The following is a 282515-nucleotide window of genomic DNA, read 5'->3' as shown; positions in this document are numbered from 1 at the left end:
GACCAGGAAGTCCACATTCACACACTTCCTGTTCTTTTTGTAAATGATAAGAACCTCTTTGCGATGTGGTTTCCTCTTGATTCTGCCTAAAATTCAGAGTATAAGGAGCATGGGGAAAATTCCGCAACCCACATGGCACTGGAAGAGGTTTAGCAATGCTTGGATTTCTTCACTTTCCCTTCGCCTAGCATTCCTGTTCCCTCCCTGAAGATGATCTGTAACCATATTTTTCAATGAATTCTTGGCAGCTTGATGAATTTAGAGAGTATTATCTTTCCTTGTTGAATTGTCTTGGCACTTTCGTCAAAAATAAATTGACCATAAATATATGGGTCTATATTTAGAATTTCAATTCTATTCCATTGATCTATGGTCTATCCTTAAGGTAGCACCACAGTAATCTTGATTACTTTAGCTTTGTAAGAAGTTTTAAGATTAGGAAGTTTGAGTCTTCCATGTTTATTCTTATTCAAGTGGACTTTTTTTTTTTTTTTTTTTTTTTTTTACTCTTTTAGGTCCTTTGTAGCTCCCCATGAATTCTAGATCGGTTTGGGGGGTATTGATTGACACCTTAACAATTTAAAGTCTTCCGATCGATGAACATGGAATATTTCTCCATTTATTTAGGTCTTCGATTTCTTTAAGCAGTGTTTTGCAGCCTGTAAAAGGCTTGCCCTCCTTTTGTTAAATTTATTCCTAAGCGTTTTACTCTGATGGTATTGTGAGTGGAATTGTTTTCTTACTGATGAATTTAGAAAGTGGTGTGTTCTCTGGCATGGTGGGGGTAGGGGGATTTGAACTGGTTCATCGTCGAGTATTCTTGATTAAGCGTGAATGATTTATCTGTGACGTGTCTGTATGTTTAAATGTCAAAGACGCGGAAGTCTGATTGAAACCACTGAATCTTTGAAGAGTGAGAAGGGGCTTCCCACAGCGCTCTGCATCCCTCCATTAGGGCTCACATCACACCGTATCATGGTGATCTGTTTATGCCTTGTCCCCCCACCGCACCGTGAGTGCATGAAGATAAGGACCATGTCTTACTCTTTTTTGTATCCTCAGTATTGAGTATCACGCCGGATAGATCCATGGTAGCTACTCCAAGCACACTGACCATATCCATAACAGAGTTGTAGTGAACAGACTCAAGAGTTGACATGCATGTTGCTGGGGGTTCCAGAAAGGGCAGGCCAAAGCCGCCTCTTGACTCCACCCCTTCCCGACCCAACTTAATTGGACCAGGACCGGAACCAACATTGATCTGGTCCCATCAGCTTCCCCTCTTGCGAATTTGGAAGTGGTGCACTGACCAGCTGAGTCAGATGTCTGCAGAGCTGAGGCAGGCTGTGCGGAAACCATATGCACGATTAGGCACATGCAGCAGCCATGCGGAGGCAGAAGGAAGCCAGTCTGTAGAGAAGGGTGGAAACAGGCCACGGCTCCAGACAGGGGGCTGCCTTGGGCTCGGGTGGTTCCCCGGTTCTGGTTCTATTTGTGAAGCCAGGCTACACTTTATTTCTGAGATTTTTCTAATTTCTCAGAGGTGCAAACTGGCAGCCCATTAGTGAAGCCTGGGCCGCAGGTGAATTGTATGGGCTCACACATCAGTTAAAGGTTTTTGATCCAACATACTAAAATTTGGACGGTTCATGTAAAAAGCCAGATTCCAGTCTTGGAAATTGGGGGCTCCCGCCATGCAACAAAATCAGGTAGAGCTGAGTGAACAAGAGCTGTCCCCTTTGGAGGGGGTCTGTGCTTCTCACTCTGCCACAATTCTTCCCTCTTCCTGTTCCTTACACCTCTGTTCCATGCGCTTATGTTGCCTGGCTGTCCCCTGGAGGAAATTAACTACGGCTCCCAGCCTTATAATAAAGCTGTACTCGAGTCTAATTTCTATCCCTTGCAATTAAAACAGCCTTGATGAGAGCTCGGTGGCAAGGCTCCTCTTGACCATCCCCCATCACCATCCTTCTTTCTTTATGCTAACAGAATCCCAGTTTTGTGTTCAAGAAGCTGTGGGTATCCCTTGATCCTGTGGGAAGGAGGCCCTTCCTTCTCCAGCTCTGGGGGAAGACTCATGCTTTTAGACTCGGATCTTTTAGCAAGAAAACTTTTTGTGACTGTTCCTTCCCCGTTCTATCTCCTTTGAAAAAATCTGATGCCTGGTACCTTGGCAGCCATCTTGGGGTCATGAGGTTTCATGCATAGGGTCAAAGGGCCAACGTGCCGAGGAAGGCGGAGAGGAAAAACAAAAAGAAGCTGGGTTCTTGACGACATTGTTGAGTTGCTGAACCTCCCTTACAATGGCCTGACCCTGGGCTTGTTGTTAAATGAGGAATTAATATTCAAATGGGTAAGCTATTATTGACTGGTTTTACTGTTGCTTGCTGCTCACCGTTATCGCAGATTAGTTTACTAGTAGTAACCAAGGGAGACTCTTGATCTCACCCTTCGAGCCTCTCTGTTACTTAACATTTGCCCCAAATAATGAATATCCATGTTCATTTCGAAGTCCATCCCTAAGATACTCTTACATCGTTGCCAACACATCTCGCTTCTGTGTTCTAAGGATACTCAGAATAAGGGAAAGAAAGAGACCCCATAGCCGTAGCTACATTGACCATCTTTTACCATTTTCTGACATCTTTCCTAACATCGAGAGAAACGGATGACATTTCCGTTAATGGAAACAGGAGCTTTTGGATAGTTCGAAATTAGATACAAATGTCTTCCGCTAAAGGCCTTGTATATGTCAGAGCTTGGACAACTTTGTCGGCAGCTCTCGCATCATTCAATAATACCGATTTTTTTTTTTTAAGGGTAGGCAATTTAGAAGGCAAAGAACTTTCAACTTTCATTTCCTCAAGAAGAGAAAGCCCTCAACTGCAAGCCTGTTTACCCCAGGGTAACAGGGAAAACATTCCTGCTCACCAAGCACTCCTACCCCACCCCTGCCCTCAGCTCTTCCGGGTTATTTGAGGGTGAGGGGAGTGGACATACTCCTCTGGCAGGGTCTGAGCAGCGGGAAGGCAAAACCAAAACAAAACAAAACAAAACAAGCTAAGGAAAGTTCTGTGTTAGCCAGAAGAGCTCAGCAGGCCAGCAAGAACCAGAGCCACAGCCACCCATGGCTCAAGGCCACGTGGGCGTCGGGGAGGGGCAGGTCTGCCGAGCGGCTTCCTCTCTGGCTGCCTGGGCTGAGGGGGCTACAGTCTGTATTTCAGAAACGTGCGATTGTTTGCCATTGACGCAGCACCTGAGCCTGCAGTAGTCACCCGCCGTGACCCCCACGCCATCGGAAAGAAGTGTTGTCTCCGACAGACTCCAAGTCACGACACTGGCAGCCAATGGTGCAACTGGTCCACCTTATCGGAAAGAATATCCTATGAAAGCATTGAGATTACCCTGGATGGACGAAGTCGGCAAGATCCTTAAGCTGAACCGTCGCTAAGACATCAGGACACACGGACAAACTTCGATCCTTACAATGTCCATCACCAACATGTTTTAATAAGAGATGAACGTACACATTGGCTTCCTCAAAATGTTTACTTTCAAGCAGGCATCTCCACGCAGAAGGTCAGTCTTCTCTGGCCTTTGATGGGACCCAGCAGCTTCCTCCCTCCTCCTCTGGGCTCCCTGCCTTCATGATGGGGAAAAGGGCTCGTGGAAACCAAATCCTGGATGGGGATGTTGTCTGCTGAGACAATGGCGTCAGCCCTTCCTCCCGAGGCCAACCCAAGACCCAGCGGACTGCCCTCTCTTCCTTTGCAAATGTACACGTCACACATCTGGGCCCTCCCTCCTCCTCACCGGTGGCAGAGAACAATCGCCGGACCCCCAGGAGCTGCCACTATGCAAAGACCAAGTCAGCCCTTGACAGCAGGGGTAAGCAAGAAACCAAGGGGGGGGGGTGGTGGCGCAGGATGGATTTCTGGTTCCCGGACCCTGATGGGACCAGGCGGTCGGTGCAGCACCCTTTCAACTTCCCTGCCCACGCAGCCAGTTACCCACCCTCAACATCCAAAGCACTGAAACCTGAGTTAACTGTTTCCTTTCTCCAAGAGTCACCCACCAGCCCGACCGACGAGGGGGTCAGGAAAGGAGCCCCCGGCGTCACCTCCATTGCTTCCGAGGGGGAGGCCCCCACTTTGGCTTTGGGCTTTATCCTCACCTCCTCTGGCCTCAGTCCCCAGTTCCTGGGGGAGGGGGAGGACACAGATTTCTGAGGCTGTCATCTGGTATCAGCCCAGCTGTCCCCACGGACACGTGGATCCGCTGGAGCCAGAGAGAGCGACTCCAGAGGGGGCCAGGAACAGACACGGGGTTCAAGTTCAAACGCATGTCCACCTGCCAGAGTCTCCACTCGTCAGGCCCTGGGGAGGCAGACCAAGGGGCCCCTCCTGAGAGAGCATCTCTCAGCCCCAGGAAAAAGCTGTTCAGGCCAGAGCTAGGGCACCTACAATTTCAAAGAAGAAAACCTGGGGCTGGGGAGGTGGGTAGGAGAACCCTCCTGATCAGGTCATGTTGGTGCGGGGCAGGTGCTGAGTCCCTGCGTGGGAGGTCTTCCCCGGGCTCTGCGCCCGGACTGTATCTACAGAGATGTGTTGGCGGTCGTTCACCAAGGGTGTGACTGGCTGACTCTGGGCGGCGACACCGGCCACTCCTAATGTGGCAGTTTTCCCATGCAGGTCCACAGGTTATTAACAAACGTCCCCCCACACATCTAGAGAACCCCCCGGAGCAAATGCTTCCCCATCCCCAGGTGCATCTCGATGAATATGAGCAAACGGAGTCAAGACACAAAACCCCGTCGGTCCGGTAGTCCTTCTGGGTGAGTTCTTGATGTCGGCAGTGACGGTCGGTGCCCCGGCTGGGCTCCACCAGCTCCCTGCTTCTACAGCCTCAAAGACCAGCTCAGCCCCGCATCGGTCACTACTCCTGAGAGCCAGAGTTCGACCTGGTGACGCCTGTGTCATGCGTCCCTCGGCCGACCATCTCCTGGCCCCACTCCCGGTGGCTGGACTCCTGTAGTCCGCGGCCTTTGGTCTCGATGGGCAAGAAGCAGGAGGCCAGGGCAGCCAGGAGGCAGCAGCCACTGTAAACCGCCAGCGTCAGGTACACGGAGGATTCCAGCATGACCTGGGGGAGGGGGACACGCGCCGGTGAGAGTGTCCCTTCTGAAGCACGGGTACCACCAACCATTCGGGAAGTATTGCTAATGCCAGGCCCCAGTGGGATTATCCCACTCAGCCCCCACGACTAAGAGTGAGGGAATTGTCCCCATTGTACAGAGGGAAAAACTGAGCCTCAAAGAGGGTTAAGTAGCATACTCCAGTTCACACAGACACAAAGGATGGGGCTGGGATTTGAGCTCAGACCCCACCAGGCTCAAGGGTCTGTATTCCTTGAAACTGCACTCCCTCTCAGAGCAGTACGTCTGCTGACTTTCTAGCTGAACAGCAGAGCTAAAGCCCATTTTCTCATCTGCCAAATGGCAGTGGCAGTGTCTACCTGCTAAGGATAGGGTACCTTAAGAGGCCTCAGCACCTTGCAGGCACACGGCCAGCCCTCCGCAGGGGGTAGCAGTGACACACAGCGGCCCAGGACAGAGATACTTGGCCGAAATATGTGGCAGGATTCTGTATATGTGAAATATCCAGCACAGACAGAATGCACAGGGGGCGCCCGCCTGGCTCAGTCGGTAGAGCGTGGGACTCTCGATCTCAGGGTTGTGAGTTCGAGCCCCACGTTGGGTGTAGAGATTACTTTAAAAAAAAATGCACATTGGTGGTGGACTGGGGGAGAGGAGAAATGGGAAGCAGCTGCCTAATGGACATGGAGTTTAATTTGATGACATGACAATGTTTGGGAACCAGACTGCGTTGGTGATGGCACAATGCTGAGAATGTGCTGAATGCTACTGAATTATTCACCTTAACATGGTTAATTTTGTTATGTGACTTTTACTTTGGTAAAAAAAAAAAAAGTGATAAGACAGAAGAAAAATGAATTGGATATCAAAAAAGCAAAACGACTTCAAAATAAGATCCCTGGAAGTGGACAGAAATGCTCCAAGACCCACCAGGGGCTGGAAAGTTCAGCAAATACACCTCATCACCCAACTCAGGAACCAGAGCCTGAGACATCCGTGCCCCACTAAATCATGTCGCTTTCAACAGTCTGTTCGTACGGCATCCCCAGCGTCTCTGTATAGGAAAGACTCGGGTCTGAGTCCCAGCTTCTCTGCCTCCCAGCTGTGCGACCTTGGACAAGTCCCTTTACCTTTGTGAGCCTGTTTTCTCATTTGCAAGCGCTACGACTCCTTTCACAGGACGGGTTGCTAGGGTAAACTAAGATAGCGCACATCTCCGAGGGCTCTGCCGAAGGCTCAGCGTGGAGTAGCTGCTCGCCATGCTTCGGCTTTTGTCATGCCCACCCCCTCCGTATTTGGGGGTGACACCCACCTGAGCAATGAACGGAGTGATGAGAGCACCCACTCTTGCCATGCCACTGCAGGTGCCCAGGCCCAGCGCTCGAGTTGCCGTGGGGTAGACCTGAAACACAGCCATCAATGTGGGCTTGAGAAAATGCAGGCTCCTCCCTCCTGTCTAGCTCAGCAGTGATGGGACGGACCCCCGCGGGCAGGCCTGAAGTGAGCGTGAATCACGGGTGTTGGTGACCACATCAAGGGGTAGGAGACCAGGTGGGGATTCTCGTCTCAAAGGGGATAGGCAGTTCAGCTGAGAAAGCACGCAAGAGGCCAAGCTGTGGGTGGGAACCCAGTAAGGGGGTCCTCCCTGCCCGGGGACGCACTGGTGCACATTCAGGACCCAGGCCCTGTTCCACCTGCCATTTTTCATTCATTCACCTTGAAGCACTGGTCACGGCTCTGCAAGGCATTTCATAAAGACCGAGGTGGAAACGTTTCCACGGTTGCTCAGTTGGTACCCAGGAGTGGCCCCATGCCTAGCTCTCCCGGGGCAAAGTGAGAAGTCACCGTGCATCCTCCAGGCCACGGCAGTTAAGCAGGAGGCACGTCTTCTCCACTCCCTACCCCAGTCCGCTGGCTGGAAGGAGGACTCCGAGGACTCTGAGGCCCTGGGGCAGGATTTCTCAACCTTGGCCCTAGGACATGGGGGGACGGGTCCTTCTCCGTGGTGGGCACTGCCGTGTGCATTGCAGGGTGTCTAGCAGTGTCCCGGACCTCCACCCACTAGACGCCGGGAGCACTTTCCGCATGCTCTCCCTGAATTGTGACAACTCAAAATACCTGTAGGCCCTGTACGTGTCCCCTGGGGGAGGGGGGCAAAACCACCCTTGCTTAACAATTACTGCCTGAGGAATTCACAAGATGCGAGGAGCTTGGGTCCCCGAATCCCTGTGGAAGTGAAAGCACACCCCTACTGGACGGTTTCATTAGCGAGAAACTTCTATTGTGTCAATACATTCCCCGTGGGGAGGTACTGGTTAGAGCCGCTAACACGTCTCTAACAACTACAACACTCAGCGCAGAAGCTCGGGGAGAATGCAGAGCGTAAAGGGAAACACAAAGCTCGTGCGTGATCCCAACACTCCGAGATAACCACTGTCACGTTTCCCTGTGTATCCTTCTAGATTTTTCTATGACTGTTTATACATCTGCATTCCTTCATTTATTCACTCAACAAATACTCTGAGCGCCTACCATAGGCATTTATGTATGATACTTTAATTCACCCAATGACACAAGCAGTATGGAAATATATTCTCCTTATCGGAAACGGAAACACCTGAACTCCCTTTGAACCACAGCCTCTCCCAGGAAATATTCCCCAGAGGCCCCATTATGAAGCTTGGAATGTACCCACCCAGATGCATGAAAAATATGTGTATACAAAATACATAGCACTGTTTTTAAGAGATAAATGGTGTCAAATCAAACTTACCAGTCTGCACCCTGCTTTCTCCATTCAGCACTATGCCTTCGAATCCTAGGGACAGCAGTCTATAGACATCTATCTCATTCTTTTTAACTGCTGTAACTATGCGCATTCCAGTTTACAACTTAATACAGACTGAAAGACACTGTATTAAAAGAAGGGCACAGGCACTGACTGGCAAAAGGAAGTCAGGGGAGGGGAGATCTGGGAGGGCTTCTTGGAGGAGGCAGGATTGGTGTCAGGCCTGAGGCGGGGTGGAGGGAGCAGCGTTCAGGGTGATGACTCAGAGTGAGGGCTCTGGAGTGCTGCGGGAATGAGGGATAATCTAGATACCCTCCTCCCCTTGGCACAGCGTCTGGTACAGAACATTCTCCTCCTCCCTCTGCTCCTCTCTAAAATAAGATGAAATAAAATACAACAGGTATAAAATAAATAGCCTGTAATCCCTGAGCGTGGGAAATTGGACATGCTCAGGCGCTACTGTGTGGAGTGTAAATTCGTGCAACGTTTAAGGGGGTGAGCTTTCAATTCCACTCGATGTTTGGGATGTTTACAGGCTTTCGCTCAGCAGTTCCACATCTTGACATTTACTCTACAGGAAGTGCACAGGTGCACGTGACCAAATAAGGCTGTTTACCTCGGCACTGTTTGTAATAGTGAAAAGTTGGAAAATAATCCAAATATCTGTCAGGAGGAGAACTGTTATAAAATTATTATTTGTCCACTGTATACCATATAGTATAGTAAAGTATGTAACATATATGTGTATATATACCATATATTATAACAGATTATAATGTATAATATAAAGTACATACACTGTATAGTGAAGTATAGTATATAATATACATAGTATATATAGTATAATGAGAGTATATAATATATAGTTTATACCATATAGTAAAGGGATAATGTATAATATATAGTATATACATACTATATAGTACAGTATATAATATGTATATGTATTAGTATATTATATTATATACAGGATATACTATATTATTACAGTCTATTATATGCAGATATTATATACAGGATATACTATATATCATATATACTGTATGCTGTACAGTACAGTAGAATAGAGCAAGTACTGAAAAGAATAAAGTAGACCCATGTGTCCTGTGCTCACTGTCTTCAATCTTCTCCTCCAGAATCCCCCATCTCCTTCTCTGCCCTGGGAGTGGCCTGTGTGGACCACAAAGGGGTCCTTGGCCCTCTGGCTTCTGGTTGGGAAGATGGGAAGCCCCAGTGGGAGATGGGACGGAGGTAGAAGAGAGAGGTCTGGGTATTGATTCTCCCGCTCCTTCTCTTCCAGGTTGCCTCAGGCCACACGTGTCCCTCAACTAAAGACCACAACTTCTCTCTACACAGCGCTCTCCTGGGACCCTGGAACACTCCCCTCTCCTCACCCCACTGGCCGTGGGTGGCAGCAGTGTCCCCAGCAACCTCCACCCCATTGCAAGCTCTGGGGCACTGTTTATTGCTTTCGTGTTTCCCTAAGTCTTGTCCCACACCGTTGTCATCAGCTTCTTTACTAAACCTCTTCCCAGTGGCTCATTTCCCCAATTTGGTACACACACTAACATAAATTAGTACATGCCTAGAAAAAAAGTGATCTATTCAAAAAGGGGTATCTAGGAAGTGGGAACGTGGGGCCCTTTAATTGTTGGTTTTATGCAGTTTGATACCTTTTGCGACTTTCACATTGAACATCAGCTTTCAAAAGCAGAGAAAAAAAGCTTGAAAGATAGCCTGAGATAATGAAGAACTTCACAGTCCCTACTCAGACTGACCCACGGACAAATCCCATTCTGAGGATCCCCGGCTGGGTGCTTCTGGGGCACAGCTCCCTCCCTGCCCTCCCCGGCTGCTCCCAGAGTCCCCTCCTACCTCAGGTGTGTAAACATAGGCTGCCTGGAAGCCTCCAGAAATAAACGCTCTTGCAATGAAGAGTAACAGAGTGAGCATGTTTCTAGGGAAAGAAATAAAAAAGATGAGCAGGTTGGTTTTTGTTTTTTGTTTTTTTTTTTTGTTTTGCTGGCAGCTTGTTTCAGCAAAGTCCTATCTGCCCAGGCAGAATTTATACCCTAGAAATTGGCACAGCCCACCGCGGCCCAACACATCTCCACAGGCACACGATGCCCGCGCCTTCTCTAAAGGCCTGCCTTGATGAGCTTATCATTCTCCAAAGTTCCAGGCTAAGAGCTGCAGACATCTGTGGTGTCCAGGTGGAGGGCAAGGTCAGAGAGAAGTGAGATAAATCACTGAAAACCCACAGGGGACCTTGCAGAGTCAGGAGCCTGCTGGGCCAGTGACGGTAAACTTCTATGCAGTATTTCAAGGATAATCCTGGTCCCCCACCCTCTGTTCCATTGTTCCCCCAAAATAACTAAGAACACCAACATGTCAGGGTCTCAGCTCCCTCTCCAGGCCTTCCACACATTCCTCATCAGCTTTGGTCCAGGGCCTCTCCGAGGTCAAGAGAGGCACAAGCCATTCCATATTTTGAGGCTCTTGATAGATGGAAAAATGGAGAAATGCCAAAAAGGGGTGATACAACAGGACCTTGAAGTATTTCCATCGAACAAAGGACTGCTTTTAACCCACACATTAACAGTCCCATGCATGACCTCACTGGGAGACAATGTCAAAAGTCTAAATGTGACAGCGTTGGAGTAAAACCTGGACCAAAGTGCCCTCCCAGCCCCACCCCCAACAGAGGCCCAAAATTGAGTCTGATCTTTTGGTCAAGGGTCTCAGTCCTAGTAAGGAGCTGGGGGGGGGGGGCGGGGAATCTCTCAGACGACCACCAGGAGTGTAGTCCCCAGCTTACAGGCCCAAAGAGCCACTGACCATGAGCTGAGAAGTGAGTCTGCCGGTCAGACAGAGCTGGTTTCATGACTCACCTTCCAACACAGATGAACAGCAGGAGGCTGCAGAAGGAGAAGATGACGAAACACAGGGCCATGGTCTTCTTGCGGCCCAGGCGATCAATGATCCACAGAGTCACAAGGACACCTGGGAGAGAGCAGGCGCACAATGGCAGGTGGCTTCCAATACGGCTCCCAATGCCCCCCCACCTCCTGCTAGTCACACCCCCTATAATTCCCTGCCCCCTGAGAGTGGGCTGGACCTAGTGAGTCTCTTCGAATGACTAGAATACAGGAAAGCACTGGGATGTCACTTCTGAGATGAAGTTATAAAAGAATGTGGTTTTTGCTTTGCTGGCATTTTCTATTCCCCCGACTCTTCTTAGGCACTGGCCTAAAAGTGGCCTGTGGGCAAGAACTGAGGCCCTCCGTCCAACAACCCTGGAGGCATTGAATCCTGCCAATGTTCGTGTGAGTGAGCATGGAAACCCTGCCCCAGTCGAACTTTCAGATGTGACTGCAGACTCTGGGCCAACACCGCCATTGCAGTCTTGTCAGATACGCTGAAGCAGAGGACCCGGGTAGGCCACTCCCAGCTTCGTGACCCACAGAAACAGTGAGTAATAAATATGTTGTTTGAAGCCACTAAAATATGGGGTAATTTGTCACACAGCAATAGATAACTAATTAGGAACTGAGGGACGTGGCATTCATTGAATCCAGGCAGTGGACACCAGGGATGGGAGTCAGAATCATCTGGGTTCTAAGGCCTCCTCCTGCCTCTGACTTGCCATGTGGTCTTGGGTCTGTCCCTTGCCTTTTCTAAGCCTCAGTTAATGCATCTGTAAAATGGGACTCAATAAAAATAAGACTCCCTACTTCGGTAGAGGCAGTGGAGCATGGTGCTTATGATTAATAATGTTAATAATAATTATTAAATCTAGGCTCAGCACTTTTGCATCTATTATAGATATGTCTCATTTAGTCTTGCTTAATCATCAAAACAACCCCTTAAAACAAATGCTATCAATAGCCCATTTCCCACCCTTATTCAATCAAAAATGAAGTGCCTACTGTGTGTCAGGGACTATTCTAGGAGCCTTGGGGTGTGTCAGTGAACAGAAACAACAAATCATAAATGTAATAAATAGGAATGATCTGAGTTTCATAAAGGTAAAATCACGGAAATCATCGAAAAATCATGGTGAGTGCTTAAAGTCACGGGAATGGTTATTGGCAACGTGGTGTCTAACTCCAAGTCCCTAATCTTACCCACTGAGCTATATGGGGGAAGGGTTTTAGAAGAAAGATAGCATAGCATAGGAGTGAAGACTCTGGGCTCTGGGGTGGCACCTCAGTTCTTAGTTCTGCCGGGTGTAGGACACTCTGTGTTTTAGCTGAGCTTTCCTGGGACAAGGGTCCAAGGGCAAGTGTTTACTTGAGAGGAAACCCAAAGAAGCACCAGTGGGAGGGTGGGAAAGTAAGGTAGCGAAGGGAAGGCAAGAGTGCCTGGCAAGCAAGTTACCACTGTGGGCAGTTGCTATCGAATTCCACTGGGGGGCTCTGGGAGCCAGTGTGGAACATGGATCTTGGAATTCTGCTTGACGAACGAGGAAGCTGGGGTATTTATACACCACCAGCTCCTGCGGTTATTGTTCAAAGCAGCTCCCAGGTGTTAACTCCCTGGCACTTCCAGCCGCCTTGCTTTCTCTTACATCCTGAGGCTTTCCATTCCTCTAGAGCTGGCCCTCAGGCACAGAGAGGCAGATACTGACACCTGCAAGGTTAGGAACAGTTTTTGCTACACCTCCCTGGGCCTTAGTTTCTTCAGTTGTAAAATGGGGATAATTACGCTACTCCAGAAGACTAAATGAGACATATCTATAAAACATTTAGCCCAGAGGGGCGCCTGGGTGGCGCAGTTGTTGGGCATCTGCCTTCGGCTCAGGGCGTGATCCCGGCGTTCCGGGATCGAGTCCCACATCAGGCTCCTCCGCTGGGAGCCTGCTTCTTCCTCTCCCACTCCCCCTGCTTGTGTTCCCTCTCTCGCTGGCTGTCTCTCTGTCACATAAATAAATAAAATCTTTTAAAAAAAACCACAACATTTAGCCCAGAGCCACATACACATATATATGTAATGCCTACATAAAATATACGTACGCAACATACAGAAGCACTCGCTAAATACCAGATACTATTGTCGTTGTGATACTTATGAGTTTTTTTAAAGGAAGAAGATCACCTTCACTTTACGTGCAGGTTTGGATTTGCTGACACCCCACTGATCCTCCCAGTGTGAGTGCTGATGGGGGACAATTCTCCACGGGCCTCTTGTATTTCTTGCAGGCAGAGGCACTAGCTGCCTTGTGTCCCAGACTATCATTTCATTTGAACAGGCAACAGCCTTGGAAGATGCAGATATTGTCTCCTTCCGGAGCAAAGGGCAGGTCTGTTTACTGTCCAATACAGTAAAGATGATGTCTTTCTCTGGAGCAAAAGCTGGGCAAGTTTCTGGCAACCCGTTATAGAAGATTTGAGTTCCCTAAGCCTGGGATTCCTCAGGGAAGCAAAGTGGAAAAGGGATTGAGGAAGATATTGGGAAGTCAAGGAAAGCTGTGGAATACAGGGTCAGGGGGCGCCTGGTTGGCACAGCGGTTAAGCGTCTGCCTTCAGCTCAGGGCGTGATCCCGGCGATCTGGGATCGAGCCCCACATCAGGCTCCTCCGCTATGAGCCTGCTTCTTCCTCTCCCACTCCCCCTGCTTGTGTTCCCTCTCTCGCTGGCTGTCTCTATCTCTGTCGAATAAATAAATAAAATCTTTAAAAAAAAAAAAAGAATATAGGGAGTAGCGGATCAGTCAGGTCCATGGAAGGGAACACTCGGGAAATTCCTCAAGCAGCAATCATCATCAGCGTTAGTATGCCTTTGGGTGAGCTGGTTCTTATCAAAGGACCAGAGTTAGAGCACAACAGCTGCACCCACTGCTTTATTGCACGGCCATCCACCTGGACCCATCATGGTCATCCCTGTGAGATTCGGGAGCAAGGGGAGCTGACGCTAATACGCTATTCACGTTGCTTTCTGTGCCATGGGTACTAGTCTTTGTCTCTGACCCAGGAGTCTCATGTCTTCTGCCAGGGAGCATGACAATGGCAGCCTAATTTATTAGTCTTCAAGGGGAGTAGCCCTCACAGTTCTTCTCAACTTGTAGCTAAGGGTTGAAAAAATAATCTCCAGCTCCCCTAGAAAGGGGATTTGCTTCCGGGCAGCACCAGGTGGAACCACCAGATGACCAGCGGCCACAGTCACAGGCTTCCCTGCCCCAGCCCCACCTCGCACAGTCCCTCACCTGGGAACTCAGAGAGTGTAGTCCACAGCAGATCCATGTAATCCTCCTCACTCAGGTACTCACAGGCCAGGCTGCATTTTGCTTCTACTGCCTTCTTCTGGCTAGAGACTGGGAGGTGGGAGACAGGAGCAAGAAGAGCCACGCATAGAACCTGGAGCAACACCCTCCTGCTCCCACACCTCCTTCCCTGGGTAGGATTCAGCTAGGATACGGTGGAAAGAGCCCAGGCTCTGGAGTCAGACAGACTCGGGTTCAAATCCCAACCAGCAGTGCTACAGCTTTATTTCTGTGAGCCTCAGTTTCTTCATAAAACCAGAGCTAATAAAACCACTGGGCAAGGTGGTTGGGAGCTTGAAATCAGGCTGTGCATATGAATGTGCTTAGCCCAGAACTGGCACAACTAGGTGTTTTTGTGGCAGACAAGACTCCGGGGTGCCCTCTATGATCCCCACCTATATTATCTGGCCCCTGTTACTTCCTTGATCCCACTTTCTGTCTCTACCCCTTGCTCTGCTCACTGTACTCCTGCCACACCAGTCTCCTTGCTGTTCCGTCAACACTCCTGCCTCAGGACCTTTGCACTGGCTGCTGCCTCTTCCTGGACTGCTCTTTATATATCCCTATGACTAATTTCCTCACCTCCTTCATGTCTTTCTTTAAATCTCACCTCATAGAGACCATTTTTGACCACCCCATTTAAAACTTCAACCTACCCACTGACCCTTGCTCTGCCCCACATTCCTGACCTCCCTTACCTGCTTGACTATTTTTACCCCATACATTTGTTAAGAAATAATATGAAAGACTTCGAGGGGCGCCTGGGTGGCACAGCGGTTAAGTGTCTGCCTTTGGCTCAGGGCGTGATCCTGGTGTTATGGGATCGAGCCCCACATCAGGCTCCTCCGCTATGAGCCTGCTTCTTCCTCTCCCACTCCCCGTACTTGTGTTCCCTCTCTCGCTGGCTGTCTCTCTCTGTCAAATAAATAAATAAAATCTTAAAAAAAAAAAAGAAAGACTTCGAAACAGGCAAAATGTTTAGCCCAGTGCACTCTTACAGGTTCTATCACCTTTCATTATCTTTGAACTATGCACATTATAGAATATTGATATTTGGGGTGCCTGGGTGGCGCCATCGGTTAAGTGCCTCGCTTCGGCTCAGGTCATGATCCCAGGGTCCTGGGATTGAGTCTCACATCAGGCTCCTTGCTCAGCGGGAGGACTGCTTCTCCCTCTGCCTCTGCCTGCCGCTCCCCCTGCTTGTGCTCTCTCTCTCTGACAAATCAATAAATAAAATCTTTATAGAATATTGATATTAAGGCAAATGATTCTTGTCCATCAAAATGCAAATTGTGTCTGGTGATGCAATTGATGACTGCTTTATGCGTACTGACAAGTGGTGCCTCTAATTGTAAAGACTTCTCAGCATGTCTGACCACCTATATACACGTATTTTTTTAATTCTCCTTTGAACCAGTTGTGACCTCTTGCCGGCGTTAGTAGACAATTCTCCACGGGTTGCTCGCATTTCTGCATGTTTTATAAGCAAAGACACTGACTGTCTTTGTTCTGGATTACCTTTTCAAGGACGTTTGTTTAACCAACAACTTTGACAGGAAGTGTCTACCTCTGGAGCAAGGGGCAGGTTGCTTATGGCCTTCAATGGCAAGCTGTCTCCCCGCAGGGCAAGAGCAGGCTTTACCTGCTTTAAGCCTTTACCATCCAGTAGGAGACAGCGAGGTGCCCTATGCTCAGAGATCCTCTCTGGTGACATAACCCACTGCTTTTGCAGATGTGGCCTCCCACTTCCCACCACCGTGCAGGAATGGGAATGGGAGCTCCTTACTGGTGTAAGGAAATGCTGACACTTCAGCTACTGCTCTTGCCGTGAGTAACAAAGTCCTTTGTCTCTGACCCAGGAGTGTTGTGTCTTTTGCAGGCATCTGTGGAAGGTGTGGAAGGTGTGCAAGGTGTGGAAGGCTAACTTGTTAGCTTCCAAATGGGTAAAGCCTCAGACTTTTCATGGTTCTTAACTGGTTCATTCAGTAATTGATGAGTTAAATAAAATAAAATCTTTGACATGTGTTCATTGTATATTTGTAGGAAAGGCATGGTTTCACCTTTTCTTTAAATATTTTTCTCTGACACACCTATCACCTTCCAACACACTGTGATATCTACTTACTTATTACACTATTCTCTTTTTCTCCCTCCCCACCGAAATATGAGCTTACAGGGTAGGCATATCTGTCTTTTGTATTCACTGATGTATCCTAACGGCCTAAAGTAGTACCTGGCATATAGAAAATATCGAATGAATGACTTGTCCAAGGTCACACAACTACTTGGTGCTAGAACCCAGGCTCCCTGATTTCTAGCTTTGGGCTCGTTCCACAGGGTCACTTTCCCTCCCAGGTATAGACAGAGCTTTAAACGGGAGTTGGCAAACTGTCACTTGCAAGTCAACTCTGGTCTCCTGCCTGTTTCTGCCTGGCCTGCATGCGAAGAGTGGTTTTTACATTTTAAAAATGATTTTTCAAAATCAGAGGGAATAACACTTCATGACATAGAAGTGATATGCACTCCAAATTTGCATTCACGAAGAAGGTTTTATCAGAACACAAGCAATGTTTGTTCATTAACCTATTGTCCACAGCTACTTTCCTGCTCCAAAGGCAGAGACGTACGACCCACAAAGCCTAAAATACTGACTACCTGGCTCTTTATAGAAAAAGCTTGCCAACCCCTGGTTTGTAACATTCCTCGGGATCCTCTGCTTTGCTTCAGTGGGTCCACTGTTAAGGGCAGGCGATTTATACTCTCTTGATACCAAACCCCAAATCTGCAGCTCAGCCACCATGCATTAAATCCTTACACCAATAAACCAAACGATGAATGAAGATTATAGAGGCTTAGTATGAAAAAGCATAACTGGGCAAATCCCACAGACAAGCAAGAACTTGATCCCTTTATCCTCCACCCCGGGTTCAAGGCTAGGAACCTATTCTTAAGGATAGAATGGTTTGAAAGCCCAGACATCTGCATATAGACTTTGCTTTCTATTTTATTCCTTTCGTCCACCGGTTCCCACCTCTAGCTGCACAGCAGAATCTGCCTTCGGCTCAGGTCGTGATCCCGGATTCCCGGGATCGAGCCCCGCATGGCGCTCCCTGCTCCGCGGGGAGTCTGTTTCTCCCTTTCCCTCTGCCCCTCTCCGCTGCTCATGCTCTCTCTTGCACGCAGACATGCTCTCTCAAACAAATAAATAAAATCTTTAAAAAAGAAAAAATAAACGCTCCTCCAGGTGATTCTCTTGAGTGGCCAGGGTTGAGATCCAACCTGGTTCTCAGGCTTCATATGCACGTGAGAATTGCTGCATAGGGTCATGGCCATCAAACTCATGCTGTACTTCACTGAGCCCTTTAAATGACATAAGCTATGACTCTGCTGTAATGTCACTTCTAACATGACGAGATTATTCGGCTTTCTGCAGAGTATCTTGGAGACCACCGTCCGGGTCTTCTATGCTCAGATTTGGCAGAGACTTTCTCCCGGGAGTCTGTGGGGTAGGGTCACTGGCATTGGTGCACGGCCAGGCTCAGGAGAGGTGGAACCTGGGGTGCGCATGCATGTGTGACCGAGTGTGGTGGGAGGAGGGCAGTATGATACTCACTGCTGCAGACATCTCCTGCCTGAAAGAGCTCAGTGGTGAGCAGAACTAATCCATAGTAAGAAAACGCATTGGAAAACCTGCCAGAAAGGAAGCAAGAAGAGGTAAAGAAATGATCGGAGAAATGCCAAGTCCCCTTTCCTTATCCCCTCAAGAAGGATTTGTGTCTATAGCAGCGAGGACCAGTCTTTGGGCATGGGCGACATTGGACCCTTGGGGGCTTTCCTGGGACCCTTGAGCAGGAAAACAGCAGGTACAAAGCATAGCGATGTGATAAAGGGATGTGATCTTGTGTCCTTTGAAAGACCAAGAACTGTATTATATCACAGAGAACACCTAAGGCTGTTTATTCAACTGGCAATAGGGAAAACAAGTTTGGGGAACCAAAATTTGGAAGAACACAGTCATGACTGACATCTATCAGGGCTTCTGGGCCAAGTTGGTCAATGTGAAGAGGGAAAAGGAGGGGAAAGCTTTGGTAATATAGAGAACTGGGCTCCAGCTCTGCCCATGAACTCCTGAGAGCTGAATCAACTCACCAAGCATTTATTAAACACCTGCTGTGTGCCCCGTACAAGTGTGGATTCTGCAGACTCCCCTAAAATTTCAGATCAGAATGAAACAGTTAATTAATTCCTGATTGTCCCAGGAACTATAACACTCAAGTCTGTAGGACCAGAACATTCTCATCCTATAGTACAGTTATGTGGGAACTGTCATAATCAGACCACAGTGATTAATTTCCTTGGGTTGCAATATGTGCTAGCAAACTTAGCAATTTCTATAGTGCACAAACATTAGTCTCCAATTAATTACTTCGGTATTTGGGTAGCATCATGCAAAGACAGATACCCTCAACTCCCACCTCCACTCCCTTTTAAAAAATCCTACAGAGTCCACAGTTGTATTGGGCACACAGCAGGTGTTTCATTAATGCCTGGTTCAGCTCTTAGGAGTGCAGGGACAAAGCTAGAACGCAGTTCTGTATATTATCAAAGTCTTCGCCTCCACTTCCCTGCAACTGACCACTTTTAGGACAATCCCCTGCTAATTAGCACGTCTACTCAAAGGTGCACGGGAAAAGTGAGAATCGGTTAAACCAGAATGCAGAGTGGTAGCCAGGCCCCTTCTGCACACTGTTCACGCTGTACATCAGTAGAAAGAGAGCGCAAAGAATAGCTGAGATTCAACTAGTTGTGGATTTTCAGGTCATCACTCTGTACAAATCCCTCCCTTCCATCCTGCCCACATCCGGACATCGCCAATGGCTGCTATTTAAGGAAAATAGACCAGGGTCAGGACTGAAAGTTCTAAGGATGCCGTGTTGATCAAATTAGTGGTTCCCCAAACACGGTGGGCCCCATGCACTGGTGGCATCCAAGGAGATATGGGCCAGGAAGGCAACTGGACGGAGCATGCACCTTAAATGTCACTGTGACAAAAATTCATTTCACATTTCCTTTCAATTACAGTTGACCCTTGGACAGCATGGGTTTGAACTGCACAGGGCCACTTGTAAAGAGACTTTTTTCAATAAACACAGTATACTACTTCCAGTGCATTTTCTCTTCCAGATGATTTTAAAAACATTTTCTTTTTCTCTCGCTTACTCTAAGACACAATATATAATACATACAACATACAAAATATGTGTTCATTGACTGTTTATGTTACTGGTAAGGCTTCTGGTCAATAGGAGGCTATTAGTTAAGTTTTGGGGGAGTCGAAAGGTTTTGGACAGCTCGGGGGCTGCGTCTTGAACCCCCTTTCAGCATTGTTCATGGTCAACTGTATTTTGATGGTTTCCTAGTCTCACTTACTTGCTGATGAGTCCTGAACACCTACCCTCTCTCTGTGTCTCTCTATTAAATGCAACAATTCAGTGCCTTGGCAAATCATCAGTCAGTCTACTTTTAACCGTATTTCTCTTGAAAATCTAAGGTCTGCAACTAAGGTTTTTTTCTTTAAATCAGACATATAAAATTCCCTCTTAAAAGACATTTATCTGAACCTTTGTGAACTATTGGTGGGAATGCAAACTGGTGTAGCCACTCTGGAAAACAGTATAGGGGTTCCTCAAAAAATTAAAAATAGAGCTACCCTATGATCCCAGGAATTGCATTACGGGGTATTTACCCAAAGAATATAAAAATGCTAATTCAAAAGGGTACATGCACCCCTATGTTTACTGCAGCATTATTTACGATAGCCAAATTATGGAAGCAGCCCAAGCGTCCATCCATAGATAAATGGATAAAGACGATGTGGCGTGTGTATACACACACACGTGCACGCACAAACGGAATATTTATTCTGCCATAAAAAATAATGAAATCTTCGCCATTCGTAATGACATGGATGGAGCTAGAGAATATAATGCTAACTGAGATGAGGCAGTCAGAGAGACAAATACCGTATGATCTCATTCATATGTGGAATTTAAGAAACGAAACAGAGGAAAAGAGACAATCCAAAAAACAGACTCTTAATTAGAGAGAACAAACTGATGGTGACCAGAGGGGAGGTGGGTGAGGTGAGGGATGAAATAGGTGATGGGGATTAAGAGGACACTTATCGTGATGAGCACTGAGTAACGTATAAACTCGCTGAATCACTATATCGTATACCTGAAACTAACAGAACATTGTATGTTAACTATATTGGAAATAAACACATAACTAAAAAAAAAAGACATTTATCCAAGTCAGAAGTGAGTCCAGTTAAAGAAAAAGACTAAGAAAATACTAGTTCAGGTGATAACCTGGATAAGGCAGAGACCAGGAAAGTGATGAATTTTGTTATTGTTGCCTAAGAACAAATAGTTCTCTGTGCACCGCAGAAAAACCAGAACCCAGGGGCGCCTGGGTGGCACAGCGGTTAAGCGTCTGCCTTCGGCTCAGGGCGTGATGCCGGCGTTCTGGGATCGAGCCCCACATCAGGCTCCTCCGCTATGAGCCTGCTTCTTCCTCTCCCACTCCCCCTGCTTGCGTTCCCTCTCTTGCTGGCTGTCTCTATCGAATAAATAAAATCTTTAAAAAAAAAAAAAAAACAGAACCCAAAACAGGCCACGGGTGAAGGGGATCAAAGAAACAGCTCTTACCATATAAACCATAGCAACAAGGTTGTCCATCTAAAATGGGGTGTGAAAAGGTCCCTCATTCGGCCTCGGTCTTCCTGTTTCAAGACAAGGACATGCCATTTGCTCTCCTCTCCTCCGGCCGTGCTGGCACTGGCCTGGGACTGGTGGGCACCCACGGCTGGGAGGGAGGCTGCTCGCGGGCTGCACGTTCAGAATCCGAGCACCCAGGACTCGATCCCATAGCACAAAGTCCCCCGGCCCAGTGAGGCTCTCCAGCCAGGACCCAGCAATGTCTACAAGCTTGACTCCCCCAAGACAGAGACATTCTGCAGCCCCCGACCCCAGCCTGAAATCCTGGAGCCAGGAAGCAGACTCCACGCCGAGGACTCTCAGGAAGTCCCATGGACCTGGGGAGCAGGCAGTCAGTCCAAGGGGTGTCTAACCACTTCATGCCCCGCTTAAGCCAGTTCTAGGTCAAGAGCACAAAAATTAATGTGCTGAAACTCAATTCGCCAGAGGCCAATGTGCCAAAAGATTGATCAGGTAAATGACCCACATGCCAATTTCATATGATTTGCCACTTTATCAAATCCTTGCTCTATAATCTTTTTAAAAATATCTTATTTATTTGAGAGACAGAGAGAACGAGAGAGAGAGAGCATGAGCAGGGGGAGGGGCAGTGGGAGAGGGGGAGAGAGAGAAGTAGGCTCCCCTCTGAGCTGAGCTGAAGGCAGACACTTAACAGACTGAGCTACTCTACAATGTTCTTTTTAAGAGTGTATTCTATGAGGGACACCTGGGTGGCTCAGCTGGTTAAGCATCTGCCTTCAGCTCAGGTCATGACCCCAGGGTCCTGGGATAGAGGCCCACATCGGGCTCCAGGCTTAGCAGAGAGCCTACTCCTGCCTCTGCCTGTCGGTCCCCCTGCTCTCTCTCTCTCTCTCTGACAAATAAATAAATTAAATATTTTTTTAAAAGAAGAGTATATTCTATGACTGTGATTATATTCTTCTTAGATATATTTAACGAATATATTTTTCTTAGTTTGAGAAATGCTTGCTTATTTAAACATGTCTAAATGCTTAAAAAAGGATTATGGGCTATAGGTGGTTTAGTCTACCTGTGAATATTGCTTTTGTGAATAAAAATATATATTTTAGTACATTCTTGAATGAAAAGACAATACTCATTAAATACGTTTATTGAATATATTTGAGAATGTATTTGTTGAATATATTTTGAAATACGCTCATTAATATATACATTGGGAAAAATATACTCCTATTTACTACCTATATTCAAAAAGAATGATCCTTGAAACATGTTTTTGATAAAAAGATACATTACCAAGTTAATTCTGGAAAATTGGCTTTTGGAGAATTGGTCTGCTTCTGCTCTTTTTGCATGTCTCAGGATTTACCCCCCCCCCACCAAGTACACGCTCCCACGCAGGTGCACAAACACTCACGCCACGTACAGTGGGCCGGGCACGGACCTGTCTGGAGATGATGAGTTTCCCCAGCGGCATAGGGGCTCCGTTTTCAGTCGCTATCCTCTTTAAGGTGGCGATGGCCTTTTCCTGATTCCCGGACAGCACATCGTACCTTGCGCTCTCCGGCAGCCACTGTGGGGACAGGTGTGGCAGGTTAGGGTGAACAGAACACTGGGTCCCAGCCACATACTCTCACCTGGGTGTGGAGTCTTTGAGGGTGGGGCCTTTGGAGCCAGAGGCCTGGCTTCAAATGCTGGCTCTGTCATTGACTACATTGGTTGTGTGACCTTGAGCAATTACTTGACCTCTCTGTGCCTCCATTTCCTCATCCATAAAATGGGGATAATGATAGATCCCATCTCTTAGGGTTGTCGAGAGGGTTAAGTGAGATAATCCAGACAAGGTGCTTAGCACAGTGCCTGGAATGGGTTCATGCAGTTATGATCGCTGTTGTGATTATTATTATTAACTGGTGTTGCTGTCAGAGTCCCCCCCCCAAAAATCTTAAAAATAATCCTTACAGGACGGTGCCCTCCCCCACCCCCTCCCCACCGAAATACAGTGAACAGCAGGAGGCCAAGAGGCAAAGGTTGAGATGTCTTAAAGGATACCTACAAAGCACAGGACCGCAAAGAGGAGCAGCGGGACAGCCGAGAGGATGAGTAGCCAGCGCCAGCCCAGGCTGGGCATCACAAACACCGCCAGGATGACCTCGAACACGGTCCCAATGGCCCAGAAGACCTGGTATGGGAAAACGGGACCAGTGATGGGAGCAGCATGGTCAGCGCATGAGCAATGTCAGCGTCATTGTAGATGACACTATTGATATGGATAAGGGGTGCTGGGGTCTGCCGTCAGAATGGCCACCACTTGTCCTATGGTCCACGTGGTTGGACCAGGGCCACCATGTTGTCCGTCTCCCGAGGGTGCCATCTACACGGTACAATATTGGCATGGTACCCACTGGAGTGTCCAGTGTGGCAGCTCTGTGAAAGAGAGCAATACCACCTCGTGTGAGGTCAATATGGTAGTGGACACATTGGTTTTTGTTTACTGACATCGTCTCTCTTGCCCGCTAGGGCCCTAGCATCCTTTGTCACAACTGCCTCTTCCCTGCGGGGCTGAATATCTTCTGCGTGCTTCCTCCAGTCACTTCCCATCCGTAACCACCTTGCTCTCTGAATGCACTGCCTCCATGGGCTCCCTGTCTTCTGGCTTCCCGCTGGGTGCAGCCAATGGGGAGCTCCACAGAAATGGGAGGGAGGGAGGAAGGTGAGAGAGGCTGGGGCATTTATTCCCCCGGCTCCCTCTCTGCACGGTGCTCATGGGCTCCCGGAACCTCTTAGCAGAAGGTCACAGCTCCTGTCCAATAGCTCTCGACAGAACAACTCTCTCTCTCTCTGGACCGCTAATTACTTCCTGCCTTTGCCTGGCAACTGGTACTTCAGGCCTGGGGCTATTTAGAAAGAGTCCCTTTATCAAACCCTCTTCAAATTACCCTAATTTGAGTATGCCGGTTCCTGCTGGGACCCTACAAGTATTGTCCGTTGACAAACATGGTCCTTCAACTGCCCCATCCGTTCTGAGAGCCTATAAGAGCCATCCTAAAATCCCCTTTTGCTTCAATTAACCACAGTCTATTTCTGTTGCTGACAACCAGGGGTGATAGTCAAAATGTCCAACAAACTGATACAGTACTGACCAACCAGAATGGATACCAGACACCGGTCATACAGCCCCTGCTCCCAACACACACACACACACACGGCATTAACTCTTTAGTTTATAGATCATGGGAAGGGAAGTTCTAGGGGGTCCTAGGAGAGGACAGGGTGTCTGGTGATGAGGGGTAATCAGCGACCAGGATCTGCTGGCACAGGTACCCCTCAATGTTTCAACAGTTGGACCCTCCGTACCAGCTGACTACCATCCTTACTGGTCAGGGACAGATGCAGTCAGGGTGGTAAACTGGGCTGTGGGGTTCATGTCATTAATATTGTCATCGCGGTGACTAGAGAGTGGCATCACTACATCGCTGTGGACATCAGTGTCCAGAAGGGACAAATAAACCCTACTGCCACTGCATGGAGCCATTGGGCAGTTACATATTTGCCCCGAGAGCTTCCAGATCATGATCAGAAAACGGGTCACAAGACCCCGGCGGAAAGAAGGCTTGAAAGGGACCAGCTGGACCGAGGGCATTGTAAGGCGGCCTCTAGGCTACAGAGGTGGCCACTCACACAAGACACAGGGGAGCCTGGATACACACAGGGCTGGAAGGTGATGATATGGACGAGGGGCAGGAGTTTTGGTCCCCTTAGGGTACACCATTCGGCAGCAGCTTTCAGATAAAACCCATTTCCAGTCCAAGAATGACCTACCACTGGCCTGCCACCATTTTTTTTTTAAGAGATTGAATTAAGAGATCTCCTGCTCAGAGACTGAGCACTCTTGGGAAACCCAGACCACCCTCCTTACCTCAATCAGCAAAATACACTTGGCCCTGGCCTTCATGGGAAGGAACTCAGCGTACAGCGTCACCCTGGGAAAGTAGAGACATAGGAAAGGAGTTAAGGTCGGGACTGAGTAAGAAGACTGCCACAGCTTTCCGAATTTCTTCTTTTTTTTTTTTTTTTTAAGATTTTATTTATTTATTTATTTATTTATTTATCTATCTATCTATCTATCTGAGAGAGAGCGAGAACATGCAAGTGAGCAGAGGGAGAGGGACAAGCAGACTCTGTGCTGGGCATGGAGCTTAGACATGGGGCTCGGTCTCCCGACCCCGAGATCATGACCTGAGCCAAAATCAAGAGTCTGACACTCAACCGACTGAGTCACCCAGGAGGCCCACTTTCTAAAGGTGGGTTCTTTCTAGCCCTCCCAGTTTCCATGTTCGTAATTCCCTTCTCTAACATTGAGACACCCAGGCCTCATTATTCTCAATATATTTCATATTTGCTCAGTTTGTTTGCTGACTGTAACAATGCTCTAATTCTCCTAGCTGCTTCCTCCATCGACTGCATTCATGCCCCCTTCCCCTACCTTTCACTTCCTCAGCCATTGGCCATGATGGAAATAGAAGGATAGCTCTAAACTTCTTCCCCAGGCTGCCTCCCATTTGGCGAGGAAGACACCTTCTCTTTTCCCACATCTCCCACCTAAGTCCAGCATCTGAGCAACTAGATGACTTCATGTTACTCTCCGGGCTCCTCACAAGGGAGACGGGGTAGAGAGAGGCTAATTCCCATCGACCCTTTAGAGGCAGATGTTGCTGGTGACCCATCTAGATCTCCTGGGATCCCTCTAGTAGTTCAGTTTGCCCAACTCCCAGCTGCTGCTACTCATGGCTCATACCTGCAACCTTCTCCTAGAATTGCTCTCGAACAATTAGAGCTGCCTCACCAGAATGATGTCTTTCCCTGCATAACATCTGACATTTGAAAAGTTGGTCTTAGCGATACCATTGAGATTTAGGAACAGTTCTATCACCAGGACTCCTTCTTGGGGTTATGATAAAAGAAACCTCTGCCCAAAGAAGGAAGAATTCTTAGGAGCCTCAGAGAAAAGGCTAGGGCTTTAGTAGTTCAGATATATTCAATTCAGAGACAAGTATGAAGAGAAAGTCAATATCACCAGTTTAATTCATGGTATAAGTATTTAGTATATTCTCTCTTCCTGTCTTGATCTTTTGTCTTTACCTCTCTCCCTTTCTCTTTCGCAATCTCTCTCTGTAGCTAAGATCATACTCAAGAATTTTGAACCCTACTTTTTATTTGATTTACAAATAGCATTTCCATGCCATTAAATTCCTCTTACACACATATATTCTATCATAGGCATGTCCATACTTTTCTTAATAATAGCTACTTTTATTGAGGACCTACTATGTGCCAAACACTCTTCTAGATGTTTCACATGAATTATCTCACTCAAACATTTCAAATCAATGGGGTAGATACTGATAATCCTGTGTGTGTGTGTGTGTGTGTGTGTGTGTGTGTGTGTGTGAGAGAGAGAGAGAGAGAGAGAGAGAGAGAGACTTAGATTCTCATTTTCATCTCTACATCTATGTCAGATAAATTGTTAGTTGACCAGGATCACACAGCTAGTAAGTTAGTAAGTAGAAGAGCCAAAATTCGAAATTCTAACCCAGATCTGTCTATATTTGGTAGCCCATCAACCACTTCCCTATTTGGATGGTTTCGCCATTATAAACAATACTTCCATAAACATCTTTACGCTGGAAACATCTCTGTCTTCACGTGGTTTTCTTTTTTTTTTTTTAAAGATTTTATTTATTTATTCGACAGAGATAGAGACAGCCAGCGAGAGAGGGAACACAAGCAGGGGAAGTGGGAGAGGAAGAAGCAGGCTCATAGCGGAGGAGCCTGATGTGGGGCTTGATCCCATAACGCCGGGACCACGCCCTGAGCTGAAGGCAGACGCTTAACCACTGTGCCACCCAGGCGCCCCTTCACGTGGTTTTCTTAGGATAGGTCCCTGTTAAGTAGAATTTGTGTCAAAGGGCATGCATAGTTTTAAGGGTTTTGATATATAATACCAAAGTGCTTCCCAAAAAACTTGTTTTAATTTATATGCCCACAAGTAGCTCTCTCAACAAAAACCATTAGGAATTTCACTAACTCAGCTCTGAGAATGGGGATCAAGATTATAGCGATTACCATGGATGGCTTTTTTGAATTTTTTATGCTATTCTCCAAATGGTGTGCTTATATTATTTTAAAAAATCAATAATAATAATAAAATGAGAAGCATGTTTACCTTTCCTCCACCGAACTAAACTACTAACCATGCAAAAACGTGCGGCAGCATATTCTAAGGGCAAAGTTATGCCTGTCCTTAGATGGCAAGGATTTCTTTTTATAACGAAGCTATAGCATACAGTCTTTTTTTCTTTTCTCTTTTTTTTTTTAGTTACAGAAGTGGTACCTGAATGCATTTGCATTGTAAAACAATCAAGCAATTCACAAGTATACAGAGTATATGATCATTCCTCCTCTTCCCCATTGCCCCTACTTCCATTCCACTCCCCCAAAGCCATAACAACCAGGAGTTTGCTTTGCAACCTTCCAACCCTTTCTCTATGTAAATAAATAAATTTAAGCAATATATTTTTCTTTTTTCTTCCTTTCCTTTTCCTTCTCTCCTCTTCCCTACGTCTCTTCCTCCCTTCCCCCTCCTTCCCTCCCTTCCTTCCCTCTTTTCCTCCCTTCCTTCCTCCCTTCCTTCCCTTTTTCCTTCCTCCCTCCTTCCCTCTCCTCCTTCCTTCCTCCCTCCCATCTTTCTTTCTTTCTCTTTCCTTCCTCTCTCCCTCCCCCTTCCCGTCCTTCTCTCTTTCCTTCCTTCTTCTCTACCTCCTTCCATTCCCTCTTTTCTTCCTTCCTCCCTCGCCCCATCCTCCCTTCTTTCCTTCCTTCCCTTCCTTCTTTCCTTCCTTCCTTCCTTCCTTCCTTTCCTTCCTTCCTTCCTTCCTTCCTTCCTTCCTCCTTTCCTTAACACACGCAACACACTGTTCATGTCCCATCCGTACAAATGCCCCAATTCTTGCCACTTCCATGCACGCCCGTCTAGTTTCCAACTGTCACTACCTGCAACTCTCCCCTGAGTGCTTTCTCTGGTTATTAAAGCTTACTCTGCCAACCTCCATGGCAGACCAGGAGTGCCAAGGAACTGAAGCTTCCCAGGAGCAGCTCTCAACAAACGATATTTCTCTCATCCCTTGAACGGGACAACCTGGAGATGCGTGCTGCAGGATCTCCCAGACTAAACTACCGGCCCTAGCATCTCTGTGTCGGGATCTGCTTTCAATAAGAGTTTGGAAATCTTTCTATATTATACGTAGATCTGCTGCCTTATTTATAAACAGCTGCAACCCTGCTGATTAATACTTAGATTGTTTTCAATTTCTTGTTTTTGCCACCTATGCCACAAGGAACATTTTTTCCTGCAACTGTTGTGCCCCCCACTCGGCCATTATTTATAGCAGTTCATTATGAAAACGAGCTCTTTGATCTTCATCCAAAGTATGGTGATTATTACAATCACACTGAAGAACAGAAGAATGAGCAATGAAAGTAGCAACGCCAAGAAGCAATTGACACTGGCGTGAATAAATTCCCGCTGAAAAGAATCACATTTACAGCACTTGGCAATTAGAGACTTGCCATTTGGATCACGCGCTTGGAAAGAAATGACCTGTGATCTCCATTTGGCAGTTCTGCCTGGTCTGGAGGGGGAAGAGCAGTGCCAAGGACAGGTCTGTGAGCAAGGTCTATCTAGACACCAATCCGAAGACTCTTCAAGGGGGAACAGGTGGGCAGCTACCTGGACTATTAACCTTGAAGTGTGGCTAAGACACAAGCAGGCTGCCGTCTCAGGCTCTTAGCTAGGCGGCACTTCTGCTGAAACACACTGCGCCCTCTATTGAAAACAATAAACAATCGGCCGTCTTGCCAACCTATCTCTTGCATACATGTTGTGTATGTTTTGCAGTTAGAGGCAACGACCATTTTTTATGCTTATTCGCATTTTCTACATTTTCTAAAACAAAAATGTATTACTTTGTAATGATAAAAATTGAGTTCCTTCTCATTTTCCCCCTTGAGTTAAAGTCTCCTCCCTCTTGACGCTCCTCTATAGACAGGAAAGGTAATTATTGGGCCTCCTAAATGTGACCCTCTTTCCTGTCCTAATTAAAGGGAACAGAAACCGCTCAAACCTCCAGTTCTACAGCGCCAGAATCATCTCCAAGTCAGTACCAGGGGCCCAGTGGACATGAATGATTTACCAGGACTTTCTGACTATATAAGCTCAGAATCCTTTCACGACATCTGTTCAAATGTAAGAGCTCTGGCATTAGACGGGCGTGGATTTGAACCCAAGTTTCCCCACGCAGAAGATGGTTTGCACAAGGAGCCCCACGATTTTCCCTCCCTGTGTCTTGCTTCCTTGCAGGTCACTCCATGCAAAGTCTACTTCCCCATCCCTTGAACCTAGGCCTTGCAACCTGCTCTCGTTCACTAGAATGTTGCAGACGTAATGTTGTGCCAGTTCCAAGCTTGGGTCTGAAGACGCCCTACAGCTTTTGCTTGCTCACTTGGACCCCTGCCCGGGTGCTACGTGACCAGGTGCCCGGGCTAGCCAGCTGGAGTTTGAGAGGCTCGTGGAGCATAGATGAGTCGGCGGTGGCCGTGCTAGCCCAGCCAGCCCCCATCCAATTCACCAGTTGACTGGAGACATATGAGCGAGCCCTGCTGAGCCCAGAACAACCACACGGCCCAACTGCAGGATCGTGAGTTCAATAAATTGTTATTAAGCCATAAGCGTCGGGGTGCTTTGTTACAAAGCAAGAGGTAATTCCACGCTCCATTTAATAACCATCTGGCCTTAAGCAAGTCACTTGACGATCTCTGAGCCTCAGTTTTCTCTTCTGTAAACTGGGGATGATAGAATTGTCAATGAACAAGATGAGGTAGTGTGAAGAGAGCCCTTATCATCGTGCCTGGCACTTGGTAACCACTCAACGGACATTATGATGATAATCATCAGCACTATTAATGTTGTTATCATTACCACCAAGAGCCAATATAAGCACCTACTTTGGGGGAAGAAATAAAGGAAAGAAGAAAAAGAGGGATGGGGTACCTGGCTGGCTCAGTCAGTAGAGCACACAACTCTTGATCTCGGGGTTGTGAGTTCGAGCCCCACATGGGTGTAGCGATGACTTAAAAATATGGACTCTGAGAAACAAACTGAGGGCTTCAGAGGGGAGGGGAGTGGGGGAATGGGATAGGCTGGTGATGGGTAGTAAGGAGGGCACGTATTGCATGGTGCAGTGGGTGTTATACGCAAGTAATGAATCATCGAACTTTACATCGGAAACCGGGGATGTACTGTATGGTGACTAACATAATTAAAAAAACATTTAAAAAAATAAAATAAAACCTTTTAAAAAATTATAAAAATGAAAAGAGGGATAGAAAGAAGCACATAAAAAAGCAGAGATCAGGGCTGAGGGATGGGCTCTTTATTAGTAATATAGTTTATAGGTAAGTTGACGTGCGTCAACTAAAATTCTTGAGGTGATCATTTTGCAAGATGTGTAGGTTAAGTCATTACGCTGTACGCCTTGAATGTATAGTGCTGGATGTCAGTTACACATGGATAAAACTGAAAGAAAAACCATTTCTAATTTAAATTTTTAACAATTTTTAATTTTAAATAATATCACTTGTACTTATACTCAAATTCATTATAAGGACCTGTTGCACTTTAAATAATATAATATGTATTTATACTAAAAATTCCTTATAAGGACTTCTTGCTTATTGTACTTTTAAAAATTATACAGCAAAGTCTTATTCATTTGGTTTTGTGAGGTGGTGAGCAAAGCCTAAATGAACAGAAACTCTTGTTGCATTTAATTACATAAAAATATCTTCCACTAAAAAAAAAAAAATCTTCAACTAAATGTTTCCAAATAATGAACTTAAGGGAGCCATTTTTATAACTAGTTAAGAACAGTGCATAATTAAGCCATGATTATTTTTATATAAATGGCAGGAGTGGAAGTGCTGGAAAGCCAGTGGCTCCCTTGGGTGGCTAAATATTTCTTCTGTAATTTTGTTTCTGTTTTTTATTTGCTCTCCTCGTGGACAAAAGAGCTCTAGAGTGGGGTATTTCAGAGAATATATTTGCAGGGTCAAGTGATGTTTAAATCGGAGCTCTGCCCTTCGTTAGCTGTGTGGTCTTGGGCACGCTACTTAATTTAATCTTTAAAACCCAAGTAAGGAGGGCACGTATTGCATGGTGCACTGGGTGTTATACGCAACTAATGAATCATCGAACTTTACGTCGGAAACCGGGGATGTACTGTATGGTGACTAACATAATAAAAAAACATTAAAATAAAAAAAAATAAAACCCCAGTTTTCTTATCTGTAAAATGGGGATACTAATACCTGTGTCTTGAGGTTTTGAGAGTTTTAAAATGGTCATGTGGATAAAGCACATGGTCCAGTGCCTCGAACGTCGTAGCTCAATAAACAAACAGAAGGGCTGTGGTGGGGTTAAGTAAAGGAACAGCTAAGTGGGGAGGCATGACATTTGGGGGGCGGAGGTAGGGAGCAGGCAGGCAAGCTGAGGACCCTCACGATGGAAGGGTAAGGGGCAATGGCCCTCCCAGCTGCTCTGTGTCCTTAATTTTATTCCCCTGGTGTCCTGGCCTCTCTCCCTGAAGATCTCTTCCCTTTGCAGTTTTAGGAGGTGGGTTTGTCTGCCATTGGAATCTCATCTGCCTACAATCTTTCAGAGGTTCCTCAAAATTTCTGGTTGGCTGATGGCCCCCTTTTCTTATTTTCCAGCACTGTTCCAGATCTATTCTATTTCTTATACCTTTGATGACATTTCCAGAAACTGCAGAGAAGACATAGAAAATAGCGCTTCTCATTGCACCGTTTCAGACAAGAATCACTGGACATTTTGAACACGTAGTTCCTTTCCCTTCCCTCTTGTGGGAAGAAAATCCAGGTAGCTGTCTGGAAGCTGGTTCTGCTGTCATTTCCCTGGGAGAGGAATTTAACGCGTACGTCTGTGAGTGCATTCCTTCCTGCCCCTAGGGGAAAACTGTCCCCTGGTCAATGAATGGCTCATGAATGGGACAGTGGCTGCATCTGCAGGAATTTCTGGAGTTGGTCCAGACGTGGAGGACGTTGGCCACAAGCTCCTGACAGCCCAGATTTATGGGCTTGGCTTAATGGCCTCTGGCTCAAGCTTCGGTGGTTTTTAAGCCCATCCTAGGTCCAGGAGTGCATGTCAGATGTCTACTCTGCAGAGCCCCGGAGGGATCCATAATGAATAGGGAAGGAAGGACTGGAGAGAACGGAGAGTCACTCGATGCCCTTCCAGCCTCGAAGTGGCAGAAAGAGTCTGGGGATTTGTTCCTGAGTTCATTCCCCGTGGTTACATCTCCCGTCCCCATTTATTCTTTCCATAATTACCCACAGAGTCCAACGTCCATCACACTGGCACCTGAGCTGCACAGCCTTTGGCAGACCCGACACGTGCTAACATTCCCTGAGTGCTCGGTGGCGGGTACCTCACATCCATTGTCATGTAATATTCTAAGTGACCCCAAGACGTAGGGAAGCTATTATCCCCATTTTAGAGATGAAGAAACTGAGGCGCAGAAAGGTTTCGTGACTCGCCTAAGGGCACACAGCTGTTATGTGAGAGAGTCGGGAATCGAACCTGGTAGTCAGGACCAAGTTACGCTACTCCAGCGTTAGCATGACTCTTCTAGATGCCCTCTCCCAGTCTTCCCCGACCGTGACACTCAACGGGCTAAAGACGACAGCCAGTGAACTGTTGACCCCCAAGAGGCAATTGGGCCAGATCCTCACGCACCAAAGCCCGTCTGCCAGCAACAGAGACCAACTCAGAGCCCCCAGGATGGAGCCATCCTGTGTCACGTGGTGGCAAATTATTTATACTGGACATCTTCCATTGTGGAAGGAGCAGTGACTCACGTCGATGGAACTGACACATATTCTGGGTATTGGTTTGCCTTTCCTGCCCACGGGGCCCCACCCAGCACCACTCTCTGAGGGCTTTCCAAGTATTTGACTCATTGACACAGAATCCCACGTTACAGTGCTTGAGACCAAGAGAGCCGATACACAGCAAAGGAGACGCAGCAGTGGGTGCAGGGCCATGGAATCCACTGGTCCTATCATAGCTTATGGTACATTGCAGCTGCTGGCCTGACAGGGGGATGGAACAGCCTCTAGACGGTGCCGCGGAGGCATCGGCTTGGAGCTGGTGATGTTCTGTGAGGGTGGGATACTCTTTCAGGACACAATGCACCCTTAAATCAGTGCCCATCATACAATGCAACGCGGAAGGAAGACGTCGCTCTGAAATCAAAGGGTTGAGGAGGAATTTGTACCTCCCCCACCTGTGGGGTTAGAGGTCCTGGATCCCAGAGAGGGCACGCTTCCCCCAAGGCATGCTTCTCCCTGCAAGAATCCCATTCGACTTTAAGCAACGTCTCCCACTTAGTAAGTCTGGGTTCCTTGTGTCAAGAAAAGAGTCAGCATTCTGTCTGAGGAACTGACCCTGAGCATCAGGAGGCGGTAGGGCTGCTGTTATCTAATGGCACACCCACGTGATACGCTGGACATCTCTTGGTAACCCCCTGCCCAATTTTGGTGTTAAATGGACAAACAGCAGCTATGGCCTGGGAAGGACAAGGTGACTCAGGTAATGGGGTCTGGATCATCCCACCGGGTAAACCATCTCGATCAGCAGGAGTGCTGGCCAGAGGGGACGGGAACCTAGAATGAGTAGCAAGGGAGGGAGATACTAGGCATCAGTGGTAGCCGGGAGGCCAGCAGCAATAGCAGGGACTGTAGTTTATCCCACTAGCCATCCTCTTTTGAGTCTTTTTAGGGAAAAGACCAACCAGAATCCCGGAGAAACTGATCCCAGGTGGGGTGGACTTATTATATGAAGCAAGAAGATCCAAGAGGTGCAAGGGGTGGACTGTGGCGGGCACTGTGATATACCACCTGGACTCGCCCCTCAGGACCAAGGCACACAGTCCTTCTGGAATGACCTGCTAAGAGCTCAGAATTGGGTCCCTAGCAGGAACTGCCTTGGCCAAAAGTAGCTGCCTTGCCCAAGGTCATGCTTCCTCCTTGAGGGCAGCCCATGTCCAACGTGGCTGATGTGAAGGTATTAAAGTCCAGCCCCCATGCCTCGTTTTGGAACAACTCTAAGAAGCCATCCCAGCTCTAGAACTCCTACAGGGTCAGCTGTGCTCAACTTCTCAAGCTGTACTCCCTCCCTTGCCGGCGCTGATCTCCATAACCACTTGCACGCTAATCTCCATCTCACATTCTGTTTTCCGAGATCCCCGCCTCTAACAGGGACCATGTCTGTCTTGCTCACTGCTGCATCCCCAGCAGCTAGTACTAGGCCAGTTCTATGGTAGCTGCTGAAGACATACTGGTTGAATAAATGAGTAAACTGGTCCTTGTGGGAAATTTCCCTAAATCATTGCAACAGGAATTATTATTCCTTACCTTCAACCCATCCTACCCACCACGGCCAGATCAATACTTCTAAAGTACCTTCCCTGCTCAAGAACTCTTAGTGGCTCCCCAGTGCCTTTGGCCTGGCATCCGAGACCTTTAGGAAGCTTGCCCTGGTCTACCTGCCCAGCCTCAGCTTTCTGTTCTCATATATCTCACCCCAACCAACTAACCAGAATGGACCATTAGCCTTCCTCGGACTCAGCTACGGCTTCCTCTTTTCATTCAAGTCCCTTCCTATGAAATATCCTACATCATCCCCAGTCTGTGTCTGGGTCTTCCCCAATCCTTTGCATCTTCAATAGAAAGGCAGTACGATGCAATGGTCAGGGCCTCGGCTCTGGAGTGAGAGGGTCTGAGTTCAGATTCTAGCTCTGCCTCTTCCTGCCTGTGTCACCTGGGGCAAGTCACTTTACCTCTCTGTGTTTCCGTTTCTGTATCTGTGAAATGGGATGAATAATAGAATTTACCTAGGAAATTTGGGGGGGATTAAATGAAACAATCTGGTAAACTGTTGAGAAAAGTACCTGCTTCTTAGTAAACAGTAAATATTGGCCATTATCATCCTCTAGGATGGGGTCAATGCACCTTTCCTATAAGGGGCCGGGTAGTAAATATTGTCTCTGCTGAGACCACTCAACTCCGTTGCTGTATATGAAAATGGGCATAGTTAATATGTAAATGATGGGTGTGCCAATAAAACTTTATAAAACCAGTCAGCAGGCTGGATACAGCCCACATGCCATTGTCTGCCAATCTCCCAGGACAGAGTGACTTCTTCCGACAACTGTGACTACTCTCACTACCGTAACAAGACCACCGACAAACACTTGATTTGCATATGGTTAGGCCCACGCCGCCTCGAGCTTAGGTGAGAAGGGGGTGAGGGGCCTCGTGCCCCTCGTGATGGTTAAGAATATGTATGGATGCTGTAGGCAGACAGACTCGGGTTCTTAGTTCCACCGCATACCATATGACTTGGGCAAATGATCTCCCCCACTGAGTCTTGGTTTCAACCGTAAAATGGAGATGGCAATCACTCGATAAACACATACCTCCCGGGGCTGCTGCGATGTGTCCAAGAGAAACGTCCAATCAATGCTAAAGCTATTCTTCTTCTTCTTATTTCACATTTACGGCCTTCTAGCTATTAGGTTGTGTGTTTTTTTTTTAAGATTTTACTTAATTTTTTTAAAGATTTATTTATTTATTTGAGAGAGGGAGAGAGAGAGAGAGAGAGAGCAGGAGGAACAGAGGGAGAGAGAATCCCAAGCAGACTCTATGCTGAGCGTGGAGCCCGATATGGGGCTCGATTCCAGGACCCTGAGGTCACAACCCTAGCCGAAACCAGAGTCAGATGCCTCATTGACTGCGCCACCCAGGTGCCCCTTCAGATTTTATGCTTAAGTAATCTCTACACCTAATAATGGGGCTCGAACGTACAACCCGGAGACCTGGAGTCACACGCTCCGCTGCCTGAGCCAGCCAGGTGCCCCTATTGTGTTGCTTTTGTATGGTCAGTCATTACAATACTGCTAATGGTACTCTTCTCTGCTACATGATACCTCCTGGATACCAGAAGCCCTAGCGTATCATCTCTGCACCCCCCTCACCCCCCCCCCCCGCCAAAGGCCATGAACATAATTGACTGGCTATCCTGCTGGATGGCCAGAGCTGGGCATTTACTTACGACTGGGGGACCCCTCCGATCCCGAAGCCCACCAGGCCCCGGAGCACCAGGATCCAGCTGTACACGGGCGCGAAAGCACTGAGGATGCCATAGTACAGAGTCCAAAGCACACTGATCTTCAGCCCCTGCGGAGAAGGAAGACACCAAGTCACAGGGCTTCTCAGCACCTCCAGGCCACGTGGCCCTGGAACCTGTCGAAAGCCAGCAATGGGGTCATGCTAGACAGTAATCCACACAGCCAAGGGAATGCCAGGGATTCTCTGTGTGATGGTGGCAACCCTTCGGGGCAGGTGGTGTGGGAAAATTGTGGGGCATTCTTGGTTGTCCCAATGATTGGCATTTAACACGTAGAGCCCTGAGATGTTAGATACCCCGCAGTGCACGAGACCCAACAAAGACTTGTCTTGCATCCTGCACCATCTCCGATGGAACTTTCTACCCGACTGTCACGCAGGTGAAACCTCTATGATCATTTGCACCTTGACCTTCACTCTATTTGATACAGAAATAAGATTTGGGGGGAGGGGCATCGTTTGAATATACACTTAATTTTGCAGGAATGCAATGTCTAGGTAAGTCAAAGGAAGTTTGTGTGTGGTTTTATCCGGAACTTTACAAAATTGTGCGTCATTTCAGAAAGCCATGTTGTCAATAGCAACGCTGCATATGGTATTTGAGCCACTAAGGGAACACTTCAGTATCCGCGTTCACTGGCTTTCTATGTCTGTCTATGAATAGACTGATGTAAACCTATTTCAAAATGTCAAATATAAGGAAAAAAGCATCGACAAAATTCAGTTAAAATCAAGCTTATTTCTAATCAGGGACAAATATTAACTACTTCCTTTTATTACCTAGGCAATTGTGCAGGCATATTTGTGTACTGAAAATAAACCTTATCTAATTAATTGCCTCCTTTAAAAAAATCCTCCATTACATCAAACTTGGGGCATTATACCTGATTTATTTTATTATTATTATTTTTTTACCTGGTTTCTTTTAAAGATTATACGAGTGGCTATTTTATTTTTGAAATTATTTCTGGATAAGTAAGGGGCATTATTAAAAGTTTTTGTAGTAATTTCTAAGTAAAAGGAACATTGCATTTGCTGGGTTGAGAAGCACCTATAGGGACAAAACGTGGCAAGGCAAACATGCACATTCCTGCACTGTTAATTACTCTTAGAGACTGAGAAAAAAATAAGGGTGAAAGCAATTTAAAATGTTTTTGTTCCTTTTTTTTTTTTTTTTTTATCAAAGCCAACACCAAACACATTATGGAGTAGAACACAAATTTTATGTGGATTTTAGACCTGCAACAGGGTGTCTGGGCCAGTCTCTCTCCACAGTAATTTTCCCAGACCCAGCCTTGAGTTCACTCAAGGGGACACTTCAGGAGGAAAGGGTGAAGCACACTGATTTTAGCTTTATTTTTATTTTTTAAAGATTTTATTTATTTGACAGAGAGAGAGAGACAGCCAATGAGAGAGGGAACACAAGCAGGGGGAGTGGGAGTGGAAGAAGCAGGCTCCCAGTGGAGCAGGGAGCCCGACGTGGGGCTTGATCCCAGGACCCTGGGATCACGCCCTGAGCCGAAGGCAGACGCTTAACGACTGAGCCACCCAGGCGCCCCCTGATTTTAGCTTTAAAATTAAAATGAAATGGGGTGCCTGGTTGGCTCAGTCGGAAGAGCACGCGACTCTTCATCTCGGGATTGTGAGTTCAAGCCCCACGCTGGGTGTAGAGATTACTTAAATAAACTTTAAAAAATTAAAATGAATTAGAAGGGACTAGAGAGGAAATCTGGAGGTCTGCCAGATGATTTCCAGTCTCTGGGAAAATGATTATAAGTGGGAAAGGGAATATTTGAAATAACTTGAATTAGCTTGAAAGAAAGTGATTTCTTTTTCATTTATTTCATCTGATTATGTCCAAGAGCAAGTACCCATGTGGAGCTAGTCTGTCTTTAACACATTTAAAACAGCCACTAATCACTATTTTTAACAAACAGGGTGGGGGGGCAACCCTAACCGACTAGAATTTAGTAACTTTATTTTCATTGTATTTATTTTTGCAGATATTTCCTATTTAGGGCAATTGCTACTGATTTCTTATTTAAGACTCTACATAAAGCTTCCTTTTTCAAAAACATGCATTTGAAGGGTTTTTGTTTTTGTTTTGTTTTAAGATTTATTTATTTTAGAGAAAGAGCACTCGGGATTGGGGGCGAAGGGCAGAGGGAGAGGAAAAGAGAGGCTCTCAAGAAGACTCCCCACTGAGCATGGAGCTGGTTGTGGGGCTTGATCCCAGGATTCTGAGATCATGACCTGAGCCAAAATCAAGAGTTGGCCACTTACCCTACTGAGCCATCCAGGTGCGTTGTTTTTTTGTTTTTGTTTTGTTTTGTTTTTTAAACGAAATTGGTATGAAGAGAGATATTAAGTATATAACCAAACAGGTAGGATAGGAATTTTTAAAGGCTAGGGAGTTCTGGCTCTATTGTAACAAGAATAAAGCAACACTTCTGCACCCCTAAAACACATAACTATGCAATTAGTAACCTGCCACACATACACTTACTTGCTTTCTTTTGGCTTAAGCTAATTTAAGAGGGGTTTGCTTCCTTGGAACCCAAGGAGTCTTGAATCAGAAATAGGACATCATTGGGGGTGCCTGTGTGGCTCAGTCCATTAAGCGTCTGCCTTTGGCTCAGGTCATGATCCTGGCGTCCCGGGATGGAGCCCCACATCAGGCTCTCTGCTCAGTGGGGAGTCTGCTTCTCCCTTTCCCTCTGCCCCTCGCCCTGCTCCTTCTCTCTCTCTCTCTCTCAGGCTTGCTCACTCTCTCTCAAATAAATAAATACAATCTTTAAAAAAAAGAAATAGGACATCAGTAGCAGAGAAAATGAAAAGAGGGAAAACAGAGCAGGAGGAGAGGAGAGGATAGAGAAGAGGGCACCCAGACTGGCGCCTGAGAGCTAAGCCTCCCTCCAGGGACTGCCTGGGAGCTGCGTTATCCCGTTGGGGTTCCCGCGTGACCCCATGCCAGGCAGCAAAGACCTGCATGTGACCTGTTCTGTAGGGTCACAGCAGACTGCAGCTGGCTCTGCATTTGCCCGCTATGCCAGGGCTTTCGAGATGGCCAGGAAATTGGACTCAGCATCCATTTGTGAGTATCACCATGGCTACTGCAAAGGCACGGGCACTGCCAGCAAGCCCCACCCGAGCACTGCTCAAGACTCTGCAGAAATGTCTCCTGGGCTTTTGAGCTTTTCACTGACCACACTTGTCATTCTACCTAACACCTCTCCTGCCTTTCAGACTGTTGGCCCCTTCTCCCTCCTCCCCTCTCTTTCTCTCTCCTTTTCTTCCTTCCATATTCATTTACTGAGCATCCCCTGTATGCCAGGCTCTAGAGATACAAGCACAAACATTATGCATTCATTAAAATTGCTCATTCAATTATTCATTTAACAGTAAACATATATCAAGTGCCTGCTGTATGCCAGACACTAGAAATAACGTTATACATTATTCATTCATTCAATATACATGTATCAGACACCTGTTGTATGCTTACCACCAAATGAATGATATGCAACATTCATTCAATCATTTGTTCAATATGCATTTATTGAGCACCTGTCACATGCCTGGCAGTCAAGATACTATTATTCATTGATTCATCCCTTGGCCATGCATACATTGAGTACCTGCTGTTTGGTAAACACTGGACTTTGTCTTGGGCTCTAGCAGGGAATGTGACAGCCAGCATCTCTGACTTCATGGACCTTTTATTCCCGCTTCGTAAATTCCTGTCCCATCATTACACTGGGTCCTCACAGTAGCCTGTGGAAAGAGGCTGCTATTTCCACTCCCACTTTACAAATCAGCACAGCGAGGGTCAAAGTAGTTGAGTGATTTGTCCAGGATCAGCAGAGTCAAACCTGGAGTCAGGACTGCCAACCCCGAATGCCATACTTTGAATGAGCCACTCCCCTCCTCCTGGGCCTTTGATGGCTCCCGTTGCCTCTGACAGAGTACATACATGAGGGTATCATCCAGCAAGGACAGGTGGGTCTGGCTGAATGTAAGAGACCTTGGCCTGTCTAGCCAAAAGTTGCCATCACAGAATGTGGACCCCAGGTTGCCAGATAGCCCAATTAAAACAAACCAACAAAAAACCAACCCACAACTCTATTTTTATGCAAAATACATTATTTTTGAAACAGAGGCAACTGATTCAAAATCCTGTACAGCATTACATGGGTTAAATAAAACACATCTGTAGGCCATGCTGGGTTCATGGCTCACTGGTTTACAACCTGTAGCCTGGAAAGGCTTTAAGCTTCTGCTCCAAGAAGCTGAGGGTCTTGCCACCACTTGGGTGCCAGGTCTGCAGCCTCCAAAGGGAGCATGCTGATGTCATCATCAGGAGCATTGCTCAGCCCTGGAAGGCTGTCGACTCAGCGCCCCTGGTGTTGCCCAGGCATGCCCAGGACAAGGAAAACAGTCATGGGGCAAGGAGGCCTGGGGATCTTCAAAATATTGACACGTGAGGCCTGTTTCCTGCCAGCCACCTCCTTTCCCCTCCTTACAGATGACAAGAACCTATCGTCTTTGAACTAGCTAGTGCCCTCATCATATTCTGAAACGTTTCTTCTTTGAGTCGCAGCCAATAATAGTTACGATGGATCACGGGCTAACCACGCGTCAGTAAACACTGTTCTAAGTGCATTACCTACATTTCTAATACAACCCTCCCAGCAACCCTCTGAACTATTGCTCTTGTCAAGCCGATTTTACAGATGGGGAAACTGAGGCTCAGAGTGGCGAAACAATTTGCTTAAGGTTCGCTCGCTCAACAGAGGGGATGGAGCATCTTCACCCCGGCAAGGCCACACACCCACAGCTGCCCTTCCTTTGTGAGGCCACCATAAGCCCCCAGGGTGTAGAAACTTCCTGGGAGTCAAAGTGGTCCACTGAGTTCTAACCCTTAGGGGAGTCCCTTGCAAAGTCATGCAGAGGACCCCCTCCCAGAAGCCTCCCAGCTGGGCGGAGGCAGATCAAGGAGCTAGGAGGAGATTCTTGGCACTTGCTAAAGCTCGCCAGCTGCCCAGCTCACCCTCTGTTTCTGGAGGAGTTCTACAGAAGCTTTATAATTAGAACCTGATCCATCCTCCCTGCGGTTGGGCCAGAATTCCATGCAGAGAAGGGGGGGGGGTTGCAGTCTGGGGGCGCTTTGTCTTCTCTCTGGTGGGGAGAGCTAGAGGACCACTCTATAGGCACCCTCTCAGGCTTCATCTGTTTGAAACGGATGAATGTCGAACTGCTTAACTGAATTCGGGGGGACAATTCAGTTTTGTCCCCCAGCAGCCACGGATGTGGATTCTGCAGCCAGGCATACCTGCATTTTAACACGGGTATTTCCATTAACGGTCATGAGCTTAGCAAATGATAGGAATAATGGGCATTTATGAATTGCGTCCTCTGGGCCCAGAGCTTTCTGTGCAAAGTCCCATTGACTCCTAGAACACCTCTGTGGAAGAGAGACTATCATCAGCCCATTAATAGATGAGGAAACTGAGGCACAGGGCGGTCGAGTAACTTGTTCAGGGTTATGCAACCTATCTGCCGAGGAGCGGGGATTTGAACCTTAGCAGTCTGACCTCAGAGCCCACGCTTTCACAAGGATGTCACGTTAGCATTTCATTTGCCCAAATGAGCACCAGAGGTAAATGGGGAATTAGGGCGGCGCAGTCCCAGGTGTCGCAATGAGACGACCCAGAATGAACTCTCCACAACAGTGCAACTTGGCATCACCTGGGCCTTCGCTCTGCAGCCTGGTTTCTCAACCCTGGCACCCTTCACAGTTTGGACTGTCCTGTGGACTCTGGGAAACCGAGCAGAATCTCTGACTTGCTAGATGCCAGGAGCACCCCTCCCCTCCATTGTGACATCCAAAAAAACGTCTCCAGACATTGCTGAGTGTCCCTGGGAGGAAGGGGGAGACAAAAATCTGCCCACTCCCTCCCCGGCCGAGAACTACTGTTCTAGAAGTTGCTAGAATGTGTCCGCAACTCACAAGATTCAGTAAATGGCATTACTGAAAACCCTCCTAGGAATCTTTCTAAAAGCTGAGCTATAGTTTTCTCCTTCTTATCATAACACGAAGACATCTACGTCCCATGGGGTTACCTCCTGGGAATTCCGTTGGCACGACTGACGATGGTGGCAGAATCAGCACGCTCTTCCGAGGGATGTCAGGATCATAAGCTAACGACCTTTGGGGGCTTCTCGGTAAACAGAGAACACTCATCAGTAAAGTTACTTGCTGGTCTGGAGAGGATGGGAGAGCGGCAGAAAGTGGCAACAGGGAGATCCGATTTTCATCCATCCAGCCCAGCCACTCGAGAAGGGTTCATAGAGTGTCTGCTATAAGACAGGTGCTCCGCCAGGGGCCCGGAGCCACCTCAGGGAGCAAAGCAGGCACAGCTACCTTCCTCTCAGGCTTTACGACACTCACCTGGCCCCGCCCTCCCGCCCCTGGCAGACATCACTAATCGATCACAGCACGGTCCCCCTGAGCCTTCCCACTCCTCAAATCCATGTGTCTGGCATCCCCTACTGACTGACTGGAACAGACGGAAGGGACGACGCACCCATTTGCCCTTTAGTTTCAGGAACTCAATAAATGGTAGCTGTTACTATCAGCTATTACTAATCCAATCTCCTCTGACATAAGTAAGGAAACGGAGGCCCCGAGAAGGGCGAGTAACTTGCTTTAGTCAGCCAGTGGCCGACGGAGGCTCCAAGTGCAGGTGTTTTCACTCCTTCCCGGCTGTATTCCTCGTGGCTTCATGATTCAGCAACTGGGTAACAGAATTTGGGGCACAGTAAAGTTCCTTGTTACGGGAGCCTGCATTTTTTTGTGTGCATATGCATGTTTGCCTCAAGAACAAGTAAATTAGAAATGTGTTTAGCCAGAGACAGAGGGACGAGTCGTCCACCCCATGCCCAGGCTGCACAGGAAGAAGCCACGTGAGGACTTTAGAAGAGCTTTCTCCTTTGATTATTTTAAAACTGCGAAGGCTAATGTTAGGTCCAGCCTCAGCCACACATTTAGAGTCTCACTGCGGCAGCCCTGCGGAAGAATGGCTCTGCTTTAAGAGGTATTTTCCCTTCTTTCCTTCCTTCTTCCTTCCCTCCCTCCAGCTCTGGCTCTGCTCTATCTTCCAACCAGAAAATTGCTGAAGCAATGACTCACACCCTCCAGAAAAAGGAAGGGGGTGGGAGGGGGTGTATGGGCAGAGTTTAGAGAGCTACGGCCTGAAACCAGAGTCATCCAGGTTCTCTTCTCTTTGGGAGGCCTGGAGAGGTCTTCCCAGCTGACCTCCCCAGCCTCTAAAACCAACCAAGAGCCCCTGCGCTAAAATGGCTGCAGTTTGGTTTCCCAGCTTGGGCACCTCTGGTCCTGCCCCAGCCATTTCTTGGTGGTTTTATAAGTCAGTGTCTGCAGGTGCCTGCTGGCCCACGTGTTTCCTGTCCAGCCACAGTGGGAGGGGCTGCAGCTGGACTGCACTGTTCAACCATCCATCTGTCCATCCATCCATTGAGCCAACGTACATTGAATGCACATCTAAGATTCCACTAGCATCATGGTTAAGGCAAGAGTCTAGGCTTAGAAGGAGTGAGACCCGGGTCTGTGACATACAAATTGTGTGGCTTGGGCAAGTCGCCCACACCCTGTGCCTCAGTTTCCCCTTCTGTAAAATCAGATTGATAATGGTACCGGGGTTTTGGTGAGCTATCGCATGTATCATGCTTGGTACAGGACCCACCATACAAGACACTGTGTTATTTTCAGTCCATGGCATGCTGATTACAGTGGACCCCACCTGTTACCCCTCAGCATCCATATCTCCCTTCTTCCTTCCTAATAGAATTCAAAGTTTGTTTAGATATCTACACTAGTCTAAGTCAATAGTTCTCCAAGAATGGGCCCAGGACCAGCAGCGTCAGCATCCCTTGGGAACTTGTCAGAAATGCCATCATTGCCATGCCAGCTCACATGTGTCCTGTGCCCCTGATGTGCCTGGCATTGTACAAAGTCACTCATACCGTGGCTCTCAACGAACGCGCCAATGTAGACTCTGTTATTTTTTTCTTTCTTTATACATAGGAGGAAATTGATGCTCAGAGAGGTCAATTCACTTGCCCGAGGCCACACAGCCAGGAGTGACAGGGTCGCGACTGAACCCAGATCCACCTGATTCCAGAGCCCAAGCATGTAACCAACTACACTGCCCCACCTCTGGAGAAGCTGCAGACCGAAGAGGAGAGTCCCGGAAAGAGCACAACAAAGCCGTCAGGGGTGCTATCACTCAGAATTGCACTATTAGCCCTGAACAGGACACTTAACCAAGTAGAGCTTGCCTAGATCGACAGAGATCTTTTCTCCCATCAGGCCCACGTTTATAGTTTGGAGGACTGTAGCTTCACATGCTGAATCATTCAAAGAACCCAGGTGCAGCCTAGCAAAGCAAGAGCAGCATAAAATGCAAAAGGGACCATGAAGTAACAAGCAAATAAAATAGTAAGAGCTCAATGGGGTGCCAGACCTGTAAGTTCCCCCCTTCCTTCATGTTTACAAACCCACTTCATATCTGAGGCTGGGTTTCCCCCAAAGCAGACCCTGACACAAGAATTCTAGTACAAGCAGTTTATTTAAGTGGTGATCCCAGGAGGGGTGGGGAAGGTAGACAATTCGGGGGTACCTTCGTGAGCAGATTCCCATGGTGGGCCCCGGAGCTCAATGCTGCCGGGATTGAGAGATGATTCATTTAGGGCAAGCAAGTTGGTGTCTTTAGCCGCCAGCCCTTGACTGCCCCCAGCCTCGTGTAAGGGAATGGTGAGTGCCAAGGGGACCGGGGTGGGCACCCATAGCATCTTCTGCATTCTGAAATGTACATGCTTCGGCCCCACCAGGCACGTGTGATTTCAAGATTCCACGGCCTCAGAGCAATGTCTTCTCATTGCATTTTGACAGAGCTACTCGGGCCTCCCAAATGCTAAGCAGCATTGTTTTGCTACTTGTCAACGCCACCATGGAGATAACCCAGAGGACATGCACTTAGGAGAGGTCGCCTTACTGTTTTCCTGCCGTACTGGTCTGAGATGTTTCCCCAGAGCGTGGAGCTGGACATCATGCCAACAAAGACCACCTGTGGATGGAAAGACAGGGTCTGTTAGGCAGTGACACGGAGCATCGCAGAGGAAAGGAACAACGACACGAACCTGTGACATCACATCCCAGTAACGCTAATGAGCCAACATTGGCTGAGAGCCCACGAAGGTACAACACTGTTCTGTGTGCTTCATGTTATTGTTTAAGCCTCACTACCATCCTGTGGGGTGGGTGATACCATTATCCCCATGGGACAGATGAGGAAGCCGAGACTCACAGAGGGGACGTCCCTTGGCCAGGGTCACACAGGTGTAAGCGGTACAGCCTGGGCTGGAATCGGGCAGTATAACCACAGAGCTAGCGTCTTACCAACTTCCCGCCGTACCACAGAAATGTCTCGCCCTCTTGCTAAGAAAAGATCAAAGGTAGGGTTTGGAGGGTGCGAGAAACAGAAGACAGAGGTTGGGATGAGAACCGTAAGCTATTTGTAAGAGGAAACACGCATGGAGTGCTCACAGTGTGCCCCGCAATTCACTGTTACCTCGTTAATTTTTTTTTTTTAAGATTTTATTTATTTATTTGACAGAGATAGAGACAGCCAGCGAGAGAGGAAACACAAGCAGGGGGAGTGGGAAAGGAAGAAGCAGGCTCATAGCGCAGGAGCCTGATGTGGGGCTCGATCCCGGAACGCCGGGATCACGCCCTGAGCCGAAGGCAGGCGCTTAACCGCTGTGCCACCCAGGCGCCCCAACCTCGTTAATTTTTGAACAGAGCTGATGAGGTTTGAATTATCATACCCATTTTCTAGATGGCGAGCCGGAGGCTCAGAGGGTTAAGAAACCTCAGTATCCTGGGAGGAGAGGGTAGAACCAGGTCCTAAACCCAGGAAATCTGAGTGGAGCTTTCATTCCTGTGTCCTATCCTTGTCCCTTCCAAGTACAGCACGCTCAAGGTTTTGTACTCACATTTTACCTAATGTCTGCGGTGGCCCTATGAGATGGGTGCCGTTATCATCCCCATTTTGCAGATAAGGCAAATGAGGCCCAAAGAAGTGAAGGCTGTCTGACCCCCAAACTGCAAGCATGTCCTGGGACAGCAGGCTGTAAACGGGGGTTACACAGAGACAGGTGCTCCAACCAGACACGACAGTGTTAAAGGAATCAATTTCCAGGTTCTCAACTTCCATACAGACTCTTTCCTGAGAACAGGCTAGGGGTCTCGCCTGTTCCCTGCCCCACTCTCCGTTTCTCAACCACCTCCTCTTGCTTCCCACTACCTCCACATCACAGGGCAATGCTTGGATGTTAAACCCTCCAGGACACCTCCGAAGGGACACTGATGACAAGTCACAAATCTTTTTGTGAGTCATGTTGCTTCCAATTCCTTTTTATTATTTTTAACCAAATTGAAAGCCTAATCCAGCTGCCAGCAAATTAGATCACTAAAAATGATCTTTCATAAGCAGTTGCTGGGGCGCCTGGGTGGCTCAGTCGTTAAGCGTCTGCCTTCAGCTCCGGGTATGATCCCAGGGTCCTGGGATCGAGCCCCGCATCGGGCTCCATGCTCCCCTGGAAGCCTGCTTCTTCCTCTCCCACTCCCCCTGCTTGTGTTCCCTCTCTCGCTGGCTGTCTCTCTCTCTGTCAAATAAATAAATAAAATCTTAAAAAAAAAATAAGCAGTTGCTGTGTGCTTCTTCAGCATATAACTTGGAAGTTGCTGAAAAAAAAAAAACCCACTAAGTGGCATTAGTTTATTGAGTTATTACAAAACTCCTTCAGTCCCCGCTCTATTTTTATATGAAACAAAGTAAAAATGAAAAATAGGAAAGGAATTGCTGCTAAGCCCTATCTGACTTTCATAGAAAGTAATCACCCAAGAATATGGGATGTAATTGGGAGACTCTCCACACCACTCTTTAAGAGGGACATTCCTGATAAAAATTCACTTGTGTTTAACAATTAGATATCCAAAGTAATTCTTGTTTTGATCTATTGCATATTACTAAAAACTATCGTGATAACTCAGTGCGGGAGAAAAATGTCAGCACTTAAGAGCCTTATGAGCTCAGAAAATTAAAAACAATAATTTAAAGTTTATGTATTTTGTCCCGGAAAATTCTGACAGGTGATAAACGGCATGCTTTCGAGCAGAGTAAAACATCTATGATAAAACGTGGAGATAGCGAATGGAAATGCCAGTCTGAGAAGAAAACAAGACAATGCAAAATTTCCAAATACTTCGGAAGACCGTATTCATGTTAGAGGTTGGTAAGTAAAAGTATTTCAATTCCATTGGACATATTTTAAAACATGATATGAAATCTTATTCAATTTTTAAAAATATTTCAACACACCAGAAATCGTAGAATCTGCAACCTACAATTTAAAAACATTTAACGTTGGGGCACCTGGTTGGCTCAGTCAGAGTGGCGTGTGACTCTTGATCTCGGGATTGTGAGTTCGAGCCCCACATTGCGTGTAGAGATGACTTAAATAAACAAAACTTTAAAAAGATTTTAAAAAACAATTTTGAATGTCAAAAAAGTTTAAAAAAATAAAAATAAAGTAAAGCCATTTAATGTCAATTTTAAAACCTAGGAGAGTCCTGGGGCCTGGGTAGTTTTTAGAAAATTCTTTTCTAGATAACCCAGAGCAAAAATGTTTGAAAATTGCTGTCTTGGGGTGAAGTGTTGCCTTAATCATGTGCTAAGGGATATCCCTGCACCCTGGCAGATTAAGCATCCCCCTGCAAACACGCAATTCCCCCATTTTCCCTCCCCAGACACAGCAGAACACTAGTTTATACCACAGTGATTACGGTAATCATGCACCGTATTTCCTCTGACAACAACGCAGCTCCCTCTTATCCTCCTTAGTACCTTATGCAGGTAAAGCAACTTCTGCTGTCTTCTAACTTTTCCACAGAAGCTTGACCATGAAACTTCACGACTTTACCAAGCCCATGAGTCCAAATTTTATACCATAAGGAAGTAGTCCAGGGCAATGGCTGGGAGTGGGAACTCTGCATCTTACAAACCTGGATTTCAATTCTGCCTCTGCCCCTTACAGGCTGTGTGAGCTTGGGCAAGTCATCATACCTCTCAGAGCCTTCGTTTCCATATCTGTGGAAATGGGAGTGATAAGAGCACCTCTCTCACAGGGTTGAGACGGTTACAAAGATAATGCCTGCCAAACCCTAGCACGGAGTCTGGCACACAGTAAGTGCTCAGTAAATGGCAAAAAAGGCTCCACACTGCAAAAACACAGCCCTGTGGGTATGCTTCAGAGGTATCAGTGAGAATCAGAAGTACAAGCGAGAAGTAGCAATTATTCAACCCCTACCCTGCGCTAAGCATTGTATGTATTGGGCTGCTCACTTGCAGAGAAAAAAGCATTATCACCCCCATTTTGCAGGAGATGAAATAGAGCCGTGGCGCCTCACTCAAGGTCACACACAGGTCTAGGTGACTAAACCACAAAAGACAGGTGTATGTGTTTATAAAATTCCCCCCATGGGGCTGTACAACTTTACTGCTAATACCAGGCCTGGTTGCTGAAGGCGCTTAGGCCATTCCAGAACAGTTACAGCATTCTGGGAGGTACTCCTGGTTAGCAATGACCGTACTCTGCCAGGAGCTAGGCTGTGTGACCTTTTGTGAATGACTTAACCTCTCTGTGCCTCATTTTCCTCAGCTAATAATAGTACCTACCTCCTAGGGTTGTGAGGATTAAAGAGCATAATATATAGCATGAATGGATTGCATGCAATATATGTAAAGCCCTTTGCCCAGTAAGAGCTCGTGAAATATTAGCTTTTGTACCATTATTCTTACCCTCTTATTTAGCCTGGCTGTTCCCCTCCCTTTTAAAGGGTTGCTACAGGTATGGAGGGTTCTCCCTCACTCTCCGTCAAGTCTTAATTCAGGGAGCAGTGCTCCCTACGATTTATGAAACATCTACCATGTGTCAGGAACAGTGCGAGAGGAACTGGCATCTCCTTTTTGCCGTCAAGTGAGATTATGAGGTTTATGGGCAGGTGGGTTCCAACTTCCCGGGAATTGAGCAGAAGATCTGGGACCCCAGGTCATGGGACCCCAGGGTGAGGCAGCGTTGGCTGCAAACCTGCGGGATATGTGAGGTGCACAGCGGCGTAAAGGAAGCTGGGGTCCCATTGTTTCCAACCAGGGCTTAATTCTTTCCTGCTGAGCCCTTGGCAGCAGCAAAAGAGGGAGACGCCCCACAGAAGGCCCTAGGGGACGTCCTGACCGCGCAAGCGCGCGACAGGAGAGAGCTGCAGGGCTGCCTACCGAGGTCAGCAGTGCAACCTGCCAGCTGGGGAGTCGCCACTCGCAGTGCAGCTGGGGCGCCAGGATGCTCAGGATCATCATTTCCATGGCATCGGCCATCTGCAGGGAGGAAGCAAACATCGTTAAGGCCGGGATCTGCCCAGGGCTGGGGCCGGCCGCGCCCAAGTCCGTGTCCCCCCGGGACAGCATGCAGAACACCCCTGGTCTACTGGCCGCTGGGCGCCCTACGGCGCATCAAAACACGCGGAAAGGTCCAGTAGTTCAAACAGTACGGTGCCCTGCGGGAATTGACCAATAGGCATTTAACATTCTGCGCGTGCGCATGCGTGTGTTGAAAACAACAGGGGCATTCCCCAAACGAAGAGCTGAAACATTATATTTCTAGGATCCAAGAAAAACTTTTTGTACAGGTCGAGAGACAAGGATCTTTTCTCTTTAGCTCAATTAAAGAGCAGTTTATCTTTGGTTTATAAACCTCCGGCAGAACTGTCAGTATATTGAGCAAGTGCGACCTTTTAATACAGTAACACGTACCAGGAAGTCCCGGTAATTACACATCATGGTACCTTTATGAGACGAGACAGAAATGAGAGACCAGAAGCAGCCCCGCATGGCCGTGGGAATGTGATGGATAATACAGGTGGCTTTTTAAATGAGGGGGGCGGGGGCAAAGATGTGGGGAAACTGGAGATCCATTTGAAAAAAACAGGTAGGTAGGCCACCATCTTGCAGCATTCGCAAAAGTCAGTTTCAGCTGTGTTAAAGGCCTAGACGTGTTCTAGGCTAGAGGTAGATGAGGGGGGTTTTAACAAGGGATCATGGACCTCTTGAAGCAGGAGGCACATTTTTATTTGTGCATGTTTATCTAGGGTGAACTCCGCAGACGACATCATAATCTCATGGCAGCCCTGAGTCCCATAGGGTTGACAACCACTTAATTTAGCCAGAAGCTTCAACTCCACCTTGAGAGCCCTGGCCAACTACACCCAAACTCCCGCCAAGGGCCGGCCTTCGTGATCACCGGGATCACGCAGCATAAACTTTTGTGGATTCAAGCAAAGGCTCCATGTGGAGGGAACTATGTCCCTTCTTATAGCCCCTGGAAGCCAGTGGAGCAGCGTGAGTTTTCTTGGAGACTGAATGTGAGGTCACCGCCCCCAGCAATACTTGCCCAAGCCAAGCCGGTGAGGACAGACAGCTTCCATTGAAATTTCCCAAACCCAATGGCTTCCACGGCATCTTCCACCATGAAAGTATCTGGAAAGGAGAGAGGGACAGTGGAGGAAGGAATGAGTACCTCCCACAGTTATCCTCACATGGAGGGGTCTGGGGGGGGTGGTCTACAGCCAAGCTTAGTAAAGGCAGCACACGCTACTTCTAGAAATGCTGTCCCGCAACTGTGAAGAGATACTTTGCTACAAAGTTCACGGCAGCATTGTTTGTAAACGGGAAAACTGGAAAACTCAGAAAGTCTGTCAACAGGGATTTGTTAGGATTATTATTATATATACCATAATCATATACACATGTGTGCATATCCACATCATGAAATATGACTTGCCTGTTAAAAAGAATGCAGATATGGAAAGATGCACCCAACATAGTATTAATTTTTAAAAACAGAGCAAAACGGGAAGCTTATTTGGTGAGTCTCTTCTCGGAAACGTGCACGCCTGTGTGTATGTGTTTGCCTATGCCTATGGATGGATGTATGTGTCAGTGCATGGAATGTATACCAAACTTCACGCATGGTTTCATTTTTGTTGCCTGTGGAAAGAGGAAGAGAGAGATCCTACGAGATTTCAGCTCTTTGACGATGTATCGCTTCCGTGATTGGGAAAGAAAGACTTTTTTTTTTTTTTTAATAATAATTCTGCCCCATTCTTTTTTTTTTTTTTTTAAGGATTTTATTTATTTATTTGACAGAGAGACAGTCAGTGAGAGAGGGAACACAAGCAGGGCGAGTGGGAGAGGAAGAAGCAGGCTCCCAGCGGAGCAGGGAGCCTGATGTGGGACTCGATCCCAGAACGCCGGGATCATGCCCTGAGCCGAAGGCAGACGCTTAACGACTGCGCCACCCAGGCACCCCAAGAAAGACTTTTTAAAAGCCAAATGCCACTGCACTCAGATGGAAAGTTGTCCACATTATATTGTGAAGTCGAAAACGTAACTGGGGAGAGGTATGCGTCGTTAAGAGCGGTCTTTGTGATAAAATTAGATGTGTGTGTGTGTGCGCGCGCGTGCGCTGTGCAGGGGAATTAAGATTGAATGTCCACAAACTATTAACAGAGTCATCTTTGAGGATGGCACTCACCCTCCCACATCGTACCTTTCTCTGGTGTTGAAATGCTTTCCAAAGCAACGTGTGTTATTTGCGTGCTCAGAAAAAGTAGGATATAATTGATATGCTAGTAAGTGTTTTTGGAAAATATGGAAAGACTAAACACAATCTAGTAGGCTGGACGGTGTCCTGCAACAACACTGCTGGAAACACTGGCGAAGTCTGAATGAAGTCTGGGGTTTAGTCAACAGCACGGCACCGGTGTTCAAATTTTCGTTTTGACAAATGCATGGTGGCCGGGTGAGATGTTAGCACCAGGGGAAGCTGCATGAAGGGTATGTGGGAGCTCTCTGAACTATGTTCGCCACTTTTCTGTAAATCTACAAGGGTTTCCAAAAAAAGTTAATTACAAAATAAAAATACTAAAGGAGCGCGCTGGGTGGCCCTAATGTGGGCTGCCTCTGAGGCTCTCATCAGCCCCTGCTGGGAGTTGTCATCTTTGTAGAATTTCAATCATGGGAATCTTGCATCAATCATCATTATCTCCAGAAGTGTGAGCTGGCATTTATCACATCAGCAGGGGCTGGTTTCCTCCAGCACAAAAATACGGAGGAGAAAGCAGAGCGAGTCCTGGAGAGTCATCAGGAAGAAGAGTAATACATAAAACAATGGTGTGTGTCTGATTGTTCACCGTGGGCCAGGCACTGCACGAAGACCTTGACGTACACCGTCCCATTTAGTCCCTGTCTCAGCTATTCGTTCAGGGCCAGCCCCAGCTCCATGCTGCAGAGGAAGACATGACTTGCCCAGCGTCACGCAGCGGCCGCAGTATGGCTCTGGGAGCTGAGCCCAGATCAGCCCGGGAGTAAAGCCGCTGCTCCCAAACCACGGCCTGCCCCCTCCCCGGCCACTGCCTCTGTAGATCTCCCACCCCAGCCAGGCTTTGGGTTTAAGGCCTTAACCCTCTCTCATGTTGGGAATCTCAGGCCTTTCGGCGATGCGTGGAATGTTTTCGTCCATCAGCATCATGTGTGAGGGGAGACCAGGTCCGAAGACCCCAGCTCAGGTCTCTTGTTTGACCAGCTCTACTCAGAGGAGCACAAGGTTAGAATACGCGCTCTGAGGCCGGGTTGCCTGGCTGTGTGCCCAGCTTTGCTAATTTTCAGCTGTGTGACCCTGGGCAAGATACTGAGTCTTTCTGTGCTTCAGTTTTCTCTCCTGCAAAATGGGGAAGAGGAGCATAATATTTCGAATTGGAACTGGTGTGAAGATGAAATGGGTCATATGTGTAAAGGGCTTTGCGCGGTGCCTGGCTCGGAGTAAATGCTCAGCCTATGTCAGCTGCTCCTGTCACCATGGTTATCGTCACCCTCATCCCCACCACCAGCGTCGTCATCAGCACTGTCACCATCATTGTTGCTGCTGTCCTCAGCTGAGGGTTATGCAGTGCAGCTGACTGGCGGGATTGTGATGTAACCTTATCTGCTGGAGGAAGCCATGGAGGCCCAGCCCACGCTTCCAGGGTCACCTCTGGGCCCTCCCAGCCCTCCTACCTGCCCCTTCACTAGAAGCCTCTGAGAGCACGATCTGGGGAGGTCACTCTGGCACCTTAGAGCCCCTGACTGTGGGCCAGGCTGATGTCCCAACTGCAGAGCCCTCTCACCGTCAGTGGGATTGGCAAACTCCTTGGGCACAGCTGCCCCATCGTCCAGCTCGACAGCCTCTAGGCCTGCGCGGACCCCTTCAATCTGGACCTCATGCTCTCCCGAAGCCGCGTCATCCTCTGACCTTGCACTCTCGCCCGTGCGACGGAATTTCACCACCCTAGAGGACAGAGCAAATCTGGTCATGATAGCTAGAACCTCCCTTTGATGGCCTTGCTGCATCTTGGGCCCAAGACAGGTGAAACACTTTTCCTTATGGTCCAGAGAATAGAATGGATGTGGGGGGAAGGGCGTTGGCATGTCTATGGAGTTGGACTGGTGGGGGGTGTGACAGCTTCAAGAGTTACATATCAGGGCTGCCACATACATTTGTATCGGTTGGACACTGCACAACTCCAGGGGGACCTTACATGTTAGGCGATGTGAAAGAGGATATCTTTGTACTAGATGTAAATACTGTTTGGAATTACATGTGTTTCAGAATTTAGATTAGTCTCTCGGTATGGAACAGAGGTAACAATTTGGTCACCTAGGGGTTACATTATGCCCACAGAAAATTGCCCACACAGTATTTTTTTTTTAACTTAAAATGGACACCCACATTTTTAAATTGGGAGAAATAATGTAAAAAGCCAGATTCCTCATGTTTCTTCAAAAAGTAGAGTATCTGGGGCACCTGGCTGGCTCAGTTGGTAGAGCATGTGACTCTTGATCTTGGGGCTGTGGGTTTGAGCCCCACATTGGCTGGAGAGATTACTTTGGAAAAAAAAAAAAAGAGTAGAGTATCTGGTCATCTGGTCCCACATTCCTGTAAGGGAGCCGTGTGGCCAGGTTCAGGTAGTGTGCTCCCTGCAGACAGGACCCACTGCGGCTGACCACAGTCTCTTCCTCTCCAAATGACCTCTGGCCCTGAGAGTCTCTTGCCACTTAGCCTTATGTGTGTTCTGTGTTCCTCTCACTTGGCACTTACCCATTTGTCCTTGTAGGCCTTTGCGTTTGAGACCCAGGGACTCCACTTTGCAATACACTCCTTTAAATTATGCTTTTTCTTGTTACTCTGGGCAAGCCTTGGTTTCTCTGAGCAGCAATCTCTTCTTCTGGGGCTCAGCAGCAAAATTACCTGTGTCCTTCCAACTCTCGCACTCCCAAATGCAAAACTCCTGCTGTCTGCCAGCCCTGTGCTGGGTTTTGGGGTCATAGCAGAGACAGGATAGAGGTGTCCCTCCCGTCATAGGAAAGAGTGATAGATTTTTTTTTTTTTTAATATTTTATTTACTTGAGAGAGAGAGAGAGAAAGTGCACAGACAGGAGAGCGAGAAACAGACTCCCCGCTGAGCAGGGAGCCCAATTCGGGTCTCGATCCCAGGATCCTGGGATCATAACCTGAATTGAAGGCAGACGCTTCACTGACTGAGCCACCCAGGCACCCCCAGAGAGTGACAACGAATGAGTAATGCCTGTTCTTATCAGGGCTTTGAAAAAAAAAAGTCTGGAGTGTCACAGGCATGAATGGCTAGGGGACAAATTTGGGCAATGTTTTAACAAGGTAAAACAGAAATATCTAAGTAAAACATACCGCTATTATTATTATTAATTAATTAATTAATTAACTTGCGTTCTTCCATGTATTTCACCAAAGAATAACTGGGGCTCTGGCATAGAAAGGGTAAACCTTCAAATTGCAGAAGCGTAGGCAACATTTCTGCTGGTGGAGTTGGAAAGGAGAAAAACACAGATGAAATCACAGCAATCTTGTAAATACCTGAACCCCCACTCACTGACGAGGCTGGGCCTGGAAAGCTGGCGCTGTCAACTCGCCTTGGGCTAGAAACATAGCACGGAGCACAGAGCCCGGGGTTTGCAGGACCGTCCAGTCCGACTAAAGCCTGGAGCTAGCCCTCCATGCTGACGAGCATCACCACGGTCCAGCAGCATCGAGCTCATGCTGGCGTTTCCCATGCACTTGATCTGCTGAGGTTGGGGTCATGACCACCCCTTTCCAGACAAGAAAACGGAGGCCCTAGACCTCACATGACTCGCCCACAGTCACACAGCTCGAGAGACACGGAGCCAGGGTTCCGCCCGATGCCTGTCAGATCAAACCCTTGTATTTCCAGCCAAAGACAAGATGCTCCCCTCCAAACCCTTCTATTCCTCCCTACCTACTCTAATTTTTATTCCCTAAACATATTCTATTTTGAGATATTGAAAGCATATACTATTATGTAGAAAACAATGACAAATATTTTGCTTTGGTCCAGCTTAAGGATCAAACACTGCTGTTAGGTTGAACCATGGAAAATTGCCAACATTCAAGCATAATTCAGTTGAAGTCACCATGGCTCCTCTCTGGTTTCCTTCTCCCACATCCTTTTGCTTAATGCTCTTCCTTGATCAGGGGTCTTTACATGCATCATTATTCGATTTAATCCTCACAGGAACCAAGTGGTGATGACTATCACTATAAGATAATAGATATATAAGATATAAGATATATCTGTAGTCACTCCGAGCCTCAGTGTACCTCCTCTCTAAATTGGGTGTGATAATTGTGGCATAAATTGGATTCCTTAGAAGCCAAGCCTAAGGTAAGATTCTTTTTTTTTTTCTTTCAGTTGCGGTCAAGTACACACAAAATAAAATGTGTCACTTTCATCATTTGTAAGTGTATGATCATGTGACATCAGCACATTCACACTGTTGTGCAACCATCACCACCGTCCGTCTCCAGAATTCTTCATCTTCACCAGCTGAAACTCTACGCATCAAGCGCTGACTCCCCCTTCCCCTCTCCCTCCAGCCCCTACTAACCACCGTTCGGCTCTCTGTCTATGACTTTGCCTAGTCTAGGTGCCTCGTGTAAGTGGAATCACACAGTATTTGTGCTTTTGTGACTGGTTTCTTTCACTTAGAATAATGTCCTCAAGGCTCAATCATGTTGCAGCACGTGTCAGACCGCCCTTCCCTTTTCGAGGCTACATAATATACCACAATTTTTAAACCATTTATGCATCGGTGGACACTTGGGTTGCTCCTGCCTTTTGGCTGCTGTGAATAGTGCTGTGAACGTGGGTGTGCAAGTATCTGTTTGAGTCCCTGCTTTCACTTCTTTTGGATCTATACCCAGAGGTGGAATTGCTGAATCACATGATAATTCTATGTTTAATTTTCTGAGGAACGTGCATCTTCTATCCCAAGGCAGCTACACTCGTTTACCTTCCCATCATCAGTGAGGGACGTTTCCAGCGTTTCTACATCCTTGCCGACATTACCATGTTTCACTTTTTGGATAAAAGCCATTCTAAGGGGTGTGAAAAAGTATCTCATTGTGGTTTTGATTTGAATTTCCCTAAAATTGAGCCTCTTTTCATGTGTTTATTGGCCATTTGTATATCTTCTTTGAAATAAACGTCTGCTTCAGTCTTCTGTCCGTTTTGAAATCAGGTTGTTCGGGGGTTTTCGTTGTTGTTGGTATATTCTGGGTATTAACCCCTTATCTGAGAGGCGATTTGCAAATGTTTTCTGCCATTCCGCAGGTGGCCTGATCATGCTGTGGACTGTGTCCTTTGATGAGCGCAAGTTTTTGATTGTGATATCGTCCAGCCAAATCCAATGCCACAAGTCTTTTTCCTTATATTTTCTTCTAAGAGCTTTTTATAGGGTTAGGTCTTTGATCCATTTTGAGTTAATTTTTGTGTAGGGTATAAGGTGAGGGTCCAACTTCATTATTTGGCAGGTGGATATCCAGATTTCCCAGCACCAGTTGTTGAAAAGACTGTCCTTCGCCCCCATCCAATGGTCTTGGCATGCTTGTCAAAAATCACTTGGCTGTCCGTATATGTGAGGGTTTATTTCTGAGCTCTCCATTCTATTCCATCGGTCTCTGTCTTTCCTTAGGCCACTACCACGCTGTGTTCATTGCTGCAGCTTTGTAATCAGGTTTGAAATCAGGAAGTGTGAGGCCTCTAATTTTGTTCTTATTTTTCAAGATTGCTTTGGCTATTCTGGGTCCCTTGAGATTTCAAATGAATTTTATGATAAAGTCTTCCATTTCGGCAAAAATGAGTTGGGGAATTCTTGTGCAATGATTTGTTAAGGAAGTACTTGCATTGGGAAGTGAGGGTCCTGGCAGGACCAGGCAGGGGGACAAGATAAATGGGAGGTGGTTTCTGCTGGAATCTGATCTGATGGGGAGCTCTGGAATGTGAATTACGCCACTGAGATGGTCCCACCCAGAGGTGTGGGGGCTGGGCTCACATGGGTCAAGCATGGGCACATCCCTCCCAGGGGGTGGAGGGCATAACTTCCCAGGATGTCCCCAGGTGAGGGGGACAATCTTCTAGAGCAGACTGCAGCTGTGAGCTGTCAGCAGCCAACCCTGGGGGCACCCGGGAGACGCACCAACGTGGTAAAGGGGCTCTGGGACAGGCACCAGTGGCATCTGCTACAAATAAGCCCCTCCAGAGTGATTATGCAGACAAATCTAAAGCACTGTGCAAACATTGAATTCCCCTCCCTCCAAATTCTTCGATAATAGCTCTCAAACCATACTGCTGTTTCTATTGAGCACTTGTTATATGCACAGAGAGATGCTCTAAGCCTTTCACATACTCTCCTGTCGCCCTGCCAATTCACCTAGGAACTAGGTACTGTTATTGTCCCCATTTTACAGATGAGGAAACAAATGCTCAGAGAGGTTAAGGCACTCATCCAAGGTCACACAGCTTGAAGGAGTTGAGGATCAACCTGGTTGGCTTTCCTCTTAGAGCCCTGGGTCCTAATCACTGAGCATCTCTCCCCAGAATTCACATGTGTCTGGGGAATGAAGGTGAGGCCTGAACTGAGCAGGCCTATGTAGGAAACTTGGCAGACAGTGGGGAATGGTGTGTTGTAGAGCGGGAATCAAGAGGCACAGCTTCATTCCAGCCTGGCTGACAACTCTGCAGGTCATCACATCGGTGCAGGGGTTTTGATCTGGAGGGAGCCTTAGAAGCCCCTCAAGGCTGGTCACAACGCCGATGGCTGGGCCCCACTCCCGGAGGGTCCAATTCAGGAGGTCTCAGCCAGAAACTGAGATTTTGCATTTCTGACATGTGCCCAGGTGGCGCTGCTGTTGCCGATCTGGGGACCGATTTAGTGCATCAGAGCCAGACGGATGATTCTGCTGTCTGCCTGCCCCATGCCCATCATGAAGCAGTCGTGCTGAGGAAAGGAGCCCCTACTTTGTTGGTTGAGATGGGTGCCTGTAGTTCGTCAGCCTCGTCTGACAGGCCCAGAACCCCTGTGATACAGACCCAGACAAATGTCCCTGCCATCTGGAGCTGGAGGCTCCCTTACAGCCTGGAGGCAGGTGTCACCTGGGAGCAAAGGTCAGGAGACAGACTGCCTTAGGCCCAGAAATCTGGTTAGAGGTTGGGGTCTGGGGCTTCACTTAAGCAGTACTTGCCAGCAAGAATGCAGTGTTATTCCGAGTATGTATTTATTGGGGGTAGATTTAGGGGGCCTGCTGATGGAGATCATGGGCGTGTTCTCAAGCCAGTGGTATGCCTATAAATGGACTCTCAACGAAAACCCCCCAAACCATAAGGATGTGTAGCATATGACAATATCCAGGGTGTTACATGTGACAAATTTCAACCCGTCAATGGTTAAATAACAGGTTCCAAAAATTTCTGAACATTTAACAATCAATCTGCTCTTAGAGCTGGTACAAGTCGTCTGCAGCACGCCACCGTGTAGGAGCCCTCAAACCACAGACACATGCTACAACACGGAGGGGCCTTGAAACGATACTCTGAGTGAAAGAAGCCAGACACGAAAGGTCGCACGTTGTAGGATTCCATTTAGGTGAAGTATCCAGAACAGGCAAATGCACAGAGATGAGACAGGAAGCAGATTAGTGGTTGCCAGGGGCTGGGGGAGGGGGAATGGGGAGTGACTCCCTAATGGTACAAGGTTTCTGTTTGGGGTGATGAAAACTCTCTGAAACCAGATAGAGGGAACGGTCTTATGCCATCGTGAATGTACACCCATCTTCATGATAGCCCCAAAGGTGGGAGCAAGCCAGGTGGTCATGAGGAGCTGAACGGATGGATAATCAAAATGTGGTCCATCCAGGGGCGCCTGGGTGGCACAGCGGTGAAGCGTCTGCCTTCGGCTCAGGGCGTGATCCCGGCGTTATGGGATCGAGCCCCACATCAGGCTCCTCCGCTATGAGCCTGCTTCTTCCTCTCCCACTCCCCCTGCTTGTGTTCCCTCTCTCGCTGGCTGTCTCTATCTCTGTCAAATAAATAAATAAAATCTTTAAAAAAAAAATGTGGTCCATCCACACAATGGGATACTATTCAGTCTTATACAGGAAGGAAGTACCAATGTGTGCTACAACAGGGATAAGCCTTGAAAAGGTCATGCGAAGTGAAATATGTGAGTCACAGAATGACAGACTCTAGATGATTCCGCATTTGAGATACTCAGAGTAGTCAATTTCATGGAGACAAAGCAGAATAGCGATGGCCAGGGGCTCGGGGAGGAGGAACGGGAGGGGGGTTAGTGTTTAATGGGGCCAGAGTTTCAGTGTGAGAAGGTGAAACAGTCCTGGAGATGGAGGGTGGTGCTGGTTGCACAACCGTGGGAACGTACTTAATGCAACAGAATTGGACACTTACAAATGATTAAAATGATACATTTATGTTAGGTGTATTTCACCATCCCCACCCCCCAAAAAAATCCTCAACCCTTAATACTGCCGCTGATGTTACCGGAATCCATTTGCTCATTTATTCAACAAAAATTTATTGAGCACCTGCCTTGTAGCAAGTCCAAAGGCACTGCTGGGGTTTCAAAGGTGAGCCAAACAGACTTAGACTCCTTCCTGTGGTGCTCACAGTCTGCTGGGGAGGGGGACAGACATTTAAAAAGGGGTGTGTGTGTCTGTGTGCGTATCGCTACATAGCTATCTTGCACGTTGTGAGAAATGCTACAAATAATGAACACCATCAAAGGCTAGCTGGGGGAGGTGACATTTCCGCTCTGCAGCCTGCTGAGTAGGGGTGGTATTAAATGGGAAGGAATTGCAAAGACGTGGGACTCCCTGTCCCCAAGAAGCAACCCCCCACTCAGAAACATACATAGCCCCCCCAAGGTATTCATGGGAGATGGAAATATAGAGGCGTATCAGATGAGGGAGGCAAATGGACCTTTACGTGCATTCTCACCTCACTTTCAGGGGTGAAGGGAAGTCGATGGATCACCCTTGACTCTGAGGGTAACCTCATGGAAGGAAATGATTCTGAGGCCCGATAATCTTCCCTGACTCCTGCTTGCATCACATCCTCTCCTCAAAGACCGTCCGGAGCTCCACGCTTCTTTCCTGTGCCGGAACAGTGACCGCTGCGACTTTGAGGAAGGTACTCGGTGATAGCTTTCAAAATTTTCAGTGCTCTGTGCTCCCACTCAGAATTGTGCTACTGGCAGTTCGTTGCAGGGACAGACACGAGTAGGCGATGACTTACCCTGCAAACAATGGCTGATACACACTGTTAGCCTGCCGTGTGTCAAGGGCCATGTTTGTGCTCTGCACCGATTACCTTAGGTCATCTTCGCTGTCGCTAACCCCCTTTTAGGGCAGTCACGCTCAGATGGGCCGGGAGCTCGCCTGAGGTCACACAGCAAGGGTCTAAGCCAGACGCTGGCAAAGCCACTTGACTTCAGAGTCTCCACTCCCAATCGTTCTGCTATAGTCCTTTCTGGTGCTAGCCAGCTGTTTGCAGCAAAGCCAGCAACAATCATCAGGAGAGGAATGATTGCATAGATTATGGCCCATCCACTTAGGAAAATGTGAAAAAAAATTTGTTTGTTGATCCGTATCACAATATCACAACAGTCCAAGTGTCCATCAATGGGTGAATGGACAAAGTGTGGTCGGTACATACAATGGAATATTACGCAGCCTTGAAAAAAGAGGAGATTCTCACATATGCCACAACGTGATGAACTTTGAAGATATTCTGCTATATGTAATAAGTCTGAACTGAAAGGACAAATATTGTGGGGGTCCACCTATATGAGGGGGCTTAAATCGTCAAATTCACGAGAGAAAGTAGAATAGCAATTGCCAAGGGGCTCAAGGAAGAGGGAGTTAGTGTTTAATGAGGACAGCTTCAGTTGGGGAAGATGAAAAGGTTCTGGAGACGGATGGTGGTGATGGTTGCACAACAGTGTGAATGTACTTAACGCTGCTAACTATATGCTTAAAATTGTCGAAATGGTAAATTTTATCTTATGTATATTTTACCACAATAAACACACATACACACACACACACACACACACACACACAGAGGAGTTGATCTGTAAGAGCCAACAGGAAAAGATTGTTGGGGCTTATTATTTTATTTTTTTAGAGAGAGAGAGTGGGCGTGGGGCCGGGGGAGGGGCCGAGGGAGAAGGAGGGAGCGAATCTTAAGCAGGCTCCACGCCCAGCGCGGAGCCTAACACATGGCTCAATCTCACGACCCTGAGATCATGACCTGAACTGAAATCAAGAGTCAGACGCTTAACTGACTGAGCTACCCAGGTGCCCTGGGGTTTATCATTAAATACATGAGAATATGGTCCTGTGATCTAGGTCCTTTGTTACTAAGATTTAAGTGTGGTCTTGAACTAGGGGCCCCAGCATCCCTTACAGGCTTGTTAGAAATTCAGAGTGCCAGGCCCTGACCCCAACCTACTGAGTCAGCATCTGCATTTTAACCAGGTCCCCAGACAATTTGTGTGTGGGTCCAAGTCTGAGAAGGGCTGCTGTAGTGTTTATGTTTCCACAGTCCTAGGCGTTCTGGAAGGATCGCTAAGAAACCAAAGACTGGTTGCTTCTGGGGAGAAGGACTGTATTGGGAATGGGGACTTTTGGCATGGGAAGGAAATTTTTTTCACTTTTCATTTTGGACCTTTCTGCAATGTTTGCGATTTTTAACCTGCACATCTATTTCATTAGTCATCCGTACAAATCACAATAGCAACTATTTACAGAGCTCTTGTTGATCATGTGGCATCTGCTAAGCATAGCTGGCAGGACTGCTATGAAGGTTCACGGGAAAATCGTGGGCATTGAGTTTCCCTTGACCTGGCCCCACTCAAGTCACCTTTCTGCCTGAGCTCAGAGTATTCTGACCTTTGCGAAATGTGACTCTGAGAAAGTGGCTGACCTCCCTGCAGTTGTAAACCAGGATCTGTTCACATTCCTACCCTGGCATACCACTAGAAGCCAGGGCACCTTTATTTAGGAAAACTTGTTTTGAGACAGATGTACCGAGAGACCTTTGACACTAAATTACACTCAGAAATTGGCCAGACTACATTTTGAATCGGTCATGTTCCTAAAAGTATTTATCAACCATCGGAGCCAAGATCTCCCAAGGCCGGGGGTGGGGGGGTGGGGGGGGGAATGTGATACGAAAGATAAAATCGCAGTGACATACGTTAAGTGTATGAGGGCTCTGAAACAGGTTGGCTCACAATTTCTTGGCATTTGTTGTGTATATACAGCATGTAATTTACCAAAATAGCAGAGAACATTTATTTCACATAATTTTGCTATTTAAAGAAGAGAAGAGCTTGAGGAGATAGCTGTCAACTTAAAGGTCTTGTTTGTACCATCATGTAATTCGCTCCAGTACCTTAAATTAGGGTCTGAGACTCCGTTAGGGTATTTTAGATAAGGAAGTGTCTTCTCTTTTCATCTGAGCTTCTGGGCTTTGATCCTCTGAGTTGATGAATCTACCAGACCAAAAAGGAAGCTTACTCCTAACTGATTTTCACAGGGTGGCAGTTAGTGTCCTGTCTTGAAGAGAGGTGGTCTGCCCCAGGGGAGAAGAGAGTCCAACTCTGGCACACAGACTGACCTGGGTTTGGATCCCCTGTCATACCACTCCATTGCTGTGTGACCCCGGCTAGGTTACTTTACTTCTCTGAGTCTTGGATGGAGATGGTAATGGCCACCTCACAAGGTTGCCATGGAGACGAAAGGCGTCAATATAGACAGAGTATCTCACAGAGCCTGGCACAATCATCCAGTATTTCAGTGTTTACCGAGTGAGCGCTGACCGTGTGCTGAGTGCTGGGATAGATACCAAAGGGAACAAAATAATAGATGTGGTTCCTGCCCTCATGGGGCCGGTGCTCTAGTTGGGGAGATGGTAAACAAAGAAATTATAATACATTTGCGCATGCATCGATCTTGAGAAGGAAACAAAAGGGGTGCCAAGATAAAGAACAATTGGAAGAAGGAGGAGTCAGAGTAGACCTCCCTAAGGAGGCTGAAATCAAGAGGTCAAGGAGCATGGTGCAGAGATGGGGGGGGGGGAGCAGGGAGAATGGCTGGTGCAAAGGCCCAGAGGCAGGACCAAGGTGTGGAGGTCGGAGAGATGGACTGGATCACTCAGAGCTCTGCACACCACAGTGAGGAATTTCCACATTCTCCTGAGACCAAGGGGATGCCATTGAAAGTTTTCAAGCGGGCAGGAGAGGGTGGAAGATGATCAGAGTTGGCTTTGAGAAGATCACTCATCAGGCACATGTTTCCACAAGAGGAGGAAGAGATCGTGGAGAGTGTTTTAAAATACAGGTTTTAATATTAGTTAGATATAGCAAGGCCAACAGGTTAAGAGATGACTGCCGGGGGGAAAAATACACCCTGTTATACTCCCAGATCAGAAGAGGAGCCTGCCACACCTTAGGCACCATGTGGGGAAGTGCCTGAGTGGGTGAAAAGGCAGAGGGAAAAGCTGGACAAGAGCCCTTCTCCTGGCTTCAGACAGGAAGCAAGAGGCGAGGCAGGGTAAGCAGGCTGGGGACTGGCCAGTTTGAATAATGTCAGCCGGTTCCGGGGCACAGGGGCTCTCTGGTACTTGGCCCTGGGGTGATGAGAACAGGTAAAGAGTGGCTCTGGATTGGTTACTTTGTGCACAAACACTGGCAGGTGAATCATTACTAGTTAACTCGGGGAGGGACAATCCCTCCAGGGTCAGCTAAGCCCCAAGATGTCAAAACACTAGACTAGAAAATAAAAGGCATGCTTAACATAGAAGGATGTCAAGAAAGAATCATGGAGACCAGAGAAGAGGCTGTGTGGTCAGCTGTGAGAGAAGTGGCGGTGGCTTGGTAGGGGGACTACAGTGGGGAAAGGATGGAGGGAGCTGAAGCTTTTGTCATTTGGCCTCCTTCCCCACCGCCCCCCCAATCAGTAGAGGAAGACATCTTTCCTGGGAGAACGGTCTGCAAGGCGTAACAAGCGCCCACTTGTTTAGGGAGCTCAGTTGGCAATGCTGATGACCAGTACCCCTCCATTTTGTCACAGGAGCTCAGCTGTGTCACAGGGGGCCTTCTTTGGAATCTGAGACCTATTGGCAAATGGGATTACATGCCATGGACCCAGAGCAGTGGAAATTGCCAAGGTCCCCTAAAAAAGGACTTGCTTTTTGTTTCCTTCGAGACAAGACCTGGGCACCCCCTGACCTGTGTGGTTTGGGAAACACCTTTTCAGGGGCTGGACCTCTGTCTTCAAGTATTTGAGGTTTGGGCATGTGAAGGATGGTGCTTGTTCAACTTGGATCCCGAGACCAGAGCTTGAGCTTCTGGGTGTAGAGAAGAGGGGAGCAGATTTCAGCACAGTCTGGGGAGCCTTCTTAGGCAGCGAAGTCCAGAGATGAAAAAGGCTGCTTTCAGAGGCAGTGAGCTCACCTTCGTGAGAGATGGTCTAGGAGAGTTGGGGTATCCGTCTGAGTGGACCCAAGGGGGATGATATTTAATATGTAGCACTTTGGTATGCCTACAGGCTATATATACTTACTATCGTATATAATCTCACTATCGTATATAATCTCTTCAACAACCCTGGGAGGAAGGTGTTATTAATATCCCAATTTATAAACAAGTAAATAGAAGCCCAGAGATATTACACCAATTGGCCCAGGTTCCCTAGATAGTAGGTAGGGTACTACAGTCACTGGCCTGAGTAGTTCCACAGCCTGTGGTCTCAACCAATTAGCTGATGCTTCTCTGAGGCCAAGAACACCCCTAGGGAACTAACTAAAATGCCAATTCCTGGGTCACTCTCCTGACCTAAGGCTGGTCCATCTCCGCAGAGTAGAGCCCAGGGATCTGAATCTTAATAAGCCATTGATGGTGGCCACAGACGTTTGAAAGCCACCACTTGATGCCCTCCTGCCCTGGATTAGGGAGATAAGGTATAAGGGTTTGGATACAATGGCTTTTACTATAAATGGCTTTTATTGTAAATGTTTGGATACAATGGCTTTTATTCCATTCCTGAATATCTAGAAGTCCATAATTAAAGGAAATTTTAGTTTTCCGTGGATTTTATTTGTTTGTACTTTCCTGCCACCCCCATCGACCTGAATAGTGTTGATCTTGTTCCCTGGGTAGCGGACCACTGGCTTACATTCTGCACAAAAGATAACAATCACAAATAAATAACAGTTAACATCTATTAAGCCCTTACCATGTGCTTAGCTCCACTAAGCTTTTGAAACTGAGGCCTGGAGAAGAAAAAGTTACCTCCCAATTTATCGGGAAAGGCAGGATTTGAAGCCAGGTCTGCTTGAGTAGAGAGGCCCCTGCACTTGATCATTCTGTGCCATGGCTTCAATAGAGGGGGCGGGGGACAGAGGTCTGTGTGACAACTTCCCAGGTAGCTTGTCTTTGTAACTTACTCATTCGTTCATTCAGTAAGCATCCCGTGAGGACCTTCTGTGTGTGAGACCGAGCTCCTGTCCTCATGGACCCTAGAGTCTCTTACCAAAGGTATACCGAGGATGAAGGAAGGTGCACGAGTTGCTGGTAGAACACGTACTAGGGTCCTAACACGACTAAAGTCAGGGAAATGAGGTTGAAGGAGGGACCCAAAGCTGCTCTAGAAATAGAGAGACTGAATAATTTATTGCCTACACTAAAATACGTCAGAGTCATGGTTCTCCATGGCGTGTGATTTTTGTCTCCCAGGGGACATTGGCAATGTCTGGAGACATTTTTGATCATCACAACTTGTGGGGGGGCTGGGGCAGCTAGTGGGTAGAGGCCTGGGACGCTACTAAACATCCTATAAGGTATAGCACAGCCCCCGCCACAAAGTATTATCTGGTCTAAAATGCGAAGAGTGTCAAAGTTGAGAAACCATGTACTACGGAGTCAAAGAGATGTAATTAATAATTACAACAGAATAATTTCCATTAACCAGGATAGTACCAGGCACACCCATCTAGAGAGCTTAGAATCACAAAGTTGAAAATGCCTTTAAAGGTGGCCCAGGCACCCCTTCGGTCTCAGGAAAGTGAATACGTTGCCTAAGAGCATACACAAGAGCGTATGACTCACACACAGATCGACATAGTTCTTGCAGACAGCCAGAAAAGAGTTTGACTGGGGCTGTAAAGCTACTGTCTGGGCCAGCAGACCCTGGGATGATCTTCCCTAAAACTTAAGATCACCCAAGCAATGGCTTCTTTGCAAGAGGACCTTCTTTATTTGGCCTCCAGATTGTTCCCCTTAAGTCACTAAAACACATAGCCCTAGAGGTGAGGCTGGCTGGCATGTGTTTGAAATGATGGGGTGTGAGCCGCTTCGAGCTTGATGTTTTAAAAGGTTTTGGTGGGTTGACCTTGAGGATCCCTAGGCTATTGAAATAACTCTGCTTTTTTTTGCCTGCGAAGTGACTGATATTAAACCCCATCTCTCCTCCTTGGCCAGGAATCTCCCCCTTTGGGGAACGTTTTCTTAGTGTTTTGAAAAGGAGGCCACGGCTTCTAGGTGATGTTGGAGGTTAAGGGAAACAACTCTAGAGAGGAGGGAGACAAACAACGTGAGCACTGTTTATTGAACCCTTACCTGGAGCCAGGTGTTGTGCTAAGAGTTTCCCAATGACCACTCTCCTGATCTTCACAACAGCCGTGCCATTATCTTGACTTTACGGAGGAACACCGAGCCTTGGGGAGATCAAGTCACTAGCCCAAGGCCACCCAGATGTTTGAACCCAGGTCTGCCTGCCTCAGAGCCCACACTTTCACCCCTGCTGTTGATTAAGCCCAGGAGAAGTCAGTGGGAGAGTCATTGGACTTAAGTTTAATCTTGAAGACAAAGATTGTAGGAAAGAAGGGAGAGAGAAAGTGGATGGGGCAAACACAGGATAAAATTCCAACTCATTGTCACAGACTACAGGGCCCTGGATGGCCTGGTCCCTGCCATTCTCTGCAGCCTCCCTCGAGCTACTAGTTTCGTATGCTCCCTCCACTGGCCAGATGTTGAGACTCAACACTTCTATCCTACTTCACTGCTTTTGCCCATACAGTTCCCTTTGTCCATAATACTCCTCATCTCATCTCTTTCCTTGGATGACTCCTACACATCTCTGGGGGCTCAACTGCAATGTCACTTCCTCGAGGAAACCTTCACCGATCCTCCCACTCCCCCATCTAGAACTAGTCTCATGGCACCCTGCACTTGTCCTTTGCAGCCCTTAAAGCAATTCTCAAAATTATTGGGCAGTGATATGTGTTCAATGTCTGCCTCTCCCAGCACCAGTCCAGTGCTGTCCAACAGAATTTTCCGTGGTTATGGAGATGTTTTAGACCTGTGCTGTCCAATATGGTAGCCACGAGCCCCATGCAGCTATCGAGCACTCAAAATGTGGTTAGTGCAACTGAGAAAATGATTTTTCAAATTTCATGTATTTTATTTATAAATTACATTTTATATTGTATATTATACTATAGAAATGATCTCATATCCAAATTACGTAATTTAAGTTTAAACTTAAATAACCAGATATGGCTACTGACGACCATATTGGACATTGCAGCTCCAGACTGGGACTTCCTTGAGGGCAAGAACCACGTCTCTCTTATTCCGTTGTAGAGTCCCTTGTATCTAGGATGGTGCCCAAATGAATAAAATGAATCAATCAATCAACCAATCAACCACTGTAGTCTGCAAAAGTTGCTTTCAAGAAGTTATCCTAGGAAGGGTAGACCCAGAGAAGTCTGACTTGCACAAGGTCACACAATAAGGCCGAACTAGATACAAAATCTTAGCCTCCAAATCTCCTGTACATGGTGCTGTGTCTGAATGGACGGCAGGTGAAAGGCAGAAGTTGTTTGCAAAGAATGAACCATCCTAGAGCCGTGTGAAGGAGCTTCCGAGTGCAAGGAGGGACTGTTTTCTTAGACACCCTCAGCCCCTTTCCCCCTCCCTGAACCCTGTAAACTACTTATAGTCTATTAACACTTGGCTTCCCGCAGGACTGAGCCCGTTCCAAAGTCCACTCTTGCCAACCCTCTACAAGGCATTCTGATTTTTTTTAAAAACCATATTGCTCTCAGTAAATCTGTTGCCTGCAATCTGTGCACAATATACACAGGGTGTGGTTTAAAAAACATCTAAGTCGTGATTTGTAACCCACTCAGGTTCACGTGGCTGTTCCTTTGACTTCGCTCCTTTTTATAAATAGAAGTCAACACGTTTCAGGGCTAACTTTGACTTCACCCAAATTGCAGATTACAATGTTGAAGATTCCAGCATAGGGAGCCTATATATATTTTTATAAATGAGTTTTCAAGATGTAATTATAATATTAGTTAATATATATGTCAAATGCTTTGTGTCTACCAGACATTCGGTACACATTATCTCACTTGAACGTTATAGTAACTCTGTGAATCAAGGACTATTGTGAGCCCCATTTTATGGTGAGGGGAACTCAATCTCAGAAAGGTTAAGTCACTTGCTCAAAGTCAAATAACCAGAAAGTGGCAAAGCCAGGGTCTGAAGTCAAGTTTGTCTTACTCCAGAGTTAATGCTCTTAGCCAGTACACAGTTTGGCCTCGCTAATAGATACTGCATGTATTTATGTGTCAAAGTATCAGAGAGAATAACCAAGAAACCTAACCTGTGGTTTGGGAAGAGAAAGACTACTTTTTATTCTTGTACTTCTTTTTTGAACTTTATTTACCCTGTGTATAGATTATATTAGTACATACATTAGTATAAAAAACTAAATAATTTTTAAATTTAAATAAAAACCTCATCATTTTTACCTTCTTTCTCATTAAGGAAGGAATTGTCACAATGGTGTCATGTCTTTACCTGAATAGATTAAATATACATGAATCTTTGAATAATCTGCAAAGTTCACATGCTCTGACATTATTTGAAAATTTATCTCAGTAAACTGCAGTTCCAATATGTATTGTGTTCTTATTCTGAGTACCAGATTTCTATTCCACTTTCTGAATTATTTTTTTATTTTGAGATAATAGGGTTTTTTTGAACATATTTATTTTCAACGAAAGTGGTATGTTTCCCTCGAAAGACTTACACTCAGATGCGTATATTTTTATGTATTCGTACATCAACCTCTGGATATTATAACTGAGCATCCTTTGGCATTTGTGAAATAATGCTGATTACATAAGATAGGCTATTTGTGGATCGATTAATAAAAACTTGAAAGTAAAATTTAATTAAAATTTTGAAATGAAAATTAATTTTACACCGATTGAGAAGTAAACATTAACAATACCCTTCAGTATTCAGAGCCTCAGAGAGCTGTATCAGTCACACTAAAAGTCACTTGGGAGAATTTCTCCGTGGCTTGGAGAGGAAAAAAAAATTTAAGTCAAGAGAATACACGTACACTAACAATGATGTATCCTTTACAACAAATCCAAACAGTGTCTACTTTCACCATCCAAATGGCTAGTGCTTCTAAAAATTAAAACAAAAATCCCCGTTAATGCCCCTTCTCATAGTCTTGGAATTTGCTTAACAATTCACCACCAGCTTGTAGTTGGAGAAATCCGTAAACCCCTCCACAAGGCCCCTATCCTTTCTGTGGCTTGGTTGTATTTCTCCAAGATTCTCAGAGCAAATTTGATCTCCCTTAAAAATTCTCATCCTCTAGCTTTGTATTCCTGATGTTCTCAAGGATAACCATCGACAGAGTCTCACTCTAGCTAGCTGTTACAAAAACCTTTCATTCAGAAGAAGGCAAGAGGTTTCAGCCCTCTCATTCACACACTTCATAAACAACAAGACTTTGCTCAAGCCTTCCCTCCAGGAAGGTATTCCGGCTTTTTAGAAACCACTTTGCAATAGCAGAACCATTCCCTTCCAAAGGACCTTGCAGAAAAATTAGGAATTTCACAGCATAGGAGAAAAGGCTGGGAAAAACCGATGTCATTGCATGGACTCATCAATTCAGTCCACATTTCAAAACAGCAGCTAATGCTTTCTTAAAACACAGACCTCAAAAATCCCTTTAGGATTGCGAGCAATTAAAAGGGAAAACATAACACCCCTAGCTCCCCATAAGATTCTGACGGATCTGAAAAACAGAACTGAGTCAGAGATACAGAGGCTGGACTGCTGGAATAGGAAAATGGCTTGTCTCCTCGGGGCCTAATTCTTTCCTCTCCAACAGTTCCTTTTACATTCAAGAAGCCATGCAGAGATGCCCCCCTGCAGGTTTTCATTTTTTAAAGGAAAGCCTCTCTGCCTCTCCCTCGTCCCCATGATACTCACGGCAGCTGCCTTAGCTGGAATAAGTCCTCCTCCATGTCCGCGCTGCGCCAGGACGAGCCCTTTTCATGGCCCTTACATGGTGTTGGTGGATGACGAGCGGTCGGGGTTTCAGCACCGGGGTGCTGGACAGCTCCCGCGCCGCTTCCTCCCTCGGCGGCAGCTGTTCGGGGGAGGGAGCCGCCGGGGACCTGCCCACGAGACAAAGCCGCCGCCGCCAGGAGAGTGGGCGGAGAGGAGGAGGCGGAGGGCAGAGCGAGCGGCGCGGGGAGAGGGGGCGGGGAGAGCCCTTCTGGTTAGAGGAATTTACAGGCTTTCTGTGGTTGGCGATGTTTTCCTGGGTGCCTATAGGGCACAACGGCCTGTGAAATGGCTGTCGAGGTACCAATGAGCACTCTTTGGTTGAGGACGCCTCTCCAAATGTTTATTTGTAGGGATTCATTAATGTTGTTATCAGTGTAATATTCTTGAAACCCAGGCTGGTATAGCAAATGAAGGGAATGAAAATTTCAAAGACATAGCCATGCATTAAAATACTGTTAATTGAGCACCTACTGTGTGCCAGGCACTGTGATAGGCACTGGACTTATGCAAGACAAGTTAGACATGCCATTGTCATCATGGAGCTGTCTAATGAAATTAATCAAGAAAAAACAATGTAAGTTGAGTATGAGAAGGCAAAGATCACTCATTCATTCATTCATTCATTCAGCAAACAAGCATTATTGAGTGATTCCTACAGCCCTGACAGTGGGGAATCAAAGATTAATAAAACCAAATCCCTGCCTTCAAAATCCTCCCTATATATGGTTTCCCCATCCTCTTCCAGCTACATTGTCTACCCTCTTTAGAACGTAAGCTCCGAAATGATTTGCTGATGTACCCCAAGGGCCTAGAACAATAAAACTTTATTTATGGACATTGAAATTGGAATTTAATATCCCTCACTAAACTCAACCCCAGGGCTTTGCATGGTGTACACTCAATACATGCCTGTTAAACTGAAAACAAACTGATCTTTCATTTCGGGTGAGTAGGGATTCAGTATCTATTTAAAGCCATGGAGAGCAAGGGTAATGATTTCTATTAGAGCTGGCAAGTTGGGGGTCCATTGGTAGTGTGTCCAACTCGTCCTGATCTGCCCAGGACCTTGAGCTTTAGCACTGAAATTTCCAAGTCCTGGGAAGCCCTGAGTCCCAGGCAAGCCTTGACAGTTGGTGACTCGACAACCATAAGCCAGATCCACAGAGAGATGAGTTTTGAGTAGCCTGAAGGGTTAACAAGAATACTTTTAAGTGTAAAGATTCAAAACTATGAGACTCTTAGGAGCAAGCATAGGAGCAGATCCTTATGACCTTGAGTTAGGCAGTGGTTTCTTAGACACGACATCAAAAGCACAAGTGACAAAAGAAAAATTTAGATACATTGGACTGGATCAAAATTAAAAGCTTTTCTGCCTCAAAGGATGCCATCAAGAAAGTGAAAAGACAACCCACAGCATGGGAAAAAATACTTGCAAATCATATACCTAATGAGAGACTTACTTCAAACAATATAAAGCACTCTTACAGCTCAATAATAAAAAGACAAATAATGTAATTTAAAAATGGACAAATAATATGAATAGACATTTCTGCAAAGGAGATGTGTGACTAGCTGGGGCGCCTGGGTGGCTCAGTTGGTTAAGTGTCTGACTCTTGATTTCGGCTCAGGTCCTGATCTCAGAGTTGTGAGATCTAGCCCCACACAGGGCTCTGCCCTCAGCGGGAAGTATGCTTAAGATTCTCTCCCTCTTCCTTTTCCCCCCTCCCCCAGCACATGATCGCTCTTTCTCTCCGTTTCTCTCTCTCTCAAATAAATCAAATCTTTTTTAAAAAGTGTGTGACTAGCCAATAAGCCCTTGAAAAAATGCTTAACATCATTAATCATTAGGATAATGCAAATCAAAACAACAACGAGATACCACTTCATACCCACTGGAATGGCTAGAATTAAGAAGACAGTTGATAACTAGTGTTGGTGAGGATGTGGACTGGACATTCCCCTCATACGCAGCTGCTATAGGAAACAGTTGGGTGATTTCTCAAAAATCTAAACACAGAGTGACCTTATGACCCAGCAATATCACTTGTAGGTATATACCCTAAAGAAATGAAAACACGGCATGCACAAAATTTGTACACAATGTTCATAGCATCATTATTCATAATATCAAAAAGTGGAAACACTCAAAAGTTCATCAAGTGATCATCAAATTATACACTTAAAAAGAGTGAATTGGAGACACCTGAGTGGCTCAGTCAGTTGAACGTCCAACTCTTGATTTCGGCTCAGATCATGATCTCGGAGTTGTGAGTTCCAGCCCCACATAGGGCTCCGGGCTCAGCACTGAGTCTGCTTGAGATTCTCTCCCTTCCTTTCCCTCTGCTCCTCCCCCTGCTCATGCTGTCTCTCTCTCCGTTCCCCCCCCAAATAAATAAAATATTAAAAAAACCCAAAACCCCGAAACAAACAAAAAGAGTGAATTGTGTGGTATGTCACTATACCTCAATAGAGCTGTTCCTTTTAAAAAAAAGTAACTTTCAATAATTTTTAATAATAAATACTAAAATTTGACTTCCAACTTTTTTCAACATTTAAACAGAGGTTTCACATAACAGGATTATCAGCTTCTTGGGGAAGAGGGACGCAGTGTTCCTCCACCCGGTCTGCCTTTCTCTCTGGCCACTAGGAAGTCGTGCCTCCAAGCAGCCAGCCCAGCATTATCAAGGGTACAACAAGCTTCACACATTTAGCTTCCCTCACTGCCCTCTAGAGACTTTTGAGGTACTCCTGAAAACTGGGAGAACAGTCCTTGGTGCATAGTAAGTATTTTAAAAATCCTAAAAAATTAATGTTTTCTCTTCTTTCTTAGAAATATGGTTACATTTTTCTAAAGCAGTGGTTTCCGCCTTTGAGTGTGAGTGAGCCACCCCCAGAGGCTTGTTAGCATGCAGATGGTTGGGTACCACCCCCAGAGTTTCTAATTCAGCAGGTCTGGGGTGAGGCCCGAGAGTTTCCATTTCTAACAGGTTCCCAAATGATACTGATGCTGTTGGTCTAGAGACCACACTGAGAACCTGTGTTCTAAAGTTCTACCTGGATGAGATTACCAGCCAAGAAAAATACGACCCATGTTTGTTTATACCTCTGATCTTTGAAGCATCCTTGAGCAGATATGAATATTATAAAGGCAGTTACTTCCAGCTAACCACATTATCCATCTGTCCGGGAAATGGGGGCATGCCAAAAGCCAGATGGGTTTTATTTCACATCAGAGTAATGCATCATGATCTCTTCTCAGAGATTCTTAAAACAAAATCTATAGGGGCTGGAATGAAGACTGACAAGCCACGCCGTAGCCTGAAATACTGAATATACATTTACGTGCTATGAACAAGTGATTCTATCCTGTGTTCTGAACCCTATTATTATTAAGACAATATTCCACCAGTTATAAAATGGCACTTAATTTTTTAAAAGGAAGCCTGTGGATTTAAATTCATAAAGAGGTTTGTCTTTTTTTTTTTTTTCCTTTGGAACTGAAATTGGATAAAAAACCAAAAGGGGCAAATAAGCCTTCGGTGGTAGATCCCTGCTCTGCTAGCCATGCTGGTAGGATGGCATTTCCACCTGGAGTCATTCCCAGGTCCCTGGCGAATGCTGGGAGTGCTGGGAGCTGTTAATTACCTACTGACTTTACCCAGGAGCCAGTAGAAAAGGGAGGCTTGGCTCTTCATACCCTTGTATAGAGAAAACCTGCCTAGTTTTCCTGAATAGGGAAAAACCCAGCTCTCCTTCCTGTGTTTCTCTTTTACTTTTCAAACTACTACCACATTCACTGCACTTCTGTTAGCAGATTTCTCATAGCATGATTTCCCACACCAAGCAATTGTCTGTAACACCAGCTGGATGTCTTAGAATTTAACTCAACCCTGACACCATTTACCGGGAGATAATGTCAGATCCTACAGGTTAAGGGCTCAATCCCATAAGACTGCTTCCACCTCACTACAGATAACAATCACAATTAGGTTACCCACAACTTCTGTCCAATTTGGCTACAAAGTGGAGGTTCCCATGACCCTTCCTCGGGTTCAATTAATGTGCTAGAGTGACTCACAGAACTCAGGGAAACAATTCCTTATGTGTATCGGTTTATTAAAGTATATGATAAAGAATACAGATGAACAGCTGGATGAATAAATACATAGGGTGACGACTGGGAAGGTCCCAAATGTGCAGGAGCTTCTCTCCCTATGGAGTTGGGGTCCATTGGCCAACCTGGAAGCTCTCCAAACCCCTACTGTTGGGATTTTGTGGAGGCTTCCTCATATAGGCATGATCAATTATTAACTCCATTTCTAGCCCCTTTCCCCTCTCCGGAGGATGGGAGATAGAGCTGAACATTCCAACCTTCTAATCATGGCTTGGTCTTTCTGGTGACCAGCTCCCATCCAGAGCCATCCAGAGCCCATTCAGAATCACTTCAATAGAACGAAAGATGCTGCTAGTGCTATTATCACATAGGAAATCACAAAGGTTTCAGGAGCCTTGTGCCAAGAAACTGGGGGCAGACACAAACGCTTTGGAAAACGATCTGGCAGTTTCTTGAAGCAATGTGCTAAGATCTTACAGGATTACTGTTTGAATAGGAGTGGGTGACTTTGAATGCCATTCTTTTTTTTTTTTAAGATTTTATTTATTTATTTGACAGAGAGAGACAGCCAGCGAGAGAGGGAACACAAGCAGGGGGAGTGGGAGAGGAAGAAGCAGGCTCCTAGCGGAGGAGCCTGATGTGGGTCTCGATCCCAGAACGCCAGGATCACGCCCTGAGCTGAAGGCCTGGGACGCTTAACCGCTGTGCCACCCAGGCACCCCTTGAATGCCATTCTTACTGGGGAGAAACAAAGAAAGGATTCCAGTCACTGTTTGACAAGACATAAATTTATCAAATAGGAGGAAGTGTACACAATTAACTATATCCAATTTCTAAAAAGCCTATAGGGGCTTGCTAGTTTAAGAAAGTAAATATACACAATGTATGAACTGATCAGTCATATAAATTAAGTCATGATTACTGCAGTTGCCTTTTGCAAATTATTTTTTTAATTTTTTTAAAAGATTTTATTTATTTATTTGACAGAGATAGAGACAGCCAGCGAGAGAGGGAACACAAGCAGGGGGAGTGGGAGAGGAAGGAGCAAGCTCATAGCGAAGGAGCCTGATGTGGGGCTCGATCCTGTAACACCGGGATCACGCCCTGAGCCGAAGGCAGACGCTTAACCGCTGTGCCACCCAGGCGCCCCATGCAAATTATTTTTATAAAGGACTTACATTGAAGAGTTACCCAGAAAGGGTTAAATGTGGGCTCAATATTGTCAGGCTCTAAGGTGGTAAGAGGAGCTTAAAAGCTGAGTTTTAGGATTTCTCTGGAGACTGGACATCAACCAGGATATGAGTTACAAAGGTTGAAACAATTCAGAACTACTGCTTACAGAAAGACAAAATCATACATATATTCTTCTCTTAAAAATTGGTTTTTTAGGGGTGCCTGGGTGGCTCAGTTGGTTAAGCGTCTGCCTTCAGCTCAGGTCATGACCCAGGGTCCTGGGATGGAGCCATGTATCAGGCTCCCTGCTCACCGGGATCTGCTTCTCCCTCTCCCTCTGTTCTCTCTCTCTCTCTCTCAAGTAAATAAATAAAATATTTTTTAAAAATTATTTTTTCTAATTGTAAAAGAAATAAATGATCATTATAGAAATTCAGATAACATGCAAAAGCATTCAGAAGAAAATAAAAATTATTACTATATACCACAAACAGATAACGAGAGTTACCACTTTGGGGGTATATCCTTCTGGTCATTTTTTGATGCTGGGACACCCATACATAAATATCTTTTTGTAAATTTGAGATTATATTTGTCTTATGGAGGCTTGCTTTTTTCATTTTTCACAAGCTTCTAATGAACATTTCTGACCAAAAGGAATGTCAATTTTGATACTGTTTCCCCTATGTTTTTCAGGTTTTAAATTTTTAATTATTTTTTGAATAAATAATGCATGCCCATGGTACAAAATTCACAAAGGACAAAAGGATGTCTTTCCCTGTTCTCAGTAACATAGTTTCCTTACAAGAGGCAAACAGTGTTCCCAGTTTCTTGGTTCTCTCTATATTTATAAACACTTAATTTTTATTCTCCCATTTCACTGCCCTACACCTTACTGTTTTCTCTCAACGTCTTAGAATCTTCCTTGTCAGTCCACAAAGAGCTGGTTCATTATTTTCACACTACACAGTACTCTCCTGTGTGTGGTTAATATAATTTTGCTGAGTATTTAGGTTGCTTCCAATCTTTTAGTATTAACAACAAGACTGCAATAAATATCTTTATTCTTATGTATGTCTGATAAATATTTAGGTCAAGAATATACAGATTTTTAATTTTTCTAAGTAGTTCAAATTGCCTTGGATGGAGATACTCATTTACGCTCCCACAGGGATCCCCAAGATTGCCTGTTTCCTCATATAATTGCCATCACTGTGTGTTATTGTATTTTTCATGCTTTCAATCTGATATACATTCAATCAGAGAAAGAGAGAGACACAGAGACTCATTTTTAGGGTATTAGCTCATGATTGTGGAAGTTAGCAAGTCCAAAATATTCAGGGTGGGCCAGCAAGGCAGAGACCTAGAGAAGAGTCAATATTAAAGTTCAAGTCTGAAGGCCATCTGCTAGCAGAATTCCTGCTTGCTTGGGGGACATCAGTCTCTTTGTTCTATTCAGACCCTCAACTGATTAGATGAGACCCACCCACATTAGGGAGGATAATCTATTTTACTCAAAGTCTACAGATTTAAATATTACTCTCACCCAAACATCCGGAATGATGTTTGACCAAATATCTGGGCACCATGACCCAACCAAGTTAACATATAAAATAAACTATCACATCCAGGGGAAAAGATGAATTGCTTAAGTTCACACAGCCAGCCAGATGGAAGTTTTGCTCTATATCTAGAACCAAGGATCTCTTCATTTAAGCCCAGTTCAGACCTGTGGTTTTAATACTAGTAACACTTACATTTGGTTCCCCAGAGGGTCCAGTTTAAGCAGAGAAACCCTTTTCACCTCTGTTAAACAGTTAGAAATCTGAGCTAGTGCTTATCCTTCACCCCATCCCCTTCTGGTCCTGGAGTCAACTCATAAACTCATCCGGGGAGGAGGGAGAATTAGCCTCAAGGACGTGTTGCTGACACGATGAGGGCCAACTGTGTGGTCAGAGGACTTCTGGGAAAAACATAACAGAAGAATGCAGGAGAGTCCTGGAGTGCTGTTTGAGGCAGAATTAACCCATTTTTGAGCCATTTTGTTGTTGTTATTATGTTTTTTGTTTTTTGGGGTTTTTTTTGGGGGGGTGTCTACGAAACAACCATGTAAGAAAAAAAATAACAAAATTCTGCTAAAGCTTATATCCTTCTGTTTTTATTTTCTCTGCCTGGAAATAAAAGCAAGTGTTTCATACACATGAAAGGATCTTCTTGTGTTTCCAGAACGGACATGTAGGCCCAAAGCTGAGGAAAAAAGGCACCGAGTGCTACATAATCTAAGTTCAGAGAGTTGCCAGCCAGAGCTAGCCACTGGGGCCAGTCCTGCCCTCGGATTTACTGAGAGGGGTTGGGTCGGTGTGGCTTTTGAGAAGAGGAGCACCCGGCTCTCTACTAGTGAGAATACCTGAAGGAAAAGTCTGTGTCAAACCCTGCAACAAGTTCTAAAAACTGGAAAGGAATTCAATGCTTTTTTTCATAGTTTACCTATCTGTTAGGAAAATACAGCACAATGATAACTTTTAAAAATATTAAAAAGACGCCTAACTGGATTCTAGATCTTTCTTGTGGCTTTGTGTGACAATATGATTACAATTTCTGAGGTCTGTCTTCTGAGACACAGGGTTGCTAGGAGAGGGGGTGGGAAAGGTATTCAGAGTGGGACTTCTCCTCTCTCTCCAGGTCACTCCTTCCCCTGGAGTCTGGGAGAAGACTTTTTTTTTTTTTTAAGACTTTATTTATTTATTTGACAGAGAGAAAGACAGCCAGCGAGAGAGGGAACACAAGCAGGGGGAGTGGAAGAGGAAGAAGCAGGCTCCCAGCGGAGAAGGGAGCCCGATGCAGGGCTCGATCCCAGGACCCTGGGATCAGGCCCTGAGCCGAAGGCAGATGCTTAAGGACTGAGCCCCCCAGGTGCCCCAAGGGTGAAGACTTTTGAATCACCTTTGAGTTTTAAATTCAAAAATAAACAGGACAGTGATTTAAATATTGAAATGAGATGGATCTTTGAAAGTAGCTACATAGTTGCGTTATTTAGGGACCTACCCCATGGTGTGAAAGGAGGAGATCGGACTTAGTATGGGTGGGGGCAGTTGGAAAAATAGTGCTTCAGGTTTTTATCCCACGGAATTTAGGATCTCAAATAAACCATTTCCCTGCTAAATAATCCCAATAGCTGAAGGTTGCCAAAGACGCTGACAGATGACCTTGTGATCTCCTAGGATGCTGCAAATCCTTGATCCGCCTGATGGATGTTAGAGCAGGCACAGCCTTGTTCCTGGCAGCAGCTATCATCATAAATTAGTAATATATCCTTACTTTTAAGAACTTCGATTAGTCAATGATAGCCACACCCCTACTGGTTAGAGGAGCAGCAAGGACCAGGCAGCAGGCATTGTTACCTTCATGGAATGTGGAGTACAGATCTTTCTTATACGGGGCTACATTCCCATAAACCCATCACAGATTGAAAATATCCCAAGTCAAGGGGTGCCTGGGTGGCTCAGTCATTAAGCATCTGCCTTCGGCTCAGCGCGTGATCCCGGGGTCCTGGGATCGAGCCCCACATCGGGCTCCTCCACTGGGAGCCCGCTTCTTCCTCTCCCACTCCCCCTGCTTGTGTTCCCTCTCTCGCTGGCTGTCTCTGTCAAATAAATAAATAAAATCTTAAAAAAAAAGAAAAGAAAATATCCCAAGTCGAAAATGCGTTTAATACACCTGCCCTACTGAACGTTGCAGCTTAGCCTAGCCTACCTTAAACGGACTCAGAACACTTATGTTAGCCTACAGTTGGGCAAAATCATCTAACACAAAGCCTATTTTATAATAAAGTGTTGATTCTCTCTCCTAATTTAATTGAGTACTTTACTGAAAGTGAGAAGCAGAATGGGTGTACGGGTGCAGAATGGCTGTAAGTGTATTGTTGTTTACCCTCTTGGTCGCCAGGCTGACTGGGAACTATGGCTGGCTGCCGTTGCCCGGCATCATGAGAGAGAGCATCGAACTGCGTATTGCCAGCCCAGGAAAAGATCAAAATGCAAAATTTGAAATAAGGTTTCGACTGAATGCACGTAGTTTTCACACCATTGTAACATCAGAATATTGTCAGATCATCATAAGTTGGGGGACTGTACTATTATTACTCAGGGAGTCATTGGAAGAATTAAATTGAGATAAGGCATATAAAATGGTCAAAAACTTGTGAATTGATTGACTATACTCTGTACATGCTAAATACTTAAAATAGTCTGGTATGTAGACTTCTGAGCATACTTATCTGTTGGGATGGCAGAATATTCATTAGGCTACGGTAGCAGTTCTCAAAGTATAGTTGCAGGACCCCATTTTAAGGACCTTCTCAGAGGGTTATTGAGGTCAAAACTATTTTCATAGTAACACTAAAACTTTTTTTATTTGCCTTTTCCACTGTCATTCATTCATGAGTGTACCCTGGAGTTTTCCAGAGGTGAGGTCACAGCTTCAACGTCAAATGGAACGTATGGTTTGGTATTCTTGGATTTTAAAACTTTTCTCAGCCTTGATCAGTGGTTGCCAAGGACTGGAGGTGGGTGGAGGAGTGAACAAAGGGACAGGCAGTAATTTTATTTGGGATGGGGGTGAAGGTTCTATATCTTGTTTGTGGTAGTGGTTATGAGACTATGGATTTCCCAAAATTCACAGAACCAAATATAGGTGAATCTTATTGTATAAATGATATTTCAGTTAAAAAAAACAAAATTATTTCTCGATTTTAATTTCTTTTTTTTTTTAAGATTTTATTTATTTATTTGACAGAGATAGAGACAGCCAGCAAAAGAGGGAACACAAGCAGGGGGAGTGGGAGAGGAAGAAGCAGGCTCATAGCCGAGGAACCTGATGTGGGGCTCGATTCCAGAACGCCGGGATCACGCCCTGAGCTGAAGGCAGACGCTTAACCGCTGTGCCACCCAGGCGCCTCTCTCGATTTTAATTTCTAATAGCCTAAATATACTTAGATATAACCCACATAAACAAAAGATCTCAGTAATTTTTAAGCATACCAAAGCGTCCTGAGACCAAAAACTTTGAGAACCACTGAGCTCTAAAGCATTGATTTCTTTACTAAAGCAGGTGCGATCACTTGCTCTGGAGTTGGGGAGAGTGATTAAAAGGGAGTGCAAATTCTCTCTGGCTCTAAGGTTCTAGAAGCTGTGTTGTCCAGCGTGGCAGCCACTGGCCACGTGCGGCTGTTGAGCCATGAAAAGCACCTGGTTCAAATAGAAATGTACTTAGTACAAAAAAAAAGTAAATGATCTCGTTAAAAACTTTTATAAAGAAATGACAATATTTTGTACATAGCGGGTCAAGTAAAAGCTATTATTAAAATTAATTTCATCTTTTTTTTTTTAACTTTCACGTGGCTATTAGAAAATTTAAAAATGTGGCCTCCGTTATATTTTTACGGGACGGCGCTATTCTGGAGACACAGAGACTTTCCTTCCACCACTCACAAGCTACTTACTACCTCCTGTGAAGCGTGGGTTACGTTAAGGTTGGTGTGAAGGTTGAAGGTGATTAATACATGTGACGTACTTAGCAATGCACGTAAGTAAACAGTAAGTTCGGTGGCTACTACCCAAGGCCTCCATCTCTCTTACTGATGCCGTCAGAGGTAGGGCCGGCGTGCTCATTAAAGGCCCTTCCCCTGCGACCTATTTACACTCTGATGAGACAATCATAACTAAGGGTGGCCGAGGCCTGATCCCGCTTTCGGGCGGGACTGCCCTCTTCATAAACAAAAAAATTAAAATAGTTACACGAGCTGTAAATGGGACATCCGTATTTAAAATGCACGGAGCCGGAGCAAAAGTTTTGAACACCCACCGGGCTGCGGGCCGCAGGGCCTCCCTTGGTAACCGACGCCGGCGCCGGTTGCTAAGCGGGAGAAGGGAAAACAAGGATGTGGTCCTTCGGCTCTTGTTCTCCGGCGGCAGCTGCTTCCGGTTCTCCGGGGAGCCGGTCCTTCGTCCTACCTTCCCCGGAGGAGCTGGGACTGCGGCTGCGGGTTCCGCTGCCTCGGGAGCCTCCGGAGCCCTTGGTCCCGCGCGGTGGTAGCGGCGGGGGCGGCGGCGGGTCTCCCGCGCGACCGCGATGCTGAGCTCCCGGGCTCAGGCGGCGATGACCGCGGCCGACCGGGCCATCCAGCGCTTCCTGCGGACGGGGGCGGCCGTCAGGTGAGCCTTGGGGGGCGGGGCGGCCCGAGAGGCCGGGGCCAGGGTCCCCAGCCTGGGCCTGCGGCGGCGGCCTTTCACGGCGCTGGCAGGAGCGAGCATTCCGGAGGCTTCTGCGTCGGGCTTGGTTGGAGGCCCAGATCCCGAAGCGCGATGGCGGATGGGCCTCCAGGCCCTCCAGTTCTTCGGCAACGCCAATTCTGTCAGCCGTTCCCAGTTCTGCTACCGCCCCAATTTCTCAGTGCCCTGCCCCCCACCTGCCAGTGCCTCCTCCAGCCCCGTCCTTGTCCCCAGAACTTCCAGACACCCTCAGGCTTGTCAAAGCCCCGAATTCTGCCAATGCCCCTGAGACCTCTCAGTGCCGCGCAGGCCTTTCAGGACCCGTTAATTCTTTCAGGGTACCCCCAATCCTTCTGGGCCCCCCCCCAGTGGTGTCATTCCCTGGGCCGCCAGCGTCCCCCAGTCTTTCCCAGCACCCCAGTCCTGCCGTGGTTCTCACAGCCCTTCAAAGCGACCCAGGTCTGCTAGCCCTTCCCCCTTTTGTCAGTACCCCTATTCCTGTCATCCCCCCATCCCCCAGTTAAGCCAAGGATCCCTTATTCTGTGTGGGTCCTCAGTCTTATTAGTGAATCTCTGTCTTGCAAGGGTCCGGGAACAGATCAGGACCCCTTAACCTGTAAAGGCTTCCAGCCCCGTTAAGATCTCCCATTCCTGCTAGGAACCCCAATAGTATGGGCCCCCAATCCTGTCAGGGTCCCTATTTCCCTTCTTTTCTTCATCCTCCCACGGGCTCCAGTCTTGAGAGCTGAACACTGCACCGCCATTACTGACCCTAAATGGCTGAGACCTGTTGCTCAGCCTAGCTCCTTTCTCTGTAACTGGAGCAGGTTTAACGAGCTTATTATTCCAGGGCCGGGAGCCCTCAATGGCTCTCCTGTCCAGTGCCCCCATTCTGTAGATGGGAAACAGGCCTTGAGATGGCTTTGCCTGTGGCCCTACAGCTGACCTCACAGTCGAGCTGGGGGAGAAGACGTCTTTACTCCCAGACCTCACTGCTCTCCTTGTGTTGTCATTTTGCAGAGGAACGGGGGTTTCCAGAGTCACCAAATTTCACTGGGTTTTTTTCCCATACCTTCCTGAGGACCTGGGCAGGTCCTCTCTCCCATCCCTTCGACACTCTGTCCTTCAGTTTCCCTCACGAGGTTTATGGTTTTAAGCACAAACGTGGCATGAGTTCAGATCCACGCCGCCTCACTCACTCTGACCAAGTCGGCTACATCGCTTCCATGAAGATGATAGGGGCGCCTGGGTGGCTCAGTCGGTTAAACGTCTGCCTTCAGCTCAGGTCACGATCCCAGAGTCCTGGGACCGAATCTCCTATCGGGCTTCCTGCTCAGCAGAGAGTCTGCTTCTCCCTCCCTCTGCCCCTCCCCCTGCTCGTGCCCTCTCTTTCTCAAATAAATAAAGAAAATCTTTAAAAAGAAAAGAAAATGAAGATGATCGTAAAACCTACCTCTGTGGGATTGTTTTCAGGATGGGATAAGATTGTCACAGTGCCTGGCATAGAGTCCTTATATGTTATATATAACACCCTTATATGTTAGTGTTTGCTTGGGGGATTTAAAGCGGTTGCAAAGTGCTTTAGAATTTCAGCGATAGTTCTTTTTAATCTTTCCAAGCACTTTTGGTAATACACCTGTTGTGTGGAAGTCAGCACAATAAAGCAGTAAGAAATTCAAGGATAACGTTCACGAACGAAATTGAGATGATAATACTTAATAATCGTAGCAGCTAACATTTATTAAGCCCTTAACTTTGCCTCCTCTGCTCTAGCACTTATTCGATTCTCAGAACTCCATGAGCTAAGTCTCCTGGTCGTCCCCATTGTACACATGACAAAGCTGAGCCTGAGAAGGTGAAATAATGCCCTAAGGAATAGCAGAGCCAGAATCGAACCAGATTAATGCAATGCCCCTTTCTTAACCAAGTTCTGTGTGTGTTCTATTAACTGTCTTCAGAGAACAAAGAGTTATTTGGAATTCAGTTATCAGTTCTGCATTACATTAGTTATGACATTAGGAAGATGTTGGTTGTTGTAGACGAGTTAGGAGTATCACTAGTGACGCTTCACGGAGTTGATGTTGACTGGGCTGAGCTCAAAACAATATTCGTATGATCCAAATATTGGAATAAGAATATATTACACATATACATATCGAACACATATGTACTGGTATATATTGCACATATATATTTATTCACACACATATCGTTTTTCTTATTTGGTGGAAATATATAACTGTATAAAAACAGGGTTTTAAATTGCTGAAGTGTCTTCATTTGTAGTAAAAGCATAACTTCAGTGCTTAAGTTAAGCCTCAAGTTAAGAAATTTTTAAGTTAGTAAAGATTTAGAAGATCATTTATGCTATTGTATGCCTCCTCTCTGTTTAATAATCCAAAGGATAAATTCATTTCTGTATGTTTTCTCCAGTATCCAATCATTCAGTAAATACTCTTAGGAACCTCTTAGGTGCCAGGCATGCTCTAGAGACCTGGGATATGTCAGTGAGTAAAACAGACAAAGATCCCTGGCCATGGGGACTTTGCTCTCCAGTGAGGGACACAGATAATAACTGTAGTTAATAAGTGAACGTTATGGGAGAAGGTGGTAAAAAGAAAACTGCAGAACTGGGTAGAAGGGACCAGGAGTGCAGGTTCTCATTGTCGGTTAGAAGTGCAGGGGTGGTGAGAGAGAGCCATGCAGTGATCCGGGGACAGGGGAGGGGGGGGCATTCCAGGCAAAGAGAGCGGCTGTGCAAAGGCCCTGAGGTAGCCAGTGTGGCACCAGCATGAGAGGCAGAGTAAGGGGAAAACCTTGGCTCCCCCTCTGAGTGAGATGGGGCTTCTGTGCTCTGACTTAGGTAAATTTTAAATCCTAATGTCTGAACATGCTAAGTTTCAAGACATAATCCTGTACTGTATTATGACTTCAACTTGAAAGTTAGGCGTTGAGTGGGCCAGTCGCTTACTTCGATGAAACAGTATCTCTTCGTACTTGTATCTGTACTTACTCATGCTGCATTTGTTATGAGGGAAGCCCGTAAACTGTGAATTTTCCTTTCTAGATACAAAGTCATGAAGAACTGGGGTGTCATAGGTGGAATTGCTGCAGCTCTTGCCGCGGGAATCTATGTGATTTGGGGTCCTATTACAGAAAGAAAGAAGCGTAGAAAAGGTAAGAATGAGGTCACTGCGTCATAGTCTGTAGACTTGACCCAACCCTTCACTGTCCCAAAACAGTACCAAAAGGGGAGGGCGGGTTTTTTTTGTTCTCTTATATCTCCGGTTTTTGGACAGTACTTTCTTTTAAGCAGAAATTAATTTTAATGGCTCATTATTTTAGACCTTAAAGTGCAAAGATTTCTGTTCCTCCCTCTCTAAAATCTCGAGTGTGAGACATAGCTGTGTCATGAAGAAGTTCACGTGGCTCAATTGTCAGACCGTTCTCCTTCGTATGGTGCTTGCGTTATTCCGTAGTACGGCTGGCTGACTGCGTGATGCGTTTGTGGCTTCATTGACAAGCTGCTCGTCAGCTAGTAAGAGTTTCCAGTTAGCGTCCTGAATACAAAATTCTATTTCCTTATTTTAAACCATGCCCCCTTTCGTAAATGCTACTCTCCTGATGCTGATTAAAATTCAGCCACAAGCGAACAAAAGGGATCGAAAAAGCAAAATGTTGGTCATTGTTAAATCTGGGGGGGGTTATGATTGGGGTTGATTATATACCCTCTCTTCTTTTATGCATCTGTGAGAACTTTCATAATCAGAAGTTTTTTTTTAAAAGTTTCAGCAGAAAAGGGAAGTATGTCAGATTTTGTTACTGTCTTTGCAGAAAGACTGACCAAGATTGCTATGGTGGTGTCTTTTGCACTGATGACAAGAACGAAATCATTGTCCTGGGGAGCAACAAAAGAACAGTTGTTTTCTTGTGTTCTGACGTTGCTTTCTTATCAAAGGAGAGAGAGAATGGAAGAGAGATGTTACGAAGTGTTTGTGTACATTCAGCGTAAATCAGACTGTACCAGACACCAGGGTGGCGGTCCGCAGTAACCCACGGCAGGGGGCCTGTCCTTCTGACGCTTACAGTCTTCTGAAGGAGCAGCACTAGGGCCAGGCCCCGGTACAGACAGACCGCCTGCCTCCCGATGTCTGTGGATAAGGACTTTCTGAGATTGGGATTTTCATTGTCAGGTTCCGGTGCAGAAACTCTGGCTCCCGAATGGGAGAGAAGGAAAGAGTTGATCCAATGTGATGTGCTTCTCTCTCCTTCCCCCCGCTTTTTTCAGGGCTGGTGCCTGGCCTCGTCAACTTAGGGAACACCTGCTTCATGAACTCCCTGCTGCAAGGCCTGTCTGCCTGCCCTGCTTTCATCAAGTGGCTGGAAGAGTTTACCACCCAATACACCAGGGATCAGAAGGAAGCCCCCCCACACCAGTATTTATCCTTAACGCTGCTGCGCCTCCTCAAAGGTACCTAGCTGGGAACTTAAAGGGGATTGTGTGCAATTGTTTTTTTTTTAAGATTTTATTTTATTTCTTTGACACAGAGAGAGACAGCCACTGAGAGAGGGAACACAAGCGGGGGGAGTGGGAGAGGCTGAAGCAGGCTCCCAGTGGAGGAGCCCAATACAGGGCTCGATCCCAGGACCCTGGGATCATGACCTGAGCCAGAGGCAGACGCTTAACGACTGAGCCACCCAGGCGCCCCGATTGTGTGCATTTTGAAAGCAGCAGCCCCGACGACAGGCAAAGGGTTAATAGCTTTTGTGTGAAAAAAGATCATGCAGATCGTCCTGAAAAAAACAAAAAACACTAAGGGCCCAGGAGATAAAAACAGCTATTTAAAAAAAAAAAATTAAAGGTGTAACCATTTATTTAAAAATTGTCAGTTTATTAACAGCTTTTTAGGGAAGAGAACAAATCCACTGCCACTTACGCATTTTGATTCTAAGAAGTACTCTAGTTTATTAAAGTTTAGAAAAAAGAAGCGTCTTAGCCTAAGAAGTAAGGCAGTTTGCAGAAGAAATAGTACAGACTGTATTTAGGTAGATACAAAGAGTATCTGACAGGCATCCAAATATTCAACTTGGCCATCATCAGAGAAATAGAAATAACATAACGGTGAGTTTATCGTTGTGCTGCCTGTCTGCAAAGACTGAAAACTCCACAGTCCTGCCCAGCTGTTGGACGACATGTTCGAACATGCTGGTAGCGGTGTGACCCGGGGCCAGCTTTATGGAGAGCAGCTTGCAACAACATGATGATAGCTTGCAAAGTGTCCAGTACCATTTGACCTAGGAATTCCATTGACCATGATTGACGCTAGCCTGAAATGGAGTTGTAAGAGCAGACGAGTTCAAGAGTGGCTGACCAGCAGCCCAGAGCTGGGGGAGTCGTGGGTTTGGAGAAGTCATCCATCCACCTTCAGTTTTAAACCAGCTTTTTTGCCTGTAGAACTAGTTTTTCCTCCCATAACGTCTCTTATCACCTCGAGGACATTCCACAGGACCAGGATTTGGGAAATGCTGTGATGTGCAGAAAGATTTCCCAGCACCTGGTTACAAACACCTGGTTACAGGGGAGGAGAGCGTGTGGGTGTCCAATAGCAGATGATTAAGCAGTCACTGGAATATTCTGTAGCCATCATGAATCTTCTTTGTCAAGTATTTGTTGTTGTTCTTTTTAATGTGGGAGAGGCATAGGCTATAATGTTAAGTTTGAAAGAGCAGTGTTCAAAATATGTTGTAATTTGGCTTCAGCAAAGCAAAGATTTCCACAGGTAAAGGTTAGACAGAGAAAGACCAGAATGTTCACCATGGCCAGTTTGGTCTTGCGCAGTTGACAGTTGGGAAACCTCAAAACAAAACAACTGTATTTCTAAAGCTGTCAACAGTAAGCACATATTACTCTCACAGTCAGAAAAAAAATTGGATTTAAAAAACACTTGGCTCGCTATTGCTTCGCGGAGACGTGTTCCCAGGTGATCTCAGCTTGACACAGAAAGCAAGTTCTGCTCTTCTGTATAACAGGCAATTTGAAAGTAATTTCTTCTGCTCCCCTGTTTTAAACGAGTACCATCCCAGAGCGGAAAGCTGAAATGTGGGCGGTATAATGGAGGTTCAGGACGTGTCCTAGCATGACCGCGGTCTCCCCTCTTCACATGCATGACGCAGGGCTGGGAACCGGAGCTGTGCCGGGTGGCTGCACCTAGAATCTAGTTTCCCTTCCCTGCCTCTGCTTTTCGGGGTCGTTTATTTTTGAATTTTAGAGATAATTTTTAATTTCACAGGTAACACGTGAATACATTCTGGTAAAAAATTAAAGCATCGTGCGTAAGGCGACCGTTCCCTTCATCACCGCCCCACTCCTGTTCCCCTCGTTTCTTTCCAAAGTAAAATACAAGCATATCCTTCCAGACCGTTTTCTGCGCACTTAAATATGTTTCTAAGCACCCATAGAAATTACATGTTGTTTTGTTTGTTTTTTCATAACCAAAGAGCATAATAATATCCATGTTGGAGAAATGTCCGTTTCAGTACATGTAGCCCTAACGCATTCATTTTTTTCTCTCTGTGAGTTTACCAGTCTATGTCTTCTGTGGGTTGCCTGCTCACTACCATTGCCCAATTTTTTTAAATTATGGTAAAATATCCGTAACATGAAATGTACCGTCCTAACCAATGTTCAGTACACATGTGGGTCGCATTAAGTACATTCACACTGTTGGGTAACCATATCTGCTATTCTCTTCACCAGAACTTTTCCATCATCCCGCCCTGAAACTCTGTATCCATTAAGCAATGACTTCCCATTCTCCTCGATCCCCACACCCTGGAAAGCACTGTCCTCCTTTCTGTCTCTGAGTTTGATTCTGTATCTCGCAGCAGTGGGATCATGCAGTCTTTGTCCTCATGTGTCTGGCTTATTTCACGCAGCATAACGTCCTTGAGGTTCCTCCACTTAATATGAACAGTACCCCATTGTGTGTACTTACTGCGTTTTGTTTGTCCATTCATAAGTCAGGGACATTTGGGTTGTTTCCACCGTTGGCTATTGTAAATAATGCTGCTACGAGCGAGCGTGGGTGTACAAATATCTACTCACGTCCTTGCTTTTAATTCTTACTGGGTATATACCTAGAAGCAGAATTGCTGGATCAGATGGTAATTCTGTTTCATTTTTTTGAGGACTCGCCAGGGCAGAGGCACCATTTTGCATTCCCCCCGACAGTGCATGCAGGGTTCCAACGCGCCACTTCCTCGCCAACACTTGTTATTGTCTGTCTTTTTGATAGTAGCTGTCATGGGTGGAAAGTGATCATCTCGTGGTTTTGATCTGCATTTCCCTATAAGTGATGTGGAGCAGAGTTTTCATGTGGTTCTGGCCATTTGTATATTTGTGTTTTTTTGTGTGTTTCTTTTTGTTTTATAAATGTCTATTCAAGTCCCTTGTCCAGTCTGTGTTTTTATTGTTGTGTTTCAGGAGCTCTTAATATGTTCTGGATATCAGTCCCTTATCAGATATGTGATTTGCAAACCTCCTTCACTTTCACAGTTGCACGGTATCCATAACGTCAAGATATTATTACTTAGCGCTTTGCCTCCAGGCCTTGTTTTCATAAACAGGCTACAGTGAGTGTTCTTGTTTGTGCTTGTATCGCACACGAGCCTGTGTTTCCCTAGCGTAGATCCTGAGAGAGTCAGATTGCTAGGGTATGAATTGTAGTAGACATTGCCAAATCGCCCCACAACACTTTAGGCAAAATTAGGCTAAAGGACATTAAAATTTTCCTTAGGAGGAAAAAAGCTAACGGACAGGCTGCCTGAGGAGTGGAGGAGGAAGAGGCAGCGGAGGAGGAAGAAGGGAAGTAGGGAAGTACAGTTGCCTTCCTAATGGGCTCTCTTTGTTCTGGAGGGTAAAGGTCTGACTTCAGGCTAGATCTGCCCTGATAAGACGAGCCTCAGGACTTAGCACTGGCTACCAGGGCTGCTGCTTCTCCCCAGCTTACCACCCAGAGTCACCACCACGTTCAGTAGGGATGGAGGTGGCCTTGCTCAGAACCTCCCGAGTCAGAGCCTGAAGTGTTCAAAGGAATGTCTCAAGTTCACGAACTGCAAATCAAAGGGAGATATAGGCTGGCTTAGTTTTCCTGGAATTAATTGAACTTGGGAAGCTGCCCGGAGGTGACAGTCCCTGTGTTTTTATCTCCCACACTCTAGCAGCACTGGCCCAGTGAAATATGCTGTGGAAGGGGGCGGGCAAGATCAGGAATCAGCAGACTATGGCCCGTGGGCCACGTCTGCACCACTGCCTGTTTTTGTCAATAAAGTTTTATTGAAACAGCCGTACCCATGTACTTGCTCTTTACGGCTGCCATGGTGGTAGAGCAGCCGAGTTGGGTAGTTGCTGCAGAGCCCGCAAAGCCGAAAATGTCTCCTGTCTGACCCTTGACAGGAAAAGTTGTCCAATCCTTGATCTAGCTGTAATTATAAACTCATAAGCCCATCACACGTGTATTTTTGTTCATTAGGCTTGATTCTACTTATGATTGAAAAGTAAACTCAGGGGCACCTGGGTTGCTCAGTCGGTTGAGTGTCTGGTTCTTGGTCTTGGCTCAGGTCTTGATCTCAGGGTCATGAGTTTGAGCCCTGCGTTGGGCTCTGTGCTGGGTGTGGAGCCTACATAAAAAAAGAAAAAAAGAAAGAAAAGAAAAGTCAGCCACTCAGCAGCCCCCTTCAGGCTGCCACATGCGTCTTGCTGCTTTACCGTGATAATCAGAAACTCCAGGGCAGAGAGGCACAAGCGAAGGCCCCGTGGCCCCAGAGAGAGTCCTGTAGAGGGGAGTCAAGCACTGAGTGTGGGTTGGACTGGATGACTGTTGAAAGGCCCTCCTGCCCTCAGAATTGTGAGTTAAAACCATTTCATTCAGTAGGACTCTTGCAACAGCTTATATCGATGATGGTAATTCAAATAGCTGAAATCAATTACTTTGTTTAAATGCTACAGGCTCATGAAAAATCACATTCATTCAGGAACCACGCAGTGCCTAACAGCCCTCTAAGCCTCGGGTAAGGCTACAAAGAGGAATAATGAAAGAGCTATAGTTCCAAGGTGAATTTTACAGCGAGATGCTTAATTAGCTTTGATATGTTGTGCGGGGCAGGTTTCCTGGTTTGTTGTTATGCTAGTGAATCTAATAATTGCATTACCTTTTTGGTTTCCAGCTCTGTCCTGCCAAGAAGTCACCGACGATGAGGTCTTAGATGCAAGCTGCTTGTTGGATGTCTTAAGAATGTACAGATGGCAGATCTCTTCATTTGAAGAACAGGTGAACACCCCGTTGGAAATCCTGCCCACTAATGCACTGGGGCCTGCGCTGGCAATGAGGGCTGGAAACTAGCCTCATTGCAGCAGCATGAGGAATAAATGCCAGTGTTGACCTTGCACTTGCCTGGCCAGACCTTGTACATTTCTGTGGCAGTTTAGTATTCTGGGACCAGATCACGAACTTTGTTCCTGTTCTCATGGTCAGAGGAGAGAGACAGCTGTTTCTGTTTTTGTTTTTTTTCACCCAGTAGGTGGAAGGCTTAGCAGGATAGGGTTTAAACAGTTGCCAAAGAGCAAGCCTCTTTTTCGTCCTTGAGTGACTTTGCACTTGATTGGTTGCTAGGGACACCTGGGTCCTTCAGAGGGCGGCAGGTGGCTTTACCTTAGAAGCTTAGAGGTTCAGGTGAGACCCTTTTTTGAACCACACCCTCATTTAAAAAAAGAATCCGGTTTTCAAGGCTAGATTGATTGAAGTGGCCCCCGACCTTGAGCAGCTGTCATGAGCAACCCCAGGGCCTTATTCCAACCCCTCATACCCCCTTTCCCACAACTACAGAGTCACTGCTGTTTTTGGTCTTGGCCACTCTCCTCCGCCTCAGACCGCTATTATGGACGGCAAGTCTGAGGCCGAAGCTGAGCCAGTGAAGTTGTAGGGACAAGTCATGTAGCCTCCAGTGATGTGCCGGCGCGCCCTCCCTGGCCACTCCGGCCGGCGTTGGCCTGCTTTGTGTTGACTGTTTCTGCCTCCACCATCTAGACACTGGACCCGAGAAATGGGAGATGGCCTTAGGCCCCCCAAAAGGTGGGCCGGGAGCGAAAAGCATTCAAAAATGTTGGAAAGTGAGGTGGGAAGGCTTCCCAGCTCCCCTTATTTTTAAAGACTACCTCTGTTTCCATTTTAGTCTGATGCCACACAGGTGTTCCTTTTTATTTATTTATTTTTTTAAAGATTTTGTTTATTTATTTGACACAGAGAGAGAGAGAGCCAGTGAGAGAGGGAACACAAGCAGGGGGAGTCGGAGAGGAAGAAGCAGGCTCCCAGCGGAGCAGGGAGCCTGATGTGGGGCTCGATCCCAGGACTCTGGGACCACGCCCTGAGCCGAAGGCAGATGCTTAATGACTGAGCCACCCAGGCGCCCCGCAGGTGTTCCTTTCTAAACATGGTGTTGATGGTATCAACTTTCTTACAGTGCATCTCGATGAATCCCTTGTATACGGAAATGTTTTTCCATTTAGAAAATGCTTAACTAAATCCTCCTGTGGTAGCTGGCATGATTTAGCTGCATTTTCCTCTCTCTAAACTGAGAGAGCGACTGCGATTGAGTCCCAAGGACATCGGATACCTTGTCTAAGTCCCACTCTTCTGTCAAGGACCCGCTGATGTCCCAGGTCCTCTTGGGAAGTGTTTCCAGCGGCTTCAGCCCGCAGCAGTCACTGAGCCACGCGGCGCTGTAGTGTGCGTGGAAAGAGGCAAGCGTGGCTGGCCGGCGGCCTCTTCCTGTGTGAGGGCAGCCAGAGCTTCCGGCCCGGGGCCTGGTGCACATCTTCGTTACTCCTGATCTCGTCAGTCAACGGCAGACTCGCACTGCCAGCACTTTCCGTGTCTGGAGCTGGTGCCGTGGGGGTGTGTTGGCCAGGCGCTTGCCTCACGTGAATTCTCTTGAGTTCATCCTCACGGCAACCCTGTGAGGACTCACTGCGACGGTGCCCATCTTGCAGAAGAGAACACTGAGGTTCAGAGAAGCCCCGAGTCACACAGCTATTTAAGTGGCAGAGGGAGGATTCGGGCCAGTCTGATGCTAAAGTGCACACCGAAGCTCCACCCTCTTTGAGACGTTCCTTTTCTCAAGGCCAAGTAGCTCTGTGGCTGACTGTGATGGACTCGGGTTTGGTCTGACTCCAGCCGGTCTTGGGATTTTTCTCCCTGGTGAACCCCCGCTCCTGCTTCAGATGCCTTGTCTGTGCGCCTCGCTGGAGAAGCTGGTGGTCCTTCAGGCCCTAGCACCTCCACTAGATAAATAGCCAGGCTGCCCCATCTACCCCTGGGTTGTGCGTCCCTGGAGGGCCTGGCTTTATTTATCTTTGAATCTCCCATCAATCACTCTCTTGCTCACTGCCATTCATAGCCTAGGAGGGGATTCATTTATAACGTGCAGCAGATGTTTATCGAATGCCTGCCTCAGTCGGGGCCTGTCGAGGGCCTGGGGTTGTGGTGGCAAACAGGACTTCCAGGGCTCCTGCTCACAGGGAGTTCATAATCTAGTGGAGGACTGTGGACAGTAAAGGGGTAATTGCAAGATCTGCTAACGAGAAGGTAAGCGTGCTGATGTGCTAGTGCGGGTATGGGGGCATGGAGCTGGGGTGGGGCGGGGGGAAGCAGTGGGGAGACTCCCTTAGGTAGGGAAGGCTCTTCTGGAACGAGAGGTTTTTTTCTGAGGCCTGAAGTCTGAAAAGAAGGGAGGCCTGTGAGGAGCTGGGTGCAGAGTGTTCTAGACCAGACCACGCAGGGTGAGAGCCTTGATGCCTTGTTTGGGGAAGGGCAAGGGGGCCGGCGTGGCTGCGGCCAGAAGCAGGAGGGCAGCGGAGGGGAGGGGCTCGGACGGTGGCAGGCAGCAGATTGTGCAGGGCCCTGGGGCGCCCTGGGTCGGAGTTGGGCTTCTGCTCTGCATGCGCTGGGGAGCGAGCCACTTGCGGCCCTGTACAGGGACTGCTGTGACCTGGACCTGCTGTACTGCCCCAGTGGGGCAGAAAGAGCGGAGAGGAAAGTCGGGAGGCCGTTGCAGACGTCCGGGCCGCCGATGACCTGGCTCAGACTGGAGGTTGAGGCAGGGGAGACAGTCCTCGGAAGTTTGGGGTGTCTGATGGAGGTAGAGGACCACCCGCTGCACCGGCAGGAGGTGGGACGGGGTTTATGTCAGGGAGGGTCCTTGCAGGAGGGTCTCCTTCAGGACCTGCCTTTTTAGCAGGAATGTGAAGGATGGGGAGGAGGCAACTGTGTGGAGATGGGGGCGGGCTCCCCAGGCGAGGGCGTGGGAAGGGCAGGCCCTGAGATGGAATTGTGTGTGCTGGCTCCCAGAGAGGGAGGCCGGGGCACAGGCGGGGTGAGCAAGGCAGGGGGCACGAGGGGCCAGATCACGTCCTTGGGCTTTGTAGGCCAGCTGAGGAAGGGGGGCTTACCCACCAGTGAAAGCCACTGGGAAGTTGAAAGCAGAAGAGTAAAGGCATCTGCCTCTTAAAAGAACACCCCGGTGACTGCAGGGAGAGCACAGGGGGTCAGTGCCTCTGGAATTTAGAGGAGGAGAGACCTGCCCATCCCAGAAGAGCCAGGGATGGCCTTGGCTTTTGCGGAGAGCAGCCCCTGCCATAGGATGCAGCAATCCACGTCCGGGTGTATGCCCAAAAGAATTGAAAGCCGGGACTCCAGCGGCTACTTGTACCCCCATCTACATAATTGTGTCATTCACAGCGGCCGAAGGTAGAAGCAGCCCGGTGTCCATCAGCTCATGAACGGATAAACAAAATGCGGGGTGTGTGTGTGTGTGTGTGTGTGTGTGTGTACACATGCAGTAGAATATATATACATGTGCGTACTTACATATTTATATACACACACGATGGACTATTATTCAGCTTTACGAAGGGAGGAAATTCCGACGCGTGCTACACCACGGATGAGCCTTGCAGACATTGAGCTCAGTGCAATATGCCAGTCACGGAAGGACGAACTCTGTGATTCCTTAGGCAAGTTTCCGAGAGTAGCCGGATTGCTAGAGGCCGACAGAGGTGGCCGCCCGGGGCTGTGGGACGGGGGTGGGGAGTCAGTACTTAATGGGGCAGAGTTTCGGTTGGGGAAGCTAGAGAAGTTCAGAGGCTGGGTTGTGCTGATGGTCACACAACGGTGTGAACGTGCTTAACCCTGCAGAGCTGTACGCTTGAAAACGGTTAAAAACTGTGTGTGTCGTGTGTGTACTTTACCACAAAAAAAAAGGAGTAGTCCGGTGGCACGGAGGCCAGGGCCCTGTTGACAAAGCTGAAACAGGCTCAGAGACAGCTGGTGTGAAGGTAGCCCCCTCCCCCCACCAGCTTGCTCTCCTCTCCCCCCTTGGTCCCCTTAGTTGAGGGCCTTTGTTGTGAAGACGTCTGGGAGATAAATTTCCACTTAATGGAAATGCCTGAACCTTGAGAAGGTGGGGAGCAAATTCTGCCCCGTTAGCTGCAGGGGGTCTGCACACAGGGCCCCCTCGGGCCTCTCTGAAGCTGCTTTGTCCTTTGACAGGATGCCCACGAGTTATTCCATGTCATTACCTCCTCCCTGGAAGACGAGCGGGACCGGCAGCCCCGGGTCACCCATTTGTTTGATGTGCATTCCCTGGAGGTAAGCCCTTAGTATTTCCAAGACATGCCCGTGGTTCGGGCATATTTCATAGGTATAGATAGGGAACACGAGTATAATCTTTGTGCAACTCTGACCTCAAAAGTAAGTCTCGGTAAAAATCAAGAGTGGGCGTGGGGCTGGGGGATTGTCTTAAGCTGCAAACTTTGCAATTGGTGACTTTGGTTAAGGGTGTCAAGGCTCTTTAAAATGATTCGTTGCTGCAATTTGTGCTGGCTTTGAGAAGAAAAGGTATTTTCCCCCTATTTAACACAGGGCACAAGGAGCCATAGGAATGCTAAATGAATCCTCATTTCCCTGGAGGATGATAAATATTAAGGAGTTGATAAAAGTTAACTAATAAAGGGGTTGGGGGGGGGAATGTTCCAGAGAGAGGAAATGTGTTTTTCATTTGAGGAAGGATTAGGTACAGTAACCAACCAGAGAGAATCATTAGGGCTACTTTTAGAATCTCTGGTTAAAAATTGGGTTTAAGTGGTGCAACCAGCAGAGAAACTTGTAAGCTTTAGGAGCAGGGTGAGGGGGCAAAAGGGATCGCAGCTGGGTTTTCAGTCTGTTTTTTTTCTTTTTCCCTACAGCAGCAGCCAGAAATAACTCCCAAACAGATAACCTGCCGCACAAGAGGTAATCGTCCCCCTTGCACTATATTACATAAGACGGGTACTTTTGAGATGTGACAATGGTTTGCTTGTTTTAAAAAACAACAATTTTTTTCTGGGGACATCCGGTCCAGCTTGAACTGTGTGCACTTGCAAAGGAACCTGGGTTGTAGCATCTCATTTAAGCCTCACAGCAATGGTGCGAAGTTCATTGTGGGGATAATCAGTTAATCATTGTCCCCATTTCCAGTGAGCCAAGGCTCACTGAGATGCAGTGACTTCCGGGGTCATAAAACTAGTAAGAAGCAAAGCCAGGACAGAGCCTAGGGCCGCCTGACTCTGGGGCGTGTGTTTCTGACTAGCCTGGCACACTTGATTCCTCCAACTCCCATCCTATCAAAAAAAAAAAAAAAATCCTGTTTTTCAGAGCTTGCTTATTCTGATGATTTTCATTAGTTTATCTCACTTTCTGGAATGTTCACTTGTGGTATCCTTCCTTGGACATCTCAAACTTCTTAAGCAAATGCGAAACTACATTACTCAACACCAATTCCTTTTTTTTTAAATTTTTTTTCCTTTCAAGATTTTATTTAAATTCAAGTTAGTTAACATATAGTACAAATTCCTTTTTTAAGTGTGGCTGTACCCATTATACAGAAACCATACTTAAGGACTTGCATAAATTCTCCTGTGAAGGGAATGGGTTGTCTTTTTGATGGAAGTCAGTAAGGAAAACTATTTCAGTTTACTTTTCAGGAACATTTTTTTCTAAAGAGGGAGTTGCTACCAAATACTAAAAAGGAGGGTGAGTTTTGAGGTTGGTGCCAAAGGTGGTATGACAAGACATGTTCTGTGTTCCAGGGTCACCTCACCCCACGTCCAATCACTGGAAATCTCAGCATCCTTTCCATGGAAGGCTGACGAGTAACATGGTCTGCAAACACTGTGAACACCAGGTAAATGCAATACCAGCGCTTGATCGTTTCTGGCGAGGTTTTCCTTCAAGTTGAGACTCTGGAAGCATCTGGAGAGCGTGTACTGACGTTGATAGATGGCATTTGTGGTCGCCTGGGCTCTGTGCACTTCTTGGACAGACCGCCTCCCTTTAGTCAGTGCCCACATGTCCTTTGACCCTCAGATGACATCTTTTGCACTGAGAGCAGGAGACCCACTGCGGATTGAAAGGAACTGAGTCTCGAGGGTGGGTCTATACTGACAGTAGATACAACAGATTCTGTGGTCTGTTGGGTTTTGGGGATTTTGTTTTTGGTTTTGTTTTGCTTTCGATGTTTTAAAATTTGTATTTAGAAAATTTCCAACATAAATACAAAAATAGAGAATTGTGTAACTATCACCCCGATCAATTTTAGGATCACCCCCCCATACCCATTAGCAGTTACTCTCCATTTCCCCCACTCTTCTAGCCTCAGGCGACCACTAACCTGTCTATCTGGTAGTTTTTCCTGTTCTGGGTATTTCCTGTGCATGGACCCATACAGCACACGGTCCTTTCTGACTGGCTTCTTTCACTCAGCTGCGTGGTTTTCTTTTATGCCATTAGTGTGGTGAGTTGCAGTGATTGATTTTTCTAATGTTAGACTAGCCTTGTGTTTCTGGAATAAACTCCCCTTTATTGTGATGTACTTTTTACATGTATTACTGGATTTGATTTACTAATATTATCTAAAGGAGGTTGGTGTCTACGTTTATGAGGAATGTTGGTCTTAATAGTTTTCTCGTAATGTCTTGTCAGGTTTTGTTATGAGGATTATACTGCCCTCACAACGTGAGCTGGGAAGTGTTCCCACATTCCCTGAAGGACTTTGGTTGAGATTGGTATTGTTTCTTCCTTAAATATTTGGTAGAATTATCCATTTCTTTTTCTTTCTTTAGTTTTATTTTTGCAGAATTTCTTACAAGACTTTGCTGTTAAGTACATACACATGTACTAATTATGACGGCTGACTCTTACTGTCTTGATAAAATGTCCTTTTTATCTCTGGTAAGACTCCTTGTCCTGGAGTCTATTTTGTCTGGTTAGTTTCCATGGAAGTAGTGTTTCTTTCTTTCCTTTTTTTTTTTTTCCTTAATTTTGTTTATTTATTTGAGAGAGAGAGAGAGCAAGCGAGGGGGGGCAGATGGAGAGGGACAGAGAATCTCTCAAGCAGACTCCCATCATCACAATGATGAGATCGTGACCTGAGTCAAATCAAAAGACAGATGCTTAACCGGCTAAGCCACCCAGGCGCCCCTAACTAGTGTTTCTATAGGATCTCTCTTTCTGTTCTCTTATTTTTGACCTAACTTTGTCTTTGTATTTAAAGCGTGGCTTTTGGGGGCACCTGGGTGCCTCAGTCAAATGTGTGCCTTCAGCTCAGGTCATGAACCCAGGGTCCTGGGATCGAGTCCCCGCATCGGGCTGCCTGCTCTCTCCCTGGTTGTATGCTCTCTCTCTCTGACAAGTAAATAAATAAAATATTTATAAAAAAGTAAAGTGTGGCTTTTGTAGATAGCATATATTTGGGTTCCGTTTGGCAGTTTGCCATGGTGTTTAGGGTTCAGTGCATTTACATTTAACATACGTATGTGGTTGGATTCAGGTCTGCTAATCCACCGTCGCGGTTTCTGTTTGTCTCATGTAATTGTTTTGTCCTCTGCCTCCTTTCCTGCCTTTCTTTGGGTTAATTGAATACTTTTTAGTATTCCATTGTAATTCCTCCGTTGGTTTTTTAGCTCTGCTTTTTACATTTATGTGTGTGTGTGATTACATCATGCACCTTTCACATATCATGGTCTAGAATTAATATACTCCCAGTTTACAAAACTAGAGTTCTAATTTCCCACTTTTTGTGGTGTTTTTGTCATATACATTACACACAATACTGTCATAATTTTTGCTTTAACAGTTATATGAATTTAAAAGAAATTTTCAAAAATGTTTTCTATTTGCCATTTTCAGTGTTCTCTGGTCCCTTCTGCAGACCCAAGTCCTTTTGAAGTTTTTTCCCCGTTAGCCTAAAAAGATTCCTTTAACATTTCTTACATCTCTTGGCAACAAATTCGTTTAGTTTTCATTTATATGAAAATGCTTTTCTTTTGCCTTTTTCCCCCCCCCAAGAATAGTTTGTTGGGTACAGATTTGGGGGTTGACAGTGCTGCTGTTGTTTGGGTTTGGTTTGCTTTGATTTGTGTTTCTGACTGAGGTAATTTGGCGCCTCGGTTTGCAGTCGCGGTGTCTCGTTAGGAAGTGGATGACCACGGAGGCCGTCTCAGTTTGTGGAAGGGAGATGGGCCCGGCAGAGTCCGGGTAGCGATCGCCCGTGTGTCATCTTACAGCAGATAGAAACCTTCCCTCCAGATGCCTCCCACCACTGACTTGCTCTTTCACGATGGAGGGAGAGGAAGGGGAAGATCTAGGTGGAGGGTAGCGCAGGAAATCAGACCTTCCCGAAGTCCTTCGGCGGTGACTCTCCGTGCCTTGCCCACTGGCTCTGAAAACCACACCGAGCAACCTGGCAGGGGCCGAGGGAGCCTCAAGGCCGTGAGCGGTGAATTCCCAGCGGTCGTTCTAGATAACCAGTCTCTCTCCTCGCTCCCCACTGTTCTCCTCCCCCTCTACGCACCCGCAGCTGGCTGTGCACCTCCTCCTGGTCCCCGCCACGGCCACCTGTTGCATGTGAAGCAGTCTCCAGATTGCACTTGAACAGCAGGCAAAAAACAGCTGACATGTGGCCTGTGGTATCAAAGCAGGAAGATGGGCCTAGAAGCCCGCGCATGGGAGGGTGAGAGCTCCCCTTCAGGGGTGGAGCCAAACCCTGGAGGGCCTTGTCTGCCCTTGAGTTGCCACCCCTCTTCCCACCGCTCAGAGCACCCCCCTGAGGAAATGTGACTTGCCCCAACGTCACAGAGCGGCACAGCCAGGGCCCTACCTCTCAGGGTCCTTCTCCCTCCCAGCCTCACCCACCCCCAAACTGTGGAGGGGGCGCTCACTCGCCTGCCTTGGTTACTTTCAGTTCGTCACTTTAAAGGCATTGTTCTGGTGGCTTCTGGCCTCCACTGTTGGTGACGCACAGCCAGCATTGTTCACATTGTCCTCCTGTATGTAAAGTGTCACTTTTCTTTCTCTGCCTGCTTACAAGATTTTCCCACTAGTTTTGTGTTTTGGCAGTTTGTCCAATTTGTGCCCAAGTATTGTTTTCTTCGTATTTGCTTGGAATTTGCTGAATTTCATAAATCTGTACATTTATGTTTCTCCCCAATTTGCACGTTTTCTTTGGCCATTATTTTTCCCCAAAATTTTATGCCCCGTTCTCTCCTTGTTGGTCTGTTTGATATCGTGCCACAGTTCACTGAGGCTTGGTTCATTTTTCTTCTACCTTTTTCCTCCATGTCCTTCAAATTGGGGAATGTCTGTGGACTTACCTTCAACTTCATGAACTTCGTTCCATCTTCACTTCGCTTGCTTGTCCGACGACCTTTTTTAAAAAGATTTTATTGATTTACGAGAGAGAGAGAGAGAGAGAGAGAGAGAGTGCATGAGCACCAGAAGGGGGAGGGGCAGAGGGAGAAGGAGAAGCAGGCTCCCAGCTGAGCAGGGAGCCAATGTGGGGCTCAATGCCAGGACCCTGGGATCATGACCTGAGCCGAAGGCAGACGCTTCACGGACTGAGCCACCCAGGCGCCCCCCCGCTGAACTTTTCATTTTAGTTGTATAATATCCATTTGGTTCTTTACAGTTTCCATTTATCTGCTGAGACTCTCCATCTGTCCTCCACCAGGACTAAATCACTGTCTTCCTTTGTGTCCTTGAGCTTGTTATCATAATTCTTTTTAAGGTCGTCGTGTTAACTTCAGTATGCAGGTCACCCATAGGATCCTTCACCATGGCCCATATTGTCTTCTTTGTACTGTATGTCTAGTAGTTTTTTGTTGCATATTTAACTTTGTAGTAGAGACTTTGGATTCTGTTATGTTTCTCTGAGAAATAATGAATTCTGTGCTGATGAGTCGTTAACTTGGCGGAGCTCAAAGCCAAACCGTCTTCCCCACGACAGGCAGCAAAATCTCGGTGTAGTCTTTTCAGCTTCTAGCTTCTGCTTTTTTGCCAGGCTCCCGGAGTTCCCCTGCGTGGGTGTGCGCACGCGCGTGTGTGTGCCTTGGAATTGGGCAGCGTTTAGACACTGATCTGGGGGCTCATCCTCTCGGTGGCTGCCCTCTCTCTGGGATTTCCCCCAGCCTCTGTACCAGCCCTGAACTCTGTCTTCTGATACCGCCATCCGGTGAGACTGAGGCTTTCTGCCACCCAGCACTGCACTGCCTAGACGGGGAGTTCCTCAAGCAAAAAGTCACACAGTGCAAATCTCACTGGGGAGTTCCTGTTTTCCCGGGAGTTGACAGTCGCTCTCCAGTCGTCCGAACACTCGTGTTTTGTTTTGGTCCAGAATCTATATGCATTATCTCAAGGAGAGCTAGTCTAGCCAGGCTACTTTGCCATCACCAAAAGCGGCAGCTCTTACCCTGTTTTATCATCGGGGTTTTTTTTGCGGTTAATAACATAACAGGCGCATCTTTCCATACACTCACACACATTCCTCTACTGTGTTAGTTTTGACAGCACGCTATTCTGTGGACATAATTTATTCAGTCATTCCCTAGAAATTTCCACTATTCACATTTTGCTGTTATAAATAATGCTGGATGAACATCCTTATAGTTTGGTCCATGGTTGTTTCCTGAGGATAAAATCCGTACGTTGCCGGCTCAGGTGTGTTCTCTTACAGTCAGCCTATAGGCTGTCCTTCCGCATTACCGCGCCTCCTGCACTGGCAGGGCTGTTTGTGTTAGAATTTGCTTCTAGGCCAGCACACCGTGTTTCATGTCAGTGTCGGGCGTCTAAATATTAAACCGTTTCATGGGCATGTGTCTTCCCATCTCTAAAGCTCTGACTTGAACCTACGTCCTTTCTGGATTTTCTGCAATGTTTGTTTCAGAGTCCTGTTCGATTCGATACCTTCGACAGCCTTTCGCTGAGCATTCCAGCTGCCACGTGGGTATGTACTGAGCGATGGTTTATTCGGGGTCCGTTTTGGAGACATCGGAAGCCGAATGGGCTTTGAGACACTGTGTAGCCGAGGTACTGTGCGTTACTCAGACACACGGTTGGCTGAACCAGTCTTGGTTGTCATGTGCGCACCGTGGCCCGATCTGGGGGGAGAAGAACGTGGGTGGTTTTCCTCTGGCTGCAGGAATTCAGCTTTTTTCAGCACACACAGACATATTAGTGTCAAATTCAAAGATCTCTAAAACAGTGTGGGAGTCCGTAAGTTTCTGCAGTGTTACGTACATCCTCATAGCCTCGAATCTGCCCCCAGTAGCAAGTCTAGGATGCTCTGAGCTCCACGTTTGCTCAGGGATCGTCCAGTTGCATCTGTGAAGCTTTATTGCCCCCATTAGCAAAGTAAAGCCCTGGGATCGCGTTGCCATCTGTTAATAGTTTCAGTGTAGCTCTCCTTTGAATTTTAATTGTGAATGTTGTTTTCCGGTGCTAAAGGGGCATCCGCTGACCCTGGACCACTGCCTTCACCACTTCATCTCATCCGAATCCGTGCGGGACGTCGTGTGTGACAACTGTACGCAGGTATGCCCCTAACGCCCAGTCTCACCCCCCCAGCGGGCCTGCGTGTCCTGACGCAGCAGCTCTCACACCACTGCTCTCCACTGGCCTGAGCTCTTCTGACTATACCCAGGGGGCTTTTCAGCCACAGCCACGTAACTTGGCTAGGAAGTCGGTAGCCCGTGGACCAGAGCTCTTTCCCAGATGAGTTTACCTCATCCACAGAATGTTTAAAGAAAAACTGTGAGCGCTGTGCTTTGATACAGCACCTCTGCCCCCCTCACCCCCGGTCTCACGCCCTGCCCTCCCGACACTCACCTGCCTGACTCCCCTGAGGGCTCGAGTGTCCTCCTCTGAAGAAGGGGAGCCGTGGGGAGCAGAATTTCTGAAGACACGGAACAAAACAGATGACGCGCCACGGCAGAGCGCCTGCGTCGCGCCATCATTTCTCGTCCCCACTGTCACTGTTACTTACCGACTAAAACAGTGAGAACGACTCACGATTAACGGGGCCGCTGAGCTCCTTTCGCAGGTGCAAGTCCCCGCCGGCTGAATGCAGGTGTAAGGCCACCCTGTCTGTGGCCGTCCCCAGGTGTTTCATTTCAAGAAATTCTGCAGAGCGCTGTCTCTCTGATTTCAGATCGAAGCCAAAGGGACGTCGAATGGGGAGAAGGTGGAACACCAGAGGACCACGTTCGTTAAACAGCTGAAACTGGGCAAGGTGAGCACCCCCCCCCCCCCGCCTTGTGGGCTTTGCCTCGGGGGCACTGTGCCCCCGTGTCCCGCCCCCGACACGCAGCGCCCGTGTCTGTCCCGCCCACAGCTCCCGCAGTGTCTCTGCATCCACCTCCAGCGGCTGAGCTGGTCCAGCCACGGCGCGCCCCTGAAGCGCCACGAGCACGTGCAGTTCAACGAGTTCCTGATGATGGACATCTACAAGTATCACCTCCTCGGCCACAAACCCGGCCAGCACAGCCCCAAGCCCAGCGAGGCTGGGGGGCCCCCCGACGACCTGCAGGATGGGCCGGCCGCCCCCAGCTCAGGTGTGTGTCCGCGGAGCGAACGCGCGGGACCTGCGGCACAGGGGAAAGGAATTCGGGGTCGCCGCCTTCTGGGGCCCTTATGCCACGAGGGGAGCTAGGCCAGCCGTCGCTTCAGTTCTCGAGAACAGCAGGATTGGGGGTATGGGAGGGAAGATTCCTTAAAAGAGGTTGGACTTATATAGTAATGAGGTATATGGTTTTGAAAACGGCATCACGGTTGAAAAAATATGGGAAGACAAGCTTATGATTGCTTTCTGATCGTTTGACTGAACGATAATTGGCTCCTAGCATTCCAGTGAATCTCTTCCCCCGGCCCGCCCAGGAGGGTCGTGTCGTTTATACCGATGTGGGAGGACAAGTTCGGGCTAAAGATCACTTCTGCATTACTGAGTTCCACTGCTGTCCTCACTTGAGACTAATCGCCGAGTTGGGGCCCCAGGGAGCAGGTAGCTCTTACGACCCTCGGTCTTGATGAGGGGAAAATCGAGGCCCCAGGAGGTGAAATGACTGGTCGCAGGGCAAACATCAATCCGCTGGAAGAACGGGCTCCGGAGGCAGCGCTGGGCAGTTTTTAAAAGATAACTTGTCTAACACCTTGAGTTCTTTAGAATTAGACGAGGAAAACCCACCGACTCTAAGGGCTCCGAGCCAAACTCCCCACCCGCACCTGCCCCCAGTCAAGCCGGGGGCCTGGCTTCCCCACACCCTGGATGCTCTTTCTCTCACAGTTGTGTGGCCTGGCAGGACGCCTTTCACAGGGAGACTGTGTTTTGCCTTTTCTCAGCGGATCGGTAGATGAACGCCAGAGCAGCCGCGGTGGGAAGAGGGCTCAGTGTTTGGCCGCAGGTTTAGATCCAGAACCACCTCACCCTGGATCCCTCCTCTCCCGGCAGGGGCTACAGGTCTGCTCGTGGTCGCAGCATGCTGGCCGTGGCTACTGTACGGCCAACAGGGGCCTGCTGGGTACTTACAGGCCCTCGCGTAGGACACTTGAAAGGAAAAGAGAGATCAGTAGCTCCATTATTTTATTGACACCCCTCAACATTTATCAACACACTTACATGTTGGTTTTCTTCAGAAGCTGGCGATTAAAGAATAGAGACTGTTGAGGTCAGTGGTTCTCACCAGGGAGTTTTGTCCCCCAGGAAACATGGGCCAGTGGCTGGTGGCATGTTTGGTTGTCACAGCCGGGAGACGGGTGTTCCCGGCATCTGGTGGGTAGAGGCCAGGGATGCTATGAAACACCCTGCGATGCCAGGACAGCCCCCACATCCGAGAGTTACCCAGCCCGGGTGTCCATAGTGTCAAGGTCGAGAAACCTTGGTTTCAGTTGAAATGCCAGTAAATTAGCTACGGCCTCACTCCGGCGCATCTTCAGCAACAGGGACACGGCTTCAAGATTCACGAGGCTGTCACAGTGAGCAGCAGACCAGGAGCTAGACACCCTTTTCCTACTTGGGATTAAGAAAGTCAAGGACAAAAAGGTAGGGGCACCTGGGGCTCAGGCGGTTAAGTGGGATCTCAGGGTCTTGGGATCGAGTTCTGCATCAGGCTCCTGGCTCAGTGGGGATTCCGCTTCTCCACCTCCCCCTGCACTTGCTCGCTCTCTCTCAAATAAGTAAAATCTTAAGAAAATAAAAAGGACAGAATGGTAGGAATCAACCCAAAACAAAATGAACTACGTGTTCCTTTGCAGCATTGTTGGGGAGCTAAGCGCAAGGTAATCGAGGCCGTGGGGTGTTCTCCCACAGCTACGGCTACTGTAATCACCTTGGGCCTTTCTGTCTTCCAGTTCTGAACCAGCCCGGGGGCCCGAAAACACAAATTTTTATGAATGGCGCCTGCTCCCCATCTTTATTGCCCCCCCTGCCGGCCCCGATGCCCTTCCCGCTCCCGGTGGTTCCGGACTACAGGTGAGCTGCTCCGGAGAAGCACAGTCTTCGATTCTCGTAGCTGCTGGTTCTCTTGGTTTCCAGAATTAGCTTTGCACAGAAACGGATGACAACGTGGACATTTGTTCTTTCATCTTAAGGTGTAATTTCACTATTACACATTGCTGTTTAGTTTTGTCCCAGATGGAAAGCATTTTAAAAATAAGAATTCTAAAAGTACATAAAACTTAAATATGTGTGTTCTGTGTTGTATACACGTGGGAATGCATCGGTCTGCATTTTAATGGTCGTGTAGTATTCGCGGGTACGGAGGTACCCTTGTATCACGCCCCTGTCACCGAACAGCTAGGATTCTTTTACGTTTTATTCTTGTCCACGACCCTTCTTTTTTGTGTCTGTAAACGGCTTGCATGTGTTCCTTCCATTCAGCTCCTCCACGTACCTCTTCCGGCTGATGGCAGTCGTGGTCCACCACGGAGACATGCACTCGGGGCACTTCGTGACGTACCGACGGTCCCCGCCGTCGGCCAAGAACCCTCTTTCAACCAGCAACCAGTGGCTATGGATCTCCGACGACACGGTCCGCAAGGCCAGCCTGCAGGAGGTCCTGTCCTCCAGCGCCTACCTGCTGTTTTACGAGCGGGTTCTTTCCAAGATGCAGCACCAGGGCCGGGAGTACAGGTCCGAAGAATGACTGCCCTGCCCCAGAGCCGATGGCACTGTCCACGCTGGAACCAGGCACGATCTGACTGTGTGTGCGTGCGCAAGCAGCCCCGCTAGAGTCCTCAGCCTTCTGGTGTGTTCTCAGCAGGCTCCGTGCAGGAGCCGCTGGCCCCCATTCAAACCAAATCCGGCTCCCTGAACGGCTCTACTAGTGTGCGCTGGATGGTGTCCTCGCTGTGCTCCGACAGCATTCATTCCGTCTAGAACGTCTTCTTACTCACCTGATACAGGTAATTAAAAGAAACTCGATTTCGGAAGCCACCTTTCTTTATATCTGGCTATGTCAGGTGTTCTCAGAGGGGAGGTAACTGTCTAATCCTCCAGTCGGTTCCAGCATAGATCCTTTATTTTTAATAAGCAGGCCCATAAAAATTGGTGAAATTATTAAAGGCAACAATTTAGAAGAAAAGTGCCTTTCACTTCTGATTGCTTTTGTAGCACGTCCATTCTGGAAAATACACATTGCTAAGACCCCTCTGAACAACTTTTGAAAAGCTCAGCTCCGAGCTTCCAAGTTTCTCTGCGGAGAGCAACAGGACGGCTGAAAGACGCCTGAAGAACACCCGCCTTCTCTTTTTGTGGGTCTTTTCTAATCTTTGGATTCTTTATATGTTGTCAAAGCGCACCTGCCAAATCTGCCCCCCCCCCCCCGGGGGGACGTTCTTGCACCGCTCCATCGGTCGTCGGTCGTAGTGAACGGCTTCCCGCTCACTCTTCCTGTCGGCACCCTGGCCTGTCGGCACCCTTCAGTCAGACTGAACAGTGGGCGGAGCAGCACGCGCTGACCCCTGCGCCTCCTCCGCTCTGCACAAAGCCCGTCCGTACACGAACCCCCCCCACCCCCCCGGTGGACGGCTGTTATTCCGAATTCTCTTGCCCCTACAGCGCTCCCCGAGGTTTACAGGTGCAGCTGGGGGCTGTGGGAGAGGACAGTCCTTGCCTGGATTCGGGAGCTGGGGTCAGAAGGGCACTGACCACAGGGCTGCAGTCGGGCTTCCTCGTTTGTCAAGGGAACAAACTTCCTCCTTTGTCTCAGCAAGCATCAAAACCCCAGCCCTTTCCACAAAAAAGAAAGTTTTCAGTTTGTAAAAACTATCCTTACAGCTGACCATCTAGTATTGTCACTTTGTTACAGGTCCACATTCTAAATTTATTGGCTCCCCGCAGCCCAATACAAAAACTGTGTTGAGCATTCTTTTCCCTCTTTGGAGAAGTCTCATGAATAGAGGCCAGGGCCACAGGAAGTTTGTGGACACAGTAGTATCTATGCTTTAGCTAGGTTTTTTATTTAAAAAAAAAAAAAAGATACCAAATTCAAACAGACTCTTCAGAGTTAAGATTTGGAATCAGAGCTTTCTGAAAGGTCCCCCGAGGTGAGGCTGAGAACTGGGCTTCCTCTGGTGGGGGCGGGCTGGCAGCCACTTCTAGACCAGGCCTGGGTGTCTGCTAAGAGCGCAAGGGGCCCAGGTGACCGCCATCCCCCCGGGCCCGGCACACACCCCGAGGACTCCAAACTCACGACCGATTGAACACGTACTGTGAAAGGTTCTCCAGGCCACGGACGTCAGGGAGAGAGGGGCAGCGTGAAGCGTCCGAGCCCTTCACTGCTGCTGCCCCCGTCCCGGGTGCCGTCGCAGGCCCTGGCTTTGATGTTGAAACGAGTACAGCTGTTCTGCCGGAATCTGGTGGAACAAAGGCCCAGTGCGTGACCTTACGCTGCTTTGCGAGGCTGTAGCTTTCAGTAACTGCTCTTCGGCCACCGCTTCCTCTTTGAAATCTGCCACTAAAGAGACGCCGGGCACGGAACGTTGAGCTGTAAGCAGATGGTGGGTCAGAGGCCAGGGTTGAGCCAAGGCTGTAAATGTGAACGGTATCCGTGCAAGGTCTCTGAACCGGACTTAAAGCTGACTTCCTCATTTTGTAAATTATTAGGCGTTAAGTAGCAGCCACATCATCTTATTTCTAGCTTTAAGTTATTTACACAGCGGCTTCTCTTGGCAAAAACCTAAGTTAAACTAGTAGTTTATGCCATAATAACTGCTGATTTATGTATTTGCTAAAGGTACCTTTTGTATCTGCTGTGTATTATAGTAATAAAAGAATCTTTTTGTTAGGAAAAAGAAATCCACTGGTATTCTTTCATAATTGGCCAATTTGATAAAACCATCCTCTTTCGAATTCTGCATTGTTATGTAACAGGCCCCGGGCTTGGACAAAGCCTTTCCTATGTTCCCTGTTGGGAAAAGAGATGCCAGCTCCCTCCCGGAGCAGAGAGGGGGGTAGAAAAGTACAAACCACCGACCAAGTTTTTACTTTTTATTGGGCAGAATTTTGCGAAATGTCAGATTGACCCGTGGAGCCAGAATCTTCTTTCGTACGGGGAGACTGTGGTACCAGTGAGCGTTGGTCGGGTGGTTCATCATAAGCAAACTTCCGTGGGCCAGCTGAAGCCTGACCACCTCCACCTTCCGGGTGGCCTTCTTCCCCCGAGAATCCTTATGCCGGAAGAAGAAGTCTCTGCAGGCCCCGAAGGAGACGGAGGCTATGGGGCTTCCGGGAGCCAGTTCTCGTTCATCATCTCGGTGCTCTCCGATGTGGTCATAGCCATCTTTATACCTGCAGTGAGAACACAAGCCCAGTTTACAAAACAGCCCTCTCCTGGGCCGTGCCAACAGGGCAGAGTCCCCACTTTCCTACAGCGTGACAGGTGCCACGAGCAGCCCCTGCTGTGGGTCTGCAAGGGCCGGAGGGCCTCATCTGGGTCTGCAGAGGAGCCAAGCCTGAAGCATTTCCACTCAATCTTGTCCTGTTTGATCGTATGCTTTAAAATGGAACTCACCAAAAGCAGCCAAAAACTCATCTTGGGGTTTTCCCGGTTCATGTGTGTAAACCTTTAAATGGTTTCTCCCCACACTTAGAATAAAAAACCCCGACTTCTTGCCAGTTTGACCCCTGCCCGTCTCTGAGCTCGTGGTAGCCCCCTCTCCCTCCCCTCACGGCTGCTCCAGCAGTATCCGTGGGATTTCTGCTCCGGACACACTCAAGCCCCCTCTGCTCTTCCTCCGGATGTCCGTGTGGCTTGTTCCCTCCCTCTACGTAATCTCCAGCTCCAACATCCACACCTCGGGGACCTAACCACCTCCCCCTAACCTCAGGGCGATTCTGTCCCCCAAGGGACACTCAGCAGTGTCTGGAGACATTCTGGTGGCTGTGACTGGGGAGGGGATACTCTTGGCATCCAGGGGGTGGAAGCCACGGAGGCTGCTCACATCCTACAAAGCACAGGGCAGCCCCGACAACAGAACTATCTGGCCCAAAACATCAGAGAATTGCTGGTGAGAAACCCTGCCCTCAACCCAGACCCCTTCTTCCTAGCCATCCTTAGCCAAATCAGCCTGTTTACTTTTAAGACACTTATCAACGTCGGAAATGATCTTGTGCAATGGTTTGTTCATGAGAGAATCACCTCTCACTTCCCGAGGCAGCCTGGGCTCCGTGAGGACTAACGGCTGATGCTGTCCCGGCCACATCCCTGCTGCACTAAAGGATTCGTTGTACAAGTGAATAAAATATGGATCTTAACTCTAGGGAACAAACCGAGGGCTGCTGGAGGGGAGGTGGGTGGGGGGATGGGTAACCGGGTGATGGGCATTAAGGAGGGCACGTGATGTGATGAGTACTGGGTGATTACTGAACTCTACATCTGAAACAGGATGTCCTATATGTTGGCTACTTGAATTTAAATTAAAAAAAAAAAAAAATCCTAAACTCCTGCTTTCGGAAGAAGCAGCAGATTTATACAATTCAGTCCAGTAGCCTAAAAAAGAAAAGTAAACAGAATATCACCTGTTGACAAGCACAAAGTTGAAGGTCTCTCCCGTCACCACAGAGACACGATCCCGGACACGCTCCAGAACTGGGATCCAGGGCTTTGGAGACAGAGTGAGACCCGAGAACGTGTAGGTCAGCCCTTCGTTGCCATAGGTCGCTTGCTTCCTGGGCACACTGTGCCACCTCCCGAACACCTGGACCCTGGCCAGCGCGCCTGTGGAGACGAAACACGGCGGCTCAGAAGAGCAGGCGGCGAGCAGCCCACACGCTTGCTCCCTGAGTATTCAGGATTGGAAGGGAACTGAAACAGGAGGAACATTTCACTTCCTGACCACGGAAAAAATCACTGTGGCTTGCCTGAAATGTTCATGTAAGAACAGTGATTCTTGTCCTAGACGTAGAGAAACATGCTCTTGTCCAGTTTTTTTTTTTTTTTTAAACACCATGCCTTAATTGCCTGAACTCCAGAAGCATAGTAAGAGGCCGCAATGCAAGCAAGCTGAAGTCAGGCTACACGCTAGGGTGATCCTGCCAACCGTGGGGACTAAGGGTGTGGGGCCCCAAAAGAGAGGAAGCTAATGCAGCTAAGGCTGTAGGCTGAGGTCTCCCGTGGGCTCTTCTCTGCCCCCGCGGGCTCTGCCACCTTGCCGGAGTTCTAGACTGTTAGGTGTCCCCCCCCCCCCCCCCCGCCACAGGGTTATGCTGGGAACTCCCCTGCGGGGGAATTACCTGGTTATTTGCTGTCTCTCCTACTAGACCAGTGGCACCTTAGAGTCACCTGGAGGCTTTCTGAAAACACCGACAACCAGGCTGCACAACCCCGCCCAGCTACTCCGATTCAGCTGGTCTCGGGCCGAACCCAGAATCCTTTTTGTTTTTTAACTTTCCCAGCGGATTCTCATCAGCAGCCAGGTGGAAAATCACTCTCAAGTCTTGTCAGCTCCTGGTGGGCAGGCAAACTTTTCTCCAGTTTATATCCCAAGTGCCCAACAGGGTGCTCGGCCCAGAGATGCCCAGAGAGTATGTGTTGAATCAGGTAATGAAGTCACCAGTAATTAACGGCTCCCAAGTTCAGATCTCTCCAAACGCAGAGCACTAGTTTTTATCAAACAAGTCTTCAACACGCCCCGCAGTCCTCTGCTTACCTGTAAAATACTCCACTTCCTGCTCCAGCTCCTGGAGAATCTTGTCTGCTTCGGCTTTGCCAAACAGGACTGTGTAATCACAGCTCAGGCCCTCGGCTCGGATGTGCCGCCAGATGGGGCCAGCCAGGTGGCCTGCATTCCCTGGGGTGTCCGTCCTGGGCCTTTTCCTGCTGCTTTCCTTGTCTCCGCTCAGCCCCGCTGCACCTTCTCTGCTCGCCTCCTGCTCCCTCTTTCCTAAAAGGCTCCCTAAAGCCCCCTTCACCAAGAACCTGTCCATTCTGTCTCCACAAAGCGAAGACCTGGGAGCCGGGAGCAAGGCAGAGAGATTGCCCAGGCTCTGACCTCGATGCAAAAATTAGCTTGGTGGCCGAGTTGTCCCACAGAACTTCTCCCCAGTATATTCAAGTTCCCACTTTTAACACCATGTCCTAGAAAGGAAGTAGAGGATGTTGAAGCTGGACCGGTCCCTCAGGACGTCCTGGGTCCCCCACACCTGGCTATGCATCACAATAGGCTGGATGGCTTGCAACACCCCAAATGCCTGCATTCCACCCCAAAGCACATGACCTTCTCAAGACAGCCCACCCTGGCACGCCCGGACAAGGGAAGGGGTTTGCCTAAAGTCACCCAGAGAAGCAGATTTCCGGTCTCCTTTTTCCCCCCCGCTACTGACCCGCCCTCCCACGCCAGTATCCCCTTAGGTAAGTATAGTGATCCTCGAATGGCTAGGATTCAGAATCTGAACTCAAAACAGTTACACAGGTTCACACGCACGCCGAACTCTGACAGAAAATAAGAACTGTGACAACGAGCGAGCGTTGGGGGTGTGGGGGAAGGGCGCGGGCTCTCTCCGACTCCCCGTACACGAGCCGCGCAGCCCCGAGCCCTGCAAACACCGGGGGCGGGGCTGGCGGGAAAGAAACGACGCCGGGGTCGTAGCGTCACTTCCGGGTGGATTCCGGGGCCCGCTGGGAAATGTAGGCACCTCGGCGAAAGTGTGGTCAGCGGCTCCCTAGCGCCACCTTTTGGTCTCCTGGGCGCACTGCAGGTTTTCCGCCTAGCTACTCGTTCCTTAGTGGCCGAGGATCCTCTGCGGTCTGGAAGCTGTTGTTCGGTGTCACCTCTCCCTGGGCGTCCGGACAGGGAGGTGGGCCATCCGGTGGGAGCACGACCCCATGGTTTCTGTATTCGTCTCCACCACTCGGGCTGTGTGGGTCTTGCATGTCGCTTACCGCCCCTGGGCTTGAATAGCTTCACCTGGACAGTGGGGCTATACAACCTTCGCCGTGGGAGTGCTGTGAGGATTAGATGACAGGACGGGCGAGGAGTGCTTCTGTGTTCCAAATAAATGTCGGGTTCCATTATTGCACCTCATGTTTGTTGACTGTCTCCCCCAGTGCAATGAAAGCTCCGTGGGATTCGGAGCCTTTATTTTGAAGCTTCTTAGTGCACAGATCTGCGGATTTTGACAGAAGTACACAGTTGTGTGACCACCACCACAAATCAAGATCCAGACGGTTCTGTCACCCCATAAAATCCCCCAAGCCTCTTAGTTAGAAACTCGCCCTCGCCCGATGCTGCCCCCGAGCCCCGGCAACCACTGAGTAGTTCCCAGTCGCTATAGTTCTGTCTTTTCCAGAATTTTTTAAAAAGATGTTATTTGTTAGAGAGTGAGAGCACAAGCAGGGGGAGCAGCAGGCAGAGGGAGAGGGAGGAGCAGGCTTTCCGCTGACAGGGAGCCCTCCACCGGTCTGGATTCCAGGACCTCAGGATCACAACCCCAGCCCAAGGCAGGCATCCCTTTTCCAGAATTTCTTACAAATGAAATCATACAATAGTCAGCCTTTGGTGTCTGGCCTTTCGTTCAGCTTAATGCTTTTAAGATGTACCTTTGTTTGTATGGGTTGTTTCTTTTATAGCTCAGCAGCATTCTGCTGTATGGATGCCCCACAGTTTGTTTACCCACTCACCCCACCCCGGTTGGGGGACCTTTGAGTCGTTTCCAGCTTGGGGCAATTACAGATGAAGTCACTATAGCCACTTCGGCATAAGCTTTTCTGTGAATGCAGATTTTCATTGCACTTGGGTGAACACGTAGGAGTGGGGTTACAGGGACACACGGTTAAGTGTTACATTTCACTTTGTACCCAAACTGAGATGTATTTCAAAGTGGCTGTAGGGGCACACGATTTAGAGTTTAATGAGCTTCTCCCCTCAGGCACCAGGCTCCTTGCCCTAGGCGCTGGAACACGACCGTCCTAAATCGCTGGGATGTAGTTTTTGGAATATAGGTGAGGTTAGGTGGGGTCCGGAGCTGATGGCCAAGAAAGAAATCTTGAGATGTCTTCGATGCAAAATGGTGGTTTTATTAACGCATGGGGACGGGACCCTTGGGGAGAAACAGCGGCCGCCGCCTTCTGCTCTCCGCTGACTCGGGATTGTGAAGAGCAACAGATTATATACTTTGGGGCTGGGAGAAGTCAAGATAAGGGAAGTTCCAAAAGGATTTTCATATGCTAAAGAAGACTCACAGGATACCCGAGGCCTTGCCATTGTCAAATTAAGGTTGCTTCTCCCTCTAGCAAGGCATTAGCATTAAGATAGGAGCTTCTGGGAGGAATATTACACTCTGCCTCGAGTATTTGTCAGTGGGCTGCAGGTCATAAGGACATTTAATTTTATCTGTGTTTCCTTCTGCCTTTGTTTCCCACATCACCTGCCCTCAGCAGGGTTAAATTTTGGAGATGGAGACAAATAAACAAGGAAAGAATACATTAACATAATTTTGGAGAGTACAGAAGCTATCGAGTGACCAGCTAGAACGTGGGGTTAGGAGAAGGCCTTTCAAAGGAAGGACCTGAGTTGAGACCCAAAGCTTACCAGGTAGGGGGACAGCGCGTGCAAGAGAGCACAGGCTACACAAGGGGGTCAAGCTGGCGATGTCCAGTGCTGAGAGCCAGACTGAGTCACCTCACAGTAGTAGGGCTTCGGTTAGAGGGAAACAGCTCTGCCAGCAGGGTTAAGAAGCTGGGGTTTATTCTAAAATTTGGAAACTGTAGGGAGGATTTTTACCTAGGAATTACCACGATGCAATTTACATTTCAAAAAGATCACTCTGGTAAGAAAGAGGAGAGCAGCGGGGGATTGTAACCAGGTGATGAAAAGCAGCAGTTGCCTGATTTATTTTGCAGATAGAACCAAGAGGACAGGGGGACGGTTTGGATGTGGGGAGGGAACGCGGGAACAGGAAGGATCGCAGGTGTACCGGGCGTTCGGTGGTGCCTTGTAGACGATGCAGAGTTTGGAGTTTAATCTTCAAGACCTCGGTTAAAGCCTCCCCCAGACCTTACAGGTTAGGCAAAACGTAGGACCGCACTTTGCGGTAGTTTACTGTCAGTAAAATAGGTTGTGAAAACTGGCTGAGAGCAAAACAAATGATTGTTTCAATGCTAACTTCACTCCCACCACAACCCTTCGGGTCAGGTACTCTGATCTCCTTTTCCCCCCCACCGTGGAGGTGGAGGGACGCGCCCCAAGGCAGGGTTGTGATGGCAGAGTACAATGAATGAAAGAGTAAACACCCAAGCCAAAACACCCAGGACCCCGCCTACCCCCTGAGGCTTCCAAGCCCCACCCCGTCCCAGGGGCGTCGCGCCCCCGCCCCTCCGGCACATGCGCACTTGACCCCCGACAGCCCCCCGCGCACCCACCCACCTGGGTCGGAGCATGCGCGGGCCGTTTGGCGCCAATTTCGGACAGCCGCAGCTGGCGCATACCACGGGTTCCCCGGGCGGCGCGCGTCCGCTCTCCTCGGCTCCGGGATGATCGGCCAGAAGACCCTCTACTCCTTCTTCTCCCCGTGCCCCGCCGGGAAGCGACGTGCCCGCAGTCCCGAGCCGGCCCACCCGGGGACCGGCGTGGCGACGGTAGCTGAGGAGAGCGGGAATGCGGCTGTGAGGCGCGGCGGGGACCGGGTACCGGGGGCAAGGGACGGGGAGGAAGGCGACGGGACCCGCTCGGCCGAAGGGTTGCAGGGACGCGCCAGCGACTTGGTAAGCAGGGTCCCTATGTTCAAAGCCGACTGCACATGTTCAAAACAGCCCGCGCAGTTCTCTGTCGGCGGCCATTCTGAGGGGCCAGCCAATGGAGATGGATCTCGGGGCCCGCGGCGCCAATCAGAGGGCGAGGGGCCGCCCTCCTCGGCCCGCCGTCCAATCAGAGGGGAGAGAGGCAGAACTCACCCCCCCCGGGTTTTGCCGCGAAAAGACCACGTGGGGACGCGGGGGGGCGGGGCGTCGGGGTCAGGGCCTCCCTTCCCGCCAACCCCGTGGGAGACAAGGCGGGCGTTCCTCACCGCCCCTCTCCCCACCGCCTCTTGGTGCCAAACTCAAGACTGGGGGCAGCGGCCTGCCTTCCCGGACCGGACCCCCAGAGTCCGGTTTTACTACGACTTGCCCGTGGGGGCTGCAGGCCCGCGAATGGGCGTGCTCCGCCATGGGCCGTGGGGTTGGGGGCGGCAGCTGTGGGCGCCTGGGCGCGGCCCGCTGCAGACGGTGACCCGCCTGTGCGGGGACCACTTGCAGGCCAGTCCTCCCAAGAAGGCCCGGGCCGTGCAGGAGGACCCCGGCACGCCGCCCTCCTCGCCGCTGAGCCCCGAGCAGCTGGTCCGCATCCAGAGGAACAAGGCCGCCGCCCTGCTCAGACTCGCCGCGCGCAACGTGCCCGTGGGTTTCGGTGAGAGTTGGAAGAAGCCGCTCAGCGCAGAGTTCGGGAAACCGTATTTCATCAAGGTGAACCAAGGCTGCGGGCCCTCGGTCTTGCTAGGATAGCTTGCAGCGTCCACGTTTGTAGGCTCCTGTGTTCCCTCTTTTAAGGTCCTTTTCCGGGTAAGAGGGTAAAATAACAGCCACGGAGTTTTGCGTTCGTATGCCTTATTGCAGTTCTTAAAAGACTGTAAGATGGCATGGTTTCTTGTAAACCATTCAGCAGGTCTGCTCTCCAGGAAAGGGCGGGCGGCACGGTAAAAACCACAAACCAGACTGCGTGAAACCTGGTCCAGCCTTTGCCAAAAGAGGGAGGGACTGTCACCAACAGGAAGGCAAAGCAGCGAGGCCAATCTAAGTAGACTCGGCCCAAATGAAGGGGGAGGGCACCGAAGTGGAGGGACATCTTCGGGACCTGCAAGTCTAGCTTTTGTTTCTCAAAAGAATTTGGATGTAAGACTTGGCAGAGAGCTAGATAATGCGTCGGCTAGTTTACATTGGAAGTTTCCTTATTGAACTCTTACACTTGGTGGTGAGAATCTGATCTGTCTTTACCGCAGCTAATGGGATTTGTCGCCGAAGAAAGAAAACATTACACTGTTTATCCACCCCCACACCAAGTCTTCACGTGGACCCAAATGTGTGACATAAGACAAGTAAGTACCGGTTGTTGGTGAGTTTTAGTGAAACGGGTATGGGAGTCAAATAGTATGTCTTTGTTAATTACCCACCTTGCAGGCAATTGCCTGTCCATGATGGAGTAATAAATAACATACTGACCTTGTGAGGTTTGGCTGGCTATGTTTTAGCCTGTTAGCTATCTAACTAAGACCATGTGCTATCAGTGCAGCAAAAAAGAAAAGTCTGTACATAGACCTGTGTCTGTTTGCTCTAGTTTTTTTGTATTTTATTTAATCCTGAAACCAACACCATGCCAACGTTAGGTCTCAGTGTGGTGCTGTTGAGGAAACAGGCATGAAGCTTTGAGGTCTTTTGCAACTGGTTAGTCCACCCCCCATCTTGACTTGCAGCTCAGTATTCTTTGTGTGTGACCACACTGTCTTTTATAATCGATGCTTTCAAGCTCTTGACTTCTGGCCCAAACAGTTTTACTATCCTGTTAACATTCCTTTGCTCTGGTTCATTCTATATAACGGCTACTGGTTGGTCTGGTCACTTCAGTCTCCTGGCCAGAAGCTTGTTTGTGGCTTTACACTCACTGTATGAACAGGAAAGCTGAACACGAAAATAGTGGTGTTCGACTTTTCAGACTTCCCTCCACCCCCACCTCTCCTACTTCAGAGTTGGACAGTGTGACTGTGTTCTGTCGAAAAACCAACCAGATCCATCTGTGGCACCTCCCTTGAAGCCTGTTGCCCACTACCTTTCTGATCTGCCTTTCCTGTCCAGTACCTTTAATGTCTGCTTACGCTGTTCTTTTTTTTTTTTTTAAGATTTTATTTAGTTATTCAACAGAGATAGAGACAGCCAGCGAGAGAGGGAACACAAGCAGGGGGAGTGGGAGAGGAAGAAGCAGGCTCATAGCGGAGGAGCCTGATGTGGGGCTCGATCCCATAACGCCGGGAATACGCCCTGAGCCGAAGGCAGACGCTTAACCACTGTGCCACCCAGGCGCCCCTGCTTACGCTGTTCTTATCCATTTCCCTCCCCCATTTTGTAAGCCAGGGGTTAGGGATCCTGTGATCTTATACTGTGTCTGTTAAACCCCATGGAAGTGAAATAGGTGAATGACCCATGTAGATAAAGCTGCCGCACCTAATACTTGCACACTTGACCATTTTTCACTTTTGAGCAAAAGCTTTGAATATAGCTCTTTTTATAAGGTTATAAAAAGTTCATAACTTTTTAAGTTCAGGACTAGTTTGTGCCTTGTTTGAGCTGTGGGCTGTTCTGAATACCAATGACCAGTGTCAACAGGGAGGAATAAGAGAGCATGAAAGTTCAGAGGATGAGATGGCCCAGTGAGTCCTCTTCGCAGAGAAGCATATGGAAGGTCGGGGAGGTTGAGTGGCTCCTTCGAGGTCATCCCTTATCCAGGACCAGAACCCAAAGCTTTCCTGCTTCGATAGGCTGTTTCATGAGGGAGAATGTGCTACGTTCAGAGTGAGCACCAGTGGTCCCAACAGGGAGGTCCACAAAACGTTTCTGATGTCTGAAGTTTGGGTTTTGAAGGATGTAATGTATGCTGGCTATAGGAGGATTCTGAGAAGGAACACCGTGGGCAGAAGCAGGAGAATGAAGAAGAGGTGGGCAGGCAGCAGATCAAAAGGACTAGCTGTATTTTCACACCGCCTGTGACCTTGATCTCATTACTTTTCATTGCATGTTGCCACCTTCTTCGTAGCCCTTTGACCTCATTCTCTTCTGATTTTATTCCTCAGAGGATATGGGGGAAGAGGTATCTTCATATGTAACTCAGTAGGGAATTTGCATAGCTTCAACTCATTGAAAAGAAATTTGGTACATGTCTGAAAATTTAAAATACACTTGCCCTTGGACCAGCACCTCCTATTTTGAATCTGTTCCATAGAAATAAAAACAACAGGATATAAAGATAATGTACTGGGACGTTTGTGGCGTTATTTTTTTGTGATGGAAAAAAAAAACTAGGAAAAAAGCAAACTGGCTGTCAGTGACTGAGAGCTCTGGGCATTGAAGGATGCCTGAAATGCATGATGTGAGAAACACAAAAATGTAGGGTGATTACATCACCCCAGTGATATCGGTAATACAGGTTTGAATCAGGAGAGGATAGGGATGAGTGGGAGACAACCAGCCACTTTGTGTGTTTCTGGATGGGCCAAGGGCATGTTTTCACAATCCGAGAAGTGAAGGGGGTGGGCTTTTTTTACCCACACACCTGCATCAGAGAAGGAGCGGGGCTGTGTAGCAGGTGATGGAGTGAAGGATAATTTGACAGTGGAAAGTAATGGTGCCAGCTCACCCACTCCCTTCTGGGGGTTCTTAGTTTGGGTCGTGGCAGTGGGCTGCCTTTTTCATCATCGTCGTCCTTTGTACAGGTTATCTCTCGGCCAGATGTTCGTTTAAACTGCTTGTGCGACAGTATTTAATTTCTTGCCACCTGGTATTCACAGGTGAAGGTTGTCATCCTGGGCCAGGATCCCTATCATGGACCCAACCAAGCCCATGGGCTCTGCTTTAGTGTTCAAAGACCCGTTCCACCGCCACCCAGGTACGATTGCTTGACAGATGGCTTGGGTCCAAGTGTGATTACTTTCAGATGTGTACTTTGCAGGTTCTGGGTAGAGCTGTTGGGACTTTGAGTAGCTGTTGGAGCAGGATTTCTCCGTCTTATTACTGTTGACATCGGGGGTTGGGTCTTTGTGCAGGAGAGCTTTTGTTCTGTGTACTCGCTGTAGGGTGGTGGACAGCACCCAGGCCCCACCCACTAGGATGCTGGCAACACTGCCCTGCTCCCAACTAGAGAGCACTCGCGAAATGGCAGTGAAGAATGTCTTTAGACCTTGCCCGAAGTCCCGTGGGGGGCGAGATCACCCGCGGTTAAAAACCATGGCTTTGGGGAATCTGACAGACAACATATCAGACCGTAAGCATTAGTGGAGAGGCGATAACCCCTAGGCTGATGATCTTAAATCTTCCGAAGCGCGCTGTTCCTTAAATCTGAGCCTAGACCGAAGCAAAGATCTCTGGCAAGGTTTCCTGTCAGAAGGAATGGTGGTCCTTCCTCATAAATCCACGAGGTTCATCCCGCTCTCCCCTCCAAGGGCTGGCGGTGTAGGCTGTGATCCACACATAATGTTGGAGGCTACCGAATTTTCAGAATTGTGCTCAAGGCCCTGTTCTTTTTCTTCCGGTTTGCTTTTAGTTTGGAAAACATTTATAAAGAGCTGTCTACAGACATCGATGGTTTCGTTCATCCTGGTCACGGAGATTTATCCGGCTGGGCCAAGCAAGGTGAGCCAAGCACTGCTAGGTGTGTTTTGGGTGGATTTCAGCACACTCTTAGGTCTGGCTGGCTTATGTTTATCAAAGAACATGAAAAGCTACAGCACTCACAGAAAACAGCTGCGTTCATAGAAATCAAAAAACATGTTTCCCCCTTCTTAACCTCTAGCCAATTTTGTTTTCATGTTTTAATCATAATTCAAAAGAGAAAAATTTGTTTCTCATTATTATTTAAAGTTTATCTTTAATCTTTACGCCCAATATGGGGCTCGAACTCAAAACCCCAAGGTCAAGAGTCGCATGCTCCTCTGACTGTGATATTACTTAATGTTATGTGGGATATACATGTACCTTTTTAAGATTTTATTTATTCCGAGGGAGGGAACATGAGAGGGGCAGAGGGAGAGAGAGGATCTCAAGCAGACTCCCCACTGAGCATGGAGCCCGATGAGCGGGGGGGGCGCTTGCTCTCAGAGTTCTGAAATCATGACCTGAGCTGAAATCAAGAGTTGGACGCTTAACCAACTGGGCCACCCAGGCGCCGCTTGGGATGTATTTTTAAAACAACTCTGATGACAGATGTAAGGCATAGTCACTCTCACAAACTCAGAAGACGATGAAATTGCAAAGGTGAAAGTGAAATGCTCTCTGATCTTGCCCAGAGGTACCCACCAGTCATGTTGGGATCCTCTCTCTGGGAGCTGATTTCAGAGGACTGCCCTGGATTCCCGGCACAGGAATGGTTTTGTGGGCACAGCCCCTGTTGTTGGGTGTCTGGACTGACTGATTTGTGTGTCTTTCTTTCCCTCTCTCTCTCTCCCTCTCTCCTTTTTTTTCTTTCTTTTTTTTTTTTTTTTTTGTGGACTCATTTGTCTCTTAACCCATTTCTTTGTCCATCACAGGTGTTCTCCTACTCAACGCTGTCCTCACGGTCCGGGCACATCAGGCTAATTCTCATAAGGAGAGGGGATGGGAGCAGTTTACTGATGCAGTTGTGTCCTGGCTAAATCAGAACTCCAGTGGCCTTGTCTTCTTGCTCTGGGGCTCTTACGCTCAGAAGAAAGGCAGTGCCATCGACAGGGTATGGTGGTTTTGTCTTTTAAACACTTTAAACCAGTTTAGAAAATCCTAGGAATCCCTGCTGGTGGTCCCGGAAAACCCACGTCACATGCTGAAGGTTTTCCCTAAAGCCTTATGGTGAGGGGCAGGTTTCCCATTGAAAATTAAGCAAAATTCAGATAAATTATAGGAACGATGAGTTGTGTGTGAGGAAAGCAAAGGGCCAGCTTCTGGTTTCACAGTTAGTACTATAGGCATACACTTGCCCTGTACATAGAACAATAACAGGCCCCATTCACTAAACAAACGGTGCCATAAGCGATGATGAGTAAGGCAAGGACCCCACACCCCCAAACCATCCTCTGTCTCCACCGTGTGGAGACATGCTCCTCTGCTCCTTCTCCGTTTACTTATGGGAAGTACTGACATGCCTAGTCCTGGAATGAAAGACCAGAAATCATCCTTGAATCCTTTCCCTCATCCCCTTGAAACCACTCCGCCAGCAGATCCTGTCCCCTTACCTCCTGAGAATATCCCTGTTTTGCTGCTCACTGTTGACACTGTCCTCACACTGGAGTGAGCCACTGTCATTTCTTTTTTTTTTTTTTTTTTTATTAATTTTTTAAATTTATTTGACAGAGTGAGAGAGCACAAGCAGGGGGAACAGTAGAGGGAGAGGGAGAAGCAGGCTCCCCACTGAGCAGGGAACCCAATGTGGGGCTTGATCCCAAGACCCTGAGATGATGACCCAAGCCGAAGGCAGACGCCCAACCACCTGAGCCACCCAGGCGCCCCACCACTGTCACTTCTGTCTAGGCTGTGACAGACCAGAGCTGAGGGTTGGACTGAGGACGGCATGCGGGGGGGAGGGAGGCAGGTGTCAAAGGCGAGCCTTGGCCTCGGCTGCTGGGAGACCCAGGATTCAGGGAGGAGTCAGCCAGTAAACACTGCAGTGAGCGAAGTGAAGGGGTGACCTGACAGTAGCTGGTGTGACAGCAGGAGGTCACAGGTGTGTCCGGAATGGCCAGGTGGACTGAATCTCCACCCTCCCACCCCCCCGCCCCGCTTCTGGCATCATACCCGGCACTTTCCCTGTAGATTCTCACTTAATGCTTCCTAAACTATTAAAGTGGTACGGTGGCGGTGAGTGGCGGGGCTCAGAACGGAGCCTGTTCACCTTGCTTACTTGGGGGCCTGGCAGGGCTGTCTTTGGGTTCCACGCAGGCAGCCTGGTCCCAAGCCTGTCCACTTCTCCATTTTCTCTTAAATGGAATTGATTTTCGTCTTATTTAGTTTTTTTTTTTAAGGTAGTAGGTTCACGTGATCAGAAAAAATAGGGTGGTAAGGTACGCAGCGAGACGTTTCCCAGCCGAGTCCCCTCTGTTCAGGTGCCTCCCCGGCTCGGGTGGGCACTGGCTTGTAGCTTCTGATGTCTCCTTCCCGAGTCTTGATGTGAAGGGCAGTAAAGTGAGTGAGTCAGGTTGAGTCTGTAAAGTTTCCATGTGAATGAACAAGATGTTTTCCGGGGTTTTGAGGAAGGGAATAGTAGGAGTAAACTCTAGCGTGAATGAACTCACTGCCAAGATCGGAGTGTCGAGGTAGGTAAGAGGTCCACAGGAGGGCTCTCCCATCTCTCTGTGGGCCATGTGGCTCTTACTCGGTGTGTCATTTTTATTCCTGAAAATGGTTTGGTTTGGCGGGCAGCAGTTGTAAAGTATTGTGGTGATTAGAAGCCAGGTGCATGTCCGGCCGGGTAGCTTTCCCGAGCACTGGGTCTGTGTATTCAGCTGCCTCCTTACTCCTGACTGCTAAGCACGCCAGATTCCACGCTTTCCAAGGTCAGTTCTCCTTTGCTCATCCAGCCTTGCCACACTGGCTCCTGTGGACTCCCCCAGGGTAGAAAGTACCACCACATGCTTGTCCAGCCAGAAATCAGAAAGCATTTGTGACCCCTTCCTCCTTCCTCTCCCCTCTTTCCCTGCTCCCTCTCTGCTCCCCACCCTTCCTCCCCTCCCCACCCCATACCCTATCAGGACATTCATTTGTAGCCTTCCCCTGCTCTAGGACTCCTCGTAACCTGGCCACCTGGGCCTGGTTCAGGCCCTCACCTGGTCCTACTGGAGTGTCGGGTGTGGTCCCCTTGGAAGGCCCGGCCTTGGGCTGGTGGGCTGGGGTCTGGAGCTGCCTCTTGGCCACAGCTTCCCTTTTCCCCTCTCTTTAGGCTGACTGGAGCACCTCAGGCTCTTCCTGCTTCCTATTTCCCTGCCTGCCTTTGAATCTCCTGCCCCCCCTCTCCAGAGGCTGACTCACTCATCCTTCAAAGCCCAGCACGGCTCACGTTTTCAGGGCCCCGAACTGCGTGGCAGGCGGCATGCCAGTAAGGACTCGACCCGCGTTGCCTCTCACACTCACAATACACACAGGCATTGTTGGTTCCCACACAGGATCTCTAAGCTAGGCGCTGTTACACCCCCTTCGCAACAGAAGAAGGACGTGCAGCCTGGATTCAGGGACTTCTCCGGGGCCACATGATGTGGCAGAGTCAGAACTGGAACCCAGGCCACCTGGCTCCGGGCTCTGGGTTCTATATCACACTGGGCTGCCTGGCTTTAGTTATGGCCCCTCCTGGACTGAGCTCTTTGAAGGCAGGGATGTTGTGAAAACAGTTAGTTGTGAGGTGGTTTTTATTTAAATACAGAAAAGAAGAAAGAAGAAAACAAATGTGGTCCAGAGTCTTCCTACTCTGCAAAGTACAGCTGACATTTAGAAAATCAGAGTGTTGTTTTCGTAGACCATTCAGGTAACACAGAAAAGTGCAAAACCAAAAGTAAATGCCTTCCACTATTTCTTTTCCTAATGGAACTACTATAAATAGTGTTTTGGGTCTTTGTCCAGAAAAACTTATGAAATTACATTTTTTTCTTCCACACGATGTATTTAGGTCTTCTTCCCTTATCAGCGTGTTTAGCTCAGCCTTATTCTTCTAGGAGCCTTGTGGTGTTCCATTGTAAGAAGTTCAGAAAACTATTTTTAGCCAGTTGCACAACACTGCGTCTTCGCATGCTGTACACATGCTGGGGCCCGTCAGCAGCTGCATTCTTAGCAGTGGCGTTGCAGAGGCATAAGATCCAGGCACACGGCCGCTGCGTAGATGCTGCCTTCGGAGCCAAACGTGCGGCTGGTGATTCCTTCTCTCCTTCTCTTCCAGAAACGCCACCACGTGCTGCAGACCGCACACCCCTCCCCGTTGTCGGTGTACAGGGGGTTCTTTGGATGTAGACATTTCTCTAAAACCAATGAGCTGCTGCGGAAGTCTGGCAAGGAGCCCATCAACTGGAAGGATCTGTGACCCTGAACTGGAGGGCTCTCTCTGGGCAGTTTTCTAGAAGCTGCTCTCAAACTGTTTGCCAGGAGTGGCAGCTTGACCCAGACAGAAGCAGCAAAGGCTCTACCCTGGCTGGGATCCCATGTCTGTCTTTGCAACACGGCTTTGGCCTAAAACCAGACGTCACGGTATCTGGGAGAGAGTAGGAGATCAAATACAGAGACTGCTCTCTGTCACCTTTATGGTAAAAAGGGGACAGGGGGCAGAAGCGCCTATGGGTACAAGCTAGCTGCTGTTTGTTTTTACCTGGCAGGTTAGACTTTAGGTTGTCAGGTGTCAGGTGTGGTTATCTAGAAGCACCCCCCCCCCCATGCCCCACCTGGCATTTCAGTTCTTGGCCAAGTACAGTGTTCCCCTTCCCGAGCCCTCAGGCCCCTCCTTGAAGGAAGCAAGAGGACAATTTGCAAGTGCCCAGAAATTTAGGGATGAAAGTTCCTGAGGACTAGTCCTCTGAGCCTTCACAGACAGGCAGAGGGAAGTGAGCTGGGGCTTGTTTTCACAGTTCATCCTCTGGATGTTCCACGGAATGAACAGTGGAAGTTGAACTGGAAGAAGAGAAAGGGGAATTTTTAAAAATTTTTTTTTAAGCGAGGAAATGCTTTTCTCCTAGGTTTATCCTGAGTTGGGGTTTTTAAGGCAGCACAGACTGCCAAATGCTGTTTTTTTATGGACTGAAATCACATGGGGATTTTTTTTTTCATGCAACACTGGTGAATTTTTCTGTTTTAAAGATACTTCTGCAGATGTGTATATATATATTTTGTAATCTTTTGTTGGGAGACAGTCTTTGTTAGGTCTGTACCTCCATCCTAGATCCTGTTAGAGATGCCATTGATGTGTTAACCGGGGAAAGAGTTAACCCCGGGTGAGTTTGGGAATAAAAGATTGTTGAAGTTTCTGGATCGGTGCCCAGTGCCCTTCATGCCAGCTCCCTCTGGGCCCTGGCGCGTCTGCCTACGTCCTTGGGCCGCCCTTGGGCCCGGGCAGCTGGTGGTCGCCATGGCAACCATTGTGGGCAGGAAGGGCCGCCCTTGCTCCTTCCACCCGCCCCGCCCCTCGGATGGAGCCGCCCACCCCTCCAGAGGCCGGGTAAGCCCTGGGCGGGTTCCCGGGAGGGGCGCGAGCAGAACAGCTCTACCCTGTTTAAAAAAAAAAAAAAAACCCTAGGGGCTGCGAGCTGACCCCCACTGCGGCCAGGCGCTGTGCCCCGATCTCCATGGGGGAGCTGTATGCGGACAGGGACCACAGAAGCCCCGAAGGGGCCATTTGGGGCTGGAAAAAGGCATTTCTCCAGGGATCATGGCTGCGTGTCCTGCCAAGCCCTGGGACAGTGCAAGGGGAGCTCCCCGCCCCCACTCTGCTAGTGTTTCGGGACTCTGGACTGGAGGTGTGAGGCCAGGGCACTGGGAAGACGCCCTGATGGCCCAGTGACCTGTCAGCACTTGGGGGCGGGGTGGACTATCAACGATGAAAGCTTGGACTCGCCTGGTGTATGATAAGGAAGTCAGAAGTACAGGGAGGGGCCCGGTTAGCACGTGCGGTATTTCAGTGGGCGAGAAAAAAATGCATCCAGTGAGAAAGACTCGACCTCTTTTCTTTCGGGGGGGAGAGGTTTGGAAACCTTTTGCTGGGGAACATTGCTTCCCATCCAGGCCTTCGTTTTCTTGACACTTGAGAAGGCGGGTGTGCCCGCATTGTGCCATCAGCAAGCTGGCTTTCACAGAAGGAAGGTGTAAAACAAGAATGCATTCTCCGTTTGCCCTCTGGTAGCTTTGGGGACCTCCCTTAGACATTACAGTGGGCTCCCTGATCCGAGGGAGAAATGAAGGAATCCTGTTGGTACATCAGTTAGGCTTTAAGGCTTCTCTCCCAAGGCAGTGCTGCCAGTAGGGAAGAAGCTGCAAGCTCTACATTTCCATCAGTCATTCAAAAAGCAAACTGATGTGCTTTTTCTTTTTTAATGTAATGAAACATCTAGTGATGCTTTAAACAGAACAGAGCTGTGTTAAGTGGTTATGACAGCACCCCCCCCAAAAAGAAATGCACATTTGATCACTTGTTTTTAAGAAACAAGGTTCATTTAAAAAAAAAAAAAAGATTTTGAGAGAGAACAAGAAGGGGGAGGGGCAGAGAGAGAGAGAGAGAGAGAGAGGCCGACTCCCCGCTGAGCAGGGAGCCTGATGTGGGACTCTGGGATCATGACTGAGCCGAAGGCAGACACTTAACCGACAGCCACCCATTTGCTGGGAAACAAGGCTCATTTTGATGAACTTTTAGCTACATAGTTGTGGTGTTCCTCCACATTTTTGGATGCGCTATGATCACAGCACTAGATTTGCAAAAATGATTAAAGGCAGATTGCCTTTTAGGTTAGGGGTCAGCATACTTTATCTGTGTAAAGGGTCTATATAATATTTAGGGTCTACAGTCCTGCCCAAGAGAACCACTCCACTCTCCCTTGTAGAGACAGCAGCCCCGTGCAAAATGAGCAGGTGTGGCTGTCTTCCAATAAAACTAGCAACACCGAAATTGGAATTGATTATGATTTGTGTGTGTCATGAAATCTTGATTTCCTGCCCCCCGCCCCCACCCCAGCATTCGACAAATGTAAAAACCGCTCTTAGTTTGAGAGCCATAGGGAAACGGGCAACACAGGCCATAGCTGGCAGAGCCCTGCTCTAGGAGCTCCCACCCAGATGTCTGCAATGACAGCGCCCACATACTGCGTCCTGCCACTGGGCAGTGCTACGTGGCCCGTGTTGCGGGAGCATGTGAGAACCCCGCCCAGGATGATTCTGAAGAGCATCTGCTGAGGGCTTTTGGAAAACAAGGAAGTCCGTTAACTGCAAAATGTCCTGTGAACCCCAGGTCATAAAATAATCGTGTGGGTGTCACTATCTGTGAACTGAGTCCAGCAGGGCAAAGTCAGAGAATGGGAGGGTTTTTTTTTAGACTTTAGCATGTTGTTAGTATGCTCCCATTACTACAGAATACATTCTGTCCCTCTTAAAATTCACTCTGCTTTGGTTTGCACCTAGAATAAAAAGTCTTAGAGTTTGGGACTGGAGAAGCAAACTTTATGAGGCATATGCGTGCAGGAGTGGCTTTTCATCCTTGTCAATTCTTCGAGACATACAAGGAAAAACAGGTAGGATGCTCTGGGCTACTTTGGAGGGTCTCGGCTCGTTAACTGGTAGTGACCCAAGCTGAGAAAAATCTGGAACTTGGGTGGCCTCTCTTCCTTCTTGGAGTCCTAACACACTTTGAATCTGGGGTTCACCACCTTAGGTCACCTTGGTGATGATTTTGGTTGGAATCTGTTTTTAAATTTTTATTTACAGTATGTTTGGAAATGCAAATGTTGGTGAGTGGAGCCGACCAGGAGATCACTACTTAGCATTCTTTGCTACTCAGTGGTGTATTTCCCGAGTCCTGCTCCTCTCAGTTAGTGGCATTTGTGGCGGGGTTGGAGGGGGGGGGATTCAGAAGCTTTAAACAAGCCCTTAGTATACCTTAAGCCTCACCATAGATGCTCACTTGGGTGAGGCAGGCCGGCCAGGTCTGAGGACCCAGAGGGTCCAGCCACAAGAGTCCTTGCCTTTCACACAAGGTGGAAATCAAACACAAGCCAGCAGGAAGTGAGAGCAGAGTTTATGGAAGACAACAGATACAGCTGGAGCATCTGGAAGGCTCAGAAAGGAAAAGGAGGACGAGTCTCGTTTTTGCCTGGGCTCTGGGGTTTTTACTGATTGTGGTCTCGGGCACGTGTCCTCCCAGGCATCTAGGAACTGGTGAGAACAAGGACAGCGTCCAGGTGTCCATCCTAAGGCACTTATTCCCTGGAGCCAGTGGGTCTGGGGGCGTCAAGCTATCTAGTGCCAGTGGTCTGGAATATGCACATGATGGCTTCGTCCGGTCCCTCCTGAGATGCTTTCTTTGGTGCTGGAAGACTCCAGAGATAACCCTTAACTCCTTGTCCCTTGCAAGGAGGACATATAATAAGGCATGTGTAGGGCAGGGGTACAGGTCCTAGCAAGAATAAAAGCAGGAAAAGACGTAAGGAAAGAAAAGTCAGCTTTTTCTTTCATGGGGTCCCTTCAGTTTCCCTGTCTCATGGGGAAACTAAAAGAAATATCAATGCTAGGCTCACTCCCAGAAATTGATTTAATTGGTCCTCAGGGAGAAGAGGAGACATCAGTATTTTTATGAAGTGTCCGGTTTATGGCAGGACCAACAACCTCTTTCCAGATGCCCTGTCTTCCTTACACCGTTGGTCACTTGATTTTTTTCTTTTTGGCAATGATGATACTTAGGACTTTCTGAATCTAAGATGTATTTGAAGAAAGCCGTTTCTCTATGAATGTTCTTGTGTTTGGTGGGAAAAGTTTATGAACTTACTTACTGGTTTACTCACTGGTTTCAAGCCTACCATTCGGTTTCTAGAAAATACCTATGACTGTAAAGAGTGTCAAGGGACAGCTGAACTACCAGAATGAGTTCTGTGTGTGTGTGTGTGTGTGTGTGTGTGTGTGTGTGTAGGGGGAGCAGGGAGTGTCTGTATGTTGTCTTTCTGAAAGTAAGGAGTTGCATTAGGAAGGCATTACGAAGCACCTGTTACGAGAAGCCACTATGCTAGAAGCTCAGTGTATGTCATTTTATTTTTTCTTTTTCCCAACCACATGGTGAAATAGCTGGATGAGGAAACACACTCAGTTATTCGCCCGGAGCCACAGGTAATTACGGCAGTCAGGGGTTCAGGACTCGAACCCGCGTGAGCCTGATTTCAAAGCCCGGTCGTCTTGCCACTGTTTACACTCTGCCCACACTGTTCTCGTTCTCAGGGAGGATTTCTAAATGGAGTTTATGCAGAATTTCCTTAAGTCATGGATAGCTCTCCCAGGTAAAACAGGACAGGTCTGTAGTTGAAAATGTGCCTCATTGAGAGGATTGTGCGAGCTACTCCTGAGTGACCGAGTCACCGAAGCCCCAGCCTTGGGGCTGCCCATCAGGGAGGATGGAGGGTGTGCGGGCCGTGCACTAGCACTTCCGCTCCTATCAAACGGACGGTTTCATCCTCCCCTCCTATAAAGCGTGTGTGGTGACATCCCAGGTTACAGCTGTCCAGAGCAAGGCTTCAAGAGCAGGCACAAAGTGCGCTTCCTGCTTACAAGGCCGGTGGAGAAAATTCCCAAGTCCCGTGTGCTGACTTTTCCTTTCTGGAAAATAAGCCCGCAAAGGGAGTCACTCTGACTGCACCTGTCCCCACCGCCATTTAAACCGTTTTGCTTAGGTTCAGGCCCTTGGTGGGTTTTTCCACTTGCTGTTCAGTGCGGCACATCCCGGGTTTACTGAGATTGGGGCCACCAGGCTGCTGTCCCCCCTTTTGTCAGAGCACAGCACCCTTTTGTGTAGCTTCTGCTCTACCTGGTTTGGACCTGGACCTGGAGGTGACCTTAGTCCTATGTGCCTCCAGCCCTCCCCCATGGCTCAGAGCGCTGGCAGCTCAGGCTGGCTTTCCGCCTTTCCTGCCGGGCCCTAGCGATAACCAGCCGACCCCAGGGTGGAAGTGCAACTGCTGGGGTTTGTTTTCTTCTCCCTAAGCCACAAGAAATAGGGAACATTTTATCGAGGGGCGTTTTCATTCAGAAGGTTTTACGAAATCTTTTCCGGGGGAGGGAAGCCAGGTGATCCTTGGATAACAGTTGCATCAAGCCATGGGAGCTTTCCCTGCGGGCTTGGTCCAGAAGCTATTTATTTCTCAAACACCCAACGACCCATGTGCAATCAATTTCCTGCATGTCCTAGGAAGGCCCGAATGACTTGGTTCATATCGCTGACGGCGTGAACTTTAGGTGCCCAGTGGCGGAGATCTCTAAGAATTGTGAAAGACAGCAAAGGTCTGGGATTGAAAGGTGGCAAGTAGGGCCGTCCTGCACTGCGGGGCCACATGAGGGGTGTGGTGAGGGATCCTGTTCCACGCCGCCTGGGCTGGGACTGCGCCAGTGCCTTGAAGGTTAAGTGCTCCAGGGATATTTTTAAACGGCAGGGACCAGTTAATCTAAAAGTGACGCGCACCCTCCTGGCAGCGAGCAGCTGGCCAGCTTAGAGTCAGGCCCTCGGCAAACAAGCAGCCCCAGAAAATGCAACCCTGAAGGCACACTTGAGGAGACCCGGGAAAAGGAAAGGTGGAGGGACAGGTGGTAAGTGAGCTTACCCCTGCCTGGGGTCCCTGACTGTGAAGCCGGCGTCTGTGTGGATCGGGACTATCCCACCTCGGGAGAGCAGACCCTGTGCAGAAAGGGGCAGGCAGGCTTTCCGGGCGAACAGAATTCCTGTTTGGTTTGCAGGGAGCTGGCTGATCTGAGGGCTGGAAATGGAACCTAGATGGAGAAGAGCTTTTTTTTTGCTTCTATAAATGGTTATATTGCTGGGAATCTCTGTGCAAACTCTTCATTGGTTCCACAAACTGAAACCATAGGGTTAGGTTTTAGGTTTACTGAAAAGGCAGTTGTGTGATTTTTTTTTTTGCCCTCAAGCCTTCTGTCTTTTTTAAAGATTTTATTTATGAGAGAGAGTGAGAGAGCGAGTACGAGCAGGGGGAGGGGGAGAGGGAGAAGCAGACTCCCCACTGAGCTGGAAGCCCAACATGGGGTTCAATCCCAGGACCTGGGGATCATGACCTGAGCCGAAGACAGACGCTTAACCATCTGAGCCACCCAAGTGCCCCAGGCCTTCTGTCTTAAGGAAAACTATTCTGTTTCTTATAGATGACCAATCTGTCAAACTGTTACTAATTTTTTTTTTTTAAACAGACTCTAGGGGCGCCTGGGTGCCTCAGTCGGTTAAGTGTGTGACTCTTGGTTTCAACTCAGATCATGATCTCAGGATCGTGAGATCGAACCCTGAGTTGGGCTCTGCACTCAGTGGGGAGTCTGCTTGAGGTTCTTTCTCTCCTTCTCCCCCTTCCTGCTGGCTCGCTCACTGTGTCGCAAATAAATACATAAATCTTAAAAAAATAAATAAAAGCAGACTCTTAAGAGTAAAGCATTTATAGTGGTCCTGTATTGCTAGAAAGATTTTTTTTTTTTAAGTGTACTACGAAATAAAAGTCCAATAGCATGGGGTGAAACAGGTCTCCTTGTACTATCCCTCTACCTGCCCCCCCTCCTCCTGCTGTGCACAGTTTGGTATAAAACTTCCCATACCTTGGGGGCGCCTGGGGGCTCAGTCAGTTAAGCATCCGACTCTTGGTTTCGGCTCGGGTCATGATCTCAGGGTCGTGAGACTGCCCCTTGAGTTCAGCTCTGCTCTGGGTGTGGAGCTTGTCTGGGATTCTCCCTTTCCTGCTGCCCCCCCCCCCCGCCCCCTCCGCCCCCACTCTCTCTTATTTCTAAACAAAACAAAACAAACTTCCCAGACCTGGTTTCTCAAAGACCTGTCCTGTGCCTTTACCTGGTACACAACTATCTCTGACGATGATCATTATTATTATTTATTATTATTATTTTAACATCAGTGGGCTTCCATATAAGTTGGGTGACCACCCATCCATAGTGGCCCAGGACTGAGGACTGAGAGGGAACTCCTGGGAAGCCAGTCTTTCCATTTAAAAACTGCAAGGAAGAGACATTGTTTTATAACCTGTTTTTTTTTTTTTCCTTCTAACAGTGTCTTGGGAGATATCTAGAAGATGTGATTTCTTCACTCACTTCTCCGAGCGCGAAGTGAAAAGACTGCGCCAATCTTCCGTCATGTGATCGGAGGTACAAATAGCCTCAGTTCATCAACTTATTTGAGCAGCTCTGGGAAGGCATTTTATGTTTCTGCAAAGGAGGATTTTAAAACATTTTTTTTCATTTGACTATAGTTGACACGCAATGTTACGTTAGTTTCAGGTGCACACGTAGTGGTTCGACCTCTCTGTGTTACGTGGTGCTCACAAGCCACCGTCTGTATCATACATCGCTCTTGCAATATCGTTGACTCTGTTCCCTACGCTGTGCCTTTTATTCCCGTGACTTCTTCATTCCACAGCAGAGCCCTCCCTTCCCCCATTTCGCCCATGCCCCCCACCACCCTCCCCTCCGGAAACCATCAGCTTGTTTCTGTATTTATTGATCTGATTCAGCTTTTTGTTTATTCATTTTTTTTTTAGATTCTACTTAGGAGTGAAATCATATGGTATTTGTCTTTCTCAGTTTTTTTTTTTTTTTTTAAGATTTTTATTTATTTATTCGACAGAGATAGAGACAGCCAGCGAGAGAGGGAACACAAGCAGGGGGAGTGGGAGAGGAAGAAGCAGGCTCCCAGCGGAGGAGCCTGATGTGGGGCTCGATCCCAGAACGCCGGGATCACGCCCTGAGCCGAAGGCAGACGCCCAACCGCTGCGCCACCCAGGCGCCCCTGTCTTTCTCAGTTTTATTTCACTTAGCATGATATCCCCCGGCTCTGTCCATGTTGTTGCAAACGGCAGCACTTCATTCTTTTTTTTATGGCTGAGTAATATTCCACTGTAGCTATCTAGCTATGGATATTTATTTATAAAAAAATACACACACACACACACACACACACACCACGTCTTCGTAATCCTTTTGTCTATTGAGGGACACTGGGTGCTTCCTTATCTTGGCTATTGTAAGTAATGCAGCAGTAAACACAGGGATGCATGTATCTTTTCAAATTTAGTGTTTTTGTTTTCTTTGGGTAAATGCTTAGCAGTGTGATTACTGGATCTTGGTAATTCCATTTTTAATGCTTTGAGGCACCTCCATACTGTTTCCCACGGTGGCTGCACCAGCTGGCATTCCCGCCAACAGGGCACAAGCATTCCCCTTTCTCCACATCCTCACCAACACCTGTTATTTCTTGTCTTTTTGATTGTAGACATCCTGACAGGTGTGAGGTGGTATCTCATGGTGGTTTTCATTTGTGGTTCCCTGATGATGAGCAATGTTGAGCATCTTTCTGTGTGTCTGTTGGCCATCTCTGTGTCTTCTTGGGGGAAAATGTCTGTTCAGGTCCTCTGCCCATATTTTAAATCAGATTTTTATTTGTGTGTGTGTGTGTTGTGTTGTAGAAGTTCATGATATATTTTGGATATTAACCCCTTATCAGATATACCATTTGCAAATATCCTCTCCTATTCAGTAAGTTGCCTTTTTGTTTTTTTATAGTTTCCTGTGCTGTACAAAAGGTTTTTCATTTTGATGTAGTCCCAGTTGTTTATTTTATGCAAAGAAGGTTTTTTGTTTTGTTTTGTTTTGTTTTTCTGCTCAGGTGCTTTGTAAGCTCTGTTTTATCACCTTTAGATACGAGACATAAATTGGAGGATTACATGAGGTACTTGATCCTTAGGGGGCAATAGACATTTTAAGCTTTTCAAGTGGAGAGTCTCTCAAAGTCTTATCCCTGTAGAAACTTTGCGATACCTTATTCTAGTCTCCTCTGAATTTTGACTCAAGGACCTTTAGAGGAGTGTGCATCTGTACCCTGGAAGCCTGGAAGCACGGTCAGAAATCATGCATTTTATCTGAAAACTGCATGCACATTTCACATTTTGTTCCAATGGATCTCTTTAATAATAGTAAACTTGCTACCGTAAAGTAGGAGGGTTCTCCAGGAAGATAGGACGTGTTTGTTTAGATTGTGCCAGACAGTCTGGGCTGGGCACAACAGGGAACCCGAGGTACTGATTACTCAGTGGTTGGCATGCGGCAGGTGTTGAATTACATCCAAGGACAATCCTAGGACGAGGTGTTATTTACTCCATTCCCCAAACCAGGACCAGGAAACCAGGGTTTGGAGAATTTCGCGTGACTGACTCGGGTCAATCACATGATGACTGGCAGGGTCTCCACTCAGGTCAGCCCCACATCGGAAGTGCAGCTCTCTGGACCTCTCTGGGCCACCCAGCACAGCACACCTTCGCACCCTTACCTGTGCTGGGACCCCGGAATACAGCCTCGCTTTTCAGTTAGCCCAGGATTGGTGCCACCCCTGTTGGACTCACTAACAGACCTTTTCAAATCAAATCAAATCAAATCAAATCAAATCAAATCAAATCATGGGCGAGAGTGATAAGAAAGGATAACCCTGCACACACTCTTTCTGTTTAGAAGTGAATGGGTCTCAGGCCCCAGTAGTAACTAGAATAATCAGTTGTTAGAAACGCCCCTCTTAGCAGATCTTCCTTCCACACTCTGTTTCGAGGAACTCTGTGGTCTCTTATTTCCACATTCCCAACAGAGTGGGACTTAGGGGCCCTCCTGTTTGGAGGAATAACCCATGTAAGGTGAAGAAGGGGCTCTGGTTTTGGTTTGGGCAACATTGGGCTGCCCATGGGGAGCCCAAACCCTTTCTGGAAGGACTTCTCAGAGCCTTGAATGTACTAACCTGTGGTGGGACTTTCCAAAATGTGACTTTGGGATTTGGCAGCCATGGGGACCATCTTTCAGGGCTGGTATCCCTTCAGCACCTCCTGAGAAGCATGGAATAGTCTCATTTTGTGCCTTCCTCAATTTTCCTTCAGAATCCCAAGAGGCAGGGTCCTGCCATGGATCAGTGTCACAAGGCTTGAACTTTCGTACAGGGCTCCAAGGCAGTGTGTGTGTGTGTGTGTGTGTGTGTGTGTGTGTGTGTGCGCGCGCGCGCGCGCGCGCGAATGCGCAGAGCCAGAGCCCAGCCTCCCAGATTCTGGATGGATTGGAAAAGGGAGATCTGCCAGCAGGCTGTTGCACTAACTCAGACTTGGGGTGAGGTGGTGGTGGGCATCGGAGAAGCATGACGAGAACGCACAGACCCCGCAGCTGGACGGTCGGGTCGAGCTCTGCCACTTCGGATGTGACCTTGGGCAGCAGACCCCTCCTCTGCATCTCTTCATTTGCAAAACAGGAGCGCATACTTCCTAGAGTTTTTGTGGACATGCAAAGGGATAATAAGCATAAAGTGCATAGTTTAAGACCTGGTATACAGTAAGTGCTTAACAAACATTAGCCTTTATTATCACTTAGCAATTTCCTTGGTTCGAAGGATTGCCGTTTGCCTTCTGCTGTGTCTACACTCGATTTACAAAAGAGTTCTACTTCTAGAGTCATTTTTTGGGAACCCTTGTTGCTGGAGAAGGGGTCAGGGAGCCTGTATCAGGAATGTTGAGAAATTTGAACAGACCTGGGTTTTAGGCCCCATCTACCCTTACAGAGTTGGCTTTCTGGTGGGAAGACAGGTGTGCATGTCTGTAAGTGACCTCACCCCTAACTGTGGTCTGTGATGAGCGCCGGGAGGGAGGGGACAGGGAGCCACGAGGTCATAGAGCAGGAGCCTGGCATTCAGTGCAGTCTCTCTGGCAGCCCCTTGTGTCCCAGGAAGAGGGAGGGAGCAGGGTAGTGGTGGGGATTCAGCTGCCTGTCCAGGTCTTTGCCCACTTCCTGACCTCCCTTGAGACTCACTGGGGCAGGAGGACCCTCCAGGGAGGTGGGAAGGATGGGCTGGACACGGGAGGCAGACCTGAGCTAGGTGGAGGCATTGATGCATCCAACAGATATTTACTGGCCCTTCCATGTGCTGGGCACTGCACTGTGGAGCCAGGGGCAGGACAGAGCCAGTCCTTGTCCCGAGGAAACTTACACCATGGTTGGGGGGGGGGGCGGGGAGATGAGTGAGTGTATTGGTGACAAGATAGTGTCAGGTCATGTCAGTAAGTGACATGAAGGAAAGGGACATGTCATCGAGAATAAAACCCATGGGTGTCAGGGTGGGTCTGGGGTGGGAACATGGAAGCAAAGCCAGAAAAAGGAGCAAGAGATAACCATGCCAGGGGCCAGTGGTGGGAAAGAGCACTCCAGAACATGGACCCACAAGCACAGAGGGCCTGAAGGGGGACCAGTGGCCGGGGGCCAGATCTCTAGAGGCACGTGGACTACAAAGGAGTACAATGAGGAATCACCAAGAATGTGAAATTCAGTTCAGCTGCCCACCTCCAAGAGTGACTTGGGGCAAGTTTAACTCTTGAACCCTGAGATTACTCTTCAATTAAAAAAAAAAAAAACTGGCTTCTCATGATACTGATCTCACAGAGTGGAATGAGGTGATGATTATAAAATGCTTAGTACGTAGCCTGGCACACCGTAAGTACTAATAAATTTTAACTCTTAGTACCAGTATACAGGTTTTAATCAGTAGACAGGCTGCCTTAACTTTTTGGTATAGAAAACAAGCTAACTTTTTTTTTTTTTTAAGATTTATTTATTTAAGAGAGAGAGAGTGAGCAAGGATGTACACACACACGTGGAAGGGGCAGGGAGAGGGAGAGAGAATCTCCAGCAGACTCCACGCTGAGCGCAGAGCCCGACCTTTGACATGGGGCTTGATCCCACAACCCCAATATCACAAGCTGAGCCGAAACCAAAAGTCTTAACCCACTGTGCCACCCAGGTGCCCCAACTTTTTTTTTTTTTTTAAGATTTTATTTATTTATTTGACAGGGAGACAGCCAGTGAGAGAGGGAACACAAGCAGGGGGAGTGGGAGAGGAAGCAGGCTCCCCCCAGCGGAGCAGGGAGCCTAATGCGGGGCTTGATCCCCAGACCCTGGGATCACGCCCTGAGCCGAAGGCAGACGCTTAATGGCTGAGCCACCCAGGTGCCCCCCCAACTTTTTTTTTTTTTTTAACACATTCAGAGGTAGAGTGGATAGCACAGTGAGCCCCTCTCTATTCACCACCCTCTTCAATAACCATCAATCTTCTGCCCTTCTGGTTTCATCTACCCACACATACACCCTTTTCCCTGTGTTTTCCCCACTTTACTGTGAAAAATTTCAAACCTACAGAAGTTGAAAGAATTGTGTGGGAGCACCCATACACCCATCACATTTCACGTCAGTTGCATTCATCAGTACCTTTCTCCCTGAGTACTAATTGCATCCTGTCATTAACTAGAGTTCTGGGGTCGCCCCCTCCCCCTGCCCTAGGATGGGGGATTGTTCTCAAGCAAATCTCAGAGCCAAATAAATATTTCACCGCCTGTCTCTAAAAGAGATGGACTTTTAAAATGCTGGTTTCCAACAGCATTTATGGTATTTCCTGTACCCAGTGCCCAGTTCATGCTCCGCGCCCTCTGACTGTCTCAGAGATGTTGAACGCTCGTTCCGTTCCAGTCAGGACCCACAAGAGGTCCTGTTAAGTCTCTCTTCATCTGCAATAGCCGCCCCGCTGCCTTTATTAAACGCCAGCTACTTGTTGAAGACACTCGGTCATTTGTCTACATTTTGGATGTAGCTGATGACACATCACTCAAGCGTCATTTACTGTGTTCCTCTGTCCCTGTAAATTAGTGCTCAGGTCTCCAGGCTTGAATCAGTTCAGGTCCAAATCCTCGGCGAGACTGCTTTCCCGTGCTGCCGTGTCATGGTGTGCTGTCCGCTGCATAGTGTCGGGAAGAACATAATGTCAGGTTATCCCGTTTTCAGTGATGTGAACTCCTCAGGGCACGTGGGAACCGACGTCAATGCCTGATTGCCCTTGAAAAGTCCCCAGCAGCCTTTCACTGAATAGTTTACAAGCCGTGGACGGTCAGAGCCCTAGGTCAGTATTATTTCCTTACTGGTTGGGAATGTGGTTTCCTACTTGCCTCCATGCTCGTTCACATATTAGCTATCATTCTGTAACATAACGATTCTCATCCACCCTCTGGCATACAGAGCATTTTCCTACAGGAAAGGCAGGATAAATGCTCGACTGCATCCTTTTTTTTTTTTTAAGTTCGTTTTCAGAGGCATGAGTGGTACCATTGTGAGCTCCCAAGGTGTCATTGAGGTTGTTTTGTTTTGAGGAACACATGACCACACGATTTTTGAAACCGCTTGGATGTATTTCAATCCACCACAGTGATCACCTTTTTTTTAAAAAGATTTTGTTTATTTATTTGACAGAGAGAGGCAGCGAGAGAGGGAACACAAGCAAGGGGAGTGTGAGAGGAAGAAGCAGGCTTCCCACTGAGCAGGGAGCCCGATGCAGGGCTCGATCCCAGGACCCTGGGATCATGACCTGAGCCGAAGGCAGACGCTTAATGGCTGAGCCACCCAGGCGCCCCCAGTGATCACCTTTTTTCAGGCCCGGGTATCTCTTCTTTGGCAGGGCAAGCCCCTTCAGGGTCCTTGTTTTCAGGGACAAGAAATCGCAGCTCACCATGCACATTTCTGCCCCAGCCCTGGAATGAACCATTTTCCCCAAGCAGTCCTGGTTCCTTTTAGTGGGAACATACATAGAAATACATAGAAATCATAACCTGGGACTAGGTTGTTTTGCGGGTTCCTCCTGGCTTCTCTGTGCATTGAGGACTGGGGTCAGGGAGCTGGGTCAAGAGGCTTATACGATGGTTCAAGTAAGTGATAACAGTGGCTTGACCTTGATCTCAGGTCAAGCACTTAGCACCATGCCTGGTGCGTCATGGAGAGCGCGATAAATATTAGAACACTCTTCGTTTGCGTTCTTTATATTAGTTCATGTAAACCTCACCAAAAGCTCTCTGAGGAAGGCAGTCTTATCATCCCCACTGAATACATGAGAAAACCAAGGCTTAGAGAGGTGAGGAAATTTGCTGAAGGTCACACGGAAAGTACAGAGCAGAAGTAGAACTTGGAGCTCGCCACTCTAGATTCCATACTCCAACCAACACACTGTGTTGCCCACAGGGATCTTAATTTCAAACTCAGAAATGACCTAGCTTAGTTTCTGGCAAAAAACATGACCTACGAGCGGGGCTGGCCTGCTTACGCTGGTTAAACTGGGATTCCAGCGAGGGTCTCCAGGACCGGGCCATGCTCCAGACCCCCACCCTGCCTGGAGAGGTTTCTGCAGCAGTGCCCTTTAGCAGGTGCAGATGGCCCTCAAGACTGCTCTCGGTGCCCTCTGTCCACACAACCTACAAGCTGTTCCAGGCACGTGTTCGCATTGCTTATTAGTCTTTACCAGAGCCCCTGTGAGGTTGGCATCATTCAGAAATGAAGAGCTCAGGTCCAGAGATTCCAATACGGAACCGACACTGCAGGGTTTCCTGGCTGCTGGTGGTGCCAACGCTCGAATCAGACCCTCTGATTCTGTGTCTAGGGCTGTTTTTCCTTTTTGTTCTGGAAGGGACAGGACAGAGGAGAGGTTGCTCCTTTTTAGAGAGGCAGATCACCCATGGGGCTTTGTCAATTCCTCACAACATTTGCAACCACATTGCCAAAGCTGGTGGGAAATGCTGGGACAGCCTCGAAGGAGAGCAACTGTCCCCTGGAGGTCAGGTTGACTCAGGTTGGGAGTTACATCACCGCTTTTCAGGCCGGATGGTGCACTGGCCCTGCCCTGACACTAGGCTTGGGGGAGGCCCTCAGCCAGCAGAGCCAGGGGCTGTTGGTAGAAGGGATACCCACCACGTCTTAGCTAACCATCAGGGAGAAGGCATGCTCGACAAAGCCCCTTGGTCTCCAAGGCAGGGGCTGCTCAGCACAACCCTGAGTAGCAACGTTAATGAGAAAAAGAACTACAGTCATCACAGTAGCCCCTGATATCTTGCTTCATTTATGCCAAGCTAAGCAGTCTACCTACCTGAGTTCATTGACTTGCCCTTCAGGGTGCTGAGGTTGGTCCTGTTACTCTCCCCATTTTACAGATGGGACAACTGAGCCCGGGTTAACTGCTGTGCCTGCGGGCACACAGTATGTGGGTGGTGGAGCTGATTTGCCAGGCAGGCAGACCGCAGAGTCTATTAACTCTTGCGCCGCAGCTCTCTGTGGCTCCGAGAAGGAGGTGTGAGTCCCTCACACCTCTTGTGACTCTGCAGTCATTTGTCCCTGTCCGCTGCCCCCCACCCTCCACCCCTTTCTCAGTGCCAGGCAGGCTGTTTGGTTCCCAGAAAGCGCCAAAGTTCCTGGCCCTCCTGCTTCTAGGCTTTTGTGGCTCCAGCACCACAGGCCGCCAACACTCTTCCTCCACCTTCCTGCCTGTCCGACCGTGGGCTCTGGCGGTTTCCACAAGGATGGCTCAGGTGGGGACCCACCCCTTGGACATTTCTTCAAGGCAGGTGCCTGGCTGGAACCGTTTGGGCCAGTTTTGCCTGGGCCAGCAGATCAGCCCCATCACGAGTTGGGCTTGGTTCACCAGCTGTTCACTGAGCACCTGCAGTGAGCCCGGGAAAACTGAAATTCACTGGCTTTTCATCCATGTGTTTTCCTCCCCAAAGCTGTCCCCAGATCAGTGGCCCCGGCTGCTGCACACCTGCTCAACTCTCAGATCAGGTCGTTTGGGATTTGGTACCAGACCCCAGACACGTAGATAATCTGTGCTTACTTTCACGGTCCGTGGGATTCTCCGGAGCCCCAGATGTTCTGACAAGTGATTAGTTTGAGAACTGTCGACTCTCCCTGGTTCTCCTTTCCAGACTTCGGATCCACCTGTGTAAGAAGGTATCCAGTTAATCGATTGGATCAACAGCCTGCCCACCTCCCCCTCTTACAGATGTAGGCTGTGGGGTCAGGCAGAGCGGGGTTGAATTCCATGTACTTCCGAGCTGTGTAACTTTGGGTGAGTCACTCTTGTTTCCTGGGCACTGGGTTTTCATGCCCAATCTGTGAAATGGAGTGAGAATACTACTTCCCCTGGGGCCCCCGGGTGGCTCAGTCGGTTAAGTGTCTGACTCTTGGTTTTGGCTCAGGTCACGGTGTCAGGTGTGTGAGGTCAAGCCCTGCTTCAGCATTTGTGGTTAGGGAGTTAGGGACAGCAGGGTTGGTTTGAGGTGAAGGTTGAAAGTCTCTTGCTCTCCCAGGGCACTTTTCCTTCTGGGGTGAGGAAGCATATGACGTCTCACCCTCCCAGTGCCCTCAGCCCAATCACAGGGGGAGGTGAGGTTCTTGAATTAATCCCTCCCTGCACTGTCATGTGCACCGTCACGTGTCTTCTTCCTTTTTTTTTTTTTTTTAAGAACGTCCTGTTCTTCTTTTTTTTTTTTTTTAAAGATTTTATTTATTTATTTGACAGAGATAGAGACAGCCAGCGAGAGAGGGAACACAAGCAGGGGGAGTGGGAGAGGAAGAAGCAGGCTCATAGTGGAGGAGCCTGATGTGGGGCTCAATCCCATAACGCCGGGATCACTCCCTGAGCCGAAGGCAGACACTTAACCGCTGTGCCACCCAGGCGCCCCCACGTGTCTTCTTCCAATGCAAAAAATATTAAAGAGAACAATGAGTATCCTTCACAGTAGAACACTTTGCTAATTACTGCTCCTGGTTAAGTAACTTTGGCAGAGCCCCCATCTTCAGTCAGTGGAGTTATGAATTCACCATCGAGCATGGCGCCAAGAGCAACGTCTGCTTGAGACATCTTGCCCCCTTTAGCAACCTGGTGAACTCCTATTCATCCCTCAGAGGCCCAGAGCAAATGTGTCTCTTAGCTCTCCCTCATGCCCGTCTCCACCCTTGGAAGGACTGGGCTTTTCCTGGTTTTGGGAGTCTATTGGCTAGATCTTGATTTGAAAGACTTGTTCCTTTTTTTTTTTTTTTTTTTTTTATGAGATAGAGACAGCCAGCGAGAGAGGGAACACAAGCAGGGGGAGTGGGAGAGGATGAAGCAGGCTCACAGCAGAGGAGCCTGATGTGGGGCTCGATCCCATAACGCCAGCATCACGCCCTGAGCCAAAGGCAGATGCTTAACCGCTGTGCCACCCAGGCACCCCTTGAAAGACTTGTTGTTGATCTGAGCAGGACTCTGCTGTCTCCCCCAAAACCTGTCTTAGGAGAGGAACGCCAAAGCTTAGAGAAGTGGTTCTGCTGTTTATTTCTTGGTTGCATTTTAGTCCCTTAGCAGTGGACTCAGGGATTTAGGAACCAGCTCACAGCTCTAGGAAACCAAACAGTGCTGACAGTCACTTCCCAGATCTGCTAACTTGGGACCCTTCTCAGGACTCATGGAGGGAAATCCTGCCCAGAGAGCGAGAGCTCATGAGGGTTAGGAGCGAGGGCTTCCTGAGTGAGGCCACCTGGGTCCTCAAAGTGTGGACTTGGGGAGGGACTGAGCCCGTCTCCTCACGGGGAGTAAGGCGTGGCCCCTGATGCAGGGAGAAGTTGATGGGATGACACATATGAAGCTCGTAGCACAAGGGCTGTGATAGGTACATGCTCAGGAGACACTAGTGACAGAAAAACACTCCCAGTGATTTAGTAGGTATCCCTTCTGATCCCCTGTAGTGTTCTCCGGCATCCCCTTTCTTCCTTTCTTTAATGCCTGTGTCAGCGTTAAAAAAAAAAAAATCTTCCTGAATAACATAAAATGTGACACCCCCCCCCTTGAAAAACAACAGCAGCAGCAACAAAAAATCACGCAGAGTCCCCTGTCAGATGAGGGACCCGATGAGAAGTTAATCCAGCCTCGCCTAGGCTGCCGAGGCCCCAGAGATCTCTGCCCTTCGGGAAAGCAGTGCCGTCCCTGAGCCGCTCAAGGCTGGGGGAGCCGAGAAGCTGGTGAGTCCTGGGGCTGTCCCCTGGGGGTTCTGCCTCTTCCCACCTGGGCTGGCCGATCCTCAGGGAGTGGCCCCGATGCCTGGTTGGTGGCACATGGGTGCCCGTTACCCTAATGTGAGTCCGTGGTGTCCATTTGCGGAGGAGGACGCCAGCAGAAACCACACTGTTGGTGACCTGCCTTGTTTTTTGCATTCCGCTGCACCAAGAAGGGGATGGTCGTGTTCAGTGACTCTGCAGGTCTTGGCTGGTCCTTCCCCTAATCCTCTGAGGTGGGTGGGGCTTTGTCCTTTCCCTTCTTTTTTCTCGATGGGGAAACTCAGGCTCACAGAGGGCAGGTGATGCGTCTGAGATGACACTCTGTGGGGTGGTGGGGTGTCACCGTGGTGACTCTGCCTACCCCGGGCTCTCAGTGCTGCGGCCGCTCATGGCATTCTCTAGGATAATCCGTTCTGGGCCTTGTACTCTGGGTCCCACATGGGCGATCATCTTGGACTCCCGACAACTCTGTCTCGTTAGGGACGTCCTTACCCTACGTTGAGGATGAGCGACCTGAGGCTCAGGGAGAGTACTGCCCAAGGCTTATCCCGCTTGTAGGTGGCAGAGCTGCGATGTGAACCTGGGTTACCTTCCAGGGCACCAGACGAGGTGCTCAAGGACAGTAGATTTTTGCTGTGAATGGTACCTTGGTGTAGAAGGAGCACTGGCCTGGAGCCGGGACCTTAGCGCTGGGCAGGGCTCTGTCACTCATTTCACGTGGGACCTCTGGCCTCTGCTCATTGAAATAAGGACGCTGGCCTCGCTGATCCCCATGTGTCCCCTCCTAGGCTGCAGGTTGGAGCAGGTGGATTTTTGGGAAACACGGTGGCTTGAGACCTCTATTTCTCCAGGCCGGAGTGCAGGTTAAGGTATCCACTAGTCAGCTTTGAACGCTTGGGCAACCTCACACGGCTAGCTCCTATCACCTTCGTTATCTCTGAATCAGCAGAAGGACCTTGTGCCATCCACCCGCCAGCTGGAGGGTTCTTGGCTACCCACCCTTCGTCCTGAGAGTCTGCTTCTCTTTCCATCTTGCCTTGCTTGGCCAAACCCCAGCAAAATGTCTGGTGGATAAACATATAGGAACAATGGCTCTTGTGATTAGGGGAGCACTGGAGGAGCATAGTCCAGAGACAGATTTGGGCAAGAGGGTGATTGTATAAGCGGTGAAGTAGGCCTGAATACAGGAACGTGGCAAGCTAGGGGGAGGTGGCCCTATGGGCTGGCCAGCCCCAGAGAGCATAGACAGCCTCTTCTGTGACTAAGCTTGAGGTCAGGGGAGGGCTGAGCACAGACCTTTGCGAGTGGCTTATATTTGTGGGTGATGAATAAGAGCATGGCTGACTTGGGTGAAAATTCACCTTGTTGGGGCACTGGCCCAGCCAGACTCCTCCCCTCCCACAGCCTGATGCATGATACCAGCCTCCTGCTGAAAGGTGACACCCTGTGGGCTGGGTTCCCCTAGTCACCCTGTGGGCGCGTCTCAGACCCACATGACAGTGGAGCTGGTGGCCATGGCCACAGCGATGGTAAGTAGCCGCAGACACCTACGAGTTCATCTTGGTGGGAGGAAAAATGAGAGCGTGACAAGGGATTTCTGGTTGAACGCTGACATTCTGCCCCCTCGGCCCCTCACTGACCTGGCTAGGTCTGGGTGTGTGTTGCAGGGGTGGGGAGCAGCTGGAAAGCAAATTGTGACCCCCTGCCTAGCCCCCTCCAGTCTTCCATTTGGTCACTGCACCTTCTTGTTGGTACCGAGTGGTTTCCTGCATTCGTGTTGACTGGAGCCATGACTGCTCTGGGACGTGGCAGCTACTGCTTGGGTTTGGTTGGCAAGGAACAAAAATAGCTTTGGCTGAGCTCAGTTTTCAGGTCAGCTGGATTATTTCAGCGAAGGGCAACAGCTTGTCATGGCATGGTCCACAGAGCTTCGCTGGGAGGACTAGTCTCGCCTTTACGGCTCATGGGATCAAACCACCTGCACAGTGCTCCTCCTGGACCACCATGCATGTCTGGCCTTGTAAGTTTACATGTCACTCTGCTGCTCCATCTTCCAGGGACACAGCAAGGTGTCTGGCTTTATGATCGTATCCAAGGGCTCGTTGTAACACCGCCCCTTTTATGGAGTTTATTTACATCCACTTTTGGAGGGGGGCGGTGGGAAAGGTGTGGGTGTCAGGGCTGGATTTGAGCAAAGTCAAGGTGCTGAGCTTCTCGGAGCCACAGCTTACCGAACTGTGAAATGGAAGTGAAATAATGACAGCAGCTATAATAGTACCCATCAGAGTTGTTCTGAGGGTTGGAGGCCGGCAGGCTTTCTACACTCGCAATGTGTACCTATGTGTAAATGCTCTCTGTGTTGATGTGTTATCCCAAGAGCGGATAAATGCAGGTAAATGGGGCAAGAGCGAGTATCCCCATTTTTACAGATGGGGAAACTGAGACCCAAAGTTTGTTTGGAAGTTTTCTCAAACAGTTCCCCCTTTTGTTTCCGTGTACTCACTGGAGAAAAGTTCTCGTGTGGTGGCCTTCGGATCACCCATTGTTACTCCACAAAACAAACCAAACGAAAGGATACATAGGTTTTTCTCTGCAGGTAACCTCTGCAGGATCGGCGTGGGGTGTTGGGTCTGTGGCCCTTTTCAGAAGAACAGCAGATCTTAAAGGATTTGCTGGGTGGGGAGGGGGGGCGAACTGGAGAGAATTGCTGGTCACTGCATTCATCAGAGGTTCCAATGTAGAGTTTGGCAGCTCCCCGCACCACCCCTCAGTTGCCTACCTACCATGCATGTACCCCCCCCCCCCCCCCGCCAGCCTGCCCATCTCCCCTCCCCTCACCCCTTTCCGGGGGCCAGCCTTCCAGCCGCAATCCCCTCCAGCCATTCCTCTAGCCAGCCAGGATTTCCTGAGCAAGTAAGTGCCCAAGGAGTTCTGGTGATGCAACCCTTGCCTAGTTTGGTCAGTTTCCCACTGGGGATCAAGGTAAAGAACGCCTTCTGGGGTTCCCAGATCCCAAACCACTGCAGCCTAGTTTCGCCTGGATGTGGCTCTTCTGTTTTCCGGGCAGTGACTAAAGTGTTTTTCTCTTTGGGGTGAGGAGATGCTAGCATTTCTATGCTCTCCCACCTGGGAAGGATGTAACGCTCTGACCTGTTCGGCTGCCAAGGGAGCCAGAAGCCTTTGCAGCATTTTTGGTGATGACATCTGCCACTGACGAATTTCCGAATCTGTCCTTGGGGGCATGTGTGAGCCAGCAGTTTTCAGGACACTGACCTTTCTCGCTGACCCTTTTCAAACATTTTGTGAACTTGCTGTGTGCAAGAGATGAGTCCCCAGGAGGTCCTCACCTGTCCCCAGGAGGATCTCACCCTCTAGAAAAAGGAGGGAGGGAGGGTGTAGAACCTGGGAATTTGGACTAGTGGTTGTTGCCTGAGGGCAGTTTTGTCCCCAGAGATGTTTGGCAAGGTCTAGAGACGTTTTTGGTTGTCACCACTGAGGGAAAGGGTGTTCCTGGCTTCTAGTGGGGTGGAGGCCAGGGATGCTGCCGAACACCCTACAAGGGGCGGCACGGCCCCCACCACCGAGAATGCTCTAGCCCCTGGAGCCCGGGTGCCCTGGCTGGGGAGCCCTGGGAGAGAGTGAGGCAAGGGCGGCAGAGAGTTGCGTGCTGCTGTGAACAGGCGTCCCCCTCTATTTGTTTCAGCCCCTGCTTTCAGTTTTTTTGGGGGGCTACATCTGGGGGTGAAATTACTGGGTCATAGCGCAGTTCTGTGTCCAACCAGACCATTTTCCACGGCAGCTGCATCATTTCACATTCCCACCAAATGCCTGCAGGGGTCCGGTTTCTCCCCATCCTCGCCTGGGGCTTGCTGTTTTCTTTCCTCCCTCCCTCCCTTCTTTCCTTCCCCTCTGTCTGTCTCTTCCCCTCCCCTCTCCTCCCCTCCCCTCTCCTCCCCTAGCCTCCCCTCGCCTCCCCCCCTCCCTCCTTCCCTTCCTCTCTCCTTCCCTCTCTCTCTCCTTTCCTCCCTCCCTCTCTCTCTCTCTCTCTCCCTCTCTCTCTGACTGTGGCCATCCTTGTGGGTGTGAAGTGGTACAGTGCAGTTTTGATTTGCATTTCCGTAAAGATGTAGGATCCATCTTTCCATGAGCTAGTGGCCATTTGTGTATCTTCTTTGGGGAAATGTCTGTTCAAGTCCTTCCCTCATTTTAGAGTCAGGTTGTCTTTTTGTTGTTAAGTTGTAAGACGTCCGTATATATTCTGGATACTAAACTATTACCAAACACATGTTTGGTAATATTTTCTCCCGTTCTGTAAGCTGTTTTTTCACTCTATTGAGAGTACCCTTAGATGCACAGAAGTGTTTAATGAATGAGGTCCACTTTATCTATTTTTTCTTTATGCTTATGCTTCTGGTGTCACACTGAGAATCCCTGGCCAACTGCAAGGTCATGACAATTTACTCCTATGTTTTCTTTTAAATTTTTTGTGGTTTTGGTTCTTTTTTTTTTTTTTTTTTGCTGGGAAGAGACCAATTCTGTCGTTTATTACCAAAAAATTTCTAACCCCTGAGAAGGTGCACCGTTCCTGGAAGTACTGCAATACCAGGTCAATGCGTGGAGTGAACAAAGCAAGCTCCTATTTCATCTCCTAACTCCAAAAATCCATTTAATATATTGTCCTCGGAAAGAGGACGTATCAGATATTAAACTGATAAGAACAGATACTACACTTGATCTTAGCCAAAAGGCCGAGAAGCCATTGTGGTTTTGGTTCTTATTTTTATTTATTAAATTTTTTTAAAAAATATTTAATTAATGAATTAATTTATTTGACAGAGAGAGACAGCCAGCAAGAGAGGGAACACAAGCAGGGGGAGTGGGAGAGGAAGAAGCAGGCTCCCAACAGAGGAGCCCGATGCGGGACTCGATCCCAGAACGCCGGGATCACGCCCTGGGCTGAAGGCAGACGCTTAACGACTGCACCACCCAGGCGCCCCTGGTTGTTATATTTAGGTTGTTGACTCATTTTTTAAAAAAGATTTATTTATTTATTTTAGAGAGAGACAGTGAGTGAGTGAGAGAGCACGAGCGGGAGGGGCAGAGGGAGAGGGGGAGGGAATCTCAAGCAGACTCCACACTGAGAACAGAGCCTGACGGGGGCCTCAATCTCATGACCTGAGCCGAAATCAAGAGTTGGATGCGTAACCAACTGAACCACTCAGGCGCCCTAGTTGTTGACTCATTTTGAGTTAATTTTTGTGTATGTTCTGAGTTAGGAGTCCAACCTCATTCTTTTGCTTTTGGAAATCAGTTGTCCCAGAACCATATGTTGAAGAGATTATTCTTTCCCCTTTGAACGGTCCTTTTTAAATTTTTAAAAATTTTTTTAAGTTTATTTATTTTCTTTTGTAATCTCTATACCCAACGTGAGGCTTGAACTCACAACCCTGAGATTAAGAGTTGTACGCTCTTCTGACTGTCCAAGTGCCCCCCCCCATCGAATGGTCTAGATATCTTCATCAAAAATCTATTGACCATAGATGTAGGGGTTTATTTCGGGACTCTTCATTCCATTCCGTTGGTCTCTATGTTTGTCTTTATGCCAGCACCACACTATTCTGACTGTAGTTTCACAGTAAGTTTTGAAATTGTGAAGTATGAGTCCTCCAACTTTGTTCTTTTTTAAGGTTGTTTTGGCTGTTTGGGTTCCCTGCAGTTCCATACCTGTATATTGCTCCAGGTAGTAGGGCCACCTTAATGGTAGACAGTCTTCCAATCCAGGAGCGTGGGATGGCTTGCATTTACTTAGTCTTCTTCAATTCCTTTCAGCAATGTTTTATACACTAGCATTGTACAGGTCTTTCACCTCCTTGGTTAAATTTATTCCTAGATATTTTATTTTTTTGGATGCTATTGTAAATAGAATTGTTTTCTTTCTTTTTTTAAAAAAGATTTTCTTTATTTGAAAGAGAGAGCGCGAGTGCACAAACGGGGAGAGGCAGAGGGAGAGGGAGAAGCAGGCTCCCCTCTGAGCAAGGAGCCCAATGTGGGACTCAATCCCAGGACCCTGGGATCATGAGCTGAGCCGAAGGCAGTTGCTTTACCGACTGAGCCACCCAGGTGCCCCTGGAATTGTTTTCTTAATTTCCTTTTCAGGTTTTTTTTTTTTAAAAAAGATTTTATTTATTTATTTGAGAGAGAGAGAGGGAGAGCACGAGTAGGGTGGGGAGAGGCAAAGGGAGCTGGAGAGGGAGAACAGACTCCCCACCGAGCAGGGAGCCTGACGTGGGGCTTGATCCCAGGACCCCAGGATCATGACCTGAGCCAAAGGGAGACACTTTACCGACCGAGCCACACAGGCACCCCTCCTTTTCAGATTGTTCATTGTTGGTGCCTAGAAGCACAACTAATTCATCTTGTATCCTACACTTTTGCTTAATTTGTTTATTACTCCTTTTAGGGTTTTCTTATATGTGTGGATTCTTTAGGATTTTCTATACACAGGTATCTCCTGCTTTTTGAACATTCACATTATGCCACTTTGCTTTTGTAAGAGACCTACATTAGATCTATGTTAGTACCTGTTTTTGCTAACTAGAAGAAATCCGAAGAGGGTTTTTGCTTTTGGGAGAAAAGGTGAAAAGTGAAAATAGCATTCAGCGTTTGTTTTGCAGAGAGCTGTTAAAGAGGCAGCATGTACCCTGAGCAGTGGCAGTGGCACACCAAGCTCCTTTGGCAAGAACTACACTCAGCATCTCAGCCTCAAGCCACCATAACTTTAAACTATGTCTGTGAGCATCTGAGCTTTATCTTGATTTATTTTGTGCGTCCATTAGCAAGATATGTCCTAAGCTACCGAGAAAAGCCGAAGAGGGGTTATTTTGTGGGTCTAGGAATGTTGAAAAATGTTTCCATATAAATTAATGGTAATTGCTTCTTTGCTTTTTGCCATTTCAATTTAGGAAAGGTTTCATAAGAACCTCTCTACTTTCAGGTTAGCAGGGAAACTCGTATAGGATCCTGCCATCTATGATGAGAGATGGTTTTATCTCTTTGTTTTCAATTTGGATGGCTTTTATTTCTTTTTCTTGTCTAATTGCTTTGGCTAGGACCTTCAGTACAGTGTTGAATAGCAGTGGTGAAAGTGAGCGTCCTTGTCTTGTTCCTGATCTTAGGGGAAAGCTCTCATTTTTCACCACTGAGTATGTATTAACAGTAGGTTTTTCATAAACGTGCTTTATTACATTGACGTTCCTTTCTGTTCCTACTTGTCCGACTTTTTTTTTTTTTTAAATCATGAAAGGGTATTGTATTTTGCCAAATGCTTTTTTTTGGTGTTAATTGAGGTGATCATGTGGTTTCCCTCTTTGTTCAATGAATGTGATTTGTTATATTGGTTGACGCTGAACTGCCCTCGAGGGATTTTTCTTTAAAAAGAAACTTGATGATCTTAAAAGAAAAAAGCCTCCTGGGGCGCCTGGGTGGCTCAGTCGTTAAGCGTCTGCCTTCGGCTCAGGGCGTGTTCCCGGCGTTATGGGATTGAGCCCCACATCAGGCTCCTCCACTGGGAGCCTGCTTCTTCCTCTCCCACTCCCCCTGCTTGTGTTCCCTCTCTCGCTGGCTGTCTCTATCTCTGTCAAATAAATAAATAAAATCTTTAAAAAAAGAAAAGAAAAGAAAAAAGCCTCCTGACCCTAGGTATAACTTGGAAAATACCCTTGACGACATTTTAGCAAATTCTGTTGTGCAGAGTCTAAAGGAAGTATTCAGATCATGCAGTTCTAGGAAAACTTGAGAACTTTTCCACTTCCCTTTTGAACATAATGTTGAAATTTAAAAAGAAAAAAAACCTTTTAGATGCTAAGTTGATATACTTGAGCTTTGTGGGGCTGTTTTTTTTTTTTTGTTTTTTTTTTTTAGTACTTCTGTAGCCTGAGGCAAAATTTGTTCTGAAATTTCAACATGTTCAGGTTGTGTTTTGTTTGCTTATTAACAATATTTACTTCTGGGGCACCTGGGTGTCTCACTCAGTTAAGCGTCTGCCTGGCATGATCCCGGAGTCTGGAGATCGAGCCCCGCATAGGGCTCCCTGATCAGCCGGAAGCCTGCTTCTCCCTCTGCCCCTACCCCCACTCGTGCTCTCTCTCTCTCTCACAAATAAATAAAATCTTTAAAAAAAAAAACAATATTTTTGTCAAATAATAATGATCTACTCATTAATTGGACAGAATTAGTGTAGCAGGAAGAGGCATGGGTAAGAAATCAGAATATCTGAATTCCTGTATTTGACAAAATGAATTTCTGTCTGTTGTTAAGCTCTCACTTTAAAAAGAAGATTTTACTTATTGATTTGAGAGGAATAGAGAGAGAGCATGAGTAAGGGCAGGGGGAGAGGTGGAGGGTAAGAGAGAAACAGACTCCCTGCTGAGCAGAGTGCTCGACATGGGGCTTGATCCCAGGACCTGGAGATGATGACTTGAGCTGAAGGCAGATGCTTAACCATCCGAGCCACCCAGGTGCCCCAAGCTCTCACGTGTTACTGGATGCTGTTCTGGACCCTGGAACAGCACAGACTGCCCTTGGTCTTGCTGGGTTTTCATTCTAGTTGTAAGCATATCCCATGCCAGGTGTACTAGTGCTAGGAAGAAAATAAGGCAAGGTGCCCTTCCTCCTCCCAGAACCATGATGATGATGATGACAGTAATACAGTGATGGTGGTGGTGGTGGTGGTGAAGCTGATGATGGCAGAAGCAATAGTCTGTTTATATCTATGAATTGGAATACAGTGATGAGTCTTTTGTTTCTTTTTGGATTCCAGCTTTATTGAGGTAATTCATATACCGTCCAGTTCACTCATGTAAGCTATATGCTTCAGTAATCTATAGTACATTCACAGAGTCGTTCAACCATCACTACAGTTTTATTTTATTTTTTCCATCACTACACTTTTAGAACATTTTCACCCTCCAGACAGAACCCCGGTACCCTTTAGCTCCCTCCCACCAGCCCTAGGCAACCACTAATCTCTCTGTGTCTATGAATTTGCCTATTCTGGGATACATGGAATCATACAATGTAGTCTTTGGGGGCTGATTCCTTTCAATTGGCATAATGTTTTCGAGATTCATCTGTGTTGTAGCAATTCCAGTGTTTCATTCCTTTTTTTTTTTAAGTTTTTTTAAATTTATTCATTTGAGAGAGAGACAGAGACAGAGAGAGCACAAGCCAGGGGGAGAGGCAGGGGGAGAGGGAGAAACAGACTCCCCACTGAGCAGGGAGCCCGATGCAGGACTCGATCCCAGGACCCCAGGATCGGGACCTGAGCCAAAGGCAGGCGCTTAACCATCTGAGCCACTCAGGCACTGCTCCATTCTTTTTTTTACAAATGAATGATATTCCACTGTATGGATGGATCACCTCTTGTTTATCCATCTTTCAGTTAATGGACGTTTGGATTGTTTCTACTTTTTGGGTCTTAAGAGTCTGTAACAAGAGCCCTTTAACAGGCATGATCTGTTTCTTCCGTGCATGTTTCTGATTTATGGTGAGCATTTGTTGGTGTACCTAAATTAGAGGGGAGAAACTGACATCCAGAGGTGTTCAGGAACGTGCCCAGGACCCCAGAGCACATCGTGGGCAGAGCTGCTGTGTCCACTGCCTTTCGCCTCTGGTGCTCTCCGCTGAATACACAGCAGCCCAGCTGCCACGAACGAACCCCTTTAAGACCGAAATAACTCAATTTCGTAGACTCTAAAATGTCTTCCCTTTTTTCTTTACAGGTTTTCTGAATGATATTGCTTCTTTTTCTATCTTGTTTGATTTTCTCCGTGCTTGACCTTTTCCTGGTTAAAAATCTGGGGGAAAATGATGGACTCTAAGCAAGTCACCAAGAGTAAATCAGAAGGGAGCTGTATCCCAAGCCAGGAGCCCTTTCCAGCCTCAGACTGCTCAGGGGAGCCACCACAAAAAAATGGTGACCGCAGCCCTCTGCCAGAGACTCCTAACCAGGCTGAGCCAACCTCCCACAAAGGTCCCAAAGATGCCTGTGGGCAAAGAACTTCCAGGCCACCCCCACACCAGAATGCCCCAGGAAACCCCTGTTCCTCTGATGACGCCCCCGCAGCGCTCCAAGCCAATGGGACGGGGACCGAAGGCCTGAGGACCCCGGATACCAATGGCCTGTCATCTCCAGCCAGGCCTCAGGGCCAGCGAACCAGACCGCTCTCCAAAGAAGACGAGAAGCAGGAGCACCTCAAGAGGCAGCTGATGACCAACTTCGTCTTGGGCTCCTTTGATGACAACTCGTCCGATGAGGACCCTGGTGCGGGCTTGTTCCGAGAGTCCTCCCGGAAGAGCAGCCGGGCCAGCCTGGGGACCCTGTCCCTGGAGGCCGCTCTGGCTGTAGGCGAGTCTGAGAGCCCCGTCCCCGCTATGAGGTAACGGGCCCTGGGTCCTCCTAAGTGGGCGGCACAGAGTAAGGGTGGGGGCTGCCCCCTTCCCCGCTCAGTCAGGCCAGCCACTGGTGCCCACGTGTCGAGGGTACTTACGGGAAGTGCAGAAAACATAAGCCTTGCCTTCTTCCTTCCTTCCTTTCAAAATTATTTATTGAGTATCTACTGCGTGTAGGGGCCCGGTGCCAGGAGACTGTCCTTTTAGAAGAAACTGGCCTGGCTGGGCAAGATGACCTTGTGTGTGACTCGTTACAATTTAAGCTGACGAGAGCCACACGGGATGATGGGGGCCTGGAGGGAAGGACAGGTTCCCTGCCTCCTGAAGAGACATTTGTTTATTTGTTTGTGGATTCTCTCAATGGGTAACTAACAAGTGAAATATATACCTTCCCCTAGGGGTGCCTTCAAAGCAGAAACTCGGATACATTTGCTGGAAACAAATGCCCGCCTGTAGGTCCACTGCGAGTGGGAGTATATCCTAGGTGTGCAGCGGATGGCTTTGTTTTTGTTGTTGTGTTCAAGCTTCGCCACCTCCCTTCCCCAATTACAAACAGAATACAGTAGTTCCAGGTGGAAAACTTGGGGAGCAGACAAGGGAAAAAGAAAAGAGCCATCAGCCATCACTTGGCCGGTCAGAGAGCTCTCTGCCCCCCTTCTGGTGTTTCTTCCCTCCTTCTGGTCTGTTCCCTCCTCTGGGGTAGAATCTCACTGGCTGTTCTTTTCAGCACCTCTTGTACTCTTTCTCCCAAATGTGAAAAGCCTGGACGAGGAGGTGGCTTCCTCCATAGGCACCCACATTCCCAGGGAGCTTAATTTGAACCCTGGTGACTGGAAGTAGAAGGTAGAGAAAAGAGAAAAGGCAAGTATTCCCCATCCTGACGATCTTCAGGGGGAAACTAGTTTGAGGTTCTGGAAGGGTTCAAGGAAGGGAAGGCTTCAGGGTCTGGTACAAAGTGTCAGAACCAGAGTTGGTTCAACCTTGACTCTGCCACCCCCCACCCCCAACTGTGTGACCTTGGGCATGGTGTTCACCTTTCCCGGCCTCAGTTCCTCATCTGTGAAATGCTCACGGCATTCAATGGGATAATGTTTGTAAAGTAGGCACAGAGTTGAGTACATAATAGGTACTTAATAAGCAGTAGATTCCCCTCCAACTCCTTTGCTTGGCTTGTTCTTTATCCCCCCCAGCCCCAGCACGCACTTCACCCATCACTTTACAGTGTATATCAATGATCCATTGATCCTTAGAACAACAGTACACGGCTGATGGTGGTGGTTTCCCATTTTGCAGATGATAAAACTGGGGCTCAGAGGTGAGGTACCTTTCCCAAGACCACACAGCTGGGAAGGGGCAGAGCCAAGCTTTGAGGCCAGGTCCGCCAGACGGCAGGATTTAGGGAAAAGCAGATTAGAGGAATTCACCCAAATTGACAGACATCAGAGATAATGTTAGAAGTGGACGTCCAAGCCGGGGTTGCTAAGTGGTATCTGAGTAGGAGAGGGGGCGAGATACAGTTATCACAATAGCCTCCATGGGAAGCAAGATGGAGATGTTGCTACTTTCAAGGAGCATGCCATCAGGGAGATGGGAAAAGTACAAATAAACAGGTACACCGATAAGATCATTTCTCCACATGTCCTCTCTGCCGTCCAGGAGGAAGGCAGGGTACAGGAGAGGGAGTACCTTGAGAGGATCTATTTTAGAATTAGGTGGTCAGGTCAGTGGAGAGCTTTTGGAAGAGGCAACTTTCAAATTAGACTTGAGCAGGCCAACAGAACTTTCTGCCATGAGAGAATGTTCTAGAATGGAGTGTTCTAGAACTGCTGTCCAATATGGTAGCCATTAGTCACATGTGACTATGGAGATTGACATGTGGCTAGTCTGACTGAAGAAGTGAACTTAAAAATTTAATTTTAATGCCTTGAAATTTAAATAGCATATGGGGTGCTGGCTATTACATTAGCACAGCTCCAGCCCTAATGGATAAGAAGAAGTCAACCATGTGAATTATTTCTACCAACGCTAATTAAAAACTTATCAAGACAGTAGGCATGCCCAAATAGTAACATTATTACTAGTATTATTCTCTACTGAGTTCTGGATTCCCAGAAAGTTGTGAGGATCAAATGAACTAATGTCTCCAAGGTATTAAGCAAGGGAATAAAGCACTCGATAAATGGTAGGTTAAAATATGGAGCTGGGGCAAGTCTCCCCACTGTCTCCCCACTACTCACTGTCTTCCACCACCATTTTTAGGGGTCTTTGCTGGCTTGTGCTTCAACCATAGCTTCTCTGAGCTGCTGCATTTATGAAGACAAAAGATACTTAACTAAGGGCTTGTCTTTGCATGACAATGAGCCCGAGTATTAAATGAGGTTTCTGCCTTTGTATCTTCATTACACAGAAACTTAGCACTGCAGGTAAATCTTTTATCATGCCTTATCCCAGGACTTGGGGGAAGGGGGCAGAGGGATCATGGTTTTTTATAAACTGTGGGGTGGTGGGAGATGCAAAGGGCCGTTGTAGGGTACACAAGGAGGACCAATGTGCAGTGTGACCTTGGGTGGGTCCCTTACCCTCTCTGAACCTCTACCTCTTCATCTATAGCATGGGAGGCTGGACAGCCCCCTGAAGTGTGACCTCTGGTCACAGATCTCACTGGACAGGTATTTTGTCCCCAATCTATGTGCTTTCCAGAGTCTAGAATTTAGGATTTTGGCACCCAGGACAACTCAGGTAGTTCTGCTGGTGCCTCCCAAGATACTGTCATTTCTGTGAGGAACGTTTCCAGTTCCAGTAGGGTCCCCAAATGAGGGGCCTCTGATGGAAGAGACCAGCATGGGTTTGTTGTTCCTAATGACCTGGAATGAGAATCCCATGGGGCGGTATCTTCAGGGAGTCAAGGCTTAGACGCTTGTCCTGGTGCTGCTATCTCTGGTGGTTGGTTGCATGAAAAGAATGATGTCATAACCTGCGTGTTCCAGCCTGTTGGAAACAATGATATCAAAACGAAGCCAAGTGTTCCGTCATCCTCTTGTAGAGTCTTCGGCTTTGGTATTTGGGCAGCTTTGGGACCCTCAGTAGCCTGGTGTTTGGCAGCCCCTCGTTGACCCTTTTGCTTACATCCATTGGTAGCATCTTGGGTCAACTCTGATGAAATGTTCAGGGGGACCTCCCAATCCCCTCCAAACCCTCCAGAGTGTTGCTTTGTGGAGGGCCACTGCTGGGCTTTTTCCCTTATGCAGGGTGGGAATGCCTCTTCGCTGGGGCCCGTAGGTCAAAAGCCCAGGCCACTTTGAGATGTGGGCAGGTGGCTTGCAACCACCTGGAGGATTGAGGAAATGAAGCCTGGTATAGAAGGCCAGTGTGCTGACAAAGAGTCCCTGTTAGAATCCAGATAGCTCCTGTATTTTTTTTTTTTTTTCTTGATCAGGTGCTAAGTGCTCTGCACCCTCGGGCACACCCCCTAACCTTTTGAGGCTCAATTTCTGCAATATGGTGGCAGCTCCCTGCCTCCATGGAGGTTTGAGCTACTTCTTTCAGCCCTTCCCACTTCGCAGACAGAAAACTAAGACCTGGGGGGTTTATTCCAGGGGTCTGCACTTACGTGGAAGCCACAGCAAAGAAGTGGCATAGATAGGTCTGTGGCTCTTCCCTGCTGCTGGCACTTTCTTCAGAGAGCCACTTGGCCTCCGTGTCACCTCGAAGGTCACCTTGTGGTCCATGCTGGCCTCTTGCTGCCGGGCCACCAGCTAGGCAGCTGGATAGAAAAAGCGCCTGTTTACTTTTGTGGCTTGGGGGGAGGGAGCTCTTTTTGAATGATCTTCAAAGGGGCCTTTGTCTTCCCCCTGTGCCCTTACAGTTTCCAGAATACTCATACTTGCATCCCCATTCTGGGCCTTTGTGCTTGCTGTTCCCTCTGAACTGAAGTGGTCACTTTCCCCCTCATACCCTTAAATCTCCCCCCAGGGCCTGCTTCATTGTGTGTGACCTGTGTGGTCAGCTCTGCTGTCACCCTTTTGAAATTCTCTAACTTTTGAACCAGGGCCTCCACATTTTCATTTTGCACTGGGCCCCATAAATTCCGTAGCCCATCCTGCCTGCCCATCAAAGTTACCTCCTCTGAAGGGCCTTCCCTGTCCCTCTGCCACCTTTAGTTTTTATTTATTTTTAGCATTTTTAAAAGATTTTATTTATTTAAGGGAGGGGCAGAGGGAGAGGGAGAAGCAGACTCCCCGCTGAGCAGGGAGCCCGACATGGGGCTCGATCCCAGGACCCTGAGATCATGACCCAAACCCAGTGCAGACACTTAACTGACTGAGCCACCCAGGTGCCCCCCCCCCCCCGCCATCTTTAAACTATTCCCCATGGGGCTCCATTTCTTGATTGATTGCTCTGGTGTGTTTTCACAATATTTAATGTTTGGAGATTGTGTCTTTAATTTCCTTGTGTGTTGATTGACTTGATTGCTTCCTGTCTCCTATAGTGGCCAGCAAACTCCATGACAATGGGGCCATATGGGTCTCTGCTTTTCCCCACTGCCTAGTCTAGTGTGGGTTCATGGTAGACTCTGAATAAATAAATGCATGAAGCAGTGATCAACCCAGGCTTGCTAAAGACAGAGTTCTGCATTCCTGGGGCATGCAAAACAGTTTATGAATGAATCTGGGAATGGATGAATGAATGAATGAATGAATGAATGAATGAATGAATGAATGAACAGATGGATGGATGGATGAGTAGGTGGGTGGATGGATGGATGAATAGATGGATGAATGAGTAAATTGATGGATGAAGAGATGAATGGATGGATGGATGGATGGATGGATGGATGGATGGATGAATAGGCATTTTATTGTTGCTTTTTGGCAGCAGTACCATTTTTGTTTTCATAAAACTCTGCATAAATCTTGTAATTTTATAGACTAGTTCTGTGGTTAAACCCCAGTTTTTCTTCTGCATTTTATATGGTCGTACAATCTCCCTATTCCCTTCCATCTTCCCAGCTGGTGAGGGCGGGCTACGGTTATGGACCCAATGACTTTGTGCTGTCTGTTCAAGTCGCCTTCTCGTCTCTTCCCTTTTGGGTTTGTCTCAGGCCAGGGGTTGGGATTGGCTTTTCCGTGGACTTGGAAATAGTCCCTAAGGGGTGGAATTCCCATGCAAACCCTTAGAAACAAATCTGGTGAAAACATTACATGTGACGGAATGGTTGCTCACATATTGTGGAATGAAGGTTACGGGGCAATCCCACTTTGGTCAACAAGGGGCAATGTGGTTGCTGCACAGTGGGTCTGGGGTAAGATACCAATTCAGAGCCGTCTCTTACTAGTTTGTTACCCTAATTGTTCTACCCTGTGGGGTGCATGTATGGACTGAATGGATGGGACAAGTTCAGGGTCACTCAAGTGCAGTCCTGAAATTTAAAGTTATGACCCAGAAGTTCATAAGTTGGCCATGAACTCATTTAGAAGAAAAATCTGCCATGAATAGATGTGAAGTTGTTTGGAGTCTTTATTTATCCTGTTTTGTGTGAATATTCACACCTTCTGCTGCAGAAATAGTAACATGAAAATGTAAAACAAAGTTTTACCATCCCCCCCTCAGAAGTTCTCAAATTCCAAAGCATACTGAGTCCTGGGAGTTTGGAGTTTTGGATAAGGGACTGTGGATAATGTAACGTGCTTACAATGTTCCCTGGCTCTTAGAAAGCACAGAAAATGCCTGCGCTTAATAAATATGTGTGTGTGTGTGTGTGTGTGTGTGTGCGTGTGTGTGTGTGTGTGGCTGGAAAGTCTATAAGGAATGTGTCAAAATAGTTAATAATCATTATCTTTGTGTGGTGCAGTTATAAGTCATTTAAATTTTCTTCTGTATTTTCTAAATTTTTGCTGTAAATATTGTTATAATAAGTATTAATAACGTTTAATAATAAAACATTATAAAAAATATTGAGGGCAAAAAGTGAACCAGTCATCTCAGTTCCTAGACAAGCAGCTGAAGCCCAGAGAGGTTCAGGGGTCTCTCAGGGGTCTCCCAACAGGATGATCATAGGCCCTGGGGGCCATTGGAACCCAGACCCTCAGCAGGTGTGGATCAGAAACTGGTCTGCAAACTCCCGCTGTTGACGCCTAACCTGGGCTCCAGGAAAGATGTCTCTGCCCTCCTCCTAACCTGTTCTTAGCATTAGTGAGAAGAGTCAGGAGCAATTCACAGGCCAGCCATTAAGCTGTGTGACCTTGGGGATGTCGCCTGCCCTCGCAGGGGGCTGGACTGGGATGCTCTGAGGTCCTTGTTGGCTCTAACAGCTTTCACTTTTGGTTCTTCGTGTGTGGAGGTGTGCGTGGGGGGCTGGGAGAGGGAGGGAGGACAGCAGTGATAAAGTTTGTTAACTTAGAACCATTTTCTCCTTGGCCGGTTACTGTGGATGGTCGGGTAAGCCTAAGGTAAGCCTAAGGACAAAGTCAGAGATGAAACGGTCAAGTGGAGAAGCTAAGGTTTGTCCCATCCATTCATTGGCTTGGAAGAATTTATTGCAGCCCTGCTACGTGCCAGACTCTGTGACAACACTGTGGGTACACAGACGGTGGGACCTGGCTCCTGCCCTTGGAGAGGCCAGCGGAGGAGCCTAAGAGGCGATGAACCCAGAGCGTTTCCCGTCGCAGGTGGGGAGAGTGGCCGGCTGTGGGCCGGCACGCTGACTCCTCCATTCGGCTGTCAGGTGGCCTGGGCCGAGCTCTTCCCTTTCTGCGCCCCGGCAACTTCCAGAACGAGGTCACAGTGGTCCCTACCTCACAGGGCTGGTGTCAGGCTTACTTGAGTGGCTGGGAGCCCAGCACTTAAAGCCATGCCACAGTGCGATCTCTGTCATTCAGTGCAAAGCACAGTGTCATACCCGGGACCTGCAGTCCAGATAGGTCTGGCTTCCCATCACAGACCAGCCCCATGACCTCTCTCAGCTGCAGTTTCCTTCTCTGTCGAAACGGGATAATGCTGGCGTCCACCTCACAAGCGTGCTGAGATCACAGGAGAGGAAGTGGCAGGTGTGGATGGCCCAGGGGCTGCCTCCGGTGCTGTCGCTGGAATGGGCATCTTCCAGAGTTCTCCCCTGTGGCCATGGATCTTCCCAAGCCCCGCCAGGCGTACAACTTTAAGGTATAGCAACCTGTGTCCACAGAGGAGGAAGAGGAAGGGGGCAGGTGCAGTGTCCCTGACAAATGGATGAAATACAAACTTTCCCTGCCACCTCCCCCACTGCTCACTTCCATGCCCCGGGTGTTGAGTTTAAGAGAGGCTTCGCAGGGCAGACCTCAGATCCCGGGGAGGCGCAGTGAAGGAACAGCAGGCAAGCCAGCTGACACCGGGAACTCGGTTTACCCTTCCGTCCCAGTGGCATCCCGGGGCGGCTTGCAGTGGGCATCCCCTGGGTCCTTCCGCTCATCATCACCCTCTGCACCTCTTCCCTGCTCCAGGTAGCGTGCAGGTCAGAAAACTTTAAATTGCCTGTAAATATTTTTGTTTGTCCCTCAATGAAATCCCATGGATCTTTTGATCATGTTTTAATTTATTCATTCCTTTACTGATTTAGGGAGGGGCTGGCAGAAACCCCATTTCCAAAACTTTTTAGCTCCTAAGGTGTTTTCTGGGGTCTTTGGGGAAAGGGGGGGGGTCCCTGTTTTTGCGGTGTTTCATTTGTGGGCTGGCTGTTGAGGTTAAGACGTTGGCATTCATACAGGGTACAGAGCACCGGAACATCCCTTTCTCTCTCAAGTACTGGTATCCCGCTTTAGAAGAATCTGTCACTTCTGCTCTGTGGTTAATGGAAGATTTCTTCCATCACATATTGAAATGGGTTATTTTATTTTTCTTTGAATGAATGCACATCATATGTGGATGATGTCACAGAGAAGTGGAGAGAAGGCGTTTGCTCAAGGTCACGCAGAGTATAGGGACGGGCTTGAGGCCACTCACTGCTCAGGCCTTTCCACTGTGTGGCTAGCCACTTGCAAGTGCACTCTCTTTGTGTGTGTGTGTGTGTGTGTGTGTGTGTGTGTGTGTGTGTGTTGTCACTGACCTGGGTTTTTCCTCGACAATACCAACAAGTTAAATTCAGCCTCTAAGGAGACTGAGCAGAAGGGCTTAGAGCATGAGACCGCATCTGCAGCCAAGGTCAGAGTGTGTCATTGAAATCACAGTGATGGTGTTTAAAGGAGATGTTTATATAAAGGCGGTGTTGTGCGTGGGAGTGTGTATTATTCTTTCCGTCCCATCTTCTATACCTTATAATGCAGGCAGAGAAAAATCCAAGTCATGATCACTCTGATGACATGCAAAGCGCAGACGTCGAAGTGAAGTGCTTTTCTCGAGAAGCCCCCACGTAAGAGTGAGGTGTGTTAGGATGTCTCCAAGGCTGTATTAGCAGAGAAGTTAGCATAACCACACTGTTCAACAGCCATTGGGGTTTCGTCAATAGAGAATAAAACCCCAGAGCAATGCAAGTAAACTGGTGAGAGTTCTCTCCCGTTTGATCCTAACTGATTTGGGGTAGGGTGGGGCTGTTTTGAAATATTTTCATTGCCTGATTTTAATTGTTTTCCCTATTTCGAGGTGATTGTATTTAACTTTGGGTCATTTAGAGGATGAATTTTGGGGGGGGTTGGTTTGGAACTTTAAAAAGCAAATCAGCCTATGGTGGGTCTGATTTTTTTGGAGGGAGTGAAGATAAGGCCATGAAGAACCTTCTAGAAACTTTGAAGAACTGATCATTTTGTTCACCTGTTTTATTTTTTAATCCTGTTGTTGAAAAAGTTATATGGTTAGAGCAGCGCTAACTGGTGCCCTCAGGCAGGGCTGCTTATATAATTCCTAGGGGTGGTCACTGTTCACATTGTGGCCACATGGACCGAGCCTCCTGGAGATGGGGCCCTAGCTGTGCCTTCCCATTGGGCATTCATTTGCAAATATTTACATTATTTTTTGGTATTTTGTTTGCTGTGAACATAGGCTGCATTTATTATCATGCAGTGTTTTCTAGGCAGTGTTTTGGATCCTTTTTATTTATTATAACTCCTTGCGGAAGAGTTCATTCGTTCGAGCTGGAATCAGTTTGCCTGGGTTCAAGGCTCAGCTCTGTCACCCTTGGGAAACATACATCTCTGGGTCCCATTTCCTTATCTGCGTTATGGAAATAAAAACGAAAGGATCGCTGTGAAAGAGGACAAAGGCACAAAAGAGCACTAAGTGTGTGTTAGTCTGACCAGAGCGCAGCTTATGTGTTAAAAATGTTTTTGAGTAATGTTACGTTAGTTTCAGGTGTACGACATAGTGACTGGACAAATGTATACGTCATGCTGTGCTTGCTGTGGGTGCAGCTACCAGGTGTCACCATACATCGCTACCACGGAATCAACGACTGTATTCCTTATGCTGTGCCTTTCTTTCCCGTGACTTAATCATTCCTTAACTGGAAGTCAGAAAGAAGCTCATTTAGGGTCACAGGGCAGCTGGGGTCTTTCCTGTCTGGAAAGAGCTCCCTTTACCAGGTAACCCAGGTGATCCAAAGTGTGTGTTGGAAGGAGATGTTTATATAAAGTTTATATAAAGTTATATGGTTAGAGCAGCGCTAACTGGTGCCCTCAGGAAGGGCTGCTTATATAATTCCTAGGGGAGGTCACTGTCCACATTGTGGCCACATGGACGGAGCCTCCTGGAGATGTGGCCCTAGCTGTGGGGCCGGAAGGGCCTAGAGCAACCATGTCCCTGGGAATAGAGGTGAAAGAATAAGCAAAGGCAGGAACTTGGAGGCCAGAAGTTGACTTGCCTTGGGGGGCTTCTACCAGGCACTATGGTGACATCTGACTCATATTTTATATAAACCGTATTTTCCACCACTTCCCTATTGTGTGTATTCGAGCACATTAAATGTGAGATTTTTTCCCAGCTGCCAGTATGCAGGGGGGTGCCATCCCGGAACCCTTCTACTCCAGTCAGGGGAGCTGGGGAGGAAAGTAGCCAAGAGGGCTTTTTTAAGTCTCTGGCCGCTGTCGTCTGGCGCCCAAGGTCAGCGGCGGCTCCCCGATTGGCGGGTCCGGAGGGCGGAGCCTGGTTCTGTCGGGGACAGGAGGCGGGGCCCGGTAAGGAGGCCGGGCCTTGTGCGGGGGGCGGGACCCTTCTTGGAGGCGGGGTCCGTTTGGGGGCGGGGCCTGGACGGGCGCCTCTGCCCCGGACACTTGCGCGCAGGACTCTTTTCGGGATGGAGGAAGCGCAGCGCTTGGTCGGGCACCTGCAGGCTGCGGCACCGCCGGGCCGGAGCCGCCCTCGGACCACACCTCCGCCTCCCTGTCGCGACCTGGCTGCCCTGCTGGGCCCCGGGAGCGGGGTCGGCTTCAGGAGGTTAAGGGGTGCATGCCCTGCATTCGGGCAGGAGCCGCGTGGGATTGGCCGCCGGGCAGGTCAATATGAGTCCTGCCAAGTGCAAGGTCTGTTTCCCTGATCGCAAAGTAAAGTAAGTAAGCCAGCAATTTTAATGATTGTTATCTTTTGCAAACATATGCAACGTGTCCCCCCCCCCCCCAAAGACAAGCTGTGTGTCCCCTTAGCGCCACCTCCTCTTCCCCGCCCCCACCAAAGAAATGCAGGCTTCAGTTTGGCCACTTGGGAGATGGAACTCGCCTTACAAACACTAGCTGGCCTTGGTGGTTGAAGGGGAGGCTGGATTGGCCGGATTTGGTGGTGATGTTGATTGGAGGGGCCCGCTTAGGAACGCACAGGTGGGTATGCTAGCGGGGGGCCTCGCTTTCCTCCTCTTCTCCTTAGCCCTGATAAAGCCTTGGTGGTTGCGGAGGGCAGGCCTTTTTGAAGTGATTATGAAGCCCTGGGCGAATCAAGGGCCCCCTGAACAGGCATCGCATTTAAGGTTATTTTCTGAGCAATGTGTAGGCATTTCTATGCCCTAGCGCTTCCTGGCCCCACCTGCTTGATTTCTTGTCTTCATTTTATTGCACTTAAAAAAATTTCCAAAGTAATGTTATGTTTGTTGTTGAAAAGTCAGAAAATTCTGGAGAAGCAAAAAAAAGGAACGAAATTCACCGGTAGCCACCTCCCCTGGCACCCCTGCTCACCACATGATCTTTATTAACAGTTGCTGGGTAGTTACTGAGCTTATATGCATGTCAGGGAAGTGAGGTCTGTTGGAGCCAGAAGGATGGTTGTTCAGGTCCAAAGATGGGGGGTTCAGAGACGGCAAGAGACATGCCCTGGACATGCAGCCAGCCCTCCAGGAGGGAGACTGGCCTTCCAGTTCCCTGGTCCTTCTGCAAAGCAGAATAATGGGGCCTTCAAGGGGAATCCTTCTTGGATTGCTCAGGGTGTGTCTGAGCAAAGGACCTGCAGATGGGTGGGGGTCCCGGGTTTGAATCACAGTCTTTCTTGTGCACTAAGTGTTTGGTGGAGCATGGTGGTCTCGTTTCTTGCACTTTCTGAGCCCTGATCTAACCTCTCTGGCGAAACCTCTCAAGCCCTCCGGTGTACCCAAAGTGGACCATGTGGTCCACAGAGGATGTATTCCCCCCCGATCTGTAAGGCTATTTACGCAAAAGTTTAACATATAAATCTTGAGTCCTGTTTAATTGTACACTTCAGTCCCGAAGACGACTTTTCACAAACCACTTTAACCTGAAAGAATAAACCTGCAGGAATTGAAATTTTCTCAGTGAAAACACTGCATGATAGTAAATGCAGCCTATGTTCACATAGGATTTCACTGCCCTGGAAGTTCTGCTCAGAACCAAGGCCAGCTGCCAGGTTGAAATGTTGGTTGGTGATCTATGGGTGGTTCTCACCGCCAGCTGCACATTAGAATTCCTTGGTGGGGAGGGGGGACAGGCTTTTGAACAATGCAGATACCTGGGTGTGCTCCCTGCGCCTCCAGCAATCCCTCCTGTCCTGGGGATGCTGATTAATTAATGCAGGCGGGGCCTGGGCATCAGCATTTTTAAAAGCTCCTCTTGTGCTGGAGCGTGGAGTCACGGCTGAAAAGCACTGCTTAACTCAGAGTTGGCAAACTGTTTTCGTCCAGGGCCAAATAGTAAATATTTCCGGTTTTGAGACCATGTGGTCTCTGTCACATCTACTCAGCTCTGCCACTTACTGCCCCAGCAGCCACAGTGATTACATCATTGAATGGGTCTGACCGTATTCCAATCACACTTAATTTGTGGAGGTTTGAAATTCGCGGGATTTTCACGTGTCACAAAATAAGATTCTTTCAACCACTTAAAAATGTAAAAGCCATGATTAGCTTGCGGGAGGTCCAAAATTTGGGCTTTGGACCTTAGCTTAACAATTCCTGGTCTAGCCAAGGTGGCCGTCCCGGAAGGCCCTGAGAGGGCAGGTGGCCCGAGAAATTGCCAGGGATCCATTTGGGAGCCCAAAGATGAGTTCAGAGTTTGCAGCCTTGACTAAGCTATGCAATGTCCTTTCCTTACTTGCTCGGTGATAATACTGGGGCCTTTACGTCCATCGGGTCTCAGCAGCTGCCATCCCTGTTGTATAAAAGAGAAGGGAGGGGTAAGGTAGGAACGGAAGGGCTGGTTATGCCCGGACCACAGCCCAGCGACTCCACACTGGGGCTCTTAATCATGGCTCCCCTGCTGAGGGGCACCTCAGCTAAAGCTCTTTACTGCACACAAAGCCCAGTGCTGAACCCTGGACACACACTCTCTGAGGCAGACCCTCTTAATGTTGTCAGTATTGTCATCCTGCGAGGGAACTGAGATACGCTGCTGAAGCAAAAAGTCTGCAAACATGGGCCATATGTCCCTGGGGAACAAAATTGGCCCCAGCTGAGGGCCCTGCAGTCCACAGATTGCCTCTCAAATGTAGGTGCTGGTTTTTCAAAGTCCAGACAATAGAGATGTTCCCATTTATCTCAACTATCTTTCTGCCTCAAACTTAGACTTGGGGCAGGGGGTCAGAGTCTTTTGGAAGTCCAGGGTTGCCACCTGCCAGCTGTGTGACTTGAGGTCGTTGGGCCTCTCTGACCCTCCGTTTCCTCGTTGCGAGCAGGGAATGGCGGCCTCCCATGCACGGGGCTGTGGGGGATTCAGTGTGAAGCCCCCTGTGCCTGATTCACAGTGACACTCAAGAATGTTGATTCCTTCCCTCCCGGTGTTTCTGCCTCGTCTTGTGCCTGAGCAGCTAGCTGATAACTCTGGTGTGTGGTTGATTGCACCTGAAGCCATTTCCAAAGTCATCCTGGAATGGTTCAGCCTCCGCTCACTTTGAAACAAATGCCGGCCAAAGGTCAGCCGTTTGTTTGCTGGCTTCCAGCTTTGTCAAAAACAAATAAAAATAGCCACTGGCCTGGAGACTGGGTCTGAAACAGGGCCACTGCGACAGCATTTTGTGTTTACCCACCTGCTTTCTGATGGGACTGTGACCCACTCTCTCACCAGTTTTGAAATCAAAATGGCGGCTGAGAATGGTTTTCCAGGCTACAAAATAGTGTTTTTCTCCTTCCTGGTTGACCTTTTTCTTTGCCGTGCTTTAGGTCAGTTTGCTAGAGTTTTAATGTTTGTGTTTATGGAAATTTGATGTCTGAGACCATCTGAAGCCAAAAGATCAAGCCAACCAGTCAGGGGAAGCTGTAGACAGAGTGGGGGAGAGTGGATGGATGGGGACCAGACCCGGGCCAGAGGAGTGGCTGGTGCATTTCCTGGTGAGGTTGGGAGATCAGCAGCCCCTGATCCTCTTGGTCTCACTGCACTAAAATGATTAAATAGAGTTTACTGGTGCCAGAAGCCATCTTTTACTTTCTATATATTATTTAACCGTTCCAACATAGTGAGGTACGTGTTACTGTCCTCATCTTACAGTTGGGGACGCTGAGCGCCTTGCCCAATGGATGCCAGAATGGCCAGGGCTTTCAGCATCCCTATTATAAAATTCATAGCTTTTTTCTTATTGAAAATAATACATCATTGGGGCGCCTGGGTGGCTCAGTCGGTTAAACGTCTGCCTTTGGCTCAGGGTCCTGGGATCGAGTCCTGCACCGGGCTCCCTGCTCAGAGGGGAGGAGGGGAGTCTGCTTCTCCCTCTCCTTCTGCCCTTCCCCTTCTCTTGCTCTCTCTCAAATAAATAAAATCTTTAAAAGAGTAACATATCATTGCAGGAAACTTAACAAATATAGATGCACAGAAGGTAACAGAAACCACCCGTAATTTCCACCACGCTGAGATAGCTGCCATTAACATTTTGGTATCCATTTCCCTAGATCAGGGGCCTGCAGGTTAGGGCCTTCCGGCCGCATCTGCCTGTTTTTGTAAAGAAATAAAGTCATTAAAAACAAACTGAGCTACTTGCTCGTTGATGGAATGTAATTATGATAAAACACTGTTCACATTTGCAAGATGATATTGACCTTCCAAAGTACTTTTCTAAGTCCGATCTTCTTTTAGCAACTCAGTCCTAGGACGTCTTAGAAGAAGAGCTGCTCACAGTGTGTGGCAGGCAGCGAGGTTATCTCACGGGCCAGAAATCATTTGTTCATCTGTCTGTTCATTCGTTCAGGCCCTCTGGTTAAGCTCAGTTGAATGGAGAAAATCTTCATTGAAAACACGTATCCTCTTGTGACATGGAAACACATTGTTCATTTCTCTTTTTGTTCCCCTGGCTCAGAACTCCGTTTTTTTTTTTTCTTTTTCCTTTGTGATAGACAGAGCCTTTGGCTGTCACATGGGGAAGTGGGGGCAGACTTCAGGTTTGTAGGAGGCTTTCCCATGGGGAACTGTACTAGACATGGAGAGTTTGTACATAGCCCACAGCCAACATTTCCTGGTGTGGTAGAAAAACCCCAGGCCTGCTGACTTGCTCCGTGACCCTTTGCTTGGCTGGGCCTCAGTTTGCCCATCTATAAAATGGAATTTCTCTTTCCTGACTATTTATTTGCTTCCAATTTTGCTGTTTTTTGCTCAGATGCTAGATGGTGGCATGTTGGCGGTGTTCCTTACTATCAGTTAGCTCTTCACCATAGTTTTGGTCCCCTGAACCCACTCATCCTTACCCTCGCAATAACCACTGGACGTACCTGTGGGTAGTTAACGGTTAGCTTAATTCTTGACAGATGACTCTCAGCTTAATGCCTCATCGTCACCTTAAGAAAGTGGACTGAGGGGCGCCTGGGTGGCTCAGTCAGTTGGGCATCTTCTGGGGCATCTTCTGGCTCCTCTTCATGGTTTCTTCTGGGGTCGTGATGTCAGGGTTGTGAGATCAAGCCCACATTGGGCTCTGCGCTCAGCTCAGAATGTGCTTAAGACTCTCTCTCCTGCTGCCCCTCCCCACCCCCGCACTCTCTCTCTCTCTCAAATAAATCTTGAAAAGAAAAAAGAGAAAGTGGACTGAATGTGCGTGCCTGATCCTTGTCCTGTCAACATCCCACCAAATGACAGCAAAGAGATGTTTTTTTAAAAAGAGAGACGGAAACCTATCAAGCCTGGCAGAACAGTTGGGAAGATTAGCAACAGCATTTTAGAGGCCAGAAGCAGATGGATGAACGGTAGCTGGCTTAGCAGAACCAGGAGGGCTGAGTCATAAGGCAGCAGTCAGGACAGCTGAGAACCTACTAGATCTGGAGTCTGAAAGGCGCGGGGGCTGGCGGCATCAGGTACCTCTGCAGTTTGGTTGGGGGGGGGGAGGGGTACCAAAATGAGAAGAATTGGGTAAAAGATGCCCAGATCTTCTTACCTGCTTTGTGTGGCCAGGGGTTGCCCACTTCCACCCCAACAGAAAGCATGTGGTTCATTCCCTGGAGAGGGAGAAACAGAGAGTCTTGGGACTGGGGACTGATGGGCACAGTGGAAGTGTATGAGGTCTGTATCCCAAACACAAGGATCAGGGTCTGTGTAGGTGCTGAATTCTGAAACCTGCCCTACCCCCCACCCCAGACCTGTCCCACCACTTCCCTCACCACCCCTGCCCCCGGCTCCTGGCCATTTGGGAATTGGACCATTGAAGGAAGAAGACTCTAGTGTCCTTGGGGTTCCCCGTACACAGCAGCCCCCCCAGATCCTGAGCATCGAGTTCAGGGTCCACTGGCCTCACCTCAGTACCTTATGTCGGCCCTTTAGTTTTTGCTCTTGGTCATGAGGAAGTGACTGAGGCTTGGGTACAGTTGCTAATAGGGAAGGCAGGCCCCAAACAATCAAACAGAGGGACACAGGAGCCTCGGAAGAAACAGAAACCATGCCAGGAGAAGAGAACTTGAAAAAGCTGCCATTAATACCCTCATTCAAGCCAGGGGGGTGTTGCACAGGTAGGAACAGGATGCACAAAAAGGAAACTTTGCAAGCAGGTAACAAGCTCTGCGTATTAAAAACACAACAGCAGGTTAGGAGAGAAGGCAGAAGGAATCGCTCAGAAAGTGAAAGACAAGGGATAGGAAATAGAGGGAAAAAGAAACTTGCAGGCCAGTCTAAGAATTTCAACATCCAAATAATAAAAGCTTCTGGAAAGAATAGAGGAAAAAGGACGCAGGGAAACAATTTGAACGAAATATTTGAAGACAAATCCCAGGATGTGAGTTTCCACACTGAAGGAGCCTAAAGATTCACAGCCCCACTGGGTGGTAGGAGACACGTACATGAGCACATCCCTGTAGACAATGGAAGACAGAGACAAGATCCTATAAGCTTCTGGATGTGAAAGAACAGGTCACCCGCAAAGGATCAACCAGAACAACTCTGGTTCTAGCGTCCTTGGAAGCCACGACACAATGGTGCAAGGCTCCAAAACTCTGAAGGAGAAGGTTTTCCGTTACAGAATTCCATACACAGCCAAATGATAGGGTCAAACGTAAGAGCAGAAGAAAGACAGCTTCAGAACTTGCAAGACTATGAATCATTTACTACCCCTACCCCTCACTCCCCAACACCTTTTCTTAGAAAGCTACTGAAGGATGTCTTCCACTGAAACAAGAGAATAAACCAAGGAAGAGCAACACATGGGAGACAGGAAACAGATCCAACGTAGAATCAAAGGGAATCTCCAAGGTGGTCATGATGAGGTAGCCCAGGGCAGCCAGAAGCAGGACGGGCATGTCGAGGGTGCCATTGTCATGTGCCCTCCCATTGTACCATCTTTTTAACCAGACAGAACTACTGGAAGACGTGTCCCAATAAAACAAGGGAGTCTGCCAAGAAAGAGGGAGCCATGTGATCTCCCAAATTAGGGATCAAACCTCCAGGAAAGGTAAAAGGAATCCTTAGGGTGTCAGCAAAAGGAAGTCTCAGAATGACAGTTGTGTCGGGGGTCTGGAGAAGAGCTGGTCAGGATGAGTGTAGAGAGGAGAGGCTTCCCGGAGGGATGTCGCCAATGAAGAACGATGGAGCTGATCAGTTATGCCATGTACTGGGAGGATATGAGAAGGAGTGGACTGCGCTAGCAACCGGTTCAAGGAGAGCTACACAAATGAAAAAAACCACTGTCTCCAGGGAAAAAAGCAAGAAGAAAGGAAAATCTGGTCTACCCCAGCCCTCATCTGTGAATAATTCCGGACTTATGAAATCCCAGATACGGAATCTGCCAGGTTGCAGTATGCCTGTATTGAGAGGTTGGGGGACGGGAAGCAGATGGGATGGCCAAGTAAGAGTGCTCATAAGAGCCATAGATGGTGTCTCAAATGATGTCACTCAAGAGGCACAAGAAAGTACACACGATGGTGACATTGTTCAGAACTACGGAGATGCATAAATGCCAGAAAAGTGATTTCCTCTGGTGTGCAGTTCTGGAGGGGTTGGGGCAAGGAACCACCATTTGGTTGTTACTTTTTAAAAAGATTTTTATTTATTTGTTTGTTTATTTATAGCGTGCGAGCCGGGGGAGGGGCAGAGGGAGAGGGAGAGAAAAGAATCTCAAGCAGACTCCCCACGGAGTGTGGACCCCCCGACCTGGGGCTTGATCTCATGACCCTGAGATCATGACTTGAGCTGAAATCAAGAGTCAGATGTATAACAACTGAGCCACCTGGGCGCCCTGGTTGTTATACATTTTTTGGTTTTCAGTTACAAAAATTTTGAGATATGCATACAGAAAAATGCATGAAAGAGATCCATACTGTTTAAAAGTCTCAGGTATTAGACTGTGTGGACTTTCTCCCCGATCATAAACGTCCCTTCCCCCATAAGTTTTTTGTATTACCTGAGTTTCTAAATTGGGAGCCTAGCTAGTAAAAATTAATTTAAGATTAAAGAGCTCAATGTACAGCTTGGGGCAGGTCAGGGGATTGATCGCTCCTGCTTCATTCCTGCACCAGCCTCTTGAGTCTCCTTGTGAAATGCTTCAAGGTCCCCGGTGAGGACTGCAAAGCAGTGGGGGGTTTGATGGGCTCCCGCTTCTCTGTTGATGTTGATTTTGTAGGTGCTGGGCTCCTGACTCTCTCCCCGAGTGGCCCAGGCTTCCTGGCTCATCAGGGTCTGTCCTGTTCCCTCTGCAGACCTAGCATGTCGGGACTCCACCTGGTGAAGAGGGGCCGAGAACTGAAGAAGGTGGACCTGCACAGAGACTTTACCGTGGCCTCCCCAGCTGAGTTTGTCACGCGCTTTGGGGGGGACCGGGTCATTGAGAAGGTACAGATGGGGTCCCGGCAGTCGGGGTGGGGTGGGGCCCCTCTTCCAAGCTGGAAGCTAGAGAACCGGCTTCAGGCTCATGGTCACGCCGCAGAGAAAGTGCCAGGCCACCCTTCTGTGAGCACTTGAATGCATCACCTTTCACCCTCCCGACAGCCGGAAGCAACAGGTGTATGACCTCCTTCTCACAGAAGAGGAGCCTGAGGTCTGCAGAGACCCCGAGTGCCTTTGTGCACGGGTCTGCTTTCTAGGTTATTGAGGGCGGGTATCAAACCCAGCTCTGCCCTTCTGAGGTGTAGAGCTCCTTCCAGGAGGGGAGGCCAATGTGTTAAAATAACGGTGACAAAGGGAAACAGCTAACATTTGCCATTTATAAAGGCTTTTCACGTCGTTTCCCATTCCATGGGGTCAAGGCTCTGGGCCACAGACTGATTATTCCCGACAGATTCTCGAAGGAGCCAAGATGCAGAGATTTGACATGGCTGTCCGAAGTCGTGTAGCTAGTTAGTGCTGGAGTCAGGATTTGAACCCAGGTCTATTTGACGAGAAGGCCTTGTTCTTTTCCATTTTACTTGAGGGTGGTGGTGGTAATGATTCTAATAACAACAGCAGCTATGATTTTTTGAGCGCCTACTCAGAAGCCAGGCATCCTGTGAAGTGCTTTCTGTATCGTATCTCATTTCATCATCCCCACCATTCTGCCGGTCAATACGATTTCACAGAAGAGGAAGCTGAGGCCCAGGGAAGGGAGGTGGTTTGCCCGGTCTTACAGCTGGTCAGTGGCAGAGCTGGGATTTGAACTCCAGGCGTCAAGAGTTCAGAGCCCATGTCCTTACTCTAGCGTCCTGGCTCCTGAGCCTGGCTACCACCTGGTTGCTGGCTGAAAATACTCCTCCGCCCAACCCCAGACCCTTGGAGTTAGAGTCTCCTGGGTGGGGATCCAGAAGCTGCACTTTTGCCGCACTCACCAGGGGACTGTTGCAGCCAGCCTGACCGGTGGCCGGCATTCAGTCCTGGCGAGCCGAGAGGCGGGGTGGCTGCTGAAGGCCTCAGCGCAGAGCCGCTGTACTTGGTGACTTTGGAGTTGACCGTGGCTTGCCCTCTCTCCTAGACTCCTTGTGGGAAAGCTGCAGCTGTGGGATTAGAGCAGCAAGCCAGTCTGCAATGGCCTTCTCCCCCGGGGGCTCCTAGAATGTGCTAGAACAAACGGGGCCCAGGGAAACTGGCTGTCCTGGGGTCACCCACAGCCCTTCCTTCTTGACCAAACCTTGCTTTGGTAATGAGGTTAAGAAAACCAAAACCCTGCCGTTCCATCCGTGCTCTTCGGGAGGCGTTTTTGAAAGGGGAGAATACCGAATCTGAGCCCAGGGCTCTGGGCTCCATCTGCTGTGGCCACTCACAGGATATGGCATCTGGGCTCAGTTTCCCCTTTTGTAAAATAGAGGCAATCACATTCCTAATCTCTAATGAGACTTGCCCTTCAGGGCTGTCATGAAAATTAGTGAGCAATGGAAGGACCTTGAAATTATGTTCTTGCTGTAGAAGTCAGAGCTTTGAAGCATATGCCTTTTTTTTTTTTTGAACAGGAACACTAGAGCTTGGTTTTATTTCTTATAGACCAAGCCAGGACGTTGGCCAGTCTGAGCTCTTTGTGTAGAGATGAAGCTCAGAGAGGGAAGGGGTCTGCCTAATGCCACACAGGAAGTTCATGGCACATTAAGAGTTGAAACCGGGACCTTTTCTGTTGCTCTCGGTTGCTGAGGACAGCCAGCGTTACTGCCTTTCCCCTCCACCAAATCCGGGGCCTTTAATCTCCAGAATGCAGAGGCAGCCATGGGGGAGGGGGCAGTTCAGAGCACGGGTCCAACTGTGCAGGGCTCAGGAGTCACATCGCTGCCACTTACTAGCTGTGTGACCTTGGGCAAGTGCCTTAACCCCTTGAGTTTTAATATCTTTAGCCAAATAAAGATAAGAATACAGCCACTTTCAAGGGCTGATGTGAGAGTGAAGTGAAATAATGCTGATGAAATATATTGTACTGTAACTTGGTACATACTAGGCATTCAGAAATGTTAAGTGATCGTGATGGTGCCCACGAAGGAATCAAAATCATTCATTCATCCCATCCTGTCCTGTCCGTCCCCCCATCCATTCATCCATTCTTCTGTCCATCCATCTACCCAGCTGTCTGTCCATCCATCCACCCAACTGTCCATCCATCCACTCACCCACCCATTTGTCCATCCGTCCATCCATCCACTCACCCATCTGTCCATCCACCCATCCACCCACCCACCCACCTGTCTATCCATCCACCCACCCACCCACCTGTCTGTCCATCCATCCGTCCATCCATCCATCCATCCATCCGTCCGTCCATCCATCCGTCCATCCGTCCATCCGTCCATCAGTCCGTCCGTCCATCCATCCATTCATCCATCCATCCATCCGTCCATCCATCCATCCACCCACCCACCTATCTGTCTATCCATCCACCCACCCACCCATCTATCTGTCCATCCATCCATCCATCCGTCCATCCATCCATCCACCCACCCACCCATCCATCCATCCACTCACCCATCTGTCCATCCACCCACTCCCCCATTTGATCATCATCTATTCATGCAGCCAGCAGACTGTGAGCACCTCTCTGCCAGGCTGTGTGCTATAGAAATGCAAAGAGGTACCTCAGGCGGCTCTGCAGCCGTGACTTGGACCCCAGGGTAGCATGCAGCTCCCAGTGCAGGTAGGTGTGCAGCTCTGGCCCCTTCCTCATCTTCCCTGTCCAGGTGCTCATCGCCAACAATGGCATCGCCGCCGTGAAGTGCATGCGCTCCATCCGCAGGTGGGCCTATGAGATGTTCCGCAACGAGCGGGCCATCCGGTTTGTAGTCATGGTGACCCCAGAGGACCTGAAGGCCAATGCAGGTACCTGGGCCTTGACTCCTTCCCCTCCTGCCACCCCGTCCTTGCTTACCCTCACCTCCTCCATTATACCTAGGCAAGTTCACCTTGGACCCCAGAGTCCCAGGGACCCTCTCCTGAGCCTGCATTTACTTGCCTTTCCTTCTTTATTAATTAAAAATGCAAATGGTGACTATGCAAAGTGGAAATCCCATCTTTGCGAAATGTCCATGTTACAGCAGATGGGCTTCTCTTCCTCCAGGTGTGTTTCCCCACAGATGTCTGTATTGTACTTCAGTCATTCATTCTTCTGTTCATTTGTTTTCTATGTCTGTTAGCATAGATCATTCTATAAATAACTGTTCGACAATTTGGTTTTTTCCCCTGAACATTCATATCCCTTTACAGACCTTTATCCACCCAGTAGCCAGAGTGATTTCTTAAAAACACAGCTCAGGTCCCATCACCAACTCTTTAAATTCTTTAGAGACTGTCATGCTGTCCCTGGGCTCTGCCCTGCACAGATTCAATCTCCTTCTAACTCAGAGGACAGATTTGATTGTCAGCCTATTTTATAGATGGGGCAGTTGAGGCACAGGGACAGAAATCATTCACCCAAGGTCATACAGCCAGCATGTGGTGCTGGCAGCATAGGAACCCCAGGCTGTCTGAATCCACAGCCTTATCCTGTGGGGGCTCCCATAACATTCAGACTAAAATTCCAGGTCCTCACTCAGGACAGTTAAGGTGCCACGTGATGTGGCTCTGCTGGCCTCTTGGCCCCATCCAGTGCCCCTGCCCTCCAACCCTGGTCCCAGCCATGCTGGCCTCATTGATTCCTGGGCTGGCTGAGTTCTTTCCTGTCCCAGAACCTTGGAACGTGATGCATCTTCTGCTGACAGTGCTTTTCCCTGAAGCTCCTGGCACAGCAGGCCTCCAGCCCTCCCTGCCCCAACGTTCCGGTCATGTCCTCCCGTGTGGCTTTCCCGGCAGGCCCTGGCGCTGACCCCAGCCTGGTGTTACTGTGTCTGTTTTCTTGTTTATCTTCTCTGACAGTAGAACAAAACTCAGAGACGAGAGAGAGCTTGTCTGACTTCTCACTTTGTCACCTCCAGGACCTCCCCTGTGGCCGACACTCTTGTGTTCCATAAACATCGGAGGCCAGAAGCCTGGAAGGAAATGCCACTCTTGGTTCTCTTTCAGAATCTGCACATAAAGTTCTACACTGTTCCTTCTAGGATTCCAGAGAATTCCATAGTCCAGAGGGACTAAGCCTTGCCTTTGCCTTGAGTCTAGCATTTCACACTTCAAAACACTGCCCAGTGGACATCCTCTTACGTCACTCTTTGGCTTCATTGATGAGTAGGGTTTTTTAGGACTAATTTATTTGTTTTGCTTATTTATTAACATAATCCAGTTTTTTTTTTTTAAGATTATTTATTTATTTATTTGATAGAGACAGCCAGCGAGAGAGGGAACACAAGCAGGGGGAGTGGGAGAGGAAGAAGCAGGCTCCCAGCGGAGGAACCTGATGTGGGGCTCGATCCCAGGACCCTGGGATCATGCCCTGAGCCGAAGGCAAACACTTAAGGACTGCGCCACCCAGGCGCCCCCATAATCCAGTTGTTTTTTTTTTTTAAGATTTTATTTATTTATTCGACAGAGATAGAGACAGCCAGTGAGAGAGGGAACAAAAGCAGGGGGAGCGGGAGAGGAAGAAGCAGGCTCATAGCAGAAGAGCCTGATGTGGGGCTCGATCCCAGATCGCCGGGATCACGCCCTGAGCCGAAGGCAGACGCTTAACCGCTATGCCACCCAGGCGCCCCCCATAATCCAGTTTTTTAAACGATTTTATTTACTTATTTGACAGAGAGCACAAGTAGGCAGAGAGAGAGGGAAGAGCAGGGAGCCCGACACGGGACTCGATCCCAGGACCCCGGGATCATGACCTGAGCCAAAACCAAGAGTTGGATGATTAACCGACTGAGCCACCTAGGCGCCCTTTAGGATGTATTTATTCCTAGAAGTGGAATTTCTGGCATAAAGGGCATGAATATTTTAAAATCAAAACATTGTATTGTATTCAGCCTTAAAAAGGAAGGAAATCCTATCACATGGTATAGCGTGGAAGGAACTGGAAGACACTATGCTAAGTGCAAGAACCCAGTCACAAGAAGACAAATACTCTAGGATTCTGCATAGATGAAATCTCTAGTGGCGTGAAATTCATAGGGACAGAAAGATGGTGGTGGCCAGGGGCTGCGGGAGGGGAAAAGGGGAGCTATTGTTTCATGGGTAGAGTTTCACATTTGCAAGAAGACAAAACTTCTGGAGATCTGGTTCACAACAGTGCAAATGTGCTAAATGCTGTTGAACTGTACCCTCAAAAAATGAGTTACATGGTAAATTTTATGTTACCTGTTTTTCTCCATGATTAAAAACACTGTATTGTTTAATGGCAAAACAAATTAAGATAAACTGGAAATGGGGATTAATCGAACACCCACCTCTCATCCCAACCGTTCTGATAGCTTCCTTCCTTTCTTTGTTCCCTTCCAGGCCTTGTCCTGATGCCTATATATTTTTCCACAGTGAAAGTCACGTTCAGGTCCCAAATGATCATCCACACCTGTCCCTTGCAGCCACAGAATCTTCTAATGGCTGTAGGTAGTCATGCAGTGAACTCCAGCCTCTCAGTTTTTCTTTCCTTTTCTCATCTAATTCCAGAGTATATCAAGATGGCAGATCAGTATGTCCCTGTCCCAGGAGGGCCCAACAACAACAATTATGCCAACGTGGAGCTGGTTGTGGACATTGCCAAGAGAATCCCCGTGCAGGTAAGTCGGATGGGGTGCCCCAGTCTGCCCACAGCAGGGTTGATGCTCTGAGCTCTCGAGCAACTCACTCCTGCAGTTCGGAAGGGACAGAGACTCCAGGTCCTCCAAGACTCTGAAATCCAGGGCTGATGTGATGCCGCAAAGAGATTTCAGTGTGTGATGGGAGGGGGATTCTCGAAGGAAGATCCTCATTCATGCCTCTCTATGTTTACAGGCGGTGTGGGCTGGCTGGGGCCATGCTTCTGAAAACCCCAAACTGCCGGAGCTCCTGTGCAAGCATGAGATTGCTTTCTTAGGTAGAGTGTGTCTCCATCCGATATGTGGGAATCGGGGCATTGATGGGACACTCTGGCAGGTCGGGTTCTCTTTCCACTGTGGCCCTGAAAGGTGGGCGTCAGTTTCATAGTCCCATCTCACCCTTTCATGGTCAGGAGCAAGCAGGTCTGGGGTGGGAGGGAAGGTTGGCCAGCCCAGGGTCATAAGAGCTGTTGCGGTGGGTACCACAGGAGAATGATGCTGGGACAAGCAGAACCCTCTGCTCGTGCTCCTGATGGTACCAAGATAACCAGCCATGTTCAGATTTCTGACTGGGTTTGGAGGTCACCCCTTTCTTGGGCTTTTCTCAGGGCTTTGGAATGTCCTAGCATTTTGGGACCAGAGTCCCCCAGCTCTATGACTTATAAGGTAAAATGGTACTTATTGTCTGTGGGGTCTGATTTAGGATTTGCATTTGTAAACTCCTGTGTGTGCACTCATGCTGTCTGACATCTTTGCATGATCTAGGGGAATCATTTACCACCCACAGTAAATCCCTGTTGCTGCTCCTTAACGCTGGGCCAACACCACACATCGTGTTCAGAGTGACTCTGTACAGATCAACACCTGATATCCCAAGGGTCTGCCTAGTAGCTTGTGCTTGCTTAAGTTTTCTGTGTCCATAGTCTTTGAGTGGCTGGGACACGGGACCCTGAGTCTCTCTTAGCTCCTCTGGAGGTTGGTGATCCCGCCCACAAGCCAGCAAACTGCAGCCCACAGGCCAAATCCAGCCCCCTGCCTGATTCTGTCAATGGAAGTTTTATTGAAACACAGCCCGGTTCATTCATTTATGTATTGCCTGTGACTGCTTTCGCCCAACACTGGCAGAGCTGAGTGCTTGTGACAGAGACAAGCAGACCCACAAAGCCGAAGATATTTCCTGTCTGGCTCACTGTAGGAGAAGTTTGCTAACCCAAGGTCTAGTTTTTTGAGGTGCTAGCTTGCCCCTTTGGTCTAGTTGTTTGCCTTCTTCCTGAAAAGTGAATTCTGTGTATGCCACCTAGCTAAGGTTATAACTCAGACCAGGTTTACAATCCACACGTACTAAAAACAGTAGACTTCATCCACATCTGATGAAGTAGCAGACTAACAGGTTTTTCCCTTCCCCAACTTGATGTTAAATTCCTCCAGAGCTAGCACCTGAGTACTTTTCTCTGTGCATTTGACTGGCACTTGGCTGCAAGGGGCTCGTGACTGACTCTATTCTGCCTTCCTCTTTGTCCCTGATCCCTCAGGCCCTCCCAGTGAGGCCATGTGGGCCTTGGGAGATAAGATCGCCTCCACCATTGTAGCCCAGACGCTGCAGATCCCAACATTGCCCTGGAGTGGAAGCGGTAAGTGGCCCGAGCTTCACTTTGGGGGATCTCTTCCAGTCTGAGCAGAGGGGGTGGCAGGAGTATGCTTTTTTTATTCTTTCATTTAAAATTTTTAAAATTAATTAAGCAGTGGTACAGTTTCGTTGTAGACAGCTTAGAAAATACAGAATTAACAAAAAAAAAGAAAAGAAAAGAAAAGAAATAGAAATCATCCATAATCCTATGACCCGGTGTTGAACATTTGTTATAGTCTAGGTGCCTACCTTTCCAGTCTTTTTTTTTCTAGGCACATCCTTTAAAAAGCCAGAGATCTTATATTTACTATACTTTGTGATTTATTTTTTCTAACTAACCGTTCTATGTCAATAACTACACTTTACGACATTTAAAATGTCTGCATAAGATTTTATCATATAGATGTACCATAATTTATTTAACAGTCCTCTATGGTTAGATGGTAAGGTTGTTTCCAGGTTGTTTTGCTCTAATTTTAAAAAATACTAAAAGTAGGGGCACCTGGGTGGCTCAGTCGATTAAGTGTCTGACTTCAGCTTGGGTCATGATCTCAGGGTTCTGGGATTGAGCCCCTCCTTGGGCTCCCTGCTCAGCATGGAGTCTGCTTCTCCCTCTCCCTTTGTCCCTCCTCCCACTTGTGCTCTCTCTCTCTGTGTCTCTCTCTCACAAAAATAAAATCCTTAAAAAAAATACTAAAAGTAATGGAGTCTTGATAGTTTACTAGCTAAATCTCTGTGTACTTTTTAATCATTTCCTTAGGTTAAATTCTGAAAAGTGGAGTTTCTAAGATAAATTAAAAATAAACAGGAAAAGTCTCAGGAATTTTTCCTCCAATTTGATTTTTTTCATCCAAAGATGGAATTTTAAATTTGGAATGGAAGGCTTATTTGTTTTTAATCTTCACAGGGTTTTAGAAAACAGTGATTTACATATAAATGACTTCACTGGGTAGAACTGGAATTTTTTTGGGTTCAGATTAATATGGTTTTTCATGGTAGGCTCAGTCTGAATTTCTTTCTTTCTTTCTTCATTTCTTTACTTTCTTGCCTTTCCTTTCTCTTTCTTTCCTCTTTCTTTTCTTTTCTTCTTTCTTTCTTTCTTTCTTTCTTTCTTTCTTTCTTTCTTTCTTTCTTTCTTTCTTTCTTTCTTTCTTTCTTTCTTTCCCTTCCTTCCTTCCTTCCTTCCTTCCTTCCTTCCTTCCTTCCTTCCTTTCTTTCTCTCTCTCTCTCTCTCTCCCTCTCTCTTATTTGAGAGACAGAGATAGTGAGCAAGAGAGAGAGCCCAAGCAGGGAGGAGAGGGAGAAGCAGGCTCCCTGTGAGCCGGGAGCCCGATGCGGTGCTTGATTCCAGGACCCCGAGATCATGACCTGAGCCAAAGGCAGATGCTTAACTGACTGAGCCACCCAGGTGCCCCTCAGTCTGAATTTCTTTTCTTCTCTTTTTTTTTTAAAAAAAGATTTTATTTATTTATTTGACAGAGAGACAGCCAGCGAGAGAGGGAACACAAGCAGGGGGAGTGGGAGAGGAAGAAGCAGGCTCCCAGCGGAGGAGCCTGATGTGGGGCTCGATCCCATAACGCTGGGATCACACCCTGAGCCGAAGGCAGACGCTTAACAGCTGAGCCACCCAGGCGCCCCTCAGTCTGAATTTCTTAAGCTTGATTTCCAATTCAAGGTTGAGCCAGCCCTTAAGAAACTTAACAGGCATTGTGGGAAGCTGAAGGACCATGTGTGTATACTGCTGGTCCAGCAGCCAGGGCTAGAGAGGCTTTGGTGAGGAAGGGCCCTGTGGTTTCTGTGTTGTATCTGAATCTCTGCCATCCTTGGGAGGCTTCAGCTTTTTTTGTGACTCTCTAGGTCTGACGGTGGAATGGGCAGAAGAGGATCTGCAGTGGGGGAAGAGGATCACTGTCCCAGAAGATGTTTACAACCAGGGTTGTGTGAAAGATATAGATGAGGGCTTACAGGTAAACACAGGGCTTGGGGGGCCAAGGTGCTAGAGCCTCTCGGTAGCTTGGAAACTGTCTACCTTCTAAAGAGGTCTCTTTGTCCTTCGCCCCCAGATGGCAGAAAAAATTGGTTTTCCCTTGATGATCAAAGCATCTGAAGGCGGCGGAGGGAAAGGAATCCGGAAGGCAGAGAGTCCCGAGGACTTCCCAATCCTTTTCAGACAAGTGAGCTCTTCTTGCTGGGCATTTTCCCATATATCTTTGGGAATTGCATGTGTTTAGTTGTTGGCCACCAGATTATTTTCATGAGCATTACTGTGTTAGGAATCAAGAGGACACTTGTGGGAGCTGGAGTACTGCTGTGCCATGTTCCTAAGCAAATGTGTACGTTTTCATACACAGAAGTTCCTGGTTTGGGTTGATCCGTACGTCATTTCCTTAAATGTTCAATCCTGTGAGTCCACGTGACTTTAAATGCTTTCAGAGATACAGGGCCGGAGTATCTTTCTATTTGTGACTATATTCACGTGTATCAGAAGATGGGACATTTTGTAAATTTTACTAGTCTTGGTATTTTTAAACATTTCTAGATGATTGACTTTTGTTGTAGGAATGAACCATGTATTTACTTATTTGTAGCTGGGTTTTCACTTTTAAAACTTTATGCCTATTACATTTGCCCATTGGCAACATTTAAAAAAGGTAGACTAATGATCTTGCCATTCTTTTTTTTTTTTTTTTAAAGATTTTATTTATTTATTCGACAGAGAGAGAGACAGCCAGCGAGAGAGGGAACACAAGCAGGGGGAGTGGGAGAGGAAGAAGCAGGCTCATAGCGGAGGAGCCTGATGTGGGGCTCGATCCCATAACGCTGGGATCACGCCCTGAGCCGAAGGCAGACGCTTAACCGCTATGCCACCCAGGCGCCCCTGATCTTCCCATTCTTAATGCAACTATTTTAGAATTTCTAGGGTTTCTTCTAGACCTTGTTCATGTGCATGTTTTAAACAGTTATATTCCTTCTGCACCGTGTTTTGTTTTACATATTAAAAAATTCTAAATTTTAGATCACGGACCTGTTTTCTGTGTTGTTCCAGTCATTACAATTATTTTGATGATTGCATAATATTCCCTGTGTGTCTGTAGTCTTCCTTATCAAGCCTTTCCTTTTTTGTGAAATGTTAAGCTTGTTTCCATTTCCGTTGTTATGAATCATGCTACTGTAATACAATATATTTCATAATAATATATAATATCTATAATATATAACATGGAACATAAATAATACTTAGCTGTTTTTTTCTTCTGAATTATTTTCTTGGGTGAAGACCACGTGCCAAGGACTTAGTTAAATAGCGTGCACATGCACTTACAAACACATGTCAATAAATGGCTTTCTTAAAAGGTTTACCAATTAAACAGCTGTGGGCAATATATGAATATTCTATGAAGTCGCGGTTTCACTATCACGTGTCTCCACTGGGGTGGGTAGATTTTTGGGGTGCCTTGGGGAGGAAGAAGTTCTGTTTACTTGGAAGTTGTGAAAATAGCATGGAGTCCCCATCTACCCTTCACTTGGTTTCCCATCGTTAACATCTCCCGTTAGCTCTGCCATGTTTGTCACGACTAACAGATTAGCAGGGATGTGTTTCTATTAACTCCAGACTTGACTCAGATCTCACCAGTTCTCCCCACTAATCTTTCTGTGTCAGGATCCAGTCCTGGATCTTCCATGACATTTAGGGGTTGTGTAGGTTTTAAAGCCCCCCCCCCCCCCCCGCTTTCTGTAAAATAGATGTTACTTTTTAGGGCCGCTTTCAATTCACAGCAAAATGGAGTGGGAAGTACAGAGGTCCCATATACCACTGCCCCCACACACATGTACCAGTGTTTTTCTTTTGATTACGTGGGTGTGATATGAAAATGTTCTTTTGTGAACATTCAAACACTTTAGGGATATGTGAAGCGTAAAAAAGGAAAATTCTCTTTTCACCACCACCTCTCAACTCCTCCCCCCTTCCCAGATGTAACCAATTTTTTTTTTTTAAGAATTTTTAAAAAGACTTAACAAATTTTTCAAAGTAATCTCTACACCCAGTGTGGGGCTTGAACTTACAACCCCGAGATCAGGAGTTGCGTGCTCTACGGACTGAGCCTGCCAGGCGCCCCTGTATATACTTTTATATAGATGTTCATAACAGCTCTGTTTTATTATTTTTCATATAAACGGAGGCCATCCCATGTATTACTGCAGCTTGCTTTAAAAAAAAATTCTTAGAAGTCATTCCATGTGAACACTTTTTTTTTTTTAATACCATCATTAAGAATTTCCGGACAATTGCCTTTTAGCCATGAAAAGGATGAAGTAAGTCTCTCTGTGTATAGGTTCCACCATGGACAGCTGGCCAAGAGAGTACTATTTAAGGAGGAGGAAAAGAAAGCTTCCGGGTAGCATGTTTTGGTCCTATTTTTATCCAAAAAACATTCTGTGTGTTGTGTTTGTTCCTGAATGTGCAGCAGAAAACCAGTGTGTACCCAGGTCCTACCAGCACATCAACTTATCCAGTTAACTCTTGACCACATTGAACTCTTACCCAGTGTGTACCCAAATCTTAACAGCACGTTATCTTTAGGAGGTGGGGTCGTGGGGAAAGTCCGGCTTCTGCATGATGTATTTTGACAGTGTTGGACTTAAAACGTCAAGGAGAATGGCATGTCTGCGACAGAGGTAAAACAAAGCTAAACAGTCAGCAGACTCGTGGACAGATCTTCGGAGGACTTCCCGCTCCGGCCCCGGTCCCCCAGGGCAGAGCGAGCCCCTCTTGCTGTCCCCCCAGGTGCAGAGTGAGATCCCTGGCTCCCCCGTCTTCCTCATGAAGCTGGCCGAGCATGCCCGACACCTGGAGGTCCAGATCCTCGCCGACCAGTATGGGAACGCCGTGTCCCTGTTCGGGCGTGACTGCTCCATCCAGCGGCGGCATCAGAAGATCATTGAGGAGGCGCCGGCCACCATCGCCATACCGGTTGTGTTCGAGATCATGGAGCAGGTGCGCTCTGCAGAGCTCAGGGGCGGGGAGGGGGCAGCCACAGGGAGAGAGAGCCGTCTCCGCCCTGCAGTCCCCATTGCCAACATGGGGCAGGTGCCCACGAAGACACTTGGGGCCCATCATAGGGACTGTGATCTCTGAGGTCCCAGAGGAGCTCATGCCGAGCAGATCCTCAGCATTTGCTGGGGGACCTACTAAGCCCCCCAGGAAGATGATCCAAGAAAACCACTGGAAACCCTTCAGGCTGTGTGTCTTTGCAGTGTGCCGTCCGCCTGGCCAAGACGGTGGGCTACGTGAGCACGGGGACGGTGGAGTATCTCTACAGCCAGGATGGCAGCTTCCACTTCTTGGAGCTGAATCCCCGTCTGCAGGTGGAGCACCCCTGCACAGAGATGATCGCCGACGTCAACCTGCCTGCCGCCCAGTTACAGGCAAGGACCTGCACTCAGAGCCCTGGGGTTTCTTCTGGCCGGGCTGGGGTCTCCCTGTCCTGCCCGTGGTAGACCTTCCTGCCCCCCTCTTGGCGGGCCATCCCTGGGGAAGTGAGTGTGTTGTCGTGAGAGTAGCGTGGAGAACCACGCAGGTGGAGAACCTTCTGGGGAGTGGTTCGTCACCTTTGTCTAGCTATGTGGCCCTTTGAGAAATGGGCAAAAGCCCATTGAATTTCTCCCTGAGGGAAAAAATACATACAGTCCCAGGCCATTCGTGGACCCCGTGTTCTCCATTCACAGACCCAGAGAAGTTCTCAGCCTTTTTTTCATTACCGGCCCCCAAAGGAGCCTTTTTAGACACTTCCCCCCTAATTTCTCCCCTTATAAAATTTTAATATCACAGATATACTGTGTGTGTTTTTACCGAAGCTATATCTGTGACTGATACAAAGAGTAAGATCGATTCACCCCCAGGTGCAAATATCTGCCCCCTTTGAGGGGCAGTATCCGCCCCATTGAGAACTCATGACCCAGAGTCAGGAACTCCTGCATGAATGGGAACTCAGATGTTTAAAATGTATGAGTGCATGTCTCTGTCCTTCCTCTTCTTCCTCTCTCAGCTGTTTTATTGTTTTCTGTCTTTGTTTGTGTGTGTGTTTGTTTGGAAAATTTCAGGAGGAATGTTACAAGGATGGTACAGTTACCACCCAGCCCCTGTGCCTCGGCCCACTTGTTGTTAGCCTCGGCCACATTTGTGTTCTTTCTATTTGTGCGTTGGTGTAATTTTTTTTCTTTTTTTTTTTTGGCTTAACTTTTCGAGATATGTTTTGACTTGAACCTTCATGGCTCTTTGCCTCTAAATATTTAAGTAAAAAGACCCTAAGAACAACATCATTTAAAAAAAAAAAAAAAAAAGAAGGAAAAAGAGAACGAGATCATTCTGGCACAATATCACAATAAAATGACGACACTCGGGAAATACAGCACTGATGCTACTACATGTCTACCTGAAATTAAAAGTATAAAATTAGAAAAAAAATTTTTTACTTTTTTTTTTTTTTTTAAAGATTTTATGTGGTTATTTGAGAGAGCACGCATGCGTGAGCAGGGGGAGCTGCAGGCAGAGGGAGAAGCAGGCTCCCTGCTGATCAGGGAGCCCGAAGCGGGACTCGATCCCAGCACCCTGGGATCATGACCTGAGCAGACAGCAGACGCTTAGCCAACTGAGCCACTCTGGGGACCCCTCTGCCTTTCTCTTGCTTTGCTTCTCCCGCCACCATGTGGCGCAGTGCCGTCTGCTCAGCAGGTGCTCGGGATACCTGAGGTCATTCACGGCACCTCTGCCTCCATGGCATCTAGCAGTGTGCTTGGTGTTTGGGGGCCAGGGTGCTCGTGGGGCCTGACCGTCCGCGGGGTGGATTTCGTCATTTCAGATTGCCATGGGGGTGCCCCTGCACCGGCTGAAGGATATCCGGCTTCTGTATGGAGAGTCGCCGTGGGGGGTGACACCCATTTCGTTCGACACTCCTGCCAATCCTCCACTCGCCCGAGGCCATGTCATTGCGGCTAGAATCACCAGTGAGAACCCCGATGAGGCAAGTTTTGGGGGCTCCTGCGCCTGCCATCTCCGGGCTCCCGGCATGGGGCAGACCCTGAATGTTAGCTTTGGCTGAGACGCCCAGGCTTCTCCAAGTACAGACAGGGAAACCGTGGCATGGGAGGGCAGTGGTTTATTGATGGGAAGTGTGTGTGCCAGGGACCGGGGCAGGTACCTTCATCGCTCACGTACAGGATCGTGCCCCTGCCAGGCAGTGTGTCCCTGCGCTATGGCTCGAGACGTTAGGGTCTTGCTTCGTGCCTGGCACCTGCTGAGGCTGTGACCGAGCCCCAGGGTTGGACCCAATGGGTTCATCTTTGGGACAAGCAGCCAGCTTTAGAACCCGGGTCCTTGGTTTTCTGGCCCCCGGACTCTTTCCTGCACCCTAATTGGAGGCTGGTCCCTTGTAAGGAGTTCCTTTGTGACTTGTTCTTCTCTGTGCCTTGAAAAACCAGCCAGCTGGTATCTGTCTTACTTACGGTTGATTGTCACATTGTCTCCATAATCTACCACAACCTCATTGTTTAATGATTACATTTAAGAAACTTGGGGTAAGAGAGGTGTTTGTCTCCCTCCCTCCCCTTCTAATTAAAGAATTGGACGCTATGGTAGCTGTATCAGCTTGGCATCTTTGGCTGCAGACAACGGACTCTGGTGGTGCACAAGCAAAATGGGTATTTTTTAGGGGGATGATGGCCTGTTTACAGGGGCCTGGGAGGACAGAGAGCTCAGAGTGGAAATCGCCCGGGCACCTGAAATTCCCCATCTCTCAAAACGGATGCCTCCACTACACATGCCAGGAGCCCTAATCCCAGGGAGAGGGTCCACGTCCACCCCCCCCTTAGCAAAATGATACTCAGGGGGATGGGCTTTCCGCCCCACCCCCATGCCCCATAAGCAAATTAGGTGTGTGTTCACATCACATTTATCTGCTGGCATTTTCATAATCCAGAATTTGAAATCCAGCCCTTCTTCTCTTCCATTTAAACTTTTTATGACTGACAATGTCGTTTATAAAACCAGAATGCACTTCCACTCAGCTCCCTCAGTGAGCAGCGTTCCCCCTACTGTGTCTATACCTCCTCCCCCATCCCAACGTGGTTATTTATTTTTATAGTTTTTTTTAAAGTAAAAATTACACGCACGCACCGACGTCTTGACATGGGTACACCCGCACCCCCAGTGGGAGAGATCAGGGTTCCATTGATCCCACTAAGTTTTGGGTTATGGGGGTTCTCGGGTGTGTCTAGGGTTTAATTTTGATGCAAATATATCTGGAGTGATGATCTCCCCCCCCCCCATTTTGCTTTTGCTATCCCGGCTCCAGGGGTTTAAGCCAAGCTCTGGAACGGTTCAGGAGCTGAATTTCCGGAGCAACAAGAACGTGTGGGGTTACTTCAGCGTAGCGGCTGCCGGCGGCTTACACGAGTTTGCTGATTCCCAGTTCGGGCACTGCTTCTCCTGGGGAGAGAACCGGGAAGAGGCCATTTCGTTAGTATCTCCCTCCTCCCCTCCTCCTTTCCCTCCTTCTTTCCAGAAGCTAGAAGCACTTCAGGCGGTAAAGGAGTGAATCACAGAGCAGACCCTGTCTTAAATGCCCTTTGCTGAAGCCCAAGGGCAAAGTCTGCCCTCTTCCTGTATCTGAGAGCCGTGAAGTCAGGGGAGCTCACGAGCCCACCAAGGTCATTTGGTCTTGAGCTCATTACAGGTCGCACTTGGAGGAGATCCAAAGAATGTTCAAGGGGATTCCAAAATTTAAAACGTGCCACGTGCTAGAGCTTTTTTAAGAAAATGTGTGTGGGGGGACTTCTTTCGATTTAAACCTTAGACGTAGGTCCTGGAGAAACCCACATTGACAAAGGGGTTCCCGAATCCCCAGACAGCCACCTCTTCTGTGTCTCCTGCCTTGCCCTGAACGCAAAAGGTAAAACCAGCTCACTTTGTAATTAAATATTCCTGTGTTTAGAGTGAAAAATCCCAAAGACTGTGTGGACATTTTGTTGAGAAAGCATTATAATCAGGGCACCTGGCTGGCTCAGGGGCTAGCGCGGGCAACTGTTGATCTCGGGATTGTAAGTTCAAGCCCCACATTGGGTGTGGAGCTTACTTTAAAATAAAATCTGTAGGGGCGCCTGGCTGGCTCAGTTGGTGAAGCTTCTGACCTGATTTTGGCTCAGGTTATGATCTCAGGGTGGTGAGATCGAGCCCCACATAAGTTTCCTTGCTGAGCATGGAGCCTGCTTAGGATTTTCTCTCCCTTCGCCCCCTTACCCTCTCTCTTTCTCTGTAAAAAAAAATTTTTAAATCTTTTTTAAAAATTTAAAAAATAATAAAAAGTATTAAAATCTATCTAGTCCAGGGCACTTAGTCATGAATTAAATTGAGTTTGGTGATTTTGATGAGTGGGCTTTCTTTGACGGCTTTATGTAATTAGTTTTTTTTTTTTTTTAAAGATTTTATTTATTTATTTGACAGAGACGGAGACAGCCAGTGAGAGAGGGAACACAAACAGGGGGAGTGGGAGAGGAAGAAGCAGGCTCATAGCAGAGGAGCCTGATGTGGGGCTCGATCCCATGACGCCAGGATCACGCCCTGAGCCGAAGGCAGACGCTTAACCGCTGTGCCACCCAGGCGCCCCTATGTAATTAGTTTTAATCATGCCGAGTGAAAAATTGAAGGGAGAGGGAGTCCAGCCAGTCTAGCCCACTCTGATCTCTGATGGAAACGGCCTGTGGCTTGTCCTATGCTGGGAATGACCAGTATGGACTTTAAAAGAATTCAGAGGGAAAAATTCTGGCTTTTTTTTGGGGGGGGGGAGAGCAAAGTGGGGAGGGGCAGAGGGAGAGGAAGAGAGAGAACCTTAAGCAGGCTCCCCAGTGAGTGCAGAGCCTAACGCAGGGATCTCACGACCTTGAGATTATGATCTGAGCAGAAATCTTGTCGGCCACGTAACTGACTGAGCCACCCAGGTGCCACTAACAGGGTCTAATAGGGGGATCAGCTGTGCCAGCTTCCCCGGGACCGAGGGTTTCCCAGGATTTGGGATTTCTCGCTGCCAAAACTGGGCATGTCCTGAGCAAGCTGGAACAAATTGGTCACCCTTAAGCCCAATAGCTTGACGCTTACATGCAGACTCTGGTGCTGCACCTGACTCTCCCGAGATTGTCGACGTGCTCATTTGACCTCAGTGCATTTTCATCTCCCCTTGCCCCTTTGCCATGCCTGCTGAATGCACTCAGGATCACCATGACAGGTGTGAAAGCTCTCCTCTCCCAGGAAGAGAGTTATTCTAATGCCTCCTCCTCTTTCTCTGGTACAAAACACTCTCCCTGTGATTTCATAGGGAGTTTGGGGGGGGGGGTCAGCCCTTTGGACTAGCGCCCTCTTTGGGGAGAGGCCACCCCTCTGGACAATGGAAGGTGGTGATCGACCAAGCCCGTGCACACAGGTGACCGCCACACTGTAGGTGGGCGTTCCTTAGGTGCGCCGCGTGCGTACCCAGCAGAGCAGCTCTGTGGATGGCCAGGGGTGGCACGTGCTCTGGGACACGGGGATCTGAATAGGTCCAGCTGGAGAGAGGGGAGCGACGGCCCATGGTTAATAATAATTACAATCACGATCATTAATCATGTTCATAGCGGCTGACCTTATTTATCGGTGACTATGCTCTTTATATGGATTGTTTCATTTTAGTCTTCCAGCCCCTGTGTGAAGTCAGGGCTATTTCCTCATTTTCCAGATGAGGAAACTGAGGCCCAGAGTGGTTAAGTCACTTGCCCAAGGTTGCCTGACCAGTAAATGCTGGAGCCGAGGTTGACACCTGGGCCGCCTGGCTTAGGCCCCCTCTTAGCTGTGCTATTCTGGGCTCCCCGAGCAGGAGCTCTGTTGACGTATATATTAATTTGGAAGACAATCCATGTGCCTTTCCCCTCAAGGAACATGGTGGTGGCTTTGAAGGAACTGTCCATCCGGGGCGACTTCAGAACCACCGTGGAGTATCTCATTAACCTGCTGGAGACTGAGCGCTTCCAGAACAATGACATCGACACAGGCTGGTTGGATTACCTCATCGCCGAGAAAGTGCAGGTGGGGAGCTGCGCGCTTCTCTCATTGGGGTCACGGACTCCCGCCCACCCCCGTCGGCTCCCCGTGGACTTGGTCACCACCGACACTGAAGCGTGGAGTCTCTCCTAGGCGGAGAAGCCGGATATCATGCTCGGGGTGGTGTGCGGAGCCTTGAACGTGGCCGATGCGATGTTCAGAACTTGCATGACGGATTTCTTACACTCGCTGGAAAGGTAGGGTGCAGGGGTAATTACCCCCACCCCCCTGGGATGTGTGTTAATGGCAAGTAAGGCAGATAATCCGCCAGCAGGCAGTTAGGGAGTCCCTCCTATGTGCCTGCTTCTGAAATGCCTCGCCTGTGAACCGAGGCCGCCCGGGAGGAGGCCGCTGGGGGTGGGATTCTCCAGGCAGCCGGTAGCAGGCCGAGCGCTGTGTGCCTATTCATGCTGACTTGGGTAAGGTACTTCACAGGACTTGAGTTCAGAGACGAGGTGGACTTGAGAAGCAAAGCAGGTGATCGGTCACCTCTGCAAAGATTCCTTCCAGACCCTTGCCCGAATGAGGTGTGGCGAGTGAAGAGGACCAGGTGCTCACTGATAGGATGGAGCAGCGTTTCTCAGCCCTGGCACCCTTGACATTTTGAGCTGATTGATTTTTTTTTATTGCGGGGGCTGTCCTGTGCACTGTGGGAAGTTAACAGGATCCCTGGGCCACAGAGTACCCCCCCCAGGAGTCACCACAATCAGATATGTCTCCAGACATGGCCAAATGTCCTGGGGTAGAGGCAGAAATCACCCCCAGAGACACTGTGATAGGCAAACGAAGCTGCCAAAACGACTTTAAAAAGATGAGAGATGTTAGCGCGTGGTCATCGTGCATGTGCAGAGTAATAAGAGTCCAATGCGTGTGTCGCTTTCCTTCCTAAGCAGGTGGCACGATTCCCACGTCGGAAATTTTTTCCCAGAATGAGCGTTGTGGATTTTGCTTCCTGGAAAGCCCTTTTCAAATTTCTCACCCTTCAGCAAGCGCTGTTCCTTTAAGTTCTGAGCAGGGTCCTGTTCCTTGCCTGTGCCTCGGATTTAGCGTTTTAAATACAGCCAGATGTGGTGGTGCTTAGGCGAGGCGAAGAGCTGGGTGATCTGTTCAAATCCAGAGGGTGGCCCGAGCGTTCTCGTTCATTCCCACAGCCGACCGCACGTCTGTCTTTTCTTTCAGGGGCCAGGTCCTTCCTGCAGCTTCTCTGCTGAACATCGTGGATGTGGAACTAATTTATGGAGGTGTTAAGTACATTCTCAAGGTGAAGGCCCCGGTTTCTCGGCTGTCTCCAGCACTCTGGAGGCTGGTGGGAGTTTTTCTGTCTGGAGTGGACTTGCTCGTGCTTGGGTCCTTGGACTCCCCGGGCAGTCCCGTGCCCTTGAAACCGAAGCGCTTGGGGTTTTGGCACGTGCAGGCTTGAGCAATACGCACAGTGTACCACGGAGCATGTACGAGTGTCCCGGGGCTGACGTGACAAAGTACCGTGGAGCCAGTGGCTTCAGACAACAGAAGTGTGTGCTCTCAGAGTCTGGAGGCCAGAGTCTAAAATCAAGGTGTCCGCTGGGCCCTGGTCTCTTTGAAGTTTCCAGGAAAGAATCTGTTTCATGCTTTCCTAGCTCCTGGTGGTTGTAGGGCCGTCCTTGGTATTCCGTGGCTGGTAGACCGGCACTCCAAGCTATGCCTCTGGCTTCATGTGGCCGCCTTTTCTGTGTGTGTGTGTGTGTGTGTGTGTGTGTGTGGTGTGTGTGTGTGTGTGTCTACATTGTCTTCCCTCTGTGTGTCTCTGCTCTGAAGAATACCACTCAGATCGCATTGAGGGCCCACCCTGCTCCAGTAGGACTCCATCTAACTACCTGCATTTGCAAAGACACTATTTCCAAGTGAAGTCACGTGCCGAGGTGCCAGGAAGGACATGAATTTGGGGACACAGTATCCAGTCCGACTCAGAGCATGAGCAGGACCACTGCCGAGCTGGCATAGTGTGTGGGTCCGTTTCCAGGGGCTGTGAGGCCCGCTGTGTCCTGTATGTCCGCACCAAAGGTCAGCGTATGGCTTTCTGATCTCTCCCTGGCCCACCACGGGTTCCCTAGAGGTTTACTCGGCACGCTGTCCTCTGTCAGAAGTTTCCAGTTACCTTCCTGGGGCGTCTGAGGTCATTGCAGCAGAGAATATCAGAGTATCTGAGATGTGTGGGCCCAGGATCAGGCCCTGGGTCTGGTTCAGGCTGACCCCTGGGGGCAAAATGTCCCCAAGAAGCTAAGGCCTCCTTCTTGGGAGGGAAAGGATAACAGAGCTCGAGTCTGCCTTTGAGGCAGAATTTTTAAGTTCTGTTCCTTTATTTTTACGATGACTGAGCACATGGAACGCTTCCAGCTTTGGACATTTTCGGGGTTAGTGTGGCCAAGCAAGCACGTTCTCCGTGGGGGCATGCCATAAAACCACTCCGCTTTACCCCTCCATGCTTCCTGGCTATTTTGGGGGCCTGGTCCCCCAGCGTGATTTTAAATATGACACATGCTTACTGTATGAAATTTAAAAAAGCATAAAACATCAGAAGAACAAACCCATCCTGTGTTGACCCTGGGAGGCAATCCCCATTAAGGTTTTAGCAAATCTCTTCTAATTTTTTTTTTCCTTATGCACTGATTTTGCAAAGTTGAGATCACGGTGCAAATACTGTTTTACTGCTTTGATATCATCATGGCATAAAGTTTTCCCGTGTTATTAACAAGTTTCCTTAATGTCAGTTTGGTGTCTATAGGCAACAGTCCAGTGGAACTTTCCATAGGAACGGAAATGGTCTGTGTCCATGCTCTCCAGTAGGGCCACCTGGGGCTACTGAGTGCTGAGGAACTGAATTTTATATATGATTTAAGTTAAATTAATTTACGGGTAAATAGCCAGCCTAGCTCCGGGCTGCCCTATTTGACAGTGTGGGTTTAGGGTATTCCATTGCAAGGTTGTGGGATAGCTAGTTTGTGTCTCAGTTTTCCTGTTACCATGAGTAATGTTGCAATAAACATTCCTCTATTTCTTGCTACCTTTGGTCTCAGCATATGTATCTTAGAGGTCTGAGGGCTCTTGAGGGTGTTTTGTCTTCTGAGAGAGCACACCCACAGTGAACCCAGGGCTAGTATGTCAGATCCAAGTACAGAGCTGAGGCCGGGCCTGGCCACCTGTGCCTCTCTCGAGTGTCCCAAATGTCTTGGGTGCCCCTGCGCAGAGCTGGGTCAGGGGACGGCAGAGTCCTGGTCACTGGTGGAGTCTCCAGGGCTGTTTCATCCACAGGAGACCCCCCCCCCACCTCCCCACCCACCTTCCCTGCTACTCAGGGTGGCCCTAGTTGGGGCTGATGCTTAGAGGCAGCAATGAGAAGGGCACGTGATTGGCAGGAGATGACGAGGCCGAACTATATCTGCAGCCGGTGGCCATTAGTCCCCCCCACCCCCGGGACAGATGCGGTGTACTGACTGCAGGCTCTCTGCAGCCCCGTCAGCTGCTCCCTGAGAGTGCACACCACTGTGGACACTAGCCCTTGCTCCTGGGAGGGGGTGCAGAGGGTGCTCTGGGGCACAGGGACAAGCAGGCCTCCTGAATTCAGGCAGGGACACTGAGCCTGTCCCCGCAGGTGGCCCGGCAATCTCTGACCATGTTCGTCCTCATCATGAACAACTGTCACATCGAGATCGACGCCCACCGGCTAAGCGACGGGGGGTTGCTGCTGTCCTATAATGGTAACAGCTATACCACCTACATGAAAGAAGAGTTTGACAGGTACGTGGCGGGGGGAGGGGCGCAACACAGAGCCACGCTTTCCCACGGGGCTCAAAAATATAAAGCCAGCTATGTGCAGCCGAAGGGTCTTAGATAAAGTAGCTTCTCCAGTAAATTCTGGGGCCCATGGAGAGGTTAATCTCTTGGCTGGACATCCACCAAACTGGCAGATGTTTTGGGGAGTTTCCCAAGAGGCCCACTTCTAGTAATGTGGGAGGATCCAGAGCCGAATGGGTCGTGACTCCCAGCTCCAGGGCCTGCAAGGCGTGTGACAACGTATAGCTGGCCCTTGTCTGAGCTCAGGCTTGGAGGAGATACAGCCATCCAGCGAGGGCGGCAGCTGCTTATACTGGGCACAGGGCTAGGTGTTGGGATAAGACCACGGTCATGACTCGTGGAACCTGTTGGCACACATGACGTAGTTAACAAGCAGAAGGGGCAGGACTGGTCACTGTGTACCAGGACAAGCGAAATGCAGGTTGCCCCGGAAGCACTTAGCGCGGAGGCATCATGAGATTCCCCCAAAGACCCTCCTGTTCCGGCGCATCTGACCACGCTGAGCTCATACAATGAAGCGTAGACCAGCTGGGCTGAGCAGGCGGCACGGACTTCCTCCCCCACTCCAGCCCAGGAGAATCAGGCCAGAGTGTGGGGGTGGGGGTGGGCACAGGCTGCATGCCTGCAACAGCTCCACTTAGAGAATTGTCTCCCTTCCCTATCCTCCAAGTTTTGGAAGAAGGCAGACTGGCTTCATCCCAGCCAGAGCACTGTTTTATTACCTCTTTTTCAGCCATGTTCTGTCTGCCAAGAATATTCAAGATTATTTGAATAACCCCCGCTAGGGTATACTCTGCGCAGTTCAGTTATAAGGTGAAGGCTTAAAGTCCGTAAATATTAACTGGATAATATCAATTGCTTTCTCCATGCCTCTTAGAATTATATCAGTAAAAGGAACTGGTTTTCAGCCAGGAAAGGGTCACACGCTTTGCTCACCCCATTCATTCCCTGTATCTCCCTGGTAACCGTCAGATGCTAGCATTTGGGCAAGTGGAATCCCACAGAGCACACCCAGGGGGACACTCTGGGCTGCCTTCAGGAAGGGGGAAACACTGTGGACAGCCAGACCTGAGGATGCTGGGTGGATGGTCCCCCTCCATCTACCCGCCCGCCCTCTCCTTCTGTCTCCCAGTTACCGTATTACCATCGGCAACAAGACGTGTGTGTTTGAGAAAGAGAACGATCCCACGGTCCTGAGAGCCCCTTCGGCTGGGAAGCTGCTGCAGTACACGGTGGAGGACGGGGGCCACGTTGAGGCTGGGAGCAGCTACGCTGACATGGAGGTGAGCGCAGAGCCGGTCCTCGGGGTGGGGCCGCAGCCAGGCCTCCCCTCCATTCCACTTCCCGGGGGAGGTCCATCCCGCATTGCACCTGCACCCCTGCACCCGAGCTGGTGGGCCTCACCTCTCCCCTGGGCCACCATCTGCCCATTCCTCAGAGAACCAGTATGGGGGATTCAGCCCCAATTCACTGCAGTATTCAAAGGGAAAACCTCAGACAGCCAGCGAGAGAGGGAACACAAGCAGGGGAGTGGGAGAGGAAGAAGCAGGCTCATAGCGGAGGAGCCTGATGTGGCTCGATCCCACAATGCCGGGATCACGCCCTGAGCCAAAGGCAGATGCTTAACCGCTGTGCCACCCAGGCGCCCCTCTCACTGCCTTTAAAAAAGGAGCCGGTCACAAAATGCACCAGGTTTTAGGAATGTGTGTGTTAAGCACCCCCACATAATATAATTTAACTGTATTTCTAAGAGAGAGGCTTTACTTTACAAATAAAGATCAGTTTCCATGTCTGTAAAATGGGTGCAGTACATGACCCGCCTCCCTAGCTGGCTTTGCAGATGGAGACAATTCATGAACAGCGCTGAGCCTGGCACACAGCAGGCTTCTGGCAAATGCTTGTTCCCTCCATGCTTTACACTTGAGCTCTGCCCAGGGAGTCATTCTGTTTAAATGACCGAGCACCAGCTGCTCCGGAGTACTAGTTCTGGGTGACTCTGGCTGTCACACGCACAAGCCAGTCCCCGTAGGGCTCGTCTTATTTCTCCTTCCCGCAAAACAGGTGATGAAGATGATCATGACCTTGAGCGTGCAGGAAAGTGGCCGGGTGAAGTACATGAAGCGCCCGGGGGCCATGCTGGAGGCAGGCTGTGTGGTGGCCAGGCTGGAGCTCGATGACCCTTCCAAAGTGCACCCGGTACGTCGCACCCCAGCGCAGCCACCCCGGCTGGCTCAGGAGCGCTCACGGTTCTGCCTCTTCTGGGAACAGAGCTGGCTGACTGCTCCCGGCTCTTGTCCTGCCTCTGTGAGCCCCCAGCAGCCAGTGTGATGGGTACAGAAGCACGCCCACTTTGCTCACACCCCTCACACCAGCAGCTCACTAGCCCACCCAGAGTAAAACTCCGATTGCGCACTTTCGTATTGAGTTATTGACACGTAAGTACAGAGAGTAGATAATATTGTTACAATGGATGAAGCGCTATTGATACATGATTACTCCCTGAACTCCATAGGTTATGCAGATCTCCTTAGTACTCCCGTGTAAACTGTAAAGTATACAATGTGAAATTCAGCGTCTGAACCGTTTGGAAGGGTGCGTTTCAGTGGCGTTAAGGGCATTCACACTGTTGTACGACCAGCACTGTCATCCGTCCCTAGAACTTTCTCATCTTTCCAAACTGAAACTCTTACACCCATTAAACACTAACTCCCCGTTCCTCCCTCCCCCAGCCTCTGGCAGTCGCTCTTTCTCTAGGGATCTGACTTCCTCGAGGAACCTCGTATTAGTGGAATCGTACGATATTTGTCTTTTTGTGGCTGGCTTGTTTCACTTAGAATAACGTCCTCAGGGCCCATCCGTGTTGTAGCAGGTGTCCATGCTTCACTCCCTTTGAAGGCCGAGTAACAGTCCGTGGTTTGCGTAGCGTATATTTTGTTTACCCAGTCTTCCATTGATGGATCCTCGGGTTGCTTCTGTCTTTTGGCTGGTGTGAGTCATGCTGCAGTGAACACGACTGTATTTCTTTAGTTTTTACCCAAATCCAGGAACACATCTAGGTTAGTATATTATAGAGTTGCCTTGTCTCCTTAGGCTCCTGTTTTGACCCCCCTTTAAAAAATGACACACACACACACCTGACCTTACACTCCCCATCCTCCTGCCCTGCTATCCTTCTCTCCCTGGCACTGTCATTCATGATCAGAGAGACGACGTGTCTCACTGATTGTCCCGTGGGTGTAATTTTTGGCATCCCCGAGATTGGAAGCACCATGAGCCCAGTACATTTTGTCTTACTCGCCCCCTGCTAGATTCCCAAACAGGGCAGGCATGTAGGAGGTGCTCCACAGATATTTTTTGGTTGTATACACAGAGGTTCCGGTGCTGTGGGGGCAGGACCCCGTCCTTCGGACCAGCAGAGAGGGTACCAGAATATTTGTGATATGTATGGCCCTGAAGTCAGGCCCCAGTGGGACCTCTGATTTAGATTCTTATAACTGATCGTTAAGCTTTCCCATGAAACTGTGACTTCTGAAGTCAAGGACCACTCTCTTGTTCGTCACTGTATTCTTGGTGCCTGGCACAGTGCATGGGGCATACAGGGTACTCAGAAAAAAACAACAACCCAAAACAGGTCTTGCTGCTGAATGAATGAACGTTTACACCGTCCTAAGCAAGGCGTGCATATGGAGGGGTAGCTTGTCATTCATGCCTGAATTGTGTTTTTTTCCTTCTGTAATAATTAGTACATATGCTCAGGGGGGAATAAAAGGCTAGTAAGAGCATTTCAAAAAGAAACACGTTGCCTCTTTTTTCCAGAATATTCTATCAGTTTTCTTCTCATTTTTTTCATTATTCTCTGTAGTGGGTTCCCAAAACCAGAAATAGACTGAGCCTTTTCAGATCACCAGAAAGGTCTGTGGGCCTGCACGTGATTCAGCAACCATTTCCCATGCCAGGTTCATGAGACAGGGCCCGGCCACCAGTCCCTGGGCGTTCATGTGTGCCTATGAGATGAGCCCTTGTGCAGTAAGAGGGGCTGCCCGTGGCCCCTGCTGTGGGTACCCAGCTGGAGAAGCCAGCACCAGGTTGTGGAGAAGGAGATCCTCCAGTTCATCTCGAAGGATGAGACAAGCCCACAGGGTTGGGACAGGGGAGAGGCCAGGAAGCTGAGGGTTCCAGGTCAGCAGAACAGCACATCCCAAAGCTCCTGGGTCCCAGGACTGCATGTAGTAGGTGTTCAGTGGACATTTTTACAATGAATGAATCAATAAATGGGCTCCTGGGGTCGGGGTTGCCCCTTGGGAGAGCTTTTCATTTTTTTGGTTCTCTAAGGCTAAAGGTTGAGGATTTACAAAAAGTTGGGACATTTGCATGAGAACTTCATAAATTTCCATCCTGCTGTTTATCTTCAGGATTCAATAAAGATGGAAAATAAATGGGAAGATAGGGAGATAATTTTGATTAGAAAGCAGAGCAAAACAAAAGAATGTAACTTCTTCCAAAATCACTGGGAGCTTCTAACAATGGACTACGGCATTTGCCGCGGGGGAGATTTGGGAAACCCACCTTGGGGTGGGATTTTAGCAATTTTGACTTTCCAGTATGTGTTCTTGTGGGGTTTTTTGTTCTTTTCCCCTCAGGCTTCATCCTCATTATATCGTGGACTGTCCTGGTCAGGCTGCGTCGCCCCTCTGTTTATCTCGTCTCAGGAGGCACGTGTCCTTGACCTCCGGTTCTTTTGTCTCATCAGGCCAAGCCATTCACAGGAGAGCTCCCTTCCCAGCAAACTCTGCCCATCGTGGGAGAGAAACTGCACCAGGTTTTCCACAATGTCCTGGAAAACCTGACCAACGTCATGAGTGGCTACTGTCTGCCGGAGCCTATTTTTAGCACAAAGGTAGGTCACGTGCAAAGGATAGGTGTGTATTCTACACCCGTGTGCAGGTCTGTGTGAGGAGCCAGGAGGGCTTATTCCATGAGCTCCGAGGTCTTTACTGGAGTCGGGTATGGAAGAGTGGCTAGTCCTCTGTTGTTTTTACAAAGGGCTTCTTCTCAGGAACATCCTCGTCTGATTGTAAACATCAGCGTATGTTCTCTTTGATTATAAACTGTTGTAAAAGCTAGATTGGTTTTGTGTTCATCTCAGCCCAGAGAATGTTTAAGCAGGAAGTTAAACAAGAAGTCCGGGGGCGCCTGGGTGGCTCAGTCGTTAAGCGTCTTGCCTTTGGCTCAGGGCGTGATCCTGGCGTTATAGGATCGAACCCCGCATCAGGCTCCTCCGCTAGGAGCCTGCTTCTTCCTCTCCCACTCCCCCTGCTTGTGTTCCCTCTCTCGCTGGATGTCTGTCAAATAAATAAATAAAATCTTTTTAAAAAATAAATAAATAAACAAGAAGTCCGCGTGGGTCACGTCTTAGAGAGTGAGGAGATCACTTTGTTCAGGGACACAGTCTGTTCGTTGTTCATCCCAGGGGCCCATTGCCTACTTATTCTGTAGAGAAGTCAGAAGTTTTCACATTTGCAGACCTCAGTGAAAGATCCATGGCGCTAAACTCAATATCAATAGCGATAAAATTATCTGTCACAACCTATCTCAGAGTAGCAAAACATGTTAGTGGTGGTGATGGTGGAGGAGGTGATACTGGTCGTGGTGGTGGTGGTAGTGTTGATGGTGATGCGGGTGGGGGTGATGATGTTGGTGATGGTAATGTTGATGGTGATGCTGGTGGTGGTGATGATGCTGGTGGTGATGGTGGTGATGATGGTAGTGATGCTGGTGCTGGGGGTGACAGTGGTGCTGGTGATGCTGGGGGTGATGGTGATGCTGGTGGGGGTGATGATGTTGGTGATGGTAACGTTGATGGTGGTGGTGGTGGTGGTGGTGGTGGTGGTGGTGGTGGTAATGCTGGTGGTGATGGTGGTGATGGTGGTAGTGACGATGGTGGTGATGCTGGTGCTGGGGGTGACGGTGGTGATGGTGGTACAATGGCCAACCACTGTCCAGTACACTGTGCCAACTACTACTCTGAGCACTTGAAATTTAGTAAGTCATTTCATCCTCCCAACAACCTATGATATTAGTTCCACTTTACAGCTAAGGAAACTGAGGCACAGAGAGACTAAGAAACTTGCCGTGTTTGCCCTGTGAAAAGGCAAAGATGGAATTTGAGCCCTGGCCATCTGGCTTCAGAGTCCATACCCTTAGCTCCTGATTGCTGTGCAGCCTGACTGTGATCACTAAACCTGCAACATTTATTTAGTCTTTGCACTTGCCGGGGCTCGCATTCTTTCATTTTTAAATGACACAACTCCTTTGGAGGCAGCACCATTATCCTTCTCATTCAGAGACCGTCAACATTTCAGCTGCTGGGGCACCCGGAGGTATTGTAGGGCAGCTGTGAAGAGTCCCTGGAGCTGAATGGCCTGGGTTGGCTTCTCACCAGCTGGGTGACTTTGGGTAACTTCATCAACCTCTCTGTTTCAGTTTCCTCAACTGTAAAATGGGAATAATGATTGTATCTACTCTGTAGGGTTGTTTCTGAGGATCAGATGAGAACATACAAATAAAGGTTTTAGAGCGTTGTCTGGCACTAAGCAAATGTCCACAAATGTTAGCACTTCACATGGCCTTGTGTTCTATTCTCACACCATGCTGGCTGTGTGGGTTCCTAGAGAGAGGGGGGTGCAGGGAAACTGGGCATTCCCCTTGTAGTCAGGGGGCCATTCCACTCAGAATGTCCCAGAAGCTTCTGGGTCTCGATGTTTGGCTCCTTGGGTACAGGATCTGGATGGGTTGAGTGTGTCGGGTGCCCGGTGGAGGGTGGCAGTGCCCATGCCCCCCACAGGGCCTCTGGCTAACGCTGTGGTCCCCGCTTCAGCTGAAGGAGTGGGTGCAAAAGCTCATGATGACCCTCCGGCACCCATCACTGCCGCTGCTGGAGCTGCAGGAAATCATGACCAGTGTGTCCGGCCGTATCCCCGCCCCCGTGGAGAAGTCGGTCCGCAGGGTGATGGCTCAGTACGCCAGCAACATCACCTCGGTGCTGTGCCAGTTCCCCAGCCAGCAGGTGCGTACCCCGCCTCCCCAGCCCCACTGGGGGGCCCGCAGGTGCCGCCTTGGGAACTCAACTTCCGGCCACCATGGCCTCTGGTCGAGCACCCAAGATGGCGCAGGCTGAGAGTTTCCTTTCGAGCCCTTCTCAGCAGAACCCCAGCATTTTCCCCAACGTTGTTGAGATGAACACAGTTACTGGGCCTTACTCCATAAAACTCGGATTCAGAATAGGAGTTAACAGTTGGTTCAAATACAAGCAGCGTTTCCCCCAACATTTCTGGCTGAAACAGAGGCGGTTGTGGGATTTTCTTGCTAGCCTGTAGCTTTGATTTTCTTCCTTTGGTGTTTGTAAGGTGATCATCTTGGGGCCCTAGGTATATAGAATATTTAAATAATGGAAAACATTCCAGGGTAGGATGAAATATCTCTAGTAATGCTATGTTTTCCTGATTTTATGCTGCCTTTTTTTTTTTTTTTTTTGTGGAGGAGGGGGTGTTGCTTTGTCAAGTGTTTTTTAAGGTAATTTGCATTTGGAGGAACCTCCTCTGTCAGTTTTTACCTTCTGCCCTTGGTCTGGTTAGAAGGGCTGCGTTCCATCGTCATGCCCCCACCCACATGTTTGTGAGTTGGGGAGCTACGGGTCAGCATAGATCAGGTCATTCCTGGAGGTCAACCACTCTAGAGGTTGGACTATTGTTCCAACACGAAAAGGAATCTAATACGGATTCATACTGCAACGTAGACGTCCCCTGAAAACGTGCGAAGTGAAGGAAGCCAGTCATAAGAGACCACGCGTTGCATGATTCCATGTACGCGAGATGTCCGGAAGAGGCAAATCCATGGAGACAGAAAGTGGATAAGTGGTCGCCAGGGGCTGGGGGAGGGGGCTCAAGAGTAGCTGTGAATGGTTATTGGGTTTCTTCCCAGGGTGATGAAAATGCTCTCAAATTAGATAGTGGTCAATGGTTGCACATGAATAAGCCGAAAACTAGTTAGCTGTATACTGTAAAGGGGGGGCACCTGGCTGGCTCAGTCAGTAGACCTTGTAGCTCTTGATCTTGGGGTCATGAGTTTGAGCCCCACACTGGGTATAGAGCCTGCTTAAAAAATGAATGAATGAATGAATGAATGAGGGGAATACTATGGTATGTAAATTATATCTCAACTGAAAAATAACCAGACAAAACTCTAACAAACCCCAGTTGAGAAAAGAATGTGTTTGGACCTTTCAGGAATTTGTTGTTGGTGCAGATTTTTCATTAAAGATATTTTTTGTTGCCAAAAACAGTATGCTAATAATGCTAAATCTAGTTATACAAACAAGACTCCCCCCTTCCCCCGCAGCCCGCTTCAGTTTCTCTGGGGTTGGACACTCCCTTCCCTTCCCCCAGACCATTCATATTTGTGGAGAGGACTAAGACACGTGTCTTTATGGGATCGTTGTCATTCTAAGCTCAAATTCCTCAAGCAACAGGTCAGGCGGGGTGAACAGCTCTTTCTGGGTGGCCAGAGAGGGCTTTGGAGCTGAAGTTTTCAAGTTTTGAATGAGCCTTGGGTGGGTCCTCCATGGGAGCCCACGGTGGGTCTTTCTGGTGACTCCCGCGTGGCGGTGAGCAGACTGTGTGGTTGTGAGTGGCCAGACCTGTCCTGTCTGCCCGTCCAGATAGCCACCATCCTGGACTGCCACGCGGCCACCCTGCAGCGGAGGGCCGAACGGGAGGTCTTCTTCATGAACACCCAGAGCATTGTGCAGCTGGTCCAGAGGTGAGTCCTCGGCCCTCCGTGGGGGGCGGTCGTCCCACTCACTGTCGGCGCATCACCCCAATGCAGCACTCTGGGGCTCTCTTCAGGGCAGGCTCCAACCAAGAGACAGTGCGTGGGGTCCAGAGACCCTGATTACCATCCCGGCATAGCTAGTCCTAACCCCAGAAACCCCAGGCAAGGCCCTTTTCTCCTGCGATCTCAGTTTGCCAGTCTGTAAAATGGGAATAAAAACCCTTTGTGCGCAATTAGTCCTGCTGCGTTGTGAGTGGATTAATGCTCGTAAAGTGCTGGTGCCCAGCGAGTCCTCAGGGTAGCTTTGCCTACAGGACAGCAGGGTGCGGTGGCTTTATAGGCCTTCAAGGACTCTACAGATTGTCCTTGTGGTTTTGAAGTCCTTGCAGAAGAGAGTGGATGAAGAATTTGTATTTTGAATGGCTCTTGAGCAGGTTGAACTGTTCTGATGACAGGAAGAACTGCCACGTCGTGGGAAAGCTCTACCCCACAGGAAAGCTTCACATATGAAGACAGACTTGAAACAGTTTTAAACTGGAGGAGATGAAGTGCGTTCACGTTTACCACGTGCTGGAAACAGAGGCACAGAGAAGCAGGACCCTAGGAGAATGCCCTTCTTTTCAGGGAGCACCTGGGCTCATGGGGACTCAGACTGCCCATCTAGGATTGAGCTGGGGAAGGGAGTCTTAGTGTGGATTCCCCCTGAAGAGAGAGTGTCACAGCCAAGGGCTAGGACGAGAGACCCTCCCCAGAAGGTCGCTAACCTTAAACCCACACTTTAGCTTCAGAGAAACACCTAGAAGAAAATGAACAATCCCCTAGCAGATTTTTCTGTGTTAAACATAAATATCCCAGCTCTGTTCTTTTTTTTTTTTAATAAAAGATTTATTTATTTGAAAGAGAGAGAGAGCATGCGCTTGCACGCGAGTGGGGGCAGGGGCAGATGGAGAGGGAGAGAGAGAATCTCAAGCAGAGTCCCCGCTGAGCATGGAGCCCGATGCAGGGCTCAGTCTCATGACCCTGAAACCAAGAGTCGGATGCTTAACCGACTGAGCCACCCAGACACCCTTCAGAGCTCCGTTCTATATATATATTCTTTTAGATCACATTTGAGTAAGTGTACATTTTAGGTTCTTTCTCCTGTTGTCAGTGACTCTGGGGTTAAACTGGTCTTAATGTCCTTAAAACTCAGTGTCCTGTCACTTAGGAAACTGTTTCCTATGTGCAGAAATGATTTAGAATGTTTTAGGGGACATCCAGTGTAAAATTTGTTTTTTAAAAGGGAAGTGACATTTTCATAGGGATCTATCGATAAATGTCTTCCAAGTTTCGTTTAATTATCTTTTGTTTAATTATCTTTCAAGCTATCTTTATACCTAGGGTGGTTAATTGATCATTTTTGGTATCAACCGTGTATGCAAGCTGACCCTTTTCAGCATCCCGTCTTCTCTCTCTGGGGATGGGCAGGTGCCATCCGAAGGCTCAGGCTTGGACTCTGGCTGGCTGGATGACCTTGGACGAGTCGCTGCTGTCTTTGGCCTACAGAGTTCGTGCAAATACGCCGACTCACACGTCCCTCCCAGCCTTGAGGAGTAGGGGGTCCAGCCTCCTTTCGGAAGTCCCGAAAGGCCCGGCTGTAGACTCGGGCGCCCCAGGAGGTGGAGCTGGCGGTTCAGACAGCCTCTCCTTGCCTCCCAGGTACCGCAGCGGGACCCGCGGCTACATGAAGGCGGTGGTGTTGGACCTCCTGCGGAGATACTTGCGGGTGGAGCATCATTTCCAGCAAGGCAAGAGTCCCCCCAGCCTTGGTGACAAGCCCACAGGGCGGGAGGGCCCGAGCCTCACCCCTTTTGTCTCCCTCTAGCTCACTACGACAAGTGCGTGATAAACCTCAGGGAGCGGCTGAAGCCAGACATGTCCCAGGTGCTGGACTGCATCTTCTCCCACGCGCAGGTGGCCAAGAAGAACCAGCTGGTGATCATGTTGATTGTAAGCAGGAAAGGACGCCCTATACTCACCGTGGGAGTAGCTCGGGCTCCACAGACATTCTGGAAAGGGCCAGAGTATAAATATTTGAGCTTTTGCTGGTCATACCGTCTCAGTTCTGACCTTGTACAACATAAGCAAATGGACACGGCTGTGTCCAATGAAACTTTGTTGATAAAACCAGGCGGGGGGTGGGATGTGTCAGTCGCGGGGGGAGATCATGGCACAGACTCACGAAGCACCTACCATGCACCGAGCGCTCCTAACATGCTTTGCAAATGCTGATTTAGTTCTCACAGCAAGTCTCGAAGGTGCGCACCGTTCTCTCTTGCTTTGGCCGAGCACAGGGAGGGGAAGTAGTCGCTTGCCCAAAGGCACCCAACTTCTAAATGCAGAGCCGGGATTTGAACCCACAGGCTGGCCCCAGAATCATGAGTTCCTGGGGGATAATTAGATTTGAGTCTTGGCGTGGGATTTTTTATTTTCCCTTCTTGGAGAAGCATAGAATTTCTTCTTATTTCTTTTCCTACTCGATGATAATTAGCATCCTTTATAGCTAAAGATGTTTTTCCTTGATACGGTCCCTGATGGCTCATTTGGAGAACGTAGAATCACCAGATAGTACGAGGGACGTGGGCTTGGCTTATAGCGAAAAGGGGCTGGCAGATTTTTTTTTTTTTTTTTTGGTAAAGGTAGTAAATAGTTTTGAGAACCACACAGCCTGTGTTGCAACAACTCAGCTCTGCTGTCATAGCGTGAAAGAAGCCATAGACAATATGTGACTGAATGAGTGTGGCCGTGTGCCAATAAAACTTTATTTAAAAAAAAGGGCAGTGAGCCAAATTTGGGCCTGGGCCTGTAGGATAGCTAACACCCTAACAAGATGGATTTGTAAATACTGGTATTTTTGTAAAGAATCGTTTTGAAACCTAGGGCAGCGTGAGGATCTCTTAATCCTAGCGGTACATGAGAATCTCCTGGGGTAGCTGCAGGAGAGCGTTAAAAAAATACAGATGCCTAGGCCCCACCCTGGTCAGCTGAGTCAGGCTTTCTGGGGGATGTGGACGAGGCATTAGTACTTTTTGAAAGCTTCTCCCATGGGAAAGTAAAATGTAAGCTGTAAAAGTAAAATGTAAGTAATATTATATAATATTATCACTTTCATGTTCAATTTCTTGGGTGTTTTAATGGTTTTTTAGTTAGCTAGGAGAAGATCTTTTTTCTTCAAGGAGGTACAATCTTATTGGGAAGGACTGTGGTGTCTGTAGGTGATTTTCAAAGAAAGAAAATGTATGTGTGCACACGTGCGTGCGTGTGTGTGTGTGTGTGCTTACCAGAGAAAAAGCAGATGTGGTGATAATAGTAAAAGTTTAGCAGTTGGTGAATCTGGATCATCAGTATAGGGGTTTTCAATGTACATACCCTTAATTTTGTTTTAAGGATTTATTTATTTTAGAGAGTGTGTATGATGGAGGGGCAGAGGGAGAGAGAGAGAGAGAGAGAATCCTCAAGCAGACTTCTTGCTGGGTGCAGAGCCCTACGCAGGGCTCGATCCCAGGACCCTGAGATCATGGCCTGAGCCGAAATCAGTAGTCGGATGCTCAACCGACTGAGCCACCCAGGTGCCCCAGCTGATCCTTAATTCTTGTGTAGTTTTTGAAATTCTTCAAAATTAAATTTGGGGCGGGGGGAGGGCTTTCCAAGTTGATGGCAGGGTGCAGCCAGGTTTGGGAACTTATGCCCGAAGAGATGTCCACTCTTTGCGGGGAATGCCATTGCTAAAATAGTATAACCCTTGGCAAAGCATCTCCTTTGCATGGAGTTTTTTCAGCTGAGTGTTTGTAAAGCAAGGTATGCCTGTTATCTATTACCATCTACTTGCCATTCAAAGGCTGGGGGTGAGAGCTGTTGGACCTGCTGTCCATTACTCTGTGCACAGACTGACTCTCTTCTGGGCAGGAAGGTGCTAAATATTATGTACACCAGAGGACAGCTGGGGGAGTGGCCCCCCCGATCAGAGAACTAGGACACTTGCTTGGGGTTTCTCGGAGAAGGCGGCTGAAAATGTTGTACCAGGTGTGGTTGGGGGATGTGTGAGCGAGATCCTTTATGCTTTTGGCTCTCTTGGTTCCATTTGTTGAAAACGACGAGTTCTTTGCATTTGATGGTATCTGGTGCCTAGGAGACTCTCCGAAAAGACTTGTTAATTGAATATTTACTTTGAAATGAAATTGTTTGAGTCTTTCAGGGAACTTGGTTTCTAAAGCAAATCACAGTGGGGGAGGGAGAGAAAGTTTAGAATAATCTGTGTGATTTCTTCAGCACCAACAGGCTAGTGTTTTGTACAAGTGTGAAATACTAATACGTTAACAAGTGTTCTGATCATAAAAACAGAGCAAGCTGTTTCTAGTTAGGGAAGTGCAGAGGCAGGTGTCGAAGAAAGGACCCCTGGCCCCACCATCTGGTGACTTCTTGGAGAACAGTCTGGGCAGGGGCAAGGCTGGGGCCATGTTGCTGGAGGTTCATGTTCCCAGCAGTCATTGTTCTGTCTTCAGTGGGTATCGGGGAGCACCTGCTCTGAGCCATTCCCAAGCCCATCTTGCGTTTAGGGCATAAGGAGGAGACGCACAGACCAAGTGCACGCAGCCCTCTGGTCTCTGGCAGAAAGGTCCCTCGTTCCAAGGTGGGGGGAGGGGTGCTCATGGGAACCACTGTCCCTGCACGACTTCTGCAACTCCAGATCCTCCTTCCTGTAAGCAGCTGCCCTTGACCTTCCAGAATGCTCCCCTTGGAGACTCCCAGTGGGTGGCTTACCACACCCTCACTAGAGCATCCCATGTGAACCTTATTCTTTGTACCTGGCTCTATTTCCCCTCCTCCCTCTTCTCTGAAACTGTGAACCCCTTAAGTCAGGCAGCAATGTATAGAGGAAAGAAAAGCCTTGAGGACAGAATAGACCTGGGTTTGGATGTGGCTCGACTTTGCCCGTGCTTGGTGGCCTGGGGGCAAGGCATACTGCTTCTGAGCCTCAGTTTCCTTGTCTGTAAAATGGGAATCCTGTCATAACTCCTCAGAGGGGTGGGAGGGTTTGGGGAAATGAACGTAAAGGGTGGAGTTGCTTGCCTGATAATGGCTGGCTATTAATGTAGGTAGAGACTTAGCTGTATTGTTAATCTTGGCAGGTGTTTAGGGCATGTTAGCGGGTGGATGAGCGGGGGATACGTGGCGGACAGTGGCAGAGAGCGCAATCGTCAGGCTATGCCAGGGATGCCCAGAGAGGAGCTTTCTGGTTGTTGGGGTAGCTGCCCCCCACCACCCGCCAGCTAAGGGTGGGTGCTGGCTTGTTTCCTTGTGGCAGAAGAAAGCCATTTGGATTCTGTCTTTGTCCCCCAAAGGATGAGCTCTGTGGCCCAGACCCTTCCCTGTCGGAAGAGCTGACCTCCATCCTCAATGAGCTCACTCAGCTGAGCAAAAGCGAGCATTGCAAAGTGGCCCTCAGAGCCAGACAGGTAGGGTCGCGGGGTGCCGTCCCTCCCGGCATCCTGTCCCTCACGGTGCACAGCCCCTCTGCTGCCGTCTTGCGTCCAATCCCAGAGTCCGGCCCTGGGCTTCTCCCCTGTAAGGTTGGCTTACCCCCCACCCCCCACCGCAGGTCCTGATTGCCTCCCACCTCCCGTCCTACGAGCTGAGGCACAACCAGGTGGAGTCCATTTTCCTGTCTGCCATCGACATGTACGGCCACCAGTTCTGCCCAGAAAACCTCAAGGTGAGGCTGCCGCCTTCTGTCCACCTTCCACAGAGCACCGTGGCCCGGGTGGGGCCTCCGGGAGATGGGCGCCCCATGCCCTCAGTGCGCCGGCTCCTGGGTTCAGCGCATAGTTGCAAATACCAGCGCGTTAGCCCAGTGTGGCCAGGGCTGCCCCGTGGGGCCTCGGGGAGCCTCTGGGAGAGGTCCAGTCCCGCAGGAGGGACAGAGCATCAGGCCGCAAGGCTCCCCCGCGAGGTGCCGTTTTAAGAACTCAGGTGTGATGGAGCTTACTGGAAACCATGAACACTCACACGGCTGAGTCATGGCTTCATCTTTTGGGCTCCCCCATCCCCCAACTTTGGATCATTTGCAAGCCTCCAGATACCCCCTCTGCCTCTGGAATGGGGAACTTTAGGTGCCATCCTCCCAGAACTGTTTCCACTTTCAGATCAAGGGGCCTGGCAGGCCGGCAACGTTTTATTGATAGTGCCACCACGGGCTTCCCCTCCCTGCGCCACCCCTCCATTCATCTGACCCGTGGTTGAAACTTGGTCACATTTCCTTTCCTTTCCTTCCCATCCCATAGAAATTAATACTCTCAGAAACAACCATATTTGATGTCCTGCCCACTTTCTTCTACCACGCTAACAAAGTCGTCTGCATGGCATCCTTGGAGGTAAGTAGGAGGGAGCCCCCAGGAACAGCCTCCATCCCGAAAATGCCGGTTCTTGCACCTGCTGACCACTGGCCATGTGCCTGACTCTGGGCCCCACACCTCGAGTGTGGGATCCTCTCCTTCTCTTTACAAGGTAGGTACTGTGGCTACACCCATCTTCCAGAGAAGGGAAGTGAAGCTTAGAGAGGGGGAGTGACTTGCTCAAGGTCTTACAGCTGGGGAGTGGCAGGCCCAGGATTCACACTAGGTCTCAGTCCAGATCCCTTGCTGGTAATCCCTGTGACCTCACATGCCATCCCGGCCTCAGCTTGGCAAGGCACACCTAGATACTAGCCACCAAGAGCCCAGGCACCTCGTGCAAACCCTCTGACTCCCTGCATTACATACCTTTGGGAGACTCGTGCTGGGAACCTCGAGAGCTGGAAGGAACCTAGGTGACAATTTCAGGTGACCTCCCTGTGTGATGGGGCAGAGAAGGGGGTGACCAGCAGCAAAACCCTCTGATCTTGGAGTCTCGGTCCCTTGTGGCACCCACTTCCTCTTCTGCCACCTTCGTAGACTCCGTGGGTCAGCCATCCTGGTGGTGGAAGGTTGACTAGGTCTCCATGGAGACTGTTTGGGGCTTGTGAGCATGTCACAGCCCCAGAGTCTCCTGGGCCTGCAGTCTTCCCTCCTCCCTGGTTTCAACTCAGAGACTCCTTTTCAGGTCTCCCTGTTTCCCTCAGTGAGACCCAGTAGCGCTTATCAGCCTTTCTCCCCCATCTTTCCAACGTTCAATTATATTGAGACCCACTGTGTGCCAGGCGCTGGGGATACAGCAGGGAACAGCCAGGCTCTGCCCTAATGGAGCTTCTGTCTGGTTGGGGAGAGACCCACACTAAGTAGTTCCTTCTTTACACATGCAGTAGGGTTGTAGTGGGAACATAGCCGTCTCGCTGAGAAGCAGACAGTGGGATTTAACCTTACCGGGAGGGTCAGCTCCGACTTGGATGAGAAAGTGAGACGAAAGCAAGCATTCAAAGAGCGAGTCAGGATTGGTGGAGAGGAAGAAGCAAAGAGGTTCCAATCAGTGGGAGCAACCGGTACAAGGTTACGAGCTGTGTGACCTCTGGCCAGTTGCCTTCCTTCTCTGGACATTTAGATTTTCATGCTGCAGCAGGGGCAGTAATACCCACCTCATGGGCTTATTTGGAGATAAATGAGTAAGCATCTGATGTGAGCACCATTGCTGCTCACTGTCCAAGCGCCTGTCCTATTTGGGGGGGATCCTGTGTTGGGTGGAAAGCAGCAACCCACCCTCTTTGCTTTTTGGAATGCTAAATCCCCCCCCCCCTTTTTTTTTCTGTTGGAGAATTTTCCAGAGCTCTTTGAGCATCCCGTCCCTTCGATTGGCATAATCCAACCTTTTCTCCGTGACTCAAAATGAGCACTGTGAACGTTACAGTTTGACTTGCTCTCTTGAGATGTGTAGAGTTTCGTTCCTGGTCTCGATGGTGGGTGTCCCCGAGACCAGCCCCAGTCCGATGAGTCACTAGGAAGACTCACAGGGCTCAGCAGATGGTCGTGCTCATGGCTGTGATTTGTTACTGTGAAAAGACGCAAAGCACCATCAGCAGAGGGACAAAGCGTGTGGGGTGACATCCAAAGGAAGCCGGGGGCAAGCTTTCAGTGGTCCCGAAGGCACTTTTCATTCCTCAAAGAATGAGTTATGACAGCGTATTTTTTTAAAAAAAAGATCTTATTTATTTACTAGAGCAAGTGAGGGAGAGAGAGCAAGGGAGGGGAGGGGCAAAGGGAGAGGGACAAGCAGACTCCCCCCTGAGCAGGAACCCCAACGCGGAGCTTGATCCCAGGACCCTGAGATCATGACCTGAGCCAAAGGCAGACGCTTAACCCGCTGAGCCACCCAGGCGCCCCATGACAACATGTTTGAAATGAGGCTCAGAGACTCAGCACCCCAGGGGTTTTATTGGGGGCTGGTTCTAGAATGTAACAAAATTCTAAACTCCCAGAAAGAAAGCACACGTTCAACATAAAATCACTGTTTGTACAGCTTAGGTGCCATGAGCCATTCTTATCAGGGAATAGCAGGAACCCTCCCAAGTCCAAGTTCCGAGAGGCCGGCCAAGGGTCTTTTAAAGCAGTTAGGCCTGCTGCTGTGTTAACTCATGCTACACAATTCTTATATTCCTTATTCAGTTAAAAAACTCCCACTGTCTAACCTCTAGAATTGTGCTCCCCAATATGGCAGCCACTGGCCCCGTGTGGCTAGTGAGCACTTGAAATGCAGCTGGTCTGAGTCGAGCTGTGCTCTAAGTAAACAAGGCACACTGGATTCCAAAGACTTTGTATGGAGGAAGAATTTCAACTGTCTTCTTTTTTTTGTATCGATTACATGTCAAAATGACATTACATTTGGTATTGGGGTTGAAATTAAGTATATTATCGAACTTATGTTTACCTATTGTCTTTTTCTGAAGTGGCTACTAGAAAATTAAAATTGCATATGTGACTATGTTACATTTTTCTTGGGTGGCACCGCTATTCTAGAGCAGGAGTTGGCAGACAATAGCCCGTGGGCCACATGTGGCCCTCTGCTTGTTTTTGTAAATAAAGTTTTATTGGAACCCAGCCATGCCCATTCGTTTACATATTGTCCTTGGCTGCTTCCAGGCTGCGGCAACAGAATTGAATAGTTGGGATAGAGATGGGTATCCCGCAAAGCCTAAAACATCTACTATCTAGTCCTTGGCAAAGAAAAGTAACATTGTAAAATGTGAGCGAATTTGTTCTTTGCTAGTGCTTGGAGATCACTTAGAGATGATTTCTGGTACCCCTCCGGCCTGAGTTTCGTCAGGTTTGCAGGCACTCTGCTGTGCCCTCTGAGAGCACGTCTTCTGTGCTTTTGCCTCGTCAGGTTTACGTGCGGAGGGGCTATATCGCCTATGAGTTAAACAGCTTGCAGCACCGGCAGCTCCCGGACGGCACCTGCGTGGTGGAATTCCAGTTCATGCTGCCCTCCTCCCACCCAAACAGGTATGGAGTGGTGCGCACCCAGGGGCGGTGTGTGTTTCTTTTCTCCCGGACCCCCATAGTCCTGGCTCTGGAGGGACCCAGCGAGTGTGCCTAGGGAGACATCAGGGATACCACTTCTCCACTGTGGGATCTCCTTACATCTCCATTCTCTCATCTGTAAGATGAGATAATCCAGTGTCTACCTCATCCACCTGGACTGCCCAGTACAGCAGGCACTACCCGTCTGTGGGCTCCTTAAAATTCAAATGACTGAAATTCAATGAAAAATTCAGCTCCCGAAGTCATACCAGCTGCACTTAAAGCCACATGTGGTTTGTGGCTGCCATATTGGATATTGCTGTTCTAGAACATTCCATCACCATAGAAAGTTCTATTCGACAGTGCTTTCCTAAACCATGACGAAGGGTAAATGAGATATGGCGCACATGGCATTTAGGGCAGTGCCTGGCATGAACAAGGTTGTTGGTGAACATCAGGGACCCCTGTGATGATTATCACTGTGTTGTTGCTGCCCGATGGCACGTTGTTGTTGGGCACCATGCCAAGCACTTCCCTACTCTGTTTCCTTCACTCCTCACCATCTGTGGGCCAAATGTGTTCTCATCTCCATTTGACACAGGAGGAGCCCTGGACCTTCCCTTGGCACGGGCGCGGCCGCTCACTCACGTGGGGTAGGGATTTGAGCCACGTGCCTCTCCCGTCAGAGTGCCCTCCCCAGCACCTGTGGGACCTCCGGATCCACCAGCTGGGGCAAGCATGTTGGCCCTTCTGGATCCCTATGATGTTCTCAGTTGGGGACACACTGGTGTGCCCATGCTGTTCTCTCACCTTCTTTTTTTTTTAATCCATCTTATTTTAGGACCTAAAGTACCACCCTGGTCAGGTTGAGCATGTCACCTTCAGCTAAAGCAAACACGTCTCCCTGGGATTTGGAGTATTCCTTTCCTTCCTCCTTGCTCCTCTGGGTCTGGTTCTCCTGGGGGTTCCCCACAGGCCTGGCTTGTGGCTACAACGGTCTCATCATGATTTTGGCGTTGAATTAATCAGATCTTGTATCTATGTAGCCAGCAAGATTCCTGATTTCTTGAAGCGGGGAATATTTGGATCTCTTGGGGTTTCAAAGCATGCGTTTCTTTCTGTAGCTTTTAAGAAGGGTATTGCTCTGTTTTGAAGAAAAGTGCTTCCCAAAAGGCACCTCGTTTTGTATATGTCATTTATTTTTTTTAATGTTATTTATTTTTACTCTTCTTACTTAAAAAAAAGATCATGCTATTTTGTCCAGTGGAGAGAAAAGGAGACGAAGTGTTTGTGGCCTGGGAATCATTTTGGTGACTGTGGGAGGTGTGGTGCAAGGGCTTTTGAAACCGTCTGCCCATTAAGAGGCATTCTGTTCTTTCTTTGATTTCCTTGTCTTCACGGTTCAACCCAGTTAGCATAGGAAGGCGGTTCTCCTGAAGCCTGTGGGCCAGTCACACCTCGTTTCTTAGGGGGAAACTACACGCATACTTGGGTTCTTGGTTGTGACCCTCAGTCTGGGCACGGGGTCCTATTTTGACCCCCCACTGACACTGAGGACTCTGGAGGAAGTCCCTGACCGTCTCAGGTCCTTGCTGTGGCTGTTGGCCAGGGGCACCAGAAGCTTGCTCTGGGCCTGTGTCTTCAGAGCAGACTCTGCCTGTAGTTGCCCCCAAACGCCCCTCTTCAGGGCCTCCGGGAAGGGCCATGAGGAGTGAAGTCCCACCTCCCAGGAGGGCCTGGCTGTCGGACCAGACCCATTGTGAATTGGGTCAGGGGACCAGCACGGGGAGGTCAGCCCAGAGGCCAGCAGAGCTGCACGCAGGCTGCACCAGGACTTAGGGCCAGGCCAAGGTTCTGGGAGTCCGGTGGGAGGTAGGACCTGAAGAGTGTGGCCCTACCTGAGGGGCTGCTGTTCTAGCTCCAGGAGAACGGTCAGCCAGACCAAATCTTTCCTTCTCCCCACAAGAGAAGCAGGACATCTAGACTTAAAAAAAAAAAAAAAGTGAAATTCTTCAACGTCACTGTGAATAGGTAATGTGTAAGAATATATTAAAAATGCTGCAGGGACCCATGCTGCCTGCCAGTTTGCTATCTGCATTTCACTGACCGGGAGCAGGGCGCCTGGATGACGAATTCAGGGGTACCCAACAGGAAGGCACAGAAGCCACCGCCCACCTGGGTCAGGGGTCTCTGAGAGCACCCCAGACTTGAGGATTGCCTAAGGAGATTTATAGGGTTCTGTATGTGTCATGCTCACAGCTGTGACTTGTCACAGTGAAAGGACATGAAGCGAAGGACAGTCAGCAAGAGATAAAGGGTCATGGGCGCGGGCTGGGGGGCGTCCAGAGGACACCTGTGCAAGCTTCCAAGAGTCCTCCCCAAGGGAGTCACAGAGGATGTCCTTCCTCCCCCAGCAGTGAGTTGGGATGACCTGTGTGCAGTGTTGTCTAGCAGCTGGTTAGAAACTCAGTGCCCGGGGTTTTCACAGCTGGCCTTGTAGGCACCCTCAGCCAAGCACATACCCAAATCCCAGACTCCGGAAGGAAAAGACGCGCTTGGCATAAACCACACGGCACAAACGATTTGGGCACAGTGAACCTTTTACCATTTAGGGAGTGCTGGGAGCCCTCGCCAAGTTCCCAGACACCAGCCAAGGGCCAACCTTGTAAGCAAGTTCCCTTTTCAGGAGAGCAGCCCCAGGCCTGCTCTTTCGACCCATCTGATAAGCAGCCCCTCCTTCACTCGATTCCAGGGCCCGACTGTCACTGCTCCAGGCCCGTTTGTGTTTGCCGCTGGTGAGCAGCCAGTCCTGGGGGCAGGGACCAGCTAAACTCTAATGGGCTGCTGGCCGAGGGGCCAGTTTTGGTTTCTGACCCCGGCCCAGGAGCAGGTCTGATGGAGGCAGAGGCCTGGCATGTCTCTTTAGAACCAAGCCTGCCCCTTCACCAGCCGCCTGGAGCTGGGCTGTCCGGGAGAAACTGGCGCTAAGCGTGCTCCTTCTCTGTGGCCGAGTTCACGATCTCGGATTTCCCTGGGACCACGTTGAGGCTGGACTGGTCTGCATGCATGCACGCACTCATCTGTTCATCACTCGCTTGCGGAGCTCTTTGTCTATACCAGGTCCTGAGCAATCAGACAAGACTCCTCAGACCCAGGCCCCAGTCCCTTCCACCCCCAATCTGAAGTCCTGCTATGGGTGGGCTCTAATGCTAGTCTGGCTCACCGAAGCTTCCGGACAGGACCGGCCCTTCAGGCCAGATCTTCAAGCAGCTGTTTCATTCCCCTCTTGTGGTGCCCCCCACCCCGTAGGATGGCCGTGCCCATCAGCGTCACCAACCCCGACCTGCTGAGGCACAGCACCGAGCTCTTCATGGACAGCGGCTTCTCCCCACTGTGCCAGCGGATGGGGGCCATGGTCGCCTTCAGGAGATTCGAGGACTTCATAAGGTACCCAGAGTGGCCTAGTCTCTCAAACACCCCGAGCAGAGGAGGCCAAGCAGGCTTCCCCGGGCTCCTAGCTGTTCATTTGTGTAGCCTGCCTGACTGTGTGGCTTCCACACTATGACACTCTGAGCAAATTATTTCACCTCTCTGTGCCTTAGTTTTCCCATCTCTATGATGGGGATAAGAGAAGCATCTACTTTATGGGACCACCAGGAAAACTGAATGAGATAGTATGTATTACATATTGTATTTAAAGTGTAATTTAAAAAAGGGGAGGGGTGCCTGGCTGGCTTAGTCAGTAGAGCATGTGACTCTTGACCTCGGGGTCATGAGTTCAAGCCCCACATTGGGTGTGGAGCCTACTTAAAATAATAACAATAAAGTGTATGTAAGGTGTAAGTGACACGCTCAATAAATGTCAGTAGTTAGTCCTGTATTACTGCCCTTCCCCCCACCTGCTCCTCCATGCTCTGTGTTGTGCTTGGGTTATCTTGTTCAACTCCACAACAGCCTTAGTTGACTTGGTGAGCTGAGGGGTGAGGGTGTCCCGGCCTGTAACAGGGGGAGCTCACCTGATGCCCCAGAGTGCTGGGCTTTCTTTTATTCACAGTCTCAGATCACATAGGTTCCTTCTTCTCTTTTGGGGAAGGACCCCACCGGTGGTGCCTTGGACCTGGTCAGGACCCCAGTGAGCTCTGCACAGAGTTGGACGAGCTCATAGAGTGCTGGGTGGGGAGGAGGGAGGACCCAAGTTTCTTGTCTGCCCAGAGCACAGTCTTGACCTTTGACGTCACAGGGCAGCAGCCCTCAGCCCTCCCTCTCCACCCCGCACCCCCAGGAACTTCGACGAGGTCATCTCCTGCTTTGCCAACGTGCCCCGGGAAGCCCCCCTCTTCGGCAAGGCCTGCACTTCCCTGTACTGTGAGGAAGACAGCAAGGTCAGTGTCCGAGCAGGGAGCATATGCTGAGGAGGGGGCAGGCTGGGGCCCCCGAGTCCTTCTACCACCGGCCTTTGTTTTGCTTTCCCAGAACCCCAGAGAAGAGCCGATCCACATCCTGAATGTGGCCCTCCAGTACGCGGACCACCTGGAAGATGAGGAGCTGGTGCCGATTTTCCGGAAGTTCGTACAGTCCAAGGTGTGCTGGGTGTGCCTCTGGTTCTGAGTTGCTGAGGGAGGAAGGAGGGGCTTTTGTGGCAAGCACATGGCAAGCATGTGTCCCACGCGCCTGCGTCCTGCTGTGTGCTTCAGAGTCACAGACCTGGCTTCCCAGACTAGCTCTGCTACTGCTCGCAGCCAGTGACCTTAGGCGGGAGTGGCTGAACTCGGGAGAGCCTTAGCTTCTTCCCCAGTAACATGGGGGCAGCATTTCTCTCTCCCTGGGTGTTGTAATGATGAAAAGACAAAGTATGGGGGTGCCTCGGTGGCTCAGTCGGTTAAGCATCCAGTTCTTGATTTTGGCTCAGGTCGTGGTCTCAGGGTTGTGGGATCAAGCTCTGCATTGGGCTCTGGGCTGGGTGTGGAGCCTGCTTAAGATTCTCTCTCTCCTCTCTTCCTGTCTCTCCCCACCCCCGCCACTCTATCTCTTAAAAAAGAAAGACAAAGTATACACAGTGACCCTTGGACAACATGGGTTGAACTAGGCAGGTGCACTCATACCCAGATTTTTTTCCGACAAATACAGTACGGTGCTGTCAGTGTATTTTCTCTTCCTTGCAATTTTCTTAACATTTCTTTCTGCCGGCTTACTTTGTTGTAAGACTATAGTATATAAAACGTGTAACATGCAAAAAGTGTTGACTGTTTATGTTATCGGTAAGGTTTCTGGTCAGTGGTAGGATGCTTATAGTTAAGTTCTTGGGGAGTCAAAAGTTGACACATGGATTTTTAACTGTTCAGGGGGTTGGCCCCCCTCACCCCCACAGTGTTCAAGGGTCGACTGTACCCCGCTTAGCCTGTGCACTGAAGATGAAATGAGACAGTATATATACCACTTCAAGGACACATTCATTAAATAGTTTGGGGGGAATGTTTTTGTTGAGATAACCCAGAAAACTCAAAATCTTTAAAGAGTCACTTACACTGACAGCCATCTATGCAAAGAACTTGTTCTTAGATAAAAACACGTGGCCATTGCCAGCACATATTCTCACCCGACAGGAGGGAGGGTGTCATGTATGCTCAAGGACCTCAGCTGCCAACAGATGTGGAGCACCTTGGCAAGCGTAGGTAGTGGAAATGGTGGGAAGGTGCTGTGTAACCTTGGGCAGGTTACTTTACCTCTCTGATCCTTAGTTTCCCCATCTGTAAAATGGGATGCTGACATTTCTTTCTTTTTTTTTTTTAATATTAATTTACTTGAGAGCGTGTGCACAGGTGTGGGGTGGGGGAGAGGCAGAGGGAGAGGGAGAAGCAGATTCCCTGCTGAGCAGGGAGCCCGAGGACCCAAGGATGTGGGACTTGATCCCAGGACCCTGGGATCAGGACCTGAGTGGAAGGCAGACGCTTAACCTAACCAACTGAGCCACCCAGGCACCCCGGGATGCTGAGATTTCTAACTCCTAAATTAATCAGATCTACCAGGCATGCTGTCTGGCCGTTAGTTCTCCTGAGTTGGTCTCAACTTCAGGAACACTTGGAAATTTTCAGTTGTTTGTCTATTTACCTGTACCTTTGCTGTATTCTCCTCCGCTGGGAGCCTGCTTCTTCCTCTCCCACTCCCCCTGCTTGGGTTCCCTCTTTCGTTGGCTGTCTCTCTCTCTGTCAAATAAATAAATAAAATATTAAAAAAATATATTTATTTTGTTTAGGGATTAACTAAAAACAATTTTGTACCTTTTTTGAATGTTTTCCTATTAAAGTTTAACATACAGAAAATGTGTACAAATCATAAAGGTACAACCTGATGAATTTTCATAGTGAATTCCCAAGTGTAACCAGCATTCAGATCAAAAAATGAATTTTCTGGGGCGCTTGGGTGGCTCAGTCGTTAAGTGTCTGCATTCAGCTCAGGGTGCGATCCGGAGTTCTGGAATCGAGGCCCGCATCAGGCTTCTCCGCTGGGAGTCTGCTTCTTCCTCTCCCACTCCCCCTGCTTATGTTCCCTCTCTTGCTGGCTGTCTCTCTCTGTCAAATAAATAAATAAGATCTTTAAAAAAAAAAAGAATTTTCTCCTCTCTTCTTTGCCAGAGAGAACTGACCACTAGCCTGAGTTTTAACAACACAGATTACTCTCACCTATTTGTGAATTTTGGATAAGTGCAATCATATAGTGTGCACTTTTTTGTACTTTTTTATTTGTCTTTTTTTTTTTAAAGATTTCATTTTTAAGTAACCTCTACACCCAGTGTGGGATTTGAACTCACAACCCCAAGATCAAGAATTGCATGCTTCCCTGACTGAGCCAGCCAGGCCATCCCAGTTTGTCTTTTTTAAATATAATGGATGACCCCTCCCTTAATTTTATTAAAGATTTCACAAAATGTCAAAAAATGTATATATGTGTGTATGTATATACATACATATTGCAGCATAACAGCTTTATTAAATATAATTCACATGTCACACTATTTCTCCATTGAAAATATACAATTCAATGCTTTTTGGTATATTCGTGCAGTTGTGTAATCATCATTATGATAAGTATATTTTAGAACTTTTTCACCAGCACCACCTCCAAAAAAGAAAACCTATTAGCTGTCATTCCCCATTTTCCCTCAACCCAGTACCCTCCCTGCCACCCTAGGCAACCATGAATCTACTTTCTCTATGGATCTGCCCATTCCAGATGTTTCATGTAAACGGAATCGTGTGATTTGAGGTCTTTTGTGACTGGTGTCTTTGAGCCAGCCTCGTGTTTTCAAGATTCATCCATGTGGAAACTTGTATCAGTACTTCATTTTTTTTTGTGGCTAGATACTATTCCATTGTACGTTTGGTTTTTAATGCAGAAAAACATCCTTGTGGATTACGGACTCCGAAGAATCACATTCCTGATTGCCCAAGAGGTCAGTGCGATTCTCAGTGCCTCCATGTGCGTCTTAACATTCCTCAAGACTCAGTGCCATTGATTTGGCATTTACACTGTAGATGGGTGGAAGAGAGCAATCGCTAAAAAAAGAGGTTTTCCAAGTGATTCATTCTGGAAGCAGACACGTTATGGTTAAAAAAAAAAAAATCACAAAACAAGTATATCAGTATTTAAATGAATCTTAGCTGATTTTATTGTTGTTTGTATGGATTTCTTTTGCAGAAAGAATTTCCCAAGTTTTTCACGTTCAGAGCAAGAGACGAGGTATGACATAAAGCAGTGATACTGTTCTTGCCTCCCTGGCGTCTTTCCTATTCAGGAAGAGTATAGTCCCCAGTCCTTAAGGTGCCCCTGTACTCTAGAACACGTAACTTCTGTGTAGACCCCAGCCTTCCTCTGGGATTGTGTTTCCGTGTGGAGCTCAGACCCCATGCTCCCATGCGTTCGGCCTTCTCTCCCGTGTCTCCCTCATCTGGGTCATTTGTGTCCTCAGATGGCTCTCCCAACCTCTTTTTCTTATGTTCTTGCAGGCCGGCTGCCTGCTTTTATAAACAGTTTGACTGGAGCACGGCCACGCCTGCTCGATCTCCTATTGTCTGCTGCGGCTTTCTCGTGCCAGTGGCAGAGATGGCGTGGCTGTGACCGTGTGGCCCACCAGCCTCACACGTTCCCTCTCCGGCCCTTTAAGAAAAGCTTTGCTGATCCCTATTTTAGAACAGGTGGGCTTATTCCCAACACGGACTCTAGACTCCATCCCCTGCAGTCTCTTGTAGTTTGATTTATCCAAAGCCTTTCATTTCTAGTTCATCCTTCTGTTAGGGTCTTCGTTTTCTCTCTACTTCAGTCTCCAGCACTGTCTGTCACTTCCTTTTGGGGACTAGTTTCCACACAGAAGCCAGCGCTTAGTGACTCCTTGAGAGGTACTCCGTGTTGGGACAGAGCAGAGGCTGGCTGTGCCGGCAGGTGCTGGGGACTCGGTAGGCTCACCCGGGAGCCGAGAAGCTCGTGCCGGCCTGCAGGACTGCTGGTGCTCACGGCCCTCCTCTGGGCCTTCCCAAACCCCCAATCTCTGCGCCCTGGGCTTGCTCACAGGTGACGCGGTGAAGGCTACCCCCTCCGAGTGCTAACGCCGCGAACACCAGGGGTCTGCAAGACAGGGCGTGGCCCAAGCAGGCACGGGGCCCCAGTGTCCCATTCGGTGTCTGTGTGTCTGTCTGTCTGCCTTCGCTCTCTGGCGGCCCGCAGTTCGCGGAAGATCGCATTTACCGTCATCTGGAGCCCGCCCTGGCCTTCCAGCTAGAGCTCAGCCGCATGCGCAGCTTTGACCTGACCGCCGTGCCCTGCGCCAACCACAAGATGCACCTGTACCTGGGCGCCGCCAAAGTGAAGGAGGGCGCGGAAGTGACGGACCACCGCTTCTTCATCCGCGCCATCATCCGCCACTCAGACCTCGTTACAAAGGTGAGACGTCGCGGGGCGTTTCTTTCTCCCTCTGAGCTGCGCGCTCCTGTGCGGGGCCGCGTGCTGGGGATTCCGGGGAGCGCTGGGCACAGACAGCTGTGCCCTTGTGGCGCCCCAGTCTGGGGAGTGCGGGGCAGGCGGTCAACAAAGTGGCTTCGGTGCGCGTCCCGGCTGGCCGCACGGGGATGTGTTTCTGGTGTCACACGGCTCTGTGTGCGTGAGAAGGGAGTTGAGAAGATAGGAAGATACTGGTTTATTGAAGGAGTGTCTTGTATTTGCTCATTGAGTGCAGGATCGTTTTTCATTGTTTCTTGCATTCAGACAAGTTATCTAGGATTGTATTGTGAACTTTTCAAACTATATTGAAAATTACTTTTTTTTTTTTTTAAAGATTTTCTTTATTTGAGAGAGCGAGCATGAGCAGAGGGGAGGGGCAGAGGGAGAAGCAGACTCCCCCCTGAGCAGAGAGCCCCATGCAGGGCTCGATCCCAGGACCCCAGGATCATGACCTGAGCTGAAGGCAGACTCTTAACTGACTGAGCCACCCAGGTGCCCCATAGTGAATTCTTTTTTTTTTTTTTTTTAATTAAGATTTTATTTTTTGGAGAGAGAGAGCACGAGTAGGGGGCAGGGGACAAAGGCAGAGGGAGAAGCAGGCTCCCCTCTGAGCAGGGGGAGCTCGATCCCAGGACTCTGGGATAATGACCTGAGCTGAAGGCAGACGCTTACCTGACTTAGCCACCCAGGCGCCCCTTCTGGTCAGTTCCTTGTCGCCCTCCTCGCCCGTGATCATGAAGATGATCCGTTTCATGCTCTGTCCTCACACGGATGTACCGTGTGTGTAATTTTTTTTCTGAATCCTCTCCTGATGGATGTTAAGCTAATGTCAGTGTATTGCTCCCTCAGTCAACTAGATGTTTTAATGGGTTTTATTATTTTCAAGTACGGTAAGGCCTGTACTTACGAACGGATCAGGAAACGGTTGCCACTGAAAAGATTGTCACTCTCAGATGCCAAGAGGAGGGGCACACCATACCACGGGGAGCCATGTGGGGAAGCACCAGGGTTGGTCAGGAGGCAGGGAGGAGAGGGAAACGTGGGTAAGAGTCTTTGTTGTGGTTTCTGCAGGAAGGAACAACTGGTGAGGCGGGGGGGGGGGGGGGGGGGGCAGGCTTGGGACTGGCTAGTCTGAATAATTTCAGAAGGTTTGGAGCCAGGGGGCTGTCTCTAGGTGTGTGGTACCTGGGCCCTGGGTGAGTAGGGCAGGGGGATAGTGACCTGTGACCTGAGAACCCCAAAGAGGAGGTGTGTGCCCTGGATTGGCCGGTCTGCCTTTGAAAAGCACGCTCAGGGGAGAGTTGTTTCCCATCTCTAGGAATTAGCCCCCCTGGGAGGGGCAGTCCCTCCAGCGTCAGTAAGGCCCCAGTTGTCAGAGCATTGCAGTACAGAAAATACAAAACTTGGTGAATACACTGGATAGCTTTGGAGGCAGGGCTCTGCTCTCCTTGCCTGGCATCCTGTTTGGAGGAGGGGAAATGCTTTCCTCTCTCCTTTCGGCCTGAGGTTCCGTTTCCAGCCCTGGGCCCCTTGCGTTAGCGTCTGTCCTCCCTGACTGGCAGGAAGCCTCCTTTGAGTACCTGCAGAACGAGGGCGAGCGTCTGCTCCTGGAGGCCATGGACGAGCTGGAGGTGGCATTCAACAACACGAGCGTACGCACCGACTGCAACCACATCTTCCTGAACTTCGTGCCCACCGTCATCATGGACCCCTCCAAGGTCTCACCTCTGGGGACACTCTGGGTTCAGCTTTCCCGGGGGCCTATGGCACTTTGCGTGCCTCGCTGCTTTGGGGTCTTGTCTCCTGGCACTCGAGACCTCTAAGTTCCAGGATACCTGTGTGCGTGTTTGAGGCTCCGTTGTTCGCTGCGGGTGGACAGCCTTTGTCATTTAATTCTAGGGCCATATTTTTGCCACCACCCTTGGGATTGTCCCCGTTCTCATGGTCACCCTCCACGAGCAGCATGTTTCCCTTTTAGGATGACACGAATGCCTAAAGTGTCTTGCAAAACAAAATTTCGTCCCTGGTTCCCAGTTCTTTTGGGGCCTGGGTGTGGGAGGGAAGGGGAAAGAGAACCGTTCTCCCGTGGCTGGTTCTTCATGAACAGGCAGAGTTGATGCTGGTGATCCCGGGATGAAAGAAGTCCTGGGTCATCAGCTTGGCATCCGTGGGGTGCAGAGGGCCCGCTCTGATGGCCCAACTCCACCAACCCACGTAGTTCCCAGAAGAGAAAATGCAAACATTTGGGTTCCGTGGTGGAAATAAAGATGATGTAATTTAATGTAGGCCCAGTAGCTCTGTGGCTTACCAGCCTCCGTGTCCTCATCTGTCACTGGCGTATAAAAGTGCTGGCCTCTCCAAGAAATTATGAGGATGAAACAAGATAATGCCCTTGACCTGCTTAGCATGGCGACTGTGGTTATCATTGGCTAATAGTTGTCAGATACATGCTATGTCCCAGGTATTTTGTGCTCAGGGTATGTCATCGTTCCCTTATTATCAGTGCTTAAACTGTTTATTCCAAGTGTGCATGGAAGGAGCCCTGAGGTTGGAATTGCTGTGATTTGGGGCAGATCGAGGAGTCCGTGCGTTCCATGGTTATGCGCTATGGCAGCCGGCTGTGGAAACTGCGCGTGCTGCAGGCTGAGGTCAAGATCAACATCCGCCAGACCACCACTGGCAGCGCTGTTCCCATCCGCCTGTTCATCACCAATGAGTCGGGCTACTACCTGGACATCAGCCTCTACAAAGAAGTCACCGACCCCAGATCCGGAAACGTAAGGCTGGGGGGATGGGGTGCCACAGAGATCAAGTCAAAGCAGAGGCAGGGCACGTCTGCTCCCGAGAGCGAGACACAGACTGAAATATTTGATGGCCGTCTCGCCTTGCCATGCTGGACTGGGGTAGCTCTTCCGAGTTTACAATAAACATGTTAGCTTCTGAATCCCAGCTGCGCATTCCTTTTGAAAGCAGAATCAATCTCAAGTATAATCCTTTTTAGGACCATATTTGGAAAAAGATGTGGAATACCATGCTTGATTGTAATGCAGCTCCCAGGTTGGTGCATTTAGGGAAATGGGTGTGTTTTCCTCAACCATGTTTCAGAACAGATGGTGGTCTGCTGAATCAAATATTCTCTTGACTTCCATTTTTAAATATATAACTCTTTAAATGATTAAAGACTCTCAGGAAGTTAGAAAAATAGTACAGAGGGAAAAAAGATGCTGCTGAGAGTTCCCATGTGCCCTTCCCCCTCCTTCCCCCAATGATAACATCTTCGCATAACCAAGGGACCTTGTCAAAACAGGAAATTGACCTTGGGACAGTACCGTTAACTCAAATGTGGACTTTATTCAGATCCCACCAGTTTTTGTGCACTCACGTTTGGTTGTGTCTGTGTGTGTAAAGTACTAGGATAGTCACATTTTTGGAGCTTTGCTCCCATACCTGCCACAGTCCCTTCTTGTTTTGGTTGGCCTGCAGTGGCAGAGAAAAGATGATTAGCTCTCCGGGGCACGCACTTTGTCACGCGCTGTGACATGCTTTGCTCCTTCCACCACATTTTCATTGAGGAGAGTAGGAATAAATGAGACAAGACTGTGCTTCTCTGAAAGTCCCCTCCTTCGCTCTGTTTTTCTTCCGTTCTGTCCAGATCATGTTTCACTCCTTTGGCAACAAGCAGGGACCCCAGCACGGGATGCTGATCAACACCCCGTATGTCACCAAGGATCTGCTTCAGGCCAAGCGGTTCCAGGCCCAGTCCCTGGGCACCACCTATGTCTACGACTTCCCGGAGCTGTTCAGACAGGCAAGTCCTGCAGCTTTGCTGTGATGCCACTCTGGGTCCCCTTAGGGAGTCCACCCCCCCCCCCACACGCCCCCGTCCTTAGTTACTCTTCTGAAGACCCCAGTCGGAAGAATGAGGTCTTCATGGAGAAAAAGAAATCAGTACTGGGAATGCCTTCCTAGTATGTTTTCTAAAATGATAAAAATAATATAGAAACTTGGGAAACTAAAGGAGCATGGAAGAAAAAAGTGGCTCATAGTTCCATGTCCTAAAGACACATTGCTTAATATTTCGATGTGTTTCTTTCTGGTCTTTTTTTTTTTTTTCTTTTAAGATTTATTTATTTCAGAGAGAAAGAGTATATGAGCAGGTGGGAGGGGCAGAGACAGAATCTCAGGCAGACTTTGTGCTGAGCGCAGAGCCATATGTGGGGCTCAGTCTCACGACCCTGAGATCATGACCTGAGCCAAGATCAAGTTAGACACTTCACCAACTAAACCACCCAGGCGCCCTTTCCTCTAGTCTTTTTAATGCTCATTTAAGTTCCCACCACATGCCAGGCTCCATTCTAAGGGTAGGTAGCCTGTGAGGAAGAGAGTGGAGTTTCACTGCTTTTGAGGAATTTTTAGTCTACTTTTAAAAAATAGTGTCTTGGGTTTTCCTGAATATTAAAGTATTCATTGGAAAAATGCAAAAATATAGGAATCGGCAAATAAAATTCTACCCTTTTGTAATCTATTCACCATTGATGACCACAGTAACATTTTAGTGTTTCCTTCAAGTATTGTTACTAGGCCTTTATTTTTTTATGTAATGGGTCCTTTCAGGGACACTGAGCAGGCTGGCACTGGTGACATGGATATCTGTTCACATCCCTTCTATTGCCTTGCAAATGGTGTTCATGAACCCATGATCCTGGACCTTCCCCTGTAGGCAGGAAAGCCTCGCTTCACTTTAGGCATCAGAGAAGCAGAATGGTAGCAAAAGCTGCTATTTGCAGTCACTCCGGCTTAGGATTGAATTCTGGATCTGTCCTTTGCTTTCTGTGTATCCTTGGGCAATTTCCTTCACCTCTCTGGGCTAGTTTCCTCCTCTGTAAAGTGAGAAAAAATAACAACAACAACAACTGTGCAAAGATATCTGTGAGGAAGGAATATATGTAAAGTATTCCTAATTAAGTAGGTGCTTAATTAAATAGAAACTTGTATGATTAAGAATGTCATTTATCCTTTTGCCTTTGCCCTCAAGGGCCGTAGAATAAGAGCAAGACAAATCAGGAGCAAATCCATCCCTTTTCTTTTACATAAAGAAACAGAATACCATGGACAACCCACAAATTTGAAAACTTAAGACAAAATTTCCAAGAAAAATACATCTTATCGAGACTGACTCAGGAAGAAATAGAAAATGTAAATAGATTATTAGCATTAATGAAATTGAATAGTAGTTCAAAAAGTCTATCCACTAATATTGGGTGCAGATGGCTTTACAATTTCTTTTTTTTTTTTTTTAAAGATTTTATTTATTTATTTGACAGAGATAGAGACAGCCAGTGAGAGAGGGAACACAAGCAGGGGGAGTGGGAGAGGAAGAAGCAGGCTCATAGCAGAGGAGCCTGATGCGGGGCTCGATCCCACAACGCCGGGATCACGCCCTGAGCAGAAGGCAGACGCTTAACCGCTGTACCACCCAGGCTTCCCGGCTTTACAATTTCTATCCAGCCTTCAAAGAACAGATAATTCCCTTTGTGTACAAATTGTTTAGAGAGTAGAAAAAAACAAAAGGAATGCTTCTTCACTTGTTTTATCAGGTTATTATTACCTAATATGAATCCCAGATTAGAAAATTAGAAGGAAGGGGCGCCTGGGTGGCTCAGTCGTTAAGCTGAGTTAATAAACTGATAAAAGATAGTAATCTAAAACTAATAGCACCTAATGGTGAAATGTTAGAAAGACAGATACAGGACAGATATATCCATTATTACCATATCTATTCAACATTTTTTTACTGGAATTTCTGGTCAGTGCAATAAGATAAGAAAAAGAAATAAAAGGTGTAAAGGCCGGAATGCAAAAGAAAGAAGCAAAATGGTGTTTTTGCAGATGATATGTCTATACAAGAAATCCAAGAATCTGTAGAACCAATGAAATGATATAGCAAGATTGCTAGACACAAGACCAGTATACAGGACTGCGTTCTCATAGATCAGCAGAAATTGTAAAATGTAGTTGGGAAAAAATATTGTTTACAACATTAAGATCAACTATAAGGTTACTTGTGAATAAATCAAAAACCACGTAAAACCTTTATGGAGGAGATTTTAAAACTTTCTTGAAACTCTTTAAGCCTAAATAAATGGAGGGGTTTTTAATTGCTCACAAATGATGGGAAGATTCCGTACTGGAAGGCCCTTAGTTCTGCCCAAATCAATACATTCAGTATAATTCCAAAGTTTTTTGGTGAAACTTAAGAATTCATTTGCAAAACCAAAAGCTTGTGAATAGCAAAAACAATATGGAGAAAGAACAAAGTCAAGAGGACCCGTCTTAGCCAGTGTCACTACTTGTTTTAAGGTAGCAGTACTTACTACAGTGTATTGTCGTAATAGAGCTGGGTGAGTAGGCCAGTAGAACAGCACAGAGCCTGGCGCCTGGGTGGCTCGGTTCGTGAAGCGTCTGCCTTCAGCTCAGGTCCTGATCCCAGGGTCCTGGGATCGAGTCCCGCATCAGGCTCCCTGCTCAGCGGGGAGTCTGCTTCTCCCTCTCCTTCTACCCTTCCCCCTGCTCGTGCTCTCTCTCTCTCTCTCTCAAATAAATAAAATCTTAAATAATAATAATAAAAAAAAAACCCCAGCACAGAGCCTAAAATCAGGCCCACTCATAAACAGAGCCTTGACAGAATGCAGAGGTGGGATTATGAATCAAGGGAATAAACTTCACTAAAAGGTAGGTAGTCCCTTCTTATCCATGGCTTTGCTTTCCCTAGTTTCAGTTACCCGCGGTCAAACGTGGGGCTAGAAGCAGATGATCCTCCCTCTGACGTCTGCTCAGAAGGTCAGCGTTAGCCTGACGCTACGTCACAATGCCTGCATCATGCACCTCACTTTATCTCATCACGTAGTCATTTTATCATCTCACATCATCATTTGAAGAAGGGTGAGTTTAGTACAGTAAGATACTTTGAGAGAGGGAGACATAACATTTATTATAGTATATTGTTATAATTGTTCTTTTATTATTTTACTATGCCTAATTTATAAATTAAACTTTATCATAGGTATGTATGTATAGAAAAAAAACCATAGTATATATAGGGTTCAGTACTGTCAGGCTTCAGGCATCCACGGGGTGTCTTGGAGCATTTCCCCCATGGGTAAGGGAGGACTTACCCAATTGGAAAAAGTAAGTTTTTATTTCTGCCTTATGTAGTTTACAGAAATAAATTTCAAGAGGATTAAAGTCACTTGGAGTCAGTTAAAATCTTCAGCTGTACAGGAAAAGACCCATAAACTTGGTTATATTAAAATTTTGAAGTTATGGCAAAAAATGAAAGATGAGCCCCAGATGGGGAGAATATGTTTCAATGCCTATTACCAGCAAGGGATTACAACTAGATTATCTGAAGAGCACTAATAAATCAATTACATTAAAAAAAAGCTATAAAAAATATGGGCAGGAGTTATAAACAGGAGGAAATTGGCAAAAAAGAAACTCACATGGTCAATAAACATATTTAAAGGCTCTCACCTTACTAATATCAGTGAAGTACAGCTTAATACCACAACACAGTTTCATACCCAGCAGATGGATAAACATGAAAATATTTTTTTTTAAAGATTTTATTTATTTATTTGACAGAGATAGAGACAGCCAGCGAGAGAGGGAACACAGCAGGGGGAGTGGGAGAGGAAGAAGCAGGCTCATAGCGGAAGAGCCTGATGTGGGGCTCGATCCCATAACGCCGGGATCACGCCCTGAGCCGAAGGCAGACGTCTAACCGCTGTGCCACCCAGGCGCCCCAAACATGAAAATATTTGACAAAACTAAGTATTGGCAAGCATATGGAGAAAAGGAGTTCTTATACTTTCTTACTGGGACTATAAAAGGTTTTGAAAAATGAGAGAGCAATTTGATAATATTGAGTAAACGTGAAGCTTCACAAACCCTATGACCCAGCGATTCCGCTCCTAGGTACTCACCTGATGAGACTCTCATCCATATTTATAAGAAGAGACCATCAGAAGCTCAGTACAGGGGCACCTGGGTGGCTCAGTTGCTTACATGTCTGACTTAGCTCAGGTCATGAACTCAGGGTCCTGGGATCGAGCCCCATGTCAGGCTCCACACTGAGCGGGGAATCTGCTTCTCCCTCTGCGCCTCCCCCCACTCATGCTCACTTTCTCTCTCAAATACGTAAATAAAATCTTAAAAAAAGAAAAAAGAATCCTTGGGGCGCCTGTGTAGCTCTGATGGTTAAGCGTCTGCCTTCAGCTCAGGTCACAATCTCCGAGGTCCTGGGATCCAGCATCGGGCTCCCAGCTCAGTGGGGAGTCTGCTTCTCCTTCTCCCTCTGCCACTCCCCCTACTTGTACTCTCTGTCTCTCAAATAAATAAATCTTAAAAAATAAAGTTAAATTTGAAAAAAGAATGCTTATTACAGCCTTATTTTAATACTATAGGATTGGAAGCGCCTAAATATTCCTTAAAAAATGGTTATGAATAGGTAAGTTGTGATCTCTTCACGCCACGAAAACTGAATAGCAGAGAAAATGAATGAACTAGAGTTAAATTTCTCAATATGGATAAATCTCTCAAACATATGGGGGAGCCCGAGGGGCAAGGTGCAGAAGGGTGTGTCATCGCAAGACCATTTATTTGAAGTTTAAGTCCTGCAGGGGCGCCTGGCTGGCTCAGGGGAAGAACAGGCGACTCTTGATCTCAGGGTATGTGGGTACCCATGTGGGGTGTAGAGATTGCTTAGGAATAGAATCTTTAAAAAAATGAAGTGTAAGTCATGTCTCTACATCCCACGTGGGGCTCGAACGCACAACCCCGAGACCAAGAGTCACGTGTTCTTCCGACTGAGCCAGCCAGGCGCCCCCGCGTGTTTAAAATGTGTGCCTATCTAATGAAAGGCATAAGAACATGCACAGAACTAGTAGAGACTGAATTCAAGACAGTGGTTATCTGGGGTTGGGGATAGGGGTACACCAGGGGCTTCAACTGCATTTTTCTTCTTCCTTTAAAAAAAATTCATAGGCAGCAACAGAAAAATTACGATTTGACAAAACCACCAGATAAGTGTGTGGGTATTTATTATCCTGTGTGTTTTTTTGTGTGCTTTAAATAGTTCATAATTTATTTTTTTTAAAGATTTTATGTATTTATTTGAGAGAGAGTGTGTGAATGAGAGAGAGAGAGAGAGCACCAGTAGGGGGAGCGGCAGGCAGAGGGAGAAGCAGGCTCCCCACTAAGCCAGGGAGCCCGACGCAGGACTCAATCCCAGGACCCTGGGATCATGACCTGAGCCGAAGGCAGGTGCTTAAGAGAGAAAGAACTAGAAAATGTGCCTCCCTAATGAGGACTTCAGGTTTTCTCTTTCTTTCCCCATCCCCAGGCTCTCTTTAAACTGTGGGGCACCCCGGACAAGTACCCCAAAGACATCCTGACATATACCGAACTCGTGCTGGACCCTCAGGGCCAGCTTGTGGAGATGAACCGCCTTCCTGGAGGAAATGAGGTAAGAACTCAGCGGAGCCCCGCCCGTGGCGGGAATCGCCCTTTCAAAAAACGTCTCCCTGAAGAAACAAACCGTTTTCCCTTGTGCATTTGTCTCCTCGGCAGGTGGGCATGGTGGCCTTCAAAATGAGGTTCAAGACCCCAGAATATCCGGAAGGACGGGACGTGATCGTAATCAGCAATGACATCACGTTCCGCATCGGATCCTTCGGCATGGGAGAAGACCTCTTGTACCTGCGGGCCTCCGAGATGGCCCGGGCAGAGGGTATCCCCAAAATCTACCTCGCAGCCAACAGCGGGGCCTGTATCGGCCTTGCAGAGGAGATCAAGCACATATTCCAGGTGGCTTGGGTGGACCCAGGAGACCCCCACAAAGTACGTCCCAAAGCCAGCATGGTGGTGTGGTGCCCCTCAGCGGGGGTGATAGCGCCCGCAAAGGGGGGGGTGCGGAAAGAATCTTTGTGCTCTTTGTGTGTAAAGCCCGGGTACGCACGTACAGCACATAAAAGGCATGCAGTATATGAGTCTTAAAATTTCAGGGGAGGGAGTGGCGGTTGGGAAAAAATTGTCTGGAAAGGCGCCTGAGGGGAATGATAACGAAGAGAAGTTTCTACTTGCTGAGCTGATCTAGCGTGAGTGTCTCCTGAACACCGTGTACATGGGGGAGGCAAAGGTGAGGAAGACTTGGTTTCTGGCCTCAGAGAATTCTCAGAAATCATCCAGGAGATGGAGAAACCCCAGCTGCAGTAAAATGCGTGTTGAATGAGGGAAAAGATCACATTTTGTGATGTGGAAATGCAGGGGACAGAGGTGTCTTCTGCAGCCAGAGCGTGCATTCTCAAGGCGGTGTTGCCCCTGCCAAAGGGGACAAAAATGGTTCTTTTCGTGTAAACAGCATGCATACGTGTGCGCACACACATACATATACGTGCACATATATACAGAATGCATACGTGCACGTAGCACAGAAACTAATAAAATTTTGTGGAGGGAGCTGGCAATAAGGGGGAAAAGTCAGAACAGACCCCTTGGGGAGCAGGGATGAAAAGGTGATGGAGGAACTGATTCGGAGCAGGAAACACAGGACGTCGTGTGTAAGGGTGAGTGGAAGGCGCTTGGCACTGATCAGACCTTCAGTCTATAGCTGTTATTGATACGGAGTTAGCATCAAACCTGTTAACTGTGCTGTTAACACGTTGGTAACTCGTTACGAACACCCACCCCTACAGTGGTAACTTAAAAAAAACAACAACAGCGGCTTTCTAGTGCAGGGAACTGGATTCATAGCCTCACTGATGTGTATTTTTTTAAGGGACTTAAGTACTTGTACCTGACGCCCCAAGACTACACCACAATCAGCTCCCTGAACTCTGTCCATTGTAGGCACATCGAAGAAGACGGGGAATCCAGGTGAGCAATTTACCAGGCAGCGCCTTCATTTGGCCTGTGGTCGATTTCAGCGACTAATGGGCAGTCCTTCTTTTGGCCTCTGTGCTGGTGGGTGATGTTTTCAAATGGGGTGGTGATTGGTGTTTGTACTATGGGACCCCCGCACCTTCCGGACATTGATGACTAAGACACCTGGGGCTTTCTTCATGGTGAGCCCATTCTTCCCGTCCCAAAGTGAGTCGTGGCTTTCACAAAAATAGTACCTCACACCGGAAGGATTAGATTGGATTCCCGTGACGCCCCTGGAGCTTTAAGCTCACATTTATGGCCAGATTAGCCAAGCCGACCCAGCAGTGATTTGGCAAGCCGGGAAGGTGTAGGCGGGGCAGGGGTCTGCTCTGTGAGGAGGTGCAAGGCTACCAGTTCTCTTTCCTAGGGAATGTTGTGAGTTGTTGTGGTGGTGGTTTTTATGAAGTTGCCAAAATCAGAATTTCCCAGGCTAGGTTTTCTGGAACATTAGTTGGTGATACATTGTGGGGGATGGTGAAGAACCATTTCCATAGTCAAGTAAGTTGAGAAACCCTGGGTTTAAATGGGATCTAACAAGCGTCTTTACTGCAGACCTTGTCAGAACCTTTAACTGCTCCAGTGTCTTATGAATTTTTTTTTTAAGATTTTTTTGTTTATTTATTTGACAGAGAGAGAGACAGCCAGCGAGAGAGGGAACGCAAGCAGGGGGAGTGGGAGAGGAAGAAGCAGGCTCCCAGTGGAGCAGGGAGCCCGATGCAGGGCTCCATCCCAGGACCCTGGGATCACGCCCTGGGCCGAAGGCAGATGCTTAATGACTGAGCCACCAAGGCACCCCGTGTCTTGTGAATCTCTAACAGGGGTTAGGCTGTACAGTGTCTCACACTTCTATGGCCGTAGAATATTGACTGAGTGATTGTGAACTAAGCGGCTTTCCCCATCTCTCTGTAGACTGAACTCTATTCTAGATTGTTTATGGAAGCATGTAGGGTAGGGGTGACATTTCAGTAGGACAGTCTCCAAATAGGCAGACATCTTTGGTGGGAAGGGTGATAATTATGGATGCTGCACTTGCCCTTCTAGAAACATCAGGGCCAGTTCTAAGGGTCTTAGACCCCTGCTTTCATTTCACCTCTGACTGCTTTACCACCTATCCCTCACCTTGCTCCTCTCTCCTGCCCTGGGTCCTGGGGAAATGCGTCAGCCTTGAATTTTTCTGGGCTAGAGCTCGGTCCTGAACCCATGTTTGGTTCCTGAAGGTATGTCATCACGGATATCATCGGGAAGGACAGTGGTGTGGGCATAGAGAATCTCAGGGGCTCCGGCATGATCGCGGGGGAGTCCTCCCTGGCTTACGACGAGATTGTCACCATCAGCTTGGTGAGTCTCCTATTTTATTTCCTTTTCCTTTTTGAGTTTCTCTCATGGAATCTTTAAGGTGGGCACAGAAGTAAAGGGCCCCGAGTGCTCATCACAGCAAGTGATTATCAGCACACAGCCATTCCTGCGTCCTCGGTCTCTCGGCTCACCCACTTGGGGATATATAAAGGTTTTATTTATTTTTTTGGCAGAGAAAGAGTGCAAAAGAGTACAAACAGGGAGAGAGGCAGAGGGAGAGGGAGAAGCAGGCTCCCTGCCGGGCAGGAAGCCCGACATGGGTCTCCATCCCGAGATCATGACCTGACCCAACATGACCTGGTAGACACTTAACTGACTGAGCCACCCAGGCGTCCCTGGGATTTTATTTTAAAGATTTATTTATTTATTTTACAGAATGAGAGAGAGAGAGAGAGAGGAGGGTAGGGGTGAAGGGAGGAGGAGAGAGAACCTCAAGGAGACTCTGTGCCGAGCACTGACACGGGGCTCGATTGCACAGCTGTGAGATCACGACCTGAGCCAAAACCAAGAGTTGGATGCCACCTAGGCACTCTGGGGATATTTTAAAGCAAGCCCCCTGTCCTGTCTTACCGTCTGTGGATGCCCCAGTGTGGATCTTTACCAGATAAAGACCCCCCCCACACTGCTTTGTTGCAGAATCACAATGTGATTATGACACCCATCAGCACCGACGGCAGTTCTTTAATACCCTCGAAGCCTGGTTCACAATCAGTTTTGACAGTTGCCTGCAAATGTATCTTTGTATAGCTGATGTGTTTGAATCATGGTCCAATATCCTCTTATCTAAAAGGTACTGAATATTGACACTAAGTATCAAAGCAGCAGAACAAGAAATCAAGGAAGGGATCCCATGTGCAATTGCACCAGACACAGTAAGATACCTAGGAGTAAACCTAACTAAAGAGGTAAAAGGTCTGTACTCTGAAAACTGTACAACACTTACGAAAGTAATTGAGGAAGACAGAAATGGAAAAGCATTCCGTGCTCATGGATTGGAACAACGGACATTGTTAAAATGTCTATACTGCTCAAAGCAATCTACACATTTAATGCAATCCCTATCAAAATACTGCCAGCAGGGGCGCCTGGGTGGCACAGCGGTTGGGCGTCTGCCTTCGGCTCAGGGCGTGATCCTGGCGTTATGGGATCGAGCCCCACATCAGGCTCCTTCACTATGAGCCTGCTTCTTCCACTCCCACTCCCCCTGCTTGTGTTCCCTCTCTCGCTGGCTGTCTCTATCTCTGTCAAATAAATAAATAAAATCTTTAAAAAAAAAAAATACTGCCAGCAGTTTTCGCAGAACTAGAAAAAACAGTCCTAAAATATGTGTGGAACCACAACAGACCCTGAATAGCCAAAGCAATCCTGAAAAGGAAAAACAAAACTAGAGACATCATGATTCCACATTTCAAGCTCTATTACAAAGCTGTAGTCATCAAGACAGTGTGGCACTGGCACAAAAACAGACACACAGATCAGTGGAACAGAATAAAGAACCCAGAAATGGACCCTCAACTCTACGGTCAACTAATCTTTGACAAAGCAGGAAAGAATGTCCGATGGAAAAAAGATAGTCCCTTGAACAAATGGCGTTGGGAAAATTGGACAGCCACATGCAACAGAATGAAACTGGACCACTTTCTTACACCGACACAAAAATAAATTCAAAATGGTTGAAAGACCTACACGTGAGACAGGAAAGCATCAAAATCCTAGAGGAGAACACAGGCAGCAACCTCTTTGACCTCAGCCACAGCAACTTCTTGCAAGACACGTCTCTAAAGGCAAAGGAAACAAAAGCAAAAATGAACTTTTGGCACTTCATCAAGATAAAAAGCTTCTGCACAGCAAAGGAAACAATCAACAAAACTAAAACGCAGCCTACAGAATGGGAGAAGTTATTTGCAAACAACATATTTGGTAAAGGGTATTCAAAATCTATAAAGAACTTGGGGCGCCTGGGTGGCACAGTGGTTAAGCGCCTGCCTTCGGCTCAGGGCATGATCCTGGCGTTCTGGGATCGAGCCCCACATCAGGCTCCTCCACTATGAGCCTGCTTCTTCCTCTCCCACTCCCCTGCTGTGTTCCCTCTCTCGTTGGCTGTCTCTCTCTGTCAAATAAATAAAATCTTTAAAAAAAAAAAAACAAAAAAAACCCACAAAATCTATAAAGAACTTAATCAAATTCAACACCCAAAAAACAAATAATCCAGTTAAAAAATGGGCAGAAGACATGAATAGATGCTTTTCCAAAGAAGGCATCCAGGTGGCCGACAGACACATGAAAAGATGCTCAACACCGCTCAGCATCAGGGAAATGCAAATCAAAACCCTGACAAGACGCCACCTCACACCTGTCAGAAGCGCTAAAATTAACAACACAAGAAACAACAGGTGTTGGCGAGGATGTGGAGAAAGGGGAGCCCTCTTGCACTGTTGGTGGGAATGCAAGCTGGTGCAGCCACTATGGAAAACAGTATGGAGGTTCCTCAACAAGTTAAAAATAGAGCCACCCTATGACCCAGCAATCGCACTACTGGGTATTTACCCAAAGGAGACAAAAATACAGATTTGAAGGGGCACATGCACCCCATTGTTCATAGCAGCATTATCAAGAATATTCAAACAATAGAAAGAGCCTAAATGTCCATTGACTGATGACTAGAGAAAGATGTGGTGTATTTATGTAATGGAATATTATTCAGCCATCAAAAAGAATGAAATCTTGCCATTTGCAAATTCGTGGATGGAGCTAGAGTGTATTATGCTAAGTGAAATAAGTCAGAGAAAGACAAATACCATATACTGTCACTCCTATGTGGAATTTAAGAAAGAAAACAGATGAACATATGGGAAGGGGGAATGAAAAAAAGGAGAGAGGGAAACAAACCATGAGACTCTTAATGATAAGAGAACAAACTGAGTGTTGATGGAGGGAGGTGGGTGCAGGATGGGCTCGCTGGGGGATGGGGATTAAAGAGGGCACGTGTTATGATGAGCCCTGGGGGTTGTGTGTAAGTGCTGAATCACTGAATGCTCCTGAAACCAATATGGCACTGTATGTTAACTACCGAGAATTTATTTTTTTAAAAAACGGTACTACATATTTAGGAGAATTTTAATCTGATTTTAATTGGTAAAAAATTACGATCTCCCCCTCCCTCCCTTGGCCTTTTCAGAAATATTTGCTGTTTCTAGTGGTGCTACTACCCTTTCATGGCAGACTGCCATTCGGGACCTTATCTTTACATTCAGTGTTAGCTCTTCAGTTTCCGAGGGGGAAAATGCTGGCCATGGGTGTCTTCCTTAGGCTTGTTTTCTAGATTTCATTTATATGTATTTCAAAATAAAAAATGTGGGGCGCCTGGGTGGCACAGCGGTGAAGCGTCTGCCTTCGGCTCAGGGCGTGATCCCGGCGTTCTGGGATCGAGCCCCACATCAGGCTCCTCCGCTGGGAGCCTGCTTCTTCCTCTCCCACTCCCCCTGCTTGTGTTCCCTCTCTTGCTGGCTGTCTCTATCTCTGTCAAATAAATAAATAAATAAATCTTTTTTAAAAAAATACCTTTAGAGAGAGATATATATATAAATAATTTATATATTATATATTTTTATATATTCCAAAAATCATATTTTTATTTTAGTATCTATAAAGATATGTATATTTTCATATATTCCAAAATAGATGTTTTATCTGTATTATATGTAATTCTATATGTGATACGTATACATAATATTGAAATAGTTTATGACTATTATGACTTATATATAATTATATGTATCATAATATATATTATGTGTATCCTATATAATATATATAATATACAATTATATGTTATATACTAATATATTAGTTATATATTGTTATATATTAGTATATAACATATAATTGTATGTATACAATATATTATGATTATATGTATCATACATAATACATATTATATAACATAATTATATAACATAATTATAATATATAACATATAATTATATGTATCATACATGTATCTTAATTACATGTGATATGTAATGATACATATATATATATGTATAATTTTGAAATAGTTTACAACCCACCAGAAGTTACAAGACAGTATAGAGAGGTCCCCTACCCCCTCATTCAGCTTCCACAATGACAACATCCTACATAACCACAGGACATCATCAAGGCCAAGGCATTGACGTTGGCACAGTGCCCTCGCCTTGGTACAGATCTCAGTCCGACTTCCCCAGCTATTCCCTGGCGCCTGGACATCCTTTGGCTGTGTGAGAGGCTGCCGTGGCTCCACGGAGCTATACAGAAGAGCTGGGCCTTGGGCGGAGCAAGAACCAGCACATTCCGTATCTGCTGTCTGTCCTCACCACATTCCTCTTTGTTAACCACATTCTTTCTGGAAGCCAGGGTCAGGTGAGCCTGAAGACCTGGCTTGTGCCCGTGCTGGTTGGTTACCAGTCAGGTCGCCGCTGGCGAGGCCGTAGCTTCCATGTGTGCCCCGGTGGGTTCCTGGCCTGTCCCCCCCGCTGTGGGGAGCGGTGCACGCCTGCCTCGGGAATTCAGAGGGGCCCCCGTCTCCACAGGTGACTTGCCGAGCCGTGGGGATCGGGGCCTACTTGGTGAGGCTGGGTCAGCGAGTGATCCAGGTGGAGAACTCTCACATCATCCTGACGGGAGTCAGCGCTCTCAACAAGGTGACCCATCGGGAAGGAGCCTGGGCGGGGGGTGGGGGGGGGGCGAGACTCACTTTAACATTCCCACTGTCCCCTGATGGGGGAGTTTTCTTGGTATGAAACCAGTGTCCTTCCTATTGACGGATGGCTCTTTTTCCAATTTGCACTTACCTGGGTCTCTTAGCCAAAAAATTTATTTTTTTTAAAGATTTTATTTGAGAGAGGGCAAGCAAGCACTAGCAGGGGGAGGGGCAGAGGGAGAGAGAAGCAGTCTTCCCGCTGAGCGGGGAGCCCGAGGCGGGGCTCAATCCCAGGACCCTGGGATCGTGACCTGAGCCGAAGGCAGACACTTAACCAAGTGAGCCACCCAGGCGCCCTGAGCCAAAAAAAAAAAAAAAGGCCCTTGTGGTAGAACTCTCTTGTGTACTGACATTTAAATGTTTAAAAATTATTAACGTAGGGGCGCCTGGGTGGCATAGCGGTTAAGCGTTTGCCTTCGGCTCAGGGCGTGATCCCGGCGTTATGGGATCGAGCCCCACATCAGGCTCCTCCACTATGAGCCTGCTTCTTCCTCTCCCACTCCCCCTGCTTGTGTTCCCTCTCTCGCTGGCTGTTTCTATCTCTGTCAAATAAATAAATAAAATCTTTAAAAAAAATATTAACGTGGCATTACATACTGCAGAAAATTGGAAAGAGACGCACCCCCCCCCCCCCCCCAGCAAAAGTAATTTTGCTCCTACTGAAATTTTGGTGTATTTCCTTCTCGTCCTCTTTTTGCCTGACTCCTGGTGAATGTGGAGTTTGGTATTCGACTGTTTTCACTGTATTAAAACATACTCCACGTGGCTACAAGGCCTCCATAACACAGGGTCTGATGGAATCCCACTGAAGTTCTCCAAGTCCAGTCCCCAGCAGCAGCAGCACCCGGGAGCTTGTTAGGAATGCCGATTCTCAGGCCTCGGTGCCAACCTGCCGAATCAGAAACACGGGGTAGGGTTTCGCTTTTGGAGAAGACCAGAGTCATCGGTGGGATCGCTGGTTCTCAAATTGGGCTGCACGTTGGAATTACCTAGAAGTTGAAGGGGAAAATACTGCCGCTGCGTCCCGGCCCCAGGGATCCCGCCCTAATAGATCGGGGTACAGCCTGGGCAGCAGGGTTTTTGAGAGCCCCCAGGTCACCGTAATGGGCAGGTTGAGGAGCATGGAGGGAGATGATTTCCAAATGGATGGGGGGAAGGGGCCCCAGCCGGGCGGGCCCTTGCTAAGCGCGCCATGTCAAAGCAGGTGCTGGGCAGAGAGGTCTACACGTCCAACAACCAGCTGGGCGGCGTGCAGATCATGCATTACAATGGCATCTCCCACATCACTGTGCCAGATGACTTCGAGGGCGTTTGTACCATCCTGGAGTGGCTGTCCTATATGCCAAAGGTGCAGTACCCCCTCCGCAGCTTTGAGTCGGGAAGATGTGATCGGGTTCATTTGCTGGGTAACCCGGGAGTCTGGGGAGCAGAGAGCTCTGCTGCTATGGCTGAGGGTAATTTTTCTTTACTCCTCCCTCCTTCCCTCTCAGACACCCAGCCCCGTACTAGCTGTTCTTTGCTTTGTTTTTACATTGTAAGGATGCTATCTACTGGTCCTTTGGGAAGGGGTGATCGCCTCTCCTCAGAGGTAACACTGAATGGTAGAGAATCCTGGAGCTTTGCAGCCAGGCTGGATTTGATTCCTGGCTTCCTCCTCCCTGGCAGCGAGACCTTGGGCCAGTCTCTTAATCTTTCTGAGCCTCAGTTTCCTCATCTGTGAAATGGGAATCACAAGAGCACCTACCCCAGGGTGTTACCATGCTGAGTCAGTGCCACAATGTTGAGAGCCCCGCGCCTCGGTAGGTCCTCACCAAATGCTACTCGTGCTGGTGATGACGGGCCGGTTCAGGCTGGGCTCTGCTGCGGAACCATAATCGTGATCGCAGGGGAGAAGCAGATCTCAGGCATCACTGACAAGCACGGGAGACTGAGCTGGTTTCCTTTTCTAGGATAATCACAGCCCAGTCCCCATCATCACACCCACGGACCCCATTGACAGAGAAATTGGATTCTTCCCGACCCGGGCTCCCTATGACCCCCGGTGGCTGCTGGCAGGAAGGCCTCACCCGAGTAAGTTCTAAAGTGCTTTGCCTGAGACCTGGCTCTTAGGTTTCCTTTCTGCACCTGGGACAAAGGAACACTCAGATAGAAGCACGGATCCTTGGCCACGTATCCCAGACAGGTACGCCTGAGATCACATATGGACGGAGCGGACGGATTGGGGTTTTTTCCTCTATGCTTCTCCTGAGCTGTTAACCAAGAAGGGGTGGAAACAGCCTCTGGTTTCTGGGGCTGGTAGATGGAGGGGAAGTGCGACACAGGGCATGGCCTCGCTTCCCTCCCCAAACCGCCCCATGGTTACAGAGGTGGGAAATGCAGACATCACAGTCTCCAAGAGAAGACTACTCCTCTCTCTCCCTTTTTGTCTCTGTCTCACTATTTGGCTCCACTTACTAAGCTAGCCCTCCAGGGCTACACCCAGGACGGACGACCCAGCCTCTTCTACACACTCGGCGAGATGTGCACACACATGTTCTGTCTGTCCGTCCCTCTCTCTGAAAGGGGCCGGTTTGTCTCCGGGAGGTGTATGGTTACATTCTGAGCGGCCAGAGCAGAACAGGAAAGCTGAGCTACCCCCATTCCCATGATCCCCGTTCTAGAATTTCAGATGCTGCCACCTTGAGAGATCGGCCTGGCCGTCCAGCTGCATGGCGCAGGAGACCCCCCTCCTGCCCCCCACGCCGAGAGGAGCACACAGGAGGCCCCTCGGCTTGCTTGCCCCTCTTGTGTGTCTCTTGGGCTTTCTGGCCTGTGAGCACTGAGCGGGGGTGGCTTAACCTGATTATAAAATATCCAACTTGTGTCTGACCATTTTCTCCATCTAGTCAGGCCAGCCCCCAGGCAGACGCTGGAGTGGGGCTGCTTGCGGTTCGGGCACCCCAGCTTCCCTCCCCAGCAGCTTGTGACCCGCCTGTCCCTTGGCTCCTTTCTCCTTGTCCCATCCCCGTGATGGACACGTCACTGCTTCCTCTGCGGGAGTGGCTGCTGCTGACATCGTCACATCCCCCTCCTTCTCTTCTGTCTTTCTCCATCTCTCTCTCTCTGTCCCTGTCTCTTCTCCATCTCTCTTGTCTCTCCGTCTCTCTTTTTCCTCTCTCTTTTGGAAGTTGACGATGCCGCCCCAGTTAAATGTTGTGAGGCCGCAGCCGGCACGTTGAGGGTGACGTTTTCGGGGCAGGTGGTCCCCTCCCCACAGCCCGCCTTTTGAAGCTGTCCCGTCAACTCTCTTTGCTTCTTGGGCTGATCCTGGGATTAGGGTCTCCATGTGTTTGGCATAGGCGGGATCGGATGTAGTTAGGTGTTCCAAGTGGACTGAACTCCTGACTTAGCCTATGTTCTGCAGCCCTGGTTTTTTTTTTGGTGGGGGGGTTGTTGTTTTGTGTTTCAATGGGGTTGGGATCTGTATGGTTTTCTGGAGAAACAGGTGTTTGGGCTGTCGAGGCCAGGTTATCTGTCCCACCAGACAGACCCTGTGGACCGTCATCAACCCAACCCCTTGGCCTGGGCTTCTGTCCCCCTGTCCACAGCTCTGAAGGGATCCTGGCAGAGTGGATTCTTTGACCATGGCAGTTTCAAGGAAATCATGGCGCCCTGGGCCCAGACCGTGGTGACAGGACGAGCAAGGTAACCTTGAGGACGGGGCAGGCTGCCCTCACCTGGCCTCCCCAGGCATCGGGACTCCCAGGCACTAGGCCAGGGGTCCTTTCCTCTCAGGTGACCCCCCAAGAGCACTTTCCTTTTGGCCTCGGGATTTTCTGAAAGAAAAACCAATCTGGGGGATCATGTTCTGGACAATGAACTTCTTCATAAAGTCTGGATTTTTCTGTGGCCTTTGTAGGCATCTCAGCCAACTTGTTGCTGGGAGCCAGCACCCTGGCCCCTAGCGTCTGCCCCTGGGGCAGGGCTCCCTAGCCACGGGGCCATGGGCCCCTGCGGGAATCACAGAAGACAGCTCCGGGTGCTCCCACCACAAAGCTGCGTAGACGCTCCACACGTCAGGAGGGCCACGGTCAGAAACCCCCTTGTCTACACAACTGGTGGATGGCTTAAATGCTTGAACGCTCCCAGAGCTGAGCTGCTCACTCCTCAGCAGTGTGGTCCTCATGTTTTCAGACACGCCCCGCTCCCTGCAAGATCCTTCCGACGTGGATCCCAAAGCAGTGTCCTTGGAATTTACCGTTCAGATTCCTGGCACCACGTCACTGCTGCGGGAGTCGGCTCTGGAGTCGGGTCTGAGGTCCAGCCCGGCGCTGTCACTCACCCTCTCTGGGCCTTCATGTCCTCATCTGCAAGATGGGTTTGACAATCCTACCCCCAGAGCCCTGTTGTGATGACGTATGTTAAACACTTACAATATCATAAATACAACGGCCTGGGTGACTCAGTCAGCGAAGCCTCCAGCTCTTGATCTCAGCTCAGGTCTTGATCTCAGGGTCACCAGTTCAAGCCCCGTGTTGGGCTCCACACCGGGAGTGCAAACTACTTTTAAAAAATTCATAAATGCTCTGTAAGTGGTAGCAGCTGCTAGTACTCTCTTCGTTGGTGCTATTATTTCTCTCCTGGGCCATAAATAAGTATTAAAATACTAAATACTAAGCCTAGCATTAACAGCTGGTCACTTCTCCGTAAGTGTTTTATTTTTAAAATCATTTTTTTTTAAATGGGAATTTTTTTAAAAAAGATTTTTTATTTATTTATTCAACAGAGATAGAGACAGCCAGCGAGAGAGGGAACACAAGCAGGGGGAGTGGGAGAGGAAGAAGCAGGCTCATAGCAGAGGAGCCTGATGTGGGGCTCGATCCCAGAACGCCGGGATCACGCCCTGAGCCGAAGGCAGATGCTTAACCACTGTGCCACCCAGGCGCCCTAAAATCATTTCTTTTTAAACCTGAAATGAGATCGCTCCCCCTTCCACACGGGAGCCCTGCCTTTATTTAAAGGCTTTCCCTCCAGCTGCCTTGTAGGGTCAATGAGAGCAAGAATAAGAGTCACAGGGACACACCCGGCACAGGGCCGCCCGTAGCAAGGTAGCAAGCAGTGACAGTTACTGAGGTCATAGGATCTCCCTGAGCAGAAGCTCCTTCGGCCTCAACATCCCTCAACCCTTCCCAAATGTGCCTCGGTGCCTAGACCCGCCCCACCCCCTGCGGTAGCTGCTGGCCCCGTGGGATCATTCAAACCTAAATGAGTTGGAAGAGATCCCGTTCGTTCCTCTGTTGCCCTTGCCACGTTTCAAGTGCTCAGAATCTACAGGAAGTAGCTCATCTCAGCTGCTGTTCTGAGTGGCGCGAGACAGAGAATGTGCCAGTATCACAGAAAGTTCTAGTGGACAGCGCTGCTCCTGTCCCTGCACTGGCCTGACCGTCCCCGTCACCACCCAAGAGGGGCACCCATGGCACCTTTCCAGCCCACCAGCTTGTGAGGAGGCTTATTGCTTGGAGCGATTCCTTTGCCTTCCAAGAAAATGACCCACCAGAGTAAAAACGGTGCTGTCTTCTGCATGCCCCCCTCCCCACCATGAGTGCCCATGTACCCAGCATGCCCGCAGAATGTCAGCCGGGGCTGGGTGGACCCATCTACCCCTGAATCCACGGCGGGGGGGGGGGGGGGTGGTGTGTGGCACCTGGCTAACCCAGCCTGGCTTACCTGTGCCCGGCCTCTTAGGCTAGGGGGGATCCCTGTTGGCGTGATCGCCGTGGAGACACGGACTGTGGAGGTGGTGGTGCCTGCGGACCCTGCCAACCTGGACTCAGAGGCCAAGGTGAGGGGGCTGGGAATTTGGGACTGCTGTTTCAGCTGGCTTAGCCTACAAGAGTGGGTCCTGGGTGGTCGCACGCCAGAGCCTGGGGCGAGTCCTTGGCCCTGGGGGTGCATTTCTCCAGCACGGTTTCTGTGGGATGTATAAATGTCCCACACGGTTTTTTCTTCAGAAGGTGACAAGTCCCCGGGAATCCTTCCTGCCTTCCGTCTCCGTCCCTGTCACTGTGTCAGCGTGGGCCATGGCACATACGGGGAGGAGCTCAGAAGGCAGAGGGTGGGTCCTAGGACTCGGTGTGGCCGGGACTAGCTTGGCACCCCTTCGAGCCTGAAAATGGGCAGAAGGAACCTGCAGCCCACGGAGGCAAGCAGGGCCCCTGGCAGATGAGCTTCGGGCCTTCCCTCTGAGCCCTGGCTCTGGGGTGGGTGCCAACACAGATCAGATGGCCTGCCCTCGAGGGTGTGGCTTGGGTGGCTGTCCCCATGTCCCCTTGCCAACGCTCTTGCACAAAGGAGTCTGATCCGGGCCACTCTGTGTCTCAGATAATCCAGCAGGCAGGCCAGGTGTGGCTCCCAGACTCCGCCTACAAGACGGCCCAGGCCATCAAGGATTTCAACCGAGAGAGGTTGCCCCTGATGATCTTTGCCAACTGGAGGGGGTTCTCCGGTGGCATGAAAGGTAAGCCTGCAGGCTGCCTCTCCTCTGGGTGTTCTGAATCTGTGGGGTCAGCACCCAGGTCAGGGAAGCCCCCTCAGGTGGTGCTAACGTTCTACTCTCTATGGCTCCATCGTCCTCTTAGCTGAGACTCCCCACGGCCCTGAGGACGGGAGCAGTTCAGGTCAAACCCTCCCATTTTACAGATGAGGAACTGAGGGTTCCTCTTGCCAGAGGTCACACTGTGAGGGACAGAGGTCACACTGTGAGGGACAGGGCCGGGAGGGCAGCCCTGGGAACTTCCCCTCCTGTGAAGGGGCTGAGAGTAAGACCAACCCGAGAGGCCCGAGGTAAGGGTTTGATGAGCTGATCACTGGTACGTGGTGTTAGCTCTCGGTGTGATGATGGCTGATTTTATTGTTCCCTTGTAACCATGTAAGGTGCCTGGTACTTGAAGGGCCCCGTCTTGGTGGAAAATAAGGGCCATACTGTGTGTGGGCGGGAGGCAAGGACCTGTGTTATTGCTGGGTAGGGCGTCTGTGTGCTAGAAACGGCAGGACAGGCTGGCGGGTTATCCGCCGGCGAGGGCATCCCAGAGTCAAAGCTGGAAGGAATCCTTGGGATGGCCCTACACCTCCTTTTAGAGATGGGGACAGTGAGGCCCAGGCAGGGAGAGTGACACATCCGAGGTCACAGGGACAGTTGGGGTGCCTTCTGTACTTGGGCCCACTCCTGACTCCCAGCCTGGAACTCTCTCCATGGTGCCGCCAAGCATCCTGGCTGAACACACTTTCTTAGGATCCCCAGGACGATGAGGGCTTGGCGTGTGGACAGGTGCTGGGGCCTGAGGCCTCTTCACCAGGTGACTGCTTTGCTCTGCAGACATGTACGACCAGATGCTAAAGTTCGGAGCCTACATCGTGGACAGTCTCAGGCAGTACAAGCAGCCCGTCCTGATCTACATCCCACCCTCCGCGGAGCTCCGGGGGGGCTCCTGGGTGGTCGTGGACTCCTCCATCAACCCCCTGTGCATAGAAATGTACGCGGACAAGGAGAGCAGGTGGGTGTGTCCCCCTCACCCTGGCTGATCGTTCGCTCGTTCTCACCCCCAGTGAGACGCAGGCACCTGGCATTCTGAGTTTCTGAAGGATGGAGAGCCTCCAGTTTTACCAATCTGAAAGTAGCCTCCAGTGCACAAGCGGATTTTCTCAGTAGAGGGGCACCTGGGTGGTTAAGCATCTGCCTTCAGCTCAGGTCGTGATTCGGGGTCCTGAGATTGAGTCCCACATCGGGCTCTCTGCTCAGCGGGCAGTCTGTTTCTCCCTCTGCCCCTTTGTCCACTTATGCTGTCTCTTTCAAATAAATAAATAAAATCTTAAAAAAAAAGATTTTCTCAGTAGAGTTAGTGGCTGGAGTCAGAGGCGGCAGACGGACTGTTTTCTGTTCTTTCATAACTATTATTCACCTGTTCCCCAAGGAAGTTTGCAATAAAAAAATCAGGAAAGATATGGGGCCCCTGGGTGGCTCAGTCATTAGGCATCTGCCTTCGGCTCAGGGCGTGATCCCAGGGTCCTGGAATCGAGCCCCACGTTGGGCTCCTCCGCTGGGAGCCTGCTTCTTCCTCTCCCACTCCCCCTGCTTGTGTTCCCTCTCTTGCTGGCTGTGTCTCTCTCTGTCAAATAAATAAATAAAATCTTTTAAAAAAATCAGGAAAGATAGAAGGCACTTGAGCTTCCTGGCAGCCAGGATAAAAAGGGAAATCCAACCAGTCATCTACTTCTCACTGGAGTCTGATTCTATCCCAAAGCTACGAGTTCCTGTAGGGGCCGTGCTCTATTCAGTTTTATAACCCAGGGACTGACAGCTAGGAGGTGGTTGGAAAATAGTGGTGAAATGGATACTTGCATGAGAGGATACCAGTTCTTCAGGGGAGGGAAAACCTTGGTGCTTTTTTAAAGGAAGAATTCATCCCAGGAACGTTTACAGAAAGAATAATGACAGTAATACTTGCCACATGGTGTTTGAGTGACTTTAAACTGAAGACTCTCTGCTACATGGTATATAGGATGTAAAGACCTCAGGAGTAGTTCTGCCCAAGAGAGAGGCTTCCTCTGGCCGTGTTATTCATTCATTCATTCATTCATTCATTCAGTGAAGATTTATTGAGTACCTACTATGTGCTAGGCATTATGGTAGACATTGTGATGTGCAAATGCGCCAAGTCCTGCCTTCAGTGCACCCAGACCCTCATGGGGGGGCTGTTGAGGTCAGGCCTGCAGGAGGACTCAGGACATAAGCAGCTTCCAATGGGGTCATTGTGAACTTTTCACTCTGGCCACCAAGAAGCTCAGAGCTCCATAGAGTATTCCTCAGGGCTTCCAAGCTATCAAAAGAGGATGGGGGGCAGTCTGAGGGGTGAGTGAGAGGCTGGAAATGGGAGGCCAGCTCCTACTGGACCAGGCTGAGCTCTTCATTTTGACTCTGTGAGCTTTAAGGAGATTAGAAACAGTACTGTTGCCCGAGGAGAACAGACATTAGGAGAGTCATAAAGGACTGTGGCTGAAGAGCTGGAGGGTTAGGCTGTTCTGGAGAAAATCATATGCTTTCAGAGCTCAAAGGGCCTTCCAGAGCTCAGAAAACTTTATTTTAAAATGTGGGCTTAGCCCCTCATTTTATGGGTATAGTAGCAGATGACCGGAGGGTCCCCTCTGACTTGCCCAAGTCATAGAGTGAGTCTGTGAAAGAGCTAAGAGGTCACGCCCAGCTTTCCTGGCTCTCCTGCCTCCACCCTGACGTCTCCTGGCTATTGCTTGTTGGGGAACATCTCCTACACCTCCACCCGCCTCTTCTTTTTTTCAGGGCGAATATTCTGGAGCCGGAGGGCACGGTGGAGATTAAGTACCGAAAGAAAGATCTGATAAAGACCATGAGAAGGATCGACCCAGCTTACAAGAAGCTCGTGGAACAGCTAGGTAAGAGGGTTGGAAGTCCATCATCTTTCAGAGGGCAGAGAGACCCAGTGTGCTCTGCTACTGGAGGTTTCCAGAATGGTGAAAACCAAGTGAAACGTACCAAAACACAGCTACAAAAATGGTGAGATGTTTTCAGTGTTCTCATGTAGCACAATCAGCCCCTTTAACGTTAGAAAATATGTTTAATGCCTTAGTATATTTATTTCTCAAAACACACAAAATATAAAAATGGAAGTATTTGGGGCCAGTGAAGAAGATCAGCAATTTTGTAGCAAGATGTCCTTTTAGAATTTTCCACCAGACAAAATATTTTACCAGTTTTGTTTGAGTGATAGGTTTGTTTCACTTGTAACCTTAGATGTAATTCTCTTTAAAAGTCCATATGGGAGGGGGGTGCCTGGGTGGTTCAGTCAGTTAGTGTCCGACTCTTAATTTCGGTTCAGGTCATGATCTCAGGGTTGTGAGATCAAGCCCCACACTGGGCTCCACTCTGACTGTGGAGCCTGCTTGAGATTCTCTCTCCTCTGCCTCAACCCTTCCTCCCCCTTAACTCCCCCCACCCCTACTCACTCGCTCTCTCTCTTAAAAAAAAAAAAGGTCCATACTGGATGGCAGTATCTTTATAACTGCTCTTCACAAGATTTATCACTCTGTGTGTGTGTGTGTGTGTGTGTGTGTGTGTGTGTGTGTAATTTCTTTGGTTTGGTATCAGGGTAATGCCAGTCTCTTAGAATGAGTTGTGAAGTGTTCTCTCCTATTTTCTGAGTTTGCATGGCATTATTTCTTTAAATCTTTGGTAGGAGGTTTCTAGCTACAGATTCCTCTTTATTATATACAGGACTATTCAGGTTATCTGTTTCCTCTTGGCAGAGCTTCTGTAATTTGTATATTTCAAAGAATTTACCTATTTCATCTAAGATGTGAAATTGTTTATAATCTTCCCTTCTTATCTTTTGCAATATGCAAAGCACAGTGGTTCTTCCTGGTGGAAGGGGGCATCTTCGCAGTTGCGTGCTCAGTGCTGTCTCGCCATTGTGAGTGCGTGTCTGAGACGGCAGGAGCAGCTCGATTTGGGGGTACAATCGGAATTTAAGCGCAGGCCTGTGCCGCAAAGCCTGGTTTGTGCCCTCGCCCACAGGAATGTCGGGGCTCTCCGACAAGGACCGCAAGGACCTGGAGGGCCAGCTGAAGGCCCGGGAGGACCTGCTGCTGCCCATCTACCACCAGGTGGCGGTGCAGTTCGCCGACCTCCACGACAGCCCCACCTGCCTGCTGGAGAAGGGCGCCATCTCCGTAAGAGCCTGCAGCTGTGGGGCGGGGCGTGAAGGGTCCGTCCTAAGGTCACGGGTTTCCAAACAGGAGGTGATATGGGCGGGAACACCACGTGTTAGAATCACCTGGGGAGCTATTAAAAAAAAAATCGCGGGGCCCAGGTGGCTCTCCAGACCAAATTAAATCAGAGTATGGGGGAGGGTGGTGGGAGCCCGGCATCTGTGTGCTTTCACGTCCCGAGGAGATTCCAGAGGCAGCAAGGTTTGGGAGCCACCAGTCTGACTTCTGTGTGTGTGTCTGTAACTGCTGGGCCAGATTGGGGACCGTTTGGTCCTGCCCTGCCCTCACACAGCCCTGACCGTCCCAAGCCCCGCCCCATTGTACGCCCCCAAGAGGATATCCTACAGTCAACCTACCACCCTGCGCGTGCTGCTCCCTTCCCCAGCCCGCCTGAGCCCTCCATGCCGCTGGTAAGCCAGTGTCGGGTTCTGGTGGACCCTCGCCTCTGCCACCTCCGCAAAGCCTCAGCCGCCTGGTCTGTAAAATGGGAATGATCGGGAGAGCCTGCGCCTCAGGCAGGGCCCAGCCCCAGGCGGTGCCGTGCGTGGCCTCCGGCCCCCGCGGAGGGCTCAAGCCTGGGGCTTGTCCGCAGGACATCCTGGAGTGGAAGACCGCGCGCTCCTTCCTATACTGGCGCCTGCGCCGCCTCCTGCTGGAGGACCAGGTCAAGCAGGAGATCCTGCGGGCCAGCGGCGAGCTGAGCCACGTGCACATCCAGTCCATGCTGCGCCGCTGGTTCGTGGAGACGGAGGGCGCCGTCAAGGTGCGCCTGGGGTGGGGGCCTGGGGGGGCCACGGCCAGCCTGCTGGGCGGGGGGGGGTCCCTCTCTGAGGCAGCCTCTCCCCCTTCCCCAGGCCTACCTGTGGGACAACAACCAGATGGTGGTGCAGTGGCTGGAACAGCACTGGCAGGGGGAGGACAGCCTGCGCTCCACTGTCCGCGAGAACATCAGGTGCTTGAAGCGAGACTCCGTCCTCAAGGCCATCAGAGGGTGAGTGGCCCCCCGCCCACCTGCCCATCCCTTGGACTTCTTGGCAAGTGCAGGAGCCAGGATTTTACTCCAGCCGCCCGACTCCAGAGTGGCTGCGTGGTCCCGGGGGCCTTGGGCTCAGGACTGTATTCCTTTCTGGAGTATATAGGGTGACTCATCCAAGGTCAAAGCTTTTTTTTTTTTTTTTTTTGTATTTCTTTTTTTTCAAGATTTTATTTATTTGAGAGAGAGAGAGAGCGCACAAGCAGGGGGAGGGGCAGAGAGAGAAGCAGACCCCTTGCTGAGCAAGGAGTCCTGTGCAGGACTCAATTCCAGGACCCTGGGATCATGACCCGAGCTGAAGGCAGACGCTTAACCAGCTGAGCCACCCAGGCGCCCCAGCTAGAGTGCATTTGTGAGAACCCACATTCTTAACCTCTAGGCGGTAGGCTGCTGGCTCCCGCTTGGTTTCAGCCTTCCCCAGGGATTTGCTCACCCCGTTCCAGTGGGGTCCCCTGTGAGCAGGGTAGGTGATCCCGTGGGAGCCCATGTGGGGGACAGCGCTGAGGTTCCGGGGAGGTGCTGGCTGTCCAGTCACACAGCTAGTGACGTCCTCCGAGGTGTTCTGATCCCCAGGCAGTATTCCCTCCTGCCACGCAGGACCATCACCCCCATGGTGACCACAGCGCAAAGAGATCTGGGAGCTCTGGGCTGTCACACACCCCGGCACATGACACAGCCCTCCTCTCCCCCCTCCCCCCGCAGCCTGGTTCAGGACAACCCTGAAGTGGCCGTGGACTGCATCGTGTACATGAGCCAGCACATCAGCCCGGCCGAGCGGGCCCAAGTCATTCACCTCCTGTCCACCATGGACAGCGCAGCCTCCACCTGACCCTAGCCCATCGGGCCACTTGCAGGGCCACGGGCAAGAGAAACCATGCGGACCCGCCTACTGCAGGCCTCATCAGGACCTTGGGGGTTTGCTTTAAAATAAAAAAAAAAAAATCCTGGGCATTTCTGCAGGGCTGGTGGCCTCCCACTCACTCCTGTCTCAATAAAAGTCTCAGGAGTGTCCCCTTCCAAACAGAAGTAACGTCCTCTCCGGTGCTGGCAAGTTTGTTCTCGTGTCTCGTGAGACAACACGTTTTGCTGCCCCACCGAGTCAGCCTAAACCCAAGCACCCTGGCTTTCTTTTGCTTTCTGGTGCCAGCGTGCAGGCTCCGGGTGCTCTTTTAGACTCGTTTTGTATCAGATCACGGAATCTTTTATTTTTTTACTCTGAGACCAGCTCTCGATGGAAGCCTCTTCTATATTTCAGCCGAATACCCAGGCCAACGAAAGAAGTAGAGAGACAAAAAAACACCCTATTTTTCTAATGATGCTTATTTGGATGCTGTTGAGCCACCTGGGATAGGCTTTGAATGATTAAGAGAATAAAATGGTATATTGTTCCCCAGATGGCCCCTAGAGAGTCGCCAGGAACATCTCATTGGTCGGCCATGCTTAGAGATTTTGTTTTCGATAGAGGGGCAGTAAATGGGCAGAATTGTCTGGCTTCCCTGTGGCTCTTTAGCCCTCTGCCAGCCCCTTCCCTCCCCCTGCACGCACCCTCGTGGCCAGGTGGGGAGCACAGAGGCAGAAGGGAAACCGTCACCAGGCTCACAGCCCAGCCGGCTCGTGAGTGTCGCTGCTGTGATCACCACTACCCTCCCTGGAGAGCCCCTCTGCTGTCACCCCCTCACCTGGTGACTCGATGTCTGTGGAGGGATCCGGCCCAAGGGGCAGAGCTGTTGCTGTTCACGGACTGGACCACGAGGGCCACCCCGATTTGCTCAGGGAGCCCTCTGTGACATGCCCTCCAGCACTCGGCTCTGAAGGCTGCCTGCGTCAGACCTGCTGTCCTCCTGGCCCCGTCCCTCAGCCCCCGGGTGCCAGTGATGGGGGCGGTTGGCCCAGCCCCCAAACTGCTGCGATGGGCAGTTTGTCTGAGGACACCAAGTGTCATGCCGGGCCCTTTCAGAGGCCAGCAAGGATGCCCGGGGAAGCCCCAACAAGCCAGGATGCTGGAGGAATCGGAGTCGAAAAAAATCCAGTTGGGCCATCAGCCAGCGACAGCTCTGGCCAAGGAAAGTGTCATGGCAGCAGTGGGGCAGGAGAAAGATGGATGAGCTGTGGTCCCATCCAGCTGGGGGAGGGAGCAGACTTCCGTGCCGCCTTGGGATCTGAATGTTTCCGGGTGCAGGAGGCTCCCTTGGTTTTGCAGGGGAGGAGAAGCCGATGACTAGCTGCTACCCAGGAATGGTGGGTGGGAGAACCTGCCAGGAGATGTGTGGAATAAAGTATTTTTTAAAGGAAGTGCTTTGGCCTTGACTTATTCTCAGGACCAGAAAAGGCAGCCGCCTCCCGGGGTGATTCCGCCACAGCTGCCCAGCCTCCTACATCGGCTGAGATCTCGAGCAAGTCTCATCCGGGGAAGACAAAGCTCTGATAGGAGTTTGTATCCCAAAGGCCACAGGTAGACTTGGTCTTTTCAGCTTGATTTCAAAAATGGGCGCACATCGCTGTCTGCCAGCTGAGTTTAGCACGTTGGCGATCAGCTGGAAGTCCTTTCCCTGATCAGGCCGACTTCATGCAGCCACCTCCAGGGAAGAGGGGAGGGGTCATATCACCGAGTGTGGACAGAGGCCTCGGTGGGCAGCTTGGGTCCAGACCGCATGCTCAGGGTGGTGGCCACTGGCTGCGTGTGGTGCCCTGACCTCATCCCACGCGATCCTCAGGAGCCCCTGAAGTCCATGCTACCCTCTCTCCCCACTTCTATAGACAAGAAAACTCCAGCTCAGAGATGAACAGACTTGCCCAAGGTCACCCAGCTGGTAAGAGTTGGGGCCAGGCCCCAGTGGTGCTAGGCTTCTTGCTTTCCCAGAAATCCTGAACCTCTGCAAAGGTTATATCCTGAAACGTGAGGGCACCATCTAGACCCCCGCCACTCCTCTCCCCAGGCTAATCCAACCAACGTCCTCACTCAGCTCCTCTTCGAGAACCGCCCCCCACCCAGGCCTCCGCTGGAGGCCAGCTCCCCTCTCCATTCACGGAAGTCTCTGCCTTCCTGGGTCGGCAGATTCAGGAGCCCTCCCCCCCCAAACCACCTGAATGAGCCCCGTGTCCTTGTGCCTACAGCCTGGCCGCATCACGAATGCGGGGTGCTGCTAAACTTGGCACCCCGACTTCTGCCTCTTGGTTTGCCTTCCCCACCTAATGCTCCAGATCCAAGTCAGTTGGCCTTATCATTCTCCCCCTGCCACCTCATTATAAAAAATCTCCAAACACCAAGGAGTGGAATTCTCTGCTGCGGACCCGCAATTATCTGGTACTCCCTGTTATCAAACACATTTTCTTGTGTTTGGTCCCAGGGTCCTGGGATCGAGCCCTGCATTGGGCTCCCTGCTCAGTGGGGAGTCTGCTTCTCCCTCTGCCCCTCCCCGCTGCCCCCTCAGCTTGTGCTCTCTTTCTCTCAATCACTCTCTCTGTCAAATAAAACCTTAAAAAATCAATCAATCAATCAATCACGTCCTGAGCTCTGCAGGCGAGAGCCCATTGAGAACAACAGAGGTGTGTTGAAAGGAGGTGGCCAACTATGTGGCTGGGGAGGGGGGCTCCAGCCTCCCAGTGCATGGGCCTATCTGTGCCAATCATTTTCATCAATTTATTAAGCACGTACTAAGTGCCAAGCACTGTGTGAGGGGGCATGGCCATGAGCAAGACCGCCCACTCCTGCTCTCGGGAGCTGATATCCGGAGTCCCCAAAGGTAGAAATTGCAAGTGGTTAACATAGGAGACCTTCCTGGTCACAACTACGGTCGAAAGAGTATGAAATCCACAAATGCCCAGGGTCTGTTGTATTTTGATGTCCTGTTTCTTTTAGAGATAGGTCTGCCTTTCAGGGTCACTGGGATAGGAATTTAATAGAGAAGGGAACGAGGGCCACCCACAAGACTACAGTGAGGGTCACAGATGACCACCAGCCACAGGAAAGGCTCCTGGGCACTCGGCTAGTGCGGACAAGCCCATTGTCTTCTGGGCATTGCCAGGCAGCTGATGCCCCGAGCCACGGCAAAGCTCTCTGCCAGTAGTCGACCCCCAGAATGCCCCTTCACTGTTCCACGTGCTCCCAGGGAAAGGTTCTCCCTTGATCCTATATGGGCTGGCACGAGCCATACCCTGCCCTCACGTCCTTCCTACGGACTGTCATCCTCCCCGCCAGACCAAACTTGCCAGTGCACCTTCAGAGGAGAGGGACTGTTTCTCCTGTGAGAAACACTCCTTCCCCTTTGGCCTTTACCTAGCCGACTCCTACTCATCCCTCAAAACCCAGCTCAAATGTGCTTCCTCCAGGCAGTTCTCCCTGACCACCTCCGCAGTGGGCTGGGAGCCCGTTCCCTGGGGTCCCACAGCTCCTGTGCTTCTCCTTCATATACAGATGAAATGTGGATTTGACAATGAAATGTATACCTAGGGATCCCTAAAGCCCTCTGGCTACTGAGCCGAGGAGGGATTTTGGAGACCCGTCTTATCAGCAGAGAGGCGGTCCCCTTCTGGAAGGTGAGGGGTAAGGCCACCCTCAATGATGATATGTAACTTGTGATATTCTGACCCATGTGTAGGTAGCTCTGAGCAACTTCGTGTGCAGGAAACAGAGGCCAAGCGTCTAGGATTTTCCATTTTTCATCTTTTCATTGGGGTAAGGTATACATGACATAAAACTCACCATTTTAACCATCTTGGAGTGTACAGCTCAGTGACGTCACGCACGTCCATACTGTCGAGCAACCAGCACCACCATGCGTCCCCACAGCATTCTCATCTCAAGCTGGAACGCCCTGCCCATTACACACGCCCACTGCCCCTCCCCCGGCACCCCGGGCAACCGCCGGCTCCTTTCTGTCTCCATGAACTTGCTGACTCTAGGGACCTCCTGTAAGTGGAATCATGCAGTATTTGTCTTTTGGTGGCTGGCTTCTTATCAGCATCTCCACAAGGCTCACCCCTGTTGCAGCAGGTGTCCGAACGTCCGTCCGTTTTTCAGGCTGGATAACATTCCGTTGGACATATGTACTCCCATCTCAGTCCCTTCGGGCAGCTCTAACAAAATACTGCAGACTCGGGGGGTTGTAAATAACACAGTCTCATTGCTTACAGTTCTGAAGCCTGGAAATCCAAGATCAGGGTGACGCCATGGCCAGACGAGGGGCCTCTTGTGGGTCGCAGACTTCTCGCTGTGTCCTCACATGGCGGAAGGGGCAGGGAGTTCTCTGGGGCCTCTTATTTGAGAATTAATTGCATTCATGAAGGTTCCATCCTCCTGACCTAAGTATCTCCCAGAGGCCCCACCTCCTGCCGCCATCACCTCGGCATTAGGTTTTCAGCTAATGAGTGGGGGCCATGGCCGAACACGGACATTCAGACCACAGCACCACGCTCCGTTTACCCATCCATCCATCGATGGTCACTTTCTGGAATAATGCTGCTGTGAGCATGGGCGTGCAAAGACATCTCTGAGTCCCTCCTTTCACTTCCATCAGGGGTAGATGCCCAGGCGTGGAATTGTGGACCAAACGGCAATGCTCTGCTCCACTTTTGGAGAAGACGTTGTTCGGTGTTCCATAGGGGCTGCACCGTCCTCCATTCCCACCAACAGGGCACGAGGATTCTGGGTTCTCCATATCCTCCCCAACACGTACTGGCTTTTTTGTCTGTTTTTATAGTAGCCATCGTTATAGGTCAAGCCTGGAAGTAATTTTAACTCAGGAGTCATTGAACCTTTTTGCTTGCGTCCCTGCCCCAGGGCTGCGGGGTCCTGCAGCCTCACCCACGGCGCCTTTAAATTTTTGTTTCCTGTGCATCCTGCTTTCCCCGCCCACCCAGCGTCTCCTGCGCCTCCTGCCTTCCGCCGCTTTGGTCTTCGCCCTGCTACCCCTGGACTGAGGGTGGAGGTGCTGAGACCCCGGGGGTGGGAGTTTCCACATTCACACAGCGGAGGAACAGAGTGTGACACAACCAGGATTGTCCAGAGGGAGGCAACACCTGCTTCACCATCTCCACTCCTGCACCTTCTGTCCATTCCTTCTGTCCCCTTCCCCGAACCTCCACCAGCTGCCCTTCAGGAGCAAACACTCCGCGAGGCAGGGCGATGCCGTGCAAAGGGCCGGGAGATCTGCAGACCTGGGGTCAAACCCTCGGTTTCGGCTCCCCTTCAGATCAGCAAGTGGATGGGTGCCAGGTGGACCCCGGAGTTGGATAAGGGGCCGGCGGGGGAAGCAGAGCGCCGTTGGAGTCCCACCTCCAGCCCCGACCCATCACAGGTAAGCGGGCTCCGCCTCTCTGAGCCTCAGTTTCCTCTTCTGTAAAATGAGATGCTTGTTTCCTGCACCAGCTGTCGCAATCAGTGCAAGCTCGGTGGCTTAAACACAACACAGATTTGTTCTCATACAGTTTTGGAGGTCAGAAGTCTGAAACGGGTCTCACTGGGCCAGAATCTGGGTGTTCTGAAGCCTGTGGTCCTTTCGGAGGCTCTAAGGGAAAGTCTGTTTTCTTGTGTTTTCCAGTCTGGAGGCCCCGTTCCATTGTCAGGCCGGCAAGGTAGCCTCTTCAGAGCTGACACTGAGCCTCCTGCCTCCCTCTTTTACTTCTCAGGATCCTGTGATGACAATAGGCTTTACCCCGATAATCAGATAGACTCCCCCTAGCTTCAGGGCAGCTGGTTCACAACCTGAATTCCACCTGCTCCCTTCGCTGCCCTTGGGGTAACATAACCAAGTCACAGGATTAGGACGTGGCCACCACCGGGGAGCCACTACTCCACCTCCCACGGGGGATGGCAGCTGTACCCCTCCCCCCAGAACAGGATAAATGAAATAAGCCGTGTCACAGAGTAAGCTCCCCGAACGCGTTGGCCGGTGGCGTTACTCCGTCTGTTGTTAGAACGTGGGCGATTCCTCCCGGAGGGAGAAGTAAAGCTACACGATGGCTAGCTGAGTCTCCATGTTCTCATCTGGGAAATGGGGCCATCTCCTGCCCCTGTGGGTGGTCAAGCTGTACTCGTCAGGAGCGGCTTCCTGGTGTTGAGGTCGGGGCAGCGCGCAGCTGGTGATCCAATGGTGGCGAGGAGTATTTTTCTCCGGAGTTGACCTCCTGCAGAGAGAGGCTCCGTGAAGCCTCATTCCTCCTGTTTCTCCTTTGCGTTCTCCCGGGGTCAGCACGGCCCCTGCACAGGTGGGGCTCGGGTGGTGATTGGGCCTCTGGCCTAGAGCTTGTGACCTTATGACCTCGGCATTTTTGCCTCGCTTCTGTGCGTATGTGGGCCCACTTGCCCGTAGTAAGGAGCAGGTGTCAGACTCAAGAAAAGACTCAGCCCCTCCATGTGTTGACCCGGCTGCTGAGGCTTCACCCTCCAGTGCGGAGGCCCTGTCCTGTAGCTTCTACGAAGTCCCCAGGTGAGGCGCATTTGCTGTGACAGGGCCTGGGTCATTCCTACCCCAGCCAATCACTGAGGGCGGGGTGGGGTGCAGTGATGCGCTCGTTGGCCAGGCTTGGGTCCCAGGGGCACCCTGGAGCCAAGCCATGGAGGGAGTGCCGTGGGCACCCTCTCCCTCTCACCTGCCTCGTTTCCACTGATGTGGGCCCGGTCCACCCATCATCCTCCTACCCTTCCTTTCTTGCTAATTGTCACACATGCACGGAGCGGTCTCCCCAGTGGGGCTGTCAGCCACTCCCTAGGAGGGTTTAAGCGTTAGATAAATGGCTGGGTGGATCGAACCCCAAGTTTAGCGGGAAGCCTGCTTCTCCGTCTCCCACTCCCCCTGCTGGTGTTCCCTCCCTCACTGCGTCTCTCTCCAATAAATAAATAAAATCTTTAAAAAAAGGTTAGATAGACTCCTAATTAATGCACCCTTTTGCTGTTGTCTTGAGTGGCAAGACATTCCTTTATTCCCCTGAGCCTCAGTTTCTTCATCTGCAAAATGGGTGCGGTAACAAAGCCGTGCCTGGCAGGGTCGTAGCGAGGACTGAATGAGCTAATTTAGAGGAGGGCCTGGTGCTGGAAAAGCTGCATCTGCTCCCACCTTGTTACCCTCTCTGACCCCAGGAATGCGCCGGAGGCAATGCCTCTGAGTTCTAGCTCTGGAGTCTGGCACACAGGGCTTCAGTCCTGCCTCTTCGGCTGATCTGCTGCGCCTCTGCTTTCTGAGCAATAAGTGGGGTTCACATCCCTGCCTGAGGGATGTCTGTCAAGAGCCTGGCACTTGAGGGCCAGTAAATGATGGCCGTGCTAGTTTTCCCAATAATGGAAACTCCAATGGGAACCTCGCATCAGACACCTGGGTTCAGTGTTGCTGTGGTGTTGCTCTCTGGGCCTCAGTTTCCCCGTCTGTAAATGGGACCTTACCTGTGAGCGCTGAGTGACACATGGTAGTTTTGTCCTTCACCCCCCCACCCCTCCCTCTGAGCCACAGAGCTGCCGTTCAGCCTTTATTGACAAAAGACAATTATTCAACACTACTCTCTCAGAGTCTTGGTGTCACCTGAACGCGGGACAGATGTCACCTGAAACATCTTAACTTGTTGGGGGTCACATCGCACAAAGCTGCTGAGCGGTCCTGCTCAGACGGGCAGCACCAGGCTGTGTCTAAAGATGATGGCTGCTTGGCAGAAAGTTCCAGAACTAGGTAGCAAGTACTTAGATGGTCCTTTGAGACAAGCCTCAACCTTGAGCCCTCCAGGTGGCTGGCTGATGAAAATTCTGACCATTGGGTTTGGGAACGTCCAGACGCAGGAGCCAAACATCGAGTCGGTCAAGAGAGGACAGTGGTCCAGGCCACCACTGCAGTTTCTCGGCATCGACTGGGCCGGAAGATCCCGAGCTACCTTCTCTTTTCCCAGACCCGGGCTCCTGTCCCTTCTCCAACCCACTGTCTGCAGAATCCGCCACTTGCAAAATCAGTAATTGGTAACGAGAGGAAAAAAAAAACAAAACACATAAAAACGTCCACAGGGCAATGAGTAGGCAACAAGTGCCAATAAATTACTCCACATTACAGCTTTGTCAGCGCCCCCTCGCCGCGTGGGGCAAGCTTTACATAGTTCTGTTTGCTTTATTTCCATCGGGAGTGTCTTAAGTTCCAGAACCAATGGCCCCCTCTGTTCTTCCCATCCCCATCCTGATCTGCCCTTCGAGAAGCCCCGAGCCCCGAGCGATGGAGGGCACCTCTCCTCCTGGGTGCACGTGGGAAGTAATCGGAACCACAACCGAGCGGTTAGAAACGTCTCTGGTCTCTGATTTAGAAAAAGAAGATGTTCCATAGTATCCAAAGTGCTTTTTGTTCTAAAAAGCAGCCCAAGGCTGCAAAGGGCTTAATTGCCAGTTGGAGTCATGGTGGCCTGGAGAAATTTAGCAGTTTGGGTTGCCAGATGCAGGGAGGGGCCGGGACTCTCATTCCAGAGGCCACGGGCCGGGTTCGAACAGATGGTGTGGAGGGGCTCCAATAAATATAAATAAATGTACACGGGGGGGGGGGGCGCCCAGAGCCCTCAAGGTGCGGTGATCTGTCATGTGCCACGGACTGCGGGAGGAGCGGGCCCGGACAGTGGGGGGCGGGCACCCATCTCGGAGTTCAGCCCCGGCCAGGCCAAGGGAAGCCGGCCGCTCTGTCAGTTCTGCTCCCGGCCTCGGGGCCTGTGGATGTTCAGTCCCAGAAGGAGAAATCCGAGGGCCTCCCCGCTGGAGCGTTTTCACGGTGCACCAGTGCGTCCCATCTCAGGGGGCTGAGGGTCATTTCAGGAGCCCGGCGGGGACGCAGGCCGGAGAAATCTCGTTCTCAGGTGTCCCTCTCTGGGAGGAACATTGGGGTCGGGGGAAAAAGCTGGCATGCCTGTCCACTCTCCTCTGTCCTCTGACTTGGGGAGGCCCCAAAAGGCCTCCTGCAGAGAGGTGTGAGAGGGCCAGGGGCGCGAGCAGGGTGTGAGAGGCCTCGCTTCCAGGTACACCAGGCCCCGGGAGCTCTCTGCCGGGCCCAGGGGCTGGGGGGGCAGGTGAGGCCGTCACCTCAAAGCAGGGCTATGGGCTTGTTCCCCGGGGCGCCCAGGTACTGGGAGGAGGGGTTGGTGGCTGACGCGGCCACGCTGTCTGGGGTCGAGTACGCGGCATAGAGGCCCGTCACCTGCAAGTCTGGGAAGGACTGGTCGCTGCCGCCGGAGATGGGGGTCAGGCCCGAGGCCCCCAGCTCGCAGCCAAGGGGCGAGTCTCCGAAGGCCCCCAGGGTGTCCAGGCTGAAGCCCCCATCCTTCATCTCCTCCCAGAGGTTCCCTTTCAAACACAAAGGCATTTGGGTGAGCTGGCTTCGTGACCAACAGACCCAAGTTCGAGTCCTGTCTTAGGGAAGAGGCAAAGACCATTGCGGGTTCACAGTCAGAGATTGCGGGGGGCATGGAGAGGCCAAGTTCCAGCCCCAGCCCTCCCCTTCCCACTGGGCACCCCGGGGAATGTCGCTTCTCTCCCAGGGCCTCAGGCTCCTCGGGATGAAATGGGGACGATCCGAGACCCTCCCCACCTCCTCCGGAGGCTTCAACCGGGGGGATGTGTGGAAAGCACGGACTCTCCCTCAGGGCTCCCATCATGGCCCAGGCAGGGGACAAAACAATGATGTCCCTACACAGTAATCCAGGGGGACAGGCAGGGAGGGCCGAATAGACCCGCCTCACAGCTGTAACTCACACGCCTGCTAACCAGTCCATTCCCTCTCTAGACACGGAACCCCCGGAGGGCAGGGAGGAGCTCCCGGCCCCTGCCTGGCACACAGTAGGTGCGCCCGAGTCCTGAACGGACCAATCACGAGGCACTTCCCTTGTCCGTACATTCACTTATTCAGCTCCTATGTGTCAAGCACGACCGAGTGGCAGGCAGTAGGTCAGAGTGTGACCTGGCCTGACGTTGGCACACGCATGTTGAAGCGGTTATGGAATAAAAGCTGGGGGTTGGATGGACCCGGGTTGAAGTCCTGGCTCTGCCACTTACTAGCCGGGTGACCTCGGGCCAGTGACTTCACTTCTCTGTCTCATCTCCCCAGCAGCAGAACAGGGACAGGAAATGGCAGTGGACTCCCAGGCCTCCCAGTACCGTTGCAGGGTGGGAGGGGGTGATGGCTATGAAGTGCTTGGCATGAGGTCTGGTATACAGTAAGCACCATTAAGCGCTTGCTGGAATTCACCATCATGAGGCGTTTGGGAAGTACTTGTCCAAGGAATGAACTGAGGGGTAAACGCCGACAGACCTCCTCTCCCTTACCCTCCCCCACCTTTCTGGCCCTCTAGCTCCCCTCACCCCCACCATCCCCTTCTATCCCTCCCCACCCCCGTTCCCCCAGCCTCACCCTGCAGAGCGAAGTCCATGATGCTGGGGTCCAGGGCGTCCACCTCAGTGTTCATGTCGGTGCTGATGTTGATGAAGTCCACAGGGGCCCTTCCCAGGGCAGGGTGGGGCAGGGGGCTGGGGCTCAGCTCTGGCAGGGCTTGCAGGGGCGGCGTCTGGGCCGGGGCGGGAGAGTCTGGGGCCAGATGTGCCTGGGGCTGGACCTGGTGGTGCAAGGGGACCGACTGCAAGGACAGGGTCATCAGGGGCTGGGGTGGGAGCTGGGAGACAGCCAGGCAGCCATGAGCCATGGCCACCGTGGCGGCGTGAGTCAGCACAGCGCTCTCGGGGTTGCCGGGCCGCCTGCAGCTTTCCGGTCGGTCCGAGATCAGCTTGTCCAGCTCCTCTGCAGGCAAGGGAGAGGTCCCTCAGAAGTCACCCTGCAGTTCCCAGGCCCCAGTGTCACCATGCATGTAACACTAGCCATCAATCCCCTTGGATTCTCTGAACCTCGGTCTTTTCATCTGTGAGAGGGCACCATACACTCTGCACAGTGTTGTTGGGGAAAGTAATGAAATCACAGATTGCACAGGGTATCTGAGGAATGAGGGAGCCTCCTGTGGTAGCAGTAGCTCCTCTCTTGGGGACAGTGCCTTAGCCCTAGGATGTCCCTTGAAGCTAACGGCCCTGCAGGAGGAGGAGGAAAGGCAGACACGACAAGTCCCACGGTGTCGGGACAAAATGAATGAACACACAAGGTGTCCTAGCCACTCCCTGCTACTAAGGAGACATTGAGAAGTGTTACTATGGGTAAAGATCCTCCTGGATGCTCTTGGCGAGAAACGAGACAAAGGACTGCTCTGAAATGATTTTTGGTTATTGGTTTCCGTCTCCTTGAATGTAACACCAATTTGAGACTGGACCACTAGGGTCCCAGGACCTATTTTTTTTTTATTTTTATTTTTTAAAGATTTTTATTTATTTATTAGAGAGAGACAGACAGCCAGCAAGAGAGGGAACACAAGCAGAGGAAGAAGCAGGCTCCCAGCAGAGGAACCTGATGTGGGGCTCGATCCCAGAACGCCAGGATCATGCCCTGAGCCGAAGGCAGACGCTTAACGACTGCGCCACCCAGGTGCCCCTGACACCCATTTTAGAAAAGAGGACACTTAGGGGCCCCTGGGTGGTTCAGTTGGTTAAACATCTGCCTTCGGCTCAGGGCATGATCCCGGGGTCCTGGGATCGAGCCCCACATTGGGCTCCCTGTCTCACTGAGGGCCTATGGGATGGCGCCATGGTCCCCGAGCCGGATGTGGGGCTCGATCCCAGGACGCTGGGATCATGACCTGAGCCGAAGGCAGACACTTAACGATGGAGCCACCCAGGCGCCCCAGCCCTGGAAACGTTTAAATGAGATTCCCACCAATCATATATGAAGGCGCCTATTTCTCCACATCCTAGCCCACACTGGGTGTTATTGTTTTATTATTTTATTGTTTTGAAACTCGGTGCCAAGGCGGTAGGCACGGTAAGAAAGCGATGTCCTCCCATGGTTGTTGAGTTCGGCATTTCTCTGGGAGAAACTAGGGGCAGGCCCCTGACCAGGCCCCTCCGCAGACCAGCCCCAGGGGAGGCATATTTCCCTGGAGGAAAGGAGGAAGGCCCACCAGGGGCCCGTGGCAGAGCGGGGCCGGGAGGGCGGGGACATGTGGCGCGGGTGGCGGTGGGGGTGTCTAGGCTCACCGGGGTTGGCCATGCTCCGGCGGATGGCGGCGAGGTCCTTCCTCTTCCACTTGTACATCTCCTCCTCCATCTTGTCGATGCGGGCCAGGTTCAGGGCCCACAGGCAGCCCTTGCGCGAGGAGCCGCTGGTCTTGTTCTCCACCTTCTCGAAGCATTTGTTCAGGGACAGGTTGTGTCGTACTGAGTTCTTCCAGCCGTCGGGAGCCGTCTGTGGGGACAGAAGGACATGCAGGAGACCCCCCTCAGAGACCTCCCCGTAAGCTCTTCTTCTCCAGGGGCATCTCAGACGCAGGCCTCAAGGGGCAGGGCATGACCATAGCGGGCGAAGTGACAGTCCGATGCCCAGCCTTGTGCTGGGAAGACAAGAGAGACTGGTGGGGACTGGAGGGGCCGTGCCCTCTTAAAGGGCCAGCCTCATGTCAGCTCCAGCTAACAGTTACTACGTGAGAACAGGCCCAGGGATGCCGAATGTCCCTCTTTCTCTCCTCTTCAGGAAGCGAGCAAGAGAGAGGATGCTACCACGCGGGTAACTGGTCAAGTGTATTCAAAGCCAATCGTGTTTCGATGCTCCCACTTGATTGTTAGGTAACCAGATACTACCGTGCGCCGCACACGCTACCCCCGGCCGCCCGCACACGCACCCACCACTGCCTGCATTCTTTCTGCTAAGGACGCTGTCCAAGTCGGGGACCCTGCAGCTTGGTACCCTCTGACCACCTGCTCATTTTTCTTTGATACCAACAAAAATAACGTTACCGATGTCCAACCACGCGCCAGGAGCCGCCAAGGCCCTTCACACACCGAGTCCTCACTCACCTGGCCAGCTGGGTATCATGCTCCCATCTCACGCATGAGCAAACCGAGGCTCGGAGAGGCAACTGCTCTCGCCACGTCTGTGTTCTGCATCAGTATGTTTTAGGGAGTCTGTGTGGAGCCACGAGTCTGGCCCCGCCACCCTTGGCCCCCCCACCCCCAGGATGCCTGGTGAACTCCTTCTCTGGGCAGAGCCCAGCTCAAATGCCCCCCCTCCTTCTGGACGTCTTTGCCCGTGTGTGTGTGAATGCACAGGTCCAGGGGTCTATGGACGTCACCAGGGACCTAAGACGGTGACCCAGTTTGGCCTGGGGCCAGTCCCAGGTCGTGGCCGTGTGTGGGAGAGGCCGGAGCAGCTCTAGCACCCCTACCCCGGGCTGGGGCCCCTCACCTTGAAGTAGGGGAAGTGCTCCTTCATGAAGCTGTAGATTTCGCTCACGGGCAAGCTGCCCGTCTTGCTGTTCTTCAAGGCCATGGCGATCAGACAGCTGGAGGTGAAGGGTGGGGCAGGCCCGGTGTAAAGGCATCTCAGGCTGATAGCCCAAGGCCCCCTCTGCCAGGAAGTCTGCCCTGCTTGACCCCACCAGTTCCAACCCTTACATACTCAAACAGTGTTAGTTCTGATACCTTGTCATAGCCCTACCTCTTGCCCACCCCCTGCCCTTCTCCTTGACCCTGAGCTCAGACAGTGGTACCAATTTGAGGAAACTCTTTTCCTCTCTTTATCCCTTCCCCATAGTTAATGTCTGTGGGCCTTCGGACTTTAACTAGGCTGCTTACCGCCACCCCCCAAATCTCGTGAGGTACACAAGGTTATTATGTTGATGACTTTTTACATCAGAGGGAACTGAGGCTCAGAGAGGCCATCAGGCTCAGGGTCTGGAGTGGGTTTCCCACCCTGAGAGCTGACTGAGCCCATGACAGTCCTTCCTAGAGCATGTCCCACCTGGGGGCTCCCCACTCCCCAAAATCTCCCCCCTTGCAAGTCTGAGCTGTCCTAAAGGCAGCCGTCGCCTCTCTCCTCCCCGAGCCCCCCGGCCCTGGCCTGCCCTGGACCTCACCTGTATGAGTAGATGGGCTTGGGGTAATGTTTGGGATGAAGTTCCTGAGATGAGTAGATGGCCGTGCGGGGCTGGGGGTAGGGAGTCCGTGCTCCGAATGGGGAGCTGTACAGGCCCACGGGAGGGCACTTCCCACAGGGACAGAAAGAAGGTGAGAGAGAGCATAAGCCACTCACAGGAACCCCACCCCACCCCAGCCTCGCTTTTTAGGAGATGCTGTTTAGCAAGATGTGAAGTCCACGGCCCCAGGAGATGATCCTGTCTCTGTTCCCTGCAGGGGTTTTAGGGAACCCCATGAATGACTCCATGACACGGGCATGGGGAATGCTATCTCCGTGTTGCCGGGGAGTAAACTGAGGCTCAGCGAGGTCCCCGGCCAGCCCAATGCAGGAATGCGAGTCTCTGAGTCCAGGGCACCCCCGCAAGCCCCCGTTACCTGCTGGGTGCCTGGGGGGAGCGGTAACTGTGTTTGGGAGGTGGGGGAGTACAGCTGCGACGCGTCCTGCAGGGCGGAGGAGGGCTGGCCCCCCACAGGGATCTGGTTCATCTGCAGGGGCCACAACAGGAGACAGAGGTCAGGGTGAGAGTGGGGCACCCCAGCCCTGGAAGACCCCCGCTCGAGCTCCCCGGCCCATGCAGTGGTGCTTACGCTAGCTCCGTGACTGGCTATGGGGCCCAGGCCTAGCATGCCTGGGGGGGCCATGCCAGCCGTGCCGTGGAGCAGGGCCCCAGGGGTGGCTCCCACGTGCAGGTCAGCCGCACTGGCCAAGGCACCTGCAAAGGGAAGCACAGAGATGCTGCTGGGCTGGAGGAACGGGGTCTGCAGCGGCTCAGTCCCTGGATGGCTCTGGAGGACAGAGCCTGCCCCCACCCTTGGGACCAGGTGCACAGCACGTGCTTGGCAAATCACTGCCCTGGCGTGTGGTGCTGAACCGTGGGTTCCTACCAGCTGTGTGACCTTGGGCCAGCCTCAGTTTCCCCATCTGTACAGTAGACCTACGGAGATCCCCTGCGTATGAAGTTGCTGTGGGGGTTTAAATGAGGTAACGTCTGTAAAATCCTTATCACATTGCGAGCTACGTGACAACATCTTGATAAATATGAATCAATAACAAATGATGACGTCATTACTATCTTGGTTCTCGTCCATCATGAAGCTAAAACATCAATTCACTATTCATTTCTCGCCCTCAGAATCATGCCTGGGTTTCCCAGTGCCACTAGGCTTAGCTCTGAATGCCTTTGTGCCTCCTCTCCCCTCGGGCAAGCCCTGCTTCTCTGCCCAGGATGGGCTCAGCATCAGTGGACGTACTCACACCTGCATGCCAGCCCCCCAGGCCCAGGCCCGGGACAGACATTGCTAATCTATCACAGATCCTCGCTGAACCATTTTGCTTTGGGGCTGCCTTCTAGATTAAACAGGGTTGACCTGCAAGATAATCCTGCCCTGGGGCCACCTCTTCCAGGAAGCCTTTGGGGGGGGGGGTGGTCCCTCGGCTCTCTTCTGAGTCCTGGCTGCCACCTGGGCTCATCCGTGGTGCCTTTGGTCTGTCTGCCTTGCCCTCTCTTGGACCAGACCCCCAGCTCCCCGAGAACTAGGACCACGTCTTATACGACTCAGGGCTCCAAACACCTGGCACAGAGACAGGAGCGCAGGAGGGGTGCGGCCGCACAGTGGAGAAGGGAGGGGCTTCCTTCTTTCACGCCTCCTATCTGTCCGTGACCTAGGACACCTACCATGTGTCCAAGGTACTTTCGCCATTGAATCTTTGCAACACCCCAGAGGGCATCTCTGCTACCCTTTCGTTGCAGATAAGGGACTAGGTCCGAGGGGAAAGTACTCGCCCAAGGCCATAGAGTTGGAGGCTCTAGATCAGCATTTGACAAATGATGGCCAGCAAGCCAATTCCAGCCTGTGGCGTGTTTTTTTAAATAAAGTTTTATTGGTACATGGCTACACCCATTCATTTACATTGTCTGGGGCTGGGCTGGCACTACAGGGACATGCTGAACACTTCCAACAGAGACTGTATGGCCTACGGAGTCTAAATGTTTACCACGTGGCCCTTTACAGAAAGAGGGCACCGACCCCAGCTCTAGATGTTTTGGCCAGGAACAATTTGTTCAACGAAACAAACACCCCTAGGCCCCAATTTTTCAACTATTGATCCTTTTAATGTAGTGTGATGATTGTTTTCAACACTTTCTGTGTCTCTCAATATTTAGTCTACTTGCCATGACTGCAACTGGCTGTCATTTATTGAGCACCTACTGTGTGCCAGGACCGACGGCACTTTGCACGTATCATCTCTCTGAAGATCAGGGTTCCGCAGACTTCTTCAGGAAAGGGCCAGAGAGCGAACATCTGAGGCTCTGCCGGCCATAGGGTTTCTGTCTTTGGGTTTTTTTACAACCCTCGAAAAATGTAAAACCATTCTTCACGCCAGGGCGATACAAAAAACAGGCTGCAGGTTCCTGGCTGCGTTTGGCCCGCGGGCCAAGTTTGCCAACTGCTTTGCTCACAGTGTAGCAGGGAAGGGGCACGGCTGCCTTTATTCTTCTCTGAAACCTTAGCTCACACACAGCCTGGCCCACGGTGGTGAGCAAATGAATGAACCACATCCCTCTGAGAAGGGTATAATCAGTCACATCTTACAGATGCAGAAACAGGCCCAGAGAGAGAGAGACCCGGCCACAGTCACCCAGCTGGTGGGGGGCAGTGCTGGGCGTCGCCCCTCCCCTGCACCACCCTCGCCCCCCCCCCCCCCAGCCCCTGCAGCTACCTGGGTGTGGGTGCGGTGCACTGGGGCCACCCAGGTCCACGCGGCCACTCGCCATCTGCTGCAGCCGTGGCACGTCCACCGCTGTGAGCCACGACAACGACTGTAGGTCCCCGGGAAGGTCATCATCACTGCTGGTGGCCAGGAGCCTGCAGGGAGGGGCAGGAGCTCGGGCAGGGCGGGGAGCTCAGGCCGGCTCCTCGGGGGGCTCCTGGGGGGGCTCCCCCACCCCTGGAATCACCCCCTAGCCCCTCACCTCCCCAAGCTGCCCTCATCTGCCCATCCGCTGGGCTAGGCCTGGTCCCGGGATCCCCCCCTTTGGCGGCCAGATCGCACATCCTCAAATCAGTCCTTCGTTTGCTGCCTCTGACCTTAGCCCCTACCTACCCCCAGAATAATAAACACTACTGTTTGTTGAGCACTTACTATGCGCCGGGTGTCCTATCAAGTCCTTCACAGGGAGTCAGCCATTTAACATCCCTGGTCACCCCATGAGGCAAATGGTAGTCATAGTAGTAGTATACCCATTTTACAGATGGGGAAACCAAGGTGCAGGGCTCAGTGCTCAACAGGCACAGTCCTTTTCAGTCCTGTTCAATCCCTGCAGCAGCCCTGAGAGGTAGGATACGCCCATATGCCCCTCTTACATTCGGGGAAACTGAGGCTCAGAGCACTGAGTCACTTGCCCAAAGCCACACGTAACAGGAAGCGGTGGGGCCGGGACGCAGGCAGCAGAGCCCGAAGCCCGAGCTCCTCCCCATGCCCCCAGGCAGCCCCTGGAGACCCCCTGTAGGACCCACGCCCACCACCCCTCAGCAGACTTGTGAACAAAACCATCACTGTCCTCAGAAAGAGGAAGGCTACCCATTGAGGATGGCAGGCAGGCACCCTGCTGTGGGGTAAGCAGGCCTCCCCAGCCCCCCTAAAGTCATGCTTGTCACACGGCTCCAAGGGCATGGGCTGCATGGCAGCATCTCGTCCACGGGGTAAGGTGGCCGCAAACTGGCCCGGAGCCCACACCAGACCCACCATGCCCCCCCACCCCCCCGCAGGCCAGGGCCTTTCTGCTGTGTGGCCCAGAGGCCCACAGTCCACATTCTGAGCTCCACGGTTTAAGAATAAGTGTCTCGGGGCTTCCTAGAAAGGGGGAGAGAGAAAGCAGTGCAGCCTTTGGCTTTGTCACGCGTGGGACAGGGGACCCACCGTGGGGCATCCGCCTCGGCCACCCCTGGGCCACCCCAACTAGTGCTCTCCCCGCCGTCTTGCTGTCCCTCTCCGTCTCTCTCCCCCCTCCCCCCCCCTCGCCCGCGCTCTCTTCCCTTCTGTTTTAGGGCCACAATTAGCGTTGCCATGGCCACAACTGCTCCTTGGTGCGGGGCCTGGGCCCTCAGCCCACCAAGCTGGCATCAGGTGACCGTCGGGCTGCCCCAGCGATTGGCTGCCTTGTAGGAAAACAGGGCCTGGAAACGATTTGAAAACCCGGCAGGCCATGTCAGCAGCAGCAGTTGGCCTGGCTGCTGTCCCCCGGCGGCCCATTGTGCAACAAACGACTGTTGCCCCCATGGCACGTGGCCCCCATTGTCCTGGGGTCTCCATGCCATTGTTGTCGTGCCCCCCCCCCCACCCCCAGCTGCCCCTCCTGCAGCCTGCTCGTAACTCATCTGGGGAGTGACAGCCACGGCCCAGGCCTGGGCGATGCCATCTGTCCCCTTCGGGCCCGTGGAGACCATGGGGTGTGACCGAGGGGCAGGGCCTGGTGTGCCGCCCCCTGTATGGGGGTGTCTGGCCTGTCCCCACCCACCCCACGACTGGCCGACCCTCAGAGTCTGGTGGTGCGAACCCTGCTCCTGCTCCGTTACCTGCTGTAGCTCCCCACTGCCCCCGCCGCTCTGTCTGGCGCTGGGGCAGCAGGGAGGAGTGGAGGTGAGCCGCTGCTGGCAGGTTTCGGAAGCCAGGGCCCCACCAAAGCCCCCTGAATGGTGGTGGGGGGCTCGTAAACAGACTGGGTTCCTGGGTGCAAGCAGCTTCTCTGATGGCTGGTGACTCTAACAGATTGTCCCCAGAGTGGTTAAGAGCTTGGGCTCTGGCTTCTAATTCTAGTCTCCACTTAACCTGTGTGCCAGGGCCACTGACTTGACCTCTCTGAGCCTCAATTTTTCATCTGTAAAATAGGGTTAATAACACTTCCTCTTTCCTTGGTGTCGTGGGGATTCAGCGGGTGATCGCATGTAAAGCCCTTGGAACGGCCTGCCGTTAATATTCATAGCCATGTTAATGTTAATATTAGCCAGGTCTCGAGAGCAGTGGGCGTCCATGGAAGCTTTGGGCTGTGGTCTCACACCCCCTCACCCCCGCCTATAAGAAGCACAAGGAGCCTACTGCCACCACCCAGTGTCTCTTCCACCCATCCCACCCCGGAACACCCAAACACGGTCCCACCGCCATGCCTTAGCAATTCCCCCCATGAGGAGTGCCCCCCTTTTGCTTCCTCCCTCCCCTCAAAAATAGCGCCCATCCCTGGAGGCTCACTGCAAATTGTCTTCTGGCCTCTTACTGCCAAAGTGCCTTCAGACCTCATTGGACCCCATCCCTCATTTGACCCGTGGGGAAACTGAGGTTAGAAGGGAAACAGTTTGCTTCCAACTCGTAGTCAGAAAAAGAGCGGGGCTGGGGCTCCTGGCTGCCCGTGTGAGCTCATTCCAGCCCAGGAATGGCTTCTGGTCCAGGAAGTCTTTTGTCACCCTGACCCCAGGCGCAGGGAGCCCTCTGCATCCTGGCTGCTCCCTACACCTTACCAGGGCCAGTGAGCTCGCACGGCTGTCTCTCTGCCCCCTACCCCTCCTGTTGGATCCCTGAGGGCTGGGAGCCCTGTATCATCCTGTGTCCCTGCACACAGTGGTGCTACTTAAATGCCTGCTCGGCTGGTTGAAATAAGCTGACCCCAGGCCACCAACCCAAAGAATGGTGTGACGACGGCTGTCACATCCAGAACTTTTAGCACTCACAGAGCCAGCTTCTGCCTCCCTGAGTCCTTGCAACAGCCCCCGGACAGGGACAGGGGGCAGGCAGGCAGCCCCACTTTACGGATGGGGAAGCTAAGGCCAGACAGGACTCAAACCCAGGTCTGTCTGCTCCAGTCTGAGGCTGTTCCTGTGAACACGCAGAGAATTAGATGGCCCCAGGGGGGCAATGCTCCCCCTCCATCATCCTGGGGCTTTCAAGTGGGGCTGTGTATACCGGCATCGCCCAGGACCTGGTTCGAAGGCAGAGTTCAAGACCCAGCCCAGAGCCTGGGATCCTGCCCTTGAGCTGTGGGGCCAGGAAGCTGTATTTTAGCACCTCCCATCATGCTCCAGGGCGGGAGGACCGCTCCAAGGTGATGTAACAGGGCCTTGGGCACCGTGCAAGCTGGGCCTCAGTTTATAAAACGGGAATGATAAGGGCATCTCCTCTAAAGTGAAGGTCAAGGGCATAATGCTAGCTCATTAGCATCAGATCAGATGAAACATCGAGTTTCCTGCTGAAAAATCAGGTTTAACTGTTAGTTCAGGGGTCCCAAAGGTGGTCCTTGACAGTGTATCCTTCTCAAACCAACTGGGGGAATTTGTCACCAGCAGGGGGTCCTCATTCGCAAGTGGAGAGCTTTGGGGGCAAAATGAAAATGAAAAGACCTACCTGGCACCCCAGAGTCCCCTTCTGAATTCAGTAGTTCCCCAACAGCTCCCACCCCACACAGGGACACAGCCATCTTTTCCTTATTAGAAAACACACACACACACCCCTGGGGGGTGTCGTCACCCCATTCATGGATAGGAGAGGTGAGGCCAAGCCAGGAGAATTTACCCCAGGCCAATGTGCCAGTGGCCTCAGGTACCTGCCCCAGCACCTTTCCCTGGGCCTCAGTTTCCCCACCTGGAACACCATGGGGTTGAGCCCCTTCCCTGTCGGTGGGACTGCCACTGGGACAGACACACAGCCTGCAGGGCCGCTCGGCGTGGGGGACCGCAGAGGAAGTGGGGGGGATGCGGGAGGATGTGGTTAGACCATGCTTAGGGGCAAGGTGGTGCCCCCGGGAGATCCACGTCAGAGGAATAGTCTATCACCAGCATAATTATCTGCCAACATTTCCCAAGTGCCTGCAACGTGCTGATCATTCTACATGTCTCATCTGTGCGCCCTTGTGAGTTTGCTCATCAGAAGTCCCAAGCCCTCTGCAGGGCCACACTCGGAGCCCATCCCAGCTAGGGAATGGGAGTCCTGCCTGCCCTCCCCCCCCCCCCCCCGCCATTGCTTTCTCTGGGACATTTCCACGTAGTGGTGACAAGTGTCGGCTCTGGGGTCAGCCAGGCCTGGGTTTGAATCCCACCTGGCTACTTAGTAGTTCTGAGACTGGTCTGCAGCGTTCTGCCTCTCTGGGCCTCAGTTTGCTCGTCTGTACGATGGGTGCTAATGCCTGTCTCCATTCTCACAGGGTGTTTGTTGTAAGGACGGATGAGATGGGGGGGGCCCGGCCCATCTGCACGCATTGCATCGCAGCGGTTAACATGATCATAAACATCTTCTAAAGAGCATGTGCTCAGCACAGAGTGGGCTCCATGGCTAGAGCCCCCAGCAGAGTGCCCGACAGTCAGGAAGCATCTGCTCCGTTCCATAAATACTTCCGGAACTCCCACTTGCCAGGCTGGGTGGCAAGCACACAAAAGTGCCTCTGTCCAGGGAGATAACTTTCTAAGTGACCTGGGAATGCAAAGGACAGAGGATCTGTGCCCTAGCATGCCTACCTTCCTGCCAGCCCTCTTCGGTCTGTACCTCCCTTAACTCTCTCAAGCCTGTGGGATGGCTCCTCAGCAAACCCATTTCACGGATGGGATAGCTGAGGCTCAGAGAGGGGAAGGGCTACCCCTCAGCCACACAGCATGTAAGCAAAAGGGCTGGGGCTTAAGCCACCCGCCCCAGAGCCTCTTTACTTGGTCTCTCTGCCAGTTTTGTCGAAATACATCCAGCTGTGGGCAGGAAGGGTTGTCCTCGTTGTCCTCACCTAGCACGGATCTGCTAGATGCCTCCGTAGGGATGGGGCCGCTGCTCAGGGGATGCTGTGGTGACCCTGGGCAAAGCGAGACACCACTGGAGTCCATGGCTGCCATTCTAGCTTGATCAGGGGACCCACCTGACCATGCTAATTAGCAACGTCCTTAATTAATCTGCCCTGTCACTGGAGGGATGGAAGCTGAGCCAGGAGGGTGGGGCGCTGCAGGGGTGAGCCCGGGGACACCTGGATGCCAGTCCTGGCTCTACTCCTAACAGAGGTCCTTGTGCAGGTAACTCAATGCCTGTGAGTCTCCGCTTCCTCGTGTGCAGAATAGAGGGGGAAACAGGGCCTGCCTCTTGGTGCAGGGTAAACCTCAGGAAGGGTGTGGAACAGCGTTTGGCTCAAGGGCGAGACAACTACTTGTGGAATGGATGGGTTTAACACTTAGCAGTCACAGTGACCTTTCGAAAGAGATGTTAGAACTTGGCCCTGTCCTTAAAACCCGTTAGGGGAGCAAGGGTCCAGCTCCTCACCATGGTCTGGCCCTAGCCGCCTGCCACCCCTCCCTTTATGCCCTCATCTCCTCTGCTCTAGCAAACCTGTCTATCCTTGAGTTCCTCAAACATTCTAAGTTCTCTTTGCACACGCTGTTCCCTCTGCCCGGAATGCTGTTCCATGCACTCATTTGCTACTGGCTCCTCCTCATGCTTCTGGTCTCAGCCTTAATCTTCCCTCCTCTGAGAGATTCTCCCTGGCTACCCACATCCCTGCTGGTCCTTCCTGTGTCTGTGTCTGCAGAACACTCAGCGTTTTTCAAGGAGGTATTCATTTATGTATGTTTCCAGTCTTTCTACGCTAAGAGGGCAAAGGACTGGGAGGCCCTGTATTTTGTTCAGCACCCCGCCCAGGGCCTGGCACCCTGTGGGTATTTCTTACATCTTTGCTGGAATAAGAGAAGGTGGAAGGATACCCCAGCACAGCCCAGCCCGGCCCAGCCCAGCCCAACTATAACGTAATTTGCATTGCCCAATCTCTGTCCATTTCTTGCCTGGCTTAACCACACCCCCACCAGGAAGCCCTCCCAGACCAGTCCAGCATCTCCCGGTGTTTCCATTCCCTAGACTGGTTAGAGCTATTAATGTCTACTTAGCATAGACACCAGAGATCACCCATTGATTTTACTCAGGCATTGCCTACCCCCGGCTTCCAGACACTAAACTCCTAGAGGTCAGGGATGACTTTGTCTTATACCTGATTACAGACCCAGAGTGACCAGCACCGCTTTCACGCTTTGCCAAATGTTTGTCCACCCAAGGTGAGCTGGACCCCTGCGGCCACTGCCTGTTGCTGATATAAAGGTAAAACTCCATGGAGCACTTGCTAAGGAGCTTAGCGGGACTTGCAGGGGGCTCCCTGTATTTGTGGATGGATACAGTTTCTCCGGAGATATTTGGTTTATAGAGCTTAAGTCCAGAGCCCGCATTGAACTCTATTCATTTATGAGCTCGATACAGTCGATACAGTAATCGTGCCGTGGAAGGAAACATCCCTTGGCGGCTCAAATCCCATCTCAACCCCTTTGTAGCTATGCGACCTTGCGCAAATTGCTTCACCTCTCCGCAATTCTAAAATGGAATTTTCCCATCTCTAAAACGGAATCATTATCATAACAATTTCCACCACGGAGGGCAGCTGCGAGGATCAGATCAGATAAGGTGTAAGAGAGGGCCCGGCACAGGCCATGTTCCTTCTTTTCCCTGCTCTGGCCTTACATGGTCACCAAGAGGGGTTCCCACAGCAAATACTGTCTTTGGGACGCAGATCAGCACCCCAGCAGAGCAGAGGGCACAGGCTCACATCCAGCCCTGGGACATCACTTCTGCTCTCATTACACCATAGAGGTTTTACCTGCCTCCTGAAATTGTGGTTAGTAGGAAATTGTCACATTACCATAAACTGTTCCTGTTCCCAATCCAGCCTTTACACAAAAGGGATTAAGCATTTCATGGCGGTGTTTATTTAGCTAACATAGCTTTTGTAATAGCTTTTGTAACCGTTTACAGGAAAAAGAAAACCAAATGAAGTTTAGCAAGCTTGGGAATTCCCAACAGGGCCAAGAGTGAGCGAAGTATGAAATGATTTGATTAGGAGCCCGGACAAGAGAATCTTTCCTTTCTGGAACTTGGCTGGGACTTGGTGGGGGGGGTGGAGGGGGGGGTTCGTGCATGCGTGTGCACGTGTTTCTTGGGGTGGAACCCAAGACCCCAAAGGAAGGCTGGACCCCCAAGAAGACTGGCTCCCCAGAAAGGCTACCGCTCTTTTCCTTGCCTGCAAGGTAGCCCGAGGAGCTCCTGGCCACCCGGAGGGAGAAGGGGTGTATGGATGTTGGGACTGTCAGGGCCCCGGACAGATGGAGCTCCCAGCCTCCCCCTTGCAAGGAGGTCACAACCGATGGGCAGAGCCACACTGATATGGGGGGTGAAACCATCCACACACGCGGCTCAGCGGGGGGCTCGAGAGGAAAAGCAGGGCGCGTCTCCACACCCCGGTCCACACAGCAGGATTTTGTCATCACTTGAGCATAAACCTCCCTACATTTTCATGGACGTGTTATTTCTCCCGTGATATTGAGCCAGCCGGCCATCTACCCAATGAATATTTATTAAGTATCCATCCTGGGCCCGGCATTGTGGTTCAGAGAGGAGAAAACCACTGTTCAAAGAGAGGAAGGGTTTTGCCCTCATCTTAGAGGAGGGACATGGCTCTGGGAGAAGGTGAGGGTCCAAGGAGCCAGGAGTCTGCCTTCTTTCTCTGGGCCTCAGTTGCCCAATCTGCAAAAGGAGGTGGCTGGACCTGACCTCTAGGATAGGTTCCCAAAGTTGGGGCAGGTGGTCGAGACCTGCTGTTCTGCTCCTTCCTGAACGTATGCCTTGTGGCAGGTCAGGACTCCGGGCCTCAGTCTCCTTGTCTGTGAATTGGGATAACGCCAGCACCTAATTTCACGGTTGTTACTGTGGAGGTCAAGCAGGATGGTGCTCTTCCTAAAGGGTTTCGTGGGTTTCCGGCACACAGTAGGTGCTTAGTAACTCATTATTCTGCAGAACCTCGATGAGCGGACTTCCCTCCCAGCCCTGAGCCAAAGGGAAACTGGCTAACTCGCATCCACTATGAACTGTTGCTGTTGTCCGCAGGGTGAGGGCTGCCCCTGGCCCTGGCCCCAGGCCCCAGCGTCGCAGGCGCAGAGGCTGCTGCCAATTTGCTGTCTAGCCCCAGCCACTGACTCCCCGACAGCTCTCCCGGGGAGGGCAGGGCAGCCTCCAGCTGCTGTCCCCCGCCCCTGCCCCCTCCCTCCCTGCACACAGCCATTGAAATCTAACGGCCAAAGGCGGCCCTTGGGGATGGAAGGCTTAGTGGGGGGCTGCATGGGGGCTGGAACCAGGCTGGACTAGCAGCCTGAGTGATCCTTGGAGCCATTCCCTGGAGATGTGAGAGACGGAATGAGAAGCCCATAAACTTCTCCTAGGCTATTATTCAGGGAGAAAAATGGGAGTGGTTGGAAGGGGCTGGGGAGGCATTGCATGATCACCAAAGCTCCCCTCCACGAGAAAGCACTCTACCCCAGGCCTGGCTGAACCCCTTTTCCAGATCAAGGTGCCGGATCCTCCCAATAACCTGTGAACTGGGTTCTCTCGTTGCTCCATTTCACAGGTGAAGAAAGTGAGGCACAGAGAGGGACCGCGACTTGTCCAGGGTCACACAGCTGCGACGTGGTAGAGCAACTTATTCTGTTCTAGCCCTTGTGGGGCATGGGGGGGGGGTCACGATACCCTCTGGGTGGGACAGCCTCCGGTTCAAGTGCCACTTTACCCATAACTAGCTGTGTCATCCTGTAAAGCCAGTTAATCAGGTCAAGCCTTGGTTTCCTCATCCACGAACCAGGCACAGGAACCCTACGCTCACGGGGATGGTTGTGGCACAAATAGCGGAGGCTTAAGAAACCGCCAGCTGCAACTCCTCTTATCACTACTCTGCCTTCCGGGCATGCTAGCTATGGAACCCAAGAGAGCCCCGGATCCACGCAAACAGAAAAGGCAGGATACCCAGGCAACTTTGGATCCGGTGCCGATGCCAGACTGCTTCTCCTGGCTCCACTGCCCACCCCGCCCCCAGCTGGTCAGGGAACTGGGTAGGCATTGACTGTCCCCCCCACCTGCCACCGGTAAGCCACCTGCCTCCCCTGCCCTCTTTCTGGATGGGAATGGCTTGCTCAGTGCCCCAGTTTGTAAGCTGGGCTGGCCGAGACACAGGAGACCAAGACCCCAAGGCTTGGAGCTGGTGGGAGCCCCTGCTGGGCAGCACCTGGGAGAAGGTGAGGGTCCAAGGAATGACCCCCACACTGAAGGCCCTCCATAGACCCCATCTCTCGTGGAAAGCTGGACTCAGTTGATGGAACTAAGTAGTAAGGACAACAGCAGCTCCTGGTTCGTTGTCTCTTGCTCTATAAAACTTAGTCCTTCCCGGCAGCCACAGGAGGGATGTGCCCTAATCGTGCTCATTTGAAAGACGAGGAAACGCGAGCAAGGCACGGGACTTGTCCAAAGCTGGAGTTTGAACTTGCACACCCATCCGACACCAGAGCAGCCGCCGTTCTCACCCCGATTCCCTGACTCCGGTGCTTTTATGGGGCGCTTTAGGCAACAATAAGACTATGGTTCTGAGCTCTTCCAGCCGGCCCAGGGGAAGCACTGGCTCCCCTCCATCCCCCCTCCCGCCCCCGCCCCACCTTCAAGCTGGGAAGACAAAGGGAGATCCACCCCCATACGTGGATTGCCTCCTGGATGCCAGACATTTTCATAGATATTGCACTTGAAACCGGTGAGAGGTAGCTTTTATGATCCCGGCCGCGCAAACAAGTGAAGTCTCAGAAGTAACATTGCGGGTGTCGTGCGGCGGCCAAGTGGCTGAGTTGGAAATTGTCTAATCTTTCTAAGAACTCCATGCAGTGGGTACTATCCCTATGCCCGTTTCATGCAGGAGGATACTCAAGACCGCTCCACACGGCAGAGGAGCTGGGATCGTAACTGATTTCACAGCCCAAGCTCCTAGCACCCTTCGGCTGCCCCCACTCCACCTGCCATTATTCAAACCCATGAGGGGCTGGAAGGAAGCCCGGAGGTCCGTGGTTGTATGATCTTGGTTAAAGATTTCATTTCACTGCTCCCAGCCTTGGGTCTTCACCTGCACAGTGGAGGCTCATCAGAGCAGCCTCCCAAGCTGGGCATACAGTAGGTGCTCAAGCTGCTGCATGCCTGGCGCACCCCTGGGGTCCCAGATCTGCACACAGGAAGCTCTCAGCAAACAGCTGTTTGAATGTGCATCTTCATTTGGGTCTCGGGAGGCAGCCTCCAGGCCCACAGCCCTGAGGAAGCAACCTCCCTCTAATTGGGGGCAGCGGTCGGCCCCAGAAGGCACTGCTGGTGAGTTGCAGTGGCCCCCAGGAGGCCAGACAGCCCCTGGGTAAACAGGGCTGATCCGAGGTGACAGCCTGCTCTTCCCAGACCAGCCCCTGTCCTTCCTGTCCCCACTCCATAATCTGGGCTATGCCCCCTCAAGCCATGGACACGATGCTTGCCTGGACGGGTGGGGCACTGGAAACCAGGTCAGGCCTCCGGGGCTCAAGGGAGAGCGGCTGGGAGGAGACTCCAGAGCATGCCTTTTTCTCCCTCTCTTTGCTGTGTGACCTTGGACAAGCCCCTTCACCCTTCTTGGCTTCGGTCTCCCGGGTTGTAAAAGCAGGGGACTGGACTGGTTGACCCCCTAGGGGCCATTCTAGCTCTGAGGTTTGAAGACAAAAAGGTAAAGGACTCTCTTTACCCATTTGAATCTCGCTTCATCCTGTCTCAAGAAATAATTGATTTTGGCCTCAGACTCCACCCAATTTATTCCTCAAATACATGAGGCCCAGGAGAGACCTTAATCCAAGAGCATGATTTAACTGACAAGTGAACGAGGCCCGGAGAAGGCAAGGGACTTGCTGAAAATCATACAGCCTGGCTAAGATTTCAGGAGTTCCCACTCACAACTTTTCCAGCATCCAATGAGGATGGAAGCCAATTCCTCCCACCACCACAGCCCCCCACCAAATCTTTTGGGGGGCATTTCCTGGAGCCCTATTAGGGCCACTCTAGGGGAAGCAATAGCTTCTATTGTCATCTTTACATTCACCAGGATGCCCCGGCTCTCACCCAGGAGCAGACCTCTCTAGGAGGAGACAAAAGACTGGGCTTTTAGAGGTCCCATTGCCCCAGGCCACATGCCCAGACACCCTCAGAGAGGCCAACTTCGAAATTGAGATCTCCCTCTCTTGCAAAATCACAGAATTTAATGTAACGATAGTTCTTGGGCAGAAACCATAAACAGCACATTACACAATTTAAAAATATATCATGTGTTATTGCTGAAGCAACCCTCACCTGTACTCCTGCAGAGAGGGGTGGTGATTTTGCCCTGAGTTTCGAACAATTCCTGACATCATGGATGAGATGTCACTTTCTATCATCTCCTTGGGGAAAAGACAAGCAGAAAACAAAGCTCCCATCAGTGACGATGTGGACAGGGCAGAAACCCAGTTTTCCCACAATTCAGAAGGATGGAACTCAAGCATCTAGCGGAACACTTCAGAAAAAAAAAAAAATTCAGGTTCTTTCAAATTCGTGGGGGAAGGGCGGAGGAAGGCTCTAGAATCCAAATGTCAAGTCTTGGAAAATGTGGACTTGCAAAATAGGAATCAGAAAAAACGGATTCCCTTCCCAGCCTATTTTCAAGCGCAGTTCAGTTACAATCCCTTTGAAAATTAAAAAAAAAAAAAAAAAAAAAAGTTTGATGTGTCATGTATCTTTCTCTGGGGGAGCCAGAGTCCCACTTGCAAAGGGAATAATCCCCTCAGAGCTCCCTCCCTGGAAATGCCTACAGAAATGCCACATGCCCCGGCTGGAAAACCAGTCCCACCCCCACCCGCACCTCACCCCCTGCCACACACAAACACAGCCTAAACAAAACAAAACAAAACTTCCCTAAGTGTCTCAAACTCCAACCCTGAAACGAACACAGAAACCCACCAAAAGACTTTCATTTCCTCCCCAAAAGTCACTCAGGAATTCCCGGGAAGGAGAAAAGGGGAGCAGAGAGAGGTAGCCCCTACGGCCCCTGCACCCGGGTCTCCACCCTGGAAATGCAATGCAGGGCACTGCCCCGGAGGAGGGAGCAAAGCCGACCCTGCAAGGTGGTACCTGGAGCGGATCCTCGCCGGGCCGCCGCTGCAGGCGCTCCTGGGGCGGGCGGGGGTTTCCGAGGGGGGCTCCCTCGCGCTCGCCCCTCGCGTTCCGCAATTTGGCCGCCGTCGCGGCTCGAACCGTTTTTAAATTTCCCTCTCTGGAGCTGTCCAGCTCAGAGCATGCGCAGTAGCCGCGCAGGGGGCTTTTTCCCCAAGGGTCAGTTACAGGGCAGGGTCAAGGGGATTGCAGCGGGTGTTTCCCAGCAGCCGCGAGCCTTGCACGCCCCGAGCTCCGGGTGGGGTGGGGTGGGGCGGGGCGGGGCGCAGGGGTGGAGACACCCCTCCTCAAACTTTGCCCCAGTGGCAGCAACTGCATGCCCGGGAGCATGCGTTGAGGAGCAGTGGGAGGGTGATTTAGGCCAAAAGAATTAAGTTGCAAAAGGATGCCGGGTGCATTAAAACTTGCAATCCGTCATTTCCCCGGGCGGGACAGGAGGTGGATGGGCGGAGAGCTCTGCCGCGACCTCCCCTCTCCCCCTAAGCGGGGACCGGCCAGGAGGCCGAGTCCGGGCCCCAGGTAGACACGGATTCCGGCCACCTGTCCCTTTAAGAAAGTTGCGCCCGCGGGCTGGCGCGCGGCGGGCGGGGGCCGCGGGGCCGGGAGCGCTCGCGCTGGGCGCCTCCACCTGCCCGGGCCGCGGGGGGTGGGGGGCCGGGCCGCGCGGGGGGTGGGGGGGCCGGGTGGGGGGGCCCGGGTCAGCGCGCCGCGCGCCTCCCCGGCCCCC

General features: G+C 49.4%; 6 protein-coding genes and 2 non-coding genes across 16 annotated transcripts; 4 read left to right on the top strand and 4 right to left on the bottom strand.

Annotated features, from left to right (window-relative positions):
* Window positions 1-3479: 3479 nt before the first annotated feature.
* Window positions 3480-53814, bottom strand: SVOP (SV2 related protein). The gene is made up of 15 exons (XM_026515060.4): window positions 53628-53814; window positions 50855-50940; window positions 49684-49782; window positions 45343-45414; window positions 36192-36316; window positions 24864-24927; window positions 23001-23126; window positions 22389-22517; window positions 20915-20988; window positions 17818-17894; window positions 14148-14255; window positions 10835-10946; window positions 9819-9900; window positions 6468-6557; window positions 3480-5142 (listed from the first exon to the last, which is right to left on the bottom strand). The coding sequence occupies exons 1-15, from the start codon at window positions 53812-53814 to the stop codon at window positions 4936-4938; spliced, it is 1638 nt and encodes a 545-aa protein (XP_026370845.2). The 3' UTR covers window positions 3480-4935.
* TRNAE-CUC (transfer RNA glutamic acid (anticodon CUC)) lies at window positions 5687-5759 on the top strand. Its single transcript has one exon. It is a non-coding gene; the product is annotated as a tRNA-Glu (tRNA).
* Window positions 53815-82608: 28794 nt separating the features above from the next.
* USP30 (ubiquitin specific peptidase 30) lies at window positions 82609-109569 on the top strand. 2 transcript variants are annotated; one of them, XM_026515061.4, is made up of 13 exons: window positions 82609-82797; window positions 85922-86031; window positions 87143-87325; window positions 92080-92183; window positions 96459-96557; window positions 97154-97199; window positions 98036-98130; window positions 103165-103224; window positions 103725-103811; window positions 104428-104508; window positions 104611-104830; window positions 106623-106743; window positions 107152-109569. In XM_026515061.4, exons 1-13 carry the CDS (start codon window positions 82715-82717, stop codon window positions 107414-107416), a joined length of 1554 nt encoding a protein of 517 aa, XP_026370846.2. In that variant the 5' UTR covers window positions 82609-82714; the 3' UTR covers window positions 107417-109569. The 2 variants fall into 2 exon arrangements, with proteins under 2 accessions (XP_026370846.2, XP_026370847.2); XM_026515062.4 differs by having other exon boundaries at window positions 82611-82797; window positions 97157-97199.
* A 179-nt stretch (window positions 109570-109748) lies between these two features.
* Window positions 109749-116856, bottom strand: ALKBH2 (alkB homolog 2, alpha-ketoglutarate dependent dioxygenase). 3 transcript variants are annotated; one of them, XM_048221500.2, is made up of 5 exons: window positions 116136-116856; window positions 113180-113877; window positions 112422-112849; window positions 111292-111490; window positions 109749-110061 (listed from the first exon to the last, which is right to left on the bottom strand). In XM_048221500.2, the coding sequence occupies exons 3-5, from the start codon at window positions 112696-112698 to the stop codon at window positions 109755-109757; spliced, it is 783 nt and encodes a 260-aa protein (XP_048077457.1). In that variant the 5' UTR covers window positions 112699-112849; window positions 113180-113877; window positions 116136-116856; the 3' UTR covers window positions 109749-109754. The 3 variants fall into 3 exon arrangements, with proteins under 3 accessions (XP_048077457.1, XP_044245847.2, XP_044245846.2); XM_044389912.3 differs by having other exon boundaries at window positions 113196-113877; XM_044389911.3 differs by having other exon boundaries at window positions 112422-113877.
* UNG (uracil DNA glycosylase) lies at window positions 116219-126478 on the top strand. The gene is made up of 7 exons (XM_057305966.1): window positions 116219-116473; window positions 117005-117211; window positions 117745-117840; window positions 120301-120398; window positions 121053-121141; window positions 122035-122213; window positions 125400-126478. Exons 1-7 carry the CDS (start codon window positions 116243-116245, stop codon window positions 125538-125540), a joined length of 1041 nt encoding a protein of 346 aa, XP_057161949.1. The 5' UTR covers window positions 116219-116242; the 3' UTR covers window positions 125541-126478.
* A 5147-nt stretch (window positions 126479-131625) lies between these two features.
* On the top strand, window positions 131626-253988 carry ACACB (acetyl-CoA carboxylase beta). Of its 6 annotated transcripts, XM_026515066.4 has the most exons (54): window positions 131626-131776; window positions 133245-133339; window positions 153886-154542; window positions 173046-173178; window positions 175971-176109; window positions 178813-178922; window positions 179137-179218; window positions 180473-180571; window positions 182425-182534; window positions 182631-182741; window positions 185354-185563; window positions 185824-185994; window positions 187428-187589; window positions 188919-189082; window positions 191527-191677; window positions 191786-191889; window positions 192872-192953; window positions 195321-195466; window positions 196656-196806; window positions 197585-197719; window positions 200274-200420; window positions 202401-202589; window positions 204240-204340; window positions 206051-206139; window positions 206217-206341; window positions 209734-209847; window positions 209991-210104; window positions 210673-210762; window positions 213680-213798; window positions 217126-217263; window positions 218099-218198; window positions 218290-218397; window positions 221210-221266; window positions 221512-221553; window positions 222535-222750; window positions 224370-224525; window positions 225381-225584; window positions 226460-226615; window positions 232211-232333; window positions 232438-232707; window positions 233645-233742; window positions 235008-235128; window positions 239718-239828; window positions 241092-241235; window positions 241837-241957; window positions 243475-243571; window positions 245612-245708; window positions 246248-246383; window positions 247242-247419; window positions 249219-249331; window positions 250470-250624; window positions 251256-251426; window positions 251518-251654; window positions 252399-253988. In XM_026515066.4, exons 3-54 carry the CDS (start codon window positions 153971-153973, stop codon window positions 252523-252525), a joined length of 7296 nt encoding a protein of 2431 aa, XP_026370851.2. In that variant the 5' UTR covers window positions 131626-131776; window positions 133245-133339; window positions 153886-153970; the 3' UTR covers window positions 252526-253988. The 6 variants fall into 6 exon arrangements, with proteins under 6 accessions (XP_026370851.2, XP_044245849.2, XP_026370852.2 ...); XM_026515067.4 differs by lacking the exons at window positions 131626-131776; window positions 133245-133339 and adding an exon at window positions 145548-145635; XM_026515068.4 differs by lacking the exons at window positions 131626-131776; window positions 133245-133339; window positions 153886-154542 and adding an exon at window positions 164764-165062.
* Window positions 148676-148866, bottom strand: LOC113267131 (U2 spliceosomal RNA). Its single transcript, XR_003320606.2, has one exon. It is a non-coding gene; the product is annotated as a U2 spliceosomal RNA (small nuclear RNA).
* A 7177-nt stretch (window positions 253989-261165) lies between the features above and the next one.
* FOXN4 (forkhead box N4) lies at window positions 261166-281977 on the bottom strand. Its single transcript, XM_026515074.4, has 10 exons — window positions 281747-281977; window positions 280931-281019; window positions 269432-269577; window positions 267298-267422; window positions 267085-267195; window positions 266649-266776; window positions 265979-266075; window positions 264775-264982; window positions 263054-263437; window positions 261166-261990 (listed from the first exon to the last, which is right to left on the bottom strand). Exons 2-10 carry the CDS (start codon window positions 281014-281016, stop codon window positions 261731-261733), a joined length of 1545 nt encoding a protein of 514 aa, XP_026370859.3. The 5' UTR covers window positions 281017-281019; window positions 281747-281977; the 3' UTR covers window positions 261166-261730.
* Window positions 281978-282515: the final 538 nt, after the last annotated feature.

The sequence above is a fragment of the Ursus arctos genome, unplaced genomic scaffold (assembly GCF_023065955.2).
Source record: "Ursus arctos isolate Adak ecotype North America unplaced genomic scaffold, UrsArc2.0 scaffold_34, whole genome shotgun sequence".
NCBI lineage: Eukaryota > Metazoa > Chordata > Mammalia > Carnivora > Ursidae > Ursus > Ursus arctos.
This window is presented reverse-complemented; position numbering and strand designations above follow the sequence as displayed.

Coding starts and splice junctions, on each gene's coding strand:
- SVOP (XM_026515060.4), bottom strand. CDS start 53,814: ATGACCAGATTTGCTCTGTCCTCTAGGGTGGTGAAATTCCGTCGCACG. Junction 20,989..22,388: donor AACTCATCATCTCCAGACAG/GTCCGTGCCCGG, acceptor GTCTTGAAACAG/GAAGACCGAGGCCGAATGAG. Junction 6,558..9,818: donor CCTATGTTTACACACCTGAG/GTAGGAGGGGAC, acceptor GCTGTGTTTCAG/GTCTACCCCACGGCAACTCG.
- USP30 (XM_026515061.4), top strand. CDS start 82,715: ATGCTGAGCTCCCGGGCTCAGGCGGCGATGACCGCGGCCGACCGGGCC. Junction 96,558..97,153: donor TTGATGTGCATTCCCTGGAG/GTAAGCCCTTAG, acceptor TTTTCCCTACAG/CAGCAGCCAGAAATAACTCC. Junction 98,131..103,164: donor GCAAACACTGTGAACACCAG/GTAAATGCAATA, acceptor TGTTTGTTTCAG/AGTCCTGTTCGATTCGATAC.
- ALKBH2 (XM_044389911.3), bottom strand. CDS start 112,698: ATGGACAGGTTCTTGGTGAAGGGGGCTTTAGGGAGCCTTTTAGGAAAG. Junction 111,491..112,421: donor GGAAGTGGAGTATTTTACAG/GTAAGCAGAGGA, acceptor TCGTCTCCACAG/GCGCGCTGGCCAGGGTCCAG. Junction 110,062..111,291: donor AACTTTGTGCTTGTCAACAG/GTGATATTCTGT, acceptor TTCTCACTGCAG/GTATAAAGATGGCTATGACC.
- UNG (XM_057305966.1), top strand. CDS start 116,243: ATGATCGGCCAGAAGACCCTCTACTCCTTCTTCTCCCCGTGCCCCGCC. Junction 116,474..117,004: donor AGGGACGCGCCAGCGACTTG/GTAAGCAGGGTC, acceptor GACCACTTGCAG/GCCAGTCCTCCCAAGAAGGC. Junction 117,212..117,744: donor GGAAACCGTATTTCATCAAG/GTGAACCAAGGC, acceptor TCTTTACCGCAG/CTAATGGGATTTGTCGCCGA.
- ACACB (XM_026515066.4), top strand. CDS start 153,971: ATGATGGACTCTAAGCAAGTCACCAAGAGTAAATCAGAAGGGAGCTGT. Junction 197,720..200,273: donor ACCCTTCCAAAGTGCACCCG/GTACGTCGCACC, acceptor TTGTCTCATCAG/GCCAAGCCATTCACAGGAGA. Junction 243,572..245,611: donor GTGGTGACAGGACGAGCAAG/GTAACCTTGAGG, acceptor CCGGCCTCTTAG/GCTAGGGGGGATCCCTGTTG.
- FOXN4 (XM_026515074.4), bottom strand. CDS start 281,016: ATGATAGAAAGTGACATCTCATCCATGATGTCAGGAATTGTTCGAAAC. Junction 269,578..280,930: donor CCCTCTCTGCAGGAGTACAG/GTGAGGGTTGCT, acceptor CCCTCCCTGCAG/GCTCCTGGCCACCAGCAGTG. Junction 263,438..264,774: donor CCGGAGCATGGCCAACCCCG/GTGAGCCTAGAC, acceptor CCTTGCCTGCAG/AGGAGCTGGACAAGCTGATC.